Below are 288,358 nucleotides of genomic sequence, written 5' to 3' on the forward strand. Positions count from 1 at the left end.
ACATATGCCGCGAATTTTCATCCGATTATGCACGAGGCGTACTGGTCAGCATTCTCGTTGCCAACTTTGTAGGCCAATCCTGAATATGCTCGACATAAAGGTCGGCCTAGAAGCTCACATATACACAATAAGATGGATGCAAGGGAAAGTAAGAAAAAGAGCACGTGTAACATATGTCATCAAGAATGACATAACCGCACAAGGTGTCCGAGAAGGACACAAAATGGGGATGCAATTGGGCTTTCGCATTGACCTTGTCCACGAGCTTATAGGACTTTCACTACACATCATCTTCATTTTGTATTTACCGTATTTCACTGGTGCTTTTGCAAGATCGATCCAGGGCCAACTGATTGCAGCGTGTTGACAACAGGCAATGATCACCGGTCCAGAAGAGCGTGGGCGGATGGTCACACCGACCCCTTGTTCTGCCGAGGGGACATGTAGTTTTCTGAGCACTAGTTGGAGGCAGACAACTGCATCGTTTGATGGACACGCGATGCGAGGTTCTACGATATATATCGGATTGCCCATATCTAGTTTTGGATTGAAATCTTGTAACAGCTTTGGTGGAGCGATGGAGACCGGAGACGCACATGTTCCACCTATCGCACGAGGAGGTGACTGTCACACTGCAGGACATCACGGTTTTGTTTGGGTTGCCAATTGATGGGAGCCCGTCACTAGTCGTACTGTCAGACCAGTAAAGGGACCTACAGACCGTCGGGTATGCCTCACACTGCGTACTATGTGCGAACGTTTGTTAGGGGTTGTGTCACCTGACAGCAAGTTGGTTGGTGCACGCATTCGTATGCAGTTCCTCGAGGGGGATATGTTTCGTCAGCTCCCGGCATATGCAGATGCGCAAACCATAGCGTGCCACGCACGAGCCCACCTATTGCGCTTGATATGTGGAGTGCTATTTTGCGACGTTTTGGGGAGTTACGCACATCTGATGTTCCTTCCACTCCTTACAAACCTGGGAGAGATTCTCTCGTATAGTTGGGGGTCCGCAACTTTGACATAGCTTTATAGGGAGATGTGTCGCACTGCTCACCTGTCGAAGACATAGATTGCTGGGCAACTCCGCTTACTACAAGTTTGGGCCTATGAGAGATTTTTGTCTTTAGCTCCTACGCGGCGAGGTTTCCTATAGATTTAGAGGGGTCGGGAGTATCGTCTGGTTGACCCACTCCCACTCACATACCGGTTAGTACCAACATTATTTATTATAGCATTTGTGTTACAAGTACTACGAATACTAATTCGTAGTGCTTACTAGTTGCTACAATCGAAAACTTACGTTTCATCTTGTACAGATAGAGGGACAACTTGAGGGCGCCGTTAGTTGCGCAACAAACATTGCCCTGGTACAGGTTCGAGTTGGACATGCACCGGGAGCATAAGGTATAGTTCAATTAAAGTGTAGCACATAATAGTCTTTTTCTACCAAATACATATAGTTCGCTTACATTTTACTTGTGTTTAAGTGTTATTCCTATGGAGGCCCTACACGGCTGAGATTCTAACCAACCTACCTCCTGATTATGCAGTCAGGAGTGACTTGTGAGTAACCCGTGTGCCACTCATATGCTTTCATATTATCGAGTGGTATCTCCCTAACTGAGTTATGCTGCGGTTCGGCTATCAACAGGGCATTCCCAACCGCTTCTTGACATTGGGGGTAGATATACTTCGGGAGGACCTCCATGGCATGGATGGACACGGTCAAGGGGTCACGGACTGGGCGACTACGCACGAGATATATGTGACTACGTAGGAGCATCAGCAAGAGTACGTCTTACCGAGAGTGATAGAGGACAGTCTGATGCGTCCGGATGACCCATACTTTACTTGGTATAGGTCGATCACACAACGCTTCGTCAGCAGTATCGTTGTGTATATCTGAGCCTCATAAGAAGACTTTAACCCACACTTACTTTTGTTATGTGTATGTTACAATCAGCATGTATTAACCAAATTTTTTCGTATCCTACAGGCTGAGATACTACATGAGGCAGATCATCTCTCTCCAGATCCCGCAATTCATAGGTTAATGAGTGCTGCATTGGAACTTGTCCACGAGGATGGCCAACGGATCCCTACACCTCGACCTGATGTACCTGCACGAGGAGGTGACCAGCTCCAATATGAGGAGGTCGAGCAGCTCTAGTAAAAGGATGACATGCTTCCGCTAGTCGTCCATTGAGTCCCACCTCCTCGCTACCAGTTGTACAGGCAAAGTACATGTTCGGCCTGTCAGCACCGTATCTGCCTTCGTCTGGAGCTGATATTGTGGGACCGTCTAGTAGATCGGCTGACGCCCCTTCTGACTCTACTGCCACCCCATCCATGTCATTTTTATTGGACGACATTTTCAGTGGGGAGGAGGTCAATGCACCTGCTATGCCATCTCGTTCTCGTCCAAATACATTGTATCAGTTTTCTCCCCGTGCGCTTCACATGGATGATGATTACGCAGTACCTCTTAATGGAGATGATCCACAAATAGGACAACGACAGGATAGGACACCTGATGCAGATGACTAACAGGGAGAGGGCAAATGTAGACGGCAACCACCTCGACCCCCGAGATGACCTCGCTGCGGCACTGAGTAGTATAGCATTATGTTTATTTCATTTGTATAGCATTGATTATTTTCATTTCCTTTGTATAGCATCGTTGTATTATTTATATATAATTGGAAATATTTATTCATTTTCCCCAACATGTATATGTGAATGAAAGTTGTGCATGATAGTTTAGAATGAAACACAATGTTATCACCTATCATACAAGCAATTCTCCTATCATACAAGCAATTCTACTCTTGTAAAAAAATATAAGCTGAGGAAAACCTCAAAATCAAACATTTACTTATATTTTTTTAGAATAGTATTAAAAACAAATTAAATGGTAAACATAAAATTTACAATGAATTATCACTTCGCATGTTTTAAAATTGAGAAACATAACTTTGAAAAATATATCAAAGCACACAACTTGAAAATTGTCGAGTTAATAACTTTAAAAATAGAGCAAATTAAAATGTAATAATCAAGAGCTAGTGAAAATATAGGCAAATTATTTTTATATTTTAATTAAAATATGAGACGTGTCAAAATAAAAATGCTCCTAAATAATCCTCATATCGTTGAGGTAGTGAATAAATAAAAGAAAAGAGAAAAAGAAAAAGCAGCATTTAAAATTTTTCTACGTCAGAGAGCACTTGTTGGACTTTTCCATTTGACGTTGGGAGTAATTGAATTAACAATGTCAACGAGTGAATTGGGACCAACCGATTGTAAGTAAGTTGATTGAATAGAGTGGGTGAAAATTTAAAACCAAAATAAAAGCATGGGTTCCCATGTACACTCATACGCATTTTCACAATGCTCTCTCATCATAGCTGTAATTTTTTTCAATTTGAAAAAAAAAAAAGAAAAAGAATTCTTCAAAAGAGTGACACTAAAATTTAAGGTCAACATTTAAAATTTGTAATTATATTAAAATAAAATTTTATTTTTAGTAATATGGGATATGGTTTCTAAATATATTATTCAAACGGATCTTCCTATAAGGATGAAAAAGTGAAGTCCATTATATGTGCATGTATATATTTCAAGACATCCAAACGAAATTTTAAAAAATCAAAACCTGCAATAGGCGAACAAGCTTACTTGAATTGGAGCGTGTTGTGCACGCATTCCTAAATTTGGTTGACGCATGGTAAATCTTGTAGGTTGGTCCTGCGAGATTTAAATAACCAGGACTATCAGGTTTTTGACGCGTGGCGAATCTCGCAACTTGATACTGCAAAATTTAAATGACTAGAGCTATCAGGTTTTGACGCGTGGCAAATCTCACAGTACCAAGTTACGAGATTACGTAAGTATTAAACTGAGAAAATTTTTCCGTGTTCTTTTATATTTTATTATAAAATAATAATAAATAAATAAATAAAAACTCAAGCTTAAAAGTCTAAACAAGCGTTGGGAATTTTTAAAAAAAATAAAAAATTCTTCATAAATATCTACAATTTGTCCTTGTTGGCTGTGAGTTATGTTTTTTATAGTATCTACTGCTCACAATCAGAAATAAGCTGAGACTGAACACGTTCAAGTTTGGCTTACTTATTAGACGAACCTTAAAATTAGTTTGTGAATTACTCATTTGCATGATGAGTGAGCTCTTGTTAAGCCAAGCGGTTTGGTTTTTTCTTGCAGCATTTGGTAACATTGCCTATACACACTAGATCCCGAATCATTTCCATGCCCGTAGGAGTTGATCTGTTGGACATGCACAGTAATTATATTCATCCTACTTTCCCTGGTGTAGAGGTGAGTTTTGGAATAGAATGCCCATTATATAAATGTTGTTCAAGATGATAACCTATTGTTTCCTATAGTTCATAAGTGATCTCTCCAACTTAGAATTTTCACAATTTTCCTATAAATGTATCTCTCCAACTTCATTTAGAAAAAAGGAGAGGATCTGCAGAGAGAAGGTTGAGGGATTTAGAGAGAAGAACTGCAAATTATATATAGGGAATTTGACAATGGCGGGCAAGAACGAAGCTTTGGTGTTTCTGCTGCTCTTATTTTCAGGTATGAATTTCTCAATCACTAAAGCTCGGATAGGTTTTGGGCTCAGTCTTCGAGTATCCTTTCTGCTCTGTTTGGTCCTTGAGAAAGTGTGGCAAAAGAAGAGGGACTGAAAATTTCTGGGTGTTGCATGTTTTGTTGTCTGGAACTTCAAATTAAGAAAACAGAGCCTCCAATTAATTTTAATTCTTCAACACAGAAATCAGCAGTAGGAATACAGAAAAAGCTGGTTCACGTAGTTTATACTTTCAATTTTCGAATTACTTGCCTCCTTGTTTTATTTATCGATTTTATTTTTTTATTTTTTTTGGGCAAAGAAATTTTGGTGGGATTAGCAGCAACTTCTGAGCAGTCTTTGAAGCTCGGGACCGTAATTGGGATTGATCTTGGGACTAAATATTCATGTGTTGGTGTGTATCGAAATGGTCGTGTGGAAATTATAGCGAATGATCAAGGAAACAGAATCACCCCATCGTGGGTTGAATTCTCCGACACCGAGCGTTTGGTCAGAGAGGCCGCCAAAAATCAAACGGCTCTCAATCCGGAGCGCACCATCTTCGGTGCTAAGCGACTCATTGGAACAAAGAAAGTGAAATTCCTTTCTTTTTTTTTTGGTTTAACTGTGATTCTTTTTAGGATTTGTTCTTTGAATTATATAGATACTGGTTTTGTTTCGTAGGTATGATGGTCCAGAGGTTCAGAAAGGATATCAAGTTGTTGCCTTGTAAGGTTGTGAACAAAGATGGGAAGCCTTATATACAGGTAAAGATTCGAGATGGTGAGGTTAAGGTGTTTAGCCCTGAGGAAATCAGTGCCATGATATTGGGGAAGATGAAGGAGACCGCAGAATCCTATTTGGGGAAGAAAATCAAAGATGCTGTCATCACTGTTCCTGGTAATTAATTTCTCGATCTCGTTATTCAATATATATGTTAGGAAGTACAAACTAAGTCTAGGAGAAATTGAAGGATTTAGATTTTCCATTGATTCATATTTGCGATTCTTCCGTCTTTAATTTCCATGTTTCAATGTAGGGTTCTTTGTGTTGGTTTTTGCAGCTTATTTCAATGATGCACAGAGGCAGGCTACTAGAGATGCAGGCGTCATCGCTGGGCTTAACGTGGCTCGCATAATTGATGAACCAACGGCGGCGCCCGGCGGCTATTGTCTATGGAATGGACAGGAAAGGGGAAGAGATGAACACTCTGGCTTATGATCTTGGAGGGGGTACCTTTGATGTTTGCATCTTTCTGTAGTTCAAGGAGGAATCCTTGGTAGTGATGCTGGGGAAGAAATCAAGGGTAACAAAACCGTGGCTGTCCAATTCCATTGTCCGATTGTAGATGCATTTCCTTTAGATTGATTTTTTGAAACCAAAAACTTACAAGTTGCTTGAAATTTGAAATGCGATTTTCTATTTCCATTTGAATCGGCCGTTGTTACAATTCCATTCTGTTAGTAGATGCATTCACTTTAGATTCAATCCTTAAAAATCAGAAATTGACAAAGCACATGAAATATGAAATGGAATTTTGTCATTTCATTTCCTGCAGAGATGGTTGTGCTTGATCGTACTCCCTTGAGCCTGGGAATTGAAACTGCCTCTACAAATGCATTTCTTGTTGGTTAATGCCATTACAAATGCATTTCTAGCTTGTTTTTTTCACTTGAGGTACATTTTTCAGGTCTATGAAGGTGAGAGAGCCTTAACAAAGGACAGTCTTGAGCTTGGGCAGTTTGACCGATCTGGCATACGACCTGCTCCCAGGTGAGTTAAACTTGGAACAATGACGGCTTTGAAAATATTGCAAATCAACCAATGTTTTTTTACTAGAAATTTGCACTGCCCAAATTTTCTAGCTGCCCAAAAACCTTGTACAAAAAGAAGTGACAATACACTGGTTTAACTCTAGTTATGTAAAAATAGAGGGAACATGTAATTAATATTTCTTATATAACTTCATAAATTTTATTGTAGGGGAGTATCCCAAATAGAGGTTACATTCGAGGTGGGCGTAAACGGCATATTACATGTTAAGGCAGAGGATAAAGCAGCCAAGAAGTCAGAATCTCTAACAATCACAAAAGATAAGGGGGCTCTCAGTGAGGAAGAGATCATGAGGATGCAGAAGGAAGGAGAGGAATATGCTCAGGAAGATGGGTAAATAAGGGAAAGGATTGACTCCAGAAACAAGCTTAAAGCTTACATTTACAACAAGCAGCAAACCATCGATGATAGACAAGCTTGCAGATAAGAATGACTGAGAAGATGGAGAGTGCGTTGAAGGAGGCCCTCAAGTGGCTCTATGATAACCAGAATGCACAAAAAGATGAATTTGATGACAAGTTGAATGAGTTGGAAGTAGTGTGTAATCCTGTGATAAAGCAAGTTTATGACAAGAGCCATGAAAGTTCTACGAAGAACCAAATGATGAACTGTGAAACACCTAGCAAATGACTTTTATTTATTTATTTATTTATTTCAGAAACAAATTTTCCTTTCGCTTGCATGGAAGTAAACTCACTTTTGTCACATGAGAAAGCTCAAGGTTGATCTCCACCTTCACAAATGGAGTGTAGAAAGCTATTGAGTCTAGTCCCTTAGCCTTTTGCATAAAAATATTTCTCTACTATTGATAAATCAATCATTTACAATATGCCCAACAGTTACAAAAGAAAACCAACGACTTGAAATCAACATTTGTTTGGGATGGAGATTGATCAAGAGAAAGGTTCCTCCAACCTTATCAAATTTGGCATCTACAAGCTTATTGAGAGGCTCTTTAATTATTTCAACGAAAACCATCTTAGTGCAATCAAATTTGAGAAGAAAATGCTTGTTTGGTCATGGTTTTGGGCTTATAAAAAATGAAAAGTTTGAAGGAATAGTAACTAATAGGAAGAGACTAATTGTACAATTCTAACCAGGACTAATCTACAGTTTTCATGAAAATAAAAAAGCAAAAGTTTAATTAAAAAAGTAAGTCAATAAATGTTGTTGATGTCCTTATTGAAGTGCATTTATCAATGGATGAATATATAACAGTAAATTTATCAATAGATGAATATACAACAAAAGTTAATGAAGATATGGGCAATTGGGATCAAGAAACTAATTATAGCCGCTAAAAAAGTTCAGATTCATAACATGACATAATTTGATCATATGATAAAAGGATAACATGACATAATTTGATAATATGATGGAAGGATGGCTCATGACACCAAAAGCATTAGAAATATAGGACACAAATCAGGAAGCTTGAAAGTAAAAGAATCTACTTCTACAAGAAATTGTTTTAACTTTTCACTCAAGATTCTAAATTATGGTGTAATCCTGCATTGTCAAATGGGAGTCATAGACCTGTCCAAGGGTCCTATCCTCCTTATTCTAAATTCGTATCTTGTTTCTCCTATGTCCGTGCAAGGAGGCTAATTCTCTAAAGAGAGAGACTAGAAAAGATCCAACTCTTCTACCTAATCTATCTTTAAATTTTCTAAGTTCTTGAGTGTCTCATTACCAAGTTATTGTAATTTTCAATTTGTTTTCAAGTGACAAATTGAGTACCATCACTATCTAGTTTCAAAGCTAAGAATCAAATACCTGATCTAACATTTCATTACAAATAAGATAATTTCTATTTATATTTGTGCCTCTTTATAATTTATGTTTTTTAAGGATAACAAATAAAACCCTAAACCACATGTACCATAATCCAAAACCACACATAAACTACACTAAACTCCCTAAATATTAATTTTTTATTTCATTCCATTCCCACCCCAACTGATTGCATTAGCCAAACAAAAATATAAAGATAGGCATTATGAATACGTTGCACACTTAATCATAAAACAGTAACATGTTCCGATTTTTATTTCCAATAATAAATAAGGTAATTAGTACCACTTCAAATCACACCTTAAAAATAATTGGTAGTTTTCCTAGTCAAAATAAGATTCCACTGGAGAAATTTTCAAAAAAATAAAAAATCTGAAAATGCGTTGCCATTATCTTACCATGAAAAACTAGCAAACATCCTCTCGCATCTCCAAGAGTCGCCTGATCAGCAAGTAAAATTACACAATTTACTAGTAGATATCATCAATTGTAGATCTTTAATACCAAAGATAAGATAATTAAACGGAGGTATGCCTCAAAACATGCACAAAGAAAAGAACCAAATAATGATGCATGGTTAATTTGAGATGGATATGCATAAAATTAACCAAGCCACATCAGCCACTTGGGGGCATAAAAATATTTTCCCGTGAGCCAGAACACACTAGTTTTAAAACAAGCATTTCAATAGGATATAACTTCAATTCTGGGAGAACGCGAGCATCAGGGCAAAATCACAATCTGGGAAATTCTGCAGCCCTTCTGCAGTAGCTATAAAATCTTGTATCGATTATCTTCATGTGCTTGAAGCAGCTTCTGGTTTCCCTCCAAATCCTTCTTGTCCATCTACTTTTGTCGGTTCATTCTTTTCTGCTTCTTGCCCATCAGGCTTTGTCACTTCTTGATCTACAAAGGAATGAAAAGAAATCCCGTTAAAACAATAGAACAAGACCAATGAAAAGATCCCAGTACATGCAGCTGTAGATTTTGAATCTCCAACCACTGCTCGAGTATTTATAGAAATTCAGAAGACTAGAAATGAAGTTTCTAAACTCCAATTTAAATTTCAAAAGAGGTTGAATGCTAGTAGTAGTTTCCTTCTGCACTCTCACAAACTCTCTTCCTGTCATTGGGGCATTTGACCACTATTTCAAAACAGAATAATAAGGCAACCACTTCAAATGATTTTGTATTGTCAATGCTCTACCTTCTTTCATAATTTTGTTCATAAATAGTGATTTAAGTGTTAAAACAGGTAACCCAATTTTGTTTCTAAAAATAATGCCAAGGCTCAATTATAAGGGCAGTACACAAGCAGAGTGCATGGAGCAACAGCTCATACATCCGTCTATCAAAAATAATCTCCTGAAAAACTTGTTTTCAAAACAGGTACAGACACCAACTAGCTTTGAGGTACAGAGGAAAATGCAAATCACCCCAATAAAAAAGGGGAAAGATGATTTTTTTCCGTAATCATTGAGTGGGAAACCCTAGGACCAATTTATGAAACCAATTTGTTTCCAAACAATACCAGTTAGACATTAGGGCAATTCTCCTTCAATCTAAAAGTACGTAGATTTACTCCTGCAATATGATCTATGAACTCAACAAACACCCTCTGCCAACTCCAATCATCTGCTGGGGTGAAGGATTCTCTCTCCTCTGGTGGGGTGGGAAAGGGACTCTCTTTGCTTAGGAATCCAACAATTCACATGATGCCCATGCAAACAAATCAATCAGCATGATGACATGCATCATGTAAAGATTCAAAACCCTCGTGGGGGCATGTACCACACATAATATGTGTGAACCACAAACTACCCCAGCCTCCACCTCCCATACCTCACGAGGGCATGTATCACACATTATGCATGCAAATCACATGATCCTTCAAACCCCCTACCCCGACCCACCATACAACAACATTAATAATAAAACAAAGAAAAGAGAAGCCAATACTTTAAATGGCAAAAAGATCAACCTGAACAAAAAATGCACACATGTACCATGCACATATTGTGATAACAGATGACTGGAAAGACAGATTATTGTCGTATTCAGTTTGTGGAATGGAATGGGATGAGAATGGACTAGTCTATAATAACACAATATTTCACCGAAAAAAAAAAGTGCTACTATAAGATAAATGGACACAGGAAAATTACAGCTATTCTGACAAAAAATGGAATGGCTCGGGAAGATTGGGAATAGTTATTCCAACTTCCAAATCTAGAAGGTTGGAATGGCAGTCCTTTTTTATGTCAACTTGCTTTAGAAAAGCACCACCCATTTTTTGCGAACCATATACTAATATAATACCTGTTCCATTCCCATCTCATTTATAATGTATGGTTTATCTAATCCACTGCATATAATAAATAACAATAGAAAATGCAATTCATAATATTGGAAAGCTTTTTTAACCTATCAGTCCTTGATATATATCCCAAAAACACACAGAGAGAATTAAAATTTTAAGTTTCCCACTACATTCTTAAACCACTTCCTCTTTCAAACAACTTTGAAATATTTGTTAAATTTTTATGTATCATGTATTCAGAATCAACAAAACAATGTATTGAAATTTTTTTCATAGGCAAATCACAACCTGACATTCCGCTCAATGGCTTCACTTTCCCAACTCAGTGCCAAAAACTTACCCCACCAGTGATAAGACTAAATGCATACACCATTATCAAAGCACATATATATCACAATAAGAATTGAGATTCACTACCTTCATCGTCACTATCTTCAGGATCACCCATGATATCATCTCCCATGCCTTCCATACCACCAAATTTCTGAAAAAGGCAGCAGTTCATATTAATTTTAAAAATTAACATGAGTTCCAAAAGAAAGCAACACTTTAAAAAAAAAAAAAAAATAGTCAAAGAAATGCCATACTGAGAAATCCATCCCTCCGAAATCCAAGTCACCAGCGCCTGCTCAAACAACATATTAATTCCCAAAATTGTGAATTTTCATATAATGACATATGGTAAAGGGAATATAAATTATTTGAAAAAAGAGGATACCATTATCTTCATCTTCATCCACCCATTTGTCCCAATCAACTTTTATGTAATGTGGTGGCTTGCCATCTGCACGCAATAGTTTCTTCCACCATTTCTTCTCTGCTTTCTCAACCACACAAAATACACTTCTAACGCCTATATTAACTTTGCTTTCCTGATACAACCAAAATTTTGTGAGCAGATATTTTTAACTTTAAAAAAAAAAACAAAAACAAAAGGAAAAAATTGTACGAAAGAACAATAGTGCTGGCAATTTGATGAGGTGTACTACTGAAGCATCTCTATAACATGAGGCGAAAGCGTGATGCATGGACATGGACCTACTTCGTACAACCCAATATTCAAGCAATGAAATAAAAAAGAAAATAGGTTCCATGATGAGAATTTCGGAAGAGGCTGTAAACATGTCTTCAATCTTTAAACGAAGCAAATATTGAAGTGTTTTTCCCATGGGTATGTTTCCAGAGATCCAACTGTCGAAAGCTACTGAAAAAGAAAATTCAGGGGCTGACAGAACTCTAAAAATTTAAACATCAACACACAATTTGTAAGCCCTGTGGCCCCCAGAACTAAAATGTTTTGTTTATAGGCCAAACATCCAAAAGACAAAAAAATTGGACCAAATTTACATTATAAACAAATGTCAGAATTTTTAAAATTTATGGACCATTTCAGATGTCAAAAAAGCATTAGCTTGAACACATGTGAATGAGAAGTACTTTTTCCTGGACCATTTCGGAAGTATTAGAAACATTAGCACATGCACACAACAAGTGAGCCCATAATCAATCATATGAAGCATGTAAAATAAGGAAAACTCTTAAACCAATGATTCTAACAGTAAATAAGTTAGAAAGGTTGAGTTGTAGACTGTCAAAGCCACCAGCAAGCTCAGTTTGCTTTCAGAAACCTGCGCAGATAGTTTTTTCTAATTTCAGTTATTGATTTCAGTCGAAAGGATTCAACCAAATATCTAACCTTTACACCAAGAACTAAGACCTCTAAAAACTAAAACCTTAACCCTAACCAACCAAAGAATTGTCTTTGCTACGGTTGGAAGAAACACTAAAGATTACTACCAGCTTATGCACTTTGAGAGACCGAGGGAGGCAAAAGTTACTACTAAAACAAAATATAGACAATTTTTCCTTTAACCAAAATGAAATACACAAAGGTGGGTTAATAACAAATCAGTTCATGTTCAGATACATACAAGACAGTAGTAGAACCATATCTGTGCATGGGTGAAAAGCAAGCAGTGGAAATTGAGCTCATTCTTTCAATTACAGCAAAAAATAATCTGAAATACTATAGTAGGGGTTAACCAAATCCCAATTTCCAGGGAACATCAATGAGAATCAAAGAAAATTGATCCCTTACCTCCACATTCACCTTATCAAAAAGTTCCAACTTCAGTTCATAAAAGTGGTCTTCTGTTCCACCAGTAGCAGAAAAATTAAAAACTCCTTCTGGCTCCAGATTGGCCTTAGCATTTTTTGCATCTGGCAACTGAACGGTAATATAAACCTTGTCCAACCTCTCAGCCCACTTCACCTCAGGGAGCCGACTACACAGTTTGAACCAATTTTACAAAACCATATCAAGCAATGTGTATTTGAAGACAGAAAGGTAAATGAAAAGGCAAAGATGTTAGATAATATCTTGCAGTTTCTACTTTTATATTGTTTAAACTTTCTTTGAAACAATATTTCACTTCTGTAACAAATCAATAATGATCCATGCGAATGCAAAAAGAGGGATCAAAATATTGCCAACATTTCAGCACACACATATCAAGAACTTCAATCTAGATTCTAGATTCCCAGAAGGCCCAAATATTGTATTTATTTGGCATAGGCAAAACAAACAAATGGTTCAATTAGAATCTCGCACAGACAGGATGGTAAATAATGTGTTGTTGCATGATTCACATGAATGCACGCTCAATAGGAGTTCGAAAACTATCATTAATACCAGCTGCCTACAGTGCGAAAACTGTAGGGCCTGTAGTCCTCTCACTCTATGCAAAAACCATAATTTTCAACAATTCCTTACATCTTTTGGAAAAATATAATGGCAGATCAAAATAAAACATCAGTTTCTAACGAGTTCCGAACAAGAAAACGATAAACTCAAACAGATACGACTACACGACAACTGTTGCAAAGACCAAAGTAATCACAAACCCTACGGCTCGCTATCATTCGCCTCATTTCCCCAGTAGTTTTCGCTGCTGTAAAAAGCTAAAAGCGTAGAATTTCTTCTTTAAAACGCAAGAAAAATGCTCCCAACAACCGAAATCCCTATAACTTTCACAAATAATTTTTACAACTACAGTAATGACAGTAATATAACCATTGGACAGTGGATGCATACAGATACAACCCATCAAATAGGGACAAAGAATAAAAAAATTAAACAAAGCACGATTAACGTCAGACAAGATGAGATGAGAAGATCCGAAGCAGGGTGGTAGAAGTGAAAGGAAACAGAGCTCACCTCATGGTGGTGTTGGGACGGAAGGCGAATTCGACTAAAACCCTAAGTTCAGAAAGCTCGAGAGTTAAACAGCTAGGTCTTGATGATTCGCGTTGATTGAACGGGTAGGGGTCGACGTTTTAAGCAGGTCCATCTCGGATCAAGTCGGATCTATTTGCCCTAGTTTACACATCTTTCGGGTCGGGTAGTTGGTTTTTGGCATTCCTCCCCTTATCAGTTTTCAAGCACCGTTTGAAAATATGAAAATTAAGAAAGAACAAAAATTAAAATAAATATGAAAATAAAAAATTAATATAAATTAACAACAAAAATAATTTTATATACAATTAATATTTGACACAGATAGTATTGATTTTTTGCCTCATCAATAATAACATGTCCAAATAATAATATTTTCGTATAAATTCAAACTTTAAATGGAATACAACATTTTTATAATCCATTGTATGTGATTTCTATGAAAAAAATATATATTTGAATAATAACGATGCCATTAAAAAATTTAACAGTTAATTTTTAAGGTCAAAACAAAATGCAACAACTATTATTCCTTTTAAATATTAAAAAATGATTTTATGAAAAAAAAAATCTTCACGTTATGTTTGATTTGTGGAAATGTATATTTCTATAAATAGATTAGTTTCATTATGTTAGTTACAATTAATTATATAAAAAACTATACAGTTATTATAAAACAAATAAGAATGTGAAAAACTTTATGAGTTCATAATAAGGAATAGATACGAAATAAAATAATTAGGAATATACCAAAAACAGCTATTTCCTTTATTTCAAAAATTTAAACTATATTTCATTTTATACCAAAGAATAACTATTCTGTCAAACCAAATAAATCTATTGTTTCATTTAGGAGTACTATGGGCGCAAAAAAAAAAGATTTGGTAAGTTGTTGCTATGGTCAAAATTAATTTTAAATTTTCCTCCTAACGTCTTGTTCATGACTTGTGATAATTAAAAGTAAATCCATTGATTGAAATCAATGGTTTGATTATTATTAAGATGAGAATCCGCTAATTGAAATCAATGATCTAATAATGATTAAGATGAGAATCAACTGATTAAAATCTAAGATTTAATAATGATTGGAAGTAAATTCACTGATTGAAATCCATGATTTAATGATGATTGAAAGTGAAACCATTAATTGAAATCAATGTTTTGATGATGATTAGGAGTGAAACTACTTATTGAAATTAATGTTTTAATGATGATTGGGAGTGCATTCAATCAATCAAAGAGATGATGAATTGAAATAGAAGATACTTGATTGGATGTGGAATCAAAAAAATGGAAATTAAAAAAAATATGTGAATCTTTGCAAAAGAAAAAAAAAATTGAAATGCAACTAGGGTTTCATCATCACTCATATAAGGGAACAATTTAAAATCAAATTTGAAGAGTCATTTTTTGAAAATATAGCATTTTGAAAAATAAGGGAAAGGATTCCAAGTTTGCTCTTTGTGTTTCAAACCCTTGGTTCAAACACCTACTTTCGTTCACCCCTACAAGCTAAAGGGAGAGTGCTCACACTGCGCCTAGGAAGGGAAAAGAAAAAAAAAAAAACACCATAAGGTGGGGTTCTCGTCCCTATCCAAACATCAATTGGAATGATATTGTAGAGGTTAACAAAGAGGCAAATAATTTATAAGATGATTCCAATAAGTGCAATTAGTTCACCCAATTAGAATAAATGAGACTAACAAGCATGTTAACGAATCAAAGCATAAATCAGGCGATTAAGCATGCAAATTATTATGTGTTGTGAAAAATGCCCCTCAAACAATGCACAACAGAATATGTATATTGTGTAGAGGATCAAACAAAACCAAATGCAACAACATAAATGGTGTAATGCCCCAACCCACAGGTCCCAAGATCGAAACTTGGCTCTGATACCAAACTCTAACTCCCGGCGGCAAGTATTTGCGTAACTTTTCTGCCTACTCTAAACTACACTAATTCTGTCTTTAATTAGTCGGACTTTACCATACGCCTACTGCACCAATTCTGGTCCCAGAACTCGCCTTTCACCCACTTCATCCCAGTACAGTGGAGAGCAGCACCTCCTACCATATAACGCCTCGTATGGTACCATGTCGATGCTGGCATGATATCTATTATTATATGTGAACTCCACCAGTGGCAGATACTGGGTCCAGTTACCCCCAAAATCCAGCACGCAAGCTTGTAACGTATCCTTAAGTATCTGAATCGTTCTCTTAGTCTGCCCATCAGTCTGAGGATGAAAAGTTGTACTAAATGCTAACTATGTTCTCATAGCCTCCTAAAAGATCTTCCAAAATCGTGAAGTAAATCAGGGATCTCGGTCTGAGACTATAGATATTGGCACAACATGGGCGCGAACTACCTCCTAAATGTACAACTCTGCTAGCCCGTCCATAGAATAGCTAAATTTAATAGGGATAAAGTGAGTGGTCTTCATCAATCGATCTACAACCACCCGAATATCATTCTGTCCCTGTCGCGCTGGCAGTAGCCCTACCACGAATTCCATAAAGACGTGATCCCATTTCCACTCAGGGATGTAAAGTGCCTACAACTGCCCTGCAAGTCTCTGGTGCTCAGCCTTTACCTGCTGGCATGTCAAACACTGCTTCACGAATTCAACAATGTCCCTCTTCATGCCGCTCCACCAGAAGGATTCTCGTAGATCCCGATCCATTTTAGTACTACCTGGATGCACGGTGTATAGAGATCTATGTGCCTCTTCTAAAATAGTCCTCCTAATCTCAACATCTGCAGGAACACATAGTCTGCTACGGAATCGCAGGGCTCCGTCATCTAATATGCTGAAATCCTCCTCCTGCCTGTCTTGCACTTTCTTTATCAACTCTGCTAATTCTGCGTCATTCTTCTGAACGACTTTAATTCTTTCTTGCAAAGTAGGTTGTACCACTGGGTTGGCAATGAAAGTCTAGTGATCCCCCTCTATTAGCTCCATGCCTAACCTCTCCAAATCCATCTGGATGGGGTGCTGAATCTCCATTGCTGACACCGCTACTCCTGTTGTTTTCCTGCTCAGTGCATCAGCCACCACGTTTGCTTTCCTTGGATGATAGCTAATAATACAATCATAATTATTGATAAGCTCCAACCATCTTCTCTGTCACGCATTCAAATTTTTCTGGGTAAAGAAATACTTTAAACTTTTATTGTAGAGACCTGAACCCGTAAAATAAGGAAAAGGGTAAAAAGGTAAATTTAATTGGCTTCGTCGATGAAGCTAAGGTTCTCGTCGATGAAGGCCCTTCAGCAGTTCGTTGCCAAAATTCAGAGCCTTGGTGACGAAGAGATCCCGACCGACGGGAAAAATATCGAACAAGGGTTCGTTGATGAAGGAAAGAGGTTCATCGACGAAGAGCCTTCTGTGTCTCATCGACGAAGGTACCATTCGTCGATGAGTTTGATCGGGTCAAGGGGTATATAAATATCATTTTTGGTTGCTTAAGGGTTGAGAAATCTCAAAAGCTCTCTCTCTCTATAACCGGCGAACTCTCTTTCTCTCTCTCTCTCTTCAATTCCTTCGTTGTTCATCACCTGAATTCGTGATTTGACGTTACTACATGGATCAAAAACCTCTATGATTATAGCAGATTGGATCTTCATTTTGAGGACTTCTAGGTTTTATCCCAAAATCGAGGCAAGGGTCTAATTTAGTTTCTAATTCGATAGATCTATAGTAAATAGAATTATGTTGAAGTGTTGTTCTATGGTTTTTAGGTTTTAAGAACTCGGTTCGTGGTTTTGGAGCCGGGCAGTTCGTATTTCTGTATTCGAAAAATACCGGTTTTACGATTTTACAATTTTGGTAAAAATGAGGGTTTTAGCATATAATCTCTGAACTTTTCATAAATTCTTTATTTGTATTAAGCTTAACGTAGGAGAGGCTTGAAACCCTTGTTTTTCCATTTAAATGATATTTATCGAGTTATATGCTATATAGTGGATTTTTGATCAAATGAGTGTGACATATGATATGAAATGGAATATGTAAATTTGTTTAAATATGTATATGAACTATGGGAACTGGAGTTCCATTTTGCTATTTGAAAAATGTGGAAAACAAGTGTCGGTTATATACCGAGCTATATACGCAAAGAGGGTTAAACCGAGAGGTTGTGTGCTTATGCCACAATACGATTGAATGAATTTGTGAAAATACTGGAACTATATAAGTGATTTGTGAATGTGAAACAAGTTAATTCGTTTTATCATAAATTGTATATTGATATTTGAAACCGCAGCTTGTTACTATTAGAGCCTTAAAAAGCTTACCGTTATATTAGAGCCTTAAAAAGCTCATCGTTATACGAGAGCCCTAAAAAGGTCACTGTTATAAGAGAGCCTTAAAAAGCTCAACATTAAGCGTTGTTCCATTGCTTTATATATATTGGATATAGTGCAACCACACATATGATTTTCAATGTGGGTATTGAGATAGTTGGCTGGATATTGGAGTGGCCACTAGTGGATTAATGGACCGGGTGGTACCAGCCAGACTATAGTAAATCACATAACTCGAAACCAAGGGGTAGTGTTGGAATTTGTTATTATTGTATCTAAGTTGGATAGTGTTTTAAATATGCATATTTATGATTTGAAAACTAAAATAGGTAAAGTCATAGGTTTGAGTACCGCCCGGAGGGATCATACAATGTATGGGTCTATACCCTACCCTAACCTCGGGAACTCTCATTTGTTATGATGCTAAACCATCTATCATAGGAATTATATCTATATATCTCCTATATTACAATATTGAGAATATGCTTTATATGTATCTGCTTTCAATTGAAACAAATGCATGTGATCGCACACTGATGTAATATCTTCCACCTTACTGAGAAGTGTATTACCCCAACATACAACCTTTGTTTCATGTCCTAGAATGTGATGACCTGCTTAATTTTCACATTTTTTTAATAATATAATAAAATCAATATCACAAATCCCAATAGATCATAATCCACCTGGACCTGTGGGTACCAGGGATACGTCAAAAATACCTCACGGAAGCCTATGCAACAGGAAACATAAATTATAAACACCTCATTATACCATACATCACAATACTAGAGTTACTACAATCACTGTATATTTATGTACACAATACCAAACCCAAAAGATATCTAGGGTCATCTCACAAAATACATCTGACCCTATCAAAACACTTACCCTTCTCGAAAGGCAGACCAACCTTACTAGATCAGCGGGGCTTTACCCACTCTCCTATCAGGGGCTACTGAAATGTTTATAAATTCAGGGTGAGACACCTCTCAGTAAAGGAAATAAATTAATATTAGTGTGTGGCAACATGAGTATTTCTGTGTTCTATATAAAATCATACATAAACATATCAGTATAATTGTCTGTATCATATCTGGGAAACATATACTTTCAAATCATTGCAGAACATACATGATTTCCATAAATATAATTAATCTCGTATAACATAATAAGAAAACAATCATGGTAGGTTAGTTGGTTGTTATCATGTATTACCCCCACATGACTGGGTTGTGTGGCCCGAAGGCGAGACCTGACAATGGTTGGTCGACCATTGCCAAGTCAAAAGTACGGTTTGTAAGTCTGATGGGTCTACTAGACCTGATCCATACACCAGGGCCGCTCACACACTTCTTAAAAAACACATCGACCATAAAATCTAACACCACTCCGTACAGCGGCGTTAACACAAATATCATGATCACGATGACCTTGGACACATAGTAACAGTACCATGCAAGTGCTAGCCTAGACCAAGCCAACTAGGTTCTGATATCATATAGCATATACTGAAACTGTGATACATGAATATTTCATACCATTAATTATCAAATCATTCATATCATTTTTCATATATACGTATATCATGAAAATTATCGGCCCGTACGCCGGTATTTCACATTTTACCATAACTCGGCCTATACACCAGCAAATCATATCATAGCACAGCCCGTATGCTGGCAAATCATTTCCATAGTTCGGCTCGTATGCTGGCAAATCATATCCATAGTTTGGCCCGTACGCCGGCAAATCATACACATAGCTCGGCCCGTACGCTAGCAAACAAATATAAAAATCTCGGCCTATACACTGATTTTCCATTATAAAAATCCATATCGTAATCACATTTCTAGAAAACAGTATTTCATAACAATTTCTACTCATGCCACACTAAACGGGTTTTTTATATATTCAACATACCATCATTTTCAACAGTGTTTTCTCAAATATAAATCATATATATAAATATATTTACTTTCTTGAAATCAAATGCTATACATACATACCTTTTCTTAGAAGAACTAACTTAGCTTATCCCTTTACTTAATTCTTAAAAAGCCCCTAAGAAAATCTATCCTGCACCCGCAGGGTTCCTTACTCAACACCCTGGAGACAGCATTCCCTAGAACTAAAGTTTAGCATTTCTATGCGTATAACACTTTCTACAATTGTCAAATAACCAAATACTGAGTAAAAAGTCTTACCCTGGATTTGGGATGGTTTCCAACTCAGCCCCACCGACGATCCGCTCCAGTAGACTTGCAGAGAACTTTCCCAAAAGCGTCATGGTGACTTCAGATCGTTGAACCGATGGAAATCCGGCCCAAAATCTTAGAGAGAAGGAGGAGAAACCGTATAAGGAGAGAGAGAAAGAGAGATTCAGTACAGGAAAATGATTGAAAATTCTCGTTTAACTCTATTTATACTACGTGATTCGTCGATGAGTTACATCACCTTATCGACAAGTCTTGTAGGAAGTTCGTCGACGAATTTCAAGTTTCCACAAATCCTCTCTCAACATCTTCTCGTCAATGAATCCTATCCTCGTCGACGAGCTCCTCTTATACCCTCGTCAATGAGGAGCAGAAAAATTCCACGGGATTATCCCATCCAAAATGCAACATCGTCGATGAACGCGAAGTGTTCGTCAACGAAGTCGACATCCTCCTTCTGTTCCTATTTCCATTTCCCTTTCTTTTTATTATTTAAATACCATTATTTTTCAGGTCGTTACATACAAGAGGTCGGTCCTAGTTGCTAAAGGAACTTGAAGGGTCGTTTTGTTTTTAGCTTACGTAAGTGTTTGTATATGTAACAGACTTAGTTCAAAATATCTTTTGGAGATTGTAAGAACATGCTACGTTTTAAGTATGATCGTATGTATTTGAGGATATAGTTAGAAACTCTGGTGTGTCTATTAGATTCCCTGTAAATGTTTATGTTTTCCGCTGTGCGTGAGATTTCAAATCAGTATGAAATAGTTAGTATGTCCCTATTTAGGGCGAGTTGTGTAACGACTTGAAGAATAATGGTATTTAAATAATAAAGAGGGAGAAAAATGGAAACAGTAACAGCACTTTGGGATACAATGACCCGAGAAAATTTATCAGGTCCTCGTCGATGAACACAGGGGATTCGTCGATAAGGGTACAAGAGAGCCTCATCGACGAAGACAAGTTTTGTCGATGAGAAGATACCGAGAAACTGTTTTCTAAACTCTGAAATTCGTCGACGAGGAGATGGTGTTCGTCGATGAACCTCCTTCATGACCTCATCGACGAGATGACGTGGCTCGTTGACGAAGGTCGCAGTATAAATAGTGTTAAACTCATTTTCTTGCGCGTAAAACTCATTGAACGTCGGATTGACGATCTGAGGCCATCACGATGCTCCTGGGGAAGTTCTCTTCAAGTCTGCCGAAGCGAATCGTCGATGAGACGAAGTTGGATTTCATCCCAGATTCAGGGTAAGACCTTTTTTGTTGAAATTTAACTTTCCAGCTGTTGTAGGAAATGCTATAGACGTAGAAATAGTAATATTTTGTTACGGAATATATGGTTTTCAGGATGTTGAGTGAACCCTGCGGGTGTATGATCCGTCACAGTAGTTGGTTTTAACAGAAATCAGGTAAGGGAAATATGTTATGTTAGGAAGATCTATAATGATTTTCAGTATGAAATGTACATTTTTACCAGGTTATTATTCACAACATAACTTTATTCAGTTTAACAATTATGAATAATATGTTTTACATTACTGTGTGGCTTGAGAATATAGATATAGTACAGAAACATGCTTTATAGTATTTTTCAGAGTTATTTTTTACAGAATATACAGACAGTGGATATGTTTTATAGTAATTACAAAATACCATGATTATATAGTTTACAGTACCATGACATACAGATTTACAGTTGATTTCAGAAACACAGTTGATATAGATACAGTTTATTACAGCGTCGTGGTTAATACAGTTATTACAGAATCATGGTAAAACAAATAGTTGTTTATAAATATGTATTATATAGTATACAGATACAGTTAATAGATTACGGTACCGTTGTTATATACAGAATAGAGTGCAACCACCTATTTAGATAATACGTGGTAACAGGTCGATCACATGCCCACGTGTGGGCAGGCTCCCCATTAGATATGGGTTGAGGAGGGTTGATCAAGAGAAGTTTTCAACTATTATTATGTATGTACAGTTTCACAGAAACAGGGAATATATGTATATCTATATTAAAATTATTATAGAAACCTAAAATACGAATATGTTAAGAAACATAGGAAAGGTGGTGGTTATATTATTTGTACTATATTTACAGATTCAGTTATACACGATTATATAGAAACAGATCTTTATAATATTGTAACTAATTTGCCACACACTAGCAATAACATATTTCATCTTACTAAGCGTCGTTCCATCCCATTACTTTAACATTTTTCAAGTGATTCAGGTAGGCGAGTAGATCAGGCTCATAGATGAAGGGGTTTCAGTACTGCCCTGTCAGTAAAGTGAGTATTTTTGGGGAATATTTATGTATAGCCCTAGCCCAGTTGAGGGTATTTTGGGAAACAGTCATACATGTATATTTTGGGAAACATTCTAGCACTCTGGTATTGTATATTTTCTTGATTGTGTTTATATGAATTTCGCTTCTCGCTGCTTAGGTTGATTGTTTGGTTTAATCTAGTAAGTATCAGAGCATTATAAATTTCACAGTATAAAAACAAAAATCAGAACTAGAAAATAAATAGCAGGTCGTTACAAGTTGTATATGTATGTTTATCAGAGACAAGTGTATTATACAGGTGTAGTAGCACTTTGGGGCCGTATAACGGGTTGGGGCGTTATAGTTGATATTAGAGCCTTAACTTGTCAGAAGTGTGATATGGTTCACACTGCCTGGTTATGGAAATGCTCAAAGCTTAGGTTGCTAGGTTTTGTAGATTAGACTTTACAAGAGTTTAGGATATGGATAAGACATTTGAGAGTTGCTTAGTAGTCGGAGCCAGAAAATCCATTGATAGACTTCTGTGTTTTTCTGGATCGATCGAAAGGTTCAGAAAATCATGGTAATCCATCGACAGTTTTGTTTCCAAGTAGAAGGGTGGAACTTGAGTTGGAATGAGAATGTTGAGTTTTCTACATGCGTCAGTAGTAGGAATGTGGATTTAGGGGACTAAGTCTATAGTATTGTAGTATTAGCTGATATTTAGGCTATTAAGCTTTTAATGGATGTTCACAATTGCTTTTTAGGATGGAATCCAGGGACAATATTGCCAACGTGGGAAGCAGTTGTGACGACTTGATTTTTTTCTTGCCTTTTTTTTTTCATAAATTAAATGTAAAATTTCTACTGCTCTAATACCTTTTAATATAAAACAAACCAACATCACGGACCAGATAGGACCCGTGGAATCTGACACTTAATAAACCACCTAAACAGCAGAAAGTAGAATACATACAACCATGTCAATATATACAATACCAGGGTGTCAAAATATTTCCCAAAATATACATACACAACCATTCCAAAAACACTATCGATTGAACCTAGGGACTACTCAAATTGACTTCCCAAAAATACTCACCCTACAGATAGGGTAGTACAAAAGTCCTCTCTTTCTACGAGCCTGATCTGCTCGCCTAACTAGATCATTTGAAAAAAATTAAATCACTGGGATGAGACAACGCTTAGTAAGACGAAATATGCTATTACTAATGTGGCAAGTGAGTTTACATATTATAAAACTGATTTGGAAATACCATAAATAATTTAATTTGTGAAACACATATAACATTTCATTATAGCTCATACCTATGCTGCTTAACATAAACTGTTTTATAAGTTTTCTAAACATAATACTTCTAATATTCATAGGTATAACTATGGTTTCTGTAAACTTGAATATACACATATATATAGTAACTGAGAAAATTTTCCTGGATGGATAACTGAAAGTCATGATTTAACCGCTCATAATAGGGTTGTGCGGCTTGAATGCGTCCACCTATCCTGGCTGGTTGACCAGGGTAAGTCAACTAAACTCCGTAAGTCAGATCGGCCTCCTCAACCCTTATCTGAAGGGGAGTCTGTCCACAATGTAGGCACAATTGACTGCTGAACACCACGTACTATCTAAGCAATGTAGTTGCACTCTAAACTGAATATAGTTACGGTACCGTGTTTTGCTAACTAAATCTAGTCCATTAGGGTCTGATACTATATACGTATGTAACTGATATATTTATATTATTGTTTTACCATGATTTTATAATAACTAAAACATTGTATAACTGATATGCTAATCTGAATAATTGGCTGAACATTTAATGTCTATATATCTGATTATCTGACTGAAATCATGGTATTCTGAATATGCTGTAAATATATGTTTCTATACATGTACTGTAAATCATGGTATCATGGAAAATTGATAAATCATGGTATTCTAAATATTCTGTAAAAATTCTGTCTGTATGTATACTGAAAATCATTATTTTATAAAACATATATTTATTTCATGATATTTTTTGCCTAATACACTATAAAGCATGGTATTTGTAAACTAAATAAATATTGTACTAGTTTGCTATAAACTCATGCCACACAATTTAAATAAATAAACTCACTTGTTTTAAATCTGTATTTTCTACCATACAAAAATATTATAATTCGAATAGTAATAATCTAGTAAAATATATAATTTCTATTGACTATCATACTAAAATTCCTAATATAGTATATGTAACGACCCGAATAAAATGGTAGTTAAAGAATAAAAGAAAAAGGGATATGGGAACCAAAAACAGAAGGAGGCTGTTGACGACATTGAACTTTGGAATGACTAACGGAAAAAGGGGGGAAACAGCAGGACTTCGTCGATGAAGGCTTAAGAGATTCGTCGACGAACATAGGGCTTCGTCGACGAGAAAATACCGAGAGAGGTTCTGAGGCAGCCTAAATTTCATCGACGAATACAGGGTCTCATTAACGAAATATGTGAAGGACTCGTCGATGAAGGTCGGGCTCGTCGATGAAATCATGTTTTATAAGAATGAAAAATCCGGGAGAAATATCATTTTGTACGAAGCCTCTCCCTCTCCTCTCTCTCTCTACAGTTCTCTCTCCTTTCTCTCTACGTTTCCGGCCCTACTAGTCGGCAGATTAACGATCCGAAGTCACCACGACGCTCCTGGCGGAGTTCTCTCCAAATCTGCTGGAGCGGATCGTGGGAGAAAGCTAGTTGGAAATCATCCCAGAGTTCAGGTAAGGATTTTTAAGTCATATTTGGTCTTGCGCTAGTTATAAGAAATGTTGTGCGCATGAAAATACTGAAGTTTAATATTGGGGGTTTTTAGTTTCGGAGTATTGGTTAGGGAACCCCTCAGGTGTTAAACTTGAATGCTTTTGGGTAAAAACTTTCTACCCAATATTTGGGTTTTTGGCAGTTGAGGAAAATATTGTATGCTTCGAAATACTGAACTTTAATTCTGAGATTTTTCATTTTCAAGGTGTTGAGTTAGGAACCCTGCGGGTGCGGGGCAATTTTATTAGGGACTTTTCAGGAATCAGGTTAGGGGATAAACTAAGCTAGTACTGTTTTGAAAAATGCTTATATATATATATATATATATATATATAGTTATCATTTGATTTACGGAAAATGTATATGTTTATATATATATGTTTTATATTTGCAAAATACTGTGAAAAATGATCGTATGTTGAATATGTGGAAAGTCTACTGGGTGGCATGAGTAAAAATGTTGTGAAATGCTGTTTTTTGGGAATGTAGATGATATGGATTTTTATGATGAAAAACTGGCGTACGGGCCGAGATGTTTATATATATATGTATATGTTTGCCGGCGTACAGGCCGTGCTATGTGATTTGCCGGCATACAGGCCAAGCTATGTGATTTGCCAGTGTACGGGCTGGGCTATGTGATTTGCCGGCGTACGGGCCGAGTTATGTGACTTGCCGGCGTACGGGTCGTGCTATGTTAAAATGTGTAATACCGGCGTACGGGCCTATGATTTTCATGATACACGTATATATGTGAAATGATATGATTGATGTGAAAATAAATGATATGAGATATTTATGTATCACATTTTTAGTATATGTATATGATATCAGAACCTGGTTGGCTTGGTTTAGGCTAGCACTTGCACGGTACCGTTGCTATGTGTCCATGGTCCTCGTGATCATGATATCTGTGTTAACGCCGCTGTACAGAGTGGCGTGAGATTGGATGGTCGATGTGGTTATGTTCGAGAAGTGTGCTATTATCGCCCCTGGTATATGGACCAGTCTAGGTAGACCCATCGGACCTACAGACTAGACTATCGACTTGGCAATGGTTGGCCAAGCATTGTCAGGTCCCGCCTTCAGGCCACACAACCCAGTCATGTGGGGGTAATACATGACAATAGCCAGCTAACCTACCAGAATTGTTTTATGTTATTATTATTATGACATGAGTTGAGATATGTTATGAAAATGCAGTATGTTCTGTCATGTTGATTTATATATATATATATATATATATATATATATGTTTTCCCATATTTGATGAAACAGTACTAAATGTGTTATATATGATATATGTTGAACACGAATTACTCATGTTGCCACACACTAGTATTAGTTTATTTCCCTTACTGAAATGTGTCTCACCCCTAAATCTTATACATTTTTCAGGAGCCCCGGATAGGAGAGCGGGGAAAGCCCTATAGAATTAGTGTTGTTTATCTGCCCTCTGCGAAGGGTAAGTTTTTGGTAGGGATAGTTAGGTTTTTGTGAGAATTGTCCCTAGATTCTATTTTTGGGATGTATATATATACTGAGAGTTAATGATTATAGTACTCTGGTATGTATTGGGCACATTATGATGAGATATATATAATTTTATACTTTCTGCTGGTTAGGCTTCTGCTGTATGTTTTGTTATATCCTTGGTACCCACGGGTCCAAGTGGATGGTGACCTGCTGAGCTAGATTGTGGGATATGTAGTATTGATTTTATGATGTTGATAATAAAAAAAAAATGTGAAAAATGAGCAGGTCGTGACAGTATATCTCCCTTACTTGACTATCTGAGCACTAACTACTATTTGCAATCCCATGTGTGTGGCATTCATAATTTCAACATCCTAAGACAACACATGTATATATTCCAAATCAAACAACTGAATTAACCTAAATAATTATCATATACATACTCCCCAAATCCACACATGCACAAATCCTAAATTATAATCCATATATCATTTTACCTAGATTCCTGAAATACCACCCATTAGGCTCCTCAACCCTTGTCCGTAGGGTCCCAAAATGTTCTATTCCTGAAAATATAATATCTTAATTTTACTTCACAAAACCCCAGTATTTTCGCATATAATGCAGAATCTGACTTCAAATGAACTGGGTAATACTAAAAATGCTTAAATAATCCACTCATACTGGTTTTGGGATGGTTCCCAAGTTGATCTAACCAACAAACTACTCCAGGAGATTTGAAGAGAATCTTCCCAGGAGTGACGTGGCAGCTTCAGATCATCAATCCAGCGAAGAACGGGGTCGGAATCGAGGAGAGAAGGTGAAGGGGATGAAAACCTAGAGAGAGGAAGAGCCACGTGCAAATTTCCTGTGCTGAAATCCGATTTTAGCATACTTATACACCTACCTTCATCGATGAGACACGTCACTTCGTCGACGAGCTCAAGAAGGGAGTTCGTCGACGAACTCATAACCTTCGTCAACAAACTCATAACCTTCGTCGACGAACTCATAACCTTCGTCGACGAATTTCAAACCCTGAAATAGCCCTCTCGGTAACTCCTTGTCGACAAGACACATGTCCCCTTGAAATGATGATATGTTTTATTGAGAAATGTTGAAATACGTGAAATGGAATATATACTGAAATGTGAACACTAAAATGTGAATATTGGAATGTGAATACTGCAATGTGAATAATAGAATATGAATACTAAAATGTGAAAATGGAAATATGGAAATGGGAACCCTAATGGACTGGAGTATTTCTAAAAGCACGGTACCGTTGCTAGTGGGATGATAAGTGCAACCACACGGTCTCGTGGAGAGTGTGTCGTGACAGTCTATTAAGCCAGTGAGAAGGGTAGTTTTGCTCCTTGGAGTCCAGACCAGGGTTAGGAAGGCCAATCGTACTACAGACGATGGATTTCGTATTTTGATTTCTTATTTTAATCTAACCAGGTAGGCTAACCGCGAATTAGATCCAGTTTTCGAGCCGCACAACATTGACCATGGGGGGAAACATGGCGTGGAGAATATCCTCAAGGCAGCCATGAGTTATAGGCAACACATGTATTGGTTACCGAGGACACTCATGAGTTAGATTGTGAAATGAATATGAGAAATGGAAGAGTGTGAGTTTAATAACAGAAATAACTAGGGCGAAGTAAAACTCTCTGCCTGAGGGCTTACTGAGTAAGGTGAGTGCCCTGATAAGTATCAGTTGTAACCGCACTCGAACTATTTGGGCAAGGTTACAAACGATATCAAAGCAGAGGGGAGTTACATGTATGGGTGTGTAATCTCCGCCATCCTCAGGAACTTTCGCTAATAAATATAGATTGCATGTGCATGAATTTGAGAAATTGAATAAAGCTTATAAAAGATTGTGTTTTATATCTATATGATTATGAATACGAATTTGTATATTTTCTCAAATGGTATTATCACTGAAATGAGTATATTATGATATAACAAAACTCATACTGCCACACTGTAAATAATTTATTTTGTCTTACTGAGATGTGTCTCACTCAAATATCTAATATTTCAGGAAACCGTGACAGACCAGGTGATAGAACTCTGTGATAGAGGGGAGCTGGTACCCTGATAGACAGGGTGAGTGTTTTGTTTAGGGATATATGATTCCTAGTATATATAGTGGGTTTTTGAGGATGTCTATGGTTCTATAGAGCTTTGGGTATTTGAATTCTGGATGGTTTGTAAATATTAACTTCCTTTGTTAAGAATGTGTGTATATGGTGAACTAATTACCCAGTACCCCACTTCAGGTCGGGTTATGTTTAAATAGTATCAGAGTTTTTGACATGGCCGATCTTTGATTAATATTTATTATTTATTGAAAAGGAAAAAAATGATATGAAAATCAGGGCGTCTCAATGGGGTTCGTGGAGGATACAGAATAAAATGATGCAAATGGAGACATTGAGCGCAAAACCAAGCTAATTGGGTGATTATGGATAGTTTCGATACTACTTCGTAATCTATGCATAACTATCTCATTCAATCTCCGATTTAGATGATTCAAGATTCTGTAAAAATTTAATAAAACACTCTACAACTTTCATGTTTTGCGTTTTGAGAGATACTAGCTGCATCAAGGTCGAAATAGGACATGAAGTTACTGTACGCTGTTTTTTATTGACAATTTCGACATTATTTTGTAATCTGGGCATAACTTTCTCATCCAAGCTCTGATTGAAGTGATTCATGATGATATGGAAAGCCAAGAAAATTCTCTACAACTTTCATGGTTTTGGTTTTGATAGATCTGGGATGTAGTAAGGTCAAAATTGGGCTTGAAAGTGCAGGGTAGGCTGTGTGCTTTTGAATTAAAAGGAAAAGCCTATGTGTGAGGCCCATGATGTGACCACGTGGTGAGTGGGCTGTTAGGCCCACATGCATGCGTTGGAGCTCCAAGGCATTGCGCCGAATTGCAAAGGATTTACAAAGGGGCAATTTTGAAAAGTTAACAAAGGGGAGTTTTATTAGTTTATTATTTCGTTAAGTTCAAAAGGGGGGTTTCTACAGTTTAATCGATTCATATTTCAAAACAACTGACATAATCTATTCCCCTTATCTTATCCCTAGAGTGGTACCTAGGATGCCCAAATGATGAATCCACTTCAGTTAATATGCTAAGGATTAAAGTTAGGACCCAAAAATGGTGTTCATTTCTCAATTTGGCCGAGTTTTTAGGGAGAATATGAAGAGAAAGAGAGAGAAACCACAACCTAGAGAGAGAGAGAGAGAGAGAGAGAGAGAGAGAGCTTTCCAAAGAAAAATGAACCTAGATCCTATTTATAGACTACTGCCTTAAGCAAAACTATCGACGATTTTCCTGAAACTGTCGACAGTTTGGTATTTAACCAAAGCATTTTACCGCATATTTACCTTTAACGGCCCTCGATAAATCGAAATCGTCGACAGTTTTCCTGAACTCCACCAAACCGTCGACGGTTTGGTTTACACCAAACTAAATATTATTATTATTATTATTATTATTATTATTATTATTTTCTGATCCCTACATTTGCAATCCATATGTCATGATAGTGTGTGGACCAATGATGGACTATCAAGACGTGGGGAATGCTAATGAGGGTAGCTGCCTCACAAGTTTTGTCAAACCCACTTTTATACAACAAAGGAGGTATTTATTAAGTTTTTTTCTTCTTCTTAACTTACCCCTTTTCCTCCTATAAAATGCAATTAAAATTGCCCCTACTTCTACACCCAACTCAGTATATTCACTCTGACTGACCTATTAATTTATATTTGTATAAGATTTTGCTATGATATAAAATTTGTCATTGTATGACATAAATTATGTGCATGTCACTTATCTAAACCCATTAGAAAGCATTAAGAGACTCACACTAGGGGTCATTTGGTTCACCGTGTCAAAAATATTCTCATAATATGACATTCTCTGAAATCTCATTTATGGGTATAGGAGGCTTCTTTAATGAGAATATTTTTATTTGGTTTATGTCTTAAGATATTTCAAGAATGTACACAGAATTGAGATGCCAATATTTAGTTTAACATGAGAATCCTAGAAGATATTTTAAAAATGACCATTGTATCCTTACCATATGTCTAACTAATATATGAAAAATAATTATATATTTCAACCTAAAAACCTACTAAAAATATGTATTTAATTGAATCTATATCTTAAAATTTTCAACAATTATAAATTTGAAACATTTAACAGTTAAAAATTGACTAGTCAAATTAACTGAGGGAACATAGTATCTAAATATTATTAATTTATTAAAATTTATGAGACAATAATATTACTTTTATTTAATAAATTACAAATCCCAATTAAAATGCTAATTAACATAAATATTTATACTTTTAATAGACATTTAAAAAAATGATTTATATATTTAGTTAATATTTTATATATTTTTATTATTAAATAATTAATATCTATACTAATTTAAAATTAATGTTTTTATTTTATTAATAACTTTTAACTTTGCTTGTGATACACTTAATGTCATAATTTTTTTCATACACAACCGGTCCCAAGCCCGGGAAAAGGAGGAAGGTTGTGTTAGGTAATTAACAGCTAGTGTAAAATTTGTCAGATCAATATGATTTGAATCCTTATCGAATATTTGTTGGGACATTTCCTGCTAGCGATGCATTGCACTTGTACCATCCGGGTGTAGCGAAAAAGTGGGCGAGAGTGGGTTAGGTTGTCACCCCAAAGTGATAGCCGACTCCACCTAATGAGACTTAAAATTTGATTTTGTTGTTGTATTTTATTAATAATTTTTTCTTTAAATATAATAACAGAGTGTGATTATATTATATTATAGGGACATTGTTATTCATAAGTCAAAAAAGTTATAGTAATTTGGCTCAAAAAGTAGGATTCTCAAGGAATGAGATTCCAATAAAACTTACTCATTGGGAAAAGTGAGAATAAGATGCTCATGTTTAATAAGAATTCTTTTATTCTCGAGATTGTAAATATTTACGTCATGCCAAATTTTCATATCTAAACAAATGTGAGAATGAAATATTATAAACATTACATTTTTATAAATCTTAAAAGATACAAATCAAATCTCTTCTTATAGTATATTTCTCATTTATATAAATTCAAAGTATTAATATAACATTTTATAAATAGTAAATTTCAAATTCTATTGTCATGTTTAGTTTGTTAAATAGAATGAAATAAAAATAATTTTAAATGAAAATAAAAAATTATGTGATAAAATTTGATTTGATTTTTATTTTTGGGTTTTGCCTATTCATTCCAATAATCTTATAAGTAAAAGATTTGACTTCCTTTAAGTTTGGTAAAAAAATATCATGATATTTCAAAAATTTTAAAAATTTTTTCTAAAATTTTAAAATTTTCATAAATTTTTTCTTAAATTTAATAAAAAAATAAAAATATATCTGATAAATTTTTTAAAAGCAGTAATTTAAAAAAAATCAAATGTCAATAATGTTTGTAATATTTTTGAAAATTTCAAAATGTTCATAAAATTTTCAAAACTTTAACAAAGGTCATTCTATTTTTGTGAATCTCTTATAAGAGAGTCGCTTCGCCTTAGTCCTGTTTAACAAACACAAATATTAATTGGGGTGAGGTGGACCGCGCAACATCATTGGATCATTACGCTCTTGCTCCAAAGCCGCATTTGATCCTTCTGACGTAAGATTGCATTCAATTTCAACACATGATCCAGATTTTGCGCAAGTAGTAGAAGAGTAGGAAAGGGAGCTTCGAGCAGTGTGACAGTAGTACCCGAGGGTACCTCTCGAGTCTCGACAGTCCGTGTCGTATCTCCTGCAGAGAATCTCAGCTGCGGCCGGCGGGTGCCTCCGACTCAGATGGCAGAAATCAAAGCTGAAACCGCTCACGAGCAGCGCCTGATTCTACCGGCGGCCGAAGCTCCCGACGAGAAGCATCAGAAACCAAAACGCGTGGCGTCGCTCGACATTTTCAGAGGCCTCACTGTCGCGGTACTCCGTCTCTTCCATTTCGAAATTATTACTCTCTGTTGGCGTTGGGGAGAAATGGAAACGAAAGGCAAAGAAAGTTATAAGAGAGAAAATAAGGAAGATAATGGAAAAGGAAAGCAAATGCTCAAATAGTATTTTTTCAGTTTGTTGGATTTTATGAGAGAGAAAAAAGTGGAGAACGGGAATGAAAATTAATTATCATTTATGAGAGTGCCCACATGGTGGCTTTTTAAAACTCACCAACTCGACGTTTGAAAGTTTGAATCTCCGTTCTTATATTTGAATTTGTATATATTTAGATAAAATGTAATATAAAATTCGTATCAAAATTTTTTGGATGAAAATTTATGTAGATTTGGTGTAAGATTTTGCATTAACTACGTTCACAAATTTAAATTTCAAGTTGAATTCCAAATTTCCAAACATAGAATAAGAATATTTATTTATTTGACCTGTTCTCTTCTCTTGTTCTCGCTTCTCTTCAGTCAAATCAATCCTCGTGGTTCGTTTGGAATTTCAATTGAGGATTCTGTGAGAAAAAAAAAAAATAAATGAATGAATGAAAAATGAGAAATAATTTTTCTTTGTGTTTTCTCTCCATGTCAAATACAATTCAGAATTAAATTTGTTCAATCTAGGTGTGGAGCGTGCAGGGCAAATTTTTATTTTTTAATTTAAAAAATAACTAGCAAGGATGGCAGGAGTTGAAAGGGTATTATTAGGAGAGCAGTTATGGGTCAGTTACGCGAGTGTTTTGGCCATTCAAAAAAATGAGACCATATTGTAAGAATATATATGTATAAATAAAATTTTAAAAAAAAGAAAATTCAAAGGTTATTGACACGGTAAGTAAAAATTTTATGGTTAAATTGCGTCAATGGTCCCCCAAATATGACCCTTATTTTATACTTGTCTCCAAACTTCAATTTGTCTTACCACTACTCCCAAATTTCTAAAATAGTTTTAATTTTGTCCCGGCATTAGTTTTAATTGGGGATTTTGGATGAAACCCTGCTGATAGGCACTGTGTCCAAGTAAATTGCACTTAACTAAGTTTGACACTTGGCCCCAAATTTTGGTATAGAATGAAGCTTAGTCAATAGTTTCGGGATTACTTGTGCAATTTACTTGGACATGGAGGCCCCCAGTATGGGTTTCGCCCAAAATCCTCTATGGAGACTTGTGGAACCAAATTGGAACTATTTTGAAAATTTGGGACTGATGGCAAGACAAATGAAATTTGGAGACAAGCATGGAAGATGAGTCATAGTTTGACTATTGTTGCAATTTATCCAAATTTTATAATTTTATTGACTCAAGCCCTGCTTTTTTTTTTTATTTATAAATTTTCCTTGATAACCAAATTAAGGAAGAAGTGTTTCCCTTTCCTTTCCTTTCCTTATTTTCAAATTCCAAACAAGGTCTCGAGGTTTTGTTTTTATTTAATTTTTAAGGAGTCCCCAAGAATAATTTCAGAAATTATACTTATGATTTTCAATTCTATGTTTTGATTTGTGTAGTTTAATTTTATCTGTGTTGTATCTAGTTCGTTCTTATTCCTCCAGTTAAAATGTGGCTGTGAAGTGTTCTTGGAAGCTAGTTTCCAAATTTTGGGAATTTAAACATGTGTCGTAAAAAATATTTCTTGTAATCAGTGTGGTCAAAATTTAAAAGTGATCTCCATTTATGGTGTCTATCGACTCTAGAACCTTGACAAATGACACATAGCCAAGTCAATGCACCCTTTTTTTTTTTTTTCAATGTGAGTTTTATGACAATATTTTTGACAATATGATGGTAGATGATGACAATGGATGAGGGTAATAAAATATTAAAGAGATAACAAAAGCCGGAAGAAATTCAGCAAAATAGGGTGGGAAGCATTCTATGTGCTATTCTAATACTAGAGAAACTTTTTTAAGGATTGCTTCTATTTTCAAATTAGGCCGCATTTGATTCTAAAGTTGACGTATAATCATTTGGTGCATGCAGATGACCCAAAAAATAAAAAAATCAATCCATCCCAAAGTGCGAGGAAATGAGAGGAGGTGGAAAGAGACTTGCCCATAAATTGAGTTCTAATAATTTTCTTGTATTCCAATTTTTCATTGTTCAACTGAAAGAAAAGCATACTTTCTTTCCTTCCATTTCTTCCCTTGTACCCTTGTCTTTTCCTTCTCTTTTCCTTCCTCCGTACCAAAGGGTTAACTTTATAAAAACCTCCCTTCCCTACAGTTTGATTGGTTCATGGATGAAACATGATTGGATTACCTATTTGCGTTAAGAAATGAAAAATGATCAATATATGCTCCCATCTTTATACAAAGAGGTGCTAATAGAATTGCGTAATGTTTAACAGCTATAAGTTTTAACTTTGTTCCAAGTTCAAAGTGGAAGTTCATGACTCTTTTTTGTCATTACGTGAAAAAAATGTGATTTGTTCTATTGAATGTCCTTGTTGTAAAGTAACAGGAGCATCATTCATCTCATCTTTGCACTATATGGATCCAATTTCAAAATCACTACAATGAGTAGGCATGTCTATTACCAACCCAACTTGCATATTATTTAGAATAAATGGGTAGCTAATGGATCATGGTAGTTGGTTCAGGCACATGTATAGAACTACAAAAGGGTTTTGTTTGTCAGAATATGCTTTGAACCTAAGAGACTGCCATGTTCCATGGATCACCTGATTTCAGGGTTTGAGTTATCATTATTTCTAAAACCTTCATGTATGTGCAATGTAGTTGATGATTTTGGTTGATGATGCCGGAGGGGAATGGCCTATGATTAGCCACGTGCCATGGAATGGTTGCAATCTTGCTGACTTTGTAATGCCGTTCTTCTTATTCATTGTGGGGATGTCCATTGCACTTGCTCTGAAGGTTAGTTTTATATTTTCCATCCAGCTTTAATAATAGAGGATTGCTAATATGCAACCCTTTCAAACTTTTTTTCCCTTTTAGAGAATACCAAACCATACAAGAGCCTTCAAAAAGGTGATTCTTCGAACTTTGAAACTCCTGTTCTGGGGTCTTCTGTTACAAGGTAAATTATTTTTTCTCTTCTTTTAAATGTTCTGCTTAATGTTCATTTGCAATACATGTAGAAATGGGGGTGACAGATTTTTTACATGGATATAGTTGAGTTGTGTTGGAATAATGCAAATTGCCACCAGTCACCAAAATGATAACTTTCTAATCCTTTCTGCCCAAAAGGTATTTTATGTCCTTGTTTGTCTTGCAGTCTTGTTTGATGGATGTCAGACAAATAATACAGGAAGATGGCTTTAATTGTACTTGTGGAAAGATTCTTTGAAAACAATAAGGAGAATGACAAAAAATGGAGGAAACTGTTTATCAGCTGCAATGCTTCAGACAAATAATACAGGAAGATGGCTTTAGCTTTAATTGTACTTGTGGAAAGATTCTTTGAAAACAATAAGGAGAATGAAAAAAAATGGAGGAAACTGTTTATCAGCTGCAATGCATACATTAACTAGCTTCAAAATCTTCTTGTAGACACATGCATCATTTCTTATTTGATATGATGGTGGAAAGAGTTTCTTTCTGTCCTCATTCCTCACACATGCATACCCAAAGAGTAAAATTTGTCTGTTTGAGTCATGGAGAAAGAAAGGCAAACAGGAATTACCTACTGAGGGGTTGTTTTCGTAACACTTAAAGACACCGACATCACTGGTATCTTGTTGGGACAATGATGATCAGTAATTGAGCATAAAATATAAACGCCTTATTTTTTATGTTAAATGTGACTGTGAGAAATGTGCAATAGCTCTGTTCTTGAAAATAGAGTTACTGTATTATTTTTGCATGGTACCTTCTAATATTCCCATCAATCCAAAGATTCTGAACATTCAAATCTGTATCTGCAGCATTAGCCATTTCTTGAAAAGCCAGCCTTTCACAAGTTCATAAATGCATTTGATTTGCTCTATCTGTTGTCAATGGGCCCAAAGGTTTTTTGTAAATATTTGATTTTTTGTTTAATTTTTTTATGGGCCAAGAAAATTTAGATTACTGTGGACTGCCAAGGAGAGTTCCCAAAGTGCAAAAAACAGTTATGTACCTGAATAAATGTCTTCTGCGAAATTAAGGAAGGAACCTATGGAGTAACAAAATCATTTGCCCAAAGATAAGAAAATGATAATCGTTTGCCCTTAACTCCTACAAGAGAACCTTAACTCCTACAAGAGAAATTTTTTATCTCTTCAACAGGCTTGGCATTCCTTTCTCTCCATATGATCCATGGCTAGTGGGATGGTGGCTCAAGGATCTATGTTAAATCTTCTATGATAGAACCTCTCCAAACCTTCATTTCCTTTTCAATGTTCTGTGATGTTACCCATTTTACACAAAAAATTTCATAGATTAAGATCCAAAGTGTCTTCACCTGAGGACAATGCAAGAGAAGATGGCTAAATTCTTCTTGCTTCTCACACATAGCTGCTCACAGTGTTCCATCCTCTCTTCTTCAGATTGTCAATGGTAAGGATCTTCCTCCACATTGTAAAATGGTAAATCCCAATGTTCCTATCCTCACCTCTTCGTTTCACTCAATCTCCATAAAGTTTTTTAACCAAGGACTTGTTGAAGTCTTTCCGAATGTGACAGGCTGACATCTCAAGTAGCATGGTTTACCTTCTGCCCTCGAGCAGCCTGCTACCTTTACATCCTGACAGAGAACAGTCTAAATAGATTTGGTAACTAATATTTCAAGGGATCTTTACCATTTTACAATGTGGGGCGAAAATTTCTCCACGGTGTAAGTTAGCTGCGATGAAACTTTGTGCACCAAATCAGAATTGCAATTTGGTTGTTCGGAAGCTCATTTTCTTATCAATTTGAAGTTGTTTGAACTCTGGTTGGTGACTTCAATTTTATTGATTGAGATAAAGATCATCTCTAACATTTATAAAAATTAGGGGTAAGCCATAAAGATCTTTAGGAATTTGAATTTCCATATTCTCTGGTTGATCTTTATTGGTTTTTGGCTTATTTGAGGATCTGATTGTCTTGATAAGCAGATTCTGATTACTGCTGGAGTGGTCCATAAAGTTCTTTGAAGCTTTTGGATTTTTGCAACTTCGAATAGTATTGGTGCTTTTATAAAACTTGGAGTAGTCTCTGATTCTTGACTGCTGGTATTTGGCTTAATTTGAGATCTAGTTGAAAAATTAATTGTGGATTCTGGTCTATTTTGGTTCTTACAAACTTTGCTTACTTTGTTCTGAAGCTTTTCAATGAATTCCATGCCTTCTAATAGTGAAATCAAGTATTACACAAGTATAGATATTTGTTAATGATGGAGCAACAACCCCATATGAATGCTTCACAATAAATCTCTCATGTAAGCTTTCATTCAAGAGAGGAGTTACTTGTCTTCCTATGCCTTGGTCAATGCATTTTTGCTTTACAATAAAATCTCTCATTCAAGATAGGAGTTATTTGTAATAACTTGAGAGTTTATTCTCTCATTAAAGAGAGGAGATTTGTTTTTCCCTGATATTGGAAGGAAAAAAGAAAAGAAAAAAGAGTTGACCTCAATGAGAGTTAATTTCCATTCTTGATTTAAGGAGAATTAATTTGATTTGGGAGGGAGTTATTCCTGATGGGGTGTATATATAGGTGTCTTTGTGGGTCTTTGGAAGGTGTGTTAGATAGCATAACATCTTAAATGCTCTTGTATTCTATCTCTTCCCAATAGTGAAATTCTTTTTCCATTTTCATGGATGTAGGCTATAAGCCGAATCATGTAAATCTTGTTTCTATTTTCTTTCAAATCTATTTTATTATTCGCTTACTTTCTTAATTGTTGTACTTGTCAATCTTAACAAGTGGCACATAGTGAGGTTCGTGATGGCTTCGACATCGTATGATCTTGAGAAATTTGATGGTTCTAGTAGTTTTACTCTTTGGCAAGTAAAAATGTGCTATCTTGGCCCCAAAGGGTTTGTTGAAATCATTGTTGGGAAAAGAGAAAATGCCGAGTACTTTGAAAAAAAGGACGAGATGGATGAAAAAACTTTGACAACAATCTAGTTATGCCTTTTAGACACTTTTCTAAGAGAAGTCCTCTCAGGATAATTGCTGCCAATTTATGGTTTAATTGGAGTCATTGTAGATGATAGAAGGTATGTCTATGTGTAGAGAATGAGAATGAATCTATTGCATATTCAATTGTGTATTCTTTTCATACTTGGGACCTTATTTAACATGTACATGGAGAATAAAATATGGAAAAACAGAAGAGGACACAACCTGCAATTGAGATGTGTAGTTTAGCTTTGGTAGGGGGTCTCAATTTATAGCCTTTGGCTTGTGGCAAGATCTCATGTGGTGGCTCATCCACCATGGTAGGTGGCGGTGGCTCACTTACCATGGTAGGTGGCCGTCATTCACCAACCGTGGCCGTCGTTCACACTATAGGGATTTCTACACTTCCCCTCAAGTTGGATCATAAATGTTGATCATATCCAACTTGCCAATGAAATCCTCAAAGAGTTGCCGAGGTAGTCCCTTGGTGAATGCGTTTGCAATCTGCTCCTTAGTAGGGACATATGTCATGCAAATAGTTCCTTCTTCCACCTTTTCTTTAATGAAGTGTATGTCAACTTCCACATGTTTGGTTCTGTCATGCTGGATAGGGTTGAGAGTGTAGAAATCCCGTGTATATTGGAGAGATCCCATGTATATATGAGAGATTTAGGCGGTATTTATTATATATTATTGAGTGAGATTCTTTTAGGAGATTGTTTCCATATTTAGAGTAGAGATTGTATTATAAGTAGTTTGTATTGGCTTGTACAAAATTATTCAAGAAATAAAGAAATTATTCATTCTGATTTCATGGTATCAGAGCTAGGAGATTAAACCTAGCTATCAATGGCGGAAACTGCCGGCCAAAGTAGAGGTTCGATGACCTCTAAATCTCACGAGGTCCTCCAACAGAGTTTCAGTCTGCGATTCTCCCTGTCTCTGCATCAGAGGGAAGACCTCTCGAGTTAGGGTTCAATACTTTCATTTTTTGTCACCGTCGCCAACTACTGCCCATCACTCTCTTGCGGAGCCTTATGAGTCTCTGGCAACCCTCTCCTCGCGGTGTCGCCGTACCTTCGGCTCGTGGTGTCGCCGTACCTTCGCCTATTTGCCAGTTAGTTGTTCGCGCATCGCTCGCTCGAGTCGCTCGCCGTTACATTCTTCACGAACCACGGAACCAAATCATATGGAGGTTGCTGATGAAGAACACATTGACTATGATTTGAGCGAGCCAACTATGGGTGAGAAACTTGAAAGCTTAAATCCAAAACTCCTTGGATTATTGATTTTAGTGCTTTTGACCACATGATCGATGCCTATCATCTTTTCTCATCATATTCACCCTATGCTGGAAATTTGAAAGTTAAAATTGCAGATGGATCACTCTTGTCTGTCGCAGGCAAAGGGAATATCTGACTCTCTGACTCCATCACACTAGAGTCCGTTCTTATCCTGCAACTTACTATCCATTAGCCAGTTGACTAAGAATTCCAATTGTTCTACTAAATTTCTTTCCTTTCATTGTGTTTTTCAGGACCTATCATCGGGGAAGACGATTGGCAGTGCTAGGGAGTGTGAGGGACTCTACTACTTTGAGGAGGTGAATGTGAGTGAACAATGTAAAACTACCATATGTGATTCTGCATCAGTTTCTAGGGATAGTGAAATTTTGTTATGGCATTCTAGGACGGGTCATCCAAATTTTCAATATCTAAGGCGTTTATTTCCTTCCATTTGTTCAAATAAAACGTCTTCTGAATTTCAGTGTGAGATTTGTGAACTTGCAAAACACCAGGATAATTCCTTTCCAAAATCCATATGCAAACCATCCAGACCCTTTATAATGATTCACAGTGATTTATGGGGGCCCTCACTCTCTCTTAATCGCACTCACATGATATGATTTGTTACTTTTATTGATGATCATACTCGCATTTGTTGGGTTACTTATTGAAAGATAAAACTGAAGTCCGTTCTATTTTTGTCAGTTTCCACTCTATGATTCAAATACAATTCCAAGCTCGCATTCAAATTTTACGTACTGATAATGGTACGGAATATTTCAATGATATCTTGGGACATTATCTTCAAGAAAATGGAATTGTTCATCAAAGTTCCTGTGTGGATACCCCTTAACAAAATGGGGTTGCTGAACGTAAAAATAGGCATATTCTTGAAGTAGCTCGGGCATTAATGTTCGCTACAAATATGAAAAAATATTTTTGGGGCGATGCCATTATAAAAGCTACACATCTCATTAATCGAATGCCTAGTTGAGTTTTTTCTTTTGCCACTCCTCTCCAAAAACTTCAGGAATGTTTTCCCAACTCTCGGCTCCACTCCAATCTCTCTCTGAAAATCTTTGGATGTACTGCATCTGTTCATGTTCTTGCTCACAATCGGGATAAATTGGAACCTCGTGCCATTAAGTGTGTTTTTTTTGGTTATTCTCCTACTTAGAAAGGCTACAAATGTTATGATCTCGTCACAAAAAAAATTGTTTGTTAGCCTTGATGTCACATTCTTTGAAACCATTCCTTACTTTCCAAAGCCCTCTTTTTAGGGGGAGAAATGGAGTGAAGATCGGTTCTTTGATTTCTTTGTTGATGAATCTGTGCCATACACTGAGTCTACCATTGCATCATTTCCGGACCTGTCTTGTACAAAAGACCACTTAAACTCAGGGGGAGATGCAGAAAAACAAAACAACACAGAAATACTTGTTTACTCAAGAAAGCCAAACACAAAAAACAGGGAAAATCTCATACCTGAGGCACCAAGAGAGTTGGAACCGGTGATAGCTCCAAGCAATCATGAGTCCACGCCCAATCCTGATCAGGTAATAGATGGCCATGAGTTCCCTTCTGATAAGCCTGTACTTGATGACATCAATTTTCCCATTGCAATCAGAAAACAAACCAGTTCATGTACTCAATATCCCTAGTCAAAATGCATGTCTTATAAAAGCTTGTCTACAGAATATCGTGCTTTTACTTCTAACCTTGATAGGATAAAAATTCCAAAGAATATCTAGGAAGCCTTGAAGATTCCTGCATGGAGGGAAGCTGTAATGGAGGAAATGTGGGCTCTGGAAAAGAATGGAACTTGGGACGTTATGAATTTGCCGAGAGGGAAGAAGCCAATTGATTGTAAATGGGTCTTCACAGTGAAATATAGAGCTGATGGGACAGTTGAACGGTATAAAGCCCGACTTGTTGCAAAAGGGTTTACACAAACCTATGACATTGAGTACACAAAGACATTTGCACTAGTGGCAAAATTGAATATAGTTCGGGTCCTCCTGTCCTTGGCAGCCAACTTGGATTGGTCACTACAGCAACTCGACATTAAGAATGCATTTCTAAATGGCGAGTTAGAAGAAGAAGTCTACATGATGATACCTCTAGGTTTCAGTAAGAGAGGTGAAGAAAACAGGGTATGTAAACTCAAGAAGTCCATGTATAAACTCAAGCAATCTCCTAGAGCATGGTTCAACAGATTTGCGAAGGTGATAAAAAACCAAGGATATCGACAAGGGTAATCAGATCACACTATGTTTTTTCATCAGTCTGAAAGTGGTAAGAAAACAATTCTGATTGTGTATGTTGATGATATAATCCTAACTGGAGATGATACAGTGGAGATGGAAAGATTGAAGAAAGTCCTAGCTACTGAGTTTGAAATTAAAGACCTGGGACAAATGCGATACTTCTTAGGAATAGAAGTTTCTAGATCAAAAAAGGGTATCGGAGATTGGTTGGTAAACTCATCTCTCTATCACATACCAGACCCGACATTGCATTTGTAGTTAGTGTGGTAAGCCAACACATGCATTCACCCAAAAAGACTCACCTAGATGCCGTGTACAAGATCCTTAGGTATCTCAAGGGCTCTTCGGGCAAAGGAATCTTCTTCAAGAAGTGTGAAAGCAAGGAAGTAGAAGTTTTCATAGATGCATATTGGGCAGGGTCAACAGAAGATAGAAGGTCTACCACCGGATATTGCACCTTTGTATGTGGAAATTTGGTGACTTGGAGGAGTTAAAAACAGAATGTAGTGGCTCGAAGTAGTGCTGAGGCTGAATTCATGGCAGCTGCACAAGGGATATGTGAAGGACTGTGGTTACGGAAACTCTTGGAAGAATTACAGATCCCGGTGAAATTCCCTATCAAACTCTACTGTGACAACAAAGTAGCCATCACTATCTCTCTCAATCCATTTCAACATGATAGGACTAAGCATGTAAAAGTAGACCGACACTTTATCAAAGAAAAGGTTGAAGAAGGAACCATTTGTATGACGTATGTACCTACCAAGGAACAAACCGCAGACATCTTAACCAAAGGGTTAGCCCGACAAAGTTTCGATGATTTCATTTGCAAGTTGGACATGATCAATATCTATGATCCAATTTGAGGGGGAGTGTAGAAATCTCGTGTATATTGGAGAGATTTAGGGGGTATTTATTGTATATTATTGAGTGAGATTCTTTTAGGAGATTGTTTCCATATTTAGAGTAGAGATTGTATTATAAGTAGTTTGTATTGGCTTGTACAAAATTATTCAAGAAATACAGAAATTATTCATTCTGATTTTAGAGAGAGATAATGATTGCCGCCTTATTATCACAGTACAACTTGATAGGTAACTCTAACTCAACATGTAGTTCTTCCAATAGCCTCCGTAACCATAATCCTTCACATATTCCCTGAGCAACAACTCTGAATTCTACCTCTGCACTGCTCCTTGCTACAACATTTTGTTTTTTGCTTCTCCAAGTGACCAAATTTCCCTATACAAAGGTGCAGTATCTAGTCGTGGATCTTCTATCCTTTGTAGAGCCAGCCCAATCAGCATCAGTGAATGTTGCCACTTCCTTTTGTTCACTTCGCTTGAACAATAAGCCTTTCCCTGGAGATCCCTTTAGATCGTAGGATCCTGAAGGCTGCTTCCTGGTGTGCTTCTTTTGGAGATTGCATATGCTGACTTGCTACATTTATTGCGAAAGCTATGTTTGGTCTAGTATGTGACAAGTAGATTAGTTTGTCGACTAATATTTGTTATTTCTCCCTATCTACTGGCTTCCCAACGTCTTCTGTTCTTTTTCCAGCTTCAATAGGTGTGTCGCTTGGTTTGCAATCTAGCATGCCTGTTACGGTCAGGAGATCAAGGGTGTATTTTTGTTGTGAAACACTAATTCCCTTCTTTGATCTGGCTACCTCCATCCCTAGAAAGTATTGCATTTGCCCCCAATCCTTCACTTCGAATTCTGTGGCTAGAATTTTCTTCAATCTTCCCATTTCCTCAATGTCATCTCTGGTGAGGATAATGTCGTCTACATACACGGTCAGAATAGTCTTCTTCCCATTTTTTTGTTTGAAAAACGTAGTATGGTCGGGCTGTCCTTGGCAGTATCCCTCTCCTTTTATCACCTTTGTAAATCTATCAAACCATGCGGTGGGAGATTGTTTGAGTGCATATAAGGACTTTCTCAGTTTACAAACGTTGTTTTCCTTGCCCCTTTTATTGAATTCAGAGGGTAAAGTCATGTACACTTCTTTTTCCAGCTCATCATTTAGGAATGCATTTTTGATGTCGAGTTGTTGAAGTGGCCAGTCTAGATTGGCTGCCAGGGATAGGAGCACTTGGATAGTGTTCAACTTTGCCACAGGTGCAAAGGTTTCTGTGTAATCGATACCATAGGTCTGAGTAAATCCTTTTGCAACCAACCGGGCCTTGTATCTTTCAACTGTCCCATCTGCTCAGTATTTTTTAGTGAATACCCATTTGCAGCCTACTGGTCTCTTTCCTCGTGACAAATTCATTATCTTCCATGTTCCATTCTTTTCCAATGCCCTTATCTCCTCCATTACAGCCTCTCTCCATTCTGGAATTTCAAGTGCCTCCTCAATGTTCTTTGGAAGTTTGACCCTATTAAGGTTAGAAGTAAAGGCACGGTATCCCGTGGACAAGGTATTATAGGACACACATTTTTCAATTGGATGAAGGGTACATAAATGAAGATGTTTTCTGAGAGCAATGAGCAGATCAATATCATTAGATTTATTAGGAGTAGGTTATATTACCTATTCTGAGTTGTTGGGAGGTTCTTGGTTGGGCTTTTGGTTGCTTGGAGTTGCCACCAGTTCTGACTCTCTTGGTGCTTCGGGTATGAGTTTTTCATTACCACTTGGCTTTGGTCTTCGTGAGTAGACCAGTGTCTCCTTGTTGTTCTGTTGTTTTATCTCTCCCCCTAAGTTTAAGTTTCCTTCTGTGACTGGCAAGGAAGTGGAGGAGGATGGTAGATTGGTGAGAGGAAAGTCTAGGAAAAACATGTTACCATTGGAATTATTCCGAGTTTGAGATTTGCTAACATTCTCCCCCTGAATAGAAGGCTTGGGATAGAATGGAGTGGTCTCGAAAAGGTGACATCAAGACTGATAAAGAGACGACGAGAAATAGGGTCATAGCACTTGTAACCTTTTTGGGATGGAGAATACCCAAGGAAGACACACTTGGTGGCTTGAGGATCCAGCTTGGTGCGCTGGTGAGGATGGACATGCACGAAGGCATGCAGCCAAATAAACGAAGAGGGAGATTGGAGTCTAGCCGAGAGGTAGTGAAAAATTCGAGAAGAGTGTCAAGCGGTGTAGCATAGGACAAAACACGGCTGGGCATTCTATTGATAAGGTAAGTGGCCGTTAGAACTGCATCACCCCAAAACATTGTAGGCATGTGGGTAGTGAGTATTAAGGTCCATGCTACCTCAAGAATGTGTCTATTTTTGTGTTCGGCAACCCCATTTTGTTGAGGGGTTTCAATGCATGAGCTTTGATGAATTATCCCTTGTTCTTGAAAAAAGAGACCCAAGGTGTGGTTGAAATATTCCGTGCCATTGTCAGGATGCAAGATTTGAATCTTGGTGTGAAATTGTGTTTGGACCATGGCATAAAAGTTAATAAACACCGAACGTACTTCAGACTTATCTTTTAACAAGTAGACCCAACAAGCACGAGTGTGATCATCAATGAATGTCACAAACCATTTTTTGTGAGTGCGATTAGAAATCCGGGAAGGTCCCCATACATCACTACGATTGATTGGGAAAGGTTTTGTGGGTTTGTATTTGGATTTTGGGAATGAAGTTCTTCGGTGTTTTGCGAGCTCAAACACGTCACATTGAACATCAAGAGACTTTTTATTCGAACATAGCGAAGGAAATAAATGACACATGTACTGAAAATTGGGGTGACCCAACCGAGAATGCCATAACATTAGGTCACTATTCTTAGGGATAGAGACATAATTACTTTGACACTGATCACTCATTTTGGCTTCCTCGAAGTATTTAATTCCCTCATACTCCTTAGCACTGCCAATCGTCGTCCCCAATGACAGGTCCTGAAAAGCACAATGGGATGAAATAAATTTAGCAGAGCAATTGGAGTGTTTAGTGAGTTGGCTGATAGACAAAAGATTACAAGATAATTTTGGAACATGAAGAACAGACTCAAAAGTAATCTAGTCAGAAATACGAATACTTCCTTTTCCGGCAATAGGAGCAAGAGATCTATCAGCAATTTTGACTCTTAGGTTACCAGCACATGGGGTATATGATAAGAAAAGGTGATAAGAGTCTGTCATATGGTTAGAGGCTCCAAAATCTATAATCCAGGGTGTATGGTTACGAAAGGTGTATAGGGCTTGTGAGAAATTACCTCTGTGTGCCAAATTACCACATGGAATATATTTTGGTGATTGGCCCGAGGCTTGGAGAGCAGATTGCATCTCCATGATTTTATGTAGTTGGTCATCACTGGAGGTGCTGCTTTTGCCATTGTTAGAATGGTTGCTCGCCACTTGTTGCCTCTTGGGTTGAGTCTCGAGAAAAAGCTTGATAGCCTCTGGTTTTGGTGCTCTGCCGTGGTTTCCAATCAGCTGGCTTGCCATGAATCTCCCAACAATTATCCTTGGAATGACCAGGCTTTCGACAATGTTCACACTAGAGGTGGCCCTTTGGTTGCTTGGTATTTGGTCCACTATAGGTCCCACAGGATACAAATGCTGAGCCCTTTGGTACCATGGCTGTAGCTTCCTTTAACATGACATTGCGCCTTGCCTCTTCATGCCTCACTTTAGCAAACACTTCTCGAGTGTATGGTAGAGGTCTGCGGCTGAGAATCCTTACTCGTACATCATCTAAATCTCGATTAGGGCCTGCGAGGAACTCAAAAACTCTCTCCTTTTCCAATCTCTTCTTGAATAGGGCACTCTCCTCAACATAGTGCCATTCTTCTTCACTGCTTAAATCCAGTTCCTGCCATAGTGCCAGCATCTCCATGTAATAGTCTGTCACCTCCCTCTCGCCTTGTTTCATATGCTCTAGGCGTGTCTTAAGTTCAAAGATTTGGGAAGCATTCTCCTTGTCAGAGTAGGTTTCTCGAACTACATCCCACACCTATTTTGCCGTGGGCGGGAACATATATGTTTTCCCAATAGTTGGCTTCATGGAGTTGATAAGCCATGAGGTAATCAAGGAATTCTCCAATCTCCATTGCTGGAGTGCCACAACATTCGTTGAATTAGGTTTCTTTGAGTCGCCGGTAAGATACTCGAGCTTTCCTTTGCCGTCGACTGCGAGTTTCACGGACTGGGCCTATTTTTGGAAATTCTTCCTGTTGAGTTTTTTTGCCAATAGTTGGACAGAAGAGCCATCTAGTCCATTCAAACTGATGATGGCATTGGTTCGACAAGTTTGAGTCTCTGAGGTTGTCGACTCTCGACTGTTAATGGAGTTGTCCCCCATAGTTAGCTTGGTTTAGGAAAAAACCAGCTCTAATAGTAGAGAATGAGAATGAATCAATTGCATATTCAATTGTATATTCTTTACATACTCGGGCCCCTATTTAACATGTACACAACGAATAAAATATGGAAAAACAAAAGAGGACACAACTTGTAGTTGAGATGTGTAGTTTAGCTTCGGTGGGGGGTCTCAATTTATAGCCTCTGGCTTATGGCAAGATCTCATGGTAGGTGGTGGTGGCTCACCCACCATGGTAGGTGGCGGTGGCTCACCCACCATGGTAGGTGGCGGTGGCTCACCTACCATGGTAGGTGGCCGTCGTTCACACTGTAGGGATTTCTACACTATGAAAAACCACGTTGATGAATTCTATTCCATCATTCCAAATTTAAATTCAATTGATGTCAAAAGATCAAGGCCTATTAGTGTTATGTTCCTTACCCCTTTTAACAAGCATTTTAGAGAAACCTTCTTATTTGGTAGAGATACCATTTCTTTAGAGGATGTTAAAGCTTTAGGGTAAAAGACAAGTGTGGTCACTGAACGTGCCACTTAAATCCAATTTGGTTACTGTGCTTTAATTCGTACATTTGAAGTTATCCATATTTTAAAATAGGTTCAATGACATCCACGAATTCTAGTCAGCATCAGTCAACCAAAACGTGACAAAAATAATGAAAGAGAAACCCAAAACAATGGAGAAAAGGATGGTGGTGTTGGTGGGGGCAATATTCGAGAGGCCATGGCAGGTGGAGAAGATGATGTTGCCTCTGATTGAAGTCCTTGTATCGCGAAACTCCATGAATCAATTCAATCTGCCTCTGCTTACTTATGGAGTAAACTTCATTAACCATTTCTTGTCATAAGAGAAATTGGATTCAACAATTTCCTATTATTCCTATTCGAACCAATCATCAAAAACTAAATTGAAGAACATTCCTTCGAATACAATGCGCAATCCTCCTCACGAAATTTCCTCAAGTCTTTGAATTTTTTTTTTTTCGATTATTAGAAACACTTCAAAATCACTGGGAAATTTTTTTCTTGGAATAGAATCTCTGTTTGGACTTCGACCGCCTTTTATCGGGTGAAGAGAAGGGGTGGTAGGCTTAGTAGGGCTTGAATAAAGGCAGATTGCTACAAGTTGAAGTACAGGAATAGAGAGAATAAATAAGGCCAAAATCAAAGAAAGAATGAGAAAGAGGCTGAAACAAATGTTGCCGATAACGAATCCAAAGGTGCTGAATTTGTTCTTTCCACTACCGGTGATGCATGTGTTAAAGATCATGGGTTGATGGATTCAAAATGCTCGTTTTATATGTGTCCCAGTAAAGATTGGTTTCTTATATGAATCGATATCTAGTGGGATTGTATTGATGGGCAAAAGTGCAACTTTAAATTGCTGGGATTGGAATGGTAAGAATTAAAATGTATGATGGTGTTATGAAAACTCTCACCAAAGTTTGGCACATTCCATATTTGAAGAAGAATCTTGTTCTTTTGGAGCCCTTGATTCCAAAGGGTACAAGTACTCCATTGAAGGTGGAGTTATGAAGGTCAACAAAGGTTTCCTTGTTATTTTAAAGCAAAGAAATTACATCCTAATTTATATGTCTTGCAAGGTGCTTGTTAAAATCCCAATCCCAAGTATCATTGTAAATAATACACAAATTAGGAAAGTGGGTAAATATGGGGGATTTGATATTATTCAGTAAGGGAATTATTTCCTTGTTTAGAATAGGTAATCGTATTATATATTGGGATGTACATATGAACAAAGTAAGGTAGAAAAGATTCAATAGCTTTTGCTTACATGGTATCAGAGCTAGGGTTTCCTAACCTTAGCTAAACGATGGCCAGTAACACCATCAACAGCAGAGGCTCTACCTCTTCTGCAAATATCAACGGTGACTCAGAGGCCACATCTGTTGGGGGTTTGAATGGGCTGGATAACACAACCTTTCCACTTTCATTGGAAAAATTACACGGAAAAAATTTCCGTGAATGGGCTCAATCCATGAAATTGGTGGTTGAGGGAAAAGGGAAGCTAGGTTATCTTGCCGGTGAGCGGAGGAAACTAGAACCTACCGATGTTGTAGCCTTGCAAAAATGGAGGTCCGAAAACTCCATGGTCACTGCTTGGGTCGTCAACTCGATGTAGCCATCAATCAGAAAAGTCTGCTTGTTCTTGCCAACGGCGAAGGACTTTTGGGAAGCCGTACGTGAGACATACTCTAACGTTGAGAGTTACTCGCAAATCTTTGAAATCAAGACCCGATTGTGGCAGATGAGGCAAGGTGAGAGAGGCATTACCGAGTATTTCATGGAGATGACTCATCTCTAGTAGGAGCTCGATCCGAGCATCGACGAGGAGTGGGAGTGCTCCGGCGACAGTACACGATACCGAAGGAGGCTCGAAAACGAAAGGGTTTTTGAGTTCCTTGCCAGCCTGAACCAAGAGCTCGACGACGTGAGGGGACGGATCCTTGGCCGGCGACCTCTTCCTTCAACCCGAGAGGTCTTCGCAAAGGTTAGGAGGGAGGAGAACAGGAGGCGTGTGATGCTGAGACCCCAAAATGAACGTGTTGGGCTGGACCTCCCCGTACCCGTATCCGCCCAAAAAATAGATAGGCTCGCTGAACACGCTGGGTTGGATGTTTTGGCTCTTGTATTAAAAGGCCCAGGGGGACCTAGTCAACGACCACAAAAAGGTAAATTATGGTGCGAACATTGCCAAAAAATAGGTAATTTAAAAAATACTTGCTGGGAGATTCATGGAAAATCGGCAGATTGGAAGCAGAGACAATACCAAAAAAATCGTGGGTACCAGGCTAGCACTGACGGGTCAACTGAAAGATTACAAGGAGAAAACACCAATACCTCTCCAAGTAGTGCATTCAGTCCTGAACAGTTGGATGAGCTGTATAAAATGATTTCGTCAATTCAAACATCGGGTCAGTCTTCCTCTGGTTCCCTGGCTCACCGAGGCAATTATCCGTCAGCTTTAAATACTATATCCTGTTACAAATCTCCATGGATAATTGATTCGGGTGCATCCGATCATATGACTGGGTCTTACCAATGTTTTTCGTCCTACTCACCATATGCCGGGAATTTGAGGGTAAAATTGCAGATGGCTCTCTCTCACCAATTGCTGGAAAAGGAAGTATTTGCATATCTGATTCTATAACTTTACAATCTGTCCTACATGCCCCTAAGTTATCTTGCAACCTGTTATCCATCAGTCAGTTAACAAAAGACTCAAATTGTTCTGCTAAATTTGTTTCCTCTCATTGTGTTTTTCAGGACCTATCATCGGAGAAGACGATTGGCACTGCTAAAGCGTATGAGGGACTTTACTACTTTGAGGAGGCAAGTTTGAGTGAACGATGTAATACTGCAATTTGTGATTCTGCATCTACTTCTAGAAATAGTGAACTTTTGTTATGGCTTTCAAGGATCGGTCATCCCAATTTTCAATATTTAAAACGTTTGTTTCCTTCTATTTGTTCAAATAAAATGGCTTCTGAGTTTCAATGTGAAGTGTGTGAGCTTGCAAAACATCGTCGTACTTCTTTCCCATCATCCATATACAAACCATCTCACCCATTTACTATGTTTCACAGTGATGTATGGGGTCCCTCACGTTCCCTCAATCGCACCAATACAAAATGGTTCGTTACCTTTATGGATGACCATACTCGTCTTTGTTGGGTCTACTTACTGAAAGACAAAACTGAAGTCCGCTCCATTTTCATCAGTTTTCATTCCATGATTCATACACAGTTCCAGACTCATATTCAAATTTTACGTAGTGATAATGCTACGGAATATTTTAATACTATTCTGGGAACTTATCTTCAAGAAAATGGGATTGTTCATCAGAGTTCTTGTGTGGATACCCCTCAACAAAATGGGGTTGCTGAACGAAAAAATAAACATATACTTGAAGTAGCCCGGGCATTAATGTTTACTACCAATATGAAACATTATTTTTGGGGCGATGCTATCGTAACAGCCACACATCTCATTAATCGAATGCCGAGTCGAGCACTTTCCTTTATCACCCCTCTTCAGAAATTCTAGGAACACTTTCCTACCTCTCGACTCCCCTCCAATCTCCTGCTGAAAATCTTTGGTTGTACTACTTTTGTTAATGTTCATGCACACCATCACGATAAATTGGATCCTTGTGCCATTAAATATGTCTTTCTTGGTTATTTGCCTACCCAGAAAGGCTACAAATGCTATGATCCGGTCTCAAAACGACTGTTTGTTAGTCTTGATGTCACTTTCTTTGAAACCACTCCTTATTTCCCAAAGCCCTCTCTTCAGGGGGAGAAATAGAGTGAAGATCGGTTCTTTGACCTCTTTACTACTGAATCTGCGTCATCTAAACCAGTACCACCTATTGAGCCCCCTGTCCCGTCATTCCCTCCGGTTACTTCATTCTCTGATCCATCTATCGAGTTTTCCATTGCATTACTTCCTGACGTGCCAAACACAACAGAACACTTACCTTCAGGGGGAGATACAGGAGAGCAAAACAATGCAGACATACTTGTTTACTCAAGAAAACCGAAAACAAAGGATAGGGAGAATCTCATACCTGAGGCACCAAGAGCGTTGGAACTGGTGATGGCTTTGAATAACCATGAGCCCATGCCCAATCCCGATCTGGTAATTGAGTCTTCTTCTTGATAATCCTGCACCTGATGATATCAATTTACCTATTGCAATCAGAAAACAAACCAGGTCATGTACTCAATACCCTTGGTCTAAATACATGTCTTATAAAAGCTTGTCTACAGGATGTCGTGCGTTTGTCTCTAACCTTGACAGGATGAAAATGCCAAAGAACATTCAGGAAGCTCTAGAAATACCTAAATGGAGAGAGGTAGTCATGGAAGAAATGGGAGCCCTAGAAAAAAAATGGAACTTGGAAGTTGACAAATCTACTGAAAGGGAAGAAGCCAGTGGGTTGTAAATGGGTCTTCATAGTGGAATATAAATCTGATGGAACAGTTGAAAGATATAAAGCCAGACTTGTTGCAAAAGGTTTTACACAAACTTACGGCATTGACTATACGGAAACTTTTGCACCAGTGGCAAACTTAAATACAGTTCGGGTTCTCTTGTCCTTGGCAGCCAATTTAGATTGGCCACTACTACAACTTGATATTAAAAATGCTTTCTTAAGTGGAGAATTAGAAGAGGAAGTATACGTGACTATATACCACCAGGATTCAGTGAAACAGGTGAAGAAACAGAGTGTGTAAACTCAAGAAATCCTTATATGGCCTCAAACAATCTCCCAGAGCATGGTTCGACAGATTCGCAAAAGTACTAAAGAATCAAGGTTATCGACAAGGGCAATCAGACCATACACTGTTCTTCCAACAGTCTGAAGGAGGTAAGAGAACAATTCTAATAGTGTATGTTGATGATATAATCCTTATTGGGATGATACTATAGAGATGGAGAGATTGTAGAAAGTTCTGGCTGCTGAATTTGAAGTTAAAGACTTGGGATAGATGCGGTATTTTTTGGGCATGAAAGTGGCGAGAACGAAAAAGGGAATTAGTGTTTCTCAGCGAAAGTATGTTACTGACCTCCTAATTGAAACTGACATGCTGGGATGCAAACCCAACGAAGCCTCGATGGAAGCAGTAAAGAGGGTTGAAGACTGTGGAAAACCAGTATAAAAGGAGAGGTATCAAAGATTGGTTGGCAAGCTAATCTACCTATCACATACTAAACTAGATATTGCATTTGCAGTCAGTTTAGTAAGTCAACACTTGCATTCACCAAAAGAAGCCCACTTAGATGGTGTGTACAAGATCCTTAGATATCTCAAGGGATCCCCGGGAAGAGGACTCTTCTTTAAGAAATGTGAAAGCAAGGAAGTAGAGATCTTTACAGATGCAGATTGGGCACGATTAGTGGAAGATAGAAGGTCCACCACAGGTTATTGTACATTCGTTTGGGAAACCTCGTAACTTGGAGAAGCAAAAAACAGAATGTGGTGGCTCGTAGTAGTGCTGAAGGTGAGTTCAGGGTAGTCGCTCAAGGGATATGTGAAGGATTGTGGTTACGAAAACTCTTGGAAGAATTACAAGTCCTGGTGAACTTTCCTATCAAACTCTATAGTGACAATAAGGAAGCTATCAGCATCTCTCTCAATCCAGTTCAACACAACAAGACTAAACATGTGGAAGTAGACAGACACTTCATCAAAGAGAAAATTGAAGAAGGAACTATCTGTATGACTTATGTACCAACCAAGAAACAAACTACTGATATTCTCACTAAAGGGTTGGGACGACAGAGCTTTGATGATCTTATTAGCAAGTTGGAGATGATTAATATTTATGATCCAACTTGAGGGGGAGTGTTAAAATCCCAATCCCAAGTATCATTGTAAATAATACTAGAATTAGGAAAGTGGGTAAATATGGGGGATTTGATATTATTCAGTAAGGGAATTATTTCCTTGTTTAGAATAGGTAATCGTATTATATATTGGGATGTCCATATGAACAAAGTAAGGTGGAAAAGATTCAATAGCTTCTGCTTACATTGCTATAGTTTCAGGTGATGCTGTTGTTACTCAATCCTCTATGCTAGATTTTGATATTGCCAAATTATGGCATACAAGGATGAGACGTATGAGCGAGAAAGGCTAATGTTACTGAGCAGAAGAGGTCTTCTTTGCGGACAAAGTGCCGGTAAGATTGAAATTTGCCAACATTGTGTGTTTTGAAAGCATAAGAGAGTCACTTTCAACACTAGCATCCACAAAACCAAAGGTACTCTGGAGTTTGGACTATATACATTGTGACCTCTGGGGACCGTCCCATGTTCCTTCCAAAGGTGGAGCTTGATACATTCTTATCTTCATTGATGATGACTCAAGAAAGGCTTGGGTGTTCTTTTTGGAGCGTAAAAACGAAGTTTTTAGATATTTCAAACAATGGAAATCAATGATTGAGAAACAAAGTGAAAAGAAGCTCAAGCAACTCAGAACTGATAATGGGTTGGAATTTTGCTAACTTGAATTTGAAAAATTTTGCAAAAATGAAGGCATTGTCAGGCATAAGATGGTCAGAAATACCCCACAATAGAATGGGGTAGCTGAGCGCATGAACAAAATCCTGATTTAGAGAGCTAATGTATGCTCTCAAATGCTGATTTATCAAAGGGGAATCAAACTTTGTAGTCTAAATCGATGAATTGAAGGAGAATCGAATGATTCACAGCCTGAATAGATGAATCGAATCAAATTGTGCGTATCCAACGATTCTTTGCTCTTAGGACACGTCCTTCTCCAACTACTTTTAAGCCCAAGAATAACCATTTTTTACCCCTTTTTTTGCACAATTTAGTTACTTGTGCCCTGTATGTAGCTTCTGTCCCAAATGAGAAGAAATGAGACCTTTGGCCTTCCTTTCAGCACCCCTCTGTTTTCTCTTCAAACTTTCCTCTGTGTTCTACTTCTACCATTGAAGGACTGCCAGTCGTTTCCCTCTATTATTCTATTCTACCATAGAGGAAAGACCAGAGACTATCTCTTCTGGGCTTTCTTATTCTCTGCTCCTTCTGCCATTAAAGAAACAATCATGGTAGGAGCTTTACTTGATTGCTTTCCTTTCATTTTTTATTCATTTTTTATATTTTGATCATTTTTGTTTATACTTTAATTTACTTTTTCTTCTTATTTTTTTAGTTATTAAAGTTTTAAAGAAAGCCTCTAGTTAAAAATGATACTTTTTTTTTTCTTCTAATAAACCCAATAAAGTTCAACTCTTTATTGCTTTTGATGATGCTTTCTCTTAAAATATAGTCTTAAAAACCACAAAGTTCAGTTTTTTATTTATATTTTCTTGATTCATTCTCTCTTTTTTTTTAAAGAATGCATATACATGATTTTTTATTGTTAAATGTTAAATATATTGCATCAACTATTCAACAATTAATAGAATATTATTGTTGCTAAATGAAATTGAACGATCTTTGGAGACGTTCCTCGATCAGGACCACCTGAAAGAGGGAAGGTAAGGATGGCTTGGAGGACCCAGGGTGTACTCTGGGGGATCACTCCAATGCCTAAGGGACTTGTTAATTGAAAAGTTAAGGTGTACTCTCAAGAGGGGGGGGGGGTGAATTGGATTTTTAAAGCTTTCTTTTTAAATTCTTGTTATACAAGTTCTTTTAGTCAAGTATTAACCCCTTTTTCAAATTGAGTTAATTTGTAATCTCAACAGTCAACTTCACAATCACTCAACCCAATCAATGAAATAAGCTTGATATTGCAATATAATAGAAAATTCAACGAAGCTACCAAAATTCAAATGTTAATATTAAATAAGTATCTTGATCTTAAGTATGTAACCAACCAATATATTAATAAGCTTTGGTATTAATCAATCAATGTACGCCCTTGTGGTTTGCGCAATAATATTGATCAATCAACGTATTCCCTTATGGTTTCTGCAATTCCCAAAGGCAAATTAATATCCAGCAAATTAAGTACACAATCGCGCAGTTTATGAGTGCTGAAATTTAAAGAGAGTAGGGAAGATAATGACACTGAGTTTTTACGAGGTTCGGCTATACCCGCCTACATCCTCGCTTTAGGCAACACACCTAAGGATTCCACTATACCACTCCTTTACAGGCGGAGCAAACCTTTACAACACTCCTTAAATAGGATAGAGCCTTCCTCTCCAAGCGGTACCCCACGCTCGGTACAACGATTCAATAACCTGAACCGTCAAAAAACAACAAGAAACAAGAACAAATTCTTGTGTACAAAGACACTCTCACAATAGAGCTGATTAGTACAAGTTAGAGCACTAATATACTTCATATTTAAATATCAATAAAGAATGAATTTGAAGCTCAAGAAATTATTCACCGGGTTCTTCTTTAGATTGAAAGAAGCTTGGTAAGAACACAAGACCCGAGAGATTGTATCAGCAGGAATTCAGTATAACTTCAACAGGAGTGAGTGAGCAAGAAAGCTTTGAGAATTAGAGACTTTGATTGCTTGATTTCTTGTAGTTGTTGTCAAAATCCTTTGGTATTTCCATGTATTTATAGAGTTCTAAAAGTAATTCCTTGTTGCCCAAGTTTACTTGGAGTATTTCCTTAGTATTTATAAAGTTTGGAGCTCAAGCAAACATTTTTGAAGACTTTTCAACGCTGTTTTAATTGAAAATTTATGAACGTCAGTTGCCTGACCAAAAGTGTCAGTCGCCTGTCACGTTAAAAACTCAACGTATTTCAAAAGTCAGTGCCCTGTCAGTTGCCTGACAATGTTCTGTCAGTCGCCTGACTATTGTCAGTCGCTTGACTACTGTCAGACGCCTGAGAGTGTTTTGTGAGGCGCCTGTCATAGTTCTATTTGCCTTTCTTAAAAACTGTATAATTTGTCAGTCGCCTGATGAAACCTAGTTAGTCGCCTCGCCTGAGCATGAATTGTAACAGTTTTTAAGTTTTTGTTTTTGAAAACTCTTTTAGCTTTTAATCTTGGAATCTTTGATTTGAAATTTGAAAAATATGTTTCCCAAGGTTTTAAAAATAGGTCTTTACGTCCGTAATCATTCCTAAAGAGCTTCAAAGCATCCGTATTGATTTTAAATTGAAGTACTTACATAAGACTTCCCTTAATACTTAAACTCTTTAAGTGTGAAGTCTTCATGTATATCTTGCTTTGAGTCCATCTTGACTTTGGGCTTCAGAAGTCTTTAAGCTTTCATAAGTTTTTGACAAACTTGATCTGTTGAGCTTTCTTTTGATCACTTGTAGGATATCAATGCACTCTTGATCTTGACTTTAATGCTTGATTCCTAAAACATCATTACTTCATCCAAAACATGTTAATTTCCCTTGATTTGTTATCATCAAAATAAGATTCGTAGGCCTTGTTAGGCCAACAATCTCCCCCTTTTTGATGATGACAAATAAGGAACAAAAGAGAGTGAACCTTGATAAGACTCCCCCTTACAATAAGCATACTTTTAACAATGTTTTGAAAAAATAAGTATTAGTGCATTATAATATATCAATCAAGTATTAGCGCATCATAATTCATTTCATCAAAATCATATCATATCTCATATCATATCTTATATCATATTATGTTTTATATAGTTTGCAATTTTAGCTCAATTTTGCTCTCATTTTTGCTCAACTCTCTCCCCCTTTTGACATCAATCAAAAAGAAAAGTAACATAGCAAAGGCAAATGAACTACACAAAAGATATTCATAGTCATCCAGAGGTGTATATAGTGTCAAAGACATCTGGAGATACAAACCAAAGTACAAAAATAGAAAACTGAAATTTGAACGCAAATTCAGATGGATAACTGAGATACATAGCACAAAAAAAAAAAAAAACAATCGAAAGAGATATCAAGCATCATCCGCTGCATCATCATCAGCTGCATCATGATCCTCAGCATTTTCTTCATCTTCTTCATCTTCCCCAAATTTGTCATCAGATGCATCATCACTAGGAGGTGCAGAGCTGATGTCCATAGGATCTCTAGTGTGTGAGGATCTAGTCAGATGCTGTTCAATACGTCCAATTCTCTTATTAAGTGAGGAATAGTTGATCTACAGAGATGCAACATTTTCTTGAATGGATTTAACTCCAGACCTCATGTCACTATTGAAGGTGGAGAATTTGTGATAGAAAGGAAGGAACCATGAAGGGCTATCTTCTGCTTGAGGAGCAAATTGGTGTTCTGGATGCTGAACAGGTGGTTGGGGTTCAGGAGCTTTGTAGCGTTGCCTTCCTCCTTTGGGAAACCACCCTTGTTCATGTTTTTCATATCCCATCATCCTAAGGGTAGTAGCAGAAAAGATGTCATACGTTTAACAAACGGGTAGGATGGTGTAGCAAGATGAAAGTGTGCAAATATCAAATTCAGAATCCCACCATACGGAAGAACAATACGACGAGCTTCTTCCTTTGTAATCAACCACCTAAGAATGAGGCTTGGCAAATCTAACTTTTTCCCTTTAAGAATACACCACATTACAAAACAATCTGGAAAGGTAACATGGTCATGAGATCCAGCTCGTGGTAAAATATTGTAGGTGATCAGTTTTTGAGGAACCAGGGCTTGGAGGTTTAGTTGTTTGTAAAGTGGGGGATTACCAAAGTAAACAGGTTCTTCCTTTATAACCAATGGCAAAAACTCTTCTAGTGTGAAGTCTTGAGCCATTATCCAAGATTTATCAGCTTGAGGACATTCAAAATCACCATGCTTAATATGGAGAAATTTAGGTAAGGATTGTGGGGTGAGAGTAATTGAATGCTCCATGACCTTAGTGGCTAGTCCCAAATCTTGTTTAACCAAATTTGCATAAAATATTTTGATTAAAGTTGGGTAATATCGAGTGGCTTGATATGTGATAAACTTCTTCCATCCTAATCTTTCAAACATAGGCAATATTTCAGGAAAATTAGTTCTAAAGAAGGATATGTCAAGAACTTTACTGAAAATAGGATCCGTGGAGCGAAGGTGATTCCTATATAGTTGCTTGGCATGTGAAGAGGTTAGCCATTTGTCAACTTCATCATCTTCAACAGGCATGGAGGATGAGACTTTGTTCCCCGTGGTCTTCGTAGAGACCCTAGGTTTTTGAACGAAAATGGAGTAGGAGTGTGTGCTTCAAGTGAGAATCGAACGATTATGAAAAGGGAGAGGCTGGAAATTGAAGGGAGTGAGTGTTAGACAAGTGAGGAAGCAGAGTTAGGCGGTTGAGGGTTTCAAAAAATGAGGGTATTTTGTATATAAACAAACGACCTGCCGCTTGTCAGTCGCCTGACAATCGAAGAGTTAGGTGCCTGATGAACTTATTTTCGTCAAGCAGTAGCGAGTCAGTTGCCTGACGCCTCATGGTCAGTCGCCTGACATGCAAATTTCCTGTTTTCTTTTTTAAACGACTTCTCTAGTATGTAACAATCCTAACTCACATCTAATAGAGATAAATCGATTTCCTAAAAGTGGTTTTGTAAATATGTCTACCCATTGATCATTTGTATTAACAAATTCAAGAATTATATCCTCTTTTTGAACATGATCTCTTAAGAAATGGTGTCTAATATCTACATGTTTTGTTCTTGAAAGTGATATTGGATTTTTAGAAATATTTATAGCACTTGTATTATCACACTTAATGGGTATAGCTGAGTATTCTAAATTAAAGTCTTTTAATTGTTGTTTCATATAGAGTGTTTGAGCACAACAGTTACCTGCTGCAACATACTCAGCTTCAGTAGTGGATAAGGCTATGGAATTTTGTTTCTTGGAAAACCAAGACACAAGAGATCGTCCTAGAAAATGGCAAGTTCCACTTGTACTTTTTCTATCAATTTTACATCCTGCATAATCTGCATTTGAGTAACTATTCATTTCAAATCCAGTGTTCTTAGGATACCATAGTCCTAAGTCAATAGTGCCTATTAAATATCTTAAGATTCTTTTTACTATTATTTGGTGAGATTTTTTAGGAGCTGATTGAAACCGGGCGCACATGCAAACACTAAACATTATATCCGGTCTACTAACTGTTAAGTATAGCAAACTACCTATCATACCTCGATAGTATTTCATGTCAACTGGTTTTCCTTTTTCATCTTTATCAAGGCTTATGGAAGTACTCATTGGTGTTCCTATAGGCTTACTACTTTCCATGTCAAACTTCTTTAGCATGTCTCTTATATATTTTAATTGATTTATGAAGGTACCATTTTTGGCTTGCTTGATTTGTAATCTTAGGAAATAATTTAATTCTCTCATCATACTCATTTCAAATTCGTTTTGCATACATTTTGCAAATTCCTTACATAAATCATCGTTTGTAGCACCAAATATGATATCAACATAAATTTGTATAAGAAGCATATCTTTATTCTTAGAATATATGAATAAGGTGTTGTCCGCCTTTCCTCTTGAAAAACCATTTTCTAGTAGGAATATACTTAACCTCTCATACCAAACTCTAGGAGCTTGTTTTAACCCATGTAATGCTTTTGTTAATTTAAATACATGATTAGGGTTATTTATATCCTCAAAACCACGAGGTTGTGCTACATAGACTTCTTCATTTATAGAACCATTTAAAAATGCACTCTTTACATCCATTTGATAAAGTTTAAATTCTTTGAGAGATGCATAGGCTAATAACATTCTTATGACTTCCATTCTTGCTACGAGAGCAAAGGTCTCATCGTAGTCTATTCCTTCTTCTTGATTATATCCTTGAGCTACGAGTCTTGCCTTATTTCTTACTACAATACCATTTTCATCCTCTTTATTCCTAAATACCCATCTAGTTCCAATTATTGAATGATTAACGGGTCTAGGAATTAATTTCCATACTCTATTTCTTTCAAACTAATTTAATTCTTCTTGCATTGCTATTATCCATGAATCATCACTTAATGCTTCATCAATGTTCTTGGGATAGAAAAGCGTAATGATTACATAGGTTTTTCAATGAAGATCTAGTTGATACTCCTTGTGATGGTTCTCCTATGATTTGATCTACCAGATGATTTCTTACGAATTTCCATTCTTTAGGTAATTCAGAATTATTAGTAGAATCATTATTTTTAGTTTCTTTATTTTTCTCTTCTTTCACTTCTATGATTTCTAAGTCTTCTAGTTTTTGTGTAGCATTTGGTTTTAACTTCTTCAATATCAATTGTTTGTGTAAATGGATTTACTTCATCAAAGGTTACATGAATTGACTCTTTAATGGTGAATGCTCTTTTATTATAGATTCTAAAAGCTTTGCATTCAACGCAAACCCTAAAAAGATTCCTTCATTTGATTTTGCATCAAATTTCCCTAAGTTATCTTTATCATTTAGTACAAAGCACTTGCATTGAAATACATGAAAGTAAGTTATGTTAGGCCTTCTTTCTTTTCATAGTTCATAGGGGGTTTTATTTAAGGTTGATCTTATGGAAACTCTATTCATTATGTAGCATGCGGTATTAACCGCTTCAGCCCAAAAGTACTTTGGTAATTTATGTTCATTTAACATGGTCCTAGCCATTTCTTGAAGGGATCTATTCTTTCTTTCAACAACTCCATTTTGTTGTGCAGTTCTAGGTGCTGAAAAATTATGTTTTATTCCATGTTCATTGCAGAATTTATCAACATCCTTATTATTGAATTCTTTTCCTTGATCACTCCTAATATTTAAAACACCATATCCTTTTTCATTTTGAAGTCTTTTACACAAGTTTATCAGCACGTTGCAGACTTCATCTTTTGAAGTTAAGAAGAGTACCCAAGTAAACTTGGAGTAGTCATCAACGATGACGAAAGCATATTGCTTTCCTCCTAGACTTAGTGTTCTAGTAGGGCCAAATAAATCTAAGTGTATAAGCTCTAAGGGCCTGCTAGTGGAAATATGTTTATTCTTCTTGAAGCTGGACTTAGTTTGCTTTCCTAATTGACAAGCATCACAAATTTTATCCTTTACAAACTTAGTGCTAGTAAGTCCTCTAACTAAGTTCTTTTTAACTAATTTTGATAGTAAGTCCATACTAGCGTGTCCTAGTCTTCTATGCCATAGACAACTTGCTTCATTCATGGCTGCTGAGCATGTGATATCTTGAGATTTTAGATCTTCAAAATTTATGCAATATACGTTATCAATTCTTTTAGCGGTGAATAGAACATTATGTTTTTCTCTATTTTCAACAATGCATTTATCTTGTTTGAAGATTATGTCAAATCCTTTATCACTTAATTGGCTTATATTTAAAAGATTATGTTTCAACCCATCTACCAACAAAACATCATCAATGGTCAAAGAGGGTTGCTTACCTATTTTTCCAATTCCAATGATTTTACCATTAGCATTAGCGCCGAACGTGACGTATCCACTATCTTTTTGCATTAGTGTGGTGAATTTGGATTTATCTCCGATTATGTGCCTTGAACACTCACTGTCCGAGTACCATTTTTCTTTTGATGGGGTAGTCCTAAAGAAAACCTTAGCATTTTTTGCCATGAATCAGATGATCGCTACTTCTTGTTCACTTTATTCATTCTCCGATTCACTTGAGCTCGTGTCTTCCCATGTAGTAGCTTTCATAGCCTTCTTCTTCTTCTTTTTGTCTTTCTTGAGCTGTGGACAATCATGTTTAATATGTCCAACATTTTTGCAATTGTAACAAGTAGGAGGTTCATTCTTAGTTTCCTTTTTACTTGTTTCTCCTTTTTCAAATTTTGCACCTCTAAACTTTCTAGCAAATTTCTTATTTTTCTTGAAGAATTTTCCGAGTCTTCTAGTGAGCAATACTATTTCATCATCTTCTAGTTCATTATCATCATCTTCTTCACTAGAGCTTTCTTTTGCAGCTTCCGGGGCTATTGATTTCTTTTGTTTGTTATTTTCAGAATTCCTTTCATTCATAGCCATCTCATAGGTGAGAAGCGATCCAATTAATTCATCAAGGGAGGTATTTTTGAGATTTCTTCCTTCCGTAATTGCTGTGGCTTTGGGCTCCCAAATTGGTGGAAGTCCTCTAAGTATTTTTCGGATCATCTCATATATAAAGTAGTTTTTCCCTAAGGCATTGAGGGAGTTTATTATAGGAGTGAACCTAGTGTACATACTAGTGATAGTTTCAACCTGGTTCATTCTAAAGGCTTCATATTCACTATTGAGCATGTAAATTCTATTGTCTCTCACGTCAACCATTCCTTCATAGGTTACTCCTAATTTATCCCATATTTCTTTGACTATTTTGCATGCTATGACCTTATTGAATTCATTTATATCAAGGGCACAATATAATGCATTTATAGCACTTGAGTTTACTTGCAACATCTTATGATCATTGTTGGTCATCTCTTTTTCTTCTGTAGGTATTTCTTTACCATCCACAATTTTAGTTGGGATAAGGTCACCATGTGTGACAACTTTCCATGCTTCCCAATCCATAGTTTTTAGATAGATTCTCATTCTTTGTTTCCAAAAGGTGTATTTAATCCCACAAAAGATAGGAGGTCTAGTTGAGGATTGACCCTTGGCAAAGGGAGATACGCCTAGGTGTGCCATAGATCTTTATATAGCTTCTAAATTAAGATTTTCTATAACCCCGCTCTGATACCAATTGAAAAGCTAAGGTGTACTCCCAAGAGGGGGGGTGAATTGGGTTTTTAAAGCTTTCTTTTTAAATTCTTGTTATACAAGTTCTTTTAGTCAAGTATTAACCCCATTTTCAAATTGAGTTAATTTGTAATCTCAACAATCATTTTCACAGTCACTCAACCCGATCAATGAAGTAAGCTTGATATTGCAATATAATAGAAAATTCAACCAAGCTACCAAAATTCAAATGTTAATATTAAATAAGTATCTTGATCTTAAGTATGTAACCAACTAATATATTAATAAGCTTTGGTATTAATCAATCAACATACTCCCTTGTGCTTTCCGCAATAATATTGATCAATCAATGTACTCCCTTATGGTTTCTGCAATTCCCAAAGGCAAATTAATATCTAGCTAATTAAGTACACAATCATGCAGTTTATGAGTGCTGAAATTTAAAGAGAGTAGGGAAGAGAATGACACTGAGTTTTTACGAGGTTCGGCTATATTTTGTTATCTTTCCAAATTCTTAAATTTTATTTTTCATTTACTAGATCATACAAAATAAACTTGATAAAATGAAGGATGACATGTGTTTGTTGGACAATGGCACGACTCACATAATTCTTTGTGTTAAAAAATATTTCTTACAATTAACATTAGCTGAAATTAATGTTAATACAATATCTGGCTCTGCAAATGTAATAGAGGGCTTTGGAAGAGTTCACATTATGTTTCCAAATGGAACAAAATTGTATATTGATGATGCGTCGTATTCTAGTAGATCCTGAAGAAATCTGCTAAGTTTTAAAGATATACGTCGCAATGGATATCATGTTGAAACCAAAAATAAAGGAGATATGGAATATCTTTTAATTACATCTACAGTTTCAAACCAGAAGATCATATTAGAAAAATTTTCAAGTTTTTCATTTGGAGTATATTTCACAAAAATAAGGATGGTTGAATCAAATCGTATGCACTGGAAGTACTCCGAGCCTAGAAGTTTTATACTTTGGCATGATCGTCTTGGCCATCCTGGTTCAAGTATGATGCGATGAATCATTGAAAATACACATGAACATCCATTAAAGGATCAGAAAGTTCTTTTACCTGGTGATTATTTTTGTATTTCTTGTGCTCAAGGAAAACTACTTGTTAGACCTTCTCCATCTAAATTACCTTTAGAATCTCCATCTTTTCTGCAAAGAATACAAGAAGATATTTGTGGCCCAATCCATCCATCTTGCGGACCATTTCGATATTTCATGGTTTTAATTGATGCTTCCACTCGATGGTCACATGTTTGTCTACTTTCAACTTGTAATGTTGCTTTTGCTAACTTTCTTGCTCAAATAATATAGTTAAGATCAAGTTTTCCTGATCACCCCATTCAGATTGTCCGTTTAGATAATGGAGGTGAATTTTCTTCAAAAGCATTTTATGACTATTGCATGTCAATAGGAATAAGTGTTGAACATTCTATTGCACATGTTCATACACAAAATGGTTTAGTGGAATCCTCCATTAAGCGTTTACAATTTATTGCTAGACCTATGCTTATGCGATCAAAGCTTCCTACATCTACTTGGGGTCATGCTATAGTGCATGCTGCGTCTTTGATTAGAATTAAACCAACTGCATATCACAAGTTTTCACCTTCATAGCTTGTGTTTAATCACCAACCTAATATATCTCATCTTATAATTTTTGGTTGCGCAGTATATGTTCCTATTGCACTTGTGCAACAAAGTAAGATGGGACCACAGCGTCGGCTTGGTATTTATGTTGGTTTTGATTCTCCTTCTATCATTAGATATCTTGAACCACTAACAGGTGATCTTTTTAGAGCAAGATTTCTAGATTGTCAATTTGATGAATCAGTTTTCCCGTCATTAGGAGAAGGAAAGGGTAAAGGATTAAAAACACAAGAAATTTGTTGGAACACACCAATTTTGTCTAATCTTGATACACGCACAAATCAATGTGAACTTGAAGTTCAAAGAATAATTCATTTGCAGAATGCTGCAAATCAATTGCCAAATGTTGTTACAGACACCAAAAGAATCACTCAATCACATATTCTGGCCGCAAATATTCCTGCTAGATTGATTGTTCCTGAAGAACACCTAATGGGAATAGCATCTAATGAATCTAAAATGCGCCGGAAGCGTGGTAGACCAATTGGTGCAAAGGATACTGTTCCTCGAAAGAAAAAGGAAATGAACAAAAGTGACACTCCAAAAGAGGTCATTAACACTCAAGAAGAGGTTAAAAGAAATATAGATCAACAATCTCATATTTCCATAGAAGCAACACCATAGTGTTTCCACTACGGGAAATTATGAGATCTCATTAAAATTTGGAAATATGTAGAGGAGAAATGAAGTTGTTGACAATGTGTTTGCATATGCGATTACTTCAGAAATTATTAATGATAATGAGCCTGAGCCTCAAACTGTAAAAGAATGTCGATATTGAAATGATTGACCAAAATGGAAGACGCAAGACATGCTGAGCTAGACTCATTAGCCAAACGTAAGGTATTTGGACCAGTAGTCCAAACACCTAAGAATGTCAAATTTGTTGGGTATAAATGGGTTTTTGTACGTAAAAGAAATGAAATGAATGAAATTGTGAGATACAAGGCGCGTCTTGTAGCACAAGGTTTCTCACAAAGACCTGGTATAGATTATAATGAGACCTATTCCCCTGTTATGGATGCAGTTTACTTTCAGATTTCTGATTAGTTTAACGGTTTTTTAAGGACTTGACATTCGCCTCATGGACGTAGTAACAGCTTACTTGTATGACTCATTGGATAATGACATATATATGAAAATCCCTGAAGGATTTAAAATTCCTGAAGCATATAATCCAAAACAACAACAAATGTATTCTGTTAAATTACAAAGATCCTTTTATGGATTGAAGTAATCTGGACGAATGTGGTACAATAATCTAAGTGAATATTTGTTGAAAATTGGATATGAAAATAATCTTATATGCCCTTGTGTTTTTAGCAAGAAGATAAATTTTGGATTTTCTATAGTCGCAGATTATGTTGATGACATAAACATAGTAGGAACTCCAGAAGAGATCTCAATGACTGCTGACTATTTAATGAAAGAATTTGAAATGAAGGATCTTGGGAAGACAATTTTGTCTTGGTTTTCAAGTTGAACATTTAACAAGTGGAATTCTTATTCATTAATCATGTTATCTAGAAAAAATTTCGAAACAATTTTATATGGATAAATCTTCAAACAACCATCGGGGAACTTAATGGATAAGATATATCCATATTAAATTGTTTCAAGATTTTTTCAAACAACCATCAAGCCGCATCCGTCTTTTCCGCACCGTTCTTGGTTCATCTGAGCCACCTAATCGCTTGCCGAGCCAATGTTGCCATCTTATCTTATCTTATCCGAGCCATTTAAGAACCGTTGGGCCGATCTTTCCATCTTACTCGTCCGTGCCGTTCACGAACCACCGAGCTGACCTCGGTTCGTATGAGCTGATTATCTAATCGGGAATGTGGTGTACTCCGAGCAGCTGTTCGGCTGTATCTTCAAGTCCAAACCTTCCGAGCAGCCGACTGGTCAAACCGAGCAGTTGTTCGGCTATATTTTGGTGTTTATAAATGAGCCTAGCAGCTATTCGGATAGAATAATCCGAGCAGCTCTTCGTCAAAAATTTGAGCAGCTTATGATCTGAGTAGCTCCTTGGTTGGATTTCATAATCTGAGTAGCTCCTTTGCTATATTCTATAATCTGAGCAGCTCCTTTGGTGGGATTATTTAATCCGAGTGGCTATTTGGTTTGGACTTCATAGTCTGAGCAGCTCTTTTGCTATATTTAGTAATCTGAGTAGCTGATGATCCAAACAGCTCCTTTGGTGGGATTATTTAATCTGAGCAGTTCTTTGGTTTGGACTTCATAGTCCGAGTAGCTCTTTTGGTTGGTTTACTTAAATCGTGCAGCTCTTAATCCAAGTAGCTTCAATCCGAGTAGTTCTTAATCCGAGCAGCTCCTTTGGTTGCATTTACTTAATCCTAGAAGCTCTTTGGTTGGATTTCATAATCCGAGCAGCTCTTTTGGTTGGATTTTTTAAATTGAGCAGCTCTTAATCTGAGCAGCTTCAATCCGGGCAGCTCTTAATCCGAGTAGCCGATGATTCGAGCAGCTCCTTCGGTTGGATTACTTAATCCGTTCCTTGATGCATTATGAGATGTGGTAATATGTTTGGGCTATCTCTTCAGACCTCATGAGCTTTGCTCATCAGTTTGAGTTATCTCTTCAGGCCTCATGAGGTCTGCTCATCAGTAGGGCCGTTTGTTCATGCCTCATGAGCTGTGCTTATCTGTTTGGGCTATCTCTTCATACCTCATGAGCTTTGCTCATCATTTTGGGCTATCTCTTCAGGCCTCATGAGGTCTACTCATCAGTAGGGTCGTTTCTTTATGCTTCATGAGCTGTGCTAATCTGTTTGGGCTGATCTCTTCAGGCCTCATGAGTTTTACTCATTAGTAGGGCCGTTTCTTCATGCCTCATGAGCTATGCTCATCTGCTTGGGCTTATCTCTTTAGGCCTTAATGAGCTGTGCTCATCAATAGAGCCGTTTATTTATTCCTCATGAGCTGTGCTTATCTGTTTGGGCTATGTCTTCAGGCCTCATAAGCTTTGCTCATCGGTTGGGCCGTTTCTTCATGCCTCATAAGCTGTGCTCATTTGTTTGAGCTATGTCTTCAGACTTCATGAGCTTTGCTAATCAGTCGGGTAATTTCTTCATGCCTTATGAGCTGTGCTTATCTGTTTGGGTTATAGGCCTTATGAGCTTTGCTCATCCATTGGGCTGCATCTTCAGGCCTCATGGGTTGTGCCCATCAGTTGGGCCGCTTCTTCGTGATTCGAAATCTTTTTGGGGCTTGTAGCTGTTCTTTGGACTCGTAGTTGTTTTCGGGATGCGTACCTAGTTGGGATGCGTACCTGTTTGAGATCTTCACCCCATTGAGATTCGTACTTTGTTTGGGATTCGCGCGTCGTAGTGATTTTCGCCATATTATGATGTGTGATTTATGGGATTCGCGTCAAAAGTTCGCGCCAATTTTTCTCTGTAAAAGGGACTTGTCCGCTCATACCTTCCTTGTCTCCAACGAAAGTCTTTTGGCATTTGTTAGGTATGCCTTTCTCCCTTCCTTTTGAATTCCCTCTTTGTCTTTGTTTGTTTTACTCAGCACTTTCCCCCTGTTCTTCGCACGTTCTTCGCGCTCTTCACTTGTTCTTCGTGTTCTTCACGCTTTCTTTGAAGATTCGTTGAAAGTTCGCTTTTCAATCTAATTGGAGGAAGATTGAAAGTTGTTCTTCTACTTGCCCTTTAAAACTTCTGCCTTCATTTGAGATGGAGTCCTATGAGGCTCAATCCTCAACCGTAGCTAGTATAAGTCAGGCTAGGTCCCGCCTTACCTTTGAAGATTTGCTTGACCTGCGCTGCTTATTCTTTATTTCGGACAGTATTCACCTTAGGCTGCCCAATAGTTCAGAATCTGCCTTACAATTTCGTCCAGATGAGGTCTGCTTAAACTCAAATTATTTCGATGCTGGGCTTAGGCTACCCTTTCATCCTTTTTTCTCTGATGTACTGTGATTTTACAACCTGTCTCCTTCCCAATTGGCCCCCAACTCATACCTTACCATGGTATGCTTTGCAATTCTCCTCATCTGCATAGGCTACCAACCCTCAATTACTTTATTTCAGTGCTGCCATTAGATGAGAAAACACTCTGTAGAGAAGGAGGTGTTTTACTTCAATTGCCTCCCAGATTTTAAACTATTTACCGTTGGTACCTCATCCATCCATCACTGGAAATTTAGGTTCTTCTTTGCATATGGGGAGCTGAATTTTCAGGGGCCTCACGTCTAGTTGACCCCCCTTGATGGTGACGTCTTTAATCCTTCCTTCCCTCCTATATTTTTTTTTATTCATCCTGCTCCACGGCTAACTCTACCTTCCTTTTTAGCCCGGAAATGCCACATGCTTCCTTCTCTCTCTCCCATGGAGCAAGCCATCCTTGAGGAGCTTTGAGTTGGGTCCCACCAAGGGATTATTCCCAATTCCGAGCTGCTCAAGGAGCGGAACCTTGTTCAATGCAACTTCAGCCCTGTTCCATCTAGTCCTCATTTCTTGTTCCCGTGGGCTTTGCAGTATATTATATGTTTGTGCCTTCGTTATTTCTCATGCCTCTTTTTTATTTTTGCTGGCATGGACTGGAGTCGCTTTGAAGATCTGCTTGCCAAAAAGAAAAGGAAAAGGGCCATTAGGAAGAAGGGCTCACCACGTGGATCTTCCCAAATGGAGGACGTACCTGGGACAGCTAATGAAGTCCCTATTCCGTCACCACCACCAACCGCATCTGAGGGATGAGGTTTGCACGACCCTGTGCTGTCTGGAGCTGCCATACGATGCTCTCTATATGCGGAGGACGCTTATGAGCTGAAGATGATGCTTCCTGAGGTTCTCACTTCGGCTGCTCGCCATGCCGCTTACAGAGTATGCTTTTTCTATCTTTATGGGTTACCTGTCTATTCACTCCTATGTACTTATTGTTGTCTTGCTATCTTTCAACTAGCAGCCATGAACCTTCCCTTGGAGGACAAGGTAGGTGAGATGTATCATGTTTCAATAGAGTCGCGGCAACAAGCTCTGGCCCTACAAGAAGATCTGAATTCCACTGTCGTCCAGGATAAAGCTCTCAAAGAGGAGATCGTTCGAATTCAGAGCGAAGTGATCCCTGCTGCTACTAGTGCTGTTGCCGAGACTGCTATCTCAAATTACCACAACTCCAACCAATTCTTGGAGGACAAAGGAAAATTTGTCCTCTAATTCTACCGAGGGGGTTTTCAGAGGTGTCAGGAACAGGTTAAGGCAAAGTATCTTGACCTCGACCTGACCGACATCTACTCAGCTGGTTATGGTAATGAGAGTCCTCCATCAAAAGAGGAGGATGAAGGAGATGATGAAGGAGACAATGAAGCTGGGGATTGAAACTTATGTTGGAATTTTATTACTATGTAATTTGCTTTTAAAGCATACAAAATTATGAATAATATTTTTAACAAATATAAATTCCACGTGTTCGTAATCTCCTTCCCCTCTAAATCTTTCAATGTGTATGCCCCCGGTTTGATTTTTGTTGCTATCTGATATGACCCCTCCCAGTTGGGCTTCAACTTATTCGAACCTGGTTCTGCAAGACTATTTTGTACTTTCCTTAAGATCAAATCTCCTACTTTGAAAGTTCGTGCTCTAACATGGGCATTGTAATATCTGGCCACCCTTTGCTAATAAGCCGTAACTTTGATTTGAGCTTGATCCTGTTTCTCTTCCAAGAAATCTAATTCTGCTCTCAACTCCTCGTTTTTCCCTTCTTTATTGAAATGCTATCTTCGCCAAGAAGGGATTCCTATCTCTATAGGGTTGACCGCCTCTGCTCCGAAGGCGAGCAAGAAAGGAGTTTCTCTCGTAGCCGCTCGTTGGGTTGTATGGTATGCCCATATGATTGATGGGAGTTCCTCTACCCACCTACCTTGCGCCAACTCCAGATGTGTGTTTAGGCCATGCAAAATCGTTTGGTTCATGTTTTCTACTTGCCCGTTGCTTTGCGGATGTGTCACGGATGCAAAGAGTAGGCTTATGCCAAGGTCAGTGCAAAAAGTTTTGAAACGATTGTTATCAAACTACCTTCCATGGTCCGTCACTATGGCCCAGGGTACTCCGTATCTGCATATCACTGAAGCCCATACGAACTTGGTGATGTTGCGCTCTATTATATGGGTCAGAGCTTCAACCACCACCCATTTTGTGAAGTAGTCGATGATAACCAGTAAGAACTTTCGTTGCCTAACTACTTGTGGTAAAGAACCTAGTATGTCTAGTCCCCATTAAGCGAAGGGACACGGACTAGTTAAGGGGGATAACGTGCTGGTTGGCAAGTGTGGTATGTTGGCACATTTTTGACATCTATCACACCGCTTCGCCAGTTCTATCGCATCTTTTCTCATAGTGGGCCAATAATTCCCTTGTCGCAGAGCCTTGTGGGCCATGGCTCTACTGGCTAAATGGTTCCCACATATCCCTTCATGAATCTCCCTCAATATATACTCCCCTTCCTTGCTACCCAAGCACCATAAATATGGCAACGTCAAAGATCGCCTGTACAATTCTTTGTTTATAAGTATGTACCTAGCTGCCTTCCCCCTTATCTTCAGAGACTGCTTCCTGTTTTTTGGTATAGACCCGTCCCGAAGGTATTGTATCATGACGGTCGTCCAATCTTCTTCATCGTCTTCTATTGTTGCTACATTGACTTTGATCTCCTCGTAAGTTGGCTTCTCTATTCGCTCCAAGTAAACAGCGTTCTCCCGATCTGGTTTTGAAGATGAAGTCAGCCTTGCCAGCACATCAGCTTTTGCATTTGCTGCTCAGGGGATGTGCTCAATTGTAAATTAAGAGAAAGCCTGGATGTATTCTTGTGCTTTCGCCAGATATCTCCTTATTTTTTTATCTTTGGCTTTGAATTCGCCCCTCACCTGCTCCACCACAAGCTGGGAATCGCTTGAGACTCGAAGCCTTTCTACTCCAAGGGACGTTGAGAGTTGCAACCCTGCCAATAAGGTTTCATACTCGGCATCATTATTGGTCGCTGCGAACTCCAACTACAACGCATACAATACTTCAGAACCATCTGGGGTTGTAAGGATTAAGCTTGCCCCTCCTCTTGTCCCGTTTGACGACCCGTCCACATGCAACACCCAAACTTCCGGCTTGTCTAAATTTTCACGGACCTGCTCAACCACAAAATCAGCTAAGACTTGGGCTTTAATTGCCGGTATTGGCTTGTAGTGGATATCAAACTCTCCCAACTCAATCAACCATCTTACCATCCTGCCCAAGATCTCCGGACGCTAAAGGATTTGTCTTAGTGGTAGCCTGGTCAGCACGATCACCTTGTGTGCTTGAAAGTAGGGTCTCAACCTTCTAGCTGCAAAGATGATTGTGAAGGTAGCTTTCTCTGCCGCCGTATAGTTGATCTCTACTCCGCATAGTACTTTGCTTATATAGTATATGGGCTTGTGTTGCCTACCTTCCTCTCGGACTAGGACTGCACTTACCGCATGTTGAGTAGAAGCCAAGTACAAGTAAAGATCTTTTTTAGTTCTTGCTTTCGTCAAAAGGGGTGGAGAACTGAGGTATTGCTTGAGTTGTTTTGAAAGCTTGACATTGCTCCTCTCCATTCGAATTCTCCCGTCTTTCGGAATGCTTTAAAGAATGGCAAACACTTATCTCATGAGCAGGAGATAAATCTGTTCAGTGAGGCAATCCTCCTAGTTAAAACTTGGACTTCCTTTTTTGTTCGAGGAGCCCTCATCTCCATCAACGCCCTTATTTTATCAGGGTTAGCTTCGATCCCTTTGTGGGTCACCATAAACCCTAAAAATTTTCCTGCAAACACACCAAATACACATTTAGCTGGGTTTAGTCTTATCTTATACCTACGTAGCATTTCGAATGCTCCACTCGAATCCCTGCAGTGCTCTTCCGCCCTTAGACTTTTCACCAGCATGTCATCTATATAAGCCTCCATGGTGTTCCCTAGTAAATCTTTGAATATTTTGTTCACCAACTTCTGGTAGGTTGCTCCTGCATTTTTTAATCCAAAGGGCATTAATCTATAGCAATAGAGCCCTCTTTCGGTGATGAACGAAGTCTTCTCTTCATCTTGGGGATGCATACAAATTTGGTTGTAACCTGACTATGCATCCATGTAGCTCAAGAGCTTATGTACGGATGTAGAGTCCACCAGCTAGTCAATCCGCGAGAGAGGAAAATTGTCTTTGGGGCATGCCTTGTTCAAGTCTGTTAAATCGATGTAGGTCCGCCATTTCCCATTTGACTTTTTTACTAGAACCACATTGCTGAGCCACTTTGGATAATTGACTTCCCTAATAAAATTAGCTTTTAAAAGCTTTTTTACCTCCTCGTCAATTATCTTGTCTTGTTCCAAGGAGAAACCTCTCTTCTTCTGCTTCACGGGGTGATGGTTTGGATTTGCCTGTAATCTATGCTCAATGACTGCAAGGTCGATTCCTTGCATGTCATTAGCAGACAAGGCGAAGATGTCTGCATATTCGCCCAATAATCTGATCAGCTCATCCTCTATAGATTCCGGCAATTGGCTTCCAATTTGAATGCACCTCTCTTGGTTTCCCTTTATCGGAATATTGATCAGATCCTTATCTAGCGTGCTAATATATGGGGTACTCCTCTCTTACCTCTAGATCTTCAATTGCTAAGGTCTCCCGTTCCTTATGTCTTTCCCTTTAGCGCCGTCACATAATAGTTGTGTGCCCTTGTCTGATCTCCTTTTATTACTCCGACCCCGTTCGAGGTAGGAAATTTGATCTTCAAGTGATAAGTGGAGGTCATAGCTTGGGTTGCATTAAGTGTTGGACGACCCAATACCACCAGGAAATCCGTCATAAAGGTAACTTGTTGCGGAGGTGTCCCCATTGCTAAAGGGAGTGTAACCGTGCCCAAAGGATGGACTACGTCTCCCCAAAATCCCACCAGGGGTGTCGAAATTGTTTTCAAACGCTCCCTCCCAATCTTCATCTCCTGTACTATCGACCAAAAGATTATGTCGGCTGACCTCCCATTATCAATAAGCACCCTCCTTACTCGATAATTGGCAACGAGTAATGACACCACCAAGGCGTCATCGTGAGGTTGCTGCACACCTTCTTCATCTTCCTTGGTGAAGGTAATGGTATCGTCCTGCTTCTGCTTTTTTTGATTTTGCTCCTGCCCTTCCATCAAGAGCACCTGTTTTGCATACCTCTTCCGGGCACCCCCGCTATCTCCTCTGCTAGCTGGTCCTTCGAAGATCACAACAATCTCCCCTACAATTCGTTCTCCCTCCTGCTCACCCTCGGGTTTCTTATGATCATGAGTTTCTGCCTGGCGGTCAGTTCTTTTCACGAACCTCGATAAGTATTCCCTTTTTATCAGAGCCTCAATTTTATTCTTCAAGTGGATGCATTCTTCCGTGTCATGCCCATGATCCTTGTGGAACTTACAAAATTTGGATGTGTTTCGTTTGAATGATGGTGCACGCATGGGCTTCGGCCACAAAACATATCCTCTTTCTTTGATGTGCTTCAGGACATTTTCTCAAGAGACATTCAGGGTAGTGTAGGATTGGAACTTAGCTGTAGGTCCTAACTATCTTGAACTGCTCGGCGGTTTGCTACTCTCTTGCCTCTTCCCTGTTCTGGTTGTTTCTTTCATATCTTTTAAGCCTTTCCTTTTTAGGTCGGTTTGGCTTCTCCTTGTGTCCATCACCTCTTCTAGGTTAATATACTTCTGAGCTCGTGCCATCAGCTCTTTGATATTGGCTGGGGGTTTCTTTCCTAGTGAATTCAAGAAATCCCCTGGGTGGAGAGCCGTTGTTAGGGCTGCTACTGCTACTCCGCAATCCAGGTTTTGAATCTCTAGGGTTGCATTGACGAAACGGTGCATGAACTTCTTTAATGTTTCTCTTTCTCCTTGAACAAGGCTCATCAGATGAGCCGAAGTTTTTGCTATCTTTTGACTACTGATGAGGTGTCCAACGAACTGCTGCTCCATTTTGAAAAAAGAACCAATGTAGCCAAGCTTCAAGGTCCGATACCATGCCCTGGCATTCCCTTTTAAAGTGGCTACAAATGCTCGGCACGTGATTGCATCTTGTGCACCTTGCATTTGCATCAGCACTTTGAAGGTGTCCAGATGATCAATATGGTCAGTCAAGCCTTCGTACCCTTCCACACTCGGCATTTTAAACTTGCTAGGCAAGGGAACATTCATTACGTCTCTAGTGAAGGGTGGATCTGAAGATTTCAGTGAGGACTTCCCAAAGGATGGGTTGCTGCGAGCTTCCTTCATCATTTTCTCCAACTGATCAATTCTTTTGAATCTTTCCTCCAGTTCATTCGATCGTTGTTCATTGATTCCCACACTATTTGCATCCTCCACTTTCTTTGCAGGGTCGACCTTATCATCGATTTCTAGTGGGACTGCAACCTTCCCACGTGTCTCAGGATCTACTTGGTTAGGGTGGGGAACAAGTTGCTTATGATCATTTTTTTGTTGCAGGATAATACTGAACATGTCCTCCATCCCTTTCTGGAATGCAAGGAACTCACCTCTTGTCACGCCGGAATTGTCACCTGGTACGGAGTGTATGGATTAGGGTGATTAGTCACCCATAGCAGGCTCTGACTTTTGAATTATTTGATGTAGTCATGATCAAAGATTGAAAAAGAAAACCTCTCAGGAAGTTCCCATAGATGGCGCCAGCTGTTGTTGAATGAAATTGAACGATCTTTGGAGACGTTCCTCAATCACGACCACCTGAAAGAGAGAAGGTAAGGATGGCTTGGAGGACCCGGGGTGTACTCTATGGGATCACTTCAATGCCTAAGGGACTTGTTGAGAGGTTAATTGCAACAATAAAAGAATGGATATGAATGAGATGTCTTACCTCTTTCTCCAAGTCCCTTAATATAGTGGTGGAGGTTGACCTTTCATTGATCCGGTATTTAATGAGCGCATTATTGCGCTTGTGGGAGTTACATAAACTTTATGAGCATTGATGTGGGGGTTTTGAGTATGATTTTGTAACCGTTCCTCTCATCAATGTGTGTAATCAAGTTTACCCGTCAGTTATGGAAGGTGGTTTAATTGCATAATTGAAACTGTTCCTTCTTTTAAATGAAGATATTTTTTGGGGTATATCAGTTATAATGGACTATTGAACTTTGTGATATTTTATAATATTCAATTATTCATTATGCTATTATTATTATAGAATATAGAGTTATAAAAAATTAGTAATATTGCTATAGTATTATATATTTATATTATACACTTGTAGTTGTTTCTTACTCTTTTTGAATATGTTATTCATTGTTTATTTGTAGGTCGAAAATTGAAATTTGAATTGGAAAGTTTGTGCTTATTTAAGTGTTGGAGTGTGGGAAGATGGCTTCTTGTTCAAGTGCTAAGCCTAGAGAAAAGAGTTCTAGTGCAATCATTGTGGGCTTGAAAATGGGGTGGCATAATTTAGAATGAAGCATCATTTTTGCGGGGGATCATGATAATGTTGCTTCTTGCAAGAAGTGTTCGGAAGAGGTGAGGGAAAAATTTGTGAATCTTTTGAAAGGAGTAAAACAAAAGAATATTGACAATGAAAGAAAGTTTTCAAGAAGAGTTTGGAGAACAAGAACAAGAAGTTCAAATTATAGGAGGACAAAGAAGAAGCACCATGGTTGCTTTTGTAACTAAGGGCGAAGTAGTTAAGGGAAAAAGGTTTAAGCAACAAACATTGAATGCGTTGGTGAAAAATAGGGAACCGATAGTTCAAAACATTTTCTGGTTTTTTATGGACATGCTTTACCATTCATCTTGGTGAAGAGTCCATTATTTGCATCAATGATGAAGATGTTGAAGAATATGGAAAGGGATTGAAACTTCCAAGTTATCACGACTCTGGAATAACCTTTTTGAAGAAATAAGTTGATACTATCAAAGAAATTATGGAAAAATATAAGAAAGAATGGTAAAGACTGGATGTACTTTGATGTCAGATGGATGGATGGACTGACACAAAGGAAAGGCATCTCACGAATTTTCTTGTTAATAGCCTTAGTGACATGGCTTTTCTCAAATTAGTAGACTTAAAGTGTGGTGAAGCATGCTTATAAATTGTATGAATTTCCAAACTCATTAGTTGAAGAGATTTTTTTGGGGGGGGGGGGGGGGAATGTGGTTCAAGTGGTGGCGGATAGTGCCTCGTTTTGTGTAGGTGCCGGTGAGTTGCTAATGGAGAAGAGGAAACATTTATTTCGGTCTCCATGTGCAGCTCGTTGCATTGACTTAATATTGCATGATATTGGAGATTTGACCATTTTTGATAATACAATTCAAAAGGCTAATGAGGTGTTTGTCTTCACTTACAGATACACATGGATGCTTAACATGTTCACGGATTTTTATAGAAAGAAAAAAAAAAAAAGATATGAAGAGAGCTGGGGTTAAAAGGTTTGCTACATCTTTTCTCACATGGAAGAGTTTTGATGAAAACAAGCTTGCTCTTTGATCTATGTTTGCATCAGAGGAGTGGGCCATGTGTCACTATGCTTCGAGGTTGGAAGTTAAGAAAGTGGAAGCTATATCAACACTCCCCTTTAAGTTGGCGCATAGATGTCGCTCATTCCCAATTTGTTGAGACCATCATGAAATGCTCGACTTGATACGACCTTAGTGAGTAGGTCAGCAAGTTGTTCTTGAGACGAGACATGAGGTGTTTCAATGATCCTTGCCTCTAGTTTCTCCTTGAAGAAATGCCTTTCAACTTCCACATGTTTGGTTTGATCGTGCTGAATTGGGTTGTGGGCAATATCACAAGCTGCCTTGTTATCGCAATATAGCTTCATTGGGCTGTCACGTTTAATATTCAGATCTTCTAATAAATTAAGGATCCATAATAATTCACATACTGCCTTAGCCATTCCTCTGAACTCAGATTCAGCACTAGATAGAGCATTGCTTTTTGCTTCGCCAAGTGATCAGATTTCCTCCTACAAAAATGAAATATATTGCTGCAGACCGCCTATCTTTGATTGATCCAGCTCAATCTGCATCAGTGTATCCTCCCCTTTTTAAACATAATCCCATTCCTTGGATATGACTTCAAGTAGCACAAAATGCAGGTAACTGCATTCATATGTTCTTCTCTTGGAGAATGCATGAATTGGCTCACGACACTTAGTGCATATACCAAGTCACGCCGAGTATGTGCAAGATACATCAGTCTCCAAACTAATCTTTGGTACCTCTCCTTGTTTGTCGGAACTTGATCCGGATATATGCCCAGCTTCAAATTTTCTTCCATAGGAGTGCTAACTGGACTACATGCCATCAACCCAGTCTCAATAAGTAAATCTAAGGCATATTTTCATTGAGATAGAAAGATACCTTCCTTTGATCTTGACACTTCAATACCAAGGAAGTATTTCGATGGACCAAGGTCCTTCATTTCAAATTCTCGAGCTAGGTGGTTCTACAATGCGCTCCTTTCTTCTGAATCATTTCGCATTACTATCATATCATCAACATACACAATGAGACAAGTAATCATTCCTTTATTATGCTTTACAAACAAAGTATGATCTGAGTTACTCTACATGTATCCAAAATCTTTCATTGATTTCGTAAACCTTCCAAACCATGCTCTCGAAGATTGCTTCAGACCGTATAGGGCCTTTTTTAATTTGTAGACATGTTTTCCACCTTCTGATTGCATATTACATCTGGGGGGCAACTCCATGTATACTTCTTCTTGAAGGTGTTCATGCAAAAAGGCATTCTTCACATCAAACTGGTGCAATGGCCAGTCAAGATTCACCGCCAAGGATATAAGAATACGGACAGTATTGATTTTTGCTATTGGTGCGAATGTCTCCATGTAGTCAATTCCATAAGTTTGAGTGTACCCCTTGGTGACTAGTCTAGCTTTGAATCGTTCAATGGTTCCATTTGCCTTGTATTTGACTGTGAAAATCCACCTACATCCAACAGGTTTCTTTCCTTTAGGTAGCTCAACAACTTCCCAAGTTGAGTTCTTTTGAAGTGACTTCATTTCCTCATTCATAGCTTCCTTCCACCTAGGATCTCCCAGAGCTTCCTGCATGTTAGTAGGAATAGATACAGCAGATAATTGATTCGCAAATGACTCACTTTTCTTTGACAGTCTATGGTAGGATACATAGTTGCTCATGGGATACTTAGGATTGGAACAAAGAATAGGTTTATAGTTAACCCTAGGTATACGTCTAGTGGTTCGATTAGGTAGTACTTTTGGAAGGAGTGGAGATTCAGAATGTACCTGGGGTTGTACTTAGGTTTCGGGAAAGGAATTGACCTTAGAAAGCAATTGGTTTGATGGTACTTGAAGTGGAGTCGCTTCCATTTGATTCTAATTATTTTCCCCATTCAAACGAATGTTCGGTTGGTGAGTCGCTTCCATTTGATTTTGATTATTTTCCTCATTCAAATGAATGTCCGGTTGGTCGAGAACAGGTTGCTCACGCAGCCTGATTGCCTCCTCTGGACACTCACCACTTCTATCCAAAAATTTACCACTTGCATCCGAATGGTCCAAAGAAGGATTTAGATTTAAATTTTGTAGTTCATTTCGTCTCTCCCCCTGAATTGAAGACTTGGGAATAGTATAGTACATGTCATTTTCATGAAAGACAACATCAAAGGTGACATACATTTTATGTGATGGGGGATGATAGCAGTGGTAGCCTTTTTGAAGTGAGGCATAGCCAACAAAGACACATCGTAGGGCTCGTGGTTCTAGCTTATCACGCAACGGATTAGGAAGATGCACAAATGCCACGCACCCGAAAATTCTAGGTGATAAATTCGGAGCAGTAGGAGCACTTACACTTATATGAAGGACTTCAAAGGGAGTCTGAAAATTCAGCGAGCTGGAGGGTACACGATTAATGAGGTAAGCCGCAACACTGAGCGCTTCACCCCAGTAACTGGTGGGCATGTGAGCTCCAAACAAAGAGGCTCGTACAACTTCAAGTAGGTGGCAATTCTTGCGCCCCGCAACCCCATTTTGTTGAAGGGAAGAAGGGCAAGTCGTTTGGTGAGATATGCCATGTTCTTGTAAGTACTTCTTCAGGTCCTGATTAACAAATTCTCCACCATTATCAATGCGAAGAACTTGTATGTGAGATTGGTATTGAGTGGCGATCATCTTATGAAATTTATGAAACAAGGAGCTAACTTCACTCTTTGATTTCATCAAGCAAGCCCAAGTCATGTGAGTGTGATCATCAATAAATGAGACAAACCAACGAGAACCATTCAAGGAAGGGTTTTTGGCCAGCCCCCATACATCAGAGTGAATTAGCATAAAAGGTGCTAGACTTTTATTCTTGCTCAATGGGAACGATAAATGGTGAATTTTTGCAAGTTCACAAATATCACATTTGAAATTTGAAGTATTTAACCGAGAAAACAACTTTGGGAACAATATTTTAAAATGTCCAAAAGACGCCTGACCCAAGTGCCTGTGCCACAACCAAATTTTGGAGGATTTGTCAATCTGATCCGTTGAAAGAGATTGAGCCAACTGATGTGAGCTAGTAGGTTTTAGATCCAGATAGTACAGCTTCCCCGTTCTAGTACCATAACCAATTGTATCCCGAGTTCGAATGTCCTTAAAAACACAAAGGTTAGGCTAGAAAATCACAACACAATACAACACACTGGTTATTTGTGCGACAGATAATAAATTATGGTTGAGGGAAGGTACAACTAAACCAGAATCAAGATTCAAATTATGTGAGAGAGGAATTGAACATTCTCCAATCACAGGTGAGGGATTGCCGTTGGCGATAGAGAATATGTGTGGTGGACTATTTCACAGACTGAACATGCTGACTCTCAAAGGTCATGTGATCTATAGCATCGGAATCAATTATCCATGTACTACCACTACTATCTCATGCAGAAGTATGGAAAACCTTACCAATGTTACCTGAAGTAGCAATCAAAGAGGAAGCTTTTGCAACATCATTGGAAGGTTTGGTCACTGGAACGGAGGCTAGGTGGTTTGGCTTCAAATTGCGCTTGCGTGGTGCCTTTGTTGGATCCCACCACTCTAGATAGCCAATTAAGTCATAACACCGTGCCTTTGTATGGCCTATCTCACCATAGTGAGTGCACAGACGTTCAGGTTTGGCAGCACCTATCTCATAGCTGCCTTTCTAAGATCGTGCTTGGTCAGAATCGGTCTTTTGAGTGGATTATTGAGGTTGGGGCTTAGCGCGTCGAGCCATTAGAGCACAAGACTCAGGATTATCGGGTTCGACATTTAAGGTAGCTCGGAGTACAGCATCTTGATAGACATAGGCATAGGTGTCGTCAAGGTCCATCGAGGGGTCCTTCCGAAGAACCTCACCGCTAATCTGTTCGAATTCTGCATCCAGACAACGAAGAAAGATGTGCACTCTCAACCGCGCAACATATTTCTTATAAGTGACAATATCATTGGGATCCTTCATGATAACTTTATCACGATAATCTACTTCTTGGAAAATTTCGACAAGCTCACCGTAATAAGTCGATAGAGGTCGACCGGCTTGTTTGGTGGTGAAGGCACACTGATTTAGTGCAAGGAGTTGTGTCTCATCCAATCCATCATAGAATGCTTTCGCAAGAGCACTCCAGATTTCCCTTGCGGTACGCAGTCGCAAATAACGCTTCATTATCTCTGGCGACACGGAGGTCAGCAACCAGCCTTTGACCTTTTGATTCTCTGCATACCACTTTGCATAGGTAGCATCAGTGTCCTTTAGTGGATCAGTTTTACCCATAATATATTCGAGCTTCTCACGTCCTGCAATTTGCATCTTTAATATTTGGGACCATACATCATAGTTAACTTTGGTGAGGACAACTCCGGCATGGACGCCAGAATTTTTGGATTGGATATGGATTATTGGGGTTGATGGTTCGAGACTAGAGGATTCAGGAGCCATATGGTGGTAGTTGTTTGCTGCGATGATTGTTCAGAGTAGTATGGGAGGCTTACGTTTTGATGGAGGTTTTCAGAAGGCTTTGATACCAAGTCAAAACTTGGTATTATTCATTTGTGCTTTGCTTTACAATATTGTGGGCATAAATAGTAATTGGAATGCTAGTGTTTAGGACTAAAAAATCTCTCAGTTAGTAGAGCATATCTCTAATCTAGGAAACATATTTACAATCAATTTATATACGGAAGTATACCAACTTGGAATGTCAAAACTTCTAGAATCTTCAACATATCATTGTGTGATGATAAGTTTTGGAAAGCAATAAAGTATTGTCTGAAGTGTCTGAGCCCACTTGTGAAAGTTTTGAGGCTTGTTGATGGTGATGTGAAACTAGAAATAGGGTATATATATATATATGAAGCCATTGATAGAGCAAAGGAACACATTGCCCGACACTATAATCATCAAAAGACCAAGTATGATCGTATTTAGAGCATCATTACTATGAGATGGATTTGCAACTCCATAGGCCACTTCATACGGCGGGATATTTCTTGAATCCTAGGTAAGTTACATTTTCCAAAAACTAAGTAAATTTGATAACATGTTATGTGAGCAGTGAGCCAATTAACTATTCATTCATCTTTATCATTTCCTTTATTTGTAGGTTCCAATATAGTGATGGCTTTAATATGGACATGGAAGTCAAAATTGGCTTATATAACACTTTTGAAAAAATGTACTCGGATGTTGAAACAATGATCAAGGTTGATCAACAATTGGATAAGTTCAAAAAGGCCGAAGGGATGTTTGGTGTTTTAAACATGGCTACTCTAACAAGAGACAAGAAACAACCCGGTATATATCACTCCAGTAGTTGCCTACTTGCCTTTATAATAATTTTTTCAATTTTAAGTTCTTTTTGGTTCATAACCATAAATATGATATGATGTTTATTCATTCGTTTTGATCATATGTATAGCTTTATGGTGGGAGAGTTGTAGAGAGGAGTGTAAGTAGCTACAAAGACTTGCAATATGAGTCCTTAGCCTTATATGTAGTAACGTGGGGATGTAAGAGAAATTGGAGCACATTTGGTTGTGTCCACTCCAGAAAAAAGGAACTAGTTGGAACAACAAAGACTAAATGCTCCTCTTTGTTAAGTACAACGCTCATCTAGTGCTAAGGCAAGCAAGGAAGCAACAAAGCGGTGAGACATATGATCCAATTTGTTTATCAAACATGGAATCGAATGATGAATGGATTACCGAAAAGGAAGGCCCTTGTCTACTAGAAGACATTTCATGGATGAATGTCAGTGAGTGTTTTAAAGATGATGGAGGAGTTGGACACAGCAAGAAGAGAGGTATGAGTTGTATGACTTTATATTTTCTGCTCTCTAGGTAATTTGTTTATGAATGGAGGATGTAGCTTTAAAATAATTGTCATATTTTAATAATGTATAATGTCATATGATAATGTAGGATCAAGGAACCTGAGATTTAATCATAGAGGAAAAGGCGAAAATGTTGAAGAAAATGACATTGAGCTGCTTGATGATGAGGAAGAAGATGAGGAAGAAGAGGAACAAGAAGAGATGATTGTAGTAGACAATGAAGATGATGATGATGGCGATGATGACGGTGACCTTGCATTAGGGGAATGGGATGATAAATGATGATGCACCACATTGCATGTTAGTAGGTTATATCCTACTGTTAAAATCCCAAGTATCTTTGTGAATAATGAATAAATTAGGAAAGTGGGTAAATGTAGAAGATTTTATATTATTCTGTAGGGGGATTATTTCCTTGTTTAGAATAGTTGATTGTATTATATAATGTAAGATTGGGATGTACATAAATGATATAGAATTATGCTCACATGGTATCAGAGCTAGGGTTTCTAAGCCTTAGCTAACAATGGTAGATGATGCCGTCAACAGTAGAGGGTCTAGCTCCTCTGAACTCTTGACGGAAACTCTGAAGCCATCTCCATTGTGGGTTTGCATAGGCTAGACAACACAACCTTTCAACTCTCGGTGGAGAAATTGAATGGAAAAAATTTTCCTGAATGGGCTCAGTCCATTAAACTTGTGATTGAAGGCAAAGGAAGGTTAGGATACCTTACCGGTGAAAGGAAAAAACCCGCCACAACTGACATTGCAACTCTACAAAAATGGAAGTCTGAGAATTCCATGGTGACTGCGTGGCTCATAAATTCAATGAAGCCCTCAATCGACAAGATCTACTTGTTCCTACCAACGGCGAAGGATGTATGGGACGCTTTTTGCGAGACGTACTCTGATGCCAAAAGCTACTCCTAGATCTTCAAGATTAAGACTCGACTGTGGTAGCTACGGAAAGGAGTGGGGGAGGTCACCGATTACTTCATGGAGATGACCACTCTCTGGAAGGAGCTTGACCTAAGCGTCGATGAAGAGTGAGAGTGCTCCAGCAACAATATACGCTACAAGAGGCGACTCGAGAATGAAAGAGTTTTTGAGTTCTTGGCAGGCCTTAACCGCGACTTGGACGATGTGCGAGGAAGGATCCTTGGTCGGCGTCCCCTGCCTTCGACTCGAGAGGTCTTCGTAGAGGTGCGATGTGAGGTGAGTCGCCGTAACGTGATGTTGAAGGCTTTGCACGGACACAGTGTGCCTGAAATGTTAGCCCTAACTCGGAAAGATAGTGGGCTTGAGGTTTCGGCCCTAATCACAAAAACTCCTGCGGGCTCTAGCTTTGGGCAAAGATCACAAAAAGGTAGATTATGGCGCGAGCACTGTCGAAAGCCAGGTCATTCAAAAGATACCTGCTAAGAGATTCATGGAAAGCCTGCAGATTGGAAGCCAAGACAAGATCAAAAAAATTGTGGGTATCAGGCTACTACTGACAGTTCAATTGAAAAATCACAAGTCGAAAAAACCATAATACCACTCCAAGTAGTGCATTCAGCCTTGAGTAGTTGGATCAGCTGTATAAAATAATTTCCTCAATTCAAACATCGGGTGAGTCTTCCATTGGTTCTCTGGCTCACCGAGGTAATTATTTGTTAGCCTTAAATACTATATCCTGTTATAAATCACCATGGATAATTGATTCGGGTGCATCTGATCATATGACTGGTTCTTATCAATTGTTTTCATCCTATTCACCATATGCTGGAAATCTGAGAGTCAAAATTGTAGATGGTTCGCTCTCACCAGTTGCCGGTAAAGGAAGTATTCGCATATCTGACTATGTAACTTTAAGATCTGTCCTACATGTTCCCAAGTTATCTTGCAACTTGTTATCCATCAGTTAGTTAACAAAAGACTCCAATTGCTCTGCTAAATTTGTTTCATCTCATTGTGTTTTTTAGGACCTGTCATCGGGGAAGACGATTGGCACTGCTAAGGTGTATGAGGGACTCTACTACATTGAGGAGGCAAGCTTGAGTGAACAATCTAATACTGCAATTTGTGATTCTGCATCTACTTCTAGAGATAGTGAACTTTTGTTATGACATTCTAGGATGGGTCACCCAAATTTTCAATATTTAAAATGTTTGTTTCCGTCTATCTATTCAAATAAAATGTCTTCTGCGTTTCAATGTGAAGTGTGTGAGCTTGCAAAACACCGGCGTGCTTCTTTCCCATCATTCATATACAAACCATCCCGCCCATGTACTATGATTCATAGTGATTTGTGGGGACCCTCAAGATCCCTCAATCGCATCCATATGAAATGGTTTGTTATTTTTATTGATAACCATACTCGTCTTTGTTGGGTTTACTTGTTGAAAGACAAAACTGAAGTCCGTTCCATTTTTGTCAGTTTTCATTCTATGATTCAAACACAATTCCATACTCAAATTCAAATTTTACATATTGATAATGGTACGGAATATTTTAATGATATTCTGGGAACTTATCTTCAAGAAAATGGGATTGTCCATCAGAGCTCTTGTGTGGATACCCCTCAACAAAATGGGGTTGTTGAACAAAAAAACAGACATATGCTTGAAGTAGCTCGGGCATTGATGTTCACTACAAACATGAAAAACTATTTTTGGGGAGATGCCATCTTAACAACTACCCATCTCATTAATCGAATGCCGAGTCAAGTACTTTCATTTGCCACTCCTCTCCAGAAATTCCAGGAGCATTTTCCTACCTCTTGACTCTCCTCCAGTCTTTCGCTAAAAATCTTTGGTTGTACTACATTAGTTCATGTTCATGCTCACCATCAGGATAAATTGGATCCTCGTGCTGTTAAATGTGTTTTCATCGGTTACTCCCCTACTTAGAAAGGCTACAAATGCTATGACCCTGTCTCAAAAAAGATGTTTGTTAGCTTTGATGTCACATTCTTTGAAACCACTCCTTATTTCCCAAAGACCTCTCTTTAGGGGGAGACATGGAGTGGAGATGAAGATCGGTTCTTTGACTTCTTTACTACCGAGCCTATGCCATCTAAATCTATACCATCTGAACTTGTGCCATCTATTGAGCCTCCCATTGCTTCATTCCTTGACCCATCTATTGAGCCTTCCATTGCATCACTTCCTGACTTGTCAAACACAAAAGAGCACTTAACCTCAGAGGGAGATGCAAGAAACCAAAAACAACGTAGACATACTTGTTTACTCAAGAAAGCCGAACACAAAGAACAGGGAGAATCTCATACCTGAGGCACCAAGAGCGTTGGAACCGGTGATGGCTCTGAACAACCATGAGTCCTCGCGCAATCCTGATATGGTAATAGAGCCCTCTTCTGATAAGCTTGTACCCGATGACATCAATTTACCTATTGCAATCAAAAAACAAACAAGGTCATGTACTTAATATCCCTAGTCTAAATACATGTCTTATAAAAGTTTGTCTACAGAATATCGTGCTTTTGTCTCTAACCTTGACAGGATGAGAATTCCAAAGAATATTCAGGAAGTTCTGGAAATACCTAAATGGAGGAAGGCAGTCATGGAGGAAATGTGGGCCCTAGAAAAAAAATGAACTTGGGATGTAATGAATTTGTCAAGAGGGAAGAAGCCAGTTGGTTGTAAATGGGTTTTCACAGTGAAATATAAATCTAATGGGACAGTTGAACGATATAAGGTCAGCCTTGTTGCAAAAGGATTCACATAGACTTATGGCATTGACTATACGGAGACATTTGTACCGGTGGCAAACTTGAATACAGTTCGGGTCCTCTTGTCCTTGGCAGCAAACTTAGATTGGCCACTCCAACAACTTGACATTAAGAATGCATTTCTAAATGGCGAGTTAGAAGAAGAAGTCTGCATGACTATACCACCAAGCTTCAGTAAGAAAGGTGAAGAAAACAGAGTGTGTAAACTCAAGAAGTCTTTGTATGGACTCAAACAATCTCCCAGAGCATGGTTCGACAGATTTGCAAAAGTAATAAAGAACCAAGGATATCAACAAGGGCATTCAGATCACGCCTTATTCTTCCAACAGTCTGAAAGGGGTAAGAAAACAATTCTAATAGTGTATGTTGATGATATAATCCTAACTGGGGATGATACAGTAGAGATGGAAAGATTGAAGAAAGTTCTAGCTACTGAGTTTGAAGTTAAAGACTTGGGACAAATGCGGTACTTCTTGGGCATGGAAGTTGCTAGAACGAAAAAGGGTATTAGTGTCTTTCAACGAAAGTATATTACTGATCTCCTAATTGAAATCGGCATGTTGGGATGCAAACCTAGTGAAACCCCGATTGAAGCAGTAAAGAGGGTTGAAGACTTTAGAATATTAGTTGAAAAGGAGAGGTATCAGAGATTGGTTGGTAAGCTAATCTACCTATCACATACTAGACCAGATATTGCATTTGCAGTCAGTGTGTGGTAAGCCAACTTATGCATTCACCAAAAGAAGCCCATTTAGATGCTGTGTACAAGATCCTTCGATATCTCAAGGGCTCCCCAGGCAAAGGACTCTTCCTCAAGAAATGTGAAAGCAAGGAAGTAGAGATCTTACAGATGCAGATTGGGCAGGATTAGTGGAAGATAGAAGGTCCACCACAGGTTATTGCACATTCGTCTGGGGAAATTTGGTAACTTGGAGAAGCAAAAAACAGAATGTAGTAGCTCATAGTAGTGTCGAAGGTGAGTTTAGGGTAGTTGCTCAAGGAATATGTGAAGGGCTGTGGTTACAGAAACTCTTGGAAGAACTACAGGTCCCGGTGAAATTTCCTATCAAACTCTACTGTGACAACAAAGCAGCCATCAGTATCTCTCTCAATTCAGTTCAACATGATAGGACTAAACATGTGGAAGTGGACCGACACTTTATCAAAGAAAAAATTGAAGAAGGAACTATCTGTATGACTTATGTACCTATCAAGGAACAAACTGCAGATATCTTTACTAAAGGGTTGGCACAACGGAACTTTGATGATCTCATTAGCAAGTTGGAGATGATTAGTATCTATGATCCAACTTGTTAAAATCCCAAGTATCTTTGTGAATAATGAATAAATTAGGAAAGCGGGTAAATGTAGAAGATTTTATATTATTCTGTAGGGGAATTATTTCCTTGTTTAGAATAGTTTATTGTATTATATAATGTAAGATTGGGATGTACATAAATGATATAGAATTCTGCTCACACCTATAAATGGTTTGGAGTTCAGTTTGTTTTGTTTTATGAAGATGAGATGTGGGCTTCTAGATATATATATATCTCATAACAAATGTTAAACTTGTAGTTTTGTGGCAAAATACTGTAACTTGATACTCGATAGAGATGGGATGGATAGATCATGATATATCTTTTTGTATATGGCTAGTTTCTCCTTTACATATCTATATATATATAGTTGATTAGATCATGGTAGGATTCAGACCTACAAAACTTGCTTCAACAAGAAGTGTCATTCTAGTTAACAATATGATTGATCCATTTTGCTGTACAGAAGTGCATGTCATTTGGAGTCAATTTTTCAAATTTTTTACTAAATCTTACGATTCGATTCTCTATTCATGATTCATTAAATTGGAATTTCAAGTCACAATTTGAATTTTGATTTGACAACTATACTTCGTACAATGGATGGAATGGCTAAATGGGAAAGTAGTATTGACTGTACATGTAAAATTTGTGGATTGTGCCGTGAAACTAGAGATCACTTGTTCTTTGACTGTCAAAGGTTGAGACAGGCTTATATGGCTGCTTTATTGAATCTGAATTTGAAAATAAATCCTTTCAATTGGAATTTTATTTTCACTTACATTGCTGGTTTGGGGAACAATGTTCTTTAGGAAAAATATAAACTCTTTGGTTTGCTGCTATATACTATTCTTGCAGAACCAGGAATGGCTTGTTCTTTGAAGGGAAAGATTTTGACTACATAATCTTAGCTGGACAGATTGCATCGTCAGTTAAAATTAGTTTGCGATAACACCTGATGTGGTTGGATAGGTGGAGGTTGGTTGTGTTTGGTTATCCTTGCTGAAAATGGAAGGTTTTCTCTTCAGTTGGCTCAGATGCTTCAACTGTTTCTTTGTAAAAAACAATCTGATTCTGTTCTGTAACAAACAAGGAAGAACTTCTGCAGTTACTCTTTGCTAGTTTTGAAATTTGTTATCATAATCTTAGCTGGATAGTTCGTTCTTTCTCTTTGCTGTTACTGTCATCTTCAATTAAATCCAATTTGTTGGTGCGACTGGGTTATTCTGCTCTGTTATAGAGCTTCTCACTGAATGCTGGGTGTTTATCGAGTTGGTTTGCTTGCTGGAAATAGAAGGTTTGGTCTGGAGTATTTTCCATTACTTCTGCATACTGCTTTGTTTGTTTGGAAATGAAACTGAAGTCTTGTTCCAAAGGCTGAAGCTTTCTCCTTTTATTCTGTTTGTGATCTTGTTGTCAATTGTTGTATGTTATGTTGTATGGCTTAAATGCCTTTTCCCAGCTTCATTAATATGTGATCTTAATTCTTATTAAAACAAAAAAAAAAAGATTAAGGATGAAGATTGTTGGAACAGAAGAATATACAAAACAGAAAACACAGAGAAGAAAAATACTGAAAAATGCCTATTTAATTTACTGACTTGATGAAGAAATTACATATATAAAAAGCTACAGTGCTGCAGCACTTTTTGCTGGATTTTTGAGATTCTTTTCTGTTTTTTCACTACTTAAAACGACTGGGATAAGGCCACTATTTATAGGGCAGAGTACATGGGGAATAGATGGGAAATTTTAATAAACTAGGAACTTAACAACTCATTAAATAAACCTAAAAACAAGGCAAAGAATATGACAAGTTCTTAGACTAAATAACTCACTCCTGTGCTATTAATGGATGACAACTGTATTCCACTTTGGAAAACTGAACAGAACTTTGAATAAGAATCACACTGGCTGCAACTTGCTGAATGAATAATTTTATTTCTGAATGTTCTGCTGACTGTAAGCTGAGTTGTCTGCTGACTTTTCAACTAAATAACTGAATTAACTAACTTCAGTAGGTTCATGACTTTCTCACAAGTTCCCCTCTATAGCCGTGAGTCCTAACATGGCCTTGAACTTCAAAAACTTCTCAGTAGTAATAGGTTTTGTGAGCATGTCTGCTGGTTGTTCATTAGTGTTGATGAATTCTAGCTGAATTTCTTCCTTCTGCACAAGGTCACAAATAAAGTGATGTCTGACCTCAATATGCTTTGTCCTAGCATGAAAAACTGGGTTCTTAGTTAGAGCTATTGCTGACATATTGTCACAGTGAATGGTTGTAGGACCCTCTTGCTTCGGTCCTAAATCACTAAGTAATTTCCTCAGCCTAACTCCTTCACAAGCAGCCTCTGTTGCTGAAATATATTCTGCTTCTGCAGATGACAAGGCTACAGTGTTTTGCTTTCTTGAACACCATGAAATGGTGCCATTTCCAAGGCAGAAAACATATGCCAATGTGCTTTTTCGATCATCAACTGATCCGGCCCAATCACTGTCAGTGAAACCGATCAAAGCAAACTCAGAATCCTTGCTGTACTTCAGTTCAAGTTTTAGTGTGCCTTTAAGTTATCTTAATACCCTTTTTTCTGTTGCATAATGAAGTACACTTGGGCTGTGCATGAACCTAGACAACATACTAACAGCTTGTGCAATATCAGGCCTTGTATGAGTCAAGTAAATAAGGGATCCAATTGAACTCCTATGCTGATTTTCGTCGAATTTCTTAGCTCCATCATCAGAATTTAATTTTTCATTTAGAGCCATAGGAGTACTTACAGCCTTACAGTCCTTCATATGAAATTTCTTCAAGATATTAGTTGCATACTTTTCTTGGGAAATGAAAATTTCCCTTTTTCCTTGCTTAACTTGCATCCCTAGGAAGTACTTCATGATCCCTAAGTCTGTGATTTCAAAATTTTTCATCATTGAGTGCTTGAAATCAGCAAGTAAATGAAGATTGCTTCTAAAGTAAATCAGATCATCAACGTACAAGCAAACAATGATGAAATCAGTTTCTTTTTTAAAAAAATAAAGAGCTGGTTCATGAGAACTTTTTCTGAAATCCTTAATCTGAAAATAAGAATCATTCTTACTGTTCCAAGCTCGTGGAGCTTGTTTGAGGCCATACAAAGCCTTGTTCGGTTTGTACACCTTTTCTTCTTTACCCTTCACTTCATATCCACGTGGCTGCTCAACATAAACTTCCTCATTCAGTTCTCCGTTGAGAAACGCAGATTTAACATCCATTTGATACACATTTAACTCCAATTTGGCAGCTATTGCAAGTACAAGCCGAATTGTCTCAATTCTTGCAACCGGTGCAAAGGTCTCGTTGAAATCAACTCCAGGTTGTTGAGAATAACCTTTGGCAACCAATCTGGCCTTGTACTTTTGAATGGAACCATCCTTGTTGTACTGGGTTTTGTAAACCCACTTGAGACTAATAATGTCTTTGCCTTCAGGAGGATCCACAAGCTTCCATGTGTTGTTCTTTTCAATCACGTTCAGCTCTTCTTCCATGTCCTTTTTCCATTTTTTATCCTTCACTGCATGTTCAAAATTCTGTGGCTCACAAGAGAAAAGAGCAAATTCTGAATTTTCATTAAAAAAATAGCTTCTAAAATCACCATACCTCTCTGGAGGTCTTCTAACTCTTTCAGATCTTCTGAGGACAGGTGAAGAGGATGAAGTTCCTTCATTTTCTGAATTTTCAGATTTTGAACTAAGGTTCCCGGGTGCAATTTCAGCTTCTGAAATTGCTGGATTCTGAGATGCAGTAGCTGATTTAGGTCTTGTTGCTTCAGCTGGTACAAAATATGGAATATTTGTCGAGTTCTGGCCATTGGAAGTCCATTGCCATACTCCACTTTTGTCAAAGATGACTTCTCTTGCCACTGTCAGCTTGTGATTAATAGGATTCAGCAACCGGTAGCCTTTTGATTCATCGCTGTACCCAATAAATAGAAGCTTTTTTCCGTTCTAATCAAACTTGCCCTTATTAGGAGCTTTGTTGAGTGAGTAGGCTAGACAACCAAACACTTTCAGATGGCTAACATCTGGTTTTCTCCCACTCCAAGCCTCATAGGGAGTTCTATTCTTCACTGATTTTTTTGGTGACCTATTTAAGATATAAATAGTGGTATGTAAAGCTTTAGCCCAAAGAGAATTAGGAAGTCCTTTACCTTTTAACATGTTCTGAGCCATTTCAACAATGGTCCGGTTCTTTCTTTCAGCAATTCCGTTCTGCTGAGGGCTTCTACTCACTGTTAGTTGCCTTTGAATGCCTTCCTTCTTGCAATAATTCATGAACGGGTGATATATGAATTCACCTCCATGATCAGTTCTTAAGGTCTTCATTTTCAGCACACTTTGCCTTTCAACGAGGGCTTTGAACTCCAGAAATATTGAGAAGGCATATGATTTTTGCTGAATAAAATACAACTATATCATTCTAGTAAAATCATCAACAAAAAGGATGAAATACCTTTTGTTTCCAAGAGATGGTGTTCTTGTGGGACCAAATATATCTGCATGAACAAGCTCCAAAGGAGCTTTGGCCCTCCAAGAAGTTTTGGGGAAAGGAAGGTGGTGTATCTTCCCGTAAATACAACCTTCACAAACTCCTTCAATTTGATTTATTTGGGAAAGACCACTAATCATATCCTTTTGCTTGAGAAGCTGCAGTCCCTTATGATTTAAATGCCCATATCTGAGATGCCCTAATTGAGATTCGTTTGAAATTTCACTCTTCAAAGCCACTGGACTTGTGTAGTTGATGGAGAGTGGAAAAACCTTGTTTCGAGTCATCTCAACTTTAGCCATCAGTGAGTTCTTCTTCTTGTCTATGATTCTGCATTCATTTCCTTTGAAATGGACTTGATATCCTTTTTGAATTAACTGCCCCACACTTAAGAGGTTGTGAGCAAGACTTGGGACATAAAGAATATCATGGATGAATTTTTGCTCACTTGATCTAGATTGCATTGCTATTACGCCATTTCCTCCAACTTTTACAAATTTCCCATCACCAAGAATAACGAAATTTGAAGCATTTTCATCAATTTTGTTGACCTTATAGGTCATACCCGGTTTTGATAATGACAAATACTCTTGGTATTTGATGACTTTCAAGTTTGTGTGTAGGATCATACTAAGTTGGATCACATTGATTGCAGGTAGCAACTTGAAGAAATATGAAAATCCCGACACATTTATTATTTGTTGTAATATCATTGGGTCTGTAATAATTTCATTTCAAATGGGTCTATAATAATCTGCATATCATGCATATAGGACTATATGCTCAAGACCTTAGGGATCAGGTCGACTGACGCCAGATTTTTAGGGTATATGCTCAAAGGACGTAGACTAACCTTAGGATCCTCATTTCTGCATGAAAATGTGCCATATTGTCTTAAAATTAATCATCATATGAATAGGGATAATATTATAAGAAGAAAAGGACCGAATTGCCCAAATTGGCATGTTCGGTCGACCGAACCCTAGTACTCAGGGCCCTTCGGTTGACCGACGAGAAATGTAAAGCAATGCCCTGGTCGACCGAACGGACACGTGGGAAGTCCCAACGCTTTGGTCGATCGAACCACCAAGTTCAAAAGAACTTGGTCGACTTAAGTTCATAAAGTTCGGTCAACTGAACTCAATCTGGTCGACCGAACTCGTAGTTCAAATTTTCCCTGGTCGACCAAACTGAGCACTCCGGTCAACCGAACCATAAAAATGGTTGACCAACTCTCTCGGGTTGCTCGGTTTTTACCGAGGTTAAAACAGATTTATTTGGATTAAACTTGTTTAAAACAATTTAATAATTCCCCTGGTGTTCCCCAATGGTCATAATTTGTGCCTTGCCTATATATATTAAGTTCATTTGCACAAATTAGGTGTGATTAGCAAAAAGGATTAAGCCAAAACTCTCTCAAATTTCCAAATCTTATTTTGCTCGTACTACCCCCATACACTCTTATATACCTATTTCTTTGATCATCCAAGCTTTGTGAGAGTGCCTTGAGTTTTTATACTCCACTCCAATTTGCTTAAAACTATCATTGTATTATTTGTTGATTGATTTTGATATTGAGAGTTAAGCATAAGTTTTCCTACTGATTTAATCTAATAAATCTTGTGTGGGGAAAACTTAGTGGCTTGTGGGTCTTTGCATTGATATTGCAATATACCTTAGCCCATTCTTTTGTGTGCAAAATCATCTTTACAAGCTAGGATTCAAACATCTCTTGTACCTAGTAAATTAAGAAAATAATTTTTGAGGCTGTTTGAACAACCTTGCTAGCATCTTTGAAACCCTAGGTTGATAGTGAGATATTCTACATTGTGTTTCAAAGAAAAACTAGTTTATACACTCTAGTGCTTGCTTGAGAATAATCATTAGACTGAGTGTTGATTGCACACATTTACATCACTGAGCTTATAGATCCTATATTATTGGTGTGCATTGATTATATTGTGCATAGTGGTACATAGTCTGCTTAGTTAAGAAACATTTATTTGTATGCAAAATTATATCTGTATTATTCAGGCGTGGGCTTGAAGAAGGAGACTAGTCTTGTTGAATAGTCCTGGATTGACTTATACCCGGTTAGGAAAGTTAGGTGCACTATCCTGATAAGGTGCGGTTGTAGGTTGAGGTCAGCGCTGTTAATTGATCTGGTTATAAACGGTGCCGCTCCACCCGTTAAGTGAGCATTAGTGGAATTCTCGGACTTGCGAGGTAAAGGCAGGGACGTAGGCAGTATTGGCCGAACCCTGATAACATATTGTGTGTGCATTGTTTCTATTTCTGCAATTTATATTCCTGCATGTGTATGTTATAGTGTGAATGCTGCGTATGATTTAAATTTCCCCATATTATATTTATCTGTGCATTTGGAGTTGCATAGAAAGACCCTAGGTTGTGAAATACTGTTAACATCTAGTTTAACCTAGGAATAAGTTTTAAAATTCCAATTCACCCTCCCTCTTGGGAATACACCAAAGTCAACAAATTTTAACAAATAACTCACGGTTACCTGTCATATGATTGCTGCAGCCACTGTCAAGGTACCAAGCCTTGTCGTCGTTGCTTTCAGCATTGAGACAAGTGAGAAACACTTGCTCTTCATTATTTTCCTTGCTGAAATTTGCTTATGAACTTTCATTCTTCTTGTGCCAACAATCCCGGTCTGAATGGTTTGGAACGCGACACCTTTTACATCTTAAATAGCATTCAGCTGAGGTGTGATTTGACTTCTTGCATATGATGCAATTTTGTCCTTGATTTTTGGACCTTTGAGGCTGAAAATTCCTGCCTCTGCCATGATCTTTTCCACGACCACGAGACTAATTATTTTGGCCTCTTTGAGACTAGTCTTGTTGCTGAAAATTTCCCTTCCTCTCTTGATTTTTCCGGTTCAAATTGAGCTTTGATTGAAAAGCCTGCTCCAAGGGCTGACTTGAAGATCTTTTAATTCTTTCCTCATGTGATTCTAAAGAACCATAGAGGTCAAACATGGTCATAATTGAGAGGTCTTTTGATTCTTCAATTGCTGCAGCTGCATGATCAAATTTTGGTGGTAAACTTTTAAGAATTTTTTCAACGATATTTTTTTCTTCTATCCAATCACCATAAGTGCTGATTTGGTTGACTATTTCAGCAACCTTGGAGAAAAAATCTTTGATGCTTTCAGAATCTTTCATTGCCAAGCAATCAAAGTTCTTCCAAAGAGACTGTAGTAAGATCGAGACTACTTTATTGTTTCCTTGAAATTCCTTCCGCAGTGTTTCCCATGCGTCTTTAGCCTTTTGAATGCCAAAGATGCGGGGATAGATGGTCTTGCTGATCCCTTGATGAAGATAACTCAAAGCAAGAGCATTATTTTATATTTTTTCTTTGTTTTGGGCAGATCTCTGAGATGAGGTTGCTGTGCTTGTGTTTGAAGAGGATGAATCATCATTTTCTGAAGTTGAATTATTATACCCTTCTTCAATAATCTCCCATAAGTCTCGTGCAATGAAGAAAATTTTCATTTGATCAGCCCAGTACCCATAATTTTCTCCTTCGAAGATGGGTACTTGGTTTTGAGAATAATTGAACATAGTTCCAGCAGAGGAAGAGGTGCTGGACGACATGACTCTGATACCAAAAAAGATAAAATTAATACACCAACGCCTGTGATGATGATAACAATGATGGTTTTGAAGATTTCAATGATGAGCCTGACGAAGGCGTTGATGATGATCTCAATGATAATGATGAATCAAATTATGGCTCAGAGGTTGACATTATGTTGACGAACTAGCTTGTTATTTATTTTGCTGAACATCTTTTATTTTTGTTTGTTGACAGATTTGGTCTAGAAATTATGATGTTAATTCTCTCTCTCTCTCTCTCTCCCTTTTTTTCCCATAGTAAGTTGGTTTGATTTAGGAATGCAACACTTTGAACTTTGATTTGTTTATTATATGAGGGCTCCACTGTTTGGGCTACTTTAGCTGTGATTTTCTTAGTTTTGAACATTTACTAGCTAATTGTCTAGATTTATATGTATTTTATATCGTTGGCAGAATCTTATGCCAATCCAATCCCATGATCTCGTCCTACGTAGGTGGGGTCTTGATTTTAACAACCTTGATTTGAATGTATTTTGCTGATGAGGGTGTAAAACTGATGATTGTAACTTGAGCGACTTCACTGGCTATTGATGGTGACAGATGTGATATAGGTCTGAGAAAAATAAGTTCATTTCTTTTTTTTTTTAAACGATGGTGTCAAGGCCCTTTGGACACTCTCGACTAATTCACCGGGATAATGGCCCCGCCCCTTTATGCTTCTCTACTTAAGTGCCAAGGTATTTTCTCAAATAGAAAGCCATAGCTCCCTAGACTCAAATTCTGACATTTTAACCAGGAGAGCCTTGAAATTACCACCTGAGCCACTCTTGGGGACCACGATAAGTTCATTTCTTCATAGAGTTGGAAAATGTGTTGCTAATTTTTATTTTATTATTTAATTTGGATGACATTCATGAAGAAAATGAAGTTCCAGATCAGTACATTGTCGTGTTTTAATTTGTCTTTTAGAAGAAAAAAAGAGAAAGACAACTCCAAAGTACAAACCTTGCTTTAATGTTAACCCGGCTTTGTCATGTTGTGTAGGAGGTTTCTCACATGCTCCTGATGAACTGACATATGGTGTGGACATGAGAAAAATTAGGTGGTGCGGGATTCTCCAGGTAGTTTTGATTGTTTCATGCTTCCAAATGTGATCAGTTCTTTTAGGAATAGGGGCAACTATTCACTTTTCCATTGCCAGAGAATTGCTCTTGCATATTTGGTGGTGTCACTGGTAGAAATCTTAACAAAAAAAGCCGAGGCCAAGGATCTGTCACCTGGATGGTTCTTGATATTTAAGCTACACTGCTGGCACTGGTTCGTATATGCTGTTTTCAATTGTTGATGTTATCTGTTTGTATTTGTTCGATAATCTTTGTGAATTTTTTCATTTTTTCTGTTTTTCTTCAGGCTGGTGGGAGCATGTATTCTTATTGTTTACCTTGCTGTAATTTATGGGACATATGTTCCTAATTGGCAGTTCACTGTCCACAATACAGATAGTGCTGATTTTGGAAAGGTTTTCACTGTGAGTCTTAAGTCCTTGCCTGGCAATATGGAATATCTGTTCTGATTGGAACTGACAACATCTTGATTTGTGTGTTGCCTTATTCTATTAGTACTCTGTGAAGGTATCATTGACTTGTATTTATGAGTTTTGCAAGGTTTGGGTTAATTTTACTTACAAATTAGTTGCCAATTGACCTTTGCTATACAATTGTTCATTTAATTTCATTGGGACACCAGGAGGGAATGAAATAATTTTCATTTTGTTTAGCTGTGATGATGTTCCCACTACTACCACTACCATGTCGAAGTGTTAGCTATTGACTCCTGCACTGTACAGGGATATACTTTCAAAAATACCCACGCATAACTGATATTAATATTAAGATAAAGGGGAAAAAATGATGACAGGTAAATCACATGGAAATGTTGCAAAAATTATTTACGGATAAATATTAAGCATTAGTTAATGTATTAATGTTGCAAAAATCACAAGCAAATATTAAGATAACAAATATTACATAAATATTAAGGGGAAAAATCTATAGAAAATATTACATAAAATAAATTAGTTGAATAGTCCACACCGCAAACAAATTATAGAAATTGAAAAAATGATAATTATAATAAACTTAACAGTTAATATGACACTTTATCGTTACATTGCATGCGTCATTTCATAATAGGGCAAAAAACATGTACAAAATCAAAGGAAAAAAAAAAAAAAAAAAACCAACAACAACAAACCAAACCTTAAATCTCACTAGGTGGGGTTAGTTACATGAATCCTTTCCCCCAATTTATGTAATCTTGGGCAGTTTCCTCCATCAATTTGAGGGGGGTTAAATCTTTATTCATTATCTCATTCTAAGTTAGGTCTACCTCTACCCCTATTGCCACTAAAAGTAACTCACTCTTCCTCACTCATGCTTTGTTCTAACCCTAGTCCATCTACTGCTTTTATAGTAACTCACTCACTCACTCTTCCTCACTCATGCACTATTGGCCTACTTTTTGGTGCTGAAACCATTTACCTGCCCCTCTTATATCTTATCTTCTACTAGTGTTATGCCTAATTTAGCATAAATATGCTCATTCTTTATTTATCTTTTAACATTATACCACTCATCCACCATAGCAATCTCATTTTGGCAATTTTTACTCTTTGGATATGTTGCTTGTTAGTTGTCCGACATTCTCATCCATATAGCATAGCTAGTCTTGTAGCCATCCTATATAACTTTTCTAAGGGTATTCTATGATCATACAACATGGCGGAAACACTTCTATATTTTACATTTTTACCTAACTTGCTTTGACTATGTTTTTCATTTTTTTGATTTCTCCTTCAACTAGCATAATAGATTCAAGGTATTGAAATCAATTAGTGCTATCATTTTTTGACCATAAAGTTTAATCTTTTCTTCAATATTCCTTCTCTTACCATAACTAAAATTACATTTCATATATTCTGTGTTATTTCTACTTATCCTAGAACCTCTAGATTCTAAAGCTTCTTTTCATAATTCTAACTTTAATTCTACTTCATCCTTAGTTCAATCAATTAAGACAATATCATCTACGAACAACATACACCATAGGACCTCATTTTGAATGCTCCAATAAGTCCATTCCTCATTGAAAAAAGACAAGGGCTTAAAGCAGATCCTTGATGTACACCCATTCTGATTAGAAATTTCCTAGACTCTCCACCTATGGTTCTAATGCTAGTTATTACTTTTGCATATCATTAATGACATCTATATATCTATTGCATGCTCTCTTTTCCTTTTTTAGAACCTACCATAACCTACCTAGGTGCCCTATCATAGGCTTTTTCTAAGTCTATAAAAATCATGCATAAGTCCCTCTTCTTTTCCGTAGAAAATTTTCTATTAATCTTCTTAAACGATATATAGCTTTTGTAGTCGACCTTCTAAGCATAATACCAAAATGATTTTCTAAAACCTTCGTTTCTAACCGTAGTCTTTGTTCAATTACCCTTTCACATAGTTTCATTGACCCATAAGTTTAATTCCATGATAGTTATTACAATTTTGAATATCTCCTTTATTTTTATGTATAGGTATTAAAGTGCTTTTTCTCCATTTATTTGAAGTTTTCTTAGTTCTTACAATTATGTTAAATAAATTAGTTAATCAAATAATTCTGTTATCACTTAAGCATTTCCAAATTTCAATTGAGATGTCATCGGTCCTATGACTTTTCTATTTTTCATCTTTTTAAATTCAAACTTAATTACTCTAATTTTGTGAACAAATCTCAAATTTTAGCCTTTTCCTCATTTGTCAGTTCTAAGTTTAAGCCTTATACTTGATTTCCAGTGAATAGCTTAGTTTAACTTCCTCCATATTTCTTTTATGTATTCTTCTTTAACCAAGAATACTTGATTTCCAGTAAAAACTTGATTGAACAAATATCATTTTTGTCATTGTATCAAATGACAATTAAAAATATGATTTAAATAATAAAAAGACAAAAAATATAAAACATATTATAATAAAATTATTATAATTATATAACTTAGTTATTGTATTTCAAAACTCACTTTTTAGTGCTATAAGAATAATCTTATTGTACTTGAAAATTGGAAAATAGTAAAACTATTTTTAAGTGAAGTATTATTTTTTTTAATTTTTTTTGTAAAATTAATATATTTTTTTAATTTAATTATATTTTAAATAATAATTAATGTTATTTCAGAATTTTGGAAATTTTATAGATATTCTTATTTTAATTATATTTTAAATTCACATAAGCATTTTATTTTAAATTTAATAAAAATTTATGTATAAAATGAAAATTTTAATTCACAAAAGTTAATTAATCATGTTAAATTAGTTTGGAAGGTTGCTAAAACAACCAAAAATCATAAAATTTGATTTCTAGTTTTTCAAAAACAACTGAAAATCGACTATAGAAGTAGAAAATAGCAACATAATGAACACGTGGTCATAATCTGTTCCTTCATTGTGCACAAACGAAAATAGAAAGTGGAAATGATACCAAATTGATCCTTAGTTTGGTGAAGGCAGATTGTGTTGAATTTTCTTTTAATCATTGTGTCAACTATCTTTAAGCTTTTAGCTGCAATTGCTGGTAAGTGTCTTTATGTTCTAAGTTGCTAGTTTAAACACAATCTCTTCAACTAACTTCTTTACCTGTCACGCAGAATGATATGGGAACCCTCACATATTTTACGCTGTACTTGGGCATTGACTCTGCACATTGCTTTAGGGCAATGACTTAGCCCTCCCTTGGCCATTTTTTGATACACTTAGGTAGTATGAGTGCAACTTGTCACTCGTAAGGGATACCCCCAATGAAAACATTTATATAAAAAAGATCAATAAGTTTTAAACTGGTTGTTAGCTATTGAAAAATCCTCCTCCTTTACCCAAGTTTGGAACTAACTGTATGTGAAAAGAATTAGGACAATGAGTGCATCACAAACGGAGTTCTACAAAAATAAGAAACTGAATTCAATTTCAAATAAAATATCTTGCTGAAACATCATAATATAACAGCACTGAAATAAATAAAATAAGGTAATAGCATAACATAACATATTTAAATTGTCTTCAGGAAAATCTTTTTTTTTTGGGTAAAATCACCAACACAAAAAATGCAGAATTTTTGAATTTGTTGCAATCTCCCATGCTTTTGTCAAAGTTCAATTGTCATCCAAGAGCGAAATTCCATAATGGTAGTAGAGGGACCAAGAGTCCTTCGAAGAATGCATGCACAGGTGTCACGAGCCGAGCTTGTTCAAGGTATTATGCTTGCTTGTGACTACTTGTCTTGTATGCATAGGATGGGTTACCATCATGTAAATAATAGCATAGGTTTTATGGTTTGTGTATGTTTCATCAATCTTGTAAAATATATTAGCATTTGTCAAACACATTTAGCCTACTTGCTTCCCTTGCTAAACACACATTGCCTATGGAGGTGGTGTAATGAATTATGTTGCTTCATTGTTTATCGCGTGATTCTCATTTACCTACATTATTGCTTACTGCTTCCTTTTACCTTGCATATTGAGAATGTGTTCTCGTGTTTAACTACAGTATACTTTGGTTGACTAAGTAAGCAAGAGTGTTTTGGCTAGTGCTGCATGATCCTACGCAAGGTGTGGAGTGTTTTCCCATGACAACATAGTGAGGTTGTAATGTTGAAGATTTGACCATTATAATGTTGGTTTGGAGGCCACTAGTTTGGAATGGGATTGGAGTAGTAGGAACTCTTTGACACTGAATGGCATTTGTTGAAATAAAAAGAATTGCTATTAATGACATGCCAACTAATGTCGCTTCAAGAGAGAATGAAGTAAAAATAAGAGGTATGGAAGAGAAGGAACAGGAGGAGGGAGAGAGGGTGAGGATGGGCGGAGACATACTGCTGTGCAAGTATCCAACTACATGAACTAATTTCTTGGAATATTGTTCTTATTTTGAGATTTGCTCACTTGATTACTAATCTTTTCCAATTGAATGCACATTACCTCTAGTTTCTAAAGACATCCTTTTAAGGAACAATAAGCTATCTGGAGACATTGGAGGTGGAAATATTTGGGGAATGGAAAGCTGTTGAGAGAGAGGGGGAGAGAGATTGGATGTGGAAATAATTGAATATGAAGTATCTCTAGCTTCTAATGACCATGTTTGTAAGGAAAAATCAAGTTTTAATTCCACCGGATGGGGTTAGCCATATGAATACTTTTTTGCCATTATGCTAGATCCAGGGACATGCTCTATGTCATAATAATAGTAACGATTCCACCTTCCAGCACTCTAGTGTGAAGATTCAACTTTATAGTATTGTATAGATTTGAAGTCTGTATATATTAATTTTTTCCATAGATATATGTTGAAATCCCAAGTATCCTTGGGTATATTGAGTAAATTAGGAAAGTAGGTAAATATAGAAGATTGTATATTATTGAGAGTGATTTTGTAGAGAGATTGTTTCCATATTTAGAACCTTCGTTTGTATTATATATTGTAAATTGGGATGTACAAAGATAAAATTCAAGAAATATAGAAATTTCATTCTGTTTTCATGGTATCAGAGCTAGGGTTTCTAAACCTTAGTTAGCAATGGCCGATGGCGCCATCAATGGTAGAGGGTGGAGCTTTTCTGAAACTCTCGACGGCGACTCTGAAGCCACCTCCATCCTGGGGTCTTTCGGATCAGGTCGAATGGTGGCATCGCGGCGACTCTGAGAACAAGATCTGCGTCGATTGCTCGCAAAAGAACCCGCAGAGGGTGAAGAAGCATGTCAACGAGATCAGAATTAAGTCATTCACCTGCGTTGAGAGCTCCGTCAACGTTGATCGATTTTTCGACGACTCTGGCTCGCGATTGTTGTATGGAGTCTCGGACTGTGCATTCTACGACCTCTTTTCTTAGATTTCAGAGCACTGACGAGGAACTGAGAACAGAGTCTAAAGAGGAGGCGGAATGCCGGCCGATTCAGGAGGCCGAAACGAGTTTACCAGATGATTGTTTACTATTGGAGCCTTGTGTCTTGAATGATTTTTTTTTCTTTTTGATGCACTTGTGCCGATACAATTCGATGAAATTTCTACGCTCGTTGATTCTTTCACAAAATTTCTTCGGGTCTTTTAGCCCAAAGAGGTAATTTTTTGCAAGCTTTAAATATAACCTCTAAATCCAAAACTCCTTTGATTATTGATCCTGGTGCTTCTGACCACATGACCGATGCCTATCGTCTTTTTTCATCATATTCACCCTGTGCTGGAAATTTGAAAGTTAGAATTGCAGATGGGTCGTTCTTGTCTATTGCAGGCAAAGGGAATATCCGACTCTCTGACTCCATCACACTAGAGTCCGTTCTTCATGTTCCTAATTTCTCTTGCAACTTACTATCCATTAGCCAGTTGACTAAGAATTCCAATTGTTATGCTAAATTTCTTCCCTCTCATTGTGTTTTTCAGGACCTATCATTGGGAAAGATGATTGGCAGTGCTAAGGAGTGTGAGGGACTCTACTACTTTGAGGAGGCGAATGTGAGTAAACAATGTAAAACTGTTATTTGTGATTCCGCATCTGTTTTTAAGGATAGTGAAATTTTGTTATGGCATTCTAGGATGGGTCATCCAAATTTTCAATATCTAAGACATTTATTTCCTTCCATTTTTTCAAATAAAACATCTTCTGAATTTTAATGTGAGATTTGTGAACTTGCAGAACACCAGCGTAATTCCTTTCCAAAATCAACATACAAACCATCCAAACCCTTTGCTATGATTCACAGTGATTTATGGGGGCCCTCACGCTCTCTTAATCGTACTCACACGAGATGGTTTGTTACTTTTATTGATGATCATACTCGTATATGTTGGGTTTACTTGTTGAAAGATAAAACTGAAGTCTGTTCTATTTTCGCCTCCATGCTTCAAACACAATTCCAAACTCACATTCAAATTTTACGTACTGATAATGTTACGGAATATTTCAATGATATATTGGGACATTATCTTCAACAAAATGAAATTGTTCATCAAAGTTTTTGTGTGGATACCCCTCAGCACAATGGGGTGGTTGAATGTAAAAATAGACATATTCTTGAAGTAGCTCGGGCATTGATGTTAACTACAAATATGAAAAAGTATTTTTGGGGTGATGCCATTTTGACAGCTACATATCTCATTAATCGAATGCCTGGTCGGGTTCTTTCCTTCGTCACTCCTCTCTAGAAATTCGAGGAATGTTTTCCCAACTCTCGGCTCCACTCCAAGCTGTCTCTGAAAATCTTTGGATGTACTGTCTTTGTTCATGTTCATACTCACAGTCGGGATAAATTGGATCCTTGTTCCATTAAATGCGTTTTTGTTGGTTACTCTCCTACTAAGAAAGACTACAAATGTTTTGATCCTATCACACAAAAATTGTATGTTAGCCTTGATGTCACGTTCTTTGAAACCACTCCTTACTTCTCAAAGCCCTCTCTTCAAGGGGAGACATGGAGTGAAGATCGGTTCTTTGATTTCTCTACTGCTGATTCTATGCCATCTTTAGAGTGTCCCATTGTATCATTTCCAGAGCCTCCCATTGCCTCATTTCTTGACTGTCATGTACAAATGATCACTTAACCTCAGGGGGAGATGCAGAAAAATAAAATAACACAGAAATACTTGTTTACTTAAGAAAGCCAAACATAAAGAATAGGGAGAATCTCATACCCAAGGCACCAAAAAAGTCGGAACCGGTGATAGCTCCAAGCAACCATGAGTCCACGCCCAATCCCAATTAGGTAATAGATGGTCATGAGCTCCCTTCTGATAAGCCTGTACCTGATGACACCAATTTACCCATTGCAGTCAGAAAACAAATCAGGTCATGTACTTAATATCCTTGGTCAAAATACATGTCTTATAAAAGCCTGTCTACAGGATATCGTGTTTTTACCTCAACCTTGACAGGATGAAAATTCCAAAAAATATTCATGAAGCGAGTTAGAAGAGGTCGTCTACATAACGATACCACCAGGTTTCAGTAAGAGGTGAAGAAAACAGAGTATGTAAACTCAAGAAGTCCTTGTATGGACCCAAGCAATCTCCCAGAGCTTGGTTTGACAAATTTGCAAAAGTGATTAAAAATTGGGGATATCGACAAGGGCAATCAGAACACACTATGTTCTTCCAACAGTTTGAAAGTGGTAAGAAAACAATTCTGATAGTATATGTTGATGATATAATCCTAATAGGAGATGATACAGTGAAGATGGAAAGACTAAAGAAAGTCCTAGTTGCTGAGTTTGAAGTTAAAGACCTAGGACAAATGCGGTACTTCTTGGGAATGGAAATTGCTAGATCAAAAAAAGGTATCAGTGTCTCTCAGAGAAAGTATATCCTTGATCTCCTAACCGAAACTAGCATGCTTGGTTGCAAACCTAGTGAAACTCCGATTGAAGCCGTAAAAAGGGTTGAAGAATGTGGAATACTAGTTGAAAAAGAAAGGTATCAGAGATTGGTTGGTAAACTAATTTACCTATCACATACCAAACCCGACATTGCATTTGCAGTAAGTGTGGTAAGCCAACACATGCATTCATCGAAAAAAACTCATCTAGATGTTGTGTATAAGATCCTCAGGTACCTCAACGGTTCTCCGGGCAAAGGACTTTTCTTCAAGAAATGTGAGAGCAAGGAAGTAGAAATCTTCACAGATGCGGATTGGGCAGGATCAACGGAAGACAGAAGGTCTACCACTAGATGTTGCACCTTTGTATGGGGAAATTTGGTAATTTGGAGGAGCAAAAAACATAATGTAGTGGCTCGAAGCAGTGCTGAAGCTGAATTCAGGGCAGTTGCACATGGAATATGTGAAGGAATGTGGTTACGGAAACTCTTGGAAGAATTAAAAATTCCAGTGAAATTCCCTATCAAACTCTATTGTGACAACAAAGCAGCCATCAATATCTCTCTCAATCAAGTTCAACATGACAGGACTAAACATGTGGAAGTGGACCAACATTTTATTAAAGAGAAGGTTGAAGAAGGAACCATCTGTATGACTTATGTACCTACCAAGAACAAACTGTAGACATCTTTACTAAAGGGTTAGCACAACAGAACTTTGATGATTTCATTGGCAAGTTGGATATGATCAATATCTATGATCCAACTTGAGGGGTAGTGTTGAAATCCCGAGTATCCTTGGGTATATTGAGTAAATTAGGAAAGTAGGTAAATATAAAAGATTTTATGTTATTGAGAGTGATTCTGTAGGGAGATTGTTTCCATATTTAGAACCTTCGATTGTATTATATATTGTAAATTGGGATGTACAAAGATAAAATTCAAGAAATATAGAAATTTCATTTTGTTGTCAATATGATTTTCTAAGGGTTCAAAGAAATGACATTTGGCTTTTTGGACTATTAGGATGTGGTTAGAGGGGATTTAATGAAGATCTTCAATGAGTTCTTTTTAATGGGATTTTGGGCAAAATAATCAATTCAATCACATTAGTTCCTAAGAATAGGTCTATTATTGTTGTAGATTTTGGCCCATTAGTCTAGTGACTAGTTTAACTCCGCTTGTGATGCACTTAATGTCCTTACCTATCACGCATAGTCGGTCCCAAGCTCGGGTAAAGGAGGAGGGTTGCGTTAGGTAGCTGACAATCAATGTAAAATTTGTTAGATCACTATAATATGAATCCTTACCAAATATTTGCTAGGGCATCCCCTACGTGTGACGCGTTGCACTTGTACCGCCTAGGTGTAGCGAAAAAGTGGGTGAGGGTGGGCTAGGTCATCGCCCCGAAGTGACGCGCCGTGTCGGTGCCTGGGTACGGTGTCAAATAGGCGAGGGTTCTTGCATGATTTTGGATGTGGGCAAGTAAAGAAGTTAGTTTAGGAAACTAAGATTAGATTAGCAACTTGGAATATAGGGGCACTTCGGGTAAAAGCATGGAAATTGTGGACACAATGATTAGAAGAAGAATTAATATAATTTGCCTTCAAGAAACTAAGTAGGTGGGGGAGAAAGCTAGAGAAATTGATAAATCAATATTTAAACTTTGGTACACTTGAAAAGAAAAACATTAGAATGGAGTAGGAATGATTGTAGACAAAAACTGAAAAGATAGCGTTGTTGATGTGAACAAATTAGGGGATAGAATTATAAAAATCAAGATGGAATTAGGCCAAGAGATAATAAATATCATTAGTGCTTATGCTCCTCAAGTGGACTTAGTAGAAAATATTAAGAGACAATTTTGGGAAGATATGGATTGTATTATATAAGGCATACCAGGGACTGAGAAAATATTTGTAGGAGGAGATTTGAATGGGCACGTTGGAAGGGATAATAAAAGTTATGAGAGTATACATAGAGGATATGGATATGGAGACAAAAATGAGTCTTGGAGATGATCTTAGACTTCGCTATGTCATATGATTTTAGTATAATGAATACTTGCTTTAAGAAGAGAGAAGAACACAACACTTAATAACCTTTAAAAGTGGACAAAATAGAAGCCAAATAGATATTTTTTTAACTAGGAGGGTAGATTGTTTATTATGCAAGGATTGTAAAGTTAGTTCAGGTGAAAACCTAACCACATAATATCAAGTCTTAGTGTTAGATATATGTATTAAAAAATGGAAGAAAAAGGATAAAATAAACCAGTGTAAGAGAACTAGGTGGTGGAACCTAAAGGGAGAAAATATAATAAAGTTTAAAGATAAAATTATCAAAGATGGCGATTGAATCATAGAGAATGGGATGGATACAAATACTCTTTTGAGTAGATTAGCTAGCTCTATTAAAAAGATAACAAAAGAGATTTTAGGTGAATCAAGGGGAAGATTCTTGAATAGCAAAGAAAGTTGGCGGTGGGATAAAGATGTCCAAAAGGCCATAAGGACAAAAAAAATTTGGTATAAAACATGGCAAAAATGTAAGAACATGGAGAATTTTGAAAAGGAAGCAAGAAAAATGCAAAAAAGGCCGTTAGTGAAGCTAAATACAGATTATTTAATAATTTGTGTGATACATTAGATACAAAAGAAGGGGAAAGAGATATATTTTAACTTGCTAAAGCTAGAGAAAGGAAGAGTAAGGACTTGGGAAATGTAAAATGTATAAAAAGTGAGGATGGTATTGTCTTGGTTACAAACGAAGACATTAAAGAAATATGGCGAAGTTACTTTAGTTAGTTGTTTAATGAAAACCAAATTGAAGGCTTAAACTTAGATTTGACAAATGAGGAAAAGACTAAATATATGAGATTTATTCGCAAAATTAGAGTTAACGAAGTTAAGTTTGCACTAAAAAAGATGAAAAATGGGAAAGTTATAGGACCGGATAACATTCCAATTGAAGTTTGGAAATACTTAGGTGATAACAAAATTATATGGTTAACTAATTTATTTAATATAATTATAAAAATTAAGAAAATGCCAGATGAATGGAGAAAAAAAACTTTAATACCTATATTTAAAAATAAAGGAGATATTCAAAATTGTAATAACTATAGTGGAATTAAACTTATGAGTCATACGATGAAACTATGGGAAAGGGTAGTTGAACAAAGATTAAGGTTAGAAACGAAGGTCTTAGAAAATCAATTTGGTTTTATGTCAAGGAGATCTACCACAGAAGTCAAATATATTTTAAGAATATTAATGGAAAAGTTTAGGAACAAGAAGAAAGACTTGCAAATGGTATTTGTTGACCTAGAGAAAGCATATGATAGGATACCTAGGGAAGTTTTATGGTGGGTTTTAGAAAAAAAAAGGTGTATGTAGTAGGTATACTAATGTCATTAAGGATATGTTCGATGGAGTAATGACTAGTGTAAGGACTATAGATGGAGAAACTAGAGAATTTCCAATCACCATAGGTGTACATCAAGGATCTGCTTTGAGTCCTTAACTTTTTGCTTTAGTGATGGACCAACTAACTAAGAGTATTCAAAATGAGGTTTCATGGTGTATGTTGTTTGCAGATGATATTGTATTAATTGATGAAACTTGGGGCGGAGTAGAGGTTGAGTTAGAATTATGGAGAGAAGCTTTGGAATCTAGAGACTTTAGGACAAGTAAAAATAAGAAAAAATATATGAAATGTAATTTTAGTAATAGTAGGAGGAATATTGGGGACAAAGTTAAACTTGGTGATGAAGAAATAAATAGTATTTGTAGATTTCTATAGCTTGGATCTATTATGCAAGCAGAAGGAGAAATTGAAGATGATGTAATGCATAGAGTTAAAGCAGGTTGGATAAAATGAAGAAGTGCTTCTAGTGTGCTTTGTGATTGTAGAATATCCATAAAATGAAAAGGGAAGTTTTATAGGACGGCTATAAGACTAGCTATGCTATATGGATCAAAATGTTGGGTGACGAAGAAACAGAATGTCCAAAAAGTAAAAGTTGCTGAGATGAGAATGCTTAGATGGATGAGTTGTATAACACTGAAAGATGAATTAAGGAATGAATATATTTGCGGTAAGTTAGGTGTAGCTCCTATAGAAGATAAGATAAGGGAGAGATGACTCAAATGGTATGGACACTTGCAACGTAGGCCACATAGTGCGCCAGTGAGGAAGAGTAAGTTACCTTGGGGGGCAGTAGAAGGGGTAGGGGTTGACTCAAAATAACTTGGAAGGAGATAGTGAATAAGGATTTAATAGCCTTGAATCTGTCAAAATAAATGGTCCATGATCGCATAAATTGGCGAAAAAAGATTCATATAGCCGAGTGGTTTTGTTGTTGTTGTAGTCTAGTGACTAGTTTGTATAAAATCATTGCAAAGGTTTTAGCCTTTAGGTGATGGACTGGGTTTTGTGATGCGAGATACTATTTTGGAGGCTCAAAGTGCTTTTGTGGGTGGGGGGCGGAGGGGGAGATAGGTAGGTTGTGGGTTCTATTTTAGCAGCAAATGATGTTATTGAGGATGTTCATAGAAGGAGAGACAAGGGGTTTGTTTTTAAACTAGACTTTGAAAAGGCTTGAGTGAGTAAGGTTGATAAAAATCTTTTTGAGGCAGGAGTTTGGTGAAAGGTGGTGGTTGTGGATGACAGGGGGTGTTTATCTAATGCTTATTTTTGTGTCCTTAGTAATGAAGATCCTAAATTATGGTTTAGGAATTTGAGGGGATAAGGTACGGAGATCCTCTTTCTCCTTTTTGTTTGTTGTTTTGGTAAGTGCTTTATGCATATTTGTTTGCTGGACTGTATAGAGAGGGTTTGTGAGTGGGACTAGGGTGGGGAGTAAGGGGGTTTTGGTTTCTCATTTTTAGTTTGCATGTGATACTTGTAAACATTGAAAAAAAAATAAATTCTTATAATTAATTTAATTATCCAAAATGAAATAAATTTAATCATGACTACAACAACAACAAAACCAAGCCTTAAGTCCCACTAGGTGGGATCGGCTATATGAATCCTTTTCCGCCAATTTATGCGATCATGGACCATTTATTTTGACAAATTCAGGGATTCAGTAAGGATTCATATCATAGTGATCTGACAAATTTTACGCTGGCTGTCAGCTACCTAACGCAACCCTCCTCCTTTACCATTGTGGCATTGGGGATCCTTGAAAAAAGAACGAGGAAGAAGAATTGAGAGAGAGAAGGCACACATCAATATAATTTTTGCTCTTCGGAAATTTCTGTAGTCAAGAAACATCAACAAATTTCGGATTGTATTTGTGCAGTCCGCTCTTTGCTTGAATATCCATCATTTGTAATCAAGCTTGCGCCCACGAAGATTGGATATAAGTCCATCTTTTGACATAGTTAAATTTGTCATCAAGAAGATCCATGCCATCAAATCCGGGATTATGGTCCTCGAGCTCTTGAACTAGTAGATCCACTTTCAAAAAGATCGAATTAGAGTAATTTGTGTTTTCTTATTTTTCATTTTAAAGATCACATAGATTATCCTCATTATTTTAAAATCAAATATTTGTACAAAATTTTTTTTGTCTTAATTTCAAGGCAAGAATTTTGTTGCAAATTTCTGACATGTCCAGTGGGACTACTCTGCCTCTCATCTCTTTCTCTTTCACAATGAATTTTCTATTCCGCTTCGTTAGATCCAATGGCTCTGATAAAGAATCAGGTCAACAAGAATGTTGCTACTACCTCCGTGGTTTCTAGATCTACAAGTGCTGATATTAACATCACCAACAACTTGACTTTTGTGGGTCCACTCACTCGCAGCAAATCAAGGGCTCTTGACCTGCAAGGTCTTCAACAAGTAAAGGACACCAAACCAAAACATACAATAACACTTCATTTCCTTGCTAAAAAGATGTCAAACTCTAAGGCTTCTTCGATCTTTTGAAAAATCAAGGGGTGGGAGCAGAACACCGATCTATATGTCAAAAGAATACTCCTCGAACAGTTTATAGTCTGGATTGTTTCTCGGAAGCCTTGTGGAAGAGATATATCCCACACAATTGAACATCCTCTCGTCTACTAACGTCATGCCTGTCATGATGATTGATATTGCCACTGTAGAGGAGAAGATTTTAAAAGTGGAGAGAGATCTCACTTCTTTCCAAAATGGTTGAAGACAAAGATCTTCAAATTGTCTTGTTCATGAATTTGTCGATAGTTGGGATTAGCTTTTAAACCGCTTTTACAGCACACGTGGCCATGTTAGCTTGATGGAGCTAACAAACAATAAACAATGGAATGATGAAGCTGTTGTGGACTACATCAACAAATAGCGTGCCTTAAGTCTTGATTCTAAGAAGTGGATTTTAGAAATTTTCGCTGTAGAAATGTGCATTTAAGGCATGCTCTGGGCATTGCTATATATCCTCAAAAGAATTAAACCGCCGCACACATTTGATGAATTAGCTACATGTGCACGTGACATGGAGTTAAGTATTTCAAACCATGGTAATCAAAATCCTCTTTTGGTTGACCATAGGAAGGAAAAGAGGGAAGCATGGCTATTAAAATTGCAATCTAGATTGTAGGATCGTACGATTCTACAATCCAGATTCACCCAAACGATCCAATTCGCAAAAAAAATTGGAATCAAGTAGAATCGTGGTAGAATTGTAGAATCTTAAGTAGAATCGTACGGATCCTACTCTGTTACCAGGATTAAGATTCTTTTTTTTTTTTTTTCCCTTTTTGGGCTTCAATAATGTGGCCCACCACATGTTTTTATTTGCCCGAAGTCCCCAAAAGGTTTATGTTTGGTCTAAAGTCTTCTAAAACTGGGGCAAAATGGCTCCCAACCTCTCATCAGTGAATAGATTCAGCAGAATCTGCACCTGATTTCCCTGGAGTTCGACACCTCAGTCCTCTGCCCATTCAAATTCAGCAACCCTGCACCTGAATTTCTCTCCTGTTCGACAGCCAGAGAGCCCTCCATCTGGTGACTGGTGTTTGATCAGCAGCAGCTAGCAGTCTTGCTGTTTGATCAACAGTTCTTTGGCGTTCAACAACCAGAGTTCATGGGGTTCGACAAAAACTCAGTCCTTAGTCCTCAGCCCTCTTCTTTCTTTGGTGTTCGAAAAGAACACATCAGTCCTCTTCAACAGAGTTCTTGTTTGATCAGCAGCAGCCAAGCCAGCTGGCCCAGCAGAGCTGCAGAGTTATGCTTTGAAACAAATATTTTGCTTCTTGAAAATACTCAATAGTGAGCACTGTTTTTCTCCTCCTCTTCTTCCTCTTCTTGCTCTTCTTCTTTTTCTTATTTTTATTGTTTGAACTTTTTATTGTACTTTAAACTTCTTATACTTACTAAGTTACCAACCAAGTTTTTAGTCTTAAGACTTGTCATAAAGTTCCACATATATAAATTTTGAATATTTATTTTACATTGAAAGTAGAATCTTGCGATTCTCGATCCTATTTTACGATTCGATCCTGCAGAGCCCTCCAACGATCCCACTTAGAATCCCGATTCTAATAACCTTAGAAGGGAGTAAAGAAAGATACTACATCTTTGAAGGGTTCGACCAAAGACTTAATGGGAGTAAACATTACTCCTATCAAGAAAAAAAGGGAAAGACAAGAAGGAAGAAAAGGGAACTAATTTCGCCCAAATGGTGAAGGGAGACGCCCTAACTTAAAGGAGCGTGGGGAGAAACGGTACCCTTTTCCTTACTCAAACGTTCCAAAAATGTTTGACCAACTGTTGAAAAATAAATTCATTGAGTTTTCAGAGTGCTAACAACCTAAAGAAATGGGGAAGCTAGATGATCTGTACAATTGCAAGTACCTTCAAATTCTTTGCCATCCTTTTCAAAAACATTTTGTCTGCAAAGACCTTGTCATGAAACTTGCTAAGGACAGAAAAATTGACATTGAATTTGATGGTGTAGCTGAGTCTAACCATGCAGCCATCATCATGGGGGCAATGAATACAACTTTTGAACCAACACAAAAAGTTGCATAAAAAAAAAAGCTCATTCTCACCCAATTTGGCATGCTTAAGCTTGTTATAATTAAATGCTATCCGAAAACCTTGAAGATTAAGTTCAATGATGATGTTGGATCGACATCAGAGGGTGTGGAGGGATTGAAGTTGGTATCACAATGCACGACAAGGAAACTATGTCTTGCACAAAAGAAGAAAAGAATTTCACATTCTCATTCAAAGAGAAAAAGAGGAAAGAAGTCAATAGTTAATGATTCCATAGTCAAGAATGACGATATTCTACAACAAAACCCTTAAGAGCCTTTTACATTTAGGAGTATTTTTCATGAGGTTCTTCTAGGATAATGAAGTTTTGGTAAATGTGGTGACCTATTATGAGTTTCACAATGAAGATGACTCGAATGGGGAAGATTATGCTACAAAATTTCTTGATGATTCTCACACTCTTGAGCACCTCAGAGGTTTGTCATCTCACATAAGCATTGTTGATCTTATTAAACTTCCTAAAATTATGTGAGAAAAGCTTGTAGATGTCCTTAAAATGGTAGAACATTGACTCTCGAATGCCTTCAAACTTTTAAGAAAGGAAAGACGATTCCCTTTGTTCCAGTTGTTGGTCCTCAATTTCTTTCACAGATAAGGATCTTTTAGTGGGTTCAAAACCACATAATCGGCCAGTTTTTGTTTTTGGTTACATTTGAGAACAAAAGGTTAAGGGAATTCTTATTGATGGTGGATCTAGAGTCAATATCATGCCAAAGTAACGATGAAGGAACTTGGAATCACTATGGATGAGTTATCCTGAAGTCGCCTAGTAATCCAAGGATTTAATCAAGGTGGTTAGCGTGCAATTGGTATGATCTGTTTGGAACTTATTACAAGTGATCTGAAGACAAGTGTCATGTTCCATGTCATTGATGTTGGACCAACTTATAAGTTATTGCTAGGAAAAATGGAATTGTGCCTTCATATCTTCATCAATGCTTTAAATATTTCCAATGAGGGGTAATAAAAATAGAGGGTAACGTTAAGCCCTTCTTAGGGGTAGAGGCAATAAAAGAAGCACTTCCTTTAGATATTGCTTCTACAAGCGGTGTGAAACAGGGGGCAAAGCACGTTGAACCCTTCAAATCAGAATGCAATGAGATCAAGAGTGTTCCACTGAAAATGGACACTACCAAACTACCTACTCATTCATTACAAGGAGAAGATGATAAATCTTTACAATCTTCCAATTCTACTCCAGTTATGCATCTGTTCCATTGTCTCGACATAAGAAAGGGGAACCTCCATTTATTGAGTATTCTAAGTTTGTAGCAAGTAAGGAGATTTTCCCTCAATTATTGAAGTCAAAGAATGTTGAAAAACTCAAAAAAGGATATGTCACACCTTTGGTAAAGTTGTCTAGCTCCATTGCCAAGAAACCTTTGCAGGGGTTATTCCACCATTTCAAGCTTTTTCGGAATGTGATAATCTTTTGAACCAAGGAACAAAAGAAGGATTTGACCTGAAAGCTTATAAAATTTTGGAAAAATCAGGATTTATCTTTAGAAGCCCTAATTCATTAGGAAAGTTAAATTCGGAGCTCACCAGAGAGAAAATTCATGGTTTTAGCAAAACACAAAAGAAATTATGACAACAAGAGTTTGATGTGCCCTCTTCAAGAATTGTTCTTGGTTATAATTCAAAAGCCACTAGTTAAAATATCAGTTAAAGGGACCAAGGTAACGAATTCACAACATATAACGGTAGAGATCATGGATAAGCCTAAACAAGAACTCCTCGCATTTCAGGGTTTGACTGCGTTGAATCTTCTTCAGTAATACCCGTCGTATTTGGTAACTTAACATTACTTTTTCAAATAGAGAAGGTACCTCTAAGGATCTTGAATCTGTCTTTGAATGCTTGAGGGGTAAGAGAAATTATTTTAAGACTTCCAAGAATAAGTTAAAGATAAAAGTATCAAAGATAGGGAAAAAAGATTTTCAAGAGGTTTGTAGCCTTATTCCATCCCTATGGGTCGTTCGTCTTTATTGAAGGTTAGCACAAATGGGGCCACTCAAGTAAGGAAACACACCATGCATAAATGGCGACTTCAACAAAACGTAGAGAACCAAAATGAAGTACAAAATGTTTTTCCAAGTCATCATGTTACGATAGAGGAAGGTGAGAACTTGGATTCTTCTTATGAGGAAGTAGAGAATGCTCCTTCAGCATTAGAAGATGATGGTCAATCCACAGCTCATGAGCTAAAGAAAATCAATCTTGGTTCAACAGAGGAACCTTGACCTACATTAATTAGCACCCCTTTCACTTTAGATGAAGAGTTGCAATATTTCAAACTTTTGCTTGAATTCAAAGATGTCTTTGCTTGGATATACAAAGAAATACCTAGTCTTGATCCAAAGTTGCGATGCATCACTTGGTGGTGAAACAAGGTGCTCGACCCGTTAAGCAAGCACAAAGAAGGTTTCGTCCATACCTTATTCCTCAAATAGAAATTGAAGTAAACAAACTCATTGAAGAAGAGTTTATTTGAGAGGTTAAATATCCATCACGGATTGCAAACATTGTCCTAGTCACAAAAAAAGAAAAAAAGAATGGAAAACTTTGTGTTTGTGTTAACTTCCATGATTTGAATAATGCTTGTCTAAAATATGACTTTCCATTACTGATCACTGACATTATGGTAGATGTAACAATGGGACATTAGGTACTATTATGTATGGATGGTTCTTGTGGTTACAATCAAATAAGAATGTCAGCAGAGGATGAAGACTTAATTGCCTTTCAAACCCCAAAAGGAATTTATTGCTACAAGGTTATGTGTCTTGGATTGAAGAATGCTAGTGCTACTTATCAACGTGTAATGCATAAAATTTTGATGATATTTTGCACAAGAATGTCGAATGTTATGTTGATGACTTGTTAGTGAAGGCCAAATTTAGAAAAGAACATTTACAAGATTTTAGGGCTATATTTGATCATCTTAGAAAGTATCAACTCAAGATGAACCCTCAAAAGTGTGCTTTTGGCATCACATCAAAAAAGTTTTTGGGTTTTGTTGTTTGTCGTCAAGGTATTGAAATAAATCAATCGAATATTGATGCCATTCAAAGGATGTCTTGACCGAAAAACTTACTTGAATTGAAGAGCTTATTGGGTCGTCTCGCTTATACCCGACACTTTATTTTCATATTTAGTTGGTCAGTGTCATCCTCTTAATTGCCTGATGCTTAATTGCCTGATGAAGGACATACCGTTTGAATGGGATGAGGCGTGTGTCAATGCTTTTGAAAGCATAAAAAAATATTTTCTTACTCCACTTGTGTTAGGTGCTTCTATACTCCTAGGAAATTGTTGCTGATATACGTTGCTGCACAAGAAAAGTCTTTAGAGGCATTGGTTGCACAAGAGAATGAAGAATGAAAAGAGAAAGCCTTATATTATTTACGCAGAACTCTTATGGGAGCTGAGTTGAATTATTCGACTATAGAAAAGATATGCGTAGCCCTCTTCTTCTCTATTAATAAATTGAAGCATTACATGTAGGCACATACTGTTCACTTAGTTGCTAAGGCTGATTCTGTCAAATATGACCTTTGAAAACTAGTCTTGTTAGGGCGTTTGGCAAAGTGTGTAATCATCCTTAAACAACATGACGTTGTGTGCGTCCCACAAAAATCTATTAAAGGACAAGCATTGGTAGACTTGATTCCCTATTGTAAATATGCTAAACAACTTCTAAAGAAATTTGATCATATAATAGTAGAACATGTCCCAAGAAAGGAAAACAAGCAAGCTAATGCCTTGGCAAATCTTGCCACTACTGTCGCTATATTTGAAGAAGAAACTATGTCAGTGTCTTATGCCAGAGATGGATGTTTTGATTATTGATGACCAACAGGAAGAATCAGATGTGATCTCTGCTTGCATCATTGATAAGGAAGGTTGGCGACAACCAATAATTGATTTCCTCCAACATGGAATGCTTCCAAATGATCGACAACATCAAATGAAATTCGTTGACAAGCAATAAAGTTTATCTATTATGAAGATACACTTTATCGTTATTTATTTGATGGATTGTTTCTTCGATGCTTCGGAGAAGAAGAGGTTAAAAAGGCATTGGAGGAGGCACATCTAGGGATTTGTGGTGCTCACCAATCTAGTCCTAAGCTGCATTTTAGGATCAGAAGGATGCTTTATTATTAGCCAACAATGGTGTAGGATTCCATGGAGTATGCAAAGACTTTGCCAACCTTGCCAATACCATGCTAATTATATACATTAACTGTTAGAACCCTTACATCCCACAGTGGCTTTTTGGCCCTTCAGAATTTAAGGATTTGATGTAGTTAGGCCTTTGCCGAAGTCATCATGTGAACAATTATTATATTTTAGTAGCCATAAATTACTTCTTAAAATAGGAAAAAGTTATTCCACTTGAAGAAGTGAAAAAAAAGCATGTCGTTGAATTCATTCGAACTTATATCATTTAGTAGTTTGATGTTCCTCGGTTCATTATAATTGATAATGGAAAGCCGTTCTTCAATAGCTTAATAGACAAGCTATGTGAGAAGTTTGACTTCAAATAATACAACTCTTTGATGTACAATGCTCCAACGATTGGGCTTGCAGAAGCATTCAACAAGGTATTGTAATCTTTTAAGGAAGATTGTGTTAAAAGCAAAAAATTTTGGCATAAAAGAATTGGAGAAGCCTTATAGGCGTATCGGAAGAAAGTAAAAGAGAGAGAACTATACAAAAGGAAGTGAATATCACTTGGTACTTTGCCTACAACTTTGAGATGTATATATAGCTATACAAGAGAGTGAGGTTATCCTAACATTTCGATGTGGGACTAAAAAACTATACACTATGTTCAACACTCCCCCTCAAGCTGAAATGAAGATGTTGACAAGTCGAAGCTTGGAGAAAGCAGTTTGTAATAAACCTGGGCCAATAGACTTGGTGAAGACATCAGCAACTTGGTCTTTGGAGGAGATAAAGTGGGGAGAGAATCCCAGAACGAACTTTTTCCTTGATGAAGTGAATATCCACCTTCTGAACTGAATCAAAAGAGAGAGATATAGCAGACTTGTTGTCACAAAACAACAAAGAAGAGTTTGTAACAGGAAAGCCGCCAATCTCAAAGAAGAGAGAGTGTAGCCACAGGATCTCATAGGTACCTGTGCCATAACACGGTAGTCAGCCTCAGCAGAAGAAGGTGAAACCACTTCTTGCTTTTTCCTCTTTCAAGAAAAAAGATGATCGCCCTTGAAAGTACAAATACCTGAGTTAGATCGTCTGTCAATCTTAGACCCCCAGCATAGTCAGCATCAGTAAACACGGAAAGACCTGGTTGTATTCTAGATGAATAGAATAATCTCAGTCCAGGTGAGGTCTTCACATACTGTAAGATGTGATAGACAACATCAAGATGTGAAGTCTGGGGAGAATGCATGAACTGACTTACTAGGTTCACTGCATAGGCCAAATCAGGCCGAGTGTTGGTCAAATAGATGAGGCGACCAACAAGTCTTTGATACACCGAAGAGTCTATCAATAGATCACCAGACTTTGATATTCGGATCCAGGGGTGTAGAAGCAGGCCGACATCGCAACATACCAGTGTCCATAAGGAGATCTAGGGCATATTTCCGCTGAGAGAGGGAAATGCCCTTGTGGGAGCGTGCTATCTCAATGCCCAAGAAATACTTGAGGGGTCCCATATCCTTGATGTCAAAGGTGTCCCCCAAGTCCTTTCTAATCTGAGCAATTTCTGACAAGTCATTACCTATAACAATAATATCATCCACATAGATAGAGATAATGGTGCAAGGACCATGGAAGAGATGCCTAATAAAGCAAGTGTGGTTTGACAAGCACTGAATAAATCTCATAAAGAGAACCGCATCACTGAATCTTCTAAACCATGCACGAGGTGATTGCTTAAGCCCATATAAGGACTTGCGCAATTTACACTCCTTTCCAGAATACTCCCCCTGAGTAAAAAAACCATGAGGAGGATCCATGTGAATAGTATCAGTAAGATAACCATTCAAGAAGGCATTCTTGACATCAAGCTGATATAAAGGCCAAGTGAAAGAAGCCGCCAAAGAGATCAAGATGCGAACAGCAGTAAGCTTCGCCACAGGAGCAAATGTAGCATGAAAATCCTAACCGATAATCTGCATAAAACCTATGGCCACCAAGCCGGCTTTATACCTGTCAACAGTACCATTTGCAAGGTGCTTAACTTTGAGCACCCATTTACAGCCCTCTGTGCGTGCACCTGAAGGAAGTGGAACAACATCCCAAGTATGCTGTTGATGTAGAGCTTCCATCTCAGTATGCATGGCTGCAACCCATTTGGGGTCCTGGAGGGTCTCATGCATGGTTTTAAATAACGGCCGTTACGTAGCGTAACGGCCGATACGTAACGGAAATCAGAGGGCCCGAAACCGATACAGGCCGATATTGCGGTTCGGAAAAAATTCACGGCTGTAACGGCCGTTACGGAGGCGTAACGGCACGTAACGGCCGATACTCCAACGTTACATGTCGTAACGTCCGTTACGGACCGTTACATGGCCGACAGGTAGCATATTCGTTGAAGGGCAGCAGGCAGCAACGCTGCTTTCCCCCTCTCCCCAGTCCCCACACCCATCTGCCATTCAAAGGCTAAAAAGGAAAGTTACAAACTGACCTTGAAAATTTGTTGGCCTTCGGCAATAAGAAGGCTTCGAAGCCTCAGAGTGAGCACATCGAGGCTACCGAGCAGATCTACTCAGAATTGCAGACTTGCAGTTCCAGGCTTCCAGTTCCAGCAACTTGGCGAGTCACTGGCGACGGCGAAAGGTCTGCAGCAGCTCCGCCAGTCGTCGCAGTCGGCACCTTCCTCCGCCAGTCGTCGCAGTCGCACCAGCCAGCCTCTCGATTTCAGCTTCGGAGGCTCGGAGCTTGGAGTCATCGCTGGCTCGCTGCTTTGTGCTTCGCTCCTTCGACTGTTCGAGGCTCCTCTGAGTTCCCTCGAATCCCTCCCCTTTCTCGGTCTGACTCGACTACAGGCCTCAGCGTATGAGACACTCTAACACCCACAACACTTTTCATTATGTTTTTTTTGTTTTTTAAATTATATTTTGTTATACCACAGCCCTTTTCATTCTTTTCATTCTGTTTATTTTTTTAAATTATATTTTGTTGTAAAATAGGTTTGTTAAATTGAATTAAAAAAAAAGTAATTTAATAAAGTAAAAAATTAGAAATCATTAATAATTATGTAAAATAAAATTTTCTTAATTTATAAATATTTTAATTGTATTATTTTTTTTTAAAGATAATTATGAAAATTAATTCCATGACATAGCAAGCAATTATTAATATTATATAATTAATATTTTTTAAGGTTAGTAAATAATTAATATTTACCAATAATAATTGAAGCCTTTTTTATAATAATATTTGAATATCAATAATCCACTACTGCATTCACCATCTAAACAAAGCATTAAAATAATGTATGTACACAAGACATCCATGTGATGGCATTTTATATTATCTAGGCTTAATTGAGCTCTATTTTTCACCATTCTTAAAGAATTCCAAGGAACTATCTCTGCACAATTATTATAAAAATTAGTCTTAGGATTTGCCAAACTTATAGAAATAAAATTAATTCATGGCACCAATTGGCTAACATACTATTTATGTCAGCTGGATAAAGTGGTCATTTTGATAAAGAAGATATCATATTCACTCCCATCTATTGAAAAAATATTAAATAATATTCATATTATAAAAGAAAAAAAAATTAAATAACATATGTCACCCATTTTATGTTACATGTGTATCTACTTGCCATTTCTTGAGTAGGTTGACCCTGTTTATTAATATTTTTTAAGTTTTAAAACATTATTTTGACCTTAAATTTAAAATTAGGTAAAATAAATGTTTACATCTATTTTTTGTTTTTAGTTATCAAATAAAGTAAAAATTAATAACTTAATAAAAAAAAATTAATCTAATAGTTAATACATTAATAAATTTGATTTTTACTAATTACTACTGGAATTTGTAGAAAAATTTAATTTTAATCCATATACTGAGAAAATGTTTAAAAAATTAAATAGTCAATTTGTAATGTATGGATCTCTATTTGTGATGCTATGATGTATATGAAAGTAGAGTAAAAATCTTTTTCACCTGTTAATTTCTTATAGTTATAAATGAAAATAAAATCAAGCTATAAAAAATAATGAAAATATCTTTTTAAAGATAAAGGAATATATTTTTTTTGTAATAAAATATCTAATATTTTATAATTTTGTTTATTTAAATATAAAAATAATAAACATTACTTATTATTTTTAATCAAATATTATACTTATTTTTACGTAATAAGTATTTAAAATTAGGACTATTTAGTACTTATTATTTAATATTTATTAAATTACTAATTATATTATTCCTGTCATTGTAGGAAGGTTGTAAGTTGTAACTTTGTATTTTCTTTATATTTTGTGTAGAGATCATCAAATTAAGTCTATCAATATGTCACGTGATAGAGGAAATGAAAACTTACCTAGTGAAGATATTGGATGGCATTTTGGTACTGCGGTAGACGGTAATAGACATGTTATTATGTGTAAGTTATGTGGGAAGATAATCAAAGGGGGCATTACACGCTTGAAACAACACTTGGCACATAAAAAGGGTCAAGTAGCTGGATGCTCAAATGTGACCACACAAGTAAGAGAACAAATGATGAAACATCTACAACAGTATGCTGAGAAGAAAAGAGATAAACAAAAAAGGCAAGAAGAAGCAGAAGCCCAAATTAGAGGAGATTTTGAGAATTTGAGCGATGAAGAAGACTTGGAAGAAGAAAGTATGAGATTTGCTCGACAAGAAAGCATGCGATCACAACAACAATGGGAAGATAGACAAAGATTTCAAGCAAGAACAACTGGAAGGGGTAATATTTATGAAGAGGGAGGTGGCTCTGGAAGTGGTGCTACTAGTGGTTTCAATAGAGCAGGAGCTCGATCTTATAGTGGTCGAGAAGCTGGAGGTAGTGGACGACAATGGATCAATCCTGATGCCCCTAAAGCTAGACTAAAGGCAATGGATCCTATTTTAGAAAGAAGCAAGAGTGCGAAACAACCAAAACTCAACACAAAGTTACTGAAAGGTTTAAGAAGTAAATTAGGAAAAGCGGTTGGAAAATTCCTAATTTATAATCGGATTCCAGCGAATGTAGCTGACTCTCCATTTATGCAGCCTATGCTTGATATTGCTGCAGAGGTTGGAAAGGGGGTGAAGGGCCCATCACCCTATGAGGTATCTGAAATTTATTTGGAGCAAGAGTATCAAGAAATGAAAAATTATATAGCTTCTTTTGCTGGAATTTGGAAGGAAAGAGGTGTAACACTTATGTGTGATGGTTGGTCAGGACCAACTAGAAAACACATTATAAACTTTTTAGTTTATTGCGATAGAGGCACCGTGTTTCATAAATCAGTTGATGCCTCTGATGTGCCAAGCAGAACAGCTGAATATTATTTCAGGTAATTTTCTAATTTTAATTGTATATGCAAATAGTATTATGGACTTGCATGTTTTTAATTAAATAGTAGTAATTATTGAATATATAATTTCATTTCAGATTAATGGATGAGGTGGTTGAAGAAATTGGAGAGGAGAATGTTGTCCAAGTAGTGACTGATAATGAAGCTGCAATGAAGGCAGGAGGAAAATTATTAATGCAGAAGAGGCCCAATCTCTATTGGACAGCATGTGCAGCTCATTGCATAGACCTTATTCTTGAAGATATTGGTAAGAAAAGTAACGTGAAGAAGGTCTTAGAAGATGCAAGAACAATAACCTCATTTATTTACAACCACACATGGACAGTGAATTTCATGAAGAAATTCACAAATAATAGAGAGTTACTTCGCCCTGCCATCACTCGATTTGCCACAAATTTCATTGCTTTGGAGACTATTGTCAGGCATAAACAAGCACTAAGGGAAATGTTTACATCTGATGCTTGGAAAAACTCAAGGTTTGGAATGGCAAAATTAGGCCCAGCATATGATTCAAAGAAAATTATCTTAGGCAAAGAGTTTTGGCAAAAGGCCTCTGATATAATTAAAGTGCAAGAACCCTTGGTGAAAGTTCTTAAATTGGTTGATGGTGATGAAAAACCAACCATGGGCTTCATATACGAGGCAATTGATAGGGCGAAGTTGGCCATTCAAAAAGATTGCCGGTTTTACAAAGACTATTGGAAAATTATTGACAACCGGTGGAGTTTTCAGTTGCACCAAGATTTGCACGCTGCTGGTAAGTGTAAATCAAATACAATTTCTTATTATTTTAACTTTTAAATTATGCATAGTTGCATTAGAAAACTATTGATTAATATGTTTCTAAATTTAATTGTAGGGTATTTTTTGAACCCACAATTTCTTTATGGTGCCCCACCCTCTCCTGAAGTTGCTAGAGAAGTCATGGATGGAGTTAAAAAAGTGATAACCAAGTTGGTACCCGATATAGATACTCAAATTCAGGCTATTAATCAAGTAAGTAATGGTTCCATTAAATTGAATAATGAATTGTTCTAGTATTCTGTAATACTTTCAAGAATAATTATTAATACATCTAATTAATTAATTATATTTCACAATCATCATTTTTTAGTTGTTGCTATATCGAGATAGGCAGGAGACTTTTGGAACCCCGTTGGCTCAAAGGGCAGTGAAACAAACAAATCCTGGTAAATATGGCTATATAGCTAAATAATGGAGAATTACTCTATTTTCTCTCTTTGTGTTCAAATTTGACTTTTGAAATACGCTATACTAACATAAAACTCTTTTTAATTATTCATGCAGCTGAATGGTGGATTCATTATGGCTTGTGTGCTCCTGAGCTCCAAAGAATAGCAATTAGAGTTCTTAGCCAGACCACATCAGCTTCGAACTGTGAGCGTAATTGGAGCACCTTTAGCCTCATCCATACGAAAACAAGAAATAGATTAAAGTACATGAGACTACAAAAACTTGTTTTCGTACATTACAACATGAGGTTAAAGTTAAGACGTACAATGAGAAGAAGCCAACGAGAAATTGAAGAGGATTTCAATCCTATCAATTTGGACTACATTTTCGAAGAAGATGATCCTTTAAGTCAATGGTTAGAGGAGAGAGAGACACCACTACTCGACGGTCAGGACAATTCAAATTGGTTAAATGAAGAGGTTGGTGGTACTACAGAAGGAGGTGATCAACCACCAATAAACGCGCATGATGATTCAGGTTCAAGCCCTGAACGTACACAAAGTGATGACAATCTTGGTTTGAGCCCACCAAGTGATGATGATGGTAATAGTGGTGCTGGAGCTGGGGTTGGGGGGGTGGCAGTGGTGGTGGTGGAGGCGGCGGTGTAGAATATAATTATGGATATGATACAGGGACATCATTTGGAAGGGATATATATCCTTCTGATCCTTATGGACTACATGACATACCTGAAAATTATGACTTGGGTATTCCTCCAGGGAACCAATCTTCACAACCCAGGAGAAGGAGGAGTGCTCGTGGTGACCCTAGCGATTCTACTGAAGATTCATATGGTGTGGTTCGTAGTTTTGGCGACTTTGGTTTAGATGGTTCATCATCACAATCATATGGATCTCATCCAGCATATCCACATTATGCATCTCGTGACTCACATTTTTATCCCAGTGGATTAGGAATCTCAGGATCTAGTGAGTCTTCTTCTACACACTACCCAGAGCCAGCCCCTGCCCCAACTTATAGACATTATTCAGGAGAATTTTCATCACCAGTACATTTTCAAGAGCAACAACAAAATGATGCAAACTTGGGTTCATTCAACTATGTATTTCCACAAGGATGGGGAGATAATTTTCCATCCCAATCTCAAGATACAGATGCAAATTATGAAGACCCTCCACGTCATTCTTTTTGGTGGTGACATGTGTTATATTATAAATTTGTAATATTGTATTTATGTATTTTCAATTATTTATTGATATTTGATATTAATCACTTTTTAAATTCATGTATGTGTAATGTGTATATTGAGTATTAAGTCTATTGAGTATTGATTCATTTTTAGTAACTTTATGACTTAAATTAATTGATTCTTACATTTCTACATCTTTTTACTCATTAAAGTAATGTAAACTATAAAAAAATATGCTTTTTTTTGTAAACAGCGCACTAAAATTAATATAAAAATCATAATGCCTATTAAAAAGCATTTGTAGGTTGAATGAAAGCCTTCAAAATTCATTAAAAATCATGTATTAATGGATTTCATGCTTATTTTTTAATTTTCGCATGGTTGTGCATGCGTGAAAAAAATTCACGACCGTTACGCCCGCTTCCCGTTACGTAACACCCACGTCTCCCGCGACCCGCGACACCCGCGACCGTTTCGCGACGTTACCCGCGACCGCGATTTCGAACTGTGGTCTCATGAACTGAGTGAGGTATGATAATAGCATCAACCTGTCCCAAAAAGGCTTGATAACTCGAGGAAATATCCTGATAAGAAAGATTTTGGGAGATAGGGTGGTCAATAGAGTAGGCTAAAGAAAGTCTATCAGGAGCTTGACGGATTCAAGAAGGATATCGTGAGGAGGGAGCAGAGGGATTAGGGACTATAGTAGACGTACCTAGGCTTGGTGAAGATGCTGGAAAAGGCTCCAAAGGGCGCGGTTGGTGAGTGTAAACTTGTGGAATGAGAGAGATATGGTCTTGCCCAATGGGGGTAGAGGTAGGAGGCTCAGAAGATGACGACGACACTTGAGAAGAGGGCACAGGTACAGATGAGAGAAAGATAGGCTTAGGTCGAGGAAGTGGAGATGGCACTGGTTGAGATATGGAAGGAGAGGAGTCAGTGTAGAAGGGGGTAGACTCATGGAACGTGACATCGAGAGAGTGATAAGTGTGTCGACCAACATGATCATAACAACTATATTCCTTAGACATAAAGGAATATCCTAGAAAAATGCACTGGATGGCCTTATCATCAAGCTTGGTCCGAGAAGGACTCTGGTTATGAACAAAGCAGGTGCATCTAAACATTCAAGGAAGAAGGGAGAAAAGGGATCTATCAGGATGTAGAAGATGAAGTGGTGCAGAATTTTGCAATGCACGACTCGAGGTACGACTGAGAAGATAGGCTGCAGTGAGAATGGCCCAAGGCCAATAAGACTTGAGGACTTGCATTCCTCGAAGAAGACAATGGACAATAGACATGATGTGGCGATTTTTGTCTTCAGCCACACCATTCTGTACAGGAGTGTAGGGACAGGTCAGCTGTTGGAGAATACCCTGTTGACATAACTCAGCACGAAACTCATTACTGAGGTACTCATGGCCATTGTTAGACCTCAAGATACGAACCACGGTATTCTATTGAGTTTTAATCATTCGCAGGAAATCCTGAAAATGAGTGAAAACTTTGGATTTATTTTTCATGAGGTAGACCCAAGTACATAATATCGATGCTGAGTGAGTGAGGAGACAGGGGAAGGACCCTAGACATCACTATGAACAATATCAAAAGCTACAATAGAACGGTGCATGCGAGACAAATAAGATGAACGAACATGCTTAGATAATTCGCAAGTAGCACACTAAAAATTAAAATTCTTGCAAGCTTTATTAAATTATGGAAACAACCAACACAAATATTTAAAATTTGCATGCCCAAACAAGCATGCCACAAATCCAAGGTTTTTAAAGACAAAACAGCGGAAACATCATAAGGCAAAACAGATGCCTGAAACCTAGAAGAGGATGCAGGACAGGAAGGCGGATCGCCAAAGTAGTAGAGCTCGTCCCTTTCAAAGCCCTTGCCAAAAATTTTCCTCGAACTTAGGTGCTGCAAGTAACAAAAGTTGGGTAAGAAAACCACAACACAGTTATATTGTTTGGCAATACGGCTAACATATAACAAGTTATAGGAAAATTGTGGAACATAATAAACAGGGAATAAAGATAGAGTCGAGGATAAACAGGTAGTGCCTTGGGTATGAATGGAATGAGAGGTACCATCGACAATGCGGACAATACGAACCAACGAAGGGACAGAGGATGTAATGGGAGATGGCTCACCAGTCAAATGGTTGTTCGCCCGAGTCCAGTATCCAAACGGGTGTGCCAAACTTACTTAAAAGGGCAGTAGGGTTACTTGCAGCAAATGTGACTGTAGAGGAGGATGCAGTCAGTGCAGCAAAGGCAAGGAGGCTAATCTAAGACTGAAGCTAAGTAAGCTGAGCCTGGAGTTGAGAGAAATCTGGAGCAGCAACAGGTGCAGGAGTAAGAGAAGCTGGAGGTGCAGGAAGAGATTTTGCAATAACTCCAATGTTAGAAGGTCCCCGACCTTTGCCACGGCCACGACCATGAGAGGCCTGTTTGGAGTAATGTTCCTGCAGCTTAGGGTGGAGAATGAAGCAACGCTCAATGGTGTGATTATTTCGTTGGCAGTGTTGGCAGAATCGAGTCTTGCATTTAACAGACCTAGCACCAATAGGGGCTGCAAGGGAAACCTGCTCGGGCACACTAAAAGAAGCAAATCCAGGGAGAAGACGTCGTTGCCGATCATCACCATCAATCATTGCAAATGCCTCATACAAAGAGGGCATCGGGGTTGTGTTCAAAACCTGATTCTGGAGGGATTAGAACTCAGGTTTTAAACCCATCAAGAACTGATAGGTATGCCGACGATCTTGGCGCTTTGCCTTAATAGCTGTTGCCTCAGTATGAAACTCAGAAATAGGCTCATACTGGGCGAGCTCCTCCCACCAAGACTGGAGATAGTCGAAGAAGTCAGTGTCAAATAAACCCAAAGAAGCCTGGGTTGCTTGGTGGAACTCTCGATAAAAGCTCAAAAATCCCAAGGCTCACACCTTGTGTGGGCGAACATTTTGGTCAAGGCAAACCAAAGGCTATGAACAGTATCATGAAACATGATCATACTGTTGTGGTGGTCTTCCATAGAAGCAAATATCCAAACTAGGATGACACAATTGTCAATGGACCACAGTCGGTGAGCTGGATCAGTATTAGCAGGGCGAAACTCCAATCCTAACAACCACTCAGCCTTGGCACGACCCTAGAGATATAAGCGAAGGGACTGTGACCAGGCATGAAAGTTTCCGCCATTCAGAAGAATGCTGGTGACCTTCTAAACAGGAGCATTTTGAGCCAGAGATAAGTTAGGGCGTGGAAGGTTCAGAGAAGAAGAGGTGGATATACTGTCCTTGGTAGGCATATCACCGTCCTTGGTAGCCATTGTAAAGAAGAGGAATAGGCTGCAAAAGTATCAACACAGCAAAGCAAAGCAAAGCAAGTCGCCGGAAAAGCTGCCGGGAAAGGACGACGGAAGATGCAAGATTCGCCAAAAAAGCCACCGAAACTCATCAAAGAAGGACAACAGAAGTTGCCGGAGTGTCCAAGAAAGGCGTCGGAAAAGTCAAGGGAAAGTTGGTGGAAAATTCGTTGGAGTCATTGGGAAAGTTGCTGAGGTTGTCGGAAAAGCCATCGTAGTTGCTGGAAAGTTGTCGAAAGTCGTTGGAGTGGCCAGGAAAGTCGCCAGAAGGTACCGGGAAAATTGTAGATTGAGTTTTCTGATGTACAAGGTCCACTAAAAGTGGCAAGTACGGAGCATATGACTCAACCTATAACCAATAAAGCTTTCTGATGCACAAGCTCCATATACGTGGCGAGTGCAGAGCATATGGCTCAATTGAGAACTTGGACCTTAAACAAGGAACCCAACCTTGCTCTGATACCAAGAAAAGAGTTAAAGAGAGAGAACTATACAAGAGGAAGTGAATATCACTTGGTGTACTTAGCTTACAACTTTGAGATGTATATATAGCTATACAAGAGAGTGAGGTTATCCTAACATTCCGATGTGGGACTAAAAAACTATACACTATTTTCAATCGTATCGTACAACATATCACACGCCCACACAATCCATACCTTACGCACTTTTCTATGAAGTTGAGGTAGTGCTTCCACTTGAGCGACAAATTCCATCGTTGAGGATGGCTATCTTGGAAGGATTGATTGAAGAAGAGAATGTTCAGTTGCGATTACAAGAATTAGAAGCCTTAGATGAAAGGAGGCTTTAGGTGCAACAACATTTAGAGTGATATTAGGAATGTCTCTCCAAAGCTTTCAATAGGAAAGTTTGACCACAATGCTTTCAAGTAGGCGACATGGTATTGACTGTGCATAGAACCATTAATATGAAACATCTTGGAGATAAATTTACTTCCAAGTGGGATGAACCATATATGATACAATAAGTTTACATTAGCAATGCATTACAAAAATGGTTGATAGTAATAGTTTAGAATTGGCCCCATCAAAGGTAAATTTGTGAAACATAGCAAACAATTGATCCACCAATAGTGTTGTATGTGTTTAAATTTCTAAACGACTACCAAATCTAAGGTAGTAAAAGAATGATTCACCAATAGTGTTGTATGTGATTAAACTGCTAAAACACCTACCAAATATAGGGAAGCAATCAAATGATCCGCCAATAGTGTTGATGTGTTTAAACTGCTAAAACATTGTTAATAAATGGATGCTCTTGACTCGTATGAGCTAAAATTGTGGACGACTCCATAAATTTTTATTAACTATGTTATGACTTGATCCTTCATAGGTACATAGGTAGCTTAGGAATATTTCCTAAGTTGAGTCTAATCAAACATATACATATTTTCCATTGATGATGATGCATGTATATAAATTGCAAATCATCAATGACATAAAAAATGTACAATACCAAATTGTAAAACTACAAAAATCCTCATTAAAAAAAATGATGATAAAATCAAGGATTTGCATCCATCCACTTGGAGGTGTTTATTGAATTGTGATAGTCCTCCACTACCTTCCTTAGCATTTGAATTCTCTCAACATCTTCCTCAAAGACGGGCGAAATTGAATCTAGATCCTTGCTAACCTTTAATGTAGACTCCAATTCACATTAAGCATGATTGATGGCAGAAGTTAAGGATTCGACATCCTTCTCGACTTCCTCTTTCTCTTTTTCTAGTGAAATTAATTTTCGCTCAAGAGATGATCGTTCTTTAGAGATGTTGCTCAAATGATTGGCATGATTAATATGTCAGTGTTGCACTACAATAGTATAGATTGGGTTGCTTCCACCTTTTGAGTTGTTTCGACCTTCTTATTCTCTAATTCTGTTAGTGGCATGTACCCATTGAATTCAGCTTCCACTTGAAGCAAAGCCTCTACATTGCCCATATAAGCATTAGCTATCGCCTGCAAAGAAGAAGTGTCACCCTTGAGTTGATTAATGACTTGATACATGGAAGGAGCACTGTCCTTATATATTTTTTGAACACGCTTAAGTGGAGCAGTCTTGAGTTCATTCAAAAGTCACTCTACTTTGTCTTGAATCACTTTAGCAAAGATTTTGGAGGCATATTGACTTGGATGGTAAGATAAAGTTGGACCTTTAACTAGTTTATTCAACTTGGTTCCCTGAGCTATTGCTTCCTTCTTAGGAGCTGGACTTTTGGAAGTGTTCTCATCTATAAAAAATGCATAACATTAGCAATCATATTTTAATTATTATATGAAATGGTATGAATTTGAGAAGGTACTTGTGATAGGGTGTGTCAATATGTCAACAGATGAGCATGCTCTAGTTAAACAAATGGCCTTACCCACATCCATGACAAAGCTCTCACTATTAAAGAATCTGCTATGGTTATGGCACCATCACCTTGAGCATTTTTCTTCTTAACAATTATTTTGCTAATAGGGATGTGATCATCATCAAAGCTGATCACTTTTTAAGGAATAATCGGTGCAATTGAAGCCTTTGTACTTTGCTTGATCAAGTCTTGCATCTTTTGCATAATGGGAACTCTCATACCCTACTTTGGTCGTGGGCAAATGGACTGAGGGCGAGTGATACATGGCTTATGAACAACTCTAGTAGTTGCCTTGCATTTTTGAATCACATCACCCAACAAAACATTCTACTTTTTCTTTTGTGGAGAACATAAATGGCCCTTTCTTTGTCATAATGGATTGCCACAATCACTATCATAGTCACTGTGTTTAGCACTGGAAGCTATTCTTGGCTTCTTTATTATTGCTCTGTGTTTTAGATCACCCCCTTTTTCTCTTATAGGTGATGCTACAAATAGAACATTGACATTTAATGTAGGATGGCTATCTCTAATTATTTCCACGATGTCATACCAACCCATTTGCTCCGAGAGTTCTTCTAAAGGAGAGAGGGAATGATCCTTTTACTTGCATGGTTAGGATCAACAAGCACAAATCCGCATGTATGTTTTTCTCAAGAATATTGGGGCTATCATGAAAATAATGAGTTGTGATACTACACCACCAAGTATCGAACTGCTTCAAAGTATGAAGTTTAATATCCCTTTCCTTTAAATTCTAACACAATGCTAACACTTTACAAGAATGTAGTCTAGATACGCTACATCGCCAAAGGTGCACAAGTTTACGAAGACTGGAAGTTCGCATGTCTGGACACAATACCCCAGGCATATCCTGATAATACCCCTATTGCCTTGCAAAATTTGTGATGGTTCTACCAAGTACTAGTTGTTCCTTCGCAAAGTCAAGTAGCACGAGAAAATGGTCACTAAATATTCAAAATCATCATTTCTTAGCGGTTTGTCTGTTGTGTCTATCAATTCAATGTCATCAACTTCTTTTGGTCTAGTAGGCTGTCAAGAAATAACTGTAAGGTGTTGGATTATTTCTTGTCTGGGAATAGGACTTATACTCATATGGCGAAAATGATCTCCATAAGCACACATTGGTGGTTTTGCATAAGCACATTCTGAACTTGTGTAATCATTGAAATAAGCAGTAGCACCCATCCAAGCATACACATAATGCTAGGAAAGTATAGATGGGCATTCTCTAGGTCCCTCTTTATATGTGGATATCCGATTAAGGCTGTTGTAAATGCTCGCCAAGATAGGTATCACCAAACTGAAGCATATGCCACTAATCATCAAACTAGCAACTAAGTTTTGGTCGGATACAACTACTGCAGTTGCATGGTAATGCAAAGATACATAACCAAGTTGTTAGAAATGCTGCAAGATACATTTCAAATCTTCGTGATCAAATTAAATCTTAGGGCGGCAAAATAGAATCTTCCTCAGCAGTAAGATTATGATGGTTGAGGCGTCTAGATGGTACACAAAGCTCAAGATGTGGGAAGTCATCACGAGTCTCAAGAAAGAAAAAAGGGTTTTGGTAACAACAATGCCTAGGAAACCAAAACTTGATCGATACTGAGATAGTTACCTTGTGCTTGGTAGAAGGAAAGGGTCTTCATCTTCTTTTCGGGCAAGATGGTAGGCATATAAAAGAAACCTGTAACTAAAAGGAAGAATAGGATTGCTAGAATCATCAAAATCAGTAATCTCTTCAAGACTTGGAGTTACTTCATCATAGAAGAAGCTAGTCATGGGAAGCCCTACTAGTTTCTTCAAATCCCACAAACAAATTGAAAGCTCACTCCGAGTAGTTTGGAGAGAGTTTGTGGTGGGGTAATAAGCCTTACAAAACACATGAACCATATGAAGACAATGATTGTACACAAATAAAGATGTTATAATTGCAAAATAAACATGAGCTCCTTCCAAAACATTCTTGTTCCCTCCAAGAACAAGTTATGCACACTCCCAGTATCTAGCAGGTTGGGATAAAATAACCTTGAGTTGGAATCCTTCTCAACGGGTTTACTGCTTGAAAATGCATGGTCCCAAAGTCAAGCGGGAAGATCCCTTGTTTTGTTCACATTGTGTTGGCTCATTTGGAGTTTACACACATTCTTTGGTGTTTTTCTTGAGTTCGCTCTTGCTTTTGATGAAATGATAGTCATATCTATTTTTTGCTAACTAGCAACTCATATGATAAGAGTTGGAATGGTTACTTGATCAATCCTTGGCACAACATTTGATCACAGAGGTGTGATAAGGACATATACTAGCTTGATCCTTATTTCATGGGCATTGCCACAAATCAACATGGTATGAAAATTACTCTTTTCTTGAAATGTGCATTTTAAAAAGAAAGGATATTCTTTGGACGGTGACATTGCTACTCTCACACCTTGGCCATGTTTGACATCTTTCCATTGTGATATTTGAGCATTCATACTTGAAAAAAATAGAATAGTTTTATAAAATAAAAAGGTGCGAATTCTACCTTTAAAATTTTTTGCCATTGCAAGAAAGTTAGTCTGAGAGCTGAGCCACGAAGACATTGGTGATCAATTGGCGATCAGACATTGGTAATTATAACATTTGGATGAGGGTAAAATGGTATGACCAAAATGATGTGCCGCAAGAAGCAAGCCGGGAAGATGTCGGCGATCGGTTGATGATCAATCATTGGTAAATATAATATCCGAATAAGGGTAAAAATTGTATTACCAAGATGACATGCCAAGAGAGGGAAGTCGGGTAGACATCAGCGATCGGTCACTAGTAATTATAATATTTGGATGAGGGTAAAATTGTATCACAAAGACGACATGCCAAGGCGATCAGTTGACAATCGATCATTGGTAACTATAATGCTTGAATGTGGATAAAATTTTCTTACCAAGACGACGTGCCAAGAGAGGCAAAATGGGAAGATGTCAACGATTGGTTTGGGACTGAGCATTGGTAACTACAATATCTAGATGTGAATAAAATTGTATTACCAATATGATGTGCCAAGAGAAGCAAATTGAGAAGATATTGGTGATCAGTCATTGGTAACGACAAAATTTGGATGAGGATAAAATTGTGTTGCCAATACGATGTTTTAGGAGAAGCAAGTCAGGAAAACATTGACGATCAGTCGGCGATCAGTCATTGTAACTACAAATCCGAGTGAGGGTAAAATAGTATTACCAAGATGATATGCCAAGAGAAGCAATTCGAGAAAACATTGACAACCAGACATTGGTAATTATAATATTCGGGTGAGCGTAACATTGTATTACCAAGACAACATTCTAATAAAGAGAGACGAGGGAGTAACCTGGGAAGTTTTGTTGTTGATCTTCTTTGGACATTCTAAAAAGAAAATTTGTGTTGCCAGTACAAGATATTGTGAAGGTGTGAATGACATACTTTAAAAGTCCTAACTTTTTAGAGTGGAAAAGAGAACGAAAAGTTATGCGTTAGAGGAATTGTTTGAATTTCTTACAAAGGACTACCAAATCTGTGAGGAAATAAAAAAACTTTTGCAAACAAGATAGTTCAAGGAAGTTCCAAGTTGCTTCTTCTAAATTTTGAAAAAAAAAAATTATATGAACTTAGTTCTGTACAACCACTTTAATCAAAGAAATATATCTTTGTGTGTGTGTGTGTGTGTGTGTGTCTATATATATATATATATATATATATGAAAGTGGGCTTCAAAGAAAATCCATGTGTGTGTGTGTGTATCCAACAGTGAGCTGCAAAGAGGATCCATGACATGGATGAAAATATGTCATGCATACATATGATCTCTAGAAAGTTGAATCAAGCTTTGAAGATCTATGAAAACACGCATGTGAAGCATAGAGTGGACCACAAAGTAGACCCATGGCATGAACGAGATAATGTCACACATTTATGATTTTTTCAGCACCTGAAAGAAGATTACAGTGGCGGCAACATGAACCCTAAAAGAAGCTCGTGACGACTCTAAAAGGAATATGATTTTATCCTTCGTCTTCTGGCAGCTGTTAAAGGAATGCAAAATATGTTGGAAGCCATTTCCAGAGTTTAAATACAACAACCCTAATTTGACCAATGGGCATTGGGTTTTATTTTTATTTTTTATTTTAAGATAAATATCTTGTGGCTTTAAATCATTTTTTTTAAAGCTATTAGTTTATATAAAAAAAAAAATATAGGCAAGTATTCCAAGACCTATCTTTGTTACATGGCAAGCACGTATACAACCCAATCTTGGAGTGGAGGAGCATATGTAAACATTGGGAAAAAAATTAACTGCTTCTAATTAATTTACTCAGTCAAAATGAAATAAATTTAATTATGATTAATTATTTTAATTATTTGTAGACCTTAAAAACACTTGAATGTCTTTTTGTTAGTTTAATTGGTAAAGTTATGGTTAATTATTTAGTGGGCTCATCCAACTTCAATCCTTGCCTATAAATACTCTTTGTGGCATCTGACAAGGGGATTCCAGAAAAAAGAACAAGGAAGAAGAATTTAGAGAGAAAAGACATACTGAAAGAAGAAACAATTGAATATGTTCTTCATTACTTTGTTCATATGTACATCCCAATATATAATACGATTACCTATTCTAAACAAGGAAACAATTTCCTTACTGAATAATATCAAATCCCCCATATTTACCCACTTCCCTAATTTGTATATTATTTACAATAATACTCGGGATTGAGATTTTAACACTCCCACTCAAGTTGGATCATAAATATTAATCATCTCCAACTTGCTAATAAGATCATCAAAGCTCTGTCGTCCCAACCCTTTAGTGAGAATATCTGCAGTTTGTTCCTTGGTTGGTACATAAGTCATACATATAATTCCTTCTTCAATTTGCTCTTTGATGAAGTGTGTGTCCACTTCCACATGTTTAGTCCTGTCATGTTGAACTGGATTAAGAGAGATGCTGATAGCTGCCTTATTGTCACTGTAAAGTTTGATAGGAAAGTTCACCGGGACCCGTAATTCCTCCAAGAGTTTTCGTAACCATAATCCTTCACATATCCCTTGAGCGACTGCCCTGAATTCACCTTCAGCACTACTACGAGTCACCACATTCTGTTTTTTGCTTCTCCAAGTTACGAGGTTTCCCCAGACGAATGTACAATAACCTATGGTGGACCTTCTATCTTCCACTGATCCTGCTCAATCTGCATCTATAAAGATCTCTACCTCCTTGCTTTCACATTTCTTAAAGAAGAGTTCTCTTCCCGAGGATCCCTTGAGGTATCTAAGGATCTTGTATACAACATCTAAGTGAACTTCTTTTGGTGAATGCATGTGTTGAATTACTACACTGACTGCAAGTGTGATATCTAGTCTAGTATGTGATAGGTAGATCAGCTTGCCAACCAATCTTTGATACCTCTCCTTTTCTACTGGTTTTCCACAATCTTCAACCCTCTTTACTGTTTCCATCGGGGTTTCGCTGGATTTGCATCCCAGCATGCCAGTTTCAACTAGGAGGTCAGTAACATACTTTCACTGAGAGATACTAATTCCCTTTTTTGTTCTTGCCACTTCCATGCCCAAAAAATACCGCATCTGTCCCAAGTCTTTAACTTCAAATTCAGTAGCCAGAACCTTCTTCAATCTCTCCATTTCTACAGTATCATCGCCAGTAAGGATTATATCATCAACATACATATTAGAATTGTTCTCTTACCTCATTCAGACTGTTGGAAGAACAGTGTATGGTCTGATTGCCCTTGTCGATAACCTTGATTCTTTAGTACTTTTGCAAATCTTTTGAACCATGCTCTGGGAGATTGTTTGAGGCCATACAAGGACTTCTTGAGTTTACACACTCTGTTTTCTTCACCTTTCCCACTGAATCTTGGTGGTATAGTCATGTATACTTCCTCTTCTAATTCTCCATTTAAGAAAGCATTTTTAATATCAAGTTGTTGTAGTGGCAAATCTAAATTGGTTGCCAAGGACAAAAGAACCCGAACTGTATTTAAATTTGCCACTGGTGCAAATGTTTCAGTATAGTCAATGCCGTAAGTCTGTGTAAAGCCTTTCACAACAAGTCTGACTTTATATCTTTCAACTATTCCATCAGATTTATATTTCACTGTGAAGACCCATTTACAACCCACTAGCTTCTTCCCTTTCGGTAGATCTGTCAACTTCCAAGTTCCATTTTTTTCTAGGGCTCGCATTTCTTCCATGACTGCCTCTCTCCATTTCGGTATTTCTAGAGCTTCCTGAATGTTTTTTGGCATTTTCATCCTGTCAAGGTTAGAGACAAACGCACGATATCCTGTAGACAAACTTTTATAAGACATGTATTTTGACCAAGGGTATTGAGTAAATGACCTGGTTTGTTTTCTGATTGCAATAGGTAAATTGATATCATCAGGTGCAGGATTATCAGAGGAAGACTCAATTACCAGATCGGGATTAGGCATGGGCTCATGATTATTCAGAGCCATCACCGGTTCCAACGCTCTTGGTGCCTCAGGTATAAGATTCTCCCTCTCCTTTGTTTTCGGCTTTCTTGAGTAAACAGTATGTCTACGTTGTTTTGCTCTCCTGCATCTCCCCCTGAGGGTAAGTGTTCTGTTGTGTTTGGCATGTCAGGAAGTAATGTGATGGAAGGCTCGATAGATGGGTTAGGGAATGGAGTAACTGGAGCAACTGGAGAGAATGACACAGATCCAGTAGTAAAGAGATCAAAAAACCGATCTTCACTCCATTTCTCCCCCTGAAGAGAGGGCTTTGGGAAATAAGGAGTGGTTTCAAAGAAAGTGACATCAAGACTAATGAACAGTCGTTTTGAGACCAGATCATAGCATTTGTAGTCTTTCTGGGTAGGTGAATAACCAAGGAAGACACATTAAATGGCACGAGGATCCAATTTATCACGATGGTGTGCATGGACATGAACAAAAGCAGTACAACCAAAGATTTTCAGTGGGAGATTGGAAGGGAGTCGAGATGTAGGAAAGTGTTCCCGGAATTTCTGAAGAGGGGTGACAAATGAAAGTGCTCGACTTGGCATTCGATTAATGAGATGTGTGGCTGTTAAGATGGCATCGCCCCAAAAATAATGCTTCATGTTGGTAGTAAACATTAATGTCCGAGCTACTTCAAGTATATGTCTATTTTTTCGTTCAGCAACCCCATTTTGTTGAGGGGTATCCACACAAGAGCTTTGATGAACAATCCCATTATCTTGAAGATAAGTTCCCAAGATGGTATTAAAATATTCCGTACCATTATCAGTACATAAAATCTTGAAGAGGGGTGAAATCTATTTTTTCGTTCAGCAACCCCATTTTGTTGAGGGGTATCCACACAAGAGCTTTGATGAACAATCCCATTATCTTGAAGATAAGTTCCCAAGATGGTATTAACATATTCCGTACCATTATCAGTACGTAAAATCTAAATATGAGTTTGGAACTGTGTATGAATCATGGTATGAAAATCGATGAAAATGGAGCGGACTTCAGTTTTGTCTCTTAGTAAGTATACCCAAAAAAGACGAGTATGGTCATCGATAAAGGTAACAAACCATTTTGTATTGGTGCAATTTAGGGAACGTGAGGGACCCCATACATCACTGTGAAACATAGTAAATGGGCGAGATGGTTTGTATATGGATGATGGAAAAGAAGTACGACGATGTTTAGCAAGCTCACATACTTCACGTTTAAACTCAAAAGCCATTTTATTTGAACAAATAGAAGGAAACAAACGTTTTAAATATTGAAAATTGGGATGACCCATCCGTGAATGCCATAACAAAAGTTCACTATTTCTAGAAGTAGATGCAGAATCACAAATTGCAGTATTACATAGTTCACTCAAACTTGCCTCCTCAAAGTAGTAGAGTCCCTCATACGCTTAGCAGTGCCAATCGTCTTCCCCAATGATAGATCCTGAAAAACACAATGAGAGGAAACAAATTTAGCAGAACAATTCGAGTTTTTTGTTAACTGACTGATGGATAACAGATTGCAAGATAACTTGGGGACATGTAGGACTGATTGTAAAGTTAAAGAATTAGATATGCGAATACTTCCTTTTCCAGCAACTGGTGAGAGAGAGTCATCTGCAATTTTTACCCTCAAATTCCCGGCATATGGTGAGTAGGATGAAAAATATTGATGAGACCCAGTCATATGACCGGATGCACCCGAATCAATTATCCATGGAGATTTGTAACAAGATGTAGTATTTAAAGCTGATAGATAATTATCTCGGTGAGCCAGGGAGCCAGAGGAAGACTGACCCGATGTTTGCATTGATGAAATCGTCTTATATAGCTGATCCAACTGTTCAGGACTGAATGCACTGTTGGAAGAGGTATTGTTGTTCTCTCCTTGTAATCTTTCAGTTGATCCGTCAGTGTTGGCCTGGTACCCACGATTTTTTTGGTATTGTCTTGGTTTCCAATCTGCCGGTTTTCCATGAATCTCCCAACAGGTATTTTTTAAATGACCTGTTTTTTGGCAATGTTCGCACCATAATTTACCTTTTTGTGGTCGTTGACTAGATCCCCCTGGGCCTTTTGAAACAAGAGTCGAGACATTTGGCCCAATGTGTCCAGCGTGCCCATCTAATTTTTGGGCGGATACGGGTACGGGGAGGTCCAGCCTAGCAAGTTCATTTTTGGGCCGCAGCATCACCCGCCTCCTGTTCTCTTCCCTCCGGACCTCTATGAAGACTTCTTGGGTTGAAGGGAGAGGTCGACGGCCAAGGATCCACCCCCTCACGTCGTCGAGCTCTCGATTCAGGCCGGCAAGAAACTCAAAGACCCTCTCATTTTCGAGCCTCCTTCGGTATCGCGTGCTGTCGCCGGAGCACTCCCACTCCTCGTCGATGCTCAGATCGAGCTCCTGCCAGAGAAGAGTCACCTCCATGAAATACTCACTAACACCTCTCTCACCTTGCCTCATATGCCACAATCAGGTCTTGATGTCGAAGATTTGCGAGTAGCTTTCAATGTCGGAGTATGTCTCACGTACGGCTTCCCAAACTTCCTTCGCTGTTGGCAAGAACAAGTAGACTTTTCCGATTGATGGTTGCATCGAGTTGAAGAGCCAAGCTGTGACCATGGAATTTTCGGACCTCCATCTTTGCAAGGCTACAGCGTTGGAAGGGTCTAGTTTCCTCCGCTCACCGGTAAGATAACCGAGCTTCCCTTTTCCCTCAATCACCAATTTCATGGACTGAGCCTATTCACAAAAATTTTTTCCGTTTAATTTTTCCAATGAGAGTGGAAAGACTGTATTATCCAGCCCATTCAAACCCCCACCGGATGTGGCCTCTGAGTCACTGATGATGTTTGCAGAGGAGGTAGAGCCTCTGCTGTTGATGGTGTTGTTAGCCATCGTTTAGCTAGGTTTAAGAAAACCTAGCTCTGATACCGTGAAAGAAGAAACAATTGAATATGTTCTTCATTACTTTGTTCATATGTACATCCCAATATATAATACGATTACCTATTCTAAACAAGGAAACAATTTCCTTACTGAATAATATCAAATCCCCCATATTTACCCACTTCCCTAATTTGTATATTATTTACAATGATACTCGGGATTGAGATTTTAACACATACATCAACCCAGTCTTTGCTTTTTGGCAATTTTTGTAGTTAAGAAACATCAACAAATTTTGTATTGTACTTGTGCAATCCAATCTTGCTTGAATGTCCATAATTCATTATCAAGCTTGTGCCCATGAAGATTGGAAGTGAGTCCATCTTCTGACATAGTTATATTTGTCCTCAAGAAGATCCACACCATTTAATTCTGGAATACGCTTCTCGAGCCCTCGAATCAGCAAATCCACTTTCAAGCGGATCGAATTAGAGAAAATTTTTATTCTTCATTGTAAAGATCCACAAAAATTGTACCCATTATTTTAAAATCAAATATTTGTATAGAATTTTCCTGTCTTAATTTCAAGGCAGGAATTTTGTCGTTATTTTCTTTTTGGAAGATCATATGGAGTCTCTTTTAAATGTGGCACTATTTTCTATTTGTTTCTAAAGGGCTTTAGTTTAAAAATAGATTTGGGGAAGAGTGGAATGGCTTGTATTAATTTGGATATTTCTAGATCTTTGTAGCTATCTTTTTTACTTGGGTCTGCTATTCTTGGTTGGCTTCTGTGTTGTGAAATCGCGCCTTAATATTATGCACACAGACAACAAAACGAATAGAGAGATCAAAAGAAAACAAGAATCGCAAAATTTGCGTGGTTTAGCAGTGTGTCTACGTCCACAGAGCCTACGTGCAATTCCCACTATCTTGTCAAAATTGTCTTAGTCAACCCTTAATTACAAACATATATATATAGACACATTCACACACACATAGCCCCTATGCGAAAATCCCAAAATGCCTTACATAACAACATAATTATGCAACTCAAACATACTATATCATAGATAAGAAAGATTTTTTTTTTGGTCTCATGATTCATCAAGTAATCAACCCATCCAATCCAAAAAAAAAATCCTTTTTGGATTAGATGGGAATGAATGAAGAAATACTAAATCGTTCCATATTGAATATTGTGGTCCACCTGACACACCCCCACGGGGCTTGGCTCTTTGAACCCCTTTAACCTCCACACGGAACCTCCCACCTGTAATAAACTTTGGATAAATTTTGAATATGAGTCATAACTCAACCATCTCCACCTTGGTGAATATTCACCTTCTTGGAGCTTTCAGACCCATACCTCCACCTGAAGCTGCACATCTAATTCATCAACTAGCAATGTGGAGTAAGTTCAAGCAATGCAAGAAATTCTTCTAACTAACAACCTACTCCAACATATCAACTGTATTTTCTTGTGTAGCAAGCTTAACCTACTGAATCTCATTATGATATTTGACGACAATATGCTTTGTTCTAGCATGAAAGCTTAATTCATCGCTAAGTTAATGGTACTTTGACTACCACAATATGAATGAATGGTTTGTTACTCTATGCCAAGTTCAGTTATCAATTCCTTCAACCACATAGCCTCCTTTATAGCCTCTGTCACTACCATGCACTCTACGTGGTAGATAATGTAGTAACTGTCTTTAACATGGATTTCCAACAAATAGACTTGCTTGCCATAGTGTGTACATAACCTATGGTGAACCTCCTGTCATCCAAATCTCCTACATAGTCTGCATCGATGAATTATACTAAAGCTAAATCTTGTCTTGCACCAAACTCAATGACAAAATCTACAGTACCTTTCAAGTACCTAAGGACCCACTTTAAGCACTCCAATGCTCCTTGCCTGGATTTTCCGTAAACCTACTTACCATACTAATTGCTTGGGCAAGATTTGACCAAGTACAGACCATGACATACATCAAGCAAGCCATTGCATTGGTGTATGGTATTCTAGACATCTCCTCCATATCCTTCTTTGATTGTGGACATTGTGTTGAAGAAAGTTTGAAATGAGTTGCCAATAAGGTAGACATTGGTTTAGCATTGCTCATGCTAAATCTCTCCAACACCTTTATGTAAGCCTTTTGAGAGACCCAAAGCTTCCTATCTTTCCTATCTCTCTGTATTTCCATCACAAGGATCTTCTTTGAAGCCCCAAGATCCTTCTTCTCAAATTCCTTAATAAGGATTTTAAACTACTGACATCATGGATATTCTTTGTAGCAATTAACATATGATCAACATGTAATAGCAAAAAGATCAATGAACCATAAGATAAACTTCCAAAGTAGAGACTACAATCATTCTCACTGTGGGTATACCCAATACTCATCATGTATGAATCAAAGCGTTTGTACCACTGCCTTGGTGATTGATTTTGACTATGTAATGATTTCCTTGACCTACAAACATAATTCTCCATCCTAAGTTCCTTGAAACCTTCGAACCGCTCCATATAAATTTGCTCCTTTTAAGTCACTGAGCAAAAATACTATTTTAACATCCATCTGCTCTAATTCCAATCAGATTGAGCAGTTATGGCCAATAAAACTCGATTGTAGGTATATCGAACAATTGGAGAAAGTATTTGATCATAATCGATCCCTTCCCTCCGAGAGTACCCTCTTACAGTGGTCTAGCCTTGAATAGTTTATTGTCTCTTTCTGAAAAATATCATCCTTCTTCCTAAACAACCATTTGCATCTCACTGCTTTTCTTCCCTTAGGAAGTTTCACCCACTCCCAAGTCTAACTTTTATGCAAACCATCATAGCTTCCATCCAATTATTTCTCTTTGGTAATGAAGCTGTATTTTGGAAATAATATAGATCTCCACTATCATAACTAGAGCAAAGGAGATCATATCCAAAACCATCTGTTGTGCATTGGTAATGCTTCTACGTCTATCTATAGCTAAACTAAGTTCATCTAATTGCTGCTAATCATGCTGCTCAACTGTGGCACCTTTGGTTGCTTGTCCTATAGTCTACCAAGCTCCACTTGCACCCTTGGTTCCTTCTTGTCAACATCATTACTTTGTGCATCTTATTTGTACTTGAACATAAATGCCTTGTCAAATTCCACATCTTTGCTCATAAATATCTTCTTGTCTTTGGATCTAACAACATGAACCTTTTAACCCCTTCTCATAGCCAATGAAATGCACCTCTTGGATTTACGGTCTATCTTGAATCGAAGCTCACTAGGAATGTGAGCATAAGCTAGACAATGTAATATCCTCAATATGGAGTAGTCAACCTCTTGACTTGCGCAATCTTCCTTGGCTACTTTTCGATCCAGGTCTATAGAAGGTGGCTTGTTAATAATATAATAGGTTGTACTAACTAGATTTGCCCAAAACATCTTAGGCAATTCTGAAAGTAATCTCATACTCGCAGCCTTCTCAAGCAGGGTCCTGTTCATCATTTCAGCCACCCCATTCTATTGTAGTTTGACAACCTGTAAAATGTCTGACAATTCCCTTGAACTTGCTTAAGTTTAGAAACTTATTAGACTTGTACTCTAGTCCATTATCTGCCTCGAGACACATCACTAACTTTCCCGTTGGTTTCTCAACCTCCACCTTCCACTATTTGAATTTGGAGAATATCTCTGACTTTTTCTTCATGAAGTAAACCCAAAGTTTCATGGAGTATTATCATTGAAGCTAACAAAATACTGAGCTCCAATCCTAGTTGGTACTCTTGCATGCCCTCAAACATCACTATGAACATAATGTAGAATGCCTTTGCTCTTTGGGAGGATACCCTTGAATTTCACTTTGCACTACTTGCAAAATGCCATACTTGCAAAAATTAACTCTGGCACTCCTTCAACCATTTCAACAATTTCCTCTTATGTTATTCCATCATATACCCCGCTCATTCATATGTCCCAGGTGCATATGTCAGAGTGTAGCGTCAACTGTGTCAGCATGCAATAAAGCAGCTGCTGCACTACCCACAATTGTACTACTAATAGCCAATCTAGATTGTTTTCGAATTGTTTACCCTTCATAAAAACAAGAGAACCCTTTCACGCCTTTAGAATTCCACTTCTTGGAGTTGCTGAAAATCCATGGAAAATATTTTTTAAGTAACCTATAGAAAGCAAGTTCTTTTTCAATTCTAGAACATGTCTAACATTTTTTATTGTTCAGTTGGTCCGGGAAGGCACTCCAGGAAGGCACTCAAGAGGTGAATTGGGTGATAAGAGCTTTTTCTTCTCTTTAATCTAATAAACTTTGTATTCTATTTGGTTTACTTAATGATTTATGTTGCGTGCACTAATTAATCAACAATATATGCTTTAAAGGTAAAATAGATTCAATGCAATACAATCAGAGTTTCTAGATTATCAAATTCATTAAATAAGTCAAAAAGTGTGATGCACGATAATTGTGAATAAAGCAAAGTGAATAAAATGGTAAATGGATATGCTAAGTATGGAGGTTTTAACCTAGATTCAAACATCAATTTGACTGATCAATGATGGATGCAATATAAGTCCACAATCCAGCCATTTAATTGATTGGTCAAGGATAGTAAAAATAAAGTGCACACTCAAACTGTAAAGTAGAGAGAGATAAGAGAGACAGGCAGATTTTTATAGTGGTTCGGTCCTCGGCATGTTTGAGCTTTTTCACTAATACTTGCAATATTACAAAACTAGGACAACAGTCCTACGTTGTTGAAAAACTATTAACAACCATGCCGCAACACTAGGGACGCCCTATTGGATCAAGACAATCCCCAACATGGCCCTTGGGCAAAATATAATGCCTTGCAATCTAAGAACACAGTCCAATTGCGCCCAAAAACCTGTGATTGAGTACTTCGAGAACATAATCCCAACATGGGATAACACCCAAATGAAATAAACACAACCAAGATAAGCCTTTGAGGTCTTTTTCTAGTTCACCCAAACAAATTCTGAAAATTAGAATCGTGAATCTAGGGAGCCTTGAAGGACTTGACCTGTTAGGTGACATATACAATAATGAACATGAAATACAAAAGTAGCAAAACAGTCAAGTTGATCAGATGATAGTGTGTAAGAGTAGTAGCAAGAGTTTAAAGCTAGTGCGTGTTGTGTGCTTCAATTCAGTTATTACCTGAAGCAACAAACAAGAGCTCATCTTCTAAACTATTTGCCGCCACACTTGCAGAGCTTAATGGTCGGTCTTTCTTGTCTTCCTTTTTCTTCCAAAAAGGACAGTTTCACTTATAGTGCCCCTTTTTGTTTACACTTGAAGCACTTAATATTATTGGCCCTAGACCTTCTATCTGCTCATCTGCTTATACTTCTCCTTGTATCTTCCTCTCGTATGCTTGGCCTTGACAACCAAACCCTTTGATTCATAGTCCTCTGTGTTGAGTTTCCTTTTAGCCTTGTTTGACTTGAGAACCCCAAAAACCTCTCCATAACTTAGAGTAGACTTCCCAACTAGTAGTGTCATAACCAGGTGTTTAAATGAAGGGAAGATAACAACATCAGCGCTTTATCTTCATTTTCAATCCTCACATCTACTTTGAGCAAATCGCTGAGAATCTAATTGAATTGATACATATGCTGATTCAGATCCCTACTCTCAAACATACAAAGAAACACAATGATTTCTTCAAGAGCAATTTGTTAGTATTGCTCTGCAACACATAGAAGCTCTTCAATTTCATCCATAAACCCTTGGCAGCAAGTAGTATTGAAGGCGATCTGTTTTAGTTTCATCCAATCATGTTCATACATTTTTTCCGGTTTCTCTTCTATCAGAGCCTTGAAAACCTTCTATTGAACCAACAAATTGATTACCCGCATTTGCTAGAGGCTAAAGTTTCCTTTTTCCATTGAACTTATCAAATCTAGTCTTCGCCTTGCTTATCCTTGTAGTGATCAAGATGCAAACCCTAGAAAACCCTAAGATTATGTGCACACATAGCAAAATGAATAGAAAAAAATAGGAACACAACAATCTATGTGGTTTAATAGTGTGCCTACGTCCACAGAGCCTCTCTACAATTTCCACTATCTTATCAAAACTTGGGGTTGAGATGTTCTTGTGGAAGTTCTTGAAAGGGTATTTCACAATTATATCCTTTTTTTTATTCCTTATACTAATTTTATCATGGGAATGGGCACCACATTTGGAATTGGGAAGACATCTAGGTGGGGGGGTTCTTCACTTTGCACATCTTTTTGTCATTTGTGTAAACGGTCCTCTTTGCTCCATGAATCTATTTCTTCATTTCTATTTCAAAGGGGGAGGGATCCTCTTGGGATTTCCATTTTTGTATGGCTTTTATTGATTGGGAGTTGTTGGAGCTTGCTTCCTTATTAAGTTTGTTGGAGGGTAGTCTTCTTTCTGATAGGAGGGACTACCATATGTGGATATACATTGTTGGCCCATGACCTAACAGCTTAAGCTTTTAGGTAAAGTCGTAATCTAACATGGTATCAGAGCTCTGGTTACCAGGAGGTCTTGGGTTCTAGTTTGGTCGCCTGCGTTTATTCTCTAGTGTTATTTATAATTTGTTTATCTCTTCACGTGCTCTCGGGCTGCACGTGTGGGGGAGTGTTAAAACTTGATATACATTGTTGGCCCACAACCTAATAGCTTAAGCTTTTAGGTGAAGTGGTAATCTAACATTATTCTTCAGTGGTCATGAAAGTACTCTTGCAAGTCTCTTTTCAAGAATTTAACTAATAAAAGCATGCCTTTCCCACTTCTATATTAAACCTAAGTCCCCTCAAAGATTAAGGCTTTTATTTGGTTGATTGTTCCTAATAGAGTTAACATGTACAATCTGTTATAGAGTGGAAGGCCTTTTAAAGCTTTATCTCCAGATGTTTGTTCTCTTTGTTTTTGTAGTTTAGAATCTGGTTCTCACCTTTTCCTCCATTGCTGCATTTCATGGAGGACTGGAATGATCTTTTGGGCTTATTTGGAGAGAGCTGGATGTGTCCAGACCAGAGTAATTGAGGATGCTCTGGCTATGTCATTTTCCGGTTTTGGAAAGGTAAAGATGGTTTGGCATTGTGGGCTCGTGTGACTTTTGCAGTTTTGTGGGGATTTTGGTTGGAGCAGAATGCTTGAATTTTATCCAGGAAAAAGGTGTCTTCGATAATGCTTTGGGATAAGATTCAATATCTGGCCTTCTTGTGGGCTTTTGCAGCAGGATGTTTCAAAGGAGTTCCTTTTTCAGATTTACAGCGTGATGGCTGGCTGCTGTTTTAATTTTTATTTTTATTTTATTTTTTGATATTTTGATATTTTTTGTTCTCTTACTTTACATTCTAAGGAGGATTTCTTATGCTCCTTGTTGCACTTCATGCTCTCCTTAACAAAATCTCTTCTTTTTTTTATAAAATAGAAATGACATCAGATAAAAGCTAGCCTTATTTTTGGTAATGGATATATTCTTTTATTTTGGTTCTACATTTCTCCCATGGTTGTTCCAGTCTATGAGATGGTACTGCTGTATTAACAACTAGCATTATTTTTCTAATTGGTGCATTTTTATCTTTGTTCTACAGTTCTTCCAGGATTTTTCCATTTTAAGGGATATTACTGCCTTAAATTGTATAGAAAATCACCTGGCTTACATTTCAATATCACTTGTATTTGAAATGACAAGCCACCGTTCTTTTTAGGTAGCTTGTAATGTGAGAGGAAAGCTTGATCCACCCTGTAATGCAGTGGGATATATTGACAGAGAAGTGCTGGGAATCAATCATATTTATCAGCATCCAGCTTGGAAGAGATCAAAAGTGGGTTGTCTATCCATCTGCCACCCATTAGCAATTTTTGAAGGTTAGATCATCAGTTCACAATTTATGAAAGTTGGGGATTTTCATCTTCTTTGAAGTGCTGCAGGTATGCACTGTGAATTCCCCTCATGCGGGACCTTTTCGGAATGATGCTCCATCATGGTGCCAGGCTCCCTTTGAACCAGAAGGGATTATAAGGTTTGATGTGCATTAGTGTTATCCTTTCATGTATTTTTATATAACAGATTTGTCTTTTGACTGTGAATCTTATCTGTGGGAAAAGGATTGTCGTATGTGTTGTATACCATCAAAGCTCCTTGATAAGGAGCCTACTGTGGTCAAAATCGGGAAAACTCCATTCGCTTCACTAGAATGTTGAACCAGAAGGTCCTTCCGTTACAGTTCATGCTGAAATGACAGTGTACCACTTTAGTCTTTCTACAACGCCATTTTGTTCCAAATCACTTTATTGTTAGCAACTTGAACTCTTTAAAAGAGGAGGGAGCAAATATTCATGATTTCTCCATGGGTTTCAATACCTGAAAAACATTAATTTGTTCTAAAATTTAGTTGTAGGAACAGAATTTTAAATTTTTTTTTTTTAAAAAACCTAAGATGTTGCCCTTATGATGAGAGGTCCAATTGTTCTTTTATCCTGTAGTTTGGATTGGATCATTTCTTTGATTTTCACACATTCATCTTTTTTATCTACCTCATGTAACTTCATATGTGGATTTACATATAACTGCAGCTCATTATCTTCCATTCTCTCCACAATCATTGGAGTGCATTTTGGGCATGTGCTTATACATTTAAAGGTTAGATTTGTGTGCCTAAATGTATATTGCTCGTCATAAATTCAGTTCCCACTTGACTTCTTTATTCAATTTTTGAAATTCTAGGTTCATTCAAATAGACTTAAGCATTGGGTTGTAATGGGTCTTGCTCTTCTCATTTTAGGCATCATTCTTCACTTCACTGATGGTGAGAATTTGGATGTGTAGCAATAGTAATTTCTATTGCCTGTATAGTTTGACTTCAAATAGTTTAACATCTATTTCTGTTTCAATGCAGCAATTCCCTTAAATAAACAGTTGTACACATTCAGTTATGTTTGTGTGACCTCTGGTTCAGCGGCATTGGTGTTCTCTGCATTCTATATTCTGGTATTCAACCATGAAAACTCGAGTCCCTTATTTTACAATCATTTCTATTTTTGAGGATGCTGCATCTACAGAGATACCAATATCTCGTTACAGTAACTTTGGACTAAATTATAACTGTTTGTCGAGAAAGTAGATAAGCAGAAATTCCTCCTCATCAGGCAATTCTTATATTTACCAATCACTGTACAACAAATCATACTCTGTATAAATCACCCCTGCATCTCTTGGGAATTACTAGACTGTACCCCAAGCCATTAATTTGGTTCCCTTATTTGACAATGCCAAAAATGGTGGAAAAAAAAGGTAGTTGTGAATCCCACATGCCAAGTGCTGATTGTGGATATTATTTTGATAGGGACTATACACCATCCTTGGACCATTCAATTGATGGGGATGTTAAATTTCCTCTTGGAAGGCTTGGTCTAATTATTTTAAACTAAAGACAGTTTTCTTTAATACAGGTTGATATTTGGGGTTTCAGGCACCTGTTTCTGCCATTGGAATGGATTGGCATGAATGCTATGCTTGTTTACGTTATGGCAGCCGAAGGCATCTTTGCAGGATTCATTAATGGGTGGTATTATGATGACCCTCATAACACACTGGTAAGTTCTCTTGTCAATGTGACATTTGTCATTCTCCTTGAGCTCTCCAGTATCCAGATGCTTTTAGGGTGCAGGAATGAAGGCCTAATACAACAATATAGCTTCTTTCTGTACCTTATCAACGAGGGAGACAATGGTGGTACCCCTGTATCTAAACTTGCCCAATTTTCATACAAAAATAAAGGAGATATTCAAAATTGTAATAACTATCGTGGAATTAAACTTACGAGTCATACGATGAAAATATGGGAAAGGGTAGTTGAACAAAGATTAAGGTTAGAAACGAAGGTCTCAGAAAATCAATTTGGTTTTATGCCTATAAGATCTACCACAGAAGCTATTTATCTTTTAAGAAGATTAATGGAGAAGTTTAGGGAAAAGAAGGGGACTTGCATATGATATTTATTGACCTTGAGAAAGCATATGATAGGATATCTACGAAAGTCCTATGGTGGGTTTTAGAAAAAAAGGGTGTATGTAGTAGGTATATTGATCTCATTAAGGATATGTATGATGGAGTAATGACTAGTGTAAGGACTATAGATGGAGAAACTAGAGAATTTCCAATCACCATAGGTGTACATTAAGGATTTTCTTTGAGTCCTTATCTTTTTGCTTTAGCGATGGACCGATTGACTAAGAGTATTCAAAAGGAGGTTTTATGGTGTATATTGTTTGCAGATGATATTATATTAATTGACAAAATTAGGGATGGAGTAGAGGTTGAATTAGAATTATGGAGAGAAGTTTTGGAATCTAGAGGCTTTAGGATAAGTAGAAATAAAATAGAATATATGAATGTAATTTTAATAATGATAGGAGGAGTATTGTAAACAGAGTTAAACTTGATAATGAAGAAATAAATAGCACTTGTAGATTTCAATACCTTGGATCTATTATGCAAGCTGAAGGAGAAATTGAAGATGATGTAATGCATAGAGTTAAAGTAGGTTGGGTAAAATGGAGAAGTGCTTCAAGTGTGCTCTGTTATTGTAAAATATCCTTAAAATTGAAAGGGAAGTTTTATAGGACAGCTATAAAACCAGCTATGCTATATGGAACGGAATGTTGGGCGATGAAGAAACATAATATCCAAAGAGTAAAAGTTGCCGAGATGAGAATGCTTAAATGGATGAGTGGTATAACATCGAAAGATAAATTTAGGAATGAACATATTCGTGGTAAGTTAGGTGTAGCTCCTATAGAAGATAAGATAAGGGAGGGACGACTCAGATGGTATGGACACTTGCAACGTAGGCCACATAGTGCACCTATGAGGAAAAGTGACTCAGTTATTGTGAGGGGCAATAGAAGGGGTAGGGGTAGACCGAAAATAACTTTGGAGGAGATAGTGGGTAAGGATTTAATATCCTTGAATCTATCAAAAGAAATGGTCCATGATCGCATAAATTGACGGAAAAAGATTCATATAGCCGACCCCACCTAGTGGGACTAAGACTTGGTTGGTTGTTGTTGTTGTTATTGTTGTTGTCATTTACTTTTGAGAAATACTTGTACCATTTACTGTCTGGACTAAATTAGAAGTTCAAGAGTTCTACTTACAGCTTGTTTGGAAGGACATTTCTGCTAATCGGAATAAGCATAAACATGTAGGAATCATGAAGTTCTATGGGTGTTGTGTCAGGAGGTAGGATTGAATCCACTGCTGGAATCAAATAGATCTTTGAGTCCATGTTTCCTGTGTGCTTTTTATCACTGATTGTCCAAAATGTGGAATTACTTATGAAATATTTTAATAAAAAATTATGATAGGGCTCATTCAAGGCCAGAGTTTTTCAGTTTCCTGAATTGCTCCTAGATTTTGCAGCAACTTCAAGCTAATCCAGGGTTCTCGAACTTCTTTGTTCAACACAGTAGCAAATGCAAATTACCATGTTTACTGTTTTTTACTATTTCTTTTTTGAGTTTTAAGGGTGTTGATAAGAAGTTGAAGTATATACAAAAGCAGAGACTCATTCTTCTCTATTATGAGCTAGTTCTGTTGCCAATGATTCTACTTTTTTCCTCTCCACAATGCCATTGATATGCAGCTATGTGGCTACAAAACACAAATAATAGTTGTTTGTACTTTGTATGACTAGGAGGGTAAAAAATGCAAAAAATTGGTTACTAAACTACTAATGCATGTAAGGCAGTGTGTCATTCAAATGTACAAAAGAGAGACGTGTATGTCACCAAGGGATCAACGTCAACATTTTCCCCGAACCTGTCTTCACCAAGGATCAATCCAACCGATCTTCGTATGTTTATGATTTCTCATAGCTTGTTTTTTTGTGATAAATTGATCGAGCGGATTGATTTATGGCAGGTTTATTGGATTCAGAAGCACATTTTCGTTGAAGTTTGGCATTCGATACGTGTAGGCATTCTACTCTATGTGATCTTTGCAGAGATTCTCTTTTGGGGCATTGTTTCGGGCATTTTGCATCAGCTGGGCATTTACTGGAAGCTTTAGCTGCTTGTCTAAGGAGTTTGACAGTGCACTGTGCTTAAATTCACCAGAGCTGTATATTTTTTGCTGGGAAGTTCTGGCCACTAAATGCAGGTTTCTTTTTTCAATTGCTCCTCTAGCTTTTGTAGAGCATGCTGGAGATGAAATGGTCTGTTCTATTGTGGGATTAGAAAATTCAAAAAATGTTAAAATAATAAATTATATCAAGATCTTGAAACAGTGCACGCATAACATGACATGAAACCAAAAAATTATAAAAAAATTTGCATGAGATTTTGTTTCCGTAAAATTGTTATATATTTGAATGTAGGTGAATTTAGTTCCAATTTTTTTGTTATAGAAGTCTAGTTTGTGCTTTGTACCCATCTCAGCGTCCAAATGTGCCCAGGTTGGATTCTAATGTATTTATATTATTTAAATGTTATAAGTACGTCTCCTAAGGCATCCTAGGTTAAAACTTGACCTGAAAATACTAGGGCTCAGGTTGGCCGGTGAGATCATGGGAGATAAGCTTCATTATTGGGAGGGAAATAGTCCAGATTAAAACTTCTATGTTGGAGGTTTTGAATTCAAATCCTAAGAGGGGTGGGAAGGAGTATGGGATGGGAGATTGGCTACATTGTATAGCCCAAGTTTAGTTTGGGCCAATCGAACAAATAAATAAATAAATAAAATAACACTAAAAATCTTTAGTTGTAAGCCTCTTGACAAATTTAAACTGCTTGAATACGTTCTAAGTTCCAATCCCATTCCATGGAGTTTCAAATTCTTTCCACCTGGGACGGCAAGGGGTTGAGGGTGGCCTGTGTCAATTATTAATTATTATTTGATCCAAGGATAAAATTGAACATGCATTTAATTGGGATTTTGATTTGATTTAGTTTCGAAAATATGAATGTTGCTTGTTTTTAGCTTTTAAATTTTTTGTTAGCTTTGGTGTATTCTCAAAAGGAGGGTGAATTGGAAATTTAAAAATTCTTCTTAAGTTTATCTAATCCAACATTAGTATAACTCAACCTAAGGTTATCTAAGCATTCTCCAATAACGTAGATAAATAACTGAGCAAATATTTAAACAATTAACACAATCTCAGTATTTCTCAAGCATTCTCGAAATTTGAAATATAACAAATAACTGCGTAAAATTAAATAGTGTAGGAAAGAGAATGACACGGGATATGTTATTGGGGTTCGGCAAACTGTGCCTACTTCCCCACCTTGGCTTACAAGTATAAGGATTCCATTAAAGACTCATTTTACGGGTGGAGTGAAACCTAAATACAACCAGGTTAATTAGCACAGGATTGACCTTAACTTTTACAAATTCTCCTTGCGGGGCGAAGAATGCCCTACCGATCCTTATGAGCTAGATCACCGCCTGTAAGCAGAAGCTATGAATCTTTTTCTGCATTGATTTGTTCATATGTACATCCCAGTATATAATACGATTACCTATTCTAAACAAGAAAACAATTCCCTTACTGAATAATATCAAATCCCCCATATTTACCCACTTTCCTAATTTGTGTATTATTTACAACGATACTTGGGATTGGGATTTTAATACTCCCCCTCAAGTTGGATCATAAATATTAATCATCTCCGACTTGCTAATGAGATCATCAAAGTTATCTCGTCCCAACCCTTTAGTGAAGATATCTGTAGTTTGTTCCTTGGTAGGTACATAAGTCATACAGATATTTTCTTCTTCAATTTCTTATTGATAAAGTGTCTGTTTATTTCCACATGTTTAGTCCTGTCGTGTTGAACTGGATTGAGAGTGATGCTGATAGCTGCCTTATTGTCACTATAGAGTTTGATAGGAAAGTTCACCGAGACCTGTAATTCTTCCAAGAGTTTTCGTAATTACAGTCCTTCACATAACCCTTGAGCGACTGCCCTGAATTCAGCTTCAGCACTACTACGAGCCATCACATTCTGTTTTTTGCTTCTCCAAGTTACTAGATTTCCCCAGACGAATGTACAATAACCTATGGTGGACCTTCTATCTTCCACTGATCTTGCCCAATTTGCATCTGTAAAGATATCTACTTCCTTGCTTTCACATTTCTTACAAAAGAGTCCTCTTCCCGAGGATCCCTTGAGATATCTAAAGATCTTGTACACAGCATCTAAGTGGACTTTTTTTGGTGAATGCATGTGTTGACTTACTACATTGACTGCAAATGCAATATCTGGTCTAGTATGTGATAGGTAGATTAGCTCGCCAACCAATCTCTGATACCTCTCCTTTTCCACTAGTTTTCCACAGTCTTCAACCCTCTTTACTGCTTCCATCGAGGTTTCGCTGGGTTTGCATCCCAGCATGCCAGTTTCAATTAGGAAGTCAGTAACATACTTTCGCTGAGAAACACTATTTCCCTTTTTCGTTCTCACCATTTTCATGCCCAAAAAATATCGCATTTGTCCTAAGTCTTTAACTTCAAATTCAGCAGCTAGAACTTTCTTCAATCTCTCCATCTCTACAATATCATCACCAGTAAGGATTATATCATCAACATACACTATTAGAATTGTTCTCTTACCTCTTTCAGACTGTTGGAGGAACAGTGTATGGTCTGATTGCCCTTGTCGATATCCTTGATTCTTTAGTACTTTTGCGAATCTTTCGAACCATACTCTGGGAGATTGTTTGAGGCCATACAAGGACTTCTTGAGTTTACACACTCTGTTTTCTTCACCTTTCCCACTGAATCCTGGTGGTATAGTCATGTATACTTCCTCTTCTAATTCTCTATTTAAAAAGATATTTTTAATATCAAGTTGTTGTAGTGGCCAATCTAAGTTGGCTGCCAAGGATAAGAGAACCCGAATTGTATTTAAGTTTACCACTGGTGCAAATGTTTCCGTATAGTCAATGTCGTAAGTCTGTGTAAAACCTTTTGCAACAAGTCTGGATTTATATCTTTCAACTGTTCCATCAGATTTATATTTCACTGTGAAGACCCATTTACAACCCACTGGCTTCTTCCCTTTCGGTAGATTTGTCAACTCCCAAGTTCCATTTCTCGGGCTCACATTTCTTCCATGACTGCCTCTCTCCATTTAGGCATTTCTAAAGTTTCCTAAATGTTCTTTGGCATTTTCATCCTGTTAAGATTAGATACAAACACACGATATCTTGTAGACAAGCTTCTATAAGACATGTATTTAGACCAAGGGTATTGAGTGCATGACCTGGTTTTTTTTCTGATTGCAATAGGTAAATTGATATCATTAGGTATATGATTATCAGAAGAAGACTTAATTACCAGATTGGGATTGGGCATGGGCTCATGGTTATTCGAAGCCATCACCAATTTCAACGCTCTTGGTGCCTTAGGTATGAGATACTCCTTATCCTTTGTTTTCGGCTTTCTTGAGCAAACAAGTATGTCTACGTTGTTTTGCTCTCCTGTATCTCCTCTTGAGGTTAAGTGTTTTGTTGTGTTTGACAGGTCAGGAAGTAATGCAATGGAAGACTCAATAGATGGGCCAGGGAATGAAGTAACAGGAGGGAATGAAGGGACAGGAGGCTCAATAGGTGGTACTGGTTTAGATGACGCAGATTCAGTAGTAAAGAGGTCAAAGAACCGATCTTCACTCCATTTCTCCCCTTGAAGAGAGGGCTTTGGGAAATAAGGAGTGATTTCAAAGAAAGTTACATCAAGACTAACAAACAGTCATTTTGAGACTGGATCATAACATTTGTAACCTTTCTAGGTAGGAGAATAACCAAGGAAGACGCATTTAATGGCACGAAGATCCAATTTATCGCGATGGTGTGCATGAACATGAATAAAAGCAGTACAACCAAAGATTTTTAGCGAGAGACTGGAGGCGAGTCGAGAGGTAAAAAAGTGTTCCTGGAATTTCTAAAGAGAGGTGAGAAAGGAAAGTGCTCGACTCGACATTTGATTAATGAGATATATGGCTGTTAAGATAACATCGCCCCAAAAATAATGTTTCATATTGGTAGTAAACATTAATGCCCGGGCTACTTCAAGTATATGTCTATTTTTTCGTTCAGAAACCCCATTTTGTTGAGGAGTATCCACACAAGAACTCTGATGAATAATCCCATTTTTTTTAAGATAAGTTCCCAGAATAGTATTAAAATATTTCGTATCATTATCAATACGTAAAATTTGAATATGAGTCTGGAACTGTGTATGAATCATGGAATGAAAACTAATGAAAATGGAGCGGACTTCAATTTTGTCTTTCAGTAAGTAGACCCAACAAAGACGAGTATGGTCATCAATAAAGGTAACAAACCATTTTGTATTTGTGCGATTGAAGAAACGTGAGAGACCCCATACATCATTGTGAAACATAGTAAATGGGCGAGATGGTTTGTATATGGATGATGGGAAAGAAGTACGACGATGTTTTGCAAGCTCACACATTTTACATTGAAACTCAGAAGACATTTTATTTGAACAAATAGAAGGAAACAAATGTTTTAAATATTGAAAATTGAGATGACCCATCCTTGAATGCCATAACAAAAGTTCACTATTTCTAAAAATAGATGCAGAATCACAAATTGCAGTATTACATAGTTCACTCAAGCTTGCCTCCTCAAAGTAGTAGAGTCCCTCATATGCTTTAACAGTGCCAATCGTCTTCCCCGATGATAGGTCTTGAAAAACACAATGAGAGGAAACAAATTTAGCAGAACAATTTGAGTCTTTTGTTAGCTGACTGATGGATAACAGGTTGTAAAATAACTTGGGAACATGTAGAACAGATTGTAAAGTTATAGAATCAGATATGCGAATACTTCCTTTTCCAACAATTGGTGAGAGAGAGCCATATGCAATTTTTACTCTCAAATTCCTAACATACGATGAGTAGGATGAAAAACATTGATAAGACCCAGTCATATGATCAGATGCACCTGAGTTAATTATCCATGGAGATTTGTAACAGGATGTAGTATTTAAAGCTGACAAATAATTACCTTGGTGAGCCAAGGAACCAGAGGAAGACTGACCCAATGTTTGAGTTAACGAAATCATTTTATACAGCTGATCCAACTATTTAGGACTGAATGCACTACTTGAAGAGGTATTGGTGTTTTCTCCTTGTAATCTTCAATTGACCCGTTAGCGCTAGCCTAGTACCCACGATTTTTTTGGTATTGTCTCAGCTTCCAATCTGCCGGTTTTCCATGAATCTCCCAGCAGGTATTTTTTAAATGAACTGTTTTTCGGCAATGTTCGCACCATAATTTACCTTTTTGTGGTCGTTGACTAGGTCCCCCTGGGCCTTTTGATACAAGGGCTGAAACATCAGGCCCATTAGCGTGCCCATCTATTCTTTGGGCGGATACGGGTACGGGGAGATCCTGCCCAACACGATCATTTTGGGGCCTCAGCATCACACGCCTCCTGTTCTCCCCCCTCCTAACCTCTGCGAAGGCCTCTCGGTTTGAAGGAAGAGGTCGCCGACCAAGGATCCATCCCGTCACGTCGTCAAGCTCTCGGTTCAGGCTAGCAAGGAACTCGAAGACCCTTTCGTTTTTTAGCCTCCTTTGGTATTGTGTACTGTCGTTGGAGCACTCCCACTCCTCGTCGATGCTCAGGTCGAGCTCCTACCAGAGATGGGTCATCTCCATGAAATACTCGGTAACGCCTCTCTCTCCTTGCCTCATCTGCCACAATCGGGTCTTGATTTCGAAGATTTGCGAGTAACTCTCGATGTCAAAGTATGTCTCACGTACGGCTTCCTAGATGTCATTTGCCGTTGGCAAGAACAAGTAGACTTTTTCGATTAACGGCTGCATCGAGTTGACGAGCCAAGCTGTGACCATGGAGTTTTCTGACATCCATTTTTGCAAGGCTACAACGTCGGTAGGGTCTGGTTTCCTCCGTTCACCGGTAAGATAACCTAACTTCCATTTTCCCCCAATGACCAATTTTATGGATTGAGCCCACTCATGGAAATTTTTTCCATTTAATTTTTCCAATGAGAGTGGAAAGACTGTGTTATCTAGTCCCTTCGAACCCCCAACAAATGTGGCCTTTGAGTCACTATTGATATTTGTAGAAGAGGTCGACCCTCTACTGTTGACGGTGCCACTGACCATAGTTAGCTAAGGTTGAGAAAGCCTAGCTCTGATACCATGTAAGCAGAAGTTATGAATCTTTTCTGCATTGATTTGTTCATATGTACATCCCAATATATAATACAATTACCTATTCTAAATAAGGAAACAATTCGCTTACTGAATAATATCAAATCCCCTATATTTCCCCACTTTCCTAATTTGTGTATTATTTACAATGATACTTGGGATTGGGATTTTAACACTGCCCCTTGGGCTGCTCCTAGAATACAACAGTATTTTCACAATAAAATGGGTACAATGATTATGCTTCTTAATCAAGTAGATGTGTACTAAATGTAATCAATCATATGCACATCAATAGTATAGGTAATGTAAGCTCAGTGATGTGATTTTTTGTGCAAGCAACACTCAACAAGATATGATAATAAGGATGCTGAAGAGTGTTCTAACAAGCTATATCTTTGAAACAAGTTATATCAAATTTTAATAACAAATCATAGTTTCAAAGATGCTAATCAAATATTCAAACTAACTCAAAATATTTTCCTTAAATGAAATAAGCACAAGAGTAGTTTGAAAAATATTATAACTTATAAAAATATTTGCACAACAAAATCAAAGTTATAAGAATCTTACAATGACAATGCAAAGATCCTTAAGCTTGTTAGTTTATCCCAACACAAGATTTATAATATTCAAATTTATGGGATAAACTTAACTAAACTCTCCAAAATCAATATCAAATACTTAACCAAAACAATGGGAGTATTAACTACCTCTACTAATCAATAACACAATATGACACTCTCACAAAGCTAAGATGTATGAAGGGAATGAAGATTTGAGAGTGTTTTGAAGTAAAATAGGCAATATGAGCTTTTGGAAATAGAGAAGATTTTTGTTAATGATTTTCTTAATCTTATTGCTAATCCACACAAATGAACCCATATATATACACTAATGCCAAATTATGACCGTTTATGAAATGTAGGGTATTCTTAGAAATGTTTTAAAACACATTAAAACTTTTAATTTAGTTTAACCCTTTTAACCTCAGTAAATAATTAAGTAACTCGAGAGGATTCGAGTGGTTGAACTTTAGTTCGGTCACCCGAATAGACACAGCCCTGAAAAATCATTTTAAAAGGTTTGGGTGCCCGAGTCTAAATTCGGTTAGCTGAACAAAAGTCAGAAACATTATGTGCGCGGTTCTGGTGCCCGAAGCAAAGTTCGGTTGACCGAACTCAAGTATTCTGTCGCCCGGGGCCTGTTTTGAACTAAAGTGTTCGGTAGCACGAGTTGGTGAAAAGTGATCTGACATGGGTTCGGTCGCCCGAGGGAGATAAGGTCATCTTTGGTTCTGTCGCCTGAAATCAAGTCAACCCGCTAACTTCCCAACGATTCGGGCGCCCGAGGTGTTTTGAACACCTGGGGTTTGATTGTCCGACCTCTCTCATTTTATGTCTCTTATGTTCAATCCATTTCAATTTGATTCCCTAAATGACAAGATATTATGGGGACTTATTAGTGCATATGTGTAAGGACCTAAGGTCTTTTCTAAGGGTGCCCTCATAACATTCGATTCCCTATGGTCAGTCTATGGTCATGTTGAGCTTACAAAACCTATATGCATGCAGTGATTATTACAGACCCATTTGAAATAAAATTATTACAGACCAACAAAATTAAATGTAAATACAATGGACTATAGTGGTCTTTATTCATTTTGCTTCTCCAAACGCCATCATACGGTGTGAGCATTGAGTTCCTTATGGCATCAATTGTATCTTTACCATCCATGCGTGCAAAGAATTAACCATATTCATAAGTTCAGTGCATAGGTAAGATGCATATGCTTTGTCAACATTAAAACAGAGACTAGACTCAAAAAATTAACATTTTTTTTTTATTTCAAGTTTTTAGTTTTCAATTCTTGTTTTTATTTTCATAATTTTTGATAGTGATACAAAATGATCTTGAATAAAATTGCTTTACATGTTTTAACTTTGAGAACAACTATAACTCGAATTTTTAACTCAGACCTTGTTTAATCAAGCATTGCTTACTAAGCAGGCATAAAATTGTCACATCACCTTATATGTTAGCTTGTTCCCTTCTCCCAAATAAGCATTTAGATCCCGCTTAAGAAATCCCTCACTATCAGTATCATTTAATAAAAAATGATATCATTAAGTAGATATTTCATTTTTGGACTTGAAATTCTTTTTGAAAGCAGGTGTTAGGATCTAGTCTACACTGGATATTGGTTTACAAACATATTTAACTTCTCAGTTTTCTAGTGTTCAAAATTTTATTCATCTTCCTAGCCATACTTGGGATTTTACTATAAGTTGACATAGTCCTCTTGCACATTTGGAAACATTATAATCCTTGCTGCTTTGAGTTGATTAGAGCTCACTCTATATTAGTTAATAAAAAAAAAAAAAATTGAAGATGGTATTGCATGGTATCAAGAACATAGTACTGTATATTCTTCCTTCATGCTTCATGAATTTTGGTTTTTAGGGTATACATGTTCCCAAATGTAGGATCAATGTTTTTATATTTTGTCAATTCAATGTTAGTAAATGGATTGTCATTGCTTTGATCAATTGGAAGCTTACATTGAATTTGAGCTACAAAGGAAGAAAACTCATTTTTTATTTCATATTCTTTCCTAGCCCTCAAGGATTTGAATATGAGACATTTAACATGTAAATTTCGAACTTAAACCACTAGATTGTGATTATTGCCACCAAATATATGCAAATATGTCAATTGAATAGATCCCAATAAGGATCTCAATGCTGATTGTGTAGTAATCTGGGAAAAAAAATTAATTAATTAAAAAAATATTATTATTGTATTAAATTAATTGAATAAACAAATTAAGTGAATGGTATTATAATGGTAAGAAAATCTTATTGGAATAAGATATATATATATATATATATATATATATATAATATTAATATAATATGTTATATGTTATATAAGTAAAATTTATTTATGTAAAAGTAAAGTTTCCTGATTGTTTAGGAAACTTGAAATTGGAATTTCAAAGAGTTTCTCTACGCTCTCTCAGCTCTGCTCCATCTCTCTCTCTACTTTCTCTCTCCTCAACCCCTTTCCCTCTCTTCTCGATTTTCTCGGCCAAATGTACGCTGATCGAAGAATGGAAAATACCCTTAGAGTTTCAAATTTGACCACAAACATTTTAATCAAAGTGAATTTGTCGTATGCACCACTCCTGGAATAAGGTAAGGAGAATAGATTATATCAAGAATTTTTATAAATTAACAGATTAAATTGTAATATGAGATTACAAGAATTATATACATGTTTTTGTGAATATTATGACATATGAAAATTGAATTTTGGATTATTATTATTATTATTATTATTATTATTATTATGAGTTGATTAAAGTGACATTTGTGAGCTTAGGAATTTTATAATAATTGTATTTGAAAGTTTAACCGATAGAATTAAAGTATTTGATTTTTGAATTATTGTAGTGGATTTTCTGAATAATTTGATCGGTTAAAATTATTAGTTTGGTTTATTATGCGTATTTTGTAAAGAATTAAAGTGAGTAGAATTGGTTATCTCCATTTTTTCCTTTAAATACATATTTTGAGTTAGATAAATTGTTGAGATTATTAAACCTATGTTTTCGGTAAAACAGATATTGAGTATAGAATGACCAATTTTCCAGTAGTTTATATAATTATAAGAAACACTCAAATCGTGTGGCATGAGGAAAAATATTATTGTTTAATTAAAATTATGAGTTTATAATTTGATATAATGGTATACTGGAGTTGTGTTGGTGTTATATTATTTTCTGGAATGGTTGAAAAGAATGCATATATAGTAACTGTTTATAGTGGCATATAGACCACGGGTAGTTTTATTAAATTACAAAATATAGTTTAAGAACTCCGGTGGGCCATAGAATGCTTGATACCGCAGCTATAGTAATGAAGAGTTTAGTGCAACCACACGTATCTGAAAAAGAGTGTTGGTATTGAATAGTCGATTGAGCCAGTGAAGTGTAGAGTTTCCACTTGGAGTTTAGACCAGCTATGGGATGACCATTCGTACTAGCAGACATATAGTATAGTTGACTTAACTTGGTGGTAGGCCGGCCAAGGCTAAGTCCAGCTTATGGGCCGCACAACTCGTCATGGGGGGAAGCATGTCGTTTATCCATTCCAGGGTAAGTTCTTATATTCATATTTGTAGATTTAATCAGAGTATGATAGAGTAGAGTATATGAAAACAGAGCATATGAAAACAGAGTATAACAGTGCAGAGTATTCTAGAGGTTACAGTTCATAGAGTATAATTGTAAAGTATTTACAGTACACAACTTATAGTTGTAAAAGTATTAACAACTTACAGTTTATTGTATTTATATAGGTGTGAGTTATAATTTGCATGTGAAAGTTATTCATAGTAAAATATTTTAAATGTATTTTATGCTATGACATTACATGTGATTGAGGCGAATCAAACTCTTCGCTCGAGGGTTTGCTGAGTAAGGCGAGTGCTCTGATCAGTATCAGTTATAGTCACGTCCAAGTTAAATGTGCAAGGTTATATAAGGTATCAGAGTAAAGGAGCGTTACATGATACAAGCTTGTAATCTCTCTAATTCTCGGGAACTTTATGTTAGCTTTACTGTAATCCCAAAAGAGGGGGTGAATTGGTATTTTAAAAATTTTTCCCCTAAGTCAATTAACCAGCAACAACATTACACAACCTAGGGTTAATTTAGTGCAGATATCAAAAAGATCAATATATATGCTGAAATTAAAGTAAGCTAATTACGTATGCAAGGTAAAACAGGTAAATAGAGATAACACTAGATATGTTATCAAGGTTCGACAAACTGCTTACATCCCCGCCTTGACTCACAAGCAAAAAGATTACACTAAGGCTCACTTCACGGGTAGAGTGACACCGTAATAATACCAAGTGAAATTAGCATAGGGCTGACCTCAACCTTTTACAATCAATCCTTCCGAGTTGGATTAACGCCCCCTCAAGCCACACTTAGAATACAACAGAATCATAATACAAAATGTGTACAAATTATATGCTTCTCAATCAAGCAGATTTGTACCAGTATAATCAACACATATCGATAATGTAGATAATGTAAGAATTATAAGCTCAGATATATATATATATATGCAAACAACACTCAGGGTAATGTATATATTCAATCACGCACAAGAATGTATCAACAAGCTAATCTTTAAAACTATGTATAGATGAAAATCTCAATCACAGTCTAGGGTTTCAAATATTTCTACAAAGAATAATCAGAATATCTCAAAACTATTTTCTTAATAATTAAGCACAAAGAGATATTCAAAAGTAAGCTTGTGAAGAAATTTTTGCACACTCAAAAATGTAAGTTCAATGAGTCTTGCAATGAAGATGCAAAGATTCACTAGCTATAAAATTTTTCCCACACACAGATTTATTAAATAAAATCGATGCAAAAAATCTTTACTCAACTCTTAATATGAAAATCAAAACAACAACAATGCAATGAGAGTTTCTAGCAATGTATAATCACTTAAATAACTCTCACAAGGTTTGGTCTAGCAAAGGAATGAGTGTGTGAGAGAGTATAGACTTTGTATGAAAAGTAGGCTTTAAAAAATTTCAGAGGATTTTTCTACTAATCAAAATGTTAATCAATCCTTAATTTGAGCAAATGAACTTGTATTTATAAACTTGGCCAATTTTATAATCGTTGGGAATACATAGAGAATTATTAAATTTGTTTAAAAAAAAGTTTAAGAGAATAATCCCTATTTAACCCCATTTAACCGTGGTAAAATTTAAGTCAACTCAAAAGTTTCGGTCAACCGAGCCATAGGTTCGGTCGCCCGAACACTCACATACAGAAAAATGATTTTTGAAGTTTGGGTGCTTGAATAAGGGTTCAGTTTGCTGACCAAGGCGATTTTCCAATCTGTCCGAACTTCGGTCGCCTGGTCTCAAGTTCGGTTTGCCGAACTTGAACATTCGGTTGCCCGGGGGTATTTTGAACGTGAAGTTCGGGCGCTCGAGTTGTTGGAAAAAGTTAAGGCTTGAGTTCGGTCGACTATGAACACTCAGTTCATTTGAGTTCGGTCACCCGAAGTCAGGTAAACTTTTTGAATATTCAACGGTTCGATCGACTGAGGTGTTTTGAATACCAAGGTTCGGTCGCCCAAAACCTCACTATTTAAATCCTTTAAGTCCTATTTCAATTCAATTATTTCCCCTGTAGTATATGTTATTTTAGAGACAAACCTAAGTGCAAGTGTAAGGACTTAGGGTCTTTCTAAGGTCTTTTGAGCTTATTAGATCCTACATGCATGATATGCATTAATTATTACAGACCTTTCCTACTTTACTATTACAGACCCGAATTAAACTTAATATAAAATTACAACAAATGAATCTTTTGGGTATTCTTTTGCTTCGAGATAACATGTGTCATCATATGATCTTATAAATATAAACTTGTATATAAACTTGATATACATTAAATATCAGAGTATTTGTCATAATCAAAACTGAGTATGACCTATAAGGTCAACATTCTCCTCATTTTTTATGATGACAAATACATCATGTAAAAGTGGGTACATCCAAGAAAGGTTGTAATGCCCCAGCCTAGGTCTGCTAGGGAGCACTACGTCTCTCTTTCCTCCACCTGGACCAGGCAGCAGGGGGCGGGCCTTATCGAACTAATGAATGGCCCCACAAACCAACACGTGTCATTTTCAGTGTGTTTTGTCCTCACTCACACACTTCTTGGGAAAACTTCTCAGGTGGTCACCCATCCCAAGTTTGCTCCAAGCCAAGCATGCTTAACTATGAAGTTCTTATGGGAAAGCTCCCGAAAAGAAAGGTGCACCTTGTTGATATGGGTAGTAACATCTAATCTTTTTAAGTCTTTCATCCATGGGGTATCACATTCTCCCCCACTTATAGAACGCAACGTCCTCGTTGCGAACCCACATTTTCAAACTTAGACGATGTGAATCTCATCACACTTCCAGTTGGGTGTTGGCTCTAATACCATTTGTAACGTCCCAACTTGGGTCTGTCAGGGAGTACTGCGTCTCTCCTCCTCCACCTGGACCAGACAACAGGGGGCGGGTCTTATCGGACTAATGACTGGCCCCACAAACCAACACGTGTCCTTTTCAGTGTATTTTGTCCTCACTTACACACTTCCTGAGAAAACTTCCCAGGTGGTCACCTATCCCAAGATTGCTTCAAGCCAAGCACACTTAACTATGGAGTTCTTATGGGAAAGCTCCCGAAAAGAAAGGTGCACCTTATTAATATGGGTAGTAACATCTAATCTTTTTAAGTCTTTCATCCATGGGGTATCACAAAGGTTCCCCCTAACAGTATGCATAATGAAAAGTTTATAGTTTGAAAATTTTAAACACATATCCCAAGTACCCAATTTTGCCACTTCTCCCTCTTTTGGCAACAGCAAAAAGGGTTATGATAAATTTGAAGCATATAAACAAGGCATTGGGTATGAATCATTTAAATACAAGATATGGTTGGGAAGATTTTTACAAAATTCGGCAGCATGCTGTTTGAAAATCGAACATTTTCCAAAAATATCTATATAGAAATGACCTTATTTGAGTTTAAATTTACAATTTATCCACAACTAACAACTCAAACAGTTCAGTATGATTAAAACAAAAAACATAAATATAACTATCAACATGCAAGAAATATGATAGTCATGCATTGCAAACCACAAACATATTCATAAAGTATAAAGCAATGATAGATTTAAATTATTCAGAGCCATATATTTTCTATGTTAAGAAGTTCCCCCTAAGTTTTTGCATTCTATCAAATTTCTACGTCGCCTCCGTACTATGCATTAGACCTACCTCTCGTCTAATCTGTATAAACCTATCTTCCTGAAGTGGTTTGGTGAAAATATCAGCCCACTGCTCATTTGTGCACACAAACTCAAGTGCCACATCCCCTTTTTGCACATGATCACGAATGAAATAATGTTTAATCTCAATATGTTTAGTTCGTGAGTGTGAGATAGGATTCTTTGAAATGTTAATTGCACTAGTATTATCACATTTAATCAGAACCGTATCATAGTGCAATTCAAAATCCATAAGTTGTTATTTCATATAAAGTGCTTGAGCACAACAACTTCCAGCCGCAATATATTCAGCTTTGGCTGCGGATAAGGCAACTGAGTTTTGTTTCTTGGAGAACCAAGAAACTAGAGATTGTCCTAAATAATGACAAGTGTCGCTAGTGTTCTTTCTGGCTACCTTACTACCGACAAAGTCAGTATCTGTGTAGCTAACAATCTCAAATGTCGTATGCTTAGGGTACCACAAACCTAACTTAACAATTCCAACTAGGTACCTAAGTATTCTTTTCACAGCTAATAGATGAGACTTCTTAGGAGCGGCCTGAAACCTAGCACACATGCATACACTAAACATGATATCAGGTCGACTAATTGTATGGTATAGGAGGCTACCAATCATGCCACGATATAATTTCACATTAATAGGGATGTCTTGCTCATCTTTATCAAGTTTGGTGGAAGAACTCATAGGACTACTAAGAATTTTACCATATTCCATATTAAATTTCTTTAGCAAGTCCCTAACTTATTTAGATTGGTAAATGAAAGTCTCATATTTAGTCTGTTTAATTTGAAGTCTTAAGAAGAAACTCAGTTCACCCATCATGCTCATTTCAAATTCACTTTGCATGTACTTAACAAACTCATTACACAAATCATCATTTGTTACTCCAAAAATAATATCATCAACATAAATTTGAACAAGAAGCATATCATCATTTTTAGATTTGATAAAAAATGTAGTGTCAATTTTGCCCCGAATAAACCCATTTTCTAATAGAGAACCACTAAGCCTTTCATACCAAACTCTAGGAGTTTGTTTCAATCCGTACAAGGCTTTGAACAACCGGTATACATGATCAAGATATTTATGATTTTCAAAACCAGGAGGTTGTTCTACATACATCTCTTCATTTATATAGCCATTTAAGAATGGGCTTTTAACATCCATTTGATACAATTTAACGTTCTTAAAAGCGGCATAAGCAAGTAACATACGAATAGCTTCCATTCTAGCTACAGGAGCATAGGTTTCTTCAAAATCTATCCCTTCTTCCTGATTATATCCCTGGGTAACTAATCTAGCTTTGTTTCTGGTTACTATAAATTTTCACCCTTTTTATTTCTATATAACCATTTAGTTCCACTAATAGTATGATCGTTAGGCCTAGGAACTAGGGTTCAAACTTTGCTTCTTTCAAATTGGTTAAGCTCTTCCTACATTGACATTATCCAAGACTCATTCTTTATGGATTCCTTAAGATTTTTGGGCTCTTCAGAGATAAGAATGTAAAATGACTAACTAAATTTCTTAAGGAAGATTGGGTGGCTACACCACGTGAAGGTTCACCTATAATTTGATCTAAAGGGTGGTTCCTAATGAATTTCCAATCCCTAGGTAGCTCTTGAACCTCACTTTCAACTTTATCATTTTCAATTGATTTATCATTTGCTTCTGAATTGATGTCCACATTATTTTCAATAGATAGCTTATTTAAATATTTTCTAATTTCAATATCATCTTCATCATCTCTTTTGGAAAATGGTTTAGATTCATCAAACACAACATGAATAGATTTAATAACAATTAATGTTCTTTTATTAAATACTTTGTATGCTTTACTGTTAAGTGAATAACCTAGGAAAATACTTTCATCAGATTTAGAGTTAAATTTTCCTAGGTGCTCATTATTTCTAAGTACAAAGTACTTACAACCAAAGACATGAAAATAGGAAATATTAAGTCTATGACTATTCCACAATTTATATGGAGTCCTATTAAGTGAAGGTCTGATTAACACTCTATTCATGACATAACATGCAGTACTCATAGCTTCTGCCCATAACTATTTGGGTTATTTATGTTCATTTAGCATTGTCCTACCCATTTCTTGTAAGGACCTATTCTTTCTTTCTACAACTTCGTTTTGTTATGGGTTTTAGGTGCAGAAAAATTATGTGAAATGTCCTCTAAGTCACAATAGTTTTCTATGCCATCATTTTTTAATTCAGTTCCCCTATCACTTCTTATGTGTGTGATTTTGTAACATTTTTCATTTTGAATTCTTCTACATAGTTTAGTGAATTGTTCACAGGATTAATCTTTAATGGAGAGAAACATCACCCATGTGAACTTAGAATAATCATCCACAATAACAAATGCATATAATTTTTCACCTAGACTTTGAATTTGATTAGGACCAAATAAATCTAAGTGTATCATTTCAAGTGGTTTAGTGGTAGATATGAATTTCATTTTCTTAAAACTTGATTTTGTTTTCTTACCCATTTGACATGCATCACAAATTTTATCTTTTACAAAATGTGTTTTTGGCAAGCCTTTAACTAAGTCATTTTTTACAAGTTTTGATAGAAGATACATACTGCTATTTTGTCTATCCCACAAGGTACCTGCTTTTATGGCTTTTTTCTTTTTCTTAGACTCCTTTTTCAGCAACGGGCAATCGGGTTTGATATGTCCGACCTTGTTGCAATTGTAGCACATAGGAGCGTTCAATTTTTATTTTCTTTTACTAGGCTCTCCCTTCTTAGATATAGAATCTCTAAGCTTTTTGTATGGCCTACTATTCTTTATGAAGAACCTGCTGAATTTCCTAGTTAGCATAGCCATGTCATCTTCAGATTCAGGTTCACTGCACTCACTAGATGTATTAGTAGACATTTTTAAGGCAGTTACTTTTCTCATCCTATTGTGCTTATTCAATGTCTCATTAATAACTAACTCATAGGTGATAAGTGAACTTATTAGTTCATCTAGTAACATAGTCTTAAAGTCTCTGCCCTCAGATATTGCCATAGTCTTTGCTTCCCAAACAGAAGGCAAACCCCTAAGGATTTTTCTGATCATTTCATACGTGGGATAGGTCTTACCTAATGCATGCAGTGAATTAATAATGTGTGTGAATCTAGTGTACATGCTCTGTATGGACTCACCAGTGTTCATCCTAAATGTTTCATACTCACTAGTCAACATATTAATCTTACTATCCTTCACATCCTTAGTACCCTCATAGGTGACCTCTAACTTATCTCATATCTCCTTAACAAAAGAACATGTTATAACTCTATTAAATTCATTAACATCAAGTCCACAGTAGATATTATTCATGGCAGTAGCATTTATACAAAGAGCTTTCATATCATCATCAATATATTCCTCTTCAGTCTTAGGAACTCTAGTTTCACCTTCAGTTTTCATAGAAACATAGTTTCCCTTAGAGGCAACTCTCCACACCTTTCAGTCAATATTCTGAAGGTAAATACGCATTCTCTATTTCTAGAAGGTGTAATTGACACTACTAAATATCGGAGGACGTGTGGAAGAGAGTCCCTCAAAGAAAGGGGTTACAGTGTTATGAGTCATCTAGATCTTTTGCAGAAAAACATTTAAGTCTAAGCTACTAGGCTATGATACCAATTGTTGGCTTTAATTTAATCCCAAGAAGGGGTGAATTGGTATTTTAAAAATTTCTCCCCTAGGTCAATTAACCAGCAGCAGTATTACACAACCCTATGGTCAATCTAGTGCAGATATAAAATAGATCAGTATAAATGCTGAAATTAAATTACACAAGTAAGCTAATTGCACATACAAGGTAAAGCAGATAAATAGAGACAACACCAGATATTTTATCGAGGTTCGGCAAACTGCTTACATCCCCGCCTTGGCTCACAAGCACAAGGATTACATTAAGGTTCACTTTACGAGTGGGGCGGCACCGTAATACAACTAGGTCAAATTAACACAGGGCTGACCTCTTTTACAACCAATCCTTCCAGACTGGATAAACACCCCCTCAAGCCACGCCTAGAATACAACAGAATCACAATACAGAATGTGTACAAATTATATGTTTCTCAATCAAGCAGATTTGCACCAGTATAATCAACACATATCGATAATGTAAGAACTATAAGCTCATATGTATATGTGTGCAAACAACACTCAGAGTAATGTCTACATTCAATCACACACAAGAGTGTATCAACAAGCTAATCTTTGAAACTATGTATAGATGAAAATCTCAATCACAGTTTAGGGTTTCAAAGATTTCTACTAAAAGTAATCAGAATATCTCAAAAATATTTTCTCAATAATCAAGTACAAAGAGATATTCAAAAAGTAAGCTTGTGAAGAAATTTTTGCACACTCAAAAATATAAGCTCAATGAGTCTTGCAATGAAGATGCAAAGACTCACTAGTTATAAGATTTTTCCCACACACAGATTTATTAAATAAAATTGGGGGAAAAATCTTTACTCAACTCTCAATATGAAAATCAAAACAACAACAATGCAATATGAGTTTCTAGAAATGTATAATCACTCAAATAACTCTCACAAGGTTTGGTTTAGCAAAGGAATGAGTGTATGAGAGAGTATAGGCTTTGTATGAAAAGTAGGCTTTAAAAATTTTCAAAGGATTTTTCTACTAATCAAAATGTTAATCAATCCTTAATATGAGCAAATGAACTTGTAGTTATAGGCTTGGCCAATTTTATAACTGTTGGGGATATATGGGGAATTATTAAATTTGTTTAAAAAGAGTTTATTTTTGAAGTTCGGGTGCCTAAATGAGGGTTCGGTTTGCTGGTCAAGGCGATTTTCCAATCTGTCTAAGGTTCGGTCGCTTGGTCTCAAGTTCAGTCTGCCAAACTTGAACATTCAATCGCCTGGGGGTATTTTGAATGTGAAGTTCGGGCGCTTGAGTTGTTGGAAAAAGTTAAGACTTGAGTTCGGTCGGCTGTGGACACTCGGTTCATTTGAGTTCGGTCGCCTGAACTCAGGTTAACTTTTTTATCATTCAACTATTTGGTCGACTGAGGTGTTTTGAACGCCAAGGTTCGATTGCCCGAAACCTCACTATTTAAGTCCTTTAAGTCCTATTTCAATTCAATTGTTTTCCCTAATAGTATATGTGATTTTGGGGACAAACCTAAGTGCAAGTGTAAGGACCTAGGGTCTTTCTAAGGTCTTTTGAGCTTATTAGTTCCTACATGCATGATTTACATTAATTATTACAGTTCTTTCCTACTTTACTAGTACAGATGAACAATGGATAGACATATTCACGAAACCACTTCCGGATGATAAGTTTATCCAAATTAAAAGTGAATTAGGACTGATGCATAGTAGAGAAGTTGCCTAGAGTTATGTTAGACTACATAATTCATGAGGAGCAACTTAAATTATAATTCGCATTCCACATTTGGTATAAATTTTCATATTAGGCAATTTTTTTTCATTTGGTGTTCAACTTAAAGAATGATTATTGCATGTTAAATTTTTATGGATACATCACACATGTTGATGCTCACATGAACTTTTGGACGTTAATGGATTGATTTTTTTTCCATATATCACTCAAATTGAAATATTGTGTATGTTCACATTGTAATTTGATTCAACAACGCAGAATCCTAAATTATGCATTATCTTAGGGGGAGCCTTATTAGGCGTAACCCATTTTTGTTAGTGTGTTTGTTATCATCAAAAAGGGGGGAGATTGTTGAATCTATGAGTTCAATCCTATTTTGATAATGGCAAATTACTTGATATTTGACCTGTGCAATTGAGTTTGTGAACAGAATCATGATTTAGAATGCACGAACAATAAGCTTGATATGAAATTCACGAGGAACCTAAAGTACATTTCACTTGACTCAATCCATGGAACTAAAGGAATAAAAGGATGAAGAAGTAAACTTTAAGTTCAAGATCTTCAATGGGAATGAGTATTTAGAATTAAATGTATTTACATATGTCATATGATATAATTCGAAGCTCAAACATTCACTAGATTGACCTTAGGACTCATGCATTTCATGAAAGATTCATTTACATTAGTTCTAGGTTGAAAGAATTTTTAGAGGCAAATTTTAGAAGTCTCGTCGATGAACCCCATGGCCTCATTGACGAATGCATGAAGGCCACTCGGTGATGAACAATGTTGTCTCGTCGACGAAAATATACCGAGAGCCCAAAAAGTTGAGATGGTGCTCCCATCGACAAACTCATAGCCTCGTTGACGAACGAGTGTTGTACACTCATTGACAAACGTACCCATTCGTCGACGAAGGTCGCGGCGTAGAATGACGTTGCAGCACGGACACAGACGTAACTATGATATTTTAAATGATCTAACGGCTAAAAATTATTTATATGGCGAGATTGCTACCCTAAACCCTAGAAGCACACTTTTTGCCTATCTCGTGAGAGCTTTCAACATTTTGCATCAATCTTTGGCATACTTTTGAGAGTTTTGATTCTTGGCTAAGAACTCTTGTCTGCACTCCAAAGAATTCATATTAGTCTAGCCGTTTGCATCTTCAAGATCCAAGAAAATACACGCACAACTTCTACTAAATCTAGTTTGATCTTGAAGTTTGGAAAAATATTTTATTGAGTATTCAATTGTTATTAAACGATCGCCTTCTCCATTATTTGTTTATCTAAAAATCTTATTGGGAGCAAGAAACCCATTTTCCTATAGTTATTTATTTGAAAAATCTTTTGGGAATAGTATCCTAAAGTTTGAATTCTTGTGATACTTAAAGTTATATTTTTATTCAAAAGGATTTACATTATTGGGCAAAAGGTACTTGTAAAATTTTGTTTAAATCTTTGCAATATTCAAAGTCTTATTTTTATTCAAAGATTTCATTTTATAAATATTTGATTGCAAGAACTTAGATCTGCGTATTATACAAGACTATTTTTTTGGAGGGGTCTTATATTAAATTCTTGCATAAAGTTCTCTAAAATCAAATCCTAAGTGTAGTGACCCGAAGAATAATAGTATTTAAATAATAATGAGGGAGAGAAATGAAAACAGAAACAGAAGGAGGCAGTATACTTCATCGACGAAGGTCTTCAGGATCTCGTCGACGAGGTCCCGTTTCGTCCACGAGAAAACACTGAGTGAAGGTTTTGGGCTGCTTTAAATTTCATGGACGAAGGGTAAGTTTCGTCGACGAATTTACTGAAGGACTCGTCGACAAGGTGACGTGTCTCGTCGACAAATCTGGCCCTATAAATAGTGAAAACTCGAATTTTTATCACATTTTTAGTGCTCTCTCTCTCTCTCTCTCCTACGGTCTCTCTCCCTTCTCTCTTCAATTTCGGCCCCGCCAGTCATCGGATCGACAATCCGAAGCCACCACAACGCTCTGAGCGAAGTTCTCTGCAAGTCTGCCGAAGCGGATCGTTGGTAAAATGAAGTTGGATTTCATCCCAAATTCAGGGTAAGGTCTTTTAGTCCATTTTTGGCCTTCTGACAATTATAAGAAATGATATAAGTAGAGAAATACTGATATTCTATTCTAACAAACGTTGTTTTCAGGGTGTTGTGTAGGAGGCCCTACGGGTGTTAGGCTAGTATACCATAAGGGCTTTCCAGTAGTCGGGTAAAGGAAATATGTTATGCTAGGTAATTTTAAAATATTATACAATTTATTAAATTATGAAAATTATGTATTAAAGTATGGTGTGGCTTGAGAATATGAGTATAGTACAGAGATATGTTTTATGAATTTTAGTATCATGATTTTACGAATTTCAGTACCATGATTATACAAATTCTAGTACCATGATTATACGAATTTCAGTACTATGATTATGCAGTTATCAGTGTTATGATTATACAGTTCTTAGTATTATGACGTATGAATTATAGTTACAGTTTATGCAGCATCATGGTTATTACAATTATCTCAAAACCATGATAAATCATATAGTGGTATATAGAGATATATTATATAGTATTAGACCGTGTTGGACTATGCAGTTACAGAGCACGGTACCGTTGCTACAGATATTTATGTTATGAGTGCAACCACCTATTTAGATAATACGTGGTAGTAGGTCGATCACCTAGGCCCTTGACGTGGACAGGCTCCTCATCAGATATGAGTTGAGGTCGGCAGATCAAACCGATGGAGTATAGTGGTTTATCCTGGTCAGCCAGCCAGGGTAGATCCCACCTATGGGCCACACAACCCTATCATAAGGGGTTAAATCATGACACACAATTATCCACAGGGAAAGTTTTCAGTTACTATTACGTATATACATATTTACAGAAATAGTGAACATATTTATGTACATTAGAAGTATTTTAAATAGTAACCTACAATACTGTTATGTTAAGTCACATGGAAAGGGTGGTGGAATTTTATTACTTGTACTGTATTCATATATTCAGTTATACATGATTATACAGAAATAGATTTTCATAATATTGTAGCACATTTGTCATACACTAGTAATAACATTTTTCGTCTTACTGAGCGTTGGCTCATCCCAGTGTTGAATCATTTTTCAGGTGATCTAGGTAGGCGAGCAGACCAAGCTCGCAGATAGAGGGGCTTCAGTACTGCCCTGTCAGTAGATAGTAAGTATGTTTATGGAGGATTTTTGTATATCCCAACATAGTTGGGGGTATTTTGGGAAACAGATATATATGTATATTTTGGGAAACATGTTAGGACTCTGATATTGTATATATATTTACATATGGTTATGTCTATGTGATTTCTTCTTCTCGCTACTTAGGTTGATAATTGAGCTTAACTAGTATGGTATCAAAGCATATAGAATATCATAGTATATACATAAAAAAAAAAAAAAAAACTAGTTAATTAAGCAGGTCGTTACACTAAGTTCTTCAAAGCATTTATATATAAAAATTATATTTTTGGGAGATATTGATTAAAGGATAGATTTGTGTAGCATTTCATTCTTCATTTAAAGATCATATCGTCACATACATATTGAGTTTCAAGTTTTTATCATATGATTATGTACTAAGATTTATCTTGTACTCACTAGTTTGGTTAAAAGAAATTTAAGTTGTTGCATAAATTGTATTCATTATTTTGTATTCACGGTTCGAGCTGTGAACTGGGGTTGAGGAGGAAGTTATATCTCTTGGGAGTAACGAATTGTAAGGGAAGCTCCATCCCAGTTAAAGGAGCGGATTTTTAGTGGAATCTTTGAGTGGGTTGCTCAAGTCGAGGACGTAGGCTAGGGTAGGCCGAACCTCGTAAAAATTGAGTTTGCATCTCTCTTACCCTAACGTCTATTTAATTTCCGCGTAATCTTAATTGTGTGAATATTGTGAATATTTCAAATATATAGTAGGTCATCAAAGTAATTGGGTAAATTAGGCTGATTGATAAAATTACTCATGTTGATTAATTGAAAAACATTGAGGTAGTAGTAAGTAGCTTGCAAGTTTGTAATTGATTGTTTTCAAAAATTAGAACTTGAAAGACTCAAATTTTAAAATACCCAATTCACTCCCCCCCCCCCCCTCTTAGGATAACACTGAAATTCACAGCACCCATGCGTGTTTGGTGGGTCTGCAATAACCCGAAAAAAATTTTAAAATTAAATTTTATTTAATTAATTAACTCAATTAGTTATTAATTAAATATTATTAAATTGGATTTATTAAATAAATAATATAATGGATATATATATATATATATTATGTATATAGGATGTAAAACTTTCTGAGGAAGTTACTTTCTCAGGAAACAACAGAGAGCATCCGTCTCTCTCTCCTCTCAACACCTCTCTCACTCCTCCGCCACTCTTCCTCTCTCTCCTTATTTTCTCGGCAAATATTCGGCCGATCAGAAAACAGAAGATACTGTTAGGTTCCTATCTTCGCCACCGACATTCCTACCGGAGTGGATTTGTCGTAAGAGTGATGTAGGCACCACTCTTGGAGTAAGGTGTACTCTCTCTCTTTCCTCAATTTCTCCTTAAATCTTCAGCTAAATCGAGGATCGGACACCACCACGGGGTCCCAGTCTCGATCGACGTCATTTTGGTCGGAGTAAATTTTTAATTTGGGGGTCCTAAGCACCGCTCCAAAGTGAGGATGAGATTTAGGGAATTAAGAAAATTGGTTATTTTTAGAAGTTTAATTGTTTATTTGGAATTTATGGGCTTGTTAAATGTTAAAATAGTATTTTATTTAGGGTTAATTTGATTGAACTAGGGTTATTGAATTAGGTTCGGGTGAGCGCCGCAAGCATCGTTTTGGGGTCACTACTGGCGTAGTTTCTGGAAACCAGGCAAGGGGAATAGATTAAACCAGTATATTTGTAAACTTTACGAATTAAAATGGAAATTTTACGTGTTTATAAATATATATGATTATTATGTGAGTTTTTAAAAGAAATGTCAATCGTTTGAATTATGATTTTGAGCCTAAGGCTGCGTAAATATTATTTGTGAAAATGAAATGTGGAAAGTAATGAATTTTCTAGATAAATGTGAAGGATATTAAATGTGTATTTTCAATAATCTGAACGATAAACATGGGTTGGCTTTTGTTATTTTAAAAGATATGATTATGCGTATTATTTAAATGGTGTGGCATGAGTAAAATGAAAATACTATGATGAATTATGATATATTTATGAGATGTTGGGAATACTGAAATGTGATGAGAATATATAATGCATGTGTATTGTTTAATCAGAGCAGGATGTGAATGTTAAATTGCAATGTATGATTTGAAAACTCTAATGGACCATAGTGAAGCATAGTACTGTTGCGTATGATATTTGACAGAGATTAGTGCACCCACACATCTTAGAGAGAGTGTGGAGACGGGATGGTCGATTGAGGTGTGTAGGGTAGAGATTCCCCCTAGAGTCTAGACTAGTGTGGGAAAGCCAATTTGAATTACATACTGAAGAAGTTGTTTTCTAATTTAGCTCTAGTGGGCTGACCAGGGTTAAGTCCAACCTTCGGGCCGCACAACTCGTCATTGGGGGAAGCATGACAGTGATTATCCATCCGGTAGTGAGTTCTAAATTCATAATTATTTAATTTAACTAGTGCATAATATGAGAACAGAACATGTGAATGTAGACGAGAATACAGAGTAGCATGAAATCAAAGTAATGTGAAATGTGATATGAGATTCACGTGATGTGAACTGTGAAAGTGAATTATGTGATATAAGATTCACGTAATATGAACTGTGAAAATGAATTATATGATATGAGATTCACGTGATGTGAACTATGAAATTGAATTATGTGTTATGAAATACTAAGAACATGAAAAGATGAATATTACAGAGATAACAGATACAGAGTAAAGTAAAATATGTATTATATATAGTAGTATTATATGTATTTGGGGGCGAAGTATACTCTCCGCCCAAGGGCTTGCTGAGAAAGACGAGTGCCCTGATTAGTATCTGATGTAGCCATACTGGACTGCATAACGTATCAGAGTAGAGGGAAGCTACTTGTATGGGTAGGTAATCTTCCCTATTCTCGAGAACTTCTACCTGTAAACATTTGTGTGAAAGTGTGAGTACGAGATAAACTATCTACCTGAGTGCTTACTGAGTAAGGTAAGTGTTCTAATATGCTTCAGTTGTAGCCATAAGTTGCATAAGGTATTAGAGCATTGGGGTGCCACTTTTATGGTCGGGTAATCACCCCAATCCTTGGGAACTCTCGTTGGTAAAATATTCTACATGTGCATAAGTAAGGATAGAGAATGATTTCATAACTATGATAATTTTGTAAATGATGATTATATATTTGTACACAAACCTCATGATAGTCACACATTGTGTTAATCTATTCCGACTTACTAAGATGTGTCTCACATGATATGAAATTTCATCTTTTTCAGGACTTTCGCGTGATCGAGCTCAGTGAGCTTGGGGTTGGTGTAGCATTTTTTAGAGAGAAAGGGTATAGACTTTTGCATGTATAATATTTTTTGGAGTTGTAATATATATTTATGTTTTCTGCATCGTATATACTTGTGAATACTAGATGTTGGAGATTACCTTTTGAGATTATAGATATGTAGAAACTCTGGTATATTATTGAGGAGTTGATATTATTTCTGCTGCGAAATTGATGTAAGAATATCAGATACAGGTGAATGGAACTCGTGGCACCCAGACCCCACTCGGCAGGTTCAGGGCGTCACAAGGTGGTATCAGAGATATATTTTAAATAACACTCCGGACTCTAGTGTCAGGTTCGGGGAGTTATAGGGTCCGGGATGTCGCAACAGCTTGGCGACTCCGCTGGGATGCTTGAGAGTCGAGCCGATAATTAATTGGAGACTATCCCGAAATTCAAACATAGTAAGCCTTCTTGATTGCTCTTCCCCACTTTGTGTACATTGTTCATATGTTTATTTGCAGGTACTTCGCGAATAACTGTAGTAAGTATTGGTGAATAAGTAAAACGCTTGGCTTTAATCGTGATGGCTTTATTAACTGAATAAGCATGCAACTGGTTGAGAACATCTTGATTAAGCATCTGTTACTTGTTGCCATGGTTGATAAAAAACATGTGATTACTTGTTTACATTATTTGTTTGAATGAATCATGTGTTTAATTGCAAGTAATGAATGGATGGACGTAGTGTAGTGACCCAGAGAATTTATAATATTTAAATAATAAAAGGAAGGAAGAAAAGGAAATTAAAAAGGGGGCAAAGTAGGTCTTCGCGTTCGTCGACGAGAAAATACAGAGAGAGGATTTGGGTGATTCTAAATTTTGTCGACGAGGAGAGAGTTCGTCGACGAATTGTCTTCTTGACCTCGCTGACGAGGTTGCGTGGCTCGTCGACGAAGGTCTGTGTATAAGTATGCTAAAACCGGACTTTTCAGCAGAAATTACACGAGAAACTCCTTCTCTCTCTAGATTTTCGTCCCCCCTTCCTTTTCTCTAAGATCTCGGGCCGGATTCCTACCGGTTCGACGATCCGAAGCCACCACGACACTCCTGGGGAAGTTCTCTACATATCTGTCGGAGTAGATCATTGGTGGAGCTGGTTTGAAATTCATTCTAAATTCAGGGTAAGGTTTTCCACTCAGTATTTGACTTCTTGACAGTTGTAGAAAGCGTAGTATACGTAGAAATACTAAAATTTAGTTCTAGGAAATATCATTTTTAGGGTATTGAACAGGAAACCCTGCGGGTACAGGATTATTTTCTTAAGGGCTTTTTCAGGAATCAGGTAAGGGAATAAACTAAACTAGATGTTTTATGAAAAATAAGTATAATTTTATAGTATTTGATTTCAGGGAAATATATGTTTATATATATATATGATTATGCATTATGTTGGAAAATACTGTTAAAAAATGATGATATGTTCTAGACATATTTAATACCCATTTTATGTGGCATGAGTAGAATTTATGGTAAATTACTGTTTATGGGAATATGATAATGATATAAATTTTTATAATGAAAAATCGGTGTATGGGCCGAGAATTTTATATATGTTTTGTCGGCATACGGGCCGAGTTATGGATATGTTTTGTCGGTGTACGGGCCGAGTTAAGGATATGTTTTGCCAGCATATGTGCTGAGTTATAGATATGATCTGTCGGCGTATGGGCTGAGTTATGGATATGTTTTGCCGAAGTACGGGCCGAGTTATGGATATGATTTGTCGGCGTACAGGCCGAGCTATGGTAATATATGAAATATCGGCGTACGGGCCAATGATTTTCATGATGTATATATATATATATGCAAAATGATATGATGATATTGATTTGAAAAATAATAGTATGAAATACACATGTATCACAGTTTCATTATATGTTATATATTATCATAATCAGGTTGGTTTAGTTTAGGCTAGCACTTGTACGGTACCGCTGTTATATGTTCGTGATCATCACGATATTGTGTTAACGCTGGTGTATGGAGTAGCGTGAGGACAGATAGTCGATGTGGTTTTAAGAAGTGTGAGCACCCCTGGTGTACGGACCAGGTCTAGCAGATCCATCGGACTTACAGACTGTACTTTTGACTTGACAGTGGTCGGCCAACCATTGTCAGGTCTCGCCTTCAGGCCACACAACTCAGTCATGTGGGGGTATTACATGACAACAATCAGCTAACCTACTAGGGTTTTTTGTATTATTATTATATGAGATGAACTATGTTTTGAAAATCCAGTATGTTCTGCCTTGTTATGATTTTATATATTTTCCCAAATATGACATAACAGTTTGCTAAATATGTTTATGTACGTTTTATGTATAACATGGAAAACTCATGTTGTCATACACTAGTATTAGTTTATTTCCCTTACTGAGAGGTGTCTCACCCCAAATTACATGATCATTTCAGGAGCCCCTGATAGGAGAGCGGATAAAGCTTCGCTGAGATAGTACTGTTGATTTACCCTCTTTGAAGGGTAAGTTTTGATGGGGACAGATGGATTTTGTGGGAATATCCTTAGTACTTTCCTTTTGGGATCTATATACTTAAATACAATGGATGTAGTAACTCTAGTGTTGAGATGTATGGTTTTGTGTTTATGATATTATGATTTTATGTTTCCTACTGCTTAGACTTTCATTTTGTGTTCTGTTATATCCTTGGTACCCACGGGGTCAGGTTGATTATGATCTGCTGGATTTACTATATTGGTTTTATTACAAAAGGAAAAACAATGTAAGAAAATTAAGTAGGTCGTTATAGTTTGGTATCAGAGCCTATGTTGCTAAGTTTTGTAGACTTTAGAATGCAGCGGAAACGATACCAGAGTATAGGAAAAGAATTTGAGGATTTGTTCTACAGTCTAGAAGTAGGACTTTCGTGGTGGTTTCTGCGTTTTTCCTAGGATGACGATTTCAAGAAAACTATAGTAAACTATTGTGGACTTTCGTGGTGGTTTTTGCGTTTTTCTTAGGATGACGATTTCAGGAAAACTATAGTAAACTATTATCGAGTTATGTTCCTAAAATGTAGGACTGTGGTTAGGAATAAGTTGAGAATGTTGAGATAAAAGGCTAGGTTAAGCAGGTAAATCATAAGGATAGGATTTATGAGTTGTGTTTGTTATTTTTCAGGATGGATCTAAGAGGAGGTAGGGCTCATGCGAGTGGCAGTGATGGGGTAGGGCCCTCAAGTGCAGGTGGGACTGACTCTGACGCAGGATTACGTAGCGTGGCTCAATAGATTATGGTTGAGATTGCTAGGAGCTCTATGAAACAGGGTGGTCCATCTGCAGGCCATGGGTGTACTATAGAAAAGTTTACGAAGATGAATCCCCCGACATTTTCAGGAGGAGTCGATCCTATAGCCACTGAGAACTGGATGTAGAAGACCAAGAAAGTCTTAGTTGTGCTATAGTGTATGAAGGAACAGATGGTCCTCTGCGCCACCTATAGACTGACAAGAGAAGCTGAGAGATGGTGGACAGCTGTGAAGCTTTTGGAGCAACAGAGGACTACGCCGATAGCCATGACTTGGGATCGATTTAGGGAATTTTTCTTTGATAGATATTTTTCAGCTATTGTTAGGGAGGCTAAGGTGGAGGAGTTCCTGAGTATAAAACAGGGTCAACTATCAGTCCAGCAGTATGCGGCGCGTTTTATTGAGCTCTTTCGCTTCACTCTATATATTGTCCCTGATGAGGTGAAGAAGGCGAGGTAGTTTGAGAGAGGTTTGAGGCAGAGCATTTTCAAGTAGGTGGTGGTACTACGGATCCAGGATTTTGTTGAGCTGGTCGATAGAGCAGCCTTGGCAGAGGTTAGTGAGTGTCTAGATGCAGAGGAGCAGGGACAGAGGAAGAGACCTGCATCTTTGGGCTATCAGCAGCGTCCTAGACAGAATCAATGGAGGAGAGGAAACCATGGTAGAGGACGGAGGCAGGAGACTGGAGGACACGAGGTTCAGGCAGTGTAAGATCCTCCTGTTTGTCGAAATTGTGGGAGGAGACACTAGGAAAAGTATCGGGCAAGTGGAGTTGTCTGCTACTGTTATGGTAGATCGGGTCATATGGTGCGAGACTGCCCTACACCACCAAATACAGTTCCTACTCCCAGACATAATGGGGAGGTTATCAAGCGCCACATGGGGGCCAATAGAGGAATATGGCTCTAGCCAGAGTGTTCGCTCTAACGCCGGGTGATGTTGAGACAACCGGTGACGTGGTGACAGGTATGGTTAGTATACTTTCTTTTAAAGTTATTGCATTATTTGATTCAAGAGCTACGCACTCGTTTGTGTCTTCGGAGTGCACTAGACTTTGTGGGGCAGCAATACAATTGTTAGACACTAAATTGTTCGTATCTACACTGATTGGGTCGGCAGTGAGGTGTAGTAGGGTGCTTCGAGATTGTTCAATTGATATTCAAGGGAAAATCTTGTCTGCTGATCTAATAGTGCTGGATATGCATGTGTTCGATGTGATCTTTGGCATGGATTGACTAGTAGCTAACTTTGCCAACATAGAGTGTCATTCACGAGAAGTGCTATTCAGACCTCTAGGACGAGCAGAATTCAAGTTCGTAGGGTCACGAGTGCAATCCCCGCCTCAGCTAGTTTCAGCTATTCAGGCCAAGAGACTACTGCTGAGTGGTTGTCAGGGGTTTGTGGCAGTTGTGAATGAGATGTCAGAGAATGAATTGAAACTTGCTAGCACGCCAGTGATAAAGAGTTTATAGATGTCTTCCAAATGAGTTACCAGGCTTGCCACTTGATCACGAGGTAGATTTTTCTATTGATCTACTTCCAGGTATAGTGCCAATTTCCAAAGTACCTTACCGAATAGCGCTAGTAGAATTGGCGAAATTGAAGAATCAACTGCAGGATTTGCTTCATAAGGGCTTTATACAACCTAGTGTATCTCCATGAGGATCTCCAGTTCTATTTGTGAAGAAGAAAGACGGGTCTATGAGGATGTGTATAGATTATAGGGAGATTAATAAAGTGACAATTAAGAACAAATATCTTCTACCCCATATAGATGATTTGTTTGACCAGCTCAAGGGTACATCGGTGTATTCGAAGATTGACCTTAGATCAGAATATCATTAGGTAAAAGAGAAAGTAGAATACGTCTTGAAGACAGCCTTCAGGACTAGGTACGGGCATTATGAGTTCCTTGTTATACCATTTGGTTTGACGAATGCTCCTACTATATTTATGGATTTAATGAATAGGATTTTTCATCCATATTTAGATCAGTTTGTTGTTGTTTTTATTGATGATGTACTGGTCTATTTGAGGAACTATGAGGAGCATGCGACACATTTGAGGCAGGTTCTACAGACACTACGGGAAAAGAAGTTGTACGTTAAGTTCAGTAAATGTGACTTTTGGCTTGAGAAGGTCGTGTTTTTAGGGCATGTTATATCTAGAGATGGTATTTCTATGGATCCCAGTAAAGTTGAGGCGATAGTGAATTGGGCTAGACTGAGGAATGTCCAGGAAATCAAAAGTTTCCTGTGGTTAGCTAGGTATTACCGTCGTTTCATTGAGGGATTCTCAGCATTATCAGGGCCTTTGACACGACTGACCAGGAAGAATTTCATATTTGAATGGGACGACAACTGTGAGCAGAGTTTCTAGGAATTGAAGCAGAGATTAGTCACAGCACCAGTATTGATCATCTCGTCAGGGGGTGAGGGTTATATCATTTTCAGTGATGCGTCCTTGAAAGAACTTGACTGTGTATTGATGCAGTATGGCAGGGTGGTGGCATATGCTTTCAGACAGTTGAAAGAATATGAAAAGAACTACCATACCAATGATCTTGAATTAGCTGCAGTAGTACACGCATTGAAGATTTGGAGGCATTATCTATATGGCGAGCGGTGTGAGATCTTTTACGACCACAAAAGTTTAAAGTAATTTTTCACTCAGAGGAAACTGAATATGAGGCATAGAAGGTGGTTGGAACTTATTAAGGATTTTGACTGCGCTATCAGTTATCACCTAGGGAAGGCTAACGTGGTAGCTGATGCGTAGAACAAGAAGTCTAGGGAATCAGTGTTGACGGCTATGGAGATCCAATATCCGATTATGATGGATCTGAAAAGACTCAGCATCGAATTAGTTGAGGGTGGTTCTCAGGCTCACATTGCCAGTTTAGTAGTGCAGCCTACTCTACATGAAAGGATTAAAGTTACTTAGAAAGAAAACCCAAAATTAGTAGAGGTGATAGATAAAGTGTAGAGTGGTCAAGGGGAGGAATTCAGTATTGCAAATGACAAAACTTTGTGGTTCCGTTCCAGATTATATGTTCCTGTCGATGTGGATATCAGGAAGACCATTCTAAAGGAGGCTCACAGATCTTTGTACACAGTTCATCCCGGTAGTACAAAGATGTATAGAGATCTGTGTGAGTCTTATTGATGGAGTGGTATGAAGAAAGAGATTACTGAGTATGTAATCCAGTGTTTGACGTGTCAGTAGGTAAAAGATGAGCACTAGAGGCCGGTAAGGCAATTACAGTCGTTATTTATCCCAGAGTGGAAGTGGGATCATACATCCATGAATTTTGTGTCATGACTGCTGACGACGTTGCACGACCAGAATGCCATCTGGGTGATTGTTGATCGTTTGACTAAGACCACCCATTTCTTGCCTATCAAGATCAGCTACTCCCTCAACAGGTTGGCGGAGATTTACATTGAGGAGATAGTCCGTTCACATAGGGTGCCACTATCTATTGTGTCATATCGAGACCCGCGTTTTACATCACGTTTTTGGGGGAGCTTTCAGGAAGCTCTAGGGTCTCACTTATCGTTTAGCATGACATTCCATCCCTATTCAGATGGCAGACTGAGAGGACTATACAAATATTAAAGGATATGCTTCGAGTATGTGTATCATATTTTGGGGGTAGTTGGACTCAGTTCATGCCGCTAGTGGAATTTGCATATAATAATAGTTATCAGACCAGCATTGGCATGGCACCGTTTGAAGCACTATATGGTAGGAGATGTCATTCTCCTTTATTCTAGGATGAGATAGGTGAGCGGCGTGTTGTGGGGCCAGAGCTGGTACAGTAAGCGTGTTAGAGACAAAATCAGTGCAGCTCAGAGCCAACAAAAAAGTTATGCAGATAACCACCGTAGGGAATTGGAATTTGATGTTGGTAATTATGTATTTCTGAAAATAGCTCCGCTAAAAAGGGTTATGCGATTTGGGAAGAAGAGTAAACTTAGCCCTAGGTTTATCGGTCTATTTGAGATTCTAGATAAAGTGGGGCCGATTGCCTACAGGTTAGCTTTGCCACCTGTATTATCCAGGATGCATAATGTATTCCACATTTTCATGTTGAGAAATACGTCTCAGACCCTTCTCATATTATCAGTTATGGTGAATAAGAGGTCAATGATTCACTAGTGTACGAGGAGGTGCCAGTACAGATTCTGGATAGGAAAGTGCAAGAGTTGCGTAACAAGAAGATTCCTCTGGTAAAAGTTTTGTGGAGGAATCACATAGTAGAAGAAGCTTCTTGGGAGTCTGAGGAACAAATGAAGCAGAAATATCCACAATTATTTTAAGAAGTTTAAGTAGTTATGTAATATTTCTTTTGCAGGTACATGTAAAAGTTTAGTTAGTAAGTAGCATTTTGGTTTGGGGGAATTTTCTTTTGTGTATGTAATCTCCCAGGACACGGAATGTAACCACAGTATTCCTCCGCCATAAGTGAGAGGAAGTAATAAAATAAGTAGACCATTTTGTTTTAAGGAACAATGAGTTACATAGACAGTAAATTTCGAGGACGAAATTTTATAAAGAGGAGAGAATGTAGTGACCTAGAGAATTTATAATATTAAAATAATAAAAGGATGGGAAAAAAGGAAATTAAAAGGGGGGCAAAGCGTTCGTCGACGACGTGGCATATTGGCTTGTCGACAAAGGTGTGGTTCGTCGACGAGAAAATACCGAGAGAGGATTTGGGTGATTCTGAATTTCGTCGACGAGGACAGAGTTCATCGACGAATTGTCTTCTTGACCTCGTTGACGAGGTGACGTGGCTCATCGACAAAGGCCAGTGTATAAGTGTGCTAAAATCGGATTTTTCAGCAGAAATTATGCGAGAAACTCCTTCTCTCTCTAGATTTTTGTCCCTCCTTCCTTTTCTCTAAAATATCAGGTCGGATTCTTACCGATTTGACGATCCGAAGCCACCACGACACTCCTGGGAAAGTTCTCTGCATATCTGTCGGAGTAGATCGTTGGTGGGGCTAGTTCGAAATTCATTCCAAATTTTGAGTAAGGTTTTCTACTCAGTATTTGACTTCTTGACAGTTGTAGAAAGCGTAGTATGCGTAGAAATACTGAAGTTTAGTTCTGTGAAATATCATTTTCAAGGTATTGAACAGGAAACCGTGTGGGTATAGGATTATGTTCTTAGGGGCTTTTCAGGAATCAGGTAAGGGAATAAACTAAATTAGATGTTGTATGAAAAGTAAGTATAATTTTATAGTATTTGATTTCAGGGATATATATATTATGATTATGCATTATGTTGGAAAATACTGTTAAAAAATGATGATATGTTCTAGACATATTTAATACCCATTTTGTGTGGCATGAGTAGAATTTATGGTGAATTATTGTTTCTGGGAAAATGATAATGATAATGATATAAATTTTTATAATGAAAAATCGGCATATGAGATGAGAATTTTATATATGTTTTGCCGGCGTACGGGCCGAGTTATGGATATGTTTTGCCGATGTACGGGCCGAGCTATGGATATGATTTGCCAACGTACGAACCGAGCTATGGGTATGTTTTGTCAACATACTGGCCGAGCTAAGGATATGATTTGCCAGCGTACGGGCCAAGCTATGGTAAAATATGAAATGCCGGCGTACGGGCTGATGATTTTCATGATGTATATATATATATATATGCAAAATGATATGATGATATTGATTTGGCAAATAATAGTATGAAATACTCATGTATCACAGTTTCATTATATGTTATATGTTATCAAAACCTGATTGGCTTGGTTTAGGCTAGCACTTGCACGGTACCGTTGCTATGTGTTCGTGATCATCACGATATTGTGTTAACTCTGTTGTACGGAGTAGCGTGAGGACGGATAGTCGATGTGGTTTTAAGAAGTGTGAGCGCCCCTGGTGCATGGACCAGGTCTGGCAGACTCATCGGACATACAAAATGTACTTTTGACTTGGCAGTGGATGGCCAACCATTGTCAGGTCTCGCCTTCAGGCCCACACAACCTAGTTATATGGCAGTAATACAGGATAACAGTCAACTAACCTACCAGGGTTATTTTCATATTATTATTATATGAGATGAACTATGCTTTGAAAATTCAGTATGCTCTGCCATGTTATGATGATATATGTTTTCCCATATATGACATAACAGTTTACTAAATATGTTTATGTACGTTTTATGTATAACACGGAAAACTCATGTTTCCACACACTAGTATTAGTTTATTTCTCTTACTGAGAGGTGTCTCACCCCAAACTACATGATCATTTCAGGAGCCCCTGATAGGAGAGCGGATAAAACTTCGGTGAGATAGTACTGTTGATCTGCCATCTTTAAAGGGTAAGTTTTGATGGGGACGGATGGATTTTGTGGGAAATGTCATTAGTACTTTCCTTTTGGGATGTATATACCTAAATACAATGGATGAAGTAACTTTGGTGTTGAGATTGATGGTTTTGTGTTTATGATATTATGATTTTATGTTTCTTGCTGCTTAGACTTCCGTTTTATGTTCTGTTATATCTCTGGTACCCACAGGTTCAGGTTGATTATGATCTGCTGGATTTACTATATTGGTTTTATTATAAAAGGAAAAAAAAATGTAAGAAAATTAACCAGGTCGTTACATGTAGGGTAGGGGAGATCAGATTTAAAACTCACACACTATCACAACTCTATACCCAGGTTTTCCTGCTAGGACTACACAAGGGTGTAATAGTGTTTGTCCTTTCATAGCTAAAGCCTTATGGGACCTGCGAACCACCCTGCTCAATGCAAACTTTGCCTGGACCTCTATAAAAGAGGATTGAGTCCCAAACTAAGACCCTGTTGTCTATAGGAAACAGAGTCTAACCACATATGATTGTCCAGTATCCCTCACCTAGGATAGAGCCTCAGAGAACCCTGCATATACCTACCCCGGGTTTAGGACAGAAGCTCCATCCTTCTCCAGGTAATCTCATGTTTGTACATATCAATTTTGAATTGCATGATGGTATTACTAACATATTGCATCCATATAGGCATCCCATTCTCTTTACCAAGGTTTTGGGAAAGATCTGAGCCATTCATGGAGAATTCAACAATTTACTAGGAAATCAAGCCTATAATACAGTCCTATTCTAAAAATCAAAAGAGGCAGTGGGGAGATAGCCTGAACGAAGAGTCTGTGGTGAAGCTACCAACCAAAGTATGTGTATATACCCGGTCGAACCCCCTGGATGAACTAAAAACTATTTGCAAGAGCTGGACACCACAGCGCCGTTTGGAATTCTCACAGTTGTATAACCATGTTGGTTTCCTATTGCACATATCAGTGAACCTTTAGATGGTGAAGGCATTAGTCGATTTCTAGATCCCCTGTACACATGCTTTATAGTAAATGGAATAGACATGATTTCTATAATTGAAGAGTACACATCACTCCTACATCTGGTGAAACAGCGGTCGCCTTACCGGGTCTATACGCCCGATTCTCGTACTTCCTTGGCAAGAGAATTGTATAATGTCGCCAGAATCAAGATTCAGCGAATAGCAGGTCGTTACAACAAGTGCAACTTATGCTGATGTACTAAGTCGAACAAATTTCTTGTTGAGAAAATCTTCTAGTTGCACCTTAAGTTGCCTTAGTTCAATTGATGTCATTCTATAGGAAGTAATTGACATAGGCTCCGCTCCTAGCACCAAATTAATATTAAATTCAATCTCCTCTTGAAGGTGGCCCCGATAAGTCATCTAGAAAAAATATATAAAAATTCATCACCTATGGGTAAAGAAGTTTGGGATTCGTTAACTCATATGTTTCTTCCATCACTGCTACAACCCCAAACATGTGCCCAAATTCAAAAGCTCTCAAAATGTCAAATATGAGAGCTTGTTAGTTGGAAAGAAACCATCACTCCATTTGAATCTCCGAATACTACTTCCTTTCGGAAACAATCAACTAGGTATATGATCAATAGATAACCACCAATGGTATTGACCTTATAGGTCACACCCGGTTTTGATTATGACAAATACTCATTATATATCTAATGGGTATTTGAGATTATGTGAAGGAACCTCAATTGTCAAGATCATAATGCACATGCACATGGAGCAAATGAAGAATGAAGACCAATTTATACTCAGTGTTGTAATATACGTCTCATTTGCATAATTGGTCTGTAATAGTTATTTAGGGTCTTTGGTTTGTAATAAGCTTACACACATCACATGCATGATCTATTGCATAAACTCAAACCAAGTATAACCTAAAATGACCTTAGAAAGACCTTAGGGTTTACCCTTCGGTCGATCGACACCGAATTTTTTCAGTGTCTTCAAAAGGACCTAGAAATGACCCTAGGACACTCACCTTTACACTCATGAATGTTAGGCACTTGATTAGGGTGTTTGTGATTCAAAACATGACCGAAATGCACACTTTGTGCACTTTCGGTCGACCGGCCAAGGCAGTTCATTCTGCCCCGGTCAACCAAATCAGGTTAGTTCAAAACACCCGGTCGACCGAACCTCTTAGGAGTTAAACATTTGACTGCCTGGTCAGCCGAGCCAAAATTGCATACCAACTACCTGGTTGACCGAGGGTCCTTAGGCGAAATCTCAACGGTTTGGTTGACCAAATCGTCTAGTTCAAAAAGGTCTGGTCGACCAAACCTCAATAGAATGAAAAATCACCTTAAGTATGTACATTTCGGTCGATCGAGTTCAAAGTTCAAAATGTGCCCGGTCGATCGAACCATATGAACTTCGATTGACCAAAAAGGTTTCTGGTCGACTGGACCTCTCGAGTTGCCCTGATTTTTTTACTGTGGTTAATTTTTTAAACAAGGTTAAAATAATTCAAAGGTCATTAATCTTTTCTAATAATACCAAACTTGTCCCCAATTGTTATATTTCATGGAGTGTCTATATATATCCCTTCATTTGGGATTATTAGGAAGAGATTAGCATATTTGATTAGGGAAAATTCTTTGAAAACCCAAAAACCTATAATACTTATTTTTGAGCCTCCTACACTCATACTTACCTTCTCATACTGATTAAACTCTTTGTAAGTTGATTGAGTGTTTATTGCTATAGGTTTGCTCTCCTATTTGTATTTGATTGATTCGATTTTTACGAGAGCTAAATCGGAGAATTCTTAGGGGGGTTTGTTCATAAGCCTATCCTAAGAAAACTCGCCTAAGCTTCTGAGTATTGCATTTATGTTGCAATTTTTTAGGAAGCTTGTATATGTCTTTAGGTTGCAAAATCATTTTCAAAACATACCCAAATATCTTGTGTTTCATATTTGATATACTTGTGAGAAGATATTTGTGTTTGTGATATTAATCTTTGTGCAAAAGTTATTTACTCACATATTATTTGCTGAATACAAAGATTACTCATCTTTTGCAAACCAAGCATATACATTATCTGATCTATGTGACTAAGATATCATACTGATTAATATACATGAGACTTGCTTGATATCTTTGTGTGAACACCTTAGCTGAATATCTTGTGATACAAAGATTGCTTGATTGATACTCTCACGCACTCATTACACTGATAGTAAATATATATATCTCAGAGTTGAAATACTAGACCACACTGAGCTTACATATTAAATCATCTTGTGGTGTATGTGACTGAGCGCATCTGGGTACATATCTGCTTTATACGAAAGTACAATAACTGTATCGATATTATTTGATTGCAAATACTATTGTATTTCCAGGCATGGGCCTAAAGAGGGAGACTAGCCCTGGAATAGTCCCGGATTGGCTTAGACCCGATTAAGAAAGTTAGGTGCACTATCTTGTTAAGGCGTGTAGGTTAAGGTCAGCCCTGCTAATTGACCTCGTTAAGGTTGAGGTCAGCCCTGTGGTAATTGACCTAGTTGTAATCGGTGTCGCTCCACCCTTAAGTGAGCTATTAGTGGAATCCTTGGGCTTACAAGCTAGGGGCGGGGACGTGGGCACAATTGGCCGAACCTTAATAACATATCGTGTGTTTGTTGATATTTCCGCACTTTATATTTACCGCACGTGTATGTTATTATATGAATGATGCGCTTGATTTAAATTTCCGTATATTATATTTATCGGCGTATTTGGAACTGCATAGAAAGACCCTAGGTTGTAATATTCTGCTAACATCTAGTTCAACCTAGGAGAAAAGTTTAAAATTCCAATTCACCCCCCCTCTTGGGAATACACCAATTCTAACAAATGGTTAGTCTCATTTTATATAAAGAACTTGCAATGATGACTCATATTCATCAAGGATCATACCTGCTGAGACATCCCAAACCAGTATGTGTAATCATTAGCCTATCAAATCAAATGTATAAAAACACTTCAAAACTCTCATCATAACTTTGTAATCCGTTTGAGTAAAAATTATATGAACTCCCAAACATTCCCAAGAATTCTAATCACCCAATTTCTTTTCAATGCCAAACCAATGTATAGGCTTACACTTTTAAATCAAGGTAAGGTACCATTTTCCTACCAAATTGGTTCTTAGATTTTTTTTTTTGTCTTGCTTCAAACAGTTTTTAAGACTCAACTAGAACCTATGGTGGCACACATTGAATTTCAAAACATAGTTGGAAAATATCCTCAATGAAAAACAATGATTGCAATTATGGCAAGTCTAAGTCTTGGTATACTAACTCCAAGCCAATCATGATCCTACTCCAATGACTAGGCAAATATGCAATAAACACATGTCTTGGTTTTTGGTACATAATACAATACTAATGAAGTTGTTTAGTCAGCTATGATTAGTGATTGGACATTGTCTAGAAGCATAGATCTTGTGTGAGATGGACTAGGAAGGAAATAGTGATATTCATTTGTACTGAAGAGTTGCTAATGATAGAAGGTTTAGATTCTGAAGTTGGCTTCAAAAGTCACAATCAATTGCAGACAACCACAAAAGATTTCACATTAAGTTGTATACAACTCAAATCCCAACTGAACCAATGCTTAAGCAGTTAAATTTATGCCCCATTGCCAAGTAGGATTCGCATAGGATAGAGCAAAAAGATGAAGCTCTTAGTCCTAGCATGTATGGTTTTCCTTCTGGATAGCAGATTGATAAAGATCTAAGTATTATTATGATTTTTCTTCTAAGTAAGTTGATAAAGATGATTTTGTTTGGTGTTATTTGATTCACAGAATCCTTCGGAAGACTTGGCAATGTGATGTCCATGGCATCTTATTCTCAGGTTTGTTTTTAGCTTATGGTGACAGCATCACTTCTCAGGGAATAAAGAATTTTCACAGAACATAGAAGTCAAATTATTGCCCACTTAGTATCTTACATTTTTATGGGCATCTTAATTTTAGGATTACACTGTCCTCACTATTTTGGCCGACATATGGAAATATGAAAATACAGAATCAATGCACACTCTCATCAACCCATCTTCCTTCCTCATAAATAATACTAGCGCTCCCTAGGGTGACACGCTAGGCCCGATAAACCCCTTATCTAACAATTTATGCAACTATTCTTTCAATTCTTTTAGCTTTACCGGTGTCATTCTGTATGGTGCCTTTGAAATCAGTGCTGTCCTCGAAACCAGATCAATAGCAAATTCTATCTCACGTTCAGGAGGTAGTCCCAGCAAATCCTCAAGAAAAATATTAGAAAAATCCCTCACTACTGGGATATCCTCAACCCTCAACTCCCCTTCTGATACTTCCTTGACACAGGTTACAAATCCCTAACAACCCTCCAACAACAACCTCCTCGCCTGAATGGCAGATAACAACTGTGGTGGGGTGCACACACATGGCCCCACAAATCTATACTCATGTCCTCTTGGAGGTCCAAACATTACCTCTTTCTAATAATAGTTAATACTGGCCTAACTGATAGCTAGCCAGTCCATTGCCAAGATCAAAATAAACCAATGCCTATAAAGTACTACAAGACCAGCAGACAATATCCTTCCCTGAATATCTGCTGGACAATCCTTAAACACCCTTCTACATTTTACCATTGTTCTTATTGGTATGGCTACAAATAATTTGATGTCTAATAATTAAGTTTCCATGTTACACAATCTGATATATTCCCATGAAATAAACGAACACATTGCTTATAAATCACAAAAAATGATAACTTTAACTGAAATTATAACTTTACTACCTGTCACCATGTCTCCTGCCACCTTAGTATCTCTCGGCGCCAATGCATAAGTTTGCGTCAGAGCAATATTCATCTGTTGTCCGCCTCGAGGTGCCTGATAGCCTCCTCTATATAGTCGAGGAGCAGCTGCTATCGCTAGAGGTGTTTGAAAATTTCTCAAAATATGTCTAGGCTAATAGCACCGATAACATACAACCTCCCTCACTCGGCACTCTCCCGGGTGTCTCCTATAGCATTTAGGACAAGGAGTGGGCATCAGTCTATCTTGTACCGCTTGACCTCCCATCCCCTTTCTCTAACCTCATCTGCTATCCTACCTCCTCCACAGCCCCGACTGAAGCCTACCTAAAAATATGGAGGCGCGGGCCTCTTCCTCTGACTTTGTGCCCCAGCACCTCTCTATAGGCCACTCTCAATCACTGTGACTCTATCAACTATCTCTGAAAAGTCTGGGCCTGGAAACCTACAACCTGCTCATAAAATCCCTAACTCAAGCCCTACCAAAACTTTCTCACCTTCTTTCCTTATCTGGCACTAAGTGTGGGGCAAACCGAAACAACTCGATAAATCTAGTTGCATACTGCTGTACCGTTATATGCCCCTACGTCAAATACAAAACTCTATCGCCTTCGCATTTATAATGGTAGCGAGGAAGTATCGCTCGAAGAACAATTCCCTAAAGTGACTCTAGGTCACCATTACAGGCTCAGGTCTCTGCTTCTCTACCAGTCTCGCTGATCTCCACGAGCATTTGCTTCCCTAGTCAACTTAAATGCAGCAAAAGACACTTTCTGCTCCTCAATACAAGGGAGCATTGTTAACATGTCCTCAATATTCTGAACCCAATTTTCAGCGACTAATGGATCAGCCCCTCCGAAAAATGGCGGGGATTCATATGCGTGAACTACTCAATTGTGCAACTCCATTCCCCTAAGATCCTAGTCATTTCTGCCATCACCTGTTGGGTGACGCTACATAAGACCACTAATATACTTAATACACTAGGATCCAAAAATAATCTTCTATGTCCCTTCATTTTATCATCTTCAATCCCAATTTAAGATTCAATCCTACCACTTAGAAACAAGACCCAGCGATAGTATCCATGATTTTCCTAAAATCGTCACCCCAGGAAAAACACAGAAACAACCATGCAATTCCTGCCTCCAGGCCGCAAGATAGAACCCTCAATTCCCAATCTCATCCTCTAAAAATAACTTACTTATATTTCAATCTACTCATCTCCTACTCTCATCAAAATCCATTCCTATACTCTAGTATTGTTTCCGCTGCGCTCTAAAGTCTACAGAACCTAACAATCTAGGCTCTGATACCAAACTATAAAGACCTGCCTAATTTACCATATATTTTTTTTTACATAATATCATGTCAATAATCATGATAACCATAAACATAATCCACCCAGACCCGTGGGTACTGGGGAATAAACCTGTCATATATCACTGACACCCTAGCAGCGAAAAATATACATCATATACATAACAAACCAACTGTACAAATACAATACCAGAGTTTTACAACCAGTCATATAAATATACACACATCCCAAAATGATCATAAAGTTCCTTAGGGTCACTACCCAAAAACTCATCTGACCCTAGCATAGTGACTTACCCTTCTGGCAGGGTAGATCGGGCGACCACTGACGCCGCAGAGCTCTATCCGCTCCTCTACCTAGATTCCCTTAAATGTTTTAGAGTTTGAATGATACATCTCTCAATAAGGGAAATAAACTAATATCAGTGTGTGGCAACATAGGTATTTTCATGTGTCATAAGCATATACTGTATATAAATTGTATCTGTGAAAACTGTTTGATAATTTACTGAATAAACATATTTAAAAGTAACATACATGTCATGTTATATCTCTGTACGTGTAAATCATCTTATACAACTTTATAATACGTTAAATAAATCTTAGGATGGATAGCTAGCTGGTGTTATGTATTACCCTCACATGACTGAGTTGTGCGGTCCGAAGGTGAGACCTAGCAATGGCTGGCCGACCATGTTAGATCAAAAACTTTAATTTGTAAGTATAATGGGCCTGCCCCACCTAGTCCGAACTACCAAGGTAACATTTCCAAACTACACTGAAGCCACATCGACTGCCACCTTACCACACTCTAATAGTGTGGTTACACTATCATAATCTGAATATATATAGCTACAGTATCGTGCTCCTGAAAACTGAACTAAACTAAGTCATCTAGGTTCTGATATCATATACTATGTTTCATATGCTGAACATAACTATTTTATCATATTATCTGACATAATAATAATTTCATGAAAATAGCATATCATACATCACGCCCCTTGCGCCATTTCATATAAATTACGGCCCCTGCGCCGTATCATATAAATTACGGCCCTTACGCCGACTTATCATAAATTACGGTTCTTGCCCTGTTGCATTATAATATACTTTAAACATATTTCTATACTATTTTTAACAATTTCCTAAAACGGTGATAGCGTGCTTATTCTGAAAATATAGCATTTTGTCATTACATAAAATCATAAAATTCTATACCCATGCCACACAAAAGTAAATCATGTTCTACTCATAAAATCTGCACTGAAATCATTTTCCCTGATTAAATGTATTAAAACAATCTCCTATTAACAGTAGTAAACTTCCCAAACATTCACAATTTCCTGGAATAAAATGCTGTAAAATAGTAAATATTTCCATAAAAAATACTGACTTAATTTATTCCCTTACTTGGCTTACTAAGATGCCCATACAGTTAAATCCGTAGCCCGTGGCATTTCTAACACAAAACCTACAATTTCCATTTCCCCTGAACATTCAACAGAATTCCAACATAATTTCCTAGGCACCCAATAACCTAAATAAATTGTTAAACTCCAAAATAATCAAATTACCTTGGTTTTCTCGAACTATGCTCGTAGGTTCCCGAAATTACACTCGCAACGTTTACCTAAGCCCTGAATTCAATGATCCTAGTTCAATTAAATCAATCTTAAATAAAATACTATTTTAATATTTCCTAGGCTCATAAATTCTAAATAAATAATTATACCCTCAAATATAACTAATTTATCTAATTTTCCAAATCTCACTCTCACTCTAGAGTAGAGCATAGAAAACCCAAATTGGAAATTTACTCACGTCAAAATAACGACAATTGCGACTAGGACCCCGTGGTGGTACCCGACCGTCGATTTAACTTAAAATCTAAGAATAAATTAAGAAAATAGGAAAAAATTACTTTACCCTAGGAATAGTACCTACACCACTCCTACGACAAATCCGCTCCAATAGAAATGTTGATAGCGGAGTTAGGAACCCAGCGGCACCTTCCATTTTCTGATCGGTCGAATATCCACCGAGAAATTGAGGGAAGTGGAAGAGAGAACGGAGGTGAGATGAGAGACTCAGGGAGAGGGGGGCTGCGCAGGATCTATTTTGAAATCAATTTCAGGATGCTTCTTACAGAAGCATCCTAATACCTTTTATATATATATATATATATATATATATATATATATATATATATATATAATGTATATTATATTATTTTTATTTAATTAATAATTATTATTTAATTAATTATTTATTTATTTATTTTTATTTTTTTATTATATATATATATTTTTAAAAAATTTAGGATCCACCACATCCTCGTGTAATAATTATTTTTAGGGCATTACAATACCTATATAGTACCTCCATTATTCGATTTTTGGAAAGGAGTAATCTTAAAGGCTTATTACATTTAATTTGTGGGATAATTTTCAATTAATTTGGTACCGTTCGTAAGAACGGTCTTATAAGAGGTGCTAATACCTTCCCCTCGCGTAACCGAACTCCCGAGCCCAACTCTTGTAACGTAGACCAATTCTACCCTTAATTGAGTAGTAATCAAGTGTTATAACCATACTCCAAAAGGTTAGTGGTGACTCCATCACACCTTGTTTTTCCACGAAAATACTTTTTCAAAATTCACCCCATTTTTCTCAGTTCGCAGCCGCACCCATGCATGTTTGGCGGGTCCGGGACGACGCAACTGATGTGATTTTATTACAAATTTTGTGCTGGGAACATGATGAGATTATTATACTATTTTATTGCATAAATTGCAATTATATGTTTTAAGAACCCTGATGGGCCGAATGTGGTGAATGCTCGGTACTATAGTTATAGATGAATATTAGTGCAGCCACACTATTGTGGAAGTGTTGGCGGTGAATAGTGGATTTGTCCTGAGTACACACCTGTTTCTGAATTAGGATGTGATAGGAAAATCAAACTTACAAACATGTTACAGTTTGATTTAGCTTGGTTGGCCAACCAAGTTAGTCCAGTTTTCGGACCACACAACCCGGTCATGAGGGTAAACATGACATGCATAGGCAAAAATAAGTTCTTTTATACATATTTATATACTTATGTGATTGTGGTCATCTAATAAGCTTAAATGATGTTTTGGAGGAAAGTACGTATATTTTTTTATATATGTGATCTATAGTTTACAAATGTAATTTTTATTAAAGTAAAATTACTATTAAATTATTTTTACACTAAAGCTCATCTTAGCCACACACTGATAATTGTCTAGTCCTTACTTATTGAGCGTTGTCTCACCCCAATAACTATTTCATATTTCAACACGTATCGGAAATCAAGCCTAGTGAGCTTCTGGGTGGGGTTAAAAAATATAGTCTAGAGTAAGTGGTTGTGTAATACGAGTTAAATATGTTTTTATATTCCACGAGATGTAAATATTGTTATTTGGAGATACCCATGTAAATACGATGGTTTAGTTACTCTGATTTATGATATTTGAGGTTTTAGATTATTTCTGCTGCTTACATTAAATTTATTTATGAAAAGTCGCACCCTGGACCCCACTGGGTTCGGGGCGTCACATACCAATTGTTAGAAATGTAGTCCCAAGAGGGGAGTGAATTGGGTATTTAAAAAATTTAAGCAAATACTTAAAAAATTTTAACCACAGTTTGAGCAAGTGATTTAAATACGCAAATGCAATCAATATTCTCAAAAAATATGAATAAATATAAATATGCTCAAATTAAAGAGATTAGGGAAGAGAGAATAAAATCCCCATTTTACAAGGTTCGGCTATACCCGCCTACGTCCTTGCCTCAAGAAAACCACATAAGGATTCCATTATCTACTCCTTTAACAGGTAGAGTCACCTCCCTCTTTCACTTGGCAGAGACATCTTTACAATTCCTTTTTATAGGCAGAGATACCTCTCCAAGCAATATCCCCTTGCTTGGCACAATTCACACCCAACCATGAAAGTAGAATGAAGATTCAAATGGTGTACAAAGAATGCTCCTCAAATCAGTGAATAAGTACAACAATAATATCACACTAATACACTCTTAAAAGATAGTGAATGAAGCTCAAGGAGTATCTAGAAGGTGAGCACTTGAAAAGTAAACAAGGAAATTGCAAAGTGCTTGAGAAAGATTTTCAACAAAAGATCAAAAACTTGGATTTTTATGATGGATGAGTATCTCTCTTTTTCTTCTTACTAAAACAAGTTAGAACCACTGTACTCATAGGAAAAATGGTCTACTAGCCGTTTTATGGCTGTTGAGGTTTGAAAATTATTAAATATTTTTAAAATTGGCTATTTTATAGTCGTTACGTCGCTTTTCTCAAGAGTTTAGTCACCTTATGCCAAGATCTAGTCACCCGGATTCTGGGTATTTTGACCGTGAATATCTTTTAGTATTTCAATCATAACTTTTGCTATTAAACTTCAAATAAGGCTATCTTGGTATCAAAAGAAAGTTAAGAGAAAACCCCACAACTTTCATGTTGAACACCTTTTAAGATGAGAAATCATTGATCAAGAAAATCACACTGTCGCGACGTCCCAGACCTGCCTAACACACTAGCACGGGTGCAGCTACAAACTAGGAAAAATGGATGTGAATTTAAAAGGTAATGGTTTCGGCATTCCCCAGCAGAGTCGCCAAGCTGTCGCTATGTCCTAGACCCCCCAAAAATACTTGGCATGAGTGCGGTTGCAAACTGGGAAATATGGGTGAATTTTGAAAAAGTATATTTTCATGGAAAACATGGTGTGATGGAGTCACCACTAACCTTTTGAAGTGTGGTTAGAACACTTGATTACTACCCAATTAAGGGTAGAATCAACCTGTGTCACCAGAGTCGGGCTCGGGAGTGCGGTTACGCGAGGGGAAGGTATTAGCACCCCCTATGCACCCGTTCTTACGAACAGTACCAGATTAATAAAAAATTATCCCAAAATAAATTTAATAAGCCTTTCAAAATTACTCCCTTTCAAAAATCAAAGAAAATGCACAAAATAAAATACTATGTAAGTATTCCCTTATAACCAGGGCATACCATACTATGAAGAGCTCAATGCCTCCCTTTGAAATCATCAAGATCGAAAAATCGAGAAAATAGTTTACAAAAATACACTCTCGGGGTTTTGAAATCTTTATAGAATTTTCTAAGTGAAAAGTAATATTCCGAGAGGTTTTCAGACTTATTTGGGATGAAAATAATTTTTTGGACTTTGAAAATGTTTTTATGATTTTTCAATATTATTCTCGAAATTAGAAATAGTACAAATAAAATTAAGGCAAAAACCACGAAAGTAAGTCAAAAAAAACATTTTTTGGGAATTTTCTGAATTTTTACGGATTTTTTGTGAATTTTCTGGATGTTTAAATAATAAACAAGTAAAGTGAAGAAAACCGATGCGAACTAGTTCAGGGACTGATGAACTGGTCAAACGTTGACCGATTCCAAGGAAAAACCAGTATAAGGTCTTGGTCGAGACCATCAAGTCAACACGCATTGCCTCCCATGTGGGTTGTGTGGATTAATGAGTGTGCAATCAGTGTGTGCATAAGTGTGTGTGTAAGTGTGTGTATAAATGTGTGTGAAGACCGGTGTGTGCATTAATGTGTGTAAATAACATGGGTAAAATGTGTGTGCATGATGCATGGTGCATGGTGCATGTATGAATGCATGACTATGGATGCGCATGGATATGAATGAACATGCACGTATGATGGCATGTGCATGGGTGTGTATGTGCATGAGTGTATGTGCATGTGCATGGGAATTGCAATGTGAGTTATGGGCATGAATGAGCATGCATATGTGGCCTATGAATGAGCATGCATGAAATAATGTCATGATGTAATGCATGAACATGTGCGTGCATGGATAGGAATGAACACGCATGTATGGTGTTTGAATGGGCATGCATATGCATGAATGGATAACATCATGGATGATGTTCTATGTGTGCATGCATGAATGTATGTATATGTGCATGTGGGAATGTGAAAGTGTGCATGACTATGAGTGTTAATGTATGCATGAATGTGTGTAAAGATTGGTGTGCATGAGTGTGTGTAGGTGGTGCCAAACTCAAAACTCCACAACTCAAAATCTCTCTCTGGCATTTCATCAAACAGTTTGCATGCATCAGAGAAATTCTCACATTATCAACACATTCTCCGAAAGCATCAACCAGGCATTGTGAACTATACTACTCATCTCCAAACCAATCAAAATCAACATACTAAAAACTTGAGGTAGCAATTCTAACAAACTCGAACAAGCACAGATACCCAAAATGCTAAAAACTATGGAAACCAAAGAAACATAATCAAACAAGTCCAGTTCAGGCATTTTATCAAACAGGTGGTAGGTGTTTAGCATTCGAGCACATGTATGGTCTAAAAACAGCATTGATTTGGGCATTTTATCAAGCAGGTGGTAGGTGCTAAAAAATTCTAACAAGTGAGAGATTCAAAAATTTGACGACAAAGTCAGCTGTGAAAATCTAAACACATAAACAAATTTCCAACCAAATCGAAAAATCAATAGCCATTGGGAAAGCCAGTTCACATTCACTTGTCGTGGTGAATGAAGATCTCATCCAAGCATCACTTAAAATCGATTCAATCAAGATCTCATGGGTGATGTTCAGCCATGGCCGAGTCCCCCCTCTTTTACCTTTGTCCTCCTTCCCATAACAGCCGTAAATCTACTCAAACAAACAAAGGCGGGATCCTAAAACAGACAAATAATACAGCATACCCTAATCCTTTCTCTTATATTGAGCAATTTAACAAACAGTTATGATGCATTAAGAAATATAAACAATCACTGAACCACACATCACATGATCCTCTTCAAATCAAGATCTATCCCACATTTTTCAACCAAAGAATATAAAGGAGGCGATAGCTAGAAAGCACTCACTCAGCGTGTCAAGCATGCATGCAGCTGTGAGGGGAAATGGTCGTGTGGCTGCTCTGGTGGATGCTGGTTCGCTGGTTCAAGTGGATGCCGCTGCTACTGTATTCGGGTGGCTACTACCTTGTTGTTTTCAACTACTGTGAATGAGAGGCCTTGGTGTTGTGATTGAATAGAGGAGGGAGCTCTTGTTCTCAAACATAGGAGCAGCTGCTATGCTTGAATAGAGGAGTAGTTGTGTTGTGAAGAAACTTACAAAGCTGCGGTTACGGACGAAAGAGAGAATGATAGTGGCCGACTGGAAACAAGAGGGAGAGCAAGAGGAGGGATCCAGAGGTTGAGGAAAGATGAGGGAAATGGAAAGTTGTGCGAGGATGGTGGGCGGATATGGAGGTTGTTTGTGAGAACCCAAAGGGAGAATGAGAACCTGGCAAGAGAAGTAGAGATCAGTGAGAGAGAGGGCCTCTGCCGCAGTCGTGAGGGTGATGGAGAGAAACGAGAGGATGAATAGTGGTCATAAGTGGTGGCTGAGAGAGGGAATGGAGGGAGAGGATGGAGTGTGGACCTATGGTGATGGTGATGACTTCTCGGGGAAGCTGGGAGATGGAGTTGCAGCTGCTCTTCCCTTTGATGGGTGAGTAATGGTCGTGATGGTGTGCGAATGGTGGCTGGGGCACATGCGATGATGATGGAGAGCCGCAGCGGTGGTGATGGTAAACTAAATCCATAAGAGGGAGAAGGCAAGGTCCAGAGGATGAAGAGTGGGGAAGAAGATGAATAGTGCCCCCTTGCCTTTTTTCCTGTGTGCTAAGACTCTTTATAAGGAGCATGCAGATAGAAAATGGAGTGCAAAAAGCCCGCGGGAAAGGAGAACAATCTCAACAGAAAACATTCCCTCCCCTTTACACGCGTGGTTCTGTTTGGGGAGGAATCATTTCCCAGCACGCACATGCTTTTATTTCCCCCCCCCCCCCTTTTTTGAATTTCTTATTTATTTATTTTTTGTTGTTCAATTTTGTCTTGCAAAAGGAAAGACCCGATTTTGAAAACTCGATCCCCGGAAGACATAAAACCCAAATTCGACTACTTTTAGAACAACATGGGGCTCAATTAAAAATCGACGGGACTCAATTAAAAACATCGAGACTCGGTTAAAAACATCAGGCTTTTCAAATAGGGTCCTCCAATTTTCGAGGTTCAAAGTCAACTTTTATTACACCGAGTTTTCTCGAAAATGGCTTGGTTAAAATTGGGGTGTCGACAGCTGCCCCTCTTTGTAGGCTTTGTTGTTCCAATGTAACAGTAGGAACTCTCCTATGTTATTTGCAGCAACAAGCCGACAAAGATAAAAAAACAGCTATTTTAACTAGGCCGCACAAGCATTCAGTGCCTTTGGGTCGATCAAGGATGCTTGCCTACTAGGGATGGGGAAATGAAAGTGTTGCACAGCACTCTGGAAAGTTTGTAGTTAACAGTTTTTTATTAGAAGTTAGCGGGAGTGAGTTGTAGAGACCCAAACTTGTATAAGCTGGATTCGTCGATGAAGGGTCACGTTCGTCGACGAAGTCCTTTAGAGCCTCGTCATTGAAATTCAGAACCTCGTTGATGAGCAAATACCGAGCGGATCAGAGAAATATTCGGAAGATGAACTCGGCGATGAAGGGATGGCCTCGTTGACGAGTTGTGTAGTGGATTCGTCGACGAAGACGCCGCCTCGTCGACGAATTGGACTTGGTCAAGGCTCTATAAATTTCCAATTTGAGTTGCTTAAGAGCTAAGTTTCTCCCAAAAGCTCTCTCTCTCTCTCTCTCTCTCTCTCTCTCTCTCTCTCTCTGTCTCTCTAACCTACGAATCTATCTCTCTCTCTCTATAATTCTTCATCATTCGTCGTCCGTTTCCAAAAAATGGAGGGTATTGCATGGATCAGAAGAGAAAACTCTACAATTTTAGCAGATCGGATCGTCGTTTTGGAGATTTTCGGGTTTTTCCCAAAAATCGAGGTAGGGATCTGATCTTAGTTTTGATTGAATATTTGGATAATAGTAGAAAATATGGTAAGATTATATTCTGTGGTTTTAGGTTTTGAGGGTCCCAGGTTGTCAATTTGGACCGCGTTCGTACAAAAGTTTTGTTGCGAGTGTAAGGTAAAGGAAATTTGATTACAACAGGATTTTTGGAAAAAACCAAACCGCTAAAAAGTTAGTTTATGTTATTATGTATGATTTAACTGTTTATTTGCTAAATTCTACCGAGTAGAAATTTCAGTTTTATGATTTTATGGTTTTTGGTAAAAACGAGGATTTCGACGTATGATCTCCAAACTTTACAAAAATCATATATTTGTATTTATACTATAGTAGGAGATGCTCAAACCCTTTACTTATTCATTTAAATTATGTTTACTGGATTTCTATCATTTAGCAGGTTTTGGGATTAAACTTGTGTGATATATGTTGAAATGGAAATATATGAATTTTCTATACTATTGATATAGATTATGGGAATGGAGTTCCAATTTGTTATACTGAATATGTTGAAATGGAAATGTATGAGTTTTCTATACTATTGATATAGATATGGGAACGGAATTCCAATTTGTTATACTAAGAATGTGAAAAACGGAGGCCGGTGATACACCGAGCTGAATTAGTAAACAAAAAGGGGTAAACTAAGTGGAAAGGCGCCAGTTTGAACCCAACGTGATTACCTAAATTTGTGAAAAATACTGGAATTGCACAAGTTACTATTTTTCTATAAATTGTATATATGATGCTGGAACCACAACTTGTGACCAAAAGAGGTTGAAAGAAACTTTAGAAAAAGGGGTTGAAAAATACTCTAGTTCGGGGATTGAAATAAACTCCTAGGGCTAGGTACCGATGCTGGAAGTGCAACCATACATGTGTAAAATCAGTATGGGTATATGAGATGGACGACCTGCGAGGAGTTAGTAAGCTGCAGGTAAAAATAAACAAGGGGGCGGTCGGATCATAAAAGATGCTCGGCTTTGTCTGCACGAATAGGACACTGTCAGAGGTAATCAGTGCACAACTCGTGCCACGAGCTAAATAGGAAAATTGTCATACCAAGTTGGAGGTGTTCTAATAATCATATGCATAATTTAAATATTTTATGTGCATATAAATGTTATATGATACAGTATTATAAACAAATGTTTCAAATGCATGAGTTCTTATTAAAATGTGCATATATGCAGTCACACACTGTTGTAACTCTTTCTTCCTTACAGAGAAGTGTCTCACTCTATCATATAACCTTTGTTTTCAGGCTCATCAGTGCGTTGGTCCTAGTAGCAAAAGGGACTGGGAGTTTATTTTTGGTTAGCTTACGTAAGCATTTGAATCTTGTATTAAACCTAGATGAAAGTCCATTTTGGAGGGTTGTAATAACAAGATTTATTCTATATATGGTTTTATGCAATTGTGGATGTATTAGTAAACTCTGGTATAAGACTAATAGAAATCCCAATGGATGTTTATGTTTTTCCACAACATTTACATCGTGATCGTGTATGATTTATACTTGTATGTCCCTATTTAGGGTGGGTTGTCTATGTATCTTGAACGGGTACAGGTATTTGGTATAAGTGAGTGACACTTGGGTCTATATGAAGGGTCGGGTCGTTACAATTGGTATCAGAGCCCAAAGCAAGTCGGAAGTATGATTTAATTCATGCTGCCTGGTTAGGGATATGTGCTAAACTTAGAAGTTGTTAGTTGTGATAGTCTAGAATATACTAGAGTATAGGACAAGGATAGGACCTTGGATTTTGCTTTGTATATATGGAGACGAAAATTCATCGATAGACTTCTGTGTTTTTCTGGATCAGTCGAAAGGTTCAGAAAATCACGGCAATCCATTGACGATTTTGTTTCCTAATATAAGGGTGAAATTCGAGTTTGAATGATATTGTCAAATTAATGGAGTACGTCAATATTTGGGAATATGAATTTAAGGGATTGAGTCTATAATATGATAGTAGTAGTGACGGATAGGCTATTACTTTCTAATGGATTCTTGTAAATGCTTTCAGGATGGAATCTAGGGCTATCATTGCCAATGTAGGTGGTAGTAGTAGTGAGGGTGCCGGCCCCGAGGCTGGTAACGACTCTACTAGTGTGTTGCGTGACTTTGCACAACAGCTTATGGCTGAGGTAGTACGGACAAATAGGGGGCAGGATCGTCCTACTACTGAGTTGGGTTGCTCTATTGAGCAGTTCACAAGATTGAATACCTCTGCTTTTGTGGGCAGTGCAGATCCAGTTCGTGCAAAGAATTGGATCTAGGAGATTGAGAAGATCCTTGATGTGTTGAACTGCACTGAGAGGCAGAAAATCACCTTCGCCACGTTCAAGTTGGCAGGGAAGGCTGAGAGGTGGTGGGTGTTTGTAAAGCAGATGGAAGAGCACCGACTGATACCAATAGCATTGACGTGGGCCCGATTCAAAGAGGTCTTCTTTGAATGGTATTTTTCAGCCACAATTAGAAATGCAAAAATGGAGGAATTCATGAATCTGACGCAGGGATCATTAACAGTGTAGCAGTATGCTGCCAAATTCCAAGAGCTGTCCCGATTTGCTCCATTCGTGATTCCTGATGAAGCAAAGAAGGCTTGAAAGTTTGGAAGTTTCAGAGGGGTCTGAGGAGCGAGATCCGTAAGCAGACAGCGATCTTGCAGTTGCAGGACTTTGCTATGTTGGTTGATAAAGCCACGGTAGCAGAGAAGTGTTTGCTAGAGGATGCGGAGGTTCAGATTATGAAGAAGAGGCTAGCGCCTCCTAATTTTTCATCTGGGGCAGGACAGGGTAAGTGGAAGAAGAACAGTGGTGGTGCATCCCAGAATACCGCGCATGTTCCACATTGCTCTTTATGTGGTAAGAAACACCATGGGCAATGTTGGTTGTCTACGGGAGCCTGTATGCAGTGTGGTAGACAAGGACATCAGATGAGAGACTGTCAAATGCAGAGGAATAATGGAGCCTCGTAGCAGCAATACCGACGGAATGCTCCGACACAGCGTGGCGGTCAACAGAGGGGTACGGCCCAGGCTAGGGTGTATTCTCTGACTCCTGGTGACGCTGAGAATGCTGGTGACGTAGTCACTGGTATCATTTACATGCTTTTCTAATAAAGTTGTAGTATTATTTGATTCCAGGGCAATACATTCTTTTATTTCCCGAGGTTTTGTTAAATTGTGTGGATTAGAAGTGCAATTGTTAGATTATGAACTAGTGGTGGCTACTACACCGTCTAGATCTATGGTCGGGTGTAGCAAGGTAGTTCGAGACTTCCCGATTGAAATACAGGGGAGGATACTTCCAGATGATTTTGTGGTATACGACATCTATGACTTTGATATCATCCTAAGGATGGACTGGTTGTTTGCCAGTTATGCTAGTATTGATTGCCACGGGAGGGAGGTGTTATTTAGACCGCCAGGAAAGTAGGAATTTCAGTTCCTTGGATCGTGTATGCATTCTACACCACGTATCCTTTCTGCTATGCAAGCTAGGAGGTTACTTCTTAGGGGGTGCCAAGGATATCTGGCATTTATGAAAGACACGCCAGCAAGAAAATGGGAATTGGAGATGATTACTGTGGTATGCGAATTCCCTGATGTGTTTCCAGAGGACTTACCAGGATTAACTCCGGACTGTGAGGTGGAATTTGCCATAGAATTAGCTCCAGGTACGGCGCCGATATCGAAAGCTTTGTATCGTATGACTCCAGCTAAGCTAAGAAAGTTAAAGGAACAGCTTCAAGAGCTGCTCGACAAGGGGTACATTCGACCTAGTGTTTCTCCTTAGGGAGTACCGGTGTTATTTGTGAAAAAGAAGGATGTGTCGATGAGGATGTGTATCGACCCAAGAACTGAATAAAGTGACAATAAAGAATAAATACCTGCTACCCAGGATCGATGATTTGTTTAATCAACTTCAAGGCACACAGGTCTTCTCCAAGATTGACCTACAATCTGGGTATCATTAGTTGAAGGTGAAAGCGGAGGAGGTCTCGAAAACTGCATTTCGAACTTGGTATGGCCATTTTGAATTTATGGTTATGCCTTTTGGTTTGACTAATGCACCTGCAGCATTTATGGATTAGCTGAATAGAGTCTTCCATGAATATCTAGACCGGTTCATTGTGGCATTTATTGATGATATCCTAGTGTATTCTACGAGTGCTGCAAAACATGAAGTTCATTTGAGGCTAGTATTGCAAATGCTTAGGGATAAGAGGTTGTATGCTAAACTGAAGAAGTGCAAGTTCTGGCTGGAACATATTGCGTTTCTGGGGCACGTGGTGTCTAAGGAAGGTGTATCAGTAGACCCGAGTAAGATAGAAGCAGTAGTGGATTGGACGAGACCAGAGAATGTTCAAGAGATCAGAATTTTTATGGGTCTTGCAGGTTACTACCGTCGGTTTGTGGAAGGGTTCTCCAGTTTAGCAGGTCCTTTAATGAAACTTACGCGGAAGAACGTAAGATATGATTGGACGGATGAGTGCGAGCTGAGTTTCCAGGAGTTGAAACGGCGACTGGCCACTACTCCAGTTCTGACTCTTCCATCCAATGATGGTGGTTTTGTTATTTATAGTGACACTTCGGAAAAAAGTATTGGTTGTGTTCTAATGCAGCAAGGCAAAATAGTTGCTTACGCTTCTCGTCAATTCAAAGAATACGAGAAGAACTACCCGACGCATGATTTAGAATTAGCAGCAGTAGTGTTTGTACTGAAAATTTGGAGGCACTACTTATACGGTGAAAGGTGTGAGATTTTTACCGACCATAAAAGTCTTAAATACTTTTTCACCCAGAAGGAGCTCAACATGAGACAACGCAAGTGGCTTGAGTTAATTAAAAACTATGACTGTACTATTAGCTATCACCTAGGAAAAACTAATGTGGTAGTTGATGCTTTGAGTCGAAAATCAGTTGTTGCGACTGTCTCAGCAGTGCAGGTTCAGCATCAGATCTGTATGGACCTTGAGAGGTTGAGTTTGGAGGTAGTAGGAGGAAACCATCAAGCTATCCTTGCTAGCTTGGTGGTATAGCCGACTTTGTAGGAGAGGATTCGTGTGGCGCAGAAGAAGGATCCCGAGTTGGTTGAGGTTATGGAAGGAGTTCAGAAGGGGTTAAAGCCGGATTTCAATATCGCTGGTAATTGGGTATTGAGATTTCGCAGCAGGGTTTGTGTATTAAATGATGCTGTGATTAAACGGGTCTTTCTAGAGGAGGCACACCGTTCACTTTACACTATGCATCCTGGTAGTACGAAAATGTACCGAGATTTGAGGGAATCTTTCTGGTGGTCTAATATGAAAAGAGAGATCGCCCGATTTGTAGAACAGTGTCTGACATGTCAGCGAATCAAAGTAGAACATCAGAAGCCGGCAGGACCACTTCAACCACTCGACGTCCCTGAGTGAAAGTGGGAACATGTCTCGATGGATTTTGTAATGGGTTTACCTGCGGCGGTGCATGGGCAGAATGCCATATGGGTTATAGTAGATCGGTTAACGAAGACTGCACATTTCATTCCAATCAGAGTCAGCTACTCTCTGAATAGGCTGGCATAACTTTATGTGCAAGAGGTGGTACAACTCCATGGTGTCCCTATATCTATTGTTTCATATTGGGATCCGCGTTTTACGTCTCACTTCTAGAAGAGTTTATAGGATGCCTTGGGATCACGATTGAAGTTTAGTACGTCTTTTCACCCGCAGATGGATGGACAGTCGGAGAGGACTATTCAGACGTTAGAAGACATGCTGCGGACTTGTATACTAGATTTTGGTGATAGTTGGATACAATATCTACTGCTTGTTGAATTTGCATATAACAACAATTACCAGGCGAGCATAGAGATGGCACCTTATGAGGCTTTGTATGGTCGTCGGTGTTGATCTCCATTGTACTGGGATCAAGTAGGTGAGCGACAGATACTAGGTCTAGAAATGGTTCAGCAGACCTCTGCAAAGGTCGCATTGATTAGGGAAAGAATTAAAGCAGCTCAGAGTCGACAGAAGAGTTATGCTGATACTCGTCGACGAGGGTTGGAATTTGAGGTAGGAGATATGGTATTCTTGAGAATCGCTCCGATGAAAGGGGTGATGAGATTCAGGAAGAAGGGGAAGCTAAGTCCTCGGTATGTCGGACCTTTTGAAATCCTTGAAAGGATAGGTTCAGCTGCTTATCGAGTGGCTTTACCTTCAGCATTATCCAGAGTCCATGATGTATTTCACGTGTCTGTACTGAGGAAGTACGTACCAGATCCATCACACGTACTGAGTTATAAACCTCTAGAGATCAGTGATGCCTTATCGTATGAGGAAGTACCAATGCAGATATTGGATCAGAAGGTGCAGCAGTTATAGGCTAAGGAAATACCTCTCGTGAAAGTATTATGGTGTAACCATATAGTAGAAGAAGCTTCATGGGAATTAGAATATGAAATACACCAGAAGCACCCACAGTTATTTGATAGTATATGAATATGTAGTAGATGATATAGATTAAATGGTATAACCTTTGGGAGAGTTTTGTCTATGTATGTAATCTTCCAATGTATCTTTTGTGTAACCACGGTATTCCTCCGCCATATGTGAGGGTATGTAATGAATTGTAGGTAACGGTCGACTCTTTTATAAAGCGGAATTATAAGAAAAGGTTATGTTAATAATTGTTAGTAAATTTCAAGGATGAAATTCTTATAAGGAAGGGAGATTGTAGAGACTCAAACCTATATAAGCTGGAATCGTTGACGAAGGGTCACGTTCGTCGACGAAGTCCTTCAGAGCCTCGTCGATGAGCAAATACTAAGCAGATCAGAGAAATATTCGGAATTTGAACTTGGCAATGAATGGATGGCCTCGTCGATGAGCTGTGTAGCGGATTCGTTGACGAAGACACCGCCTCGTCAACGAATTGGACTTGGTCAAAGGCCCTACAAATATCCAATTTGAGTTGCTTAAGAGCTAAGTTTCTCCCGCAAGCTCTCTCTCTCTCTTTCTATCTTGCGAATCTCTCTCTTTTTCTACGATTCTTCAATGTTCGTTGTCCGTTTCCAAAAAACTGAGGATACTGTGTGAATCAGAAGAGAAAACTCTACAATTTTAGCGGATTGGATCGTCGTTTCGAAGATTTTCAGGTTTTTTCCAAAAATTGAGGTAGGGATCTGATCTTAGTTTTGATTGAATATTTGGATAGTAGTAGAAAATATAGTAAGATTATATTCTATGGTTTTAGGTTTTAAGGGTCCCGGGTTGTCAATTTGGACCGTGTTCATATGAAGTTTCATTGCGAGTGTAAGGTAAGGGGAATTTGATTACAACAGAATTTTTGAAAAAAACCGAACCGCCAAAAAGCTAGTTTATGCTATTATGTATGATTTAACTATTTATTTTCTAAATTCTACCAAGTAGAAATGACGATTTTATGATTTTTGGTAAAAACAAGGATTTCGGCATATGATCTCCAAACTTTACAAAAATCATATACTTGTATTTATACTATAGTAGGAGATGCTCGAACCCTTTACTTATTCATTTAAATCGTGTTTACTGGATTTCTATCATTTAGTAGGTTCTGGGATTAAACTTGTGTGATATATGTTGAAATGGAAATGTATAAATTTTCTATACTATTGATATAGATTATGGGAACGGAGTTCTAATTTGTTATACTGAATATGTTGAAGTGGAAATGTATGAATTTTCTATACTATTGATATAGATATGGGAACGGAGTTTCAATTTGTTATACTAAGAATGTGAAAAACGGAGGCCAGTGATACACCGAGCTGAATCAGTAAGCAAAAAGGGGTAAACTGAGTAAAAAGGCACCGGTTTGAACCCAATGTGATTAACTAAATTTGTGAAAAATATTGGAATCGCATAGGTTATTGTTTTGCTATAAATTGTATATATGTTACTGGATCCACAACTTGTGACCAAAAGAGGTTGAAAGAAACTTTAGAAAAAGGGGTTGAAAAATACTCCAGTTCGGGGGTTGAAATAAACTCCTAGGGCTAGGTACCGATGCTGGCATTGCAACCATACATGTGTAAAATCAGTATGGGTATATGAGATGGTCGACCTGCAAGGAATTAGTAAGCTGCTGGTAAAAATAAACAAGGGGGCGGTCGGATCATAAAAGATGCTCAGCTTTGTCTGCACGAATAGGACACTATTAGAGGCAATCAGTGCACAACCCGTGCCACAGGATAAATAGGCAAATTGTCATACCAAACTGGAGGTGTTCTAATAATCATATGCATAATTTAAATACATTATGTGCAAATAAATGTTATATGATACAGTATTATAAACAAATGTTTCAAATGCATGAGTTCTTATTAAAATATGCATATATGCAGTCACTCACTGTTGTAACTCTTTCTCCAAGTTGTTATCCTTAGACTCCATACTGAAAACAAAATAGGAATCAGTTAGAATTCCTACATCGTACACAGTTAACACAATCATAGACCTAATTATGTCAACTACTACTCCCACAGATCTAAGCATGTCCCGTTACACCGACACGAACGTTGTCAATGGTTTGCCCTGCCTTTACTGGAGTCGTCATCCCAGGAAAAACACGGAATACCGCCGACAAATCCTAATCTAGCAACAAAACAACCCTTAATCCACACTACCCATTTCCTACATCCTATACTCTGGTATGTACTCAACAATACTCCTAACCAAGTCTACAAGACCTAACAACCTAGTTAGCTATGATACCATACTGTCACGCCCCTAACCCAGAAATGGGACCCGGGGGTGAATTTAAGAACCTAGCCTGTCTCTGTATCAATTAAAAACATACATGATACATCATACAAAGAGGATCCGACCTCGTGTGGTATACGGATGCCCTATATATATGCATACAACCATCCATACTATCCAGAATACGCAGCAGAATACGGTCTTTTATACAATAACAAGATCATACCAGAGTCTATTCTATACATGCTAGGATACACATTCCCATAATACAAATGTACCCCAGGTGTCTACAAAAACATCTCGACAACCTGGATACCAAAACTCGTACCTAAAAGGTACTAGCAGTAGCTACGACACCCCTTGCTTCTCGACGCTAGGATGTTACTTACCGCAACCTTAAGGCCCTGAAAAACATTATACGTACATTCGGGATGAGACACCTCTCAGTAAGGAAGAAAGCAGTTTATATCAGTGTGTGGCATACCAGTGTTATTTTATATACGTCATAACACTATACATACGATATAGTTTGAAACAATTCATATAGTTTCATACTTTTCCATATAGTTCTAGTATTTTCACAAAAATCATTCCAGTTCATACGATACCCAACATACATACATACATACATACATACGGTCAGTGTCGTCACACTAGTTCGCAACTACACCAGGTTACCTCATCCCACAGCGATTACATTGCTACATACGCAACTACACTGCGACGATCAAGGCCCAATGGTGAATCCATTGCATCATACGCAACTACACAAAGTCACCTAGTCTCACAACGGTTACGTTTCTACACATGCAACTACGACGATCTACGACTCAGGCCCAATAGTGAATCCATTGCTACATACGCAACTACACAAAGTCACCTAGTCTCACCCTGATTACATTGCCATGTGACAACTACGCTGCGACGACCCAGGCCCACTATGAATCCATTGCTACAAATGATGTAGATCACACCTTCGGTGACAAGTCGAACCATACTAGTGATATTTCACACCCTAAATATAGAGCCAACCACTCTCGGCGTACGGTAGTTAGCCGTCACTAGCCAATTTCACAAAACCTAGAACATTTTGGGAACTCACGTCCCTATACATTTCAGCGTACAGTAATAAACCGCCACATAGCTGTTTCACAAATATCTTGAACAACATACATACATTCATACATACCACACTTATTTGGTTTACGGAAAATCATATCGTTTATAATTCCAAATATACAGTTTATGCAAATATGGATTACGGTCACCTCAATAATACAGTTTTGAACAAGACAAGCGGTTTTCCAACCAAAGTAGAGATGATACCCGAAATCCCCAATTTTTTTGAAAAACTGTAATCCGAAAATCCCGCATTTTTACCCGATAGATTGCCCCAAATAAGTAGTCAAAATATACATACGATCGTAGCCTATAAGCTTACCGATCCTGATTTCAAAAATGGACTGGTATAAACAGAATCCCCTTACCTTAATCCGAAACCCACTACGAACTCTACGGTCCTCAAAACTACGAACCGAGACTCCAAAATTTACAAACCACATTACTAAACATACTCACAATTTGCACTACTATACATATACTGAATCAGAAATGAAAACCGAGCCTTACCTCGATTTTGGCCCGAAACCCGAAAATGCTCGAATCGAGATTCCGATCCAGTAGAAACGTAGAGAATCCTTCGCTGGTCCTCCCTATCACTTTGGATTTGTAAATCCGGCGACAAACGGTGAAGGAATTGAGGAGAGAGAGAGAGAGAGAGAGAGAGAGAGAGACAGCTTCGAAATCCTAGAGAGAGAGAGAGAATATCCATGGCTTAGCCAAGAAGAAACCCAAATATCTCTTTTATAGACCTTTGAATCGAGGGATTTCATTGACGAATTGGTCTTCTCTTCGACGAAGTCTTCACAAAATTCGTCGACGAACTAGTGGCCTCGTCGACGAACCCTGATATTTTCAATTTTTACCGCCTCTCGACTTTTTCTCGTCGACGAGGCTCTGAATTTGGTCAACGAGAAATCCACTACCTTCGTCGACGAATTATGGTCTCGTCGACGAAGTCTGTAGAATTCCCATTTTACCCCTCTTTTACATACTTAACCTGTACAATACAAATTCAGGTTCTTACATCTAAGTCGTCGAAAAAAATTGCTCCACTAGGGATGATCAATTGAGTATTGTTTATGTAAAGACTCTACCTCTTCCATCTTAGTTTTCATCCACTTATTTCTCTTTAGACTAGAAACTACATCTTAAAAAGAAAATGGATTTCCACTACCACTAACTAGAGCAAAGGAGACCATATCCGTGAAACCAGGTCTTTGCGATGCACAAATAATGCAGTTGGGTTTGCCTATAGCTACACTATGCTCATCTGATTGCCCCTAATCATGATGCTTAACTAGAGGCACTTATGGTTGCTAGTCCTAAAGTTTACCAAACTCCATATGCACCTCTTGCTTCTTCTTGCCAACTTTACTATCTTGTCCATCTTCTTTGCATCTCATCATTGATGCCTTATCGAACACCACATATCTACTCATAAATACCTTCTTATCCTTTGGATCCCACAACTTGGACCCTTTAACTCCCTTTTTTTAGCCAATGCATTTATTGGATTTAGGGTCTAGTTTGGATCGAAGCTCACTCTGAATGTGAGCATATGTTGAACAACCAAAGATCCGACTACTTTGCCATCTAGTTTTGTAGAAGGTGACCTGTTAATAATATAACAAGTTATATTGACTGCATCTCCCTAAAAATTATTGGGTAACTCTGCAGTCTCATACTCCTGACTTTCTTAAGCAAGGTCCTATTCATCTTTTCAGCCACCACATTCTCGTTTGTTTCTCAATCTTTACCTTCCACTATTTGAATTTGGAGAATACCTCTGAATTTTCCTTCATGAAGTAAACCCAAAGTTTTCTAAAGTAATCATTAATGAAACTAACAATATATTGAGCTCCGTTCCTAGCCGGGACCCTTGCAAGCCCCCCAAATATCACTATAAACATAATTCAGAATACCTCTACTCTTCTGGGGAAACAACTTGAATTTTGCTCTACACTATTTACCCAAAACACAATACCTGCAAAAATAAACTCTACTCTCTTTCAACCCTTTCAACAATTTTCTCTTATGGAGTTCCATCATACCCCGCTCACTCATATGTCCCAGACGCATATGCTAGAGCTTGGTGTCAACTATGTCAATATCCATTGAAGCGATTGTTGCACTACTCACAGTTGTGCTGCCTATTAGTCAATACAGATTTTATCAACTCATTTACCCTCATAACAACCATAGAATCCTTTGACACCTTTAGGATTCCACTTCTAGGAGTTGCTAAAAGCTCATATAGAGTCTTTTCTAAGTAAGCTAGAGAAAGCAAGTTCTTTTTTAATTCTAAAACATGTCTAACATTATATAATGTTCTATCAATGCCATCAAATATTCTAACTTCGTAGTACTAACTCCAATCATAGGAAAATCATCCCCAAGAACTACCACCCACCATCACATTCCCTGTAAGTGTCAAACCATTCCTAATATGGACAATAATGAAAGAAGCAACCAAAATCCATAGTCCAAGTATCCTAAATTGATGGTAAAGGAGGCAAATTGACATAAGGGAGGAGGTAAGCACCCTTGAGGAAGCCATAGTCAACTTGGACATTGAAGTAGCCTCTGGGTTGAACTGTTGTTTATTAATGGTGATGGGTTAGTTAGGAGAGAATCTCTGAGGAGGTTTTTGGGGGTGGGGGAAGAGGGAAGAAGAGGGGGCATTCTTGCCAATTTTTGAAGTAGGTGGTGGCTGTTGGGAAGGGGCCAACTAGCCTTATCTTGTAGAAAGGGGTAAGGCCCAGTTCCTTGCCTAGTCTAATTTAATTTATTTGTCACATTAAACATGGGTTAAGGAACCTTAACCTAGCTTAACCTAACCTAAACACACCCTAGATGCATTCTTACCAAACTCGTTCATAACTTGTTCTCTTGAATAATGGCCAAGGCTATAATAGAGACTTCATGTTTACATACATTATATATATTAAAATTAGAATAAATTGTTGGAATTAGTTTTAAAATATTCAGTATAATATATACAATACAATATAATTTTTCTCACCTACTTTCCACCAAAAGTTCCCAATAACAAAATATTACAATTATATATATGTGTATATATATATATATATATATATATACACACAATACAATATAATTTTTCTCACCTACTTTCCACCAAAAGTTCCCAATAACAAAATATTACAATTATATATATATATATATATATATATATATATATATATACATACATACATAAGCGCATGTAAACTTAATAAGTGTTCAACTTCCCATATCTAAGTTTTACTCAAATTTTACATTTTTAATTCTCATTCAATATTAGTACGGTCTCTATTTGTATTTTGTTTTTCTCAATTAATTTTACATTTAAACTAGTATGCTTCAAATAAATTTATATCATATTTACATGTCTTAACATTTTTAAAATTTTTCGTATTACATACAATTTTTATAAATATTATATTATTCATATAAAATTATCAATATTTCACAATTTTACTGAACAAAAAAATGTAAAACAATATGTTAAACTCTAATATTATTATTAAAACTAATTATTGAAGTACATATGTATGTCAGCTGCGAAGCACAAGTTGGTTTTACTAGTGGAAAACAAAAATTTGAATCCAATGAATCAAGTAGAACTCAAAGAATAAATCTATACATTCATGTTTCATGTACCCAATCATGAAGGTTGGGTTTTGACTTTGATAACAATTTTTAGAACAATACAATGATTTTCTAGAACAATAAGAACAATTTTCCAAAGCAATCATAGGCATATGAACATGTAACATTTAAAGAAAAGGATTTAAGCTCTATGCCTTGCACTTGGATTCCATTGCTAAGGTTTGAAAGCTTTGTGATATTTGATGCTAGCCTATTACCCTTAATACAAAGATTTTTTGGAATAATAATAACAATTTCCCAAAGTTATCACAGACACATGAACATGAAACAATTAGAGAAAATCATTTAAGCTCTATACCTTATATTATGGATTCCATTGTTAAGGTTCAATAGTTTTGCGATCTTTGGGGTGAGCCTATACCCTCCTTCATTCTCTAGAAGTATGTATGAGTAGATGGACAACTACACAAAATTAAGGTGATAGTAGGACCTATACTTGTTGCTTAAATATTAGCATAACAAACTCTACCCATCACAAAAATTCCATAGATTGGCAAATGGTGATCACTTACCATAAGACCTTTTAATTCCAAGATCAAGAAAATGTCCGACATGCATTTAGTTCGGTTATTATAAAATCAACTATATAAGTCTACACAAATTCTAAATTTTTTTATAAAATCTCTTAAATAAAATAAATTATACACTATGCAATTATCAACACCTATGAAAAGAAATTCTTTAAAGACCAAACTGCCCTTTAGCAAAAAGACATAAAATTTTACTTTTTTTTTTTATAAAAAAATTAAACATTATGAAATTACAAAAACCTAAAAACAAAATCAAATCGAGTAATTACAAGTTGAACAAACAAAAACAAAATGATTTTTTTTTGGATAGTTATTGATGACCTTCGCACCTAGAGGGTCAAACAATAGCAAGCAACAATCGCCAAAGGCAATAATATGTATGTGGAGGAAGCACTACTTTCAATTAAAACTATAGAAGGAGAGTATAAGATAGACATTGTGGGAGGAGTCAAGTGTGCATGTGGCTTGCTATAATGCCTTCACTTATTCACATAACTTTGAGGATTCAAGTGTGCATGTCGCATACTATGACGCTTTCACTTATTCATTTAAGCTAGCGAGGATCCTTGTGGAATGGGTTGACAACCCTGCTCACTCTTTTTCTGCTCGATTTGCCCTTATTGCATCCATTTTTTTTTCTTTTCCTTTTTGCTGAGTAATTTGCTACCTCCTTTGCCACTACTTGCAAACAGAATCTACTTAATTCAAAGCAATTATTCAAATAAAAATTTTATTTTGGGGGGCTTCGTACATAATGAGAAGCAAATTTGGCAATAGTGATGGTAAGAGAGGCAAACTGGCACAAGTAAGGAGGTAAGCACCCTTGAGGCAGCCATAATTGGCTTAGACATTAAATGAGCCTCTAGACTGAACTATTGTTTTATCAATGATGATGGGTTAGTCAGGAGAGTGTCACTGAGGAGGTTTTTTGGGGGTAAGGGAAGAGGGAAGAAGGGGGGCATCCTCGTCAATTTTTGTAGTCGGTGGTGGCTAACGGGAAGGAGGGCTAGTTAGCCTATCTTGCAAAAAAGGGTAAGGCCCGATTCCTTGGTTAGTCTAATTTAATTTATTTGTTACATTAAACATAGGTTAAGGATCCTTAACCTAGCTTTACCTAATCTAGTTACCAAACCAAACACACCCTAGATGCATTCTTACCAAACTCGTACATAACTTCTACTCTTGAATAGTAGAAAAGGCTATAATAGAGAGTTCGATTGTTCATTTTGAGGCTTAAAGTAAAAGAGTGATATCATTTAAGGTTGTGTTAAATTCAAGTTAAGCTACAGAATCTACTTGGATCTAATTAGTTCAGCCCTAATGGTTTGGTTTATAAACTTAATTAGTTTGGTTCAATTTTTTTGTAATTATGGGAATTGAAAAAATCTTAGTTTGGTTTTCTATTTTGATATTGAAAGTTTTGTTTAAACCAAAAACCAAAGTTTATCCATTCCTTCTTAATAGCCTAGGCCCACCCCCAATCCCCTCCTATCTAATCTGCTAGCTTCTACATCGAGCTCATTGTCACAACAATCCTAGTCGTCATAGAAAGACATCCCTAACAGCCACTCAAGTGCATCCATCATGAGTTGCAACTATGCTTCCTCCACTTAAGCTTGAACAATGATGAAGGCAAGGAGGTAGCAAAAGACGTTGAGGCTAGTAGTTTCTAAAGTAATGAAATACCATGGATGGATGAGTGGATGGTCAGAGAAAAATGGGGGGGGGGGGGGTTCTCTCACACTTTGTTAGAATTTGAGAGAGAGAGAGAGAGAGAGAGAGAGAGAGAGGGAATCACATGAGAAAGTGATTAGGTTAGAGAAGGGGCTTTATAAAAAAGAGTTAAAAATGAGATATTTCAGTCAATTTGGTTTTCATCTTAAAAAATTAAGATAAAAATGATCGATTTGATTTGATTTGATTCAATTTTAACTAGAATGTCAATTTGATTCAATTTGTTTTCATACAAAATCTAAAATTTTTGATTCATTATTTTTTTCACCCTAAGTGATTGCATAGTCCTAAATTAACATTTTAGGGGCTTTTTATTCAAACATGAAATATATTGGTTTTTAGGGGAAAATCATGATTTTGAAAATCATGTTAGGTCTATTATTGATGTTGTTGCGGTGGTATTTTTTTTTTTTGGGTGGCGTTTATGTAATTTTATTTCAAAAAAAAAATAAAAATCCATCCATCCTCTCTCTCTCTCCTTTCCGTCCATTTCTTGTTCGGCACTCAATTTCCCTAGGACACTAAGACTCTAAGCCCCTCCGCTCTGGTTTCACCCCCGTTGGGAATTCCGATTGCTGCTGCTACCTTGCGTTGTTTCTCTTCCCTCAACTCTCTCAATTTAACGTAAGTTCTTCTCTCCGACTTTATGGAGTTTGCCAATTGCTTTGACTCCTCCAATCTAGGGTTTTTGTCTTTGTCTATACGGCCTTGATTCAGGTAATAGCATGTGCTTTAGTTTTTGTCTAAATTATTGATTTCCCATTTATATTTATGGTCGTATTAGGTCTGGAATGTTCTGATTATTCTTTTTTTTTTTTGTATGAAAAAAATCTTTCTTTGTTTAGTGCGTATTGGGTCTTGATTCGAATAATTCATTTTCATGGTTAGTTAATGGTTTTCTTTTTCTTGGGTCTAATAGAAATAATACCGGAGATGGCGTCGGCTATGGTCGAAGACAGTAGCTTCGAGGATGATCAGCTGGCTTCGATGACCACAGACGACATCGTCAGAGCTTCTCGCCTTCTCGACAACGAGATTCGAATTCTCAAGGTCCCATTTCTCTCTCTCTCTCTCTCTGAGATTCGATGTCCTTAAAAAGATTCTCAGTCTGTTGAATTGTTGTATGGTTGTAGGAGGAGTTGCAGAGAACGAATCTAGAGTTGGATTCATTCAAGGAGAAGATAAAGGAGAACCAAGAGAAGATCAAGCTAAACAAGCAACTTCCTTACTTGGTCGGCAACATCGTTGAGGTCTCTCTCTTCCCCTTTCTTTCTCTCTCTGGGGTTTAGTTTTGCAGAACATGTTTGATTTCCAATGCTAATTTCTTATTGTATCTTGATTGGGTGCAAATTTGTATTATGTAGTCTACCCCACCTAAAACCCCTAACTCGTTGCTGCTTTAGAATTTTTGAAGAACTTCAATTGCCTTTAGAAGCAAAAATGGATCTGATGTTAGTTTCTAAAGGTAAGAAAAGTGCTTCCCAAATGCCAATCAGGCCTTGTGTAAACCAGATTATACTATGATTTAGGTGCCTAATGCCTATTATTTTTGGGATGAATAATAAGATGGAAATGCTTCCTATGCCAAGTGGGTACAGGCAGTCAACATTGGATGTTGCAGTGAGGACAGTTGAGAAACTTCCTTTTCTTCTTTGTTTGGGTTGGGGGGTGGGGGCCTGGGAGGATGGGCCATGGGTGTCAATGGAGGGAGGATTGAAGAATTAAAACTTTTTAATAGATTGTTTGTATAAGTTTTTGGTTTCCAATTTTTCATTAAAAATGTACAATACTGTAAAATAATAAGCCTAAATACTGTCTCAAAGTAGCAATGTCTTGGTATCCAAGAAATTTTTGAAAGACATTCATTATGTTATGATAATCTTGAAAACCACAAAAAAAAAAAAAAAAAAAATCTTGTGCTTGGAATTGTTTCATATTTTCTATTATTTTGCGTTATAAAGCAGGTAACATTTTTTATTTTGTAGAAAGTTTCATTAAGCATGCTTTAAAAAGGGCAAAGGGCAACCTGGTGTACAAAGCTCCCGCGTGTGCAGGGTCAGGGGAAGGGGCGGACCACAATGGATCTATAGTACGCAACCTTACCTTGCATTTTTGCAAGAGGCTGTTTCCACGCCCCAAACCTGTCACCTCGAGGTCACATAGCGACAACTTTACCATTGCGCCTAAGCTCTCGTTCATTAAGCATGCTTTCCATTACCTTTTATTTTATTTTTCTTTTTTTAGAAGAAATAAAAAAAGGGTAGCTGGGTGCACAAAGCTCCTGCATATGCAGGGTTTGGGGAAGGGGTGGACCACAATGGGTATGTTGTATACAACCTTACATTGCAGTTTTCAAGAGGTTGCTTCCATGCCTCAAACCCATGACTTCTAGGTCACACGGCACAACTCTACCTTGTTGGTATAAAGTTTGGTCCTTAAATCTTAAGGGTGCACTTTTGTTCTTCTATTTCATCTTAAAGCTATTGGAATTTTGTTCCTTCCCCATGTGGATCAATTATTACTCTTTACAATTTTGTAAGGACTTATTAGATGAGTTTAAGACGAAGGTATCTTAGGCCCATGTTTATGGCACAGTGAATCCTTTGCCTTGAACATTTTGAAGTGGTTTCTGCAATAATGCATTGAGTTTTGAGTGGCGGTGAGCATGGCTGCTGACATTGTGGTTATTGTAGCATTTTGTTATCATTGATATATATATTTCTTTCCTTAGATTTTGGAAATGAACCCTGAGGATGAGGCCGAGGAGGATGGTGCCAATGTTGATCTTGACTCACAAAGAAAGGGGAAATGTGTTGTATTAAAAACATCTACACGCCAGGTGAACCGACTTTTTTTTTATTTTTTTTCCATGAATACAATTTTGGATTTAAAATGAGATGGGGTTAATTAATGCAGAGGACAAGTTTGTTTGGTCATGAATATTGTTGTAAAATTTGAAGTTTTTTCTCTCTTTACCTTTGACTGTCCACTGTTAACAGTTGGTTTAATTTACTTGCATGTTGAATTTATTAAAGTGATTATGATCAATTACTTTAGGGAAATTATCTCGCTTCTCTCTCTCTCTCTCTCTCTCTCTCTATACATACATACATACATACATATATATATATATATAAATACACATATATATATATATGTTTTGTATTGACTTCAGGTTTATGAAGAAACCTTGAACAGTGGTGTGTTTTTTTTTTTTCCTGAAAAAAAATGTGTAGGCAACAAGATGTGATCTCAGCATTGAAAACAATGCAGCTCTGTTGACAGTTCTCTTTAACAGTCAAAGTTTTTTCACTCTTTTTAAACTTGGAGCTGCTTCATTTACTGATGTTGTTATCTATCCTTGTTCTGATATCTATAGCACATTTTGTTAACAAAATTGAGAGTTTAGACTTTTAAGAATCTGCCTGCTGCTAATAATCTATTCTGATTTAAGGCTGACTTGTCTAGAGTGATGTGATTTCATTTGATGAGCAGGTAGTTTGTGATTGCCTGCTTGAAATTTTGCAGCATGCATTTCTTTTGCATATCTTAGTGGCTGACTGGTTGCATTGCTCTTGGCGAATAGCAATTTAGCCTGGACTAAGATGTGTTTAGTATTGAGGTTTATGTGAATGAATCATTTCTTTAGAATGTGTTGTAACTTGAACTCGTTTTCAAAATGGGGTTTTAATTCATGTCAGACCTTTTGGAAATCTACCAGAAATGGGGCAACTATTTTCTATGTAGAATAGGTATGCTGGTAGCTTCTGCACACCCACCTTTTTCAAATTTTTAGGGGGATGGTGGTGGTAATGTTTTCTTTTTAAAGAAAAAAGTTAGGTCTGAAGCATTTGCTAAAATGCTTCTTGAGCTTTTGAAACTTTTTGCTTGTAACTTTTTTGGGAACATCTAAAAGCCACTACTTTGAAGGTTCTAAAAACAAAAGGTTAAGTGAGTTTGTGTACCCCTGAAAAAATATTACAAAGTTGCCAATAGATGGCCACACAGATATGCAAAATCTTCCATTTTTCTCATTTAAAACATTTCAGCAAGGTTGCAACTTTATTTGTCAACTACTTACAGAGAATTCCTTTTTGACGGGTCCTTTTTTATAAAGGTCCTAATCTTTATTAACAGCTGCTTTTCATCAGCCAAATAAAAAAAGGATTTGATTCCCCCCCACCCTGCGGGGTGTTGGCCGCCGGACAAAGGATAGGTTATATGTAAAGGCATGTGGGAAATCGTACTCTGTGTTCTTTGCACTTGCTGCCTGTAATTTTCAGTTATTTTGCTTGAGTTTGTTGAACTCTAGCATCGAATTTTTTCTTACAAAAAGAAACTGATTTCATTCACAGTTAAATCTTAAAGATTGAAGGTGCATACAAAGATGAAATCTTCATGCTCATGTAACTCCATATGTTCTTAAATGACTACTAATGTTTTATATTGGCTGTAGACAATCTTTCTACCCGTTGTTGGACTTGTTGACCCTGATAAGTTAAAGCCTGGTGATTTGGTTGGCGTGAACAAGGATAGTTACTTGATCTTGGATACTCTGCCATCAGAGTATGATTCTCGGGTAAAGGCTATGGAGGTTGATGAAAAGCCAACTGAAGATTACAATGACATTGGAGGGCTGGAGAAGCAGGCAAGTCTCTGATTGGCCATGCATCATAGTTGCATTGCACGTTTCATCAGTTGTTGTAGGATGCCATATATTTGACACTCTTATTGAACCTTGATTACCATGACAACAGATACAAGAACTAGTTGAGGCTATAGTTTTGCCCATGACGCATAAAGAGCGGTTCCAGAAATTGGGAATTCGTCCTCCAAAAGGAGTGCTTTTATATGGACCTCCGGGGACAGGGAAAACCTTAATGGCCCGTGCATGCGCAGCGCAAACAAATGCTACTTTTCTGAAGCTGGCTGGCCCACAACTTGTGCAGGTTGATATTATTCATTTAATTCTTCGTCATTTTTATTTCTTGAAAGAATAATGCATTTTGCTTTCATTTTGGTTGTCTGGCAAATGGTTGATCATGTTAGAAGCACTTGAGTTTGCTTGTTTTGAACTAGGCATCACTTTCAGTTTTAGATTACAAATAATTTTTAATGCTCGTATGTTGACAAGCAATAACATTACTAAGGGAATATTCAGCCTTTTGAAGTTTGATTATTTTTAAATATAATGCTACATTTATATTTGTGTTTGGTTCTTCTAAAGAATTAAAGGAAAAAAATAAATGATAAAGAATGATCGACTTGGCAAAAGGATAGGAAATCTTTATGGTGTTGCAACGTTATGGCTGCTATTTGGTGTGTTTGGTTGGTGAGGGACGCTAGAATATTCAAAGGTATGGCTACTAACAATTTTATTTGGAGTAGAGAGGTTTATCTCGTGTCGTTGTGGGTGTCAGAAAATGGCTTTTTTTGTCATGTTCTTTTGGAAGATGTGCAGTGGATTGGTTGGGTCTACTACTTGAGTCGGTTTTCTGTTTATGCTGTGGTTGTTTCTATTGATGTAAAGGGAGGATTTCTTATTCTCCCTGTTTTTCCCTTTCTCTTTTCTTTTCCTGATGGGCATTCTTCTCTCTTCTAATGCAATGAATTTTTTTTTTTTTTTAAGTGCACTTAACTATGTCACTGTTTTTTTGTTTTTTTTCACTCTTTATTCTGAAGAACAAGTAAAGCTGTGGTGCATTTGATGTGGTGGTGTTTTTTTTTTAATTTGTGAACTTGTTTATGCATCGCTGGGAGATCTTCATTGTTGTCTTACACTATCTGTGATTCTGGATTATGCAGTTGCTTCTATACTTCGTTTTAGAACACATGAACAATATGTTGGCCCATGCTGGACTTGCTCAGCCTGTCTCGATCTGTTTCTGCTAAATTTTTGGCTTATTTTATAAAATCTATTTGGTATTGTGCATGCAACCTCCACTTTTTATTATACCCTCCGATGATGTTAATGAACCTTCAAATGCATTTAGATGTTCATTGGAGATGGGGCAAAATTAGTTCGAGATGCATTTCAGCTTGCAAAGGAAAAATCTCCCTGCATTATCTTTATAGATGAAATCGATGCTATTGGCACAAAACGGTTTGACAGGTTTGTTATGATTTTTTCTCTTGTGCAGATTAGTTGATTTTTTGCTTTACATTTAGTTTTGCAGAGATTTATGGTTCTAGATATATTACGAACAGTTTGCTTATCATAAATTACTCTTTTTTAACTGCAGTGAGGTCAGTGGAGATAGGGAGGTACAGCGGACAATGTTAGAGTTGCTCAATCAGCTTGATGGCTTTAGTAGTGACGATCGGATAAAGGTCAAACTTCACCAACTTTTTTCCTCTTTTTTTTTTCGCCCTTTTTCTGGTTATGCCATGGCAGTTATGGATAGTCCTATATTTTTGAAAGAATCATATTCTTTCATATGTCATGTTTTTGTGTAGGTCATGTTTCTGGCTCAGTTTTTTTTTCTTTTCACTTACTTGGTTTAGCCTTTTGCATTTATGTTTCCTGTATTCCCTTTGATACCTGTGTGTGTGTGTGTGTGTGTGTGTGAGAGAGAGAGAGAGAGAGAGAGAGAGAGCAAGTGTGACTGATTCTTTTATTCCACAGGTGATAGCTGCAACAAATCGAGCTGATATCCTTGATCCTGCTCTTATGAGATCTGGCCGATTGGATCGTAAGATCGAGTTTCCTCATCCCACTGAAGAAGCAAGAGCTAGAATCTTGCAGGTTTAATTTCAAGAATCCTTCTAAACATTATGGATTTGTTTTTTCTTATTTTCATAACTCTTCATTAACTTGCTTTTCACTGGAATGTAGATCCATTCAAGAAAGATGAATGTTCATCCAGATGTCAATTTTGAGGAGCTGGCTCGCTCCACAGATGATTTTAATGGGGCACAACTGAAAGCTGTTTGTGTGGAAGCAGGCATGCTAGCTCTCCGCCGTGATGCAACTGAGGTTTTTCTCGCTCCCCTACCTCCCTTTGAGGAAAAAAAAAATGTGGACAGAGAAAAATGTCATGTATCATTATATGTGCCCTGTGTTGTACACCTGAAAAAGTTGACCATTCAGTTGTGGAAAATAATTTTCATTTTCCATTTTAGTTTGCTAAAATAATTTCAAAATGCCTCCTTGTTTTTTCAGTTTTCTAGCATTTTTACAGAAAGCTTGAAAAATGCCTTTTATTGTTATCCAGCTTCTTATACAGGTGTTGGAAACCAAGGTGGCATTTTCATAATTATCTAGAAAGCTAAAAATGGAAAATAAAAACTGTTTTCCCTTAATAGACTTTAAGAGAAGAAGGGGTTTCCTTCCATATTTACATTTGCAAATATGTGATTAGGGGTGTTAAGTGAGTGGGTATGGGTCAAGATGGGTAGGGTGAAAATGGGTTGGGTCATTTATGACCCATTTACCCATTTATGACCCATTTATATTATATATTTTACCCATTTATGACCCACACCCATTAAGACATGGGTCAACCCATTTACCCATTTCATTTTAAAAAATAGAAATAATCTTTGTTTTTTTCTTTGCATCTTGTAATATACTTGTATAACTTTCATAAAGGTGTATTTTGACCCATTTACACTTATAGTAATAGAAAATGACTCAGTTACCCTTATATTTGTTAAAAATGACCTCTCCCTTTTTCTCTCTCTCTTCCAAAAATTGACCACAACCAACCCAAAATACTTCCACGTTGGGCTTGGGGCGAACTGTTACATTCACGGAAAACACAAATTCACAATTACAAGGAAAATTAAACCCTGTTTAAGTTTTGTGGTGATTACAATCGCACAACCATTGGTGCAATTAAGGGCAAGCTTTGGAACCATATCGTTGAGAATCGACAATCACAACAAGGGCCTCATATTGAGTGGAGTCTACAAGCCCATTATTGATCCAAATCATTATCAACATAATTAGCTGTAACAACCATATACCCATCAGATGTATCAAATGACCATAAGTCGGATGTTAAGCATATCCTGCTAGGACATACATCTAGATTCCATATCATGCTTAACTTTTTTTCTCTCTTCTATACAGTTTCACCACATCAGATTTAGTTGTGTTTCTTGAAATAGGTTGAACATCTAAATGTAGATACAAATGGCTATCCCTATTCCCCATTTCCCCTCATGCTCAACATAAGAATATGGGTATCCATGTCTAACAATGGCTAAAGCTAACTTCTCACGATATATTTCCTGATCTATAGGCCTCATGATTTCCCTAGAACTTCCCATTTCCCTTCTTTGACAACTATTTATGTGATGTAGCAAGTTCTTTGTTCCATAACCACTAGACACTATATATGTTTGCCCACAGTGCCTACATCTAGCATGCTGAGTTCCATCTATAGCAACTGGCAACTTTTCAAATTCATCCCAAGCTTGAGAAGTGCATTTTCGAGCATGTTTTGATCTACTTTCCATGCTTTGCTCAATCTCAATATCGTCAGAAGTCTCTCCTTCCATTGCTATAAATGCATTAGAATATCTGAATAACATATGACAAGTTTTCAGGAAAGATAAAATAAGAAGATGAATAAGAAACTAATGCTAATTGGAGTGCAGCCCATAATACTAGATAAATTTCTATGATTACTTAAGAATCTGTTCAATTTTTACATTAGAAGATTGGAATTTTATTCAATTAGAAGTCGAAACCTATAGCTTTTCTAACTTAATTATAAACAACAGAAAAGCCTTTCAAAACATAGTTGGTACTTGGTACTAACTAATAAGAATTACCAAATTCTATTACTCAATCTTCTAGCCTTTACCACCACCATTTTTTGTAACTATTTCTCACAACTGCAGAAAGCCTCATCACTTGCATGAATATCTAAGCAAGAATCTTTTTGTTAATCCCATGTAATCTTTTGCCTTCAAATGAATGCTAAAAATATGATTTGAGAAATGATAGCAGCAAAGCCTTAAATCCCAATAGAAGGGTCAATTAAACGGATTCTGTTCTGACATTCTGCTCAATCCAAGATAATATTCTCTTAAAATTAGAATGTTGTCAATTTTTCTTAATACCTCTGTTGAAGTCATCCTAAGTTAAATCCTCATCAGCCTCTTAAAATCAATTCCAAAAACTAAGGCCCCTAATTTAGCATTTTTGGTTAAGTGATTACAATACATCAGTTGCAATCACAATGACAGCTCCCTCCCTCTCATCCTTCCCTGGTAAAGTAAATAATATTTGCCTACCTTTCAACATCAAAATGACTTCACTAGGTATCAAGTGATGCAAAAAATAGGTATACAGGATGAATTAAGTGTCCCATATCAAGGCCATTACCAAGATGATAGGTGGATTTCAATCGAAGTTTCAAACCACTTGGATTCCAAAATCATATAGCCTCTATTTCATGTGGAACATAGCAGCTCAACTTGGTGCAGAGAGAAACACGAACAAGAATATATCAAATACGAAGAAATTCACTTGCAATCATTCAGTTAATCTAGGGTTTAAAATCCTAGAATTAATCTAGGTTTCAAAATAAACTGCAAGCATTTAATTGAAAATAGAGAGATGTACCTCAACAATCTTACAATGGAAGAGAGCACTTGAAGCTTGAAGCAACCCTAGTTCAATGAGAATGGCAGCTGACCACAACTACAAGCCCTCCCTTATATATCCGGCATCATAGGAGAGAGAGTAGATCTAATCGAGCATGTCAAAGGTCGAGCAGGAGAGAAGGCAAGCAGTGGGAGTTGGAAGAGATGATGAATCGGCCGTCGAAGCTTGAAGAGTCGAACCAGTTGCTGCTCAATGTCTCGAGTGACTCAAGTGAGGAGTCTGAGGAGAGGAGTGAGGGCTGAAGATTCGTGTCTCCATGGGTTAAGTGGGTAAGTAGGTAAACCCGTTTAACCCGTATACTTAAACGGGTGACTCATTTATTACCCATTCAATAAAGATGGGTATGGGGTAAATGGGTATGGGTTGATATTGCCATGCCTATATGTGATATGCTAAGATAATGACTGCATTCAGAGGCAAAAAAATGATCAGTAGTAACTTGAAAATAAGTTAGTTCATTGCACTTTGACTTTGGAAGCTTTTGAACCTATGTGGGTTGATTCCCATTCTGTCACCGTTGTTCATGCTTATCAGCGGATACCTGCTAACCCTAGTACTTAATTGTAAACCCTTCATTTGGTTTGTGGAATCGAAATTTGATCCTGATCCCATTCCCATGTTTGGTTTGCATAAATAGGGTGGAATTGCATTCCAGCGAGGACGCCAGTTCCTCCATTCATGGAATGGTAATTCTCTTCTTATTGGTCGGAATTGTAAGAGGAAGCACCATCCCATTTCTAGCACTTTCTCTAAAGATAATTGTAATAAATTATAAAATAATAATTATTATAATAATAAAAATAACAATAGTGACAGTAATACTACAACAAAATTAATATTGTTAGTAATATAATAATGACTGCAACTGTTTGTGGGTCAGGTCAACTCAAAACTCTAGTTTATCCAACTAGGTCAGTTTGAGAAAAAAACTTAAATCGAAGTTGGATGTGGTTTGGCTGTTTGTGAGTCGGGTAGAACTCAAAGTTCCAATTGGATCGACTAGGTTAGTTTGAGAAAAAAACCCAAAACAAAGTTGAACCACATTGGGTGCTAAGTTCGGTCAAATTGTCAGTTTAGTTGTTTTTTTGTTTTTTTTTTTTTCAGTAAGGAAAAAAAATAATGTGGAATGGTATGATATTGAAATTTTGCAAAACACATGCAAGATCCAAGGAAAGTAGATAGTGAAATTTGACCTGCGAATTGTTTTTGATGAGAGAAGTAATAATTAGATGTCATAACTAATGTTGCAAAGAGTTTGCCAAACTCAATTAGTCGCTTTAAGTCTCTTCAGGAAATATGTAGATTAAATTGGAAGTAGTTTTTTCATGGAAACTTAGCAGTCGAGGAGTTGATGTAATATGCAACCTTCAGCCTTCTCTATCTTTATTTTTTGTTTATTGATTAATTTATTAATTTATTATTATTATTATTATTATTATTATTATTATTATTATTATTATTATTTCTTCCACTAAATTAGGGTTGATTTGGATGGTGGTTTGCATGCTAAACCTTTCATGCCCCATATGGCCATATGCGTTGTTTATATAGAATTTTCATCCACTTCCCAATTCAAGTAGTTTCAAATCATTCTTTGTCAACGATTTGTGCCGAGTTGGACAATTCTGTAAACACTCCTATTAAGAACACCACCACCACCACCACCACCAGCAGCGTAAAAAACAACAATAATAAATTGTGATTATTATAGTAATTATTACTATAACAAGAAAATCCAAATAAAAATATCTTCTATTATTATTAAAAACGTAAAAAAAAAAATTATGATCCAGAGAATGCAGAATTTTCTATAAAAAAATATAATGTTTAATTGAAGTCAATGTTTTCAAAGGTAAAGGCGTAAATCAAGGTGTTTTAATTCTTAAGATGTGAGGTGTAAGCCTTTGAGAATTTTATTTTTAGATAAAAATATGTAGATTAATTACATATATTTTAAAAATAAAGAAATAATAAGAAAATCTCACAAATAATGTTAAAAAAAGAGAGTTAAATGTACTTTGCAAACTACTTGTTGGCCATTCAAAAATTGTTAACTCAAATTCATGATGTAATAAATCATGGCAAGATATTACTATACTATTACAAAGTTCAAATATTTTCATGATTTAAAATACAACTCTCAGTTAATTTGGAAAGGTTGAGGTTCAAGAGTTTTAGAAATCAACTCATATTATAACATTACTTTTAATAATAACATGTAGCTGAGATTTTCAAACCAAATCTAATTTGAGAATCACACACCTAAAATGTTTAAAGCCTCGAATAAAATGGTGCAAAAGGCGTGCCTTTTGTACAAATGCACAAGTCTAAGTCTTTTTGGAACTTGGTTTTTTATATTGAGCCTCAAGGCATTTTAGGTATGCCTTGCCTCGAGGCAAGCCTTGATCCAGTCTTTTTAAGACATTGAAATATATTTGAAAAATTACAAAATTAAATAATTTTATATTAGGGACATTTCTGAGAAATGATATGTTTTTTTCTTATTATAACCACCATTGAGTAATACCACATATTGGAAGGGAATAAAAATTGCGGTTTTATTCTGGTTATTAACCAATCGCAATACTCACATTCCAAGAATGATTCCATTTTATCTCAATTTCTTTTGCTATATCAATTTCATTATGCAAACCAAACGAGGAGCAAGTAGAATGCAACTCTGAACCGTGTAATTGACGAGAGACACACAAATGATAGATATATTATGATGTCCTTAAATTCTAATTGTTTGGGACTCACATCAGTGGCTGGGCTACTGACGTTTCACTACATCAAGATGTGTACTGAATTTGGTATTGGCTTTATATAATGATTCCAGGTGAACCATGAAGACTTCAACGAAGGCATCATTCAAGTTCAAGCCAAGAAGAAAGCAAGCTTAAATTATTATGCATAGGTTGCTGTCTGGAACCAAATTTAAACTCAGCACGGAAGGAAGCAAGTTTCAGAGTATTTGATTGCTTAGTTTTTTTCGTCTTCTTTTGACAACATGGTGTGGGAATTCCCCTCTGCTTGGCATCCATTGATGTTGTTCTTGTACACCATAGCAAAGCAGTCTACTTATTGTAATGTAAACCCCTGAAATGTTATAAATTGGAAATCTCAGCACTATTTTGTCCAAATGACCAGCTGCTAGTAGTTCACTTTGAATCTTTGGGTGCTTCGGAGTATATTAACTAAGCTCAAAACCAACACCACCTACTGAAGCTTGCACAATTTTGGCTTCGAGAGGACATGGCAGCGCAGCTAACCTAATGCTCCTAGGCAACCATTGAAATGGAACTGTGGAGAGATTGCTGCAAATTCATGACATCAGGAACTGCAAATCGGTAATTTTTTTTTTTTCAGATAGAGGAGTGGAGCTCATTTAGCCTGCCCGAGTGCCATACTAATTTTATGGAGATGGAAGACAATTCCATGGGATGCGAATGTTAGAAGGTGAGTTCGCAGGGAGCTTGGGGGAGGGAGAACAAGGCAGCCTTCGCCTTTGTTGTCCTCAAAAGTGTTGAATTCAAAATAAAAACACTTTCGATCAAACACAGATGTTACGCTAGGATGATAGTGATTTATGAAAAAAAAAAAATCTATTTTTGTAAAGCTTATTTTTATTTTATTAACGTGAATGAAATAGAAATGGCATTTTCATAATTAAATTTAAAAATAATCATTCTTTATCTATTTTATATTATATGAAATAATGATATCTTTTGCATTATTTGTTCTGTGATGAAAATTTTCTTTTTCTCTTTTATAAGCTGTTAAATTCTTTATTTTTTAAAAACTGACTAAATTTTCTAAAAGGAACAGAAATTACAAACACAAGATTCTTCTAAAAGAAATCAAAGAAATTAGAAATAATGTCTAATTTTTTTTTTTACCAAAAAAACATTTGTCATTGAAGTAACCGATTGGGCTATTCCATTAGCAACTAATTTACCCTTTCTACTCAAAATGCCCATCTAAATTTAAGCTTGTTATCCACTATATTAATAATCAAAATCTTTTTTTTGTTTTTTTAACTGAAGGAGAGCAGCACATTTATTTATTTATTGATATACTCTCACTTTTAGTCGAGAAATACCATGATTACAAGATAAGCATAAAAAAAAAAAAAAAATTAAAGACCTCCCAAAAACAACACCAACAACCAACCAAAAATAAGATTATAAATCCAAATAAAGTTAAATAAGAAACAAATCTGAACATGCCTATTAAAAATAAAAATAATAAAATAAACTAAAATTAAAAAATCAAAAAATCTAAAGCAACCAAACAAAAATCGAGTGGTTGAGGTAATGACGAAATGAAGTAAGACCCAATCTATCCATCTAAAGGATACTTTTCAGAAAACGTGATAAAAAATATTATTTTTTGTAGATGACATTGTTTTCCATTTCTCCTTCTTTGATGCACGTCCTTACAATCCAAACCAGAACCCATATCGTCGCCGCCTTCTCATTTAAAAAAATAGGCACATCAAAAATTTAATTACCTTTACGAAGTCATGGAAGGGAACTACTCAAAGCCTAAGATTATTATCCACTTGTGCCAAATTATTCATTTTTAAGAAAATTTTAATTTATTATGGAAGAGCACAATGCAATGGAATAGAATCAGTCTTTATAATTTTACATATTTTTTTATATAATTTTTTATTTCATTCTATTCCTGTTGCATTCTATTCTAACATACAGTAGCTTATTCAAGAGGTTGCTTTGGGGGAAGACCTACTTATTAGAGATATTTTGCTTAACAAGGACATTATCAATTTCAACTTTCAAGTGTGTTTTTTGCAGGGCACACCTACATCGACCAAGGGGACTAGAAATTATGAAAATCTGAATTTTTCAAGCGATTTTCAAAATTTTCAAATCTATATTTTACCATTAGTGTTATTTTGGATTATCACTATCCCTTGTTAAACCCTCATTAATGGTGATTAAAAATTTTAACTTGACTTACTTGAGCTTTAAATTAGGCATCTACAAAAGGAATGACTATTAAAAATTGAGACTTTTATGTTGAAGGTCTCACATTCATGGAACGGCAAGAGATACAAGACAATAAATTTTGGTACTTACCTTTTTCTAAAACTTATGTTATTTAAGACTTTTTAGTTTTTAGTGGGTCGAGCAGGTTAGGTTTGGTTAAATCCTTTACAACTCATGCTCAGTCTAACAAAAAAGGTTAAGAGATTAGACAGGCTTTAAGGTGCACATAGGCTAGAATTATACTAATACAGACAACCCTAGATCAAGTTAAAGCATTTTGAAGAAATAAAAATAAATAAATAAATAATTGTCTCCTATCTTTATCTTGTCATAAAATATAAAATAAGATAACTATCATCATTAGTTTAGTCCAAGTCTAAAATCAAACAACACGATCTTGTGAAACAAATACACCCTATACACACCCTTGCGTTTGTGTATGCTTTTATGTGATGTGAATTTCAAGCATAAGAGGGTATATTCTTTTCTTATCCTGTGTTAGATAAAATACTACAAATTTTTAAGATTTAAAAAAAAAAAAAATCCTACTCGCGAGTTTGAGAATTGACTTTATGGGCAATTATACCCTCTCTTAAACTATTTTTTTTTTTTTGTCAAATATTAAGAAAAGTCTATATTTGCTACCAAACTTAAGAGTTATGTGGAATTTTGAAAAGTTAAAAGAAGAATTTGCATCCGTTTGCTAAACCTCACTGAGGTCTCAAAGGATGTTTCATTTTTTCAATGAATCTCAAGTAATATCAATGTCTTTTATCCTTAAAACTTATTATGAATTTAATTAAGAAGGCGCTATTGACTTTATAAAAAAATTACTAATGGTATTCCGTTCTTTCATGTTAAATAATAATTTTCTCATGATTTTTGCAATAAAATGAGATAAATTTGTCCTCCTTTTTATTTTTTTTTCACTCATTTCATTATAAATTAAAAGTCAAGAGATAAATTTGTCATTTAGCATATGAAAAAATAAGTGGGAAAAGAACCTCGCTAATGCTCTCCTGGCTCTTCGCATTACATGAGCCTGTGACCATTCATATCCAATTCTTTAAGAAGTTTTTAACACGAGGACAAAAGGGAATTCCTATGAAGAGAAATTTAGCCTAGTACAAAATTGGAAAACCGTCCACCAGACTACAGCTCTACTTTAAAAGAGAATGCAACGTTGGGCCAACCCTGCTGACACTCTTTGGAGCATTAGATGAGCAGCCCATGTTCATCCCGCCTTCCCCGTCTCATGTTCTGGGCAATAATGGTGGTGCAGATGCTTAAACTATTGCTATGGTAAACCTCTTCGATCCCCTTCCTACATGTAAATTAAGCTGACTATCAAACCCAGATTTATATATTAGCCATTAAGGCGTCTGGACGTGCATGGTTATAGCAATAGTGACTTACGGACAGTGTTCAGCAGGATTCTTCTCCTTTTCCTTTTTCTTCTTTTAATAATTTACAATAGAGATTTAAAAATTGCTTATTGCAATCGTGCAAGCAAGAGGGGCGTCTTAAGATGAACGTTGTGGGAGGTATAGCCAAGAATGGTCTTATTAGTGGTGCATGCCAAGTATTTGATATGACCATACAGGGCACTGGAATAGATGGTGGAATCAGATTGCCTATTAAATTAAAAGTAACATTAATTTTTATTCTCTTGAAATAAAATAAAAAATAAAGCAGCAACCTTTTTGTTTCACCAAAATGTATGTGGGATAATGCCTTTGATCTGGTGGAGGAAATTTGGGGTTGTGTTTGTAGCAAGGATGTTAGTTTTGGGTTTAGATTTGTGTGGATTCGGATGGAATTCAATACAATTTTATGCTGTATTTTATTCAAAGTGACACAAATTCAAATTTATGATTCAAAGTCTAGGCTCCCAAACGTATGGGAATAAGTTTATAATATTTCAAAACTAAGGTGTAAAGTTTGGGCAAGAGTTCTTACATATTTGATATGTTGGTAAGGGTGAGGCATGCATTTGTGCATATTCTTTATCACAACAAATCAACAACAGCAGCAGCTAGAGCTTGCTGAATTCTAGATAGATCCCATAGTGTGGGATTTGTCTCTTCTTTGGTTATTCTTTTGCTTTAGCAAGAGCTTGCTAAGCAACTGATGCTCTTTTTTCTTGTGTTAGTTTCATTTTTTTATTTTAATTTTTAGCTTGTAGTAATGTAGTATGTTTTCAGAGATATGTAGCAGCTGCTTGAGTTTTTATGATTTCTGTAACTGCTGGGTAGGCTTTGTGTTCTGCTGTTAATTGTATCTATTTTGATTACTAATTTACATTTGATAACCATGATACAGTAGAATGATTTGAGGACAATGTGTGACCTTTGCTTCACATTAGCCTACAGGTTGCTAATCAAAAATTTCTTCAACAGTGGAGTGTTTCTCTAGAAAAATTCTTGAAATATAGTTCTTGTAAGTACTTCCTTACTTATCTAATTGTGCAACTTTTTATTATATATGAGTAATTTGATATTTTGATTTACAGCAAATGACACTGATCTCCCAGCAAAAAGATGTGGGCCTCCATTAAGGATTCAAACTCCAGGCCTCTCTTGACATTTAATTCTTGGGAAACTTATACTCCCTTTCCAAGTTTGTCTTTTTTTGCAAACATTAGGAAAGACCGTGTCTTTTTTCCAAACCTCAAAAGAGGTTTGTGGGATTTTCGAAATCTCAGAGGCCAATGTCATTTTTCCCAAAACTCAAAGGTATGCGGTACTTGTTAAAATTTAGGGTGGTCCGCATTTTCTTCACAAACCAGGAGAAATCAGTATAGTTTGCTGCTTGATTTATTTATAAGAGGTTTCACTATAAGAGCAAAGCTCATATGTTAATTTTTCATGAGATAGAAAAGGATGATAACAAACTTCATTATTTTATATTTCTGTGATATCACAATAAAGAAAAATACATACATGGTATGAGAGATGCCAAATCTAGGCTTGGTAAAAAATTATTTTGGAGTTCTTTGTAAATGGTGTTCATAACTTCTCAAGCTCTTTCATGTTATATTAGAACCGTGCTTGAAGATACTCAACCATCTTCTGCTCCATTTGGAAGGCCCTAGCAAGAACAAAAGGATCAATGCGCGGGCTTGACCCAAAAACTGCATCTGCTATGGTAACGAGCCCTGCATTCTGGCTGCCAAAACTAGCCAAGGCAACAGCACTGGTCTTTGCTAAATTGAGCTGGAAGTGAATGGTGCCCATTGGGAACACAAAAGCATCACCCTTGTGTAGGACTTTGGAGAACAGACGATTCTCGGGGTTGGAGGTGACAAATCCAACAAGAAGGGTGCCCTCTAAGACTTGGAGGAGCTCAGTGGCACGAGGGTGAAAGTGGGGTGGGTTCACCCCACCATTGGGCGCAAAGTCAATGCGAGCTATAGAGATGCCAAGGGTGTTAAGTCCTGGTAAGTTATCCACATTTACCATAGTTACAGTAGACCCAACTGCATTTGAGGTGTTTCTGGGGATCAAGAGCCCAGAGAAGGAAAAATCATTGGCCACAGCCAACTTTGGATTCTTGCAGAACTTCCCATTCACAAAAACTGCATTGCAAATAAATAGATATCAAATCAGTGAGTATACTTGAAGAAAAAAAAAAAGGAGTTACTAAAAGAAAAGGTGTAATGTGACACTCTCAAGTGGTACTTTGTGATGCATTCTATACCTGTTGTTCTGCCATGCTTTTGTGAACACAATAAAGAAAAATAAGACATATAACACACTTGAGAGATTGAAAGAAGGGATATATACCAGCATCCTTTGTGTCACTAAAAGCAACACAGAAGTCCTGCAGGGGACTTGGGTCTGAGGCAGATGCAGTTGAGGAAACCAAAGCCAAAACCACAACCATTGCAAGGAAGTGAAAACCCATTTTGATTATGGCTGAATCTGTCACAGCAACCCTCAAAACAAATGAGATTCTTCAAGTGAGAGGTGAGAAGCCTAGTATGGTCAACACCTATATATAGGCAGAGTGTTCTTAAATTAGTCTACAAGTTTTCTCTAATTGAACCAGAAAGGTCTGGTAGATGCTCATTTTAAGCCAGCTCTTCATGGGAAAGACTTCCTAACCAAGGACAATCACTTTGACAAGTCCTACCAAACATTCAATTAATTGCTGTTTTCTAAAGGAAAGAGCTAAAAATAAACTTTACTTAAAAATGCTATTTGGCATGGGCTCATTTTCTCAAGCTTTTTAATTTGTTAGTAGTGTGCGCTCAGTACTTGGCCAACACATGTCATATCCATTAAACCAATTTCAAACATATTATTCAAGACTAAGCAGAAATTAATATTTGCTAAACATACATTAGCTAGTTCACATGTAACTTGGACTATGCACCCTGGAAGGGAATGCAGATAGGGGTTGCCTCTCAAAAAAAAATATCCAAAAAATAATGGTTCAGTCACTTCATACCCATGCTATAATATATACAAACTATAGATTCTATCCATATGTTTTTTAAAATGTTGCAAGTCACATATCAATGCTCTATTCGTTGTGCCATTTCCGAGCTTTACCTTGTTGATCTGATAGGGGTGGGGACATGCATATCAATTCAAGGATGTCTGTGCCACTCAACATGATATCTGTGAGAGACCTTGCTAGGAGTTTGATCTTGTTAGTGCTCAGCAAGATTCTTCTCCTTTTCCTTTGTCTTCTTTTAATATTTTGCAATAGTGATTTGAAAATTGCTTATTGCAATCGTGCAAGCAAAAGGAGCGTCTTAAGATGAATGTTGTGGGAGGTATAGTCAAGAATGGTCTTATTAGTGGTGCACGCCAAGTATTTGTTATTGTTGGGAATAAAGAACAAATTCCCGAAACCTGTGAGAAACAAAATAGAGAAAAAATAACGCCAAAGAAAAATCAATCACACGCACAAGACAATATTTACGTGGTTCAGCAATTTTGCCTACGTCCACGGAATTGCAGGGATTTCAATATTATCAGGAAGAAAACACAGAGAGTGTGGCGATACAATGCTCTCCCTCTCGCTCTCTCGCAGGTACAACCACGCGAACCCTAATCACCCGAAAGCAATCCTTACGGCCCAAGCCTTCGCTCCATGGACTAAGCCTTAGGATAGAAATCTCTAATTAAATAGAGATCGGGTCGTCATCCATATTAAAACACAACTAGGCTCCACAAAAGCCTAACAGTTATATGACCGTACAGGGCATTGGAATAGATGTTAGAATCAGTTTGCCTATTAAATTAAAAATAACATTAATTTTTATTCTCTTGAAAAAAAAAAAAGCAGCAACCTTTTTGTTCCACCAAAATGTATGTGGAATAAGGCCTTTGATCTGGTAGAGGAAATTTGGGGTTGTGTTTGGAGCATGGATGTTAGTTTTGGGTTTAGATTTGTGTGGATTCGGATGGAATTCAATACAATTTTATACTGTATTTTATTCAAATCAACGCAAATCCAAATTTATGATTCAAAGTCTAGCCTCCCAAACATAGAGGATTAAGTTTATAGTATTTCAAATCTAAGGGGTAAAGTTTGGGCAAGAGTCCTTACATATTTGAAACGTTGGTAAGGGTGAGGCATGCATTTGTGCATATTTCTTTATCACAACAAGTCAACAACAGCAACAGCTGGAGCTTGCTGAATCCTAGATAGATCCCATAGTGTGGGTCCTGTGGGATTTGTCTCTTCTTTGGTTATTCTTTTGCTTTAGCAAGAGCTTGCTAAAGCAACTGATGCTCTTTTTTCTTGTGTGAGTTTCATTTTTTTTTTTTTTTAAATTTTTGGCTTGTAATAATGCAGTATGTTTGCAGAGATATGTAGCAGCTGCTGAGTTTTTCTGATTTCTGTAACTGCTGGGCAGGCTTTGTGTTCTGCTGTTAATTGTATCTATTTTGGTTACTAATTCACATTAGATTACCATGATACCGTAGAATGATTTGAGGGCAATGTGTGACCTTTGCTTCACATTAGCCTATGGGTTGCTAATTGAAAAAATTTTCAACAGTGGAGTGTTTCTTTAGAAAAATTCTTGAAATATAGCTCTTGAAAGTACTTCTTTACTTATCTAATTGTGCAACTTTTTATTATATATGAGTAATTTGATATTTTGATTTACAGCAAATGATACTGACCTCCTAGCAAAAAGATGTGGGCCTCCATTAAGGATTCAAACTCCAGGCCTCTCTTGACATTTTATTCTTAGGTCACTTATACTCCCTTTTCAAGTTTGTCTTTTTTGCAAACATCAAGATTTTCCAAACCTCAAAAGAGTTTTGTGGGATTTTCGAAATCTCAGAGGCCCATGTCATTTTCCCAAAATTCAAGGGAGGTATGTGGTACTTGTTAAAATTTAGGGTGGTTCGCATTTTCTTCACAAACCAGGAGCTGTCAGTATCCTTTGCTGCTTGATTTATTTATAAGAGGTTTCACTATAAAAGCAAAGCTCAAGTATGACTATTGAACATAGTGTATAGTTTTAGTCCCACATTGGAATGCTAGGATAGCCTCAGTCTCTTGTATAACTATATATACATCTCAAAGTTGTAAGCTAAGTATACCAAGTGATATTCACTTCCTCTTGTATAGTTCTCTCTCATTTACTTTCTTTTTGGTATTAGAGAAAGGTTGGGTTCCTTGTTTAAGGTTCGGGTCCTCAATTGAGCCGTATGCTCTGCATTCGCCACGTATGTGGAGCTTGTGCATTAGAAAGCTTTATTGGTAGTAGGTTGAGTTGTATGTTCTGTAATTGCCACCTTTAGTGGATCTTGTACATCAGAAAACTCAGTCTATTATTCTCCCGGTACCTTCCGGCGGCTTTTTCGGTGACTTTGGCAACTTTTTCGGCAACTTTCCCAAAGACTCCAGTGACTTTTCCAGCAACTTTACGGCGGCTTCGACACCTTTTCCGACGCCTTTCCCTGCCACTTCGGCAACTTCCGTTCCCCTTTTTCGTTGGCTTTCGGTGGCTTTTCCGATGACTCCTACATCTTCCGGCGTCCTTTTTGCTGGCGGTTTTTCTAGCAACTTGCTTTGCTTTGCTGCGTTGATACTTTTGCAACCTATTTCTATTCTCGGGTATAGTTGTAGTAATATATTGTGCTAATTGCATGTCTAAGGGAAATTTTGTTTAGGAGTGGGCTTAAGTGGTCCATTGTGACCCCCCACTTCCCTGGGAAATTACCTGGTGTAATTTAACACAATCATTCACTCTATTTTTTCCAACCACTCTTTTGGCGACTTGCTTTGCTGCGTTGATACTTTTGCAGCCTATTCCTCTTCTTTACAATGTGTTGACTGGTGTGACTTATGAAGCTGAATTAGTTTTATTTGTTGCTATTCTTTAGGAGCTGAATTAGTTTTATTTGTTGCTATTCTTTAGGAGCTGAATAAGTTTTATTTGTTGCTATTCTTTAGGATTATAACCATTTCTTCATGCTGATTATTAGGCTCTTAGCTGTTATGCTCAACATGTAGCAGATTTTTCTGCAATTCAGTTTTAGCAGATTTTTCTGCAATTCAGTTGTCAATATGCTGTATAAATAGATAGTTTGTTGCTCAATAAAAATTAGTCTTCTACAGTCTCTAAATTAGTTTCTCTCATTATCCTTAGTCTCTGTTTTTCTAAAATATCCAACAAATTGGTATCAGAGCTATAGTCTTGAGGGATCTGTGAGATTGCGAGAGCTCAAACACAACAACCTATTCATAATGAATTCAAAAAATTCATTCACTGCAATTGCACCTCTTGTGTTTGATGGAACAAATTATCAAATGTGGGTTGTTAGAATGGAAGCCTATCTTGATGCTAATGATCTATGGGAAGCTACTGAACAGGTATATGAAGTTCCACCCCTGCCAAAAAAATCCAACTCTTGCACAAATCAAAAATCAAAAGGAGATGAAGCAAAGAAAGTCAAAAGCAAGAGCAACCTTGTTTGCAGCAGTCTCATCCACCATTTTTACCAGAATAATGACATTAAAAACAACCAAGGAAATTTGGGATTTTTTGAAGTAAGAATATGAAGGAAATGAAAGGGTCAAAGGGATGCAAGTGCTGAATTTGATCCGAGAATTTGAGATGCAAAAGATGAAAGAATCAAAAACAGTCAAGGAATATTCTGACAGACTTCTTGGCATTGTCAACAAGGTAAGACTCCTTGGTATTGATTTTTCTAATTCTAGAATTGTTTAAAAGGTCCTAGTCACAATTCCTAAAAAGTTTGAGGCTACAATTTCATATTTAGAAAACTCAAAAGATCTGTCAAGCATTACCTTGGCAGAATTGTTGAATGTACTGCAGGCACAAGAGCAAAGGAGGCTTATGAGGCAAGAAGGATTTGTGGAGGGTTCTTTTCAAGCCAAATCACAGAACAACAATGGTGGCAAAAAAAAAAAAAGCAGAACAAAAACAACAAGCTTGGTGGTTATGCAAGCAACAACAAAAATAGCCAAAGCAGTAACACTCAAGTCTTTCCACCTTGCTCCTACTGCAAAAAAACCAATCATCCACAGAATACGTGTTGGTGGAGGCCAGATGCAAGATGTCACAAGTGTGGTCAGTTAGGGCACATGGAAAGGATATGCAAGACTCAACAGCAACAAGGAGAAGCCAAGGCTGCTGAGGATCAACCTCAAGAGGAGCAGTTGTTTGTGGTATCATGCTTTGCCACCAACAGCTCCATAGAAAGTTGGCTTATAGATAGTGGTTGTACAAACCACATGACTTATGATCAAGAGCTCTTCAAAGAGCTTGACAAGACTGTTATTTCTAAAGTCAGAATTGGAAATGGAGCACACATTGCAGTAAAAGGCAAAGGAACAGTAGCGATTGAAGGCCACACAGGTCTAGAATTAATTTATGATGTTTTATATGTTCCTGAAATTAATCAAAACCTTTTGAGTGTTACTCAGTTGTTGGAGAAAGGCTATAAGGTTATGTTTGTAGACAAAACTGTGTGATTAAAGATACAAAAGGCATACGGGTGTTCAAAGTTCAAATGAAAGGCAATAGCTTTGCCTTGGATTTGATGAAAAAGGAGCAGGCTGCTGTACACAAAGAAGATAGTGATACAGTGCTTTGGCACAAGAGATTGGGGCATTTCCATCATGTCGCTCTACTTTTCATGAACAAGAACAATTTGGTGAAAGGCTTGCCTGAATTAGAGGATGAACCTCCTAAATGTGCTGTTTGTCAGTATGGGAAGCAAACCAGGCTTCCAACAAAACAATGCGTGGAGGGCCACACAGAGGTTGCAATTAATACACACAAATGTGGGAGGACCAAAGAAAACACCATCATTGAATGGCAGTAAGTATTATATTGCTTTCATTGATGATTACTTTAGAATGTGTTGGATTTATTTTATGAAGCTTAAATCTGAGGTTGCTGACATCTTCGGGAAGTTTAAAGCTTGGGTTGAAACTCAAAGTGGATGTAAAATGCAGGTGATCAGGTCTAATAATGGAACTGAATATACCGCTGAAAAATTTAACAAGTTTTGTGAAGATGCAGGCATCGAACATCAGTTGACAACACCTTACACTCCTCAACAGAATGGTGTTGTGGAGAGGAAAAATCGGACAATTATGGAGATGACAAGGTGCTTGCTTCATGACAAAGGATTGCCAAAGAAATTTTGGGCCGAGGCTATAAATACAGCAATTTTTCTACTAAACAGATTGTTAACAAAAGCTTTGCTAGGAAAGACTCCATTTGAAGCATGGTATGGCTATAAACCAAAGTTGCTTAATTTGAAGACATTTGGTTGCCTATGCTTCTCTTACATCCCTCAAGTTAAGAGAGACAAATTGGACAAAAAAGCATAATCTGGGATTTTTGTAGGCTATAGCTCATTTTCAAAAGCCTACAGGATCTACATATACCACAAAGCAACATAGTAATTGTCAGCAGGGATGTACAATTCCTTGAGTTAGATAACTGGAGTTAGGAAAATGACAAGAAGCTTGAGGTTCAAGAGGAGAATGATGATATGGATGATGAACTTGTTAGAGGAACCAGATCACTCTTTGACATTTATCAGACGTGTAATGTTGCTGTAATGGAGCCTGCAGGGTATGAAGAAGCTGCAATTGATCAGAAGTGGATAGCTGCAATGAAGGAGGAGCTAAAGATGATTGAAAAGAACTAGACATAGGAGTTGGTAGACAGACCTAAACACAAGAAAGCTATAGGAGTCAAGTGGGTTTATAGGACCAAGCTCAATCTTGATGGTTCTGTAAACAAGTACAAGGCAAAACTTGTTGTCAAGGGATATGCCCAGATGTTTGGGGTAGATTTTTCTGAAACTTTTGCCCCAGTTGCCAGGTTGGATACCATAAGGATGTTGCTGGCTCTTGCTGCACAAAAAGGCTGGGTTATGCACCAAATGGATGTTAAATTAGCCTTTTTGAATGGATACTTGGAGGAAGAAATCTTTGTGGAGCAACCTGAAGGGTTTGTTTTCAAGGACATAAAGAGAAGGTATATTAATTGAAAAAAGCCTTGTATGGTTTAAAACAGGCACCAAGGTCCTAGTATAGCAAAATTGATGCACACTTAGCGAACTAAGGCTTTGAAAAAAGTCTGAGTGAATCTACTTTATAAATCAAGAAGACTGATGATGAAATACTTGTGGTATCTCTGTATGTTGATGATCTACTCGTTACAAGAAGTAACAAGGAGCTGATTGACAAGTTTAAAGAAGAAATGAAAGATGTCTTTGAAATGACAGACCTTGGGAGGATGACATTCTTCCTTGGTATGCAGGTACATCAAAAGCAAAATGAAATATTTCTATGCCAGCATAAATATGCAAAGGAAGTCCTCAAGAAATTCAACATGGAAGAGTGCAAACCAACTACAACTCCAATGAATCAAAAGGAGAAGTTTTGCAAAGAAGATGGAGTCGAAAAGGTGGATGAAAGGCTGTACAGAAGCCTAATAGGCTGCCTAATGTATTTAACTGCAACTAGGCCAAATATCATGCATGCAGTAAGTTTGCTATCAAGGTATATGCATTGTGCTAGTGAAATTCATTTTCAAGCAGCAAAAAGAATTCTTAGATATGTTAAGGGCACAATTGTTATGGAATAAGATTCATTCAAGTTAAAAACTTCAGCCTCCATGGTTATTCTGATAGTGATTGGGTTGGATGTGATGATGATATGAGAAACACCTCAGGTTATTGTTTTAGCTTTGGTTCTCGAATTTTTTCATGGTGTTCTAAGAAGCAAGAAGTCATACCTTAATCCACAGCCAAAGCAGAATATGTAGCTGCTGTTGCTATTGTAAATCAAGCTTTTTGGATCAGGAAACTTTTGATAGATTTGCATATGGAACAACAAGAAGGCACACAATTATTTGTGGACAACCAAGTTGCAATTTCAATTGCTAATTATCTAGTGTTCCATGGCAAAACAAAACACTTCAATCTTCTAAGAGAGGTACAAAGGGTCTGCAGCTGATCTACTGCAAAACAGAAAATCAAAGTGCTGACATCATAACAAAGGCACTTCCGAAGATTAGATATGAATTCTTGAGGCAAAAGCTTGGTGTATGCAGCTCCAGAGTCAATGAGGAGTGTTGACTGGTGTGACTCATGAAGCTAAATCAGTTTTTTTTGTTGCTATTCTTTAGGAGCTAAATCAGTTTTATTTGTTGCTATTCTTTAGGAGCTGAATAAGTTTTATTTGTTGCTATTCTTTAGGATTATAACCATTTCTTCATGCTAATTTTTAGGCTCTTAGCTGTTATACTCATCATGTAGTAGATTTTTCTGCAATTCAGTTTTAGCAGATTTTTCAGCAATTCAGTTGTCAATATGCTGTATAAATAGATAGTTTGTTGCTCAATAAAAATTAGTCTTCTACAGGCTCTAAATTAGTTTCTCTCATTATCCTTAGTCTCTGTTTTTCTAAAATATCCAACACAATGACTACCAAGGACAGTACATCCACCTCTTGCTCCTGTGGTGAAGCTTACTACTATTCGCCTCCTGATCTCTTTGGCGGCTTCTTTCACTTGGCCTTTATATTAGTTTGATGTCAAGAACGCCTTCTTGAATGGTGATCTTACTGATAGTATTTACATGGATCCCCTTCCTGGTTTTTCTACTCAGGGGGAGTATTCTGGAAAGGTGTGTGAATTGCGCAAGTCCTTATGTGGGCTTAAGCAATCACCTCGTGCATGGTTTAGAAGATTTAGTGATGTGGTTCTCTCTATGGGATTTATTCAGTGTCAGTCATACCACACTTGCTTTATTAGGCAGCTCTCCCATGGTCCTTGCACCATTATATGTGTCTATGTGGATGATATTATTGTTACAGGTAATGACTTGTCTGGAATTGCTCAGATTAGAAAGGACTTGGGGGACACCTTTGACATCAAGGATCTGGGAACCTTCAAGTATTTCTTGGGAATTGAGATGGCACGCTCCCGCAAGGGCATTTCCCTCTCTCAGCGGAAGTATGCCCTAGATCTCCTTATGTGCATTGGTATGTTGGGATGTCGGCCTGCTTCTACGCCCCCGGATCCGAATATCTCCCTTTCTGCAGAGTCTGGTGATCTATTAACAAACCCTTTGGTGTATCAAAGACTTCTTGGTCGCCTCATCTATTTGCCCAACACTCAACCTGATTTGGCCTATGCAGTGAGCCTAGTAAGGCAGTTCATGCATTCTCCCCGAACTTCACATCTAGACGCCGTCTATCACATCTTACGGTATGTGAAGACCTCACCTGGACTGGGATTGTTCTATTCATCTGGAATACAACCAGGTCTTTCCATGTTTACTGATGCTGACTATGCTGGGTCCAAGACTGACAGACGATATACCTTGGGTATTTGTACTTTCAAGGGTGATCATCTTCTTTCTTGGAAGACTAAAAAGTAGGCAGTGGTTTCACATTCTTTTGCTGAGACTGAGTACCGTGCTATGGCACAAGGTACTTATGAGATCCTGTGGCTACGCTCTCTCCTATTTGAAATTGGCTCTCTTGTGACTGACTCTTCTTTGTTGTTTTGTGACAACAAGTCAGCTATATTTCTCTCTTCTGATTCAGTTCGACATGAGAGGACCAAGTATATTAGGGTGGATATTCACTTTATCAGGGAAAAGGTTCGTTCTGGGATTATCTCTCCCCACTTTATCTCCTCCAAAGGCCAGGTTGCCAATGTCTTCACCAAGTCTGTTGGCCTAGGTTTATTACAAACTGCTATCTCCAAGCTTCCACTTGTCAACATCTTCGTTTCAGCTTGAGGGGGAGTATTGAACATAGTGTATAGTTTTAGTCACACATCGGAATGTTAGGATAGCCTCACTCTCTTGTATAGCTATATATACATCTCAAAGTTGTAAGCTAAGTACACCAAGTGATATTTACTTCCTCTTGTATAGTTTTCTCTCTTTTACTTTCTTCTATGACATTAGCTCATATGTTAATTTTTCATGAGATAGAAAAGGTTGATAACAAACTTCATTATTTTATAGTTCTGTGATATAACAATAAAGAAAAAAACATACATAACAAAACCAGCATAGTATGAGAGATGCCAAATCTAGGCCTGGTAAAAAAAAATTTCAGAGTTCTTTGTAAATGGTGTTCATAACTTCTGAAGCTCTTTCATGTTATATTAGAACCGTGCTTGAAGATACTCAACCACCTTCTTCTCCAGTTGGAAGGCCCTTGCAAGAAAAAAAGGATATATGCGCGGGTTTGACCCAAAAACTGCATCTGCTATGGTAACGAGCCCTGCATTCTGGCTGCCAAAAGTAGCCAAGGCAACAGCACTGGTCTTTGCTAAATTGAGCTGGAAGTGAATGGTGCCCATTGGGAACACAAAAGCATCACCCTTGTGTAAGACTTTGGAGAACAGACGATTGTCGGGGTTGGAGGTGACAAATCCAACAAGAAGGGTGCCCTCCAAGACTTGGAGGAGCTCAGTGGCACGAGGGTGAAAGTGGGGTGGGTTCACCCCACCATTGGGAGCAAATTCAATGCGAGCTACGGAGACACCAAGAGTGTTAAGTCCTGGTAAGTTATCCGCATTTACCATAGTGACAGTAGACCCAACTGCATTTGATGTGTTTCTAGGGACCAGGAGCCCAGAGAAGGAAAAATCATTGGCCACAGCCAACTTTGGATTCTTGCAGAACTTCCCATTCACAAAAACTGCATTGCAAATAAATGGATGTCAAATCAGTGAGTATACTTGAAGAAAAGAAAAGGAGTTGCTAAAAGAAAAGGTGAAATATGACACTCAAGTGGTAACTTTGTGATGCTTTCTATACTTGTTGTTCTGCCATGCTTTTGCGTACACAATAGAGAAAAATAGAACAGAACACACTTGAGAGATTGAAAGAAGGAATATATACCAGCATCCTTGGTGTCATTAAAAGCAACACAGAAGTCCTGCAGGGGACTTGGGTCTGAGGCAGATGCAATTGAGGAAACCAAAGACGAAACCACAACCATTGCAAGGAAGTGAAAACCCATTTTGATTATGGCTGAATCTGTCACAGCAACTCTCAAACAAATCAGATTCTTCAAGTGAGAGGTGAGAAGCCTAGTATGGTCAAGACCTATATATAGGCAGAGTGTTCTTAAATTAGTCTACAAGTTTTCTCTAATTGAAGCAGATAGGTCCAGTAGATGCTCATTTTAAGCCAGCCCTTCATGGGAAAGACTTCCTCACCAAGGACAATCACCTTGACAAGTCCTACCAAACATTAAATTAATTGCTGTTTTCTAAAGGAAAGAGTTAAAAAGAAACTTTGCTTAGAAATGCTTTCAGGCATGGGCTCATTTTCTGAAGCTTTTTAATTTGCTAGTAGCGTGCACTCAGTACTTGGCCAGCACATGTCATATCCATTAAACCCATTTCAAACATATTATTCAAGACTAAGCAGAAATTAATATTTGCTAAACATGCATTAGCTAGTTCACATGTAACTTGGGCTATACACCCTGGCAGGGAATGCAGATAGGGGTTGCCTCTCAGAAAAAGATATCCCAAAAATAATGGTTCAATCACTTCATACCCATGCTATATTATATACAAACTATAGATTCTACCCATATGTTTTTTAAAATGTTGCAAAGTCACATATCAATGCTCTATTCTGTGTGGCATTTCTGAGCTTTAGCTTGTTGATCTGATAGGTGGGGACATGCATATCAGTTCAAGGATGTCTGTGCCACTCAACATGATATCTGTGAGAGACCTTGCTAAGAGTTTGATCTTGTTTGTGGTGAATGACAAATATTTTCTATATGACCATACAAGGCAATGGAAAGGAACAACTACCAGATTGGCTTTTAAATAAAAGTAATATGAACTTTTTTTTTCACCCAAAAAAATGCAATACTTCTGTTTCACTACCTAGAATGCGGAATCGGGTTGTTCAGGTTTATATTATAGTACATGCTTTAAAATGTGGAACATTTTGGGAGGATGTTGAAGTGTATCAATATAAAGAAGAGATTTTCTTTGTGAAATAGATTAATAATGACTAAAATAGAATTATAAGGCAATAATTCTCCACTTTAACTAATAAAAAATGTTATGTGAAAAATATTGAATTAAAACTTTGGATCATTATGTTTCATGATCTAGAAAGAAAATGTACCACGTTTAGGAACGTTCGCACTAATACATGATTCACTAGGGTGTTAGTGTTTTCTAGTAGCTATGCATGGAATAGGGTCTTCTGACTTGGTGGAGGAAATTTGATAGTATTTCAAAATTAAGGGCTACAGGGCAATAGTTTTTACCTTCTTTTTTTTTTTATATCGCCGGGTGTCCTAGGCTTATGCACCAGACTAATCCCACGCCTACGCCAATCGTGCCCTCGACCAACACGTAAGAGTAAATCGCGGATGTGCGCTGCAGGCGGCAGGTTCGAACCCCAGACCTCACATTTGTCCAAGGCTGTCTGACGCAAGTAATTACCACCTGAGCTTATGCCCGGGGGCAGAGTTTTTACATATTCTTTATACAAAACCTTGCTGAGGGTTAGGGCGTGCACTAATGCATGTTTTTGAAATGAAAATCTTCACAAGAAGTCAACAAAAGCAACAGCAAGAGCTTGTTGAATAGATTCTAGTTTGGAGGTTGTTTCTGTTCTTTAGCTATTCCTTTGCTTGAGAAACTTATGCTATTTCTCATGTTTGTTTCTTTTTTTCTTTTTTTTTATATAACTTTTATTTTGCAGTAATGTAGTATGTTTTGCACAGATATGTAGCCGTAGCTGGGTTTTTCTGGTTTCTGTAATTGCTGGGTAGGCTTTGTGTTTCTGGTGTTGCTTGTAGCATGCTTTGAGCATTGTTTGTGATGTATTACTGGTATTGGCTAAAGCTTGTTCCTCCCTTTTCAATAAAATATGGAAAATATTTTGGCCAATAAATTTATCAAACACAATACATTAGATAAACTAATGATACAGTAGGATGATTCTATGACTCTGATCTTTGCTTCACATTAAACCACAAGGCTTGCTCATTGAAAATTTCTTCAACATTAGAGTGTCCTTTAGAAAATTTCTTAAAAATTGTTCTCAGCACTTGCATATTTATCTAGTTGTGCATATGGCTAGTTGTACCCTTTCTATTTTTGTATCCGTAATTTGATTTATTTACACGAGTAAATTTATTTGTAATGGTTATTACTTGTACACTTTTTTATTGTAGAACAGAAAAGATTTTTTCAGTTGAAGCATATCCCTACCTCTTTCCATTAGTTATCCAAAACTCTTTGTGTTATTAGTGGTAAGGTTTCACAGTAAAAGCAGTAAAAGTATAGCTAAGTATGGCATTAGCTCATTCATTAATTTTTCAAGAGAGAAGGATGGTAACAAACTTCATTATTTTATAGTTCTGCGAAATGACAAACAAGCAAAAAACATACATAATGATATGCCATTAGCAAACTTTTTTAAAAATGCCATATGCAACATATCAAATTTATTTGTGCCCTCCTATGACAGCCATTAGCATCGTATGATATGCCAAATCTAGGCTTAGTAACATTATTTCAGATTTCTCATGAATGGTATCCTTAAGTTCTCATGCTCTTTTTATATTAGAATTGTGCTTGAAGATACTCAACCACCTTCTTTTCCAGTTGGAAGGCCTTTGAGAGGACAAAAGTATCAATGGGCGGGTTTGAACCAAAAACTGCATTTGCTATGGTGACGAGCCCCGCATTCTGGCTGCCAAAATTAGCCAAGGCAACAGCGCTGGTCCTTGCTAAATTGAGCTGGAAGTGAATGGTGCCCATTGGGAACACAAAACCATCGCCCGCATGTAGGACCTTGGAGAAGAGGCAGTTGTCGGGGTTGGAGGTGACAAATCCAACAAGGAGGGTTCCCTCTAGGACCAGGAGGAGCTCGGTGGCACGAGGGTGAAAGTGGGGTGGATTCACGCCACCATTGGGAGCAAAGTCAATGCGAGCTATGGAAACACCAAGAGTGTTAAGTCCCGGTAGGTTATCGGCATTTACCATACTGACAGTAGACCCAACTGCATTTGATGTGTTTCTGGGGACTTGGAGCCCGGAGAAGGAAAAATCATTGGCCACAGAAAACTTTGGGTTCTTGCAGAACTTCCCATTCACAAAAACTGCAGTTGCAAAGAAATGGGTACCAAATCAGCAAGCGTACTTGGAGCAAAAAGAGTTGAAAAACGATTAAGGAGCTGTAATAAGACTGGCAAAGAGCTTGTATGGCATTAAAGATTTACTGACATGCAGATTATATGAAACAGTAGTTTAATACTTTGAGATATGGCTATAAATTCTATAGCGTATGTGATGTGTTCTATACTTCTTGTTGTTCTGATGTGCTTTTGTGCATATACCATAAGGAAATAGAACAGACTTGACAGTTTGAGATGGAAAGAGTGCATGTGTACCTGCATCATTGGTGTCATTAAAAGCAACACAGAAGTCCTGCAGGGGCGCTGGGTCTGAGGCAGATGCAGTTGAGGAAAGCAAAGCTAAAGCCACAACTGTTCCAAGGAAGTGAAGATTCATCTTCATAGAGCCCAAAGCTGTCGCAACCAATCACACTTTGTAACAAATGACTCTTTAAAGTGAGAGGTGAGGGGCCTAGTATGTTCAAGGCCTACTTATAAGCAGAGAGTCCTTAGATTAGTCCACAAGTTTTCTCTATATGAAGCAGATATGTCTAGGAGATGTTCATTTTAAGCCAGCCCTACATGGCAAATACTCCCATACAAAGGACCACCCCCTTGACAAAGCTCTACCAAACATTAAGTTGATCGTTGTTTTCTTAAGTGTTCAACAGAAATTTTGCTTAGAAATGCTACTACTCACTGACTTTCATAGACTTACTTTGTCTAGGTTTTTAAATTTATAAAGCATTAAGCAAATTAGTGCATTTCAGTAGAAACAACTGAGCTCATTTAAAAATGGCAAGCTCATCATATAGAATTACAGGAGGATAGAATTAACAAAGGGCGCCCAATTGAGTACAAAGGATCTGATGTTGCCATTTCTAAATTTAATTTCTTTCGACTCAATGTTTTGTGTATATAACATTGGACTATTCATGCATACCGAACAAATCGAAAGGAGAAAAAGAGAGAATAATATAACAAATTATGGAATTTGACATTGTGGCTACATTTTACCAATACCTCTTTGCTATAATGTCAGAAAAGAACTTATCCTATGTTATGAGAGGCTTGGATTTGGAGTTGTGTTGAATTTGAATAAAATATAGTATAAAATTATATTAAAATTTTATCAAATTCGACCAAATTTAAATCTAAGGTTCGAAATGTATATATACTTCCAAACACTACCATAAGGTTTCGATTTCAACTTTACACCCTTGTCTAGGTATATTAATCTGATATGTGAGTTTGAAGAAAAACGTATGAGAAATATTTTCACATTTTGCAGCATGCATCTCTGACTGCAGTTTTTATGAAACCTGTTTTGTTTGACACACCACTTTAAAATCAAATACTAAAAATAAAAGGCCCCAATTGGCTAATGATTCAAAAACTTGTATTCAAATTTGTAATTTTGAAATAAAATTAAAATGTTTTATGATGAATATTATCAATTCAAAAATGTATTGGAATAATTTTCTTCTTCTTCTTCTTCTTCTTCTTCTTCTTGGGTGGCAAATTGACAGTCAATAGGAATGGGGATGCGATTTTATGGTTGGAGAGACCTAGACTAAAAATAACTAATAAAAAGATTAAAAAAAATAGAAATGTAATATAATATAAAAAAGGAAAGAATAAAATAAAATAAATTAAAGTTATTTTTTTAAAAAAAAAGGGACATTTCTTTTGTTGGAACACATATTGGGACTCGAATCTTAGAAATTGGTATGCAATGGGATTGTGTTGCTAGTATACATCAAATCCATACGAAAACTTTGAGATTTTTTCCAATTTATTATTATTTTATAATAATATATTAAATAATACTTTATTGGGGAAAATTATTTCCAGTATGACGCTCACATAATCTTACTTTTATTATTATTTTATAATAATATATTAAATAATACTCTGTTCAAGAAAATTATTCCTACAATAATACTCACGTAATTTTGCTGCTTGATCCAACGAAATTTAAAGGGTCAGGGCAATTAGGACGTTGACATGTGGCAAGCAAATCTTGCTGGACCATCTAGCAAGATTTGTCTGCAAATGGAACCGGCGCATGAGTTTGTCAACGAGTTTATCAATTGCATTTAAAAGTAAAAAAAGGAAAAATGAGGGGGTGGGGACACGCGTCTGCCGAGTCAGCAGAAGGGGCAGGGAGAGAGGCGAGATAGGAGAGAAAGGGGGGAGGGGAGGGGGGCGGCGGGCTCAGTCACTTCTATCAGCAAAAAAAGGGAGGGTGGGGCGAGTGGACATGCTCGCTCAATGGGAGAGGCAAGGAGAGAGGGGAGGTGGAATTGGTTTATATATATATTTGTTATAATTTTTTATATTTTATTTCTTATTTCATAATACTTTAAAAATATCAGAACTCAATTTAAAAAATATCGAGACTCAAAAATCGGGACTTAATTTTTTAAAATACTAGGACTCAACTTAAAAAAAAAAAAGAGGACTCAATTTAAGTGTCATTTAATGGTAAAAATATTTTCCACTTTTATTTATTTTTCAAATGAAACAAAAAAATTAAGTTAATTTTTTAATTACAAAAATTATACAAAAATAAATATAATAATACAAAATTTGAAATAATTTACTTTTGGGAATATTAAGACAAAAAATGACAATTTACTTTCTAATCACATAAAAAATTATTTAAAATACAAAGAAGAAATTAAATTTTTTATATACAAAAAAAAACACAACAAAACAAAATAAATATATGGAGAATGGTAGTTTTTTATTAGAATTGGTCAAAAATGAATAGAAATATAGTGAAACACAAAAAATCAGTTTTGATCTCAATTTTTTTTTTACACAAAACTCAAGATATTATTAGACACTCCGAATCACCTACAATGTCAAAATGGATCGAAATGTAGTAAAAACATAGAAGGTTGGGACGGGTGGATTGTGAGTCCCAGTATTTTTAAACTAAATCCCGGATATTTTTAAACTGAATCCTGGATATTTTCAAATTGAGTCTCGTATATTTTTAAATTGTGTCCCAGATATTTTTAAATTAAGTCCCGAATATTTTTAAATTGAGTTTCGGACATTTTTAAATTGAGTCCTAATATTTTTTAAATTGAGTCTCGATATTTTTAAATCAAGTCCCAGATATTTTTAAATTGAGTCCAGTATTCAATTGAATCCTGGATATTTTTAAACTGAGTCCTCAGTCCCAAATATTTTTAAATTGTGTCCCAGACATTTTTAAACTAAGTCCCACATATTTTTAAATTGAGTTTCAAACATTTTTAAACTGATTCCCGATATTTTTAAATTGAGTCCTAGTATTTTTAAGTTGAGTTCTGATATTTTAAAAAATTAAGTCCCGATTTTTGAGTCTATAGAATATAACAAGTTATAACAAAATTATTATTATTATTATTATTATTATTATATAAACCAATTCTCCTCCCCTCTCTCCCTGCCCCTCCCGCTAAGCATGTCCACTCACCCCCCTTGGGTTTTTTTTTTTTTTTTTGCTAACAGAAGTGATTGACCCCCCCCCCCCCCACTTCCCCTCCCTCCTCTCTCCCTGCCCCTCCCGCTGACTTGACTGACGCGTCCCCCACCCCCACCCCCTTGTTTTTTTTTTTTTTTTTTGTCTTTTAAATGCAACTGACAAAGTCGTTGACAAACTCATGCGCCGGTTCCATTTGCAAGCAAATCTCGTTAGATGGTCTAGCAAGATTTGCTTGCTACATGTCAACATCCCAATTGCCCTAACCATTTAAATCTCGCTACTTGATCCATCGAGATTTGTTTAAATCTCACTGGACCAAGCAGCGAGATTACGTGAGCATCATTTTTGGAATAATTTTTCTGAATAAAGTATTATTTAATATATTATAATAAAATGAGAAAAAACTTTGAAAACTTCAAAATGTCACTCTCTCTCCTTTTTGGACAACAGGGCGAGGGGTCCTACAACAATGAGTTGATGGTTGTTGAATCGAATTTTAATACCAAACATACATATTCTTTATAGAATGTAATACTAAAGCCATAAATCCGATTACAATACGATTCTAAACGTAATTTTGCGAAAATAACTAACCAAACATTTTCTTTTGTATTGCTTATGATCTCTTGTTTTCATTTGTTTCAAGATTTTTGAAACTATCAATGTTTTCCAGTTTGGATTTTCATAGCTACACAACATGTATCGAGCTTTTGAGAGAGATTAATAGTTGTCACACTCAAAAATCATGAAAAGAAAATGGTTTAATAAGTGTGCTACTCAAATAATTTGTAACTCATGTACCTGAGAAAACAAGTCTTCATGCTGGAAAGGTAGATGCAAAGTGAGAATGGAATTTGATTACATGGTGCCTTTGGAATCGAAGATGCAAAACGAGAATGGAATGAGTTTATCAAAGTGCGGATGAGACGTGGAGAAGTGTTTGATACTGGGTTAGTTCTTTAGCTAAGAGCTCTAATTCTTTTCGAAAATTAAAGATATCAGACATTACAATTTTGAAAGAGTTTCAAATTCAGTATCAGAGAGTTTGCGCCAGGCTTGGAAAAATTATTTCGTTGGTTAAACCCTCAGTAGGGTGGATAAAATTTAATTGTGATAGGAGTTGGCAATTCGAGTATTTCAGGAGGTAGATGAATCATTCAAAATTGTCATGGTATGGTGAAAGCGGTTTTTTCAAGTTATTTTGCAATGGTATGAACAAGGGTGCCTTTGGAATCGAAGATGCAAAACGAGAATGGAAAGAGTTTATCAAAGTGCGGATGAGAGGTGGAAAAGTGTTTGATACTGGGTTAGTTCTTTAGCTAAGAGCTCTAATTTTTTTCAAAAATTGAAGATATCAGACATTACAATTTTGAAGAGTTTCAAATTCAGTATCAGGGAGTTTGCGCCATGCTTTAAAAAATTATTTCGTTGGTTAAACTCCTAGCAGAGTGGATAAAACTTAATTGTGATGGGAGCTGTAGGGGCAATTCGAGTACTTCAGGAGGTGGATGAATCATTCAAGATTGTCATGACATGGTGAAAGCGGTTTTTTCAAACTATTTTGTAATGGTACGAACAATAGTGCGAAATTAAAAACAATTGTGGAAAGAATTCATTTATGCAAACAACTTCATTATTTTAATGTGTTTATTGAAAGTGACTTGCAAATTGTTGTTAATTGGTTTCCAAAAAAAGTAGATGTTCCTTGTGGTATCTTTGGGATTATTGGGAGGAGCTCGTGGTGGAACTAGAAGGAGTGAATTTCATGGTGATCCATCAATATAGGGAAGACAATAGTGCGACTGATTTTCTCCCACGTTCTCTGAAAAGTATCATTTGGATGGATAAGTTGGGTTTCACTTCCTTTCGTCATTAGTTCATCCTCTCGATTTTTGTTTGGTTGATTTAGATTTTAGTTTATTTTTTATTTTTACTTTGATAGGCATGCTTAGATTTGTTTTCTATTTAACTTTATTTAAATTTGTAATTCTGTTTTGGTTGGTTGTTGGTATTGTTTTTGGGAATTCTTTAATATTTTTTATCAATAATCTCTCAATGCTTATCTTGTAACCATGGTTTTTCCCCACCAAAAGTGAGGGTATATTAATAAACAATTGAAGGTCTCTCTCTCTCTCTCTCTCAAATTACTCATTACTTAGAAAAGTTGTATACTCAAAATACAAATTTTATCTCCTAGGCTATACGCTAGTGGCCACTAGAGACGAATTCTCTCCAAAAGGAAACATGAATGTGTGCCTTAGAACATTTCTAAAGCATCAAATTAAGAAAATTCAAATATAGAACAATTACTCGCACAACCAGTTAAATAACATTCAAAATCTTAAGAATTAAAATGTTCTATCATTTAAAAAGGCCCAAGTGAATCAATAATTTTGTTGTAAAAAATAGTATTCCCATTTTGAGATTCAACTATTCCTTGATTTGAGTGGATATAATATTGCTTACTGTGTACTTTTGCACTTGGAGAAAAGGAACATAAAAATAAATTTTGTTGTATTTTTTTAAATAACTACAAAAATTTGTTCAATTACCATTAGAATTTTCAAAAAGTAACTGGTCTCAAGGAAATTGCAATGACCACCTACTAATGAGCCTTCCCAACAATAACAGTACCTTGTTTTAGATTGCAAGAGACCAAAATTTTCATAAAATAGTTATTAAAGATGCTACCATTCAAATTATTTTATTGGACAGAGGACATTTTTCTTCTATAAAATTTGCTAAAAATACTAATCTCAAGCAAAATTTTTACTTCTAGAATGTCAAAAACCTCGCCCAAATTTTAAGTTTCATAATACCTCCTAATATTCAGCAAAAATATACCAACCCTTCCTTATATTTTACAAAAAAAAAAAATTAAAAATTAAAAGTACAAATGCTCTAAAAATCAAATCAGGAAAAATAAAACCTCCACAAAAACATGAAAGCTTCACCTAAAAAAGATTATAATATCTTTTTGTCAAATCTCAAAAAAAATAACCCAACTAATTCTTGGGACAATATGACCTTCCCTTCTCACCAAATAATTAAATCCAAAATTCAAAACCCTAACCTACAAAACCAAACACACAAGTATGGCCTTTGCCAAACAACAAACAGTTAACAATGGCCTTTGCCAGCAGGCTAGCGAATGAATCTAATTCCTGTCTCCTGCTTCACATAATACAATTATAAACGCTTCAAACCTATGAGAATCACCAGACCATCCCTCTCAAAATAACAATTGCGATCTTTTAAGAATGAATTAGCAAGGTACACCCCCAAGAAGGTAATGTTTATTCATCAAATGAAGTGTGCAATTAGAGACACAACTTTTGAAACCTCGACTCCTGTAAGGCAATCTTACACAGTAACAAAAACTAAAAGGGAAAAGAAAAACATAATTAATCTAAAACTACATAAAGCCCATTGGGCTGAGGCAAAAACTCTTGTTTAACACTTGACAGCCTTCAATCCAGGTGCAAGGTAGAGGAAGGTTGGATCCGTGGCACCATCCTTGTAGTACGCAAAAACCAGACCACCATCATCATGCATGCTCTCCCCCTTGAAACTGTAATGCACATACAAACATTAAAATGGATGTTAGTTTCAGATTTACCCAAGAATTCATTTTGATGATCCATGGAAAGAGGGAGAAGTTCACATACAATTGGAGGTCCTTGAGCTTTGCAAGCAGGAACTTGGTTGCTCCCTCGATGTTCTTCTTAAACTCCTCTTGTTTTTCCGGTTCCAACTTAGGTGTCAACAGCTTGATGTGCTTCTTCATGTGCGCGACAAACAGCTTCTTGTCATAAGAAGGTTGCTCCTGTAAATGATGTGAATCACTTGTTTGGGATATCAGGTGGAAAAACTAATAATAATGACATAATAATAAATAATACTGTATGATGAATTCACTGACCTGAAGCCTGAATGTGTCGACGATATCGACAACCTTGACAACTTGGTCATCAACACCTTCATCCTCATCAGCACCTTCAGCAGAAGGGTTAGCTCCAATGTCTACGTTGACTGCTCCTTGTACGACCCACTGCCAAACCAAAACACATGAAATTAATCCTACTTGTTCAGATGGATGCAACCCAGCAAACATCATAAAAACATGAACTATTGACATAAATCCAATGCATGTCACCCTAAAAGAGGAAAATCTACAAGAACGTATAATTGGGAAAAAAAAATTCTAAAAATGAGGAAGACAACGGAATTAGGGCTTGGAGAATAAGGAGAAATTCCAACCTTGCCTTCCACTTGCCACAACATTCCATTTTCGATCTCCTCATATGGGAATGAGTCGGAGAGAAGCTCATCACCTGGAAATAATTCATAGTTTATTTTGTTAATTACTTAATCAAATAAAACAAGTGGCATTACAAACCGAAGCAACATTTTTAAAAGAACAAATATGGGGAATTAAATACTGAAAACCCATCGTACTAGTGACCTGTACTTTATAACAATCTACCAAATGGCACTTCCTCTCTTACAGCATTTGATGTGAATCACTGCCCTTAGCACTTTATTTGTGGGTTTTTTTAGCAGTGTGCTTTGCTTTTAACGTATTTATTAATTGGCCCCTCACTGTATTCTGCTATTTGCAACTTGAAGATTCATTTTTCACAATTGTTTAGGTCGACATTTGGTGGTTCTTGATGGTTTATTGATGGTACTCTAGCATTGTGCTTGTATTCACTTAATCAGTAACTCTTTTGTCTAATTCATTATCCGATATACCCAATGATTCATTATAAGAAAGATTAGTGAGAATGATTGTGGTTGTGGATGGATTGTGGTGGGTTTCTAGAAAAATTTGGAGAGAGATACATAATAATGTTTAAGGCCACATGACCATTATAGGGTTTCATTCAATTATGTTTTAAGTATCTTAGTGACGGACGAAGATCACTATGTGCACATATTAAAATTAAAGGTTAAAATATTACATTTTGATATCAAAGAAGTTAATATACATTCTAGCTAAAACTAAGGGGTCTTCATGTAATTTATCCTCCAAATAATACCACACAAGCCACACAAGAAAGTTGGCAAATATCAATCTACAATCCAAAAATGGCATGCAACTATGCAAGTAAAATTGTTCACATCAAAAAATAGCTGCTATTCTGGGCTCCAGTTGGGAGGATGAATTTCCAAAGGTGGATTTGGATTTGTGTGAATTTGAAAAACATATTTACATTGGTTTCTTCTAAATCCACAAGAATCCAAATTCAAACCCCAAAATTCATGCTCCCAAATGCTACCTAAGTTTTAAAAAACCTGGCAGTGGTATGCCAAAGCCATCTGTGGATCACGTAAGAAGCTATGCAAAGGGATATACTATCCGAGGTATGTTGTAAACAGCCATACAACCCAAGAAACATAAAAGCACAAGTCTTTAGCATAAACAGGGTTATATAACCAAAAACAATAACAGAAAAGTAAAACCATAATAGACCACAACAAAATCAATCTAAAAAATCTGTGCAGGAAAAAGAAAATCCTCCCTTCAGCAACATTAGTTTAGACGAAAAATTCTCCCAGAAAAACTCTCAAGAGGAAAATACAAGACCGGAAAACCCTTTCTCAAGGGTTATCCTGCTATAAATTAAGGGGAAACATCTAATATCAAATGTTCCTTCAGCTAGCTTCGTAAAACCATAATAATAGCAAATATAACTCTACGCTTAAATTCAATTTTCCACGTGTTCAAACAAATATATATATATAATCCAAGGCAAACCCATCTCCCCAAAAAATTCCTGGGGAGAATTGAAACTTTCCGTCAAGACAAACAGTCTCCAATAACACAAAAAGCCATCCAACAAAGAAAGACCCACAAGGGAAAACATGATTACAAGGAAGAAAATAGACGAAGAAGACGAGGAAGAGAAAAAGAAAAGAGTACCCGAGAGGAGATCCTGATAGACGATCATGTTTCAGACTGTTTTCTTTATCTCTCTGCGGATGATTGATGAGAACCCTGAGAGAACAGAGTAAGGGAGAGAGCGTGAGAGGTCGTCCGGGAGTCGCAGGCCGCGAGTACTTATAGGGATAGGGTTTAGCGGACTCCGTAAGAGGTTTGTGGATTACCGAAATAGAGCGTGGTTTTGCTGAATTTACGGCGGAAACCTCTGGAGCCCTGCGGAGGCGGTGCCGGCCAAAAAGGAAAGCACAGTGTCGTGTAGCCCCACACCTCTCTTTCAATTGGATTTCAATTTTCATCCAACAAATTTTAGATCTTTTTATGTTTTCTCATACGATAAGAACTCAAAATTTAATGAATTTAGGCTGCCTCGCGATCAGAAGTTACCGTTGGGAGGAGTTTCATCTAAGAAATATTTGAAAAAGTTTAAAATGTTATGGAATGTCTGAGTGTGGTAGACTTAGGTAATGCCATTTATTATTTATTTTATCAGTTTTAATTATTTAATATTAATATAATAATTAATTATCAGTAAGGGTATTATGGTCATTTCATGTTTCTGAAAAATGAGGGTGACACTTATATCTGATAAGATATTCTAATTTACTCATGATTTAAAGATTTAAATCTTAACATATAACTTAAAAAATGATAAGAAAATGAGGATATGGAAGAATTCATTTTTTTTATATTGGTTATTAAAGAAAGTAAGAAAGAAATAAAAAAAAATCAAATTAATGGATAAATTTTTAATTTTATAAATAATTAGTTTTTTTTATTATTTTTAATTATATTAGAATAAATTTTTATTTTATTATTTAGTATAAAGAAAAAATATAATGAAAAATGAGTTTTCTTCTTATTTTTCTATCCTTTTTTCAGCCAAAATTTTTAATCCAAATAATTCTTATATATTTAGTTCGCAAAATAAATACGCATTGTAGTAAGATGAAAAATGGATACAATAAAATATTTCAGATGTGAGTTAATAGTTATCCCTCTATATTTATTATCCAATATTTAGTAAAAAATAAATAAATATTCTCACAATAAATTTTGAAAAGCATTACTTGTTTATTCCTATTATGTAATCAGAAAAAAATTTCACATCATTACTTGCTTTTTGGTAACATATATTTTTAACTAATCTATTCTAAGGATAATCATTCCTTAAACCAAAAGTGAGAATAAGATCTAGATCTCCTGAATCACATTGTTGTATGCATGTCTACCACTATACTTTCACTATAATTTTTACTACTACATATATACCAAAACGAAAACGGAATAAGACCTTTATCTCGATTTTGGATCAAAACTCGAAAATTCTCGAAATGAAATTCCAATCTGCTATCCTCAAAGAGATTCTCCTCCTGATCCACATAGTAACGTCGGATCGTTGACTCGGGTAACAAAAGACCCAAAATCAGAGAGAGAGAGAGAGAGAGAGAGAGAGAGAAAGTGTTCGAGTTCTAGAGAGAGAGAATTTTGGTTTCTTCTTCATTAAGCAAGTGATTTATATATTTATAACTTGGTTGACCTAACTTGACTCGTCGACAAGCCGTAGAAGGAAGTTCGTCAACGTTAAGGTGGACTCGTCGACAAGCATAAGATTTCAAATTTTCCTAAAATCCCTCGGTATTACCTCATCGACGAACCACTGAATTTCGTCGTCGAGCTGCACAAGAAACTTCGTCAACGAGAAAAGAAGCCTCATCGACGAGCCTTGCCGATTTTTACCTTTTTATTTTTTCCTTCTCTTTTCTTATTTATTTAATACACCTATCTCAACTCGGGTTTTACAATCTCCTCTCCTTACAAAATTTCTTCCTCGAAATTTGTAATCTCTCATTTTCCAACTCAACAACATACCCAAAAGCATACCTGACTCTAGAAAGAGTCGGCGGCTACCCACATAGTAGCCCCATCCCAAATACATATATACCCTCACTTATGGCGAAAGAATACTGTGGTTACATACATACCATCTCGGGAGCTTACAATATTACAAAACCCTCCTAGAGACTATCCACATATCATTACTACGATAACAAAATATTACATACATACCCATACCGATCCTACTACGTACCAAAGTTGTAACGACCTGCTTATCTTAATATATAATAAAACATAATGATTAAAATAGTCAACTCAAACCCGTGGGTAATGGGGACACCTGTCATGTATAGTAGAACCTAGGCAACAGTAAATGTAAATCATCAACCTCATTACCAAAAAATATATAATACCAGAGTTAACTACATTACCAATTATCTGTATTTATATACAATCTCCAAAAATACCAAAAATTATACTCATATCTAGGGACCTACAACATGAATTTCCCGCCCTAGATCAAAACTTACCCTCCTAATGGGGTAGTACCACTCTATCTCAACGGCGGCCTCGATCCTCCGGTCTTTCTGGATTTCCTGAAAATCATTTAGTGTTCGAGGGTTAAACACTTCTCAGTAAGGGAAAATAAACTAAATACAATTGTGTGGCAACATGAACATTTAATGTAATTATACATATACAGTACATTTCATATATTTGTAAACATTCATCATATCATACTAAATTAATCACATACTTTCGTATTTGCTAATAAATCATACCATTCATAAAATGTCTATCATAGCTGATAATACTGAAAACATACCCAGGATGAATAGCTAGCTGATGTCATGTATTACCCCGCATGACAGGTTGTGCAACCCGAAGGCAAGACCCAATAATGGCTGGCCGACCACTACCAAGTCAAAAATGTCTGTAAGTATGATGGGCCCGCCATACCCTGGTCCAGACTGCCAGGTGGATGTCTACAACTCTACACTGAAAGCCACATCGACTATTCATCTCCCACCCCCTCGTGGGGTGGTTAGCACCAATCTGAACATAGATATCTAATCTATAAGATACAGTACCGTGCTCCTAGAACTGAACTAAACTAACATCCAGGTTCTGATAACATATAGTACATGATAATATAACATTTAACATAAATAAATTGATAGCATTTCTATAATTTCATAAATATGGCCTCGCGCCGAACATTTCGTAAATACGGCCTCGTGCCGAAATCATATATCATACACGGTCTCGCACCGGCTATCAATCACGGTCTTGCGCCGAATATCTCATACATATCATTCTGAATAAATAAGTCATTTATCATGTACTTCAAAATCATAACGTACTGTATCATTTCATAATTCCTAAAAACATGTTTATTCGTAAAATTGCCATCTCATAATACTTTTTCATGAAAAATAACATTTATGCCACACAAAGCTGAGTAAATCCATACATTTCATTCTAAAATCACATTTTCTGTATAACAACAGTATTTTCCCAATAATATATATTTTCTCAATAATATTCAAATGTAATACACGCTTCCCTGAAAATTAATTTGCAAATAATTAATAATAATACGCATGGAAAATGACTGCTTTAGTTTATTCCCTTACCTGACATTGAGAAGAAACCTCCCTAAAAACCTACTCATTCTGCACCCGCAGGGTTCCCCAAGCAACACCCTAAAACCAACAACTCACAAAACTAAATTTCAATATTTATTCGAGTATATAATTTCTTTCAACTGTGGAAAGACTAAATTTCAAATAAAAAGTCTTACCTCAACTCAGGGATGAATTTCAACTTGCTTCCACCAATGATCTGCTCTGACGGATTTGGAGAGAACTTCCCTAGGAGCGTCGTGGTGGCCTCAAATCGTCGATCCGGCAAATGACAGAGCCGAAATCAAAGAGAGAGGAGAGATAAACTGTAAGGAGGAGAGAGAGAGAGAGAGAGAGAGAGAGAGAGAGAGAGAGAGAGAGAGAGAGATTTTCTGATTTTCTGTGTTAAAAATCCAAGTTTCAGCTATTTGTAGGGCCGGATTCGTCGACGAGACACGTCACCTCGTCGGCGAGTTCTGTAGAAAGTTCGTTGACGAACCTGCACCCTCATCAATGAATTTCAAACTTCCAAAAATTCTCTCTCGATATCTTCTCGTTGACGAAAATTGTCTTCGTTGATGAGGCCCTCTTGTACCCTCATTGACGAATCCCCTGCGTTCGTCGACGAGGACCTGATAAATTTTCTTGGTATTGCATCCCAAAGTGCAACATCGTCGACAAACGCCTCCTTCTGTACTGTTTCCATTTCCCTCCCTCTTTATTATTTAAATATCATTATTATTCGAGTCATTACAAAAGCTACTACTTATAACAACTGTGGATATTTCCGGCGTATTTTCGTCTCTAACTCACAAGAAGCTTCCTCAACCGCGTGATTCCGCCACAGTATCTTCACTAAAGGTATTTCCTTGGTAAGCAACTTCTAAACTTTACAGTCCAAAATCTGAATGGGTATCTCCTTATACGCCAAAGCATTCCCAATCTCTAAGGATTCGTAACTAATCACATGTGACGGATCCAACACGTACCTCCTCAACATGGATACGTGAAATACATCATGAATCTTCGAGAATGCTGGGGGTAGTGCAATCCTCTAGGCCACTAAACCCACTCGTTCCAGTACCTCAAATGGTCTGTTATACCTTGGGCTCAGCTTGCCCTTCTCCCCGACCCTCATCACTCCTTTCATCGGAGCGATCCTCAGGAATATCTTATCCCCCACCTCGAATTCCAACTCATGGCAGTAAACATCTGCGTAACTCTTCTGCCGAATCTGAGCCAATTTAATCCTATCCCTGATCAAACCAACCTTCTCAGAAGCCTACTGCACGAGTTTGAGCCCCAATACCCGTCGTTCACCGACCTTATCCCAATACATAGGAGACCGACATCTTCGACCATACAATGCCTCGAATGGTGTCATACCAATACTAGCATGGAAGCTATTGTTATAGGCAAATTCCACTAACAGTAGAAACTGAATCCAACTACTGCCGAAATCTAACACGCAAGCTCGTAACATATCCTCCAAGATTTGTATCGTCCTGTCTGACTGTCCATCATTCTAGGGGTGGAACGCTGTACTGAAAGTAAACTTCGTCCCCAGTGCTTCCTGCAAACTCTTCCAGAATTGAGAAGTGAACCTTGGATCTCGATCTGAAACAATGGACACTGGTACCCCGTGCATTCTAACTATCTCTTGCATGTACAACATAACATTTCATCCTCAGAAAAATGGACAGATAAGGAGGACTATACAGATACTAGAGGATATGGTACAAGATTGTGTGCTGGAATTCAGGGGTAGTTGGATATAGTTCTTGCCGTTAGTTAAATTTGCTTACAATAACAACTACCATGTAACGACCCGGCCCTTTACACGAACCCAGGTGGCTACCGAACATACGAAATACCTGTGTCTGATAAACATGCACCAACAACCCGCCCTAAACAAGGACAAACGGGTGTAACACATACATAACTGGGATATAAATGTTGCGAAAAAACAGAAACATCCATCGGGATTTCCTATTAGACATATACCAAAATTTACTAATTGTAATGTCAAATACAAACATCCATACTTAGAACATCACTAGTTCTTACAATCTCCCAAAAAGGTACTCCAAATAAGTCTACTACACAAATAAATTACTTACGTAATCAAAACTCAAAACAAACTCCCCAGTCCCTCCAAGCAACTAGGACCAACGTCCAGAAGGACCTGAAAACAATGGTTATATAATGGGGTGAGACACCTCTCAGTAAGGAAGAAAGTGTTACAACAGTGTGTGACTGCATATATGCACATTTTCATACAAACTCATATATTTGAAACATATGTGTATAATACTATATCATATAACATTTATCTGCACATGAAGTATTTAAATTATGCATATGATTATTAGAACAACTACCAGCTTGTCATACATGTTTTGCCTATTTACCCCGTGGCACAGGTTGTGCATTGATATCACCAACAATGCCCTGTTCGTGCAGACATATGTCAAGTATCTATATATAGTCCGATTGCCCCCATCTGGTTTATTAATTCACTAGTGATTTCATTACTCCTGCAAGCCGACTATCTATGTACCCAAACTAATTTTAAACATGAATGGTTGCACTATACCCTTCCAGCTGAGGAATATTCCCTGCCATTAGGGGTTATCTTTCAACCCCATAACTGAAACTTTTTCAACTTCTTACATTGGAATATCTTTCAACCCCTATTACTGGAGTATCTTTCAACTCCTTTAGTAGCAAGTTGTGATTTCATTTATCATATATACAATTTATAACAAAGTATAGTAACCTGTGTAATTCCAGTATTTTCACAAATTCAAACAATCACATCGGGTTCAAACCGGCGCCTATCCACTCGGTTTACCCCTTTTCAGAAATACAGCTCAGTGTATCACCGGCCTCTGTTTTCCACATACTCAATATAACAAATTGGAACTTCATTCCCATAATCTATATCAATAGTATAGAAAATTCGAGTTTTTTACCAAAATATTATTAAAAAAATCAAAAAACACAAATACGAAGGAAATTGAGAAAAATTTACATAAATGTACCCAACCGGCTTTCCAAAAATCGGTTTGGCCTTTAAGAAGAAAAAAAAAAAAAAAAAGGTCAGCCACAATTCTTGACTAGCAAAATAAAAAAAATTAAAAATTGAGAACCGACTTTCCAAAAGTCGGTTTGGGTTTTAAAAATAAAAAATAAAAAAATTCAACCGCAATTCTTGACTGTCAAAATAAAAAATAAAAATAAAAATTGAGAACCGACTTTTCAATAGTCACCCCCCCAAAAACCAAATCCCAACTCCCCACCCAAAGTCAAATAATAAAATATATATTATTTTTAATTTAAATAATAATAAAATATATATTATTTTTAAAATTTTAAGATTTAAATAAAAATTTGTAAAGAAAAAAATATTTTTTAGTGTCATTTAATATAAAAAAATATTTTCTACTTTTTTATTTAATGAATTAAAAAAAGTAAATTAATTTTTTAATTTCAAAATATTATATAGAAATGAATACAATAACAAAAAAATTGAAATAATTTACTTTTGAGAATATTAAGACAAAAATGACATCTTACTTCTTAGTAACATAAAAAAAATTATTTAAAAAAACTAACTTCCATATTTTTTTCCCAAAATAAAAAATTTGTTTCAAATTTTAATTAATATTTCCTTTTTCCGCTATTCTACTTTTCTTTCGAACCAAATAGGACCAATGTACAACAATGGAATCTATCATCTCTTCTACCAGCATAGCTCGAAGGGAGTTGTGTGGGGCAACATCGTTTGGGTTCATTCCATCTCCAAGAACCTCATCAACTGGGTTGCCCTTGACCCGACCATCTACCCATCCAAGCCCTTCGACATAAATGGGTGCTGGTCCGGATCTGCCACCATCCTCCTGGGCAACAAACTCATCATCCTCTACACTAGACTCGACCCCCAGAACAGACAGGTCCAAAACTACGCCGTATCCGCTAACCTATCCGACCCGTATCTCCGTGAATGGATCAAATCCGACGACAACCCCCTTGTGGTTCCCACCCTGAACATGAACACGAGCGCGTTCCGTGACCTGACCACAGGCTGGATCAGGCGAGACGAACATTGGAGAATGGTTGTCGGTAGCCGAAGAAAGCACCGGGGAATGACTTACTTGTACCAAAACAGAGATTTCGTGAATTGGATCAAAGCGAAACACCTACTCCACTATACTCCGAAAATTGAAATGTGGGAATGCCCGAATTTTTACCCAGTTGTAGTGCACGGGCAGCACGAGTTGGACACATCCGTGATGGGAGAACACGTGAAACATGTATTATAATTTTTTTATTTCATTACATTTTTATTTCATTACATTTTTCTTCCATTCCATTATCTCATTCTAATTGTTTTTTGTGCCTAGAATTTTGTGCAAGTTTTTTGTTTTGTTTTGTTTTGTTTTTTTAATCCTAACTGATTTTTGAAAAATCGGTTAGGTAAGAAATTTTTTTAAAATTTTCCTATATAAAAATATACATAAAATAATATGTTAAATAATTTTTCCATTCTTAATTATATATTAAATAATTTTTTTATGTAATTAGGAAGTAAAATGTCATTTTTTGTCTTAATATTCCCAAAAGTAAATTATTTCAATTTTTTTTGTCATTGTATTCATTATTATATAATTTTTTGAAATTAAAAAATTAACTTACTTTTTTTTAATTCATTTGAAGAATAAATAAAATGTAAAAAATATTTTTGTTTTAAATGACACTTAGAAATATATTTTTTATTTATAACTTTTTATTTAAATATTAAAATTTGAAAAATAATATATATTTTATTATTATTTAAATTTAAAAAAATTTATGATTTCGACTTTCAAGGGGGGAAGCAGGAGCAAAACTGAGGGGATTTGAAATAAAAAACTCATTTATTTGGAACCACATGGGTCTGTCAGCTCACCTCCGCGCATCCCACGTGGGACTTACACACCAACGGCCACGAATTCCACTCTGCTTCCTATTGGCCAAATGGGAATTCGTGGGCGACCTAGTTGATGAGGTCCTTGGAAATGGAGTGAGCTCAAACGATGTTGCCCCACATAACTCCCTTCGAACTGTACTGATAGAAGAGATGATAGATTCCATTGCAGTACATTGATATTATTTGGTTCGAAAGAAAAGTAGAATAGTGAGGAAATGAAAGATTAATTAAAATTAGAGACAAATTTTCTATTTTGGGGAAAAAAATGGAAGTTAGTTTTTTAAAATAATTTTTTTTATATAATTAGGAAGTAAGATGTCCTTTTTGTCTTATTATTTTCAAAAGTAAATTATTTCAATTTTTTTTGTTATTGTATTCATTTTTATATAATATTTTGAAATTAAAAAATTAATTTACTTTTTTTAATTCATATGAAAAATAAATAAAAAGTAGAAAATATTTTTTATATAAAATGACACTAATTTTTTTTTATTTACAAATTTTTATTTAAATCTTAAAATTTTAAAAATAATATATATTTTATTATTATTTAAATTAAAAATAATATATATTTTATTATTTTATTTTGGGTGGGGGGTTGGGATTTGGTTTTTGGGGGGGTGACTTTTGAAAAGTCGATTCTCAATTTTTATTTTCATTTTTTATTTTGGCAGTCAAGAATTGCAGCTGACTTTTTTTTTCTTTTTTTGAAGCCCAAACCGACTTTGCGGCTGACTTTTTTTTTTAAGGCCCAAATCAACTTTTGGAAAGTTGATTGGGTACATTTGTGTAAATTTTCTAAATTTCCTTCATATTTGTGTTTTTTGATTTTTTTAAATAATATTTTGGTAAAAAACTCTAGAAAATTCATACATTTCCATTTCAACATATATCACACGAGTTTAGTCCAAAAATCCGCTAAATGATATAAATCCAGTAAACATCATTTGAAAAGAAAAGTAAAGGATTCAATCATCTCCTATTACAATATAAATGCAAATAAGTAATTTTCGTAAGATTTGGAGATCATACACCAAAGTTTTCATTTTTACCAAAAATTGTAAATTCGTAAAACCGGCATTTCTACTTAGTAGAATTTAGCAACTAAGCAGTTAAATCATACATATAAGTATAAACTAGCTTTTTAGCGGTTTAGTTTTTCCAAAAATGCTGTTGTAATCAAATTCCCTTTACCTTAAACTCGGAAATGAAGACACAAATGGTTTGGTCCAAAACGACGACCTTGGATCCTCGAAACCTAAAAACCACAGAATATTATCTTACTGTAACCCCGGCTACTATACAAATACTTAATCAAAATCGAAATCAAATCCTTACCTTGATTTTCGGGGAAAACCCGAAAATCTTCAAAACAATGATCTGATCCGCTATAGTTGTAAAGTTTCTCCTTCTGATCAACACAGGAACCTTCGATCGTCGAAACGGATAACAAACGGTGAAGGATCTTAGAGAGAGAGAGAGAATGAGAGAATTTATAGAATAAAACTTAGCTTAACTTTCAAGTAATCTAAATAAATATCTCCTTCAAGATATTTATATACAAATATCTCAAAATATCTCCTTTCAAAATATCTTCTCCAAAATATCTCTTTATTTATTTATTTATTTATTTATTTATTATTCATTATTTTTTTATTTTTTTATTTTTTTTTCTGGGTCGGGTTACTACATACCAAGCCAACATTGGGATGACACCATATGAAGCATTATATGGTAGGAAGCGTCGATCTCAATTTTATTGGGACGAAATTGGTGAGAGACAGATTTTGGGATCAGAGTTAGTCCAACAGACTTATGATAAAGTCAGACTCATCAGAGATAGAATCATGGCAGCTTAGAGTCCGCAGAAAAGTTTTGTAAATACTCGCCAACAAGAGTTGGAATTTGATGCATGGGATAATGTGTTTCTGAAAGTTGCACCAATGAAAGGAATTATGAGATTTGGGAAGAAAGGTAAACTGAGCCCTAGGTTCATTGAACCATTTGAGATACTTGAAAGAGTGGGTCTAGTGGCCTACAAGTTGGCATTACCACTGGTGCTGTTCAGAATTCATGACGTATTTCATGTATCCATATTGAGGAAATACGTCTCAAATCTCTCACATGTGATTATTTATGAGGCATTGGAGCTTGGTGATGCCTTGTCTTATGAAGAAAAGCCGGTGCAGATTTTGGATCGGAAGGAACAGGAACTACGCACAAAGAGGATTCCACTGGTAAAAGTACTATGGCACAATCATGCAGTTGAGGAAGTTTCATGAAAATTAGAGGAACATTTGCGCTAGAGATATCCACACCTATTCAACGAAGCTCAGAGCTGAACTAGTAAGAATAAAAGTAAATGACAATGTATGTATTTTGACTTGTATAGTGTACAATAGGATGGATAGTGTTTTTTGTTTTAGGATATGAATGGTTTTGGGAGAATTTTCTTTGAAAGATTGTAATCTCCCAGAACCCTCCCTTGTAACCATAGTATTCCTCTGCCATAAGTGATGGTAATTAATAAAAATTTTGGTGTTTTTCTTTAAGGTTGAAAATGTGATAGATAGCAAATTTTAAGGACGAAATTTTTGTAAGAAGTGGAGAATGTAGAGACCTAAACATTTTAATTTATGAGAAAACAAGGAAAAAGGAAAAAGAAAAGAAAAAGAAGGAAAAGAAAATTTGAAGGGGCATATAGCAGGGACTAGTCGACGAGCGCCCTGCGCTCGTCGACGATGAGATCCCGAGAGTCAGGGAATTTTAGAGTATTTAAGGATTGTCAATGAACCCACTTCTCTCGTCGATGAGTGTTCTTCATTGACTCGTTGACGAATCTTATGTACTCATCGACGAGTACACATGGTCAGCAATCTATATATAGGCTTAGAATCATTTTTTAGCGAGAAAATTCCTCTCCCTACCCTTTCTCTCTCTAGGTTACAGCTCAACCCCCTTCTCTCTTCGATTTCGGCACAGTTTTTACCCAATTCGATGATCAGGAACCACCATGAGGATCTAGGGACGATTCTCTACAGTTTAATTGGAGCAAATTGTCGATTTGGGGTTCCTAGGCACCACTCCAAAACTAAGGTAAGTAAAATATTTTAGGGTTTAATTAGTTATTTGGAGTATTTGGGCCTAGGAAATGTATTAAATGATAAATATTCTGAGGTTGAGTTGATTGAACTGGGGATAATGTGATTTCAGGGTATACAGTTTCGAACGCCACGGGCGTGGATTTAGGGTTTTTAGTAGGCCTCTTAGTAAGCAAGTAAGGGGAATAAATTATAACAACTATTTTGGGAAATGAATTGGTTGAATTAAAGTATGTGAAAATGTGAATATGATATTTTTTCTGTGTTTATTATGTTATGAATATCATATAAAATTGTGTGGCGTGAGGAATATGAAATAACAGATTTATATTGGGAATGTAATTGAAATTGAGATATGTGTTTTGCACTGAGAAAATGAGACTATGATATATATTGAAATGTTTTATTCAGAAATGAAGATATGGAAAACCCATATATGTTTCTATATACGTATATGTGATGTTATGAGATTTTTATATGGAAATTATGAAAAGTGGAATACAAAATTGTTTTATAAAGGAATGATGAAATGTGATATAAAGATGTGTATTTTACTAGGAAATAATGAAATGTGGTATAAAGATATGTTTTTTTGAGAAATGGTAAAATGTGAGTTCCAGATATGTTTTTACTGAAATGATGATATACGAGATATGCACACAGATATGTTTTATATAAAAATGTTGAATTGAGATACATATGTAAGATGTAATGAATACAGATATGATGAGAATAATATTGATATGATGAGATATACAGATGTAATGAAATGTGAATATGGAAATGTGAAAATAAGAATCCTGATGGATCATAGTTGTACAGAGAGCACGGCACCGTTGCTGGCATGGTGATAGTGCAACCACACGTCTAGTTCAAAGTGTGGCAAGACAATTGAATGGGTCTATGAAGGATTGTGTTGCCCCCTGGGTTTCGGGCCAGGATTGGGTAGGCCATTCGTACTACAAACACGTGCTCTGTTTTGATCTAACTAGGAACGCCAACCACAGTTAGATCCAGCTTTTGGGCCGCACAATCCAGTCATGGGGGTGATACATGACGATGAGATTGGAATATCCTCAAGATAGTTACTCATTACAGATACGATAATGAACAACCATGAGTTACAGAAATATAGTGAATTCTATACTGGCGTAAACTCATGAGCTAGATTAAAAATGAGAAATGAGCAGTCATGGGTTACAAACACGTTGTGTTATATACTGGAGGATACTCATGGGTTAGAATGTGAAAATGACTATGAGAAATGAAAGAGTTGATGTAAATGAATCAAAAATTCTTAAGGAAATGGTGGGAGAGAGATTGAGAGATGCATAAGGAAAGAGACATACAACCATATAGGTAAGCAAAAGTGGAAGGGAGAGTTTTGAGGGAAAAATCAAAAAAGTCATTTGGAAAATAAAGAGATAGATGAGAAAGAAGCAGAAAAATTCAAAAGAGTTATAGATTTATTTGTAAATCACAAAATACTATATTTTAAATGTTATATATAAATACACGTGCGAAAGTTATAGATTTATTTGTAAATCACAAAATACTATATTTTAAATATTATATATAAATACGCGCGCGCGCATATATATATAGGAATCTAAAATTTTTGAACAATGAAAGTTTTATTTTTGTAACTCTAATGATCAAGACTTTCTCCTTATCATTATTTAGGAAAGAGGGGAATGTGGAAATAATCAAGTGGTCCAAATTATTCTATTCCTTGTGGACACAACCAGGCAGGCTCATCGTTGGATCATGTGGAAGACAAGGTGGAACACATTAAACAATTTGATACGTATATATATATTAAAAAAATACTAGTGGCTCCGAATATCCATTGCAAGTGGACATATTCTTCTTCCAACTCTTGCATACATAATGATTATGCATTGGGACCATATACACTGTTGACCTTCTCACTGTTGGACTCATGGAGCATTTGTTTGCGGGGTGGGCCTCATTTGGGCTGCACAAAATCCGGGTCGGGCCTAAGCGCTCTGCTCTCAGGCCCGCCCATACTTAAATTCAAAAAATGTATATAATTAATATATGTGTAGCGGAAAATTTCATGTCATTAAAATTAAAGATAAAGTTTATGTAAAATTGATTTTTTATTTCAATTAAGGAATGGATATGATCTAAAAAAATTTAAAACCTCTCTACTTTGATCAACTTTATTACATCTAGGGGTGTGCAATCGGTTTGCTCAATCAGCTAGGATATAAAATTGGCGAAATCAAATTTTTTTTTCCTATGGAAATATAAATTAAATTGAACTGAACTAGTGAAACAACCGAAACTTAATCGATTAGCTTAGTTTATTCCAAAAATTTGAAAATTGAATTGAATTGGAGAGAAAGAGAAAGAGAGAGAGATTAAGAGAAGTAGATCTTTAGTTTGATCTTTCAATTCATACAGACACGAATTGATTGAAGGCTTGAAATTGAAACTCTTTAGACTGTAATTGGTGGCTAGGTACACAAGCAGCAACTGCAACACTAGAAGTACTACTTTGTTGTGATCGGTGGTCTTTCAAACACAAATATGAAATGTCAAACAAGTTGAAGGCTTGAAGCTCTACAAAGATTGTACTAAGCCCTTCAAATATTTGATTAACCTTCATGAAAACTCGAACATGAACACTCACCATCAAACACAAACAGTTGAATAAATTACACTATTGAACTTGAAATTTCTAACCCTATTATTAAGAAACTGAGAAATGAGAAATGTAACAACTTGCTAAAAAAAAATTATGTATATTCAATTATATGTAATAATAATAGAGACTGTGACATTCCACTGATTCAACACAATCTACTATAACTAATCATCAACCTATGCAGCGAGAAGTTGTTTACTTATAAATCCACAACCATATATTTACATTACAATACCAGAATATTAGAACATTCCCTTTTCTCATGTATATAACTAAATAGGGCTATACAAAAATATTTTCTACCCCAAAAGACTCACCCTTTTGACAGAGCGGTACTGCGAGCCTGATCTGCTTGACTAATTGGATCACCTGAAAAATGTTAATATAATGGGATGAGACGACGCTCAGTAAGACGAAATATGCTATTGCTAGTGTGTGGCAAGTGAATTACATTTCTATAAAAATCTGATTCTATACAATCATGAATAATTGAATCTGGGAATACAGTTACAAATAATATATAATACTACCTTGTTCACATTGCTTAAGATAATTGCCTTTATAAGTTTTCTATTCATAATACTTCTAATATACATAAGTACATATATGCATATAAATACTGAAAAACTTCCCTGTGGATAATTGTATGTCATGATTTAACCCCTCATGACAGGGTTGTGCGACCCGTAGGCGAAATTTATCACTGGCTGGCCTACCAGGATAAACCACTATACTCCGTCAATTAGATCGGCCCTCCTCAACCCATATTTGATGGGGAGTCTGTCCACAACATAGGCACGATCGACTTATCTACCACGTATGATCTAAATAGGTGGTTGCACTCTAAATTGTATATAGTTACGGTACCGTACTCTGTAAACTGTATCTATAATGGTCCATCAGGGTCTAATACTATATAATACGTTTCTGTATATAACTATCTGTTTTACCATGATTCTGTTATAACTGTATAAACCATGACGCTGAATTAAACTCTTTCTATAACAGCTGTATTTTTGTAATTAACTGTAAATATATATGTCATGGTACTGTAAACTGTATAATTATGGTATTTTGAAATTGCTGTAAAACATATTTCCTAACTGTATATTCTGTAGAACATAATCCTGAAAATATATTTTGTAAAACATAATTATGGAAATTACTATAAAACATGTTTCTGTACTATATCTATATTCTCAAGCCACACAATAATTTAAAACATAATAACATAGTTGATAAACTGTATAAATTTCTGCTATGAATGATAATTTGGTAAAAATGTATAATTTATATTGAAAACATATTAGAATTGCCTAGCATAGCATATTTGTCTTACCTATTTCCTACTAGAATCCCCTACTGTGGAGGGTCCTACACCCGTAAGGTTCTCCACTCAACACCCTGAAAATCATAAATTCCAGAACAAAATATCATTATCTCTACGTCTACTACATTTCCTACAATTGCTAGAAAGCCAAATTTTGACAAAAAAAACCTTACCTTGAATTTGGGATGAAATCCAATTTCGTCCCACCAATGATCTGCTCCAACAGACTTAGGGAGAACTTCCCCAGAAGCGTTGTGGTAGCCTCAGATCATTGATCCAGCGGCTAACGGGGCCGAAATCGAAGAGAGAGAAGGGAGAGATCGTAGAGAGAGAAGAGAGAGAGTTTCTATGAATTTTCCTGCATAAAAACTGAGTTTAGCACTATTTATACTGCGGGCTTCATCGATGAGCCACATCATCTCGTCGAAGAGGCCACGAAGGAGGTTCGTCGACGAACACCATCTTCTCATCGACGAAATTCAGAGGTTAGAAAACAACCTCTCAGTATCTTCTCTTCGACGAAAAATGTCCTCATCGACGAGACCCTCTTGTTCCCTCGTCAACGAATCTCGTGTGTTCGTCAACGAGGCCATGAAATAATTTCTTGGGTTATTACATTCTCCTTTCCTTATAAAAATTTCGTCCTCAAATTTACTTATCCATATGATCCCTCATATCTCAAGATAATCGGTCTACTTATTTTATTACCTGCCCTCACTTATGGCGGAGGAATGTCGTGGTTACATAAGTAGTTCTGGGAGATTACAAGTATAAAAGAAAATTCCCCCAAAACCAAAATACTACCTATCCTATACACTACATTACAATTCCATTATGCTAAACAAAATAAAATTACCATTACCTTAATTATACATCATTACTGTATTCACCAAACAAGTGAGGATATTTCTGCCTGATCTCATCTTCAAGCTCCCACGAGGCTTCTTCTATCGCGTGATTCTTCCACAGGACTTTTACTAGTAGTATCTTTTTACTGCACAATTCCTGTTCTTTTTTATCTAAAATATGTATTGGAGCTTCCTAAAATGCTACGGCATCATTGAGTTCCAATTCTGCATAGCTGATAATATGGGAAGGATCTATGATGTATTTCCTTAACATAGAAATATGAAACACATCGTGAACCCTGAATAAAGATCGTGGTAAAACTAGCCGATAGGCAATTGACCCAACTTCTCAAGTATCTCAAATGGACCAAAAAACCTAGGGCTCAACTTACCCTTATTCCCAAACCTCATGATTCCCTTTAGTGGTGTTATTTTCAGAAATACATAATCACCCACTTCAAATACTAGTTCCCAACGGTGAGTATCCGCGTAGCTTTTCTGTCGAATCTATGTTGCACTGATTCTATCTCGAATGAGTCAAACTTTATCGTACGCCTGCTGTACTATTTCTGACCCAAAACTCGCCTCTCACCCAGCTCACTCTAGTATAAAGAGGGACGACACCTCCTACCATAGAGTGCTTCATAAGGAGCCATGCCAATACTAGCTTGGTCGCTGTTGTTGTAGGTAAATTCCACCAATGGCATATATTGAGTCCAGCTACCCCCAAAATCCAATACACATGCTCGCAACATATCCTCAAGTACCTAAATCATTCTCTCTGTCTAACCATCTGTTTGAGGATGGAAAGCAATGCTAAATGCCAGCTGAGTCCCTAATGCCTCCTACAAGCTCCTCCAGAATCGCGATGTAAAACATGGATCACGGTCCAAGACTATAGATACCGGCACTCCATGGGGTCGAACAATCTTCTGTATGTAAATCTCTGCTAACCTGTTCATAGGGTAGCTAACTCTAATAGGCAGGAAATGAGTAGTCTTCGTCAACCTATCAACCACCACCCAAATGGCATTCTGATCATGCGACGCCGGCGGTAACCCAGTAACAAAATCCATGGATACGTGGTCCCACTTCCATTCAAGAATGAAAAGTGGCTGCAACTGACCTACCGGCCTCTGGTGCTCAGCCTTAACCTGCTGGTAGATAAAGTTACAGTGATTGAGACTAGCCTACAGAGAGGTGTTGGAGCATAGAGCCAGATAAAGAGGCACACACCTCCTGATTTTCAAGTAGGTTCTAGCCAGGGACCTTGGAGGAGGCAAGATAGTAAAGAAGGTCAGAGACAGGGGATGGGAGATCAAGCGATACAGGGCAAACAGATGCCCCCTCTCTGTCTTAGATGCTACAAGAGACACCCAGGAGAGTGCCAGATTAGAGAGATGATATGTTACCGATGCTATCAACCTAGCCACATAGTGAGAGGTTACCGAGCACCGCCAACTATTGCGCCTGCTTCTAGACCATACCGAGGAGGTCACTAGGCACCCCAAGGCGGTCAGTAGAGGAATACCGTCCCAGCACGGGTCTACGCTCTAACACTAGGAGACGCGGAAGCGGAAGGAGATGTAGTGACAGGTACTGTTTCAATTATGTCATATAAATCTACTACCTTGTTTGATTTAGGGGCGACTCACGCTTTTATCACTCGAGAGTTTATTAAATTTTGTGGGATAGAAACTCAGCCGTTAAACATTAGTTTGTTAGTTTCTACGCCGACTGGGGCTGTAGTGTTGTGTAGGAAGGTACTCAGAAACTGTTTAATCAGTATTCAGGTGAGGTCATTTCCAACTCACCTGGTAGTTTTAGATATGTATGGTTTTGAAATTATTTTGGGGATGGACTGACTAACTGCCCACTATGCCAGTATCGACTGTTATTAGAGAGAGGTAGTGTTCAGACCTCTAGGAGAGCAGGAGCACAAATTTTTGAGGATATATGTGTGTACCCCACCATAGATGTTATTGGCTATACAGGCAAGGAGATAGTTACTAGATGGATGTCAAGGATACTTGGCCTATGCAAGGGAAGCATCAGAAGGAAATATAAGATTAAAGAATATCCCAATAGTGAGGGATTTTTCTCATGTTAACCACACATTGATGATAATATAATCTGTCTTACTGAGAGGTGTCTCACCTTATCATACAATTCATGTTTCAGGTCCTTCGAGGGATCGAGTTTAGTGTACCACCAGGCTGGTTTTTTTATCATTGTTTGTTTTGTCAAAGTCGGTGAGTCATAGACAGTAGCTATGTTCCTTTTGGGGGTTGTAATAGAAGATTATGGATGTAGTATGTATGTATGTATGTTTGGAAATAGTTAGAAACTCTGGTAAGTTTCAGAGGATGTATGTTTTTACGTTGTGTATGGAACACTCATTCCCCTTATTTGGGCGGGTTGTATATGTATGGTATCAGAGAAATGTATGTTATGTATGTTTAGTAGCACTCTAAGCCCACCTAGAGGGTCTGGGCGTTACAAAAATTATGATATTACGTATCAAAATTTTAAAGTTTAAAAAATGAATGTTGTGCACCTTGCATAACATAGATTATTGTCAATTCAATTCAAAGTATATTCGAATTTATTATATTGGATCAACAATAAGATTATTCTTCTATAATCGACTGGCCATGCATTCTGTTAATCGTCCACCCAGGAGTATACAGAGTCAGAGGGGGGTGAATGGAGAGGGGGGGTAAATGGACTCTTTTCAGGTATTTTGATTTTCTCTACAAAATAAAATACTTAGCAAGATTGCAAACAATTATATCACAATAGATAAAATAAAATCAAGCACAAGACATAAATAAAGAGTATAAGAAGAGAAAAGCTTAACACTGGTATTTAATGTGGTTTGGCACCAAGCCTACGTCCACATATTAGCACCAAGTCAAAGATTTCATAGTCTACTAAGGATACTCCTTCACCGGTGGAAAAGTCTTACAACTCGAGAACAAATCCCTACTGCGCTCACCAAGAGCCTTCACTTCGGTTCACAAAGAACCTTCGCCAAACAGTTCACAAAGAACCTTTACAACAAGAAGATGATTCACAAAGAGATGCTCCTCAAATGAGCTGAAATCAATTACAATTCAAACCTCACACAATTTTCTCAAGTAATGAATCAGACAAGATTGGATAGCAAGAGAGAATGAGCACTTGTAATGAAGAACTAATATGTAAAGTGCCTAGGTTTTGTAATCAAAAATGTTTTTCACTAAGAATGATCAAAAACCATGCTAAACAAGTTTATGGACTTGTATTTATAGCCAAAAACCCTTGCTAGTCGTTATTGGACCTTTGGGAGCAAATCCCAAAAGAAACTAGTCATTTTGTAGTCATTGGTGCGCTTTTCACTATGCAAATTGTCGACTATTTACCCCCACTCGTCGACTAGTGGCCCCCACTCATCGACTAGTGTCCCCCATTGGTCGACTAGTAACACTCTGCCAGCAATCATGAACATTCTGCCTGGAATCGTCGACGACTTGCACCCAGTTGTCGATGAGTGCCCCAAATCAGAAAAAGTCATCAATATGAAAGTTATGGAATTTCTTCTTAGCTTTACATAGACACCAAGATCGTCCTTTTTATATTTTTCTAGCAAAAGTTATGACCCAAATACCAAAGGGTGTTTAGGAAATTTAATAGGCGCATAATTGAGGTTTTAAACCCGACCAGGACCAAGTTTGTAAAAGATTATAACACTAATATGATTTAAAACTTGTCATTATGAATATATATATATACTTAATTTTATTAAGGCTTTAGGACATAAAACTTGTTTTGGACCAAGTATATAAAAGATTATAACATAAATACCACTTAACACTTGTACCATTTGAAAACATATTTGAGTATAAGATATTTTGTCAAACTCTTTGTTTTATCTTTAAAAACCATGAGTATTGAGTTTGTGACTTAGTGAAATCCTATATACTCTTGTGTCCTAGTATGCATATGCAAATGCTCAACTCTTGCTCATGAATCATGCATGAAACAAAATCGCAAGAGTTACAAAGAATGCTACCTCAAACACTCCTTATTACAAATAATTTTATATTAGCTTCCTTGGATGTGCTTGAGTTCTTTAGAGTAAGTGTCCTTTTGATCTTTCCTACTTGACGTCTACTCAGTCCAATCTTTGCCCTTGATCAAGTACCTTCATGTATTTGTTACTTGCACCTATACTAAACATGATCTACAAAGATAAGAAAAATTAGGAATCACAAATAGGTTAATATTATCAAAACATATTAAATATAATTATGTAGCCCCCAAGGCTAACACATTCAAATATAAAGAAATAATTTTTCTATATAAAAATAGAAATAAGATTGTGTACGTTATGATGATCGTGTCTTGCACAAAATCTAGGTGGGGCCTAAACACTTTACTACTCTCAGGCCCGCCCATACTTAAATTCAAAAAATTTATATAATTAATATATGTGTAACAGTAAATGTCATGTCTTTAAAATATATGAATTTAATTTTTTTTTAATTAAAGATTGGATACTGTCTAAAAAAATAAAAAAATCTTACTAATTACATTTAGGGATGTGCGATCGGTTAGTTCAATCAGTTCGGAAGTAAAATTGGCGAAATCAGTTTTTTTTTCCTATGGAAATATGAATTGAACTAAACCGAAATAGTGAACGAACCAAAACTTAATGATTAGCTTAGTTTAGTCCAAAAATTTGAAATTTTGATTGAATTAGAGAGAGAGAGAGAGAGAGAGAGAGAGAGAGAGAGAGAGAGAGAGAGAGAGAGAGAGAGAGAGAGAGAGAGAGAGAGAGAGAGGGATAAGAGAAGTAGATCTTCAGTTTGATCCTTCAATTCATACAAACATGAATTGGTTGAAGGCTTGAAATTGAAGCTCTTTAGACTATAATTGGTGGCTTAATACACAAGTAGCAACTACAGCACTAAAAGCACTACTCTGTTGTGATCAGTGGCCCTTCAAACACAAACACGAAATGTCAAACATGTTGAAGATTAGCTTGAAGATCAGTAAAGATTGTAATCAGCCCTTCAAATCTTTGGTTAACCTTAATGAAAACTCGAACACAAACACAAACATGAACATGAACACTTACCCTCAAACACAAATAGTTGAATAAGTTGCACTACTGAACTTGAAATTTTTAACCCTAAGATTAAGAAACTGAGAATTGAGAAATGGGATTTGGGAATGGCCAAATTAGATGGGTTGGGTTGAGTGCTAGGTGTACCGTTGTTCTTACATCAATGGGTTGGACATGCACTTGGATTGACATTCACCCTCAAACACAAACAGTTGAATAAGCTGCACTACCGAACTTGAAATTTCCAACCCTAAGATTAAGAAACTGAGAAATGAGAAATGGGATGTGGGAATTGGGATTTTGGATTTGGGAATGGCCAAATGAGATGGGTGGGGTTGAGCGCTAGGTGTACCATTGGGCTTGCGTCAATGGGTTGGACATGCACTTGGGTTGACATTCACCCTCAAACACAAATAGTTGAATAAGTTGCACTACTAAACTTGAAATTTCTAACCCTAAGAAACTGAGAAATGAGAAATGGGATTTGGGAATTGGGAATGCCTAAAAGAGATGGGTTGGGTTGAGCGCTAGGTGTACCATTGGGCTTGCGTCAATGGGTTGGACATGCACTTGGGTTGGGCTTGGATCCTATTAGGCTATTATTGTAAATTTTGATTTTTTAGTTATGAACCAAACAATTATTGTGAAAATTGAAAATTAAACTGAGAATTTTTTGGAAAGCAAAAATACACTAACCAAATTGACTTGAAATCGAACCAAAAGAACAAATTGGTTCGATTTAATACACTAACCAATTTTTGCACACCCCTAATAACATCTATTGAATTCAAGGGGTCGAGGAGCATTTTCTTGAATGAGGCAGAAATGGATCTTTTGATAACTATTGACAATTTATGGAAGTGTCGATCTTTAATCTTGACAAATAGATTCGTTGATTCGAGAGCTTAAGGAGTGTGTTCTTGAATGAGGTGATGGTAGGTCTTTCGAACAATGAAATTGTTGATATGTATGTGGAAGATGGATTCTTGTTTAATAATTGATGATTTGGGCTTGAGGAGCATGTTCTCGTACAAGGCGGTGGTATATCTTTTGGATCATGCATTTCACAATCCTTGGGACATGAATTTTTGTTGATCTTCAATCTCTTTGAAGAGATTTTATAGGTTTGGGTGCTCAAGGAATATGTTCCCAAACAAGGGAGGGGCGGATCCTTTAAATCATGAATTTTATGATTAGTGAAAAGAATTTTTGTTCGGTCTTTGTGGGCATGAGCTTGCTCCAGAAAAATGGATGTTTGAATGAAGAGAAGATTGTGACCTTCATAGTCCAAGCGGCTCTAGTTTTGGGAGAGTTGTCGAAAAGTAGAGACTTATGTTTTCTTCTGTTGTGAAAATATGGCCTCTTCAAACAATGCACAGCAGAATAATAATATTGTTGTAAAAGATCAAACATACACATGCAACAATCTAAATGGTGAATACAGAATACATCCACAACCACAACAATATAAAGAAAACAATAATAAGGGCAACGACACCAGAAATTACGTGATTCAGCAAAGCCTACATCCACGGGAGCAATCTACAAGCGATTTCACTATGAAGATCAAAGATTGCACTCTCCAATGATCTTCTCTCCTTCTCTCACCCTCTCTCTCTTTCTCTTACATGTCAAAATATGCCCAGAAGAACATATATGACAAGCCCTCAGAGGCTTCCTTCCAAATCCCCAACCGTCATAACTTTTACATTCAAAATTCAAATATTTTCTCGCAGCCCAGAAACACTCATTGACGAGAACAGGGCACTCGTTGACGAAACAAAGAAGACCACTCGTCAACTAGTCTATCCACTCATCAACGAGTCTTTAAACTCTAAGATTTTCTGGCTTTCGATATCTCCTCGTCGATGAGCACAGGGTAAATGTCAACGAGTTTTTGCTGCTGCCCTACACCAAGAACACAACTATATGTTTTTCTCCCTTTGTTTTTAAACCCCCGAAGTATAAAAGTCACACCATAAACAACATTTTCATACATTTATATGTGATTCATTGTTGGAACCCTTTTTTGAGAAGTCGATGAGACTATTTATAAGAAGGACAAGGGCTAAGTAAAATTTTAAGTCTCCTATTATCTCGACACGTATCCTTATGTAAGACATAGGCTTATGGACTGGATAATCTTATTTAATCAATGAGGACCAAATTTTATGTTGAGCCAAGGACCAATTTTTTTTAATTACAATTTTATTAATTAGGCTCATAAAATTATTAGTCAAATATGTATATTTTTTTTTATTAATTAAATTAATTTTAAACACTGATAAATTTTTAATGCCTACAATATGCAAAAATACAAATATATCCATTTAGATAGTAAAAAAAAATTATATACTCAGGTCTAAAGAAAAATATTTTATAATTTTAATTTTATCGACATTTCATTTGTTATTGACATTTAACCCAGTACAAGATATCAAAGCAAATATTAGATGGATTGTGAAAGACAAAGTTGTTATAATGATATAATCTATGGGCTAACTAAAATTTTAAGTGATAAATCTCTTATGTAGATTTGTAGAAGATAGAATTAATCCTACGTAAAAGCGAATTTTTAGGTTGGTTGACACTTTTGGAGTTACATCTAAACCGACATTTTATATAAAAGTATAAATGTATTAAAGTGTATAATCATTGTTTCTTGACAACAACAGTACAATACTAAGTTGACAAAAACATTTTTACCTTTTAATTTATGTAAAAATATCTTGGGGATTCATTTTATTATTAGTATTGTTATTATTATAACAAAATAAATTCTTATCTAGCTTGAGGGTGAAGAGCTCTTATTTTCTTTTTTATAACGTAATGTGTGCATAAAAGATCAGAATTCAAATCCTTAAAAAAAATTAGCATCACCTTTTATAATAGCAAGAATAAATTTTGGGTGCTAGAGTAAATTTTGGGCAATCTCTCTCTCCCTCTCTCTCTTCCCTTTTGCGAATTCTTGCTTAAGCTCAATATATATATATATATATATATATATATATATATATATATATATATATATAAACCCTAACCCTTAAAACCATAATCACTCTTTTAGAATTTTGTAAGCTCTTTGATCTTTTAAGTCACCCATCTACACTATCAACCAGAGGGAAGTCCCTTCCATATATATATATATATAAACCCTAACCCTTAAAACCATAATCACTCTTTTAGAATTTTGGAAGCTCTTTGATCTTTTAAGTCACCCATCTACACCATCAACCTGAGGGAAGTCCCTTCCACACTATGTCCACATTTTATTCATAGCACTTACAAACATCCTTTGGGATTAACTTGGCAATTAAAGTTACATTTGTTTTAAAAAAATTAAATTTTAAAAAATGAAATAAAATAAAATAAAATTTTAATAAAAATTATATAAGAATTAATAATTTAAAAAAATTTGTTCATATCCAACATGGATAACGGAGGAAAATAAATTTATGTAGTAAAATTTAGAAATATTTATTATTTATATATTTTATGTCATCAATATTCAAACACAAGGTAAAATAAATGATTGGTTAATAAAATATAAATAGTAAACGACTTTAAGAGTATAACAAAGTATAATAACAACAAATATTCATTTAAAAATATGTGCATTTTACATGAGAAATTTCTCATTTGAAATATTTAGATCAATGAGCCAAAAGTTTGAATTAAGCCTCTTTCGTAATTAAGAGAAGAGATCAGGAAAAGGAAAACATGTACAATTCATAATAGATAATGATTCTTCTAACAAGCCAATGTCTAAAATTGAGTACAATACTGACTTTTACCATTTTCTTCCATTAGTTTTGTTGC

At 37.0% G+C, this 288,358-nt stretch overlaps 8 protein-coding genes across 13 annotated transcripts; 3 read left to right on the forward strand and 5 right to left on the reverse strand.

The window, feature by feature from the left end:
• Nucleotides 1-4,398: 4,398 nt before the first annotated feature.
• LOC131153955 (heat shock 70 kDa protein BIP2-like) lies at nt 4,399-7,063 on the forward strand. The gene is given in 10 exon segments (XM_058106399.1): nt 4,399-4,608; nt 4,923-5,500; nt 5,664-5,755; nt 5,757-5,847; nt 5,850-5,906; nt 6,159-6,226; nt 6,291-6,373; nt 6,584-6,841; nt 6,843-6,866; nt 6,868-7,063. Coding segments are annotated over 9 exon segments (1,083 nt in total). The 5' UTR covers nt 4,399-4,608; nt 4,923-5,286.
• Nucleotides 7,064-8,797: 1,734 nt separating this feature from the next.
• On the reverse strand, nt 8,798-14,003 carry LOC131154369 (uncharacterized protein OsI_027940-like). The gene is made up of 6 exons (XM_058107085.1): nt 13,765-14,003; nt 12,646-12,832; nt 11,266-11,419; nt 11,135-11,172; nt 10,965-11,031; nt 8,798-9,133 (listed from the first exon to the last, which is right to left on the reverse strand). Exons 1-6 carry the CDS (start codon nt 13,767-13,769, stop codon nt 9,024-9,026), a joined length of 561 nt encoding a protein of 186 aa, XP_057963068.1. The 5' UTR covers nt 13,770-14,003; the 3' UTR covers nt 8,798-9,023.
• Nucleotides 14,004-32,506: 18,503 nt separating this feature from the next.
• LOC131154213 (uncharacterized) lies at nt 32,507-154,109 on the forward strand. Of its 2 annotated transcripts, XM_058106832.1 has the most exons (13): nt 32,507-32,910; nt 35,661-35,798; nt 35,880-35,961; nt 98,195-98,271; nt 98,352-98,467; nt 98,561-98,678; nt 149,460-149,576; nt 149,683-149,774; nt 150,328-150,394; nt 150,479-150,560; nt 150,651-150,742; nt 151,204-151,347; nt 153,677-154,109. In XM_058106832.1, the coding sequence occupies exons 1-13, from the start codon at nt 32,779-32,781 to the stop codon at nt 153,821-153,823; spliced, it is 1,404 nt and encodes a 467-aa protein (XP_057962815.1). In that variant the 5' UTR covers nt 32,507-32,778; the 3' UTR covers nt 153,824-154,109. The 2 variants fall into 2 exon arrangements, with proteins under 2 accessions (XP_057962815.1, XP_057962814.1); XM_058106831.1 differs by lacking the exons at nt 32,507-32,910; nt 35,661-35,798; nt 35,880-35,961; ... (1 more) ...; nt 98,352-98,467; nt 98,561-98,678 and adding exons at nt 123,945-124,136; nt 124,235-124,914; nt 125,017-125,153.
• Nucleotides 154,110-221,742: 67,633 nt separating this feature from the next.
• LOC131152817 (26S proteasome regulatory subunit 6A homolog) lies at nt 221,743-234,103 on the forward strand. Of its 4 annotated transcripts, none has more exons than XM_058104696.1 (11): nt 221,743-221,965; nt 222,261-222,391; nt 222,475-222,591; nt 224,073-224,180; nt 225,798-225,989; nt 226,099-226,290; nt 227,335-227,453; nt 227,584-227,671; nt 227,967-228,086; nt 228,177-228,317; nt 233,800-234,103. In XM_058104696.1, the coding sequence occupies exons 2-11, from the start codon at nt 222,275-222,277 to the stop codon at nt 233,875-233,877; spliced, it is 1,272 nt and encodes a 423-aa protein (XP_057960679.1). In that variant the 5' UTR covers nt 221,743-221,965; nt 222,261-222,274; the 3' UTR covers nt 233,878-234,103. The 4 variants fall into 4 exon arrangements, with proteins under 4 accessions (XP_057960679.1, XP_057960676.1, XP_057960678.1 ...); XM_058104697.1 differs by having other exon boundaries at nt 221,824-222,058; XM_058104693.1 differs by having other exon boundaries at nt 228,177-234,103.
• A 4,752-nt stretch (nt 234,104-238,855) lies between these two features.
• Nucleotides 238,856-239,960, reverse strand: LOC131152818 (germin-like protein subfamily 1 member 7). Its single transcript, XM_058104698.1, has 2 exons — nt 239,758-239,960; nt 238,856-239,549 (listed from the first exon to the last, which is right to left on the reverse strand). The coding sequence occupies exons 1-2, from the start codon at nt 239,876-239,878 to the stop codon at nt 239,011-239,013; spliced, it is 660 nt and encodes a 219-aa protein (XP_057960681.1). The 5' UTR covers nt 239,879-239,960; the 3' UTR covers nt 238,856-239,010.
• A 9,484-nt stretch (nt 239,961-249,444) lies between these two features.
• Nucleotides 249,445-250,557, reverse strand: LOC131152819 (germin-like protein subfamily 1 member 7). Its single transcript, XM_058104699.1, has 2 exons — nt 250,357-250,557; nt 249,445-250,153 (listed from the first exon to the last, which is right to left on the reverse strand). The coding sequence occupies exons 1-2, from the start codon at nt 250,475-250,477 to the stop codon at nt 249,615-249,617; spliced, it is 660 nt and encodes a 219-aa protein (XP_057960682.1). The 5' UTR covers nt 250,478-250,557; the 3' UTR covers nt 249,445-249,614.
• A 2,271-nt stretch (nt 250,558-252,828) lies between these two features.
• LOC131152820 (germin-like protein subfamily 1 member 7) lies at nt 252,829-254,124 on the reverse strand. Its single transcript, XM_058104700.1, has 2 exons — nt 253,892-254,124; nt 252,829-253,600 (listed from the first exon to the last, which is right to left on the reverse strand). Exons 1-2 carry the CDS (start codon nt 254,016-254,018, stop codon nt 253,062-253,064), a joined length of 666 nt encoding a protein of 221 aa, XP_057960683.1. The 5' UTR covers nt 254,019-254,124; the 3' UTR covers nt 252,829-253,061.
• A 6,237-nt stretch (nt 254,125-260,361) lies between these two features.
• LOC131152821 (translationally-controlled tumor protein homolog) lies at nt 260,362-263,370 on the reverse strand. Of its 2 annotated transcripts, XM_058104702.1 has the most exons (5): nt 263,023-263,370; nt 261,357-261,430; nt 261,019-261,147; nt 260,765-260,922; nt 260,362-260,667 (listed from the first exon to the last, which is right to left on the reverse strand). In XM_058104702.1, the coding sequence occupies exons 1-5, from the start codon at nt 263,048-263,050 to the stop codon at nt 260,550-260,552; spliced, it is 507 nt and encodes a 168-aa protein (XP_057960685.1). In that variant the 5' UTR covers nt 263,051-263,370; the 3' UTR covers nt 260,362-260,549. The 2 variants fall into 2 exon arrangements, with proteins under 2 accessions (XP_057960685.1, XP_057960684.1); XM_058104701.1 differs by having other exon boundaries at nt 260,362-260,922; nt 263,023-263,366.
• Between the last annotated feature and the right edge of the window lie 24,988 nt (nt 263,371-288,358).

The sequence above is a fragment of the Malania oleifera genome, chromosome 4 (assembly GCF_029873635.1).
Source record: "Malania oleifera isolate guangnan ecotype guangnan chromosome 4, ASM2987363v1, whole genome shotgun sequence".
NCBI lineage: Eukaryota > Viridiplantae > Streptophyta > Magnoliopsida > Santalales > Ximeniaceae > Malania > Malania oleifera.

Bases quoted from the DNA above. Each gene is read 5' to 3' on its own strand.
- LOC131152820 (XM_058104700.1), bottom strand. From the start codon at position 254,018: ATGAAGATGAATCTTCACTTCCTTGGAACAGTTGTGGCTTTAGCTTTG. The intron at 253,601-253,891 runs GTACACATGCAC...TTGCAACTGCAG, and splicing joins TAATGACACCAATGATGCAG to TTTTTGTGAATGGGAAGTTC.
- LOC131154213 (XM_058106831.1), top strand. From the start codon at position 123,946: ATGAAAAATTATATAGCTTCTTTTGCTGGAATTTGGAAGGAAAGAGGT. The intron at 125,154-149,459 runs GTAAGTAATGGT...CGTTCTTTTTAG, and splicing joins AAATTCAGGCTATTAATCAA to GTAGCTTGTAATGTGAGAGG. The intron at 149,577-149,682 runs GTGGGTTGTCTA...GAAGTGCTGCAG, and splicing joins CAGCTTGGAAGAGATCAAAA to GTATGCACTGTGAATTCCCC.
- LOC131152817 (XM_058104693.1), top strand. From the start codon at position 222,275: ATGGCGTCGGCTATGGTCGAAGACAGTAGCTTCGAGGATGATCAGCTG. The intron at 226,291-227,334 runs GTTGATATTATT...AAATGCATTTAG, and splicing joins CTGGCCCACAACTTGTGCAG to ATGTTCATTGGAGATGGGGC. The intron at 227,454-227,583 runs GTTTGTTATGAT...TTTTAACTGCAG, and splicing joins GGCACAAAACGGTTTGACAG to TGAGGTCAGTGGAGATAGGG.
- LOC131152818 (XM_058104698.1), bottom strand. From the start codon at position 239,878: ATGGGTTTTCACTTCCTTGCAATGGTTGTGGTTTTGGCTTTGGTTTCC. The intron at 239,550-239,757 runs GTATATATCCCT...TTTGCAATGCAG, and splicing joins TAGTGACACAAAGGATGCTG to TTTTTGTGAATGGGAAGTTC.
- LOC131154369 (XM_058107085.1), bottom strand. The intron at 11,420-12,645 runs GTAAGGGATCAA...TGGTTGTATCAG, and splicing joins TTGATAAGGTGAATGTGGAG to GAAAGCAAAGTTAATATAGG. The intron at 11,032-11,134 runs GTATGGCATTTC...TGCCTTTTTCAG, and splicing joins TCGGAGGGATGGATTTCTCA to AAATTTGGTGGTATGGAAGG.
- LOC131152819 (XM_058104699.1), bottom strand. From the start codon at position 250,477: ATGGGTTTTCACTTCCTTGCAATGGTTGTGGTTTCGTCTTTGGTTTCC. The intron at 250,154-250,356 runs GTATATATTCCT...TTTGCAATGCAG, and splicing joins TAATGACACCAAGGATGCTG to TTTTTGTGAATGGGAAGTTC.
- LOC131152821 (XM_058104701.1), bottom strand. From the start codon at position 263,050: ATGATCGTCTATCAGGATCTCCTCTCGG. The intron at 261,431-263,022 runs GTACTCTTTTCT...AATTATTTCCAG, and splicing joins CTATCAGGATCTCCTCTCGG to GTGATGAGCTTCTCTCCGAC. The intron at 260,923-261,018 runs GTCAGTGAATTC...CATCATTTACAG, and splicing joins TCGACACATTCAGGCTTCAG to GAGCAACCTTCTTATGACAA.